Raw genomic sequence first — 275,245 nt, forward strand, 5'->3', positions numbered from 1 at the left:
CAAACATAAAAATGAAAAATCACCATCAGTCCACCAGGCAAATGCCCGGTATGCCCAATGGCCAGTCCAGCTATGCGGTCAACTGGTGGGTAACAGGCATCTCCGAAAACGTTAGAGCAATTATGGAAATATGTGATGTCTTGATGAATCGAGCAGGTATTAGAAGTTTACACAGCACCATTCTCGCATGAAAATATCTTAAAAGTTTATTTTGTGACCCAGAAAAAGTAATATTTCAAACTCCGCCACTCTGTGTTCCTCCACCACTGCCTCGTTTGAGTTTTGGACAAAATGGATTCTGCGATATTGCATTTCGAGCTGATTGGAGACCAAAACAGCCAATCAGATATTTTTGCATCCAAGTCTGTAATTGGCTGGTTTTGTGGCACAAATATAATGGTGTACAGAAAGTATTGAGCGCGCACGGGCAGAAATGTTGAGAGCGTGAGCAACACATTGCGAGTGAGAGCAAATGCAAAAACTGAGCGAGAGGGGCTGCTGTTGTGTGTGTGTGGATAATAGCAAACACTGAAATACATTTTTTGCACACAGGAAATTCACTCAAATTCAGCTTTTCTTCACTCAAAATAAATTTCTCCTCAAAATGCAACACTTGCACCTGCAAACCTTTTTTACGTGCGCTCAGAATAGTGGCACAAAAATAACGCCATACTAATGGCGACTAAACCGTTTATGATAATACAGTGTTTAACTTTGATAAATCAAAGTTGCAAATACAAAGTTGCTGCAGAACTGCAATTTAACTGAAAATACCACTCACTATGTGCTCAGCTGTCTTCTTTTATATAGGAATATAACCAGAATACAACCAGAATATAAACAGCTGAGTCCCGTCCCCTACTACAACGAGACACGCCACAGACAAAAAGCCTTGATTACTGCAGACTGATTCAGATTGATTGCAACATGTTCGGCAATTAACACACCTTGTTCATCCGAACTAATTGATCACAAAGCAGAAAAATATTTTTTCTCAAAGAGACTGACATCCAGGTTTTACTCTGTTGTGACTGAGCCATAAACAAGTACATTTGGTTCCTGAAGCTAATCAACCAGTGAAAAATGAAAATGAAAACAGTTAATTTTGTAATTTTGAAGGTTGACAGAATTAACAACATCCAAAAAGTAACAACAAAATTAAGATCGGCAAATTAAGACAACTATTAAACGGATAAAAAGCATGAGAAAATAATAAAACCAGTTCATCAAACAGTTCAGGCTTTTCCACTATAGTACAGTTACTATACATCTTCAGGCTTTTTTCAACACTAATTGTGAAAGAAAATGTGCAGAAGAATGATTTACAACAGCATTAACCTTTAGGTTTCTTTATGATTGAAGAGCAAATGTCTATGTGCTAAGATTGTAGCATGAAGCACTGCGATGTGTTGAGAGTGTGTGGTGAAGTTTGATTGATGAGGGTTAATGTTACCCTGCAGTTTGGGGAGCTGTAGTGTGTTTACACAAGGATTTAAAAGCCTGTCAGGAACCACCGGCTGCAGGTTGACCTCCTACAAATTCCTCTCTATAACTGTCAAACATACATTTACCCTGCCCACATGTCTAAGCCCAGCCACTGACTGGCCACAGAGCCAGACACTCTGAAAACGAGGATGTGTTAAATTCTTTATTAATAATCCACCAACATCTTTCCAATTATAGAGATTTAATTAGTGAATTACCACCAGTCGCTTTAAAACTCCTTTTTAAAACATTTTCCTGAATAATTAATTCGCTAAGTGACCTCGTTAATCTTCATAGCTGCTGTTATCACACATTAAATAACTTCTATGATACAGTTAGAATGAAGCAGATAATGCTGTATAAACATGATTATCCCAGTGGTGGGAAATCTTCCTCAGTTTATGACAAGTTTTTAGACTCTAAAAGGTTTTTCTGAGGATGTAACTGCAGTAAATTCCACTTTTTAAAGGAAAGATATGCTTTTACTCCCTCACTGAAAGCATTCCTGTCAGAAACACTGACGGTAGGAGATATCATAATTTACATGCTACTGTACGTTAACAATGAGACTGCTTCATAAAATATCACATTATTATCTCTTTAAAGCTAAACAGAAAACACCCCAGGGCAGTTTTATTTTACATTTTGAATTTTCTGTACCACATAACTTTAAAAAAAACAGACCATTGAAATGATACCTGCTCATGGTCAGCGGTGTTCAGTTGGTAACAACAGAATGTTTTTTGAGAATCATGCTGATGTTTGGTTAACTCTGGGCTGAAGTGGACCAAATTTGTAGGTTGGATAATTTTTTCATTGAAGATGAAACAGATTTTCGGTCTCCTGTTGATCTTCATATTGAAATTGCATCTTATCAATCTCTTTAAGCTTGATTTTAACTTTGGCACTTCCTTGAATGTAGACCTCAGTTTTCTCTGCAACTTCAAGGCCAAAACACTAGTTGTCAGTGGAGTTTCTCTCTTCAAGCTAATCAGTTCTCCTCCAATTGATTCAAAAATTGGTTGAAGAAAAAAAAAAAGTCCTTTGGAAATATACAAGATAAAACAAGAGCACTGAACAGGAAAGCCGCGGTCAATGTGGGCTGTGCTGATGCAACATGTAGTTGATTCGAGCGAGGTACACGTCAGCTTACAAGTTACAGTTTGGGATTTTAAAAGTTGCAGTTAAAGCGTATCACAGCGGCAAATGTAAATCTGTTGTTAGTTCTTGGCTATTTTCTGTTATAGACTCACACAGTCAAGTCGTCGTTCCTTTGAAGTTAGCTTGACGTCCTTGTAGTTGGTGTATTATAATGTAAAGTACTTAATTAGTGAGCAGTTATTGTGTGATTGAGTGTATGAGTAAAATGTGTCAACCAGCTAAAACTGAATATTCACATAATCTGTTTGATTTTCTTGATTAAACGGTGCAAACATCAGATATGTCTGGATATGGATTAAATACACTGTGTATCATCATGCTAACTATCATGCTAACCTTCTAATGATGAAATTTAAATCACTGGGACTCAAGCGGACTTGTGGATATGAAAAGCATAATCCCTATTTTAATGATTATATATTTCTCCTACCCTTTATTTACAATAACTTAATTCAATCAATAATAAACTGAATTAACTGACGAAGAACAGTTCCCATAGGCAAATATAATTAGTGATATGTGAGAATGTTCTTCTGCTACATATTCAAAGACGGCTCCTATTTCTCACCTCTTTGCTCTATGACAGAAAATCAAACTGTCATGGCGGCTGTGTGGCTGGCAGAGGTAGGACCTATACGCAGGACTTGGAAGAGAGGGAGTAAACGAATATGTAGTTTTATTAAACTAAAGAACAAAATAACAAAAAAAAAACTAGGAAGAATCAAACCTTTAAGACAAGAAGGAAAAAATATGGGAAGAATATAACAGAAAACAGAGGACAATGCAGACAATTTATACACAAGGAGGATAACGAGGGAACAGGCCAAGGGTGGGATCACAGCTGACACTAATCCAGAGAAATTAGACATGGGAAGCAAAAGCAACAGAATACACAGGAGACCATCGAGTAAAACAAGAAGTAACACACACTTGAAAAAACAAACTAAGACACACAAGCTTGACACTGAGACCAAGGAGAAACAGACATGGAGACATGACCGGGGAGACTGAAGGAATAACAAAACACAGAGAAGAGACTAGGACAGACCAGAAATCCACAACTATAAATACAAACTCAGAGTCACTGGAAAATGACGTGTTCAGAAACTAGAAGATGATTAACTCATACTTTCAAAGAAGCAAACAACAAATGAATTCAAATTCAAATTCAAATTTTATTTGTCACGTACACAGTCATACACAGTACGATATGTAGTGAAATGCTTGGACAACTGCTCGTGACCTAAAGAAAACAAAAAAGGAAAAGGCTATGAATAAGATAGGAAATAAATATGAAAAATTAAAAAGGGTAAATTTAACTAAGAAGGAATAAAATATAAATTAAGGTTAAAAATGAAATAACTGTACAACACAAATTAGAATGAAGGGTAAATTTAACTGGGAAGAATAAGATAAAATATATAAATTAAAGTTGAAAATAAAATAACTGTACAACAAAATACACAATATAGAACTATATAAGAATGTATGAAGAAATCTAAATATAAATAAATATATACACAATAACAGCAACTGTACAAGTATTAACCGGAAATGAAGAATATAGTGACCAGTGTTGTGCAAAACCAAAGTCCAGAAAGTCCAGTGTGTGTGTAAGAACCATATGTGTGGGTCAGTACTGTGTGGTGGTGTGATTGAGAGACCGTATCGCCTGCGGGAAGAAGCTCCTCCTCAGTCTCTCTGTGTTGGTCTTCAGGGAGCGGAATCGCTTTCCTGACCTCAGCAGAGAGAACAGTCTGTTGTTGGGATGGCTGAGGTCCTTCACGATCTTCCTGGCCTTGGTCCAGCACCGCCTGCTGTAGATTGAGTGCAGGTCAGGGAGCTCGGAGCGGATGGTGCGCTCAGCTGACCGCACAACCCTCTGTAGAGCTCGTCTGTCCTGCATGGTGCTGTTCCCGAACCAGGTTAAGATGTTTCCTGCCAGGATGCTCTCTATGGTGCACGAGTAAAAGTTCCTGAGCACCTTGGAGGGCAGTTGGAAGTCTCTCAAGCGTCTGAGGTGGTAGAGACGCTGTCGGGCCTTTTTCACCACAGTGTTGATGTGACAGGACCACGACAGGTCCTGCGTGATGTGAACTCCGAGGTATTTGAAGCTGTCCACTCTCTCCACTGGGCACTCGTTGATGACGGGGGTCTGGTAGTTCCTCTCCTGCTTAGTGCTGAAGTCCACTATCAGCTCCTTTGTCTTACTGACGTTTAGAAGGAGGTTGTTCCTCTGGCACCAGTTCTCCAGATTCCTAATCTCCTTCAGGTAGGCCGTCTCGTTGTTATCAGAGATCAGGCCCACCACGACGGTGTCGTCAGCAAACTTGATGATGGTGGTGGAGCTGGTAGTGGCCACACAGTCATATGTGTACAAAGAGTACAGCAGGGGGCTCAGAACACACCCCTGGGGGGCTCCAGTGCTGAGAGTGGTGGAGGCTGAGAAACAACTGAAACAGGTCAAAGACCCTGGACCATGACAGAAACAGTTCATAATGCTTACATGTAAACAAATATAAGACACAACAATACAGCAGCTTAAAGCATATACATTTTACTGCAGTGTCACACACAGATCGACAGACGGATTGGTGCTGCAGCCGCAGTGATGTGGATGCTGCACCGGTCCGTTGTGATGAAGGAGAGAGCTGAGCATAAAAGCGAAGCTCTCAATTTACCGATTGATCTACGTCCCTACCCTTGCCTATGGTCATGAGCTGTGGGTAGTCACCAAAAGAACGAGATACAAGCGGCGGAAATGAGCTTCCTCCGAAGGGTGGCTGGCCTCTTCCTTAGAGGTAGGGTGAGAAGTTCAGTCGATTGGGAGGGGCTCAGAGTGGAGCCGCTGCTCCTCCACATCGAAAGGAGCCAGTTGGGGAGTTTCGGGCATCTGACAAGGATGCCTCCTGGGCGCCTCCTGGGTGAGGTGTTCCAGGCATGTCCCAGAAGGAGGAGGCCCCGGGACAGACCCAAGACACGCTGGAGAGATTATATCTCTTGGCTGGCCTGGGAACGTCTTGGTGTTCCCCCAGATAAGCAAGAGGAGGTGGCTGGGGAGAGGGAGGTCTGGGCTTCTCTGCTTAGGCTGCTGCCCCTGCGCCGGCCTCGGATAAAGTGGAAGAAGATGGATGGATGGCATAAAAATGAGCTAGGGTCCATAAAACATCATGAGGCGGCTGCTGTGATTTGGCTGTTATGGGTAACGCTGTGTGGCGAGTTACCCAGAAGAGGGGCTCCGGAAGCAAAGAGTGAAAATAATAAATAGGTTTATTGCTGAAACTCATAAATCACCAGAATAGGAAGACTAAACTATATGAATCAGAATCATAGCATGAGGGACGCTAGGGCTGTTCGATATAACAATATGTATCGGATGATGATATAAAAACATCTATCGTTTGTTTCGTGGTGTCACAAAATAAACTGTTTACGGCAATATTTTTTCTTCACGCAAGTCGAGCTGCCCGAGATTCACAGAATTTACAGAAAATGTTAAATTTTTGTGATTTATATCATTATCGGACAATAAATGTCTTATATCGGGATATGAGATTTTGGTCACATCGCACAACCCTAAGGGATGCGCATCCTTCCTCATGCAACAACAAACAGCAGGAGATGGACACAATATGCACACTTAGCAGGTAACAAGCAGAAAAGACACAGTGAGGATAAAACCTGGAACATCACAGATGATGAGACAAGTAGAACTAAACACAAGACAAGAGAGTGACAAAATAAGACAGGAAGGTCTAAACACAGAGATGCAAACCTGACTAAGACACAGAGACCAGACCGACTACATACATGGGACATTAGAGAGGACACAGAGAGATGAGACAAAGACTAACAAACATGGAGACACGACTTCAAAGAGACACAAACGAACAAAACACGGGGAGATGACAAACGGAACAGGAAGGGAGCTAATAAACCTCAAGTCATTTATTATTAAATTAGAGACATAAACTAATACAACAGGAAACTAAAAGCAATCAGGAAAAACTCATAAACGCCAAGGAAACCAAAACATAATAATAATAGACTAGAAACAAAAGCAGTGAAATTTTAAAAACTCAAAATAGTGGGCCCTAAACCCAAGACCGTGCCACTAGTGCGATCTAAATAAAACTGAATTGGATCGAAAGATTTTTTTGTAATGAATTTATCGTAGCAAAGTAGACACAAACTATCCATTCATCCTGTCATCAATCCATTCTTCCATCCAGTTTGCATGTGTAAAACCTTCCCTCTGTTATTTCCTTTAATGAGTCAAAGCTTCTCAGGTTGCAGCCTGTCACTGTTTTTGCAGGTGCTGACTGTTAGAAAGTGTGCAGAGGATCATCACCTCGTCCATCACAGCATCATAGTACCAGCAGGTTCAGACATTATTCCACACCCTGCTGACTGTGCCCGCCAGTCACTGTGTGGACACACGGTATTACACATGCTGCAGTGCACAGTGATAGAGCTCCAGACATACTGTTACTCTTTTTATATGCACCGTTCCCCTGTCCTTACTTTAGGATTAGTCTTGTGTTTCAGTATCAGTTATGTTTTTGGTTATTTCCTGTTTTACTACAAGACTATTTGTGTCCTGCATCTTGTTGTGTATGCAGGTGTATCCTTTTACCTTCAGAATATAAAAAACAGTCATGGGACAAAGCTTTAATAGAAAATCAGTGGGCATTACTCTTTGAACAACTCCTCCTTGTAATCCAAAAGTTGCTTTAATTAAAACTGACCTTAAAGATAAGAATATTGTGATCTTTGTTAGATTGTTACAGATGTTACATTTGTTAGATTTGCTACATTTGTTACATTTGACATCAAGTGTTGGGCTGTAACAAAAACCTTTTGTGGTGCAGCTTTTTAATTGGCATCACTTTAAAATGAAGATGCAAGGAATCATGTGTCATGTTTTGTGTTTTGTCCCCTTTACCTCATCTCCTTTCACATCACATCCTTTCCTCACCTCCTCCGCTCACATCTCCGATGGCATGGACATTTGATATTTATTTGCTTACTTTTAATGTTGTCACTTTACCTCCCTCTTTCTAGCACCTTTTCGGGGGTGAACTGGTTCTACAAGAGAAGAAAAGCCTGAGGATTACATGGATTACTTGTTACATGTTTAATATGATCATCCTCTAACTGTATGGCTATATAACAGAAAATAAGCAAAGATATAATGCATTCTCTTCAAACAATTTCACTTCATCTAAGTAAGGACTTAGTCTTTGATTCAAACAAACACTCTGAAGTGCAGCTTTTTCTTCCATTTAAACTTTTCTTCGTGTTTTTGGTGTAAGCGAACACGTCTCCATCCTCTGGTGCAGTCTGTTGTTATTTGGCATTGAGTGCTGGATGTGGTAAAAGTGCCCTGCTGTTGTTTAGGTTTGTGTTCAGCTTTCCTGGCTCGAACATAAAATCTTTGGCTGTGTGCTGTCTCTGGTACCATTACACTGTGTGCCATGTTTGCCTTAACAACCAACATCATCTGGACTTGTTGTTTTGTGCCTTTGAGACCTTGGCCTCCCTCCAGTTCATCGTGCCATGTAGCACAAAGGACCAAACCCCGTTAAATGTGGTGCTGGCAGAAACGTCTGAATGTCCATCACCTGGTTATTAGACAGCAGCAGGTGGAGCTGCTACAGTAAACTTAAATGCAGTGTTGTCACAGCTGGTAGCGACAGCTTTAATTGAGTTCTGTTTAGCTTCAACCTTTCCAAGCAATGTGAGAAAAGCCATGTGTTTGTTCATCTGCAGTGATTACAAGTGTGTTTTTTTCTCACACAGTAGAAACAGCAAAGATTGGCACTGAATAAATAGACAGGACACAACAAAGGGCTGGATTTTGTGTGCTAATGTTTGTGTCAAAAATAATCAGATATATGTTTTACATTTTGAAATGTACACTTATGAACCTGATGTAGACTTTAAACATTTATATATCCTGTCTATAATGCTTGTCTATTTTTTTTATATTTATACTTGATACTTTACAAAGTTCACCTACAGTGTGAAACATCATGTTGGATTTTTATGGATTTTATCCCTTATTGTCAGCTAAAACGATGAATTCTGTAGAAACACATAGAAGATGAAGGTGTTTAATTTCACATGAATTCAGTGCAAGTTAAAAAATTTCTACTTGTTTTTTTAAATAAAATATCTTAAAATGTATCTGGATAGTTAACTTTAACCAAGGATACAGTACTATAACACATTACTGTAATAAATTTAGCTGTTATATTACGGTACTAATCAATGAATAAACAATTATTCCTTTGACAGTTGGATAGAAAAGGAGGATCTTTAAACATGCCTTCAGTAATAATCATTTGAGCTTAAATCGTGTGATGTGCAGAGAGATCTATGACTTTTGAGAAGTGAAAACAACGTGATGCAAAGAACAAACTGTACTCAATCCTGAAAGAACAATCTACACCTGTAAATATGACATTAAAGCTCGAGAGACACCTACGAATGCAAACAACTCTACAATCTATGATGCTAATAGAAAGCTAGCAGTGAGGTGGAGCGTGTGCCAACTCCAATTGAAGCTTGTCTATAAACAGGTGACAGAGAGGCTCAAATTCACTTTATTTTCTACTCTGACTGAGCAGTCGCAGCATTTTATTTTTGAATAAACATTTAAATCACACACACATACAGATGAATGCATCTGGGGTTCAAATGCTTGTTGGTGTTGTTGTGTATTTGTTGAATAATCCAAAAGTGGATGATCTGATATCCTCGTGTTGGTGTTGTTCCCAGACCATCATGAAAATGTTGTTCCAGGTTCAACATTGCAAGTGACCAATCACATTGTTGTGACGTTATTCCTTTGCGCGCCAAGCCATTCGTGCATTTATGAAATTCCAATGTTGCAAGGACAATATCAATTCTGCTTACTGTTTATTAAAGGGTTACGGTTAGGGTTAGGGTCAGGGTCCGTTGATCGTTGATATATCAGATCAACCTCCAAAAGTAGTCCAAAGAGCAAAGCAAATTAAAGTAAAGTATAGCAATGCACGGCGTGTAAAAAAGCAAAGAATTATATCTCAAACATGTACGAGTATCACTGAGTCACATTGAATGACCACTCTAGTGACCAGTGGTCAACTACAAAAACAATCATCAACAAGTTCAATTCAATTCAATTGTATTTATATAGCACCAAAACACAACAACAGTTCAAGGCACAAGTGAATCAGGTTATAACCAGACGGAGCTCCTGATGTCAGAGACTTGGAGTCTAACTGTATTAATTGGAAGTTAACTTTGTGCCTCATCTTTGAATTCTTTGGCTGTTAAACATGCAGAAATACACAGAATATTTAATCATTCAGTGCAAATGTGAAATGCACGTCATATTTGTCTGTTCTCTTCTCTGTTGGGCAGTGAATGATCCTCCAGATTGTAGTAAAACTTCACAAGCGGCAGGATGCCTATTCTCTCACAGACTCATCGTCTGAAACCTCGAGACAGGAAATCCTCCGCTCTCCTTCTTTTCTGTCTCTGTTTGCCTGAATCTGTGTTTCAATGAATCTTTTTGTCTCCACGGCTCTCCTTATTTTGTCCAGTTTTCATTTGCCCCTCTGTCGCTTTATCTCTAGTAATCTTTTCTGGCTCGATAAATGGATGGGAAATAACATAACTAAATGATGTGAGATATTTAAAAGTACATCAAGTAAAATCAAAACAAAGCATTAAGCGTGTGATGCGACTGAGTTCATGGTGAAGAAGTCAAACTACATTAGACAAAAATAAAGATTATCGCTGTTTCTTCTCAAACATGTAATGGAAACAGCATTATGGTTTTGTCCCAATATAGATTAGATACACAAAGTCTTCATTTTTGGCCCAATCAGTCTCTGACAAACATCATCAGAGAGTCGGAAACACTCAGTCATGAAAGCTGCGACAACATGACTAAACTACCAAACTTCATGCATCCAATAACACGAAAGGTCAGAGAAGAAAGAAGCCAGACCAACAAATAAAGATAAACATGAAGTTTATAAAAGGGACAAAAAGGAGACTGGAAAGATCTCATTCTTCCATCCGTCCCCACAGAGAGAAGGTGAAAGGGCTGGTTCATGACTCATGTGCCCTCTGCTGCCTCTGATATCAGCCTGAAAAAAGTCCAGACGAGTACCAGCACGACCCAGAGTTGGACAGGACAGGAGTATCTTATAGCATGTTGTTCCAATCTTCTCCCCAAGATTTACTGGCTCCACAAAAGTTGCCTGTATGAGATATGATCTGATTTCAGTAACTTGACAAATTTTCCACTGACAGTGAGGAACAACCTTCCAAGCTGACTCATCAAATTTAGTTTACTTATTCACCGAGGGAGGCTTTGTAGTTGCGTCATGACATCCATGTCTACTTCTTTAACGTTGTTAAAATAATGAGAAACAGTTTTTCCAGAACAAAAGATGCATAAAGTAACCTTTGTTTTATCCGAAAATTTTGTATTGGCTGCTGTCCTTTCATTTCCTGTTTTATTTTGTAATCTTTGGTTCTCAAGTTTCCTGTTTAGTTTTAGTTCTTCTCAACTTTTTTCTAATTCCTACAGGGTAAGCTTTGTAGACACTTCCCCTTGGAAGTTTTCCCCTGCTCACAGAATAAGCTGCTGATTTTGGAAGGCTCAGAAAAGCAGCTTGGCTTTCTGAATCAGTAAAAATGCCCAAGCCTATTGTTCAGCGTGAAGTGTGTGTGTGTACTTTATTGAGCCCCGTGGGGAAATTGCTCTCTGCATTTAACCCATTCACTCAGTGAAGCAGTGGGCAGCCATTGGGCGCCCGGGGAGCAGTGTGTAGGGACAGTACCTTGCTCAGGGGTACCTCAGGGTAGCTGTTAAGGGGAATCGAACCCCCGACCTTCCGATCATGGGGCAACCACTCTACCTACTGAGCTATCCCTGCCCTTGAAGCTGAAGAGATCAGGGGAGGAAGTTTAGCAGAGTAGTAGCTCAAACACGCTGGTGAATTTTCAAAATAAAAGACCATGTACAGACTGATTTCTCTGGTTCTAAGGCTCTTCCACCGTGATTTGAAGCAAAGGAGGAAACAAAACCACACTGGAGATCTTATATTTACAATGGCTCCTAAACATAAAGACATAACGACACAGTCAGGGTGGATTGGGACACTGTCATTTTAAAGAAGAAAAGCTGCCATTGCTGCCTTCACCATCTGAATATGGAACTTCTCAAACTGGAGGTTATTAGAACGTTGGGCATATGACTGGATTTACTGTACCTGAGGGAGCTGGGGCATGCCCTGGTCATACCACACACAAAAAGGAGAGCTGGAGAGATTTTACCTTTGCATCTGAATCATAAACATGAAGCCTGGCTGCTCTGCATGTAACATGCCACCATGTCACCGAGTATTGCATGAGGTAAACTGGATGCTATAATTGACTGTTGTGTCTGATTATCTCAGTTGTTTTCAGTCAGTTCTGTTCCGTGTACGGCCACAGTGAGAGCTTAGTTTGCACCGCCGGTAATAAGTCAGTCTGGGCAGACGGGGCTGCCCTCTGTCACCGACTCTAGTCACAATATTTATGGGCAGAGTTTCTAGGCTCAGCCAAGGTTTGGAGGGTTCAGTGGTCTCAGGGTCTTATCTCTGCTTTTTTTGCAAATGATGGCTGTGTTGGCTTCATCAAAAGACGACCTCCAACTTGCAGTGGGGTGGTTTGCAACTGAGTATCAAATGGCTGGGATGAGAAATGGTCCTCAGCTGGAAAAGGATGGAGTGCCCACTTCTGTTCAGGGATGAGTCGTTTCCCCAAGTTTCTGAGTTTAAGTACTTGCTTAAGTGCCTGTTTAAGGTCTTGCACCCAAGTGAAGGGAGAGTGGAGTGAGAGATTGACAGATGGATTGGTGTAGCATCTACAGTAACATGAACACTGTACCGGTGTGCTGGTGAAGACAGAGCTGATCACAAAGATTTTATGATCTCCAGGTAGTGATTGAAAAAATAGTGCCCTCTCTCACTGTCCCTCTCCCCTTCTGTTTTTCTTTTCCTTCATCTTTCTTTCTCCCTTTCCTATCCCTCAGTCATGTCTGTCCCGTCTGTAACAACTGAAAATAAAATAAAATAAATAATAACAACAAAGGTCGATCAAATGGACTAATACGGCATGGCCGTGATGATCCATTTGGCAAAGTAAATCCATTGGGTATCCTTGTTGGTCTTCAGACAACAATTCTGACGGCTAAAGAACCAAATGGGACAGGCAAAAAAAAAAAAAGAAAAGAAAGAGATAAGGTGAGGAGTTTGGTCATTTGGGAGGGACGAAGCCAAAGAAGCCAGCCGAGGGGACGAGAAAGCCTTCAGGGTGAAACGTTTTGGACAGGGGCAGCGGGAGGAGGTAAGGAGGTGGGGAGGCCCCAGGGCAGACCCAGGACATGCGGGAGAGATTAGATCTCTGGGCTGTCTGGTTGTGTGTTTGTTTCAGTTATTTTATACTGTGGTTAAAATGACCCGTGAACAGGTTTCATCAAATAACTCCAACAAATAATGTTTACTTGAAATTTCTGCAAACTAAGAGTCAAAGTTTAAGTAATAAAATGGACTGTAGATGGGATAGAAGCTGCAAATTGTATTATAGAAAAGTTTAGATTATACTTTTATGACATATGCAAATGAATAGTAACTTTGTAATAATAATAATAATAATGAAAGATGGCATTACATAACTTAGAGAAAAAATGAGATGTGCTATCATTTTTATTTTTCTATTATGATTGTGTCTCACAGTCAATTATTCTTGGGGTCCTGAGTAAACCCAGTCTGTGGTCCAGTATGTATGTAAAATATGTCAATAATAATAATAATAATGGATTGGATTTATATAGCGCTTTTCAAGGCACCCAAAGCGCTTTACAATGCCACTATTCATTCACTCTCACATAGGATGAGGGTTAAGTAAAGATCAGTGTCCACAGTGTTTACATTGATTAAAAGATCTAATCAGTATGTGATAAGACGTACTGTTTGGAGCAGATAGTGAGACAGAAAATCAGTTAGCAAGTGTAGCACCAAACTCTGATCAATACAAGTGACACGAAAGAAAAAAACAATCAGGGTTGTGCAGATGTGCTAATTCTCAGATTTGCATGTTCTGAATAAACCGCCACAGTACTTCCTCTCTAATAACTTAGTTTATTATTTAATATTAAACTGAAAGCAAGAGCAATTTAGGGGCAGGACAGTATGTATCTCTATTATTTTTCACTGACTGCGATATATGCGATTATATGAAACATCATGCTTTTCAGGGGTATTCATCAACCATTAGCATTTTTTACAGCTTTGTTTGGGTCAGAGTTCATCACAAATAAACAAAATCTGTCCATGAATAAATGAGAACGTAACAAAAACCTGTACCATACATGAGCAGACAGAAAAGCAGATGAAATAAAAGAATGAGAATAAGTGAGACCGAAACAATCCCACAATAAAAAACATTTTCCTCTTAAAACATAAACAGAAATGATGCAATTAGAGGACTCTTCTATGTTGTGCAGCTCTGTGCACCAGGCTCAGGGTCAGGCCGGGCTGAAAATAGGACTGCTTTATGTCAAAATAAATAACTTGTCGGTGGTAAGATGTTGGGAGCAGCTCTTTATCTTTGCAGAAACACAGTCTTCAAAACAGAATCATTCAATCTTTGATCGCCTAACGCTGAGCTGCCATTCTAAACCTGTTTTGGAGGCTTCATTCTCTCGCAGAAATCTGTTTGTCTCGTGGCTCGTATCAAAGAATTTTATCTGCGTTCTGCAAAACAGTTTGTCACTGTGCAAATAAACTCTGTAACTGACAGCGCACATTGTCCCGCCACATGTAGAGCTTGTGTTTCATCATCCGGGGACAAAGCCATCAGTCTGGAACTAATCTTTGTATGTGGTTCCATGTGGACAGATGAGAGGCGTTGAGGAGGTACATCCTGCGACTGAGAGAGCGTTTCAGCTTTAAGTACGTAGACTGCGTGGGTTTCCTTGGCCTCCTGATGTCCCACGATGCCCCTGAGCATGGTTGTGTTTAGTGGACAAAGTGAAATGTCTCTGGCTGCCAGCTCCGTTTGAATGACCATACAAGGCATCAGGATTTTCTTCAGAACTGAGAGATCAGTCAGGAAAGAAGATTACAGGAGCCTCTTTTAGATCTCTCTTTCTTCTTCTATCACGTTCTTTCTCAGTGTCTTTTCTCTGTCTGTCAGCAGTTAAGTTTCTTTTCAAACTTTGTCTTTCTCAGCATTTGTATTCCTTATCTGACTCTTTTTCACTCCCTTAATCTTCACATTTCTTCTTCTTTTCTGGCTACTTCTCACTCTTTCCTTCCTTCCTCCTTTCATTTCGTCTCAGCCCACTAACAGAGAGAGGGTACTCTAACAGACCTCTCTCAGGTCTCCTGTCCGTCCACTCCTCCCTCTCCTCCTCCGTCCTTTCTCTCTCTCCCCCCTCCTCTCTCCCCTCTTCTCTCTCTCATTCCTCCTCTTCTCAGCCAGCGCAGATAAGAAGGGGGCAGAGGCAATTCCCTTCAGCCACTTCTAAAACTGGAGCCACCAGAGAAGAGTGGGAGTACAAAGATATTTAGCTCTTCAGCTTCACAGACTGTTTGGACACAACTGCTCATCATCTTCACATTACTTCTGCTTTTAAATTTGTAGCTTTGGGTTCTTCCATTTTTTTTGCAGAGTGGATCTGGATCTGCACCTGATACCTTAAGGAAAAAACATGCAACAGCTGATCAGTTGAGCTAATATATGAGCCCTAAAAAGTCTTTATTACCTTGAAGAACCCGGCCTCAGAAAACACGATTACGACCAAACAACGAAGACAGAGGAGGGAGGAATCCTTGGACATCGTCACCACAAATGAAGGAGACCATTCAGTGTGAGGCCAGAGATGCTTTCGGCTTTCTTTTCCAAAAACTGTGATTGAAACAGAGGAGATCAAACTAACGACAGACTGTGCTGACACTCTTGTTCATATCCTGCACACAGACGTTTTCCTAAACTTAATCGGGGTCAGAGTGTGAATGAGCTTCCTTTGACCCTCTTCTGCACTGAGAAATAAACAATTTCATATAATTAAAGAGAGTGTCATGAAAGGCTTAAGTCTCAGCCGGGGGTTGCTGGTCCTTCTGCTCCTTTGGACTTTGTCAGCTGTCATTGATGCAGGCAGCGCAGAACGAGGAGTATCTGGAAGAAGGAGAGGAGGAAGTGGTGGCGGCGCCGGCGAGAAAAGGAGGAAGTTGCACCGCATCCAGCACGGCCAGTGCAGCTACACCTTCATCCTGCCAGAGCTGGACGGATGCCCCGGTGGAGGGTCACCATCACAGACGCAACACTATGGTGGCTTTCAGGGCGGGCCGGGTGTCGTTCAGAGAGACTCGCCGCCTGCTGACAGCGAATGGTCGGCTCAGAAACTGCAACACCTGGAGAGCACGATGGAGAACAACACACAGTGGCTGCAGAAGGTAAGACACAAACTGGCTTCTTATCTTTCCATTAAAGGTCACGTCAACATAAAGTTACAGATTTATAACAGATGTTGAGAAAGGGAAAAGAAAACTGTGTTTACGATCCTGATTAACTCGGGAGAAATGAAAGTATTCACCAGAAAACATCTGTAAAACTATACAGGAACTTTCTTTTCTTGTGTTTTCCCACAAATACCACAACATAATACCAATGGGTACATTCATAACAGTGGAATCAAAATAACACGGTGATTAGAGACTGCAAGTATCAAGAGAATGTGTGTGTGTATTTGTGTTACCACATATGATGATGGGTGTGTTATCATGGAGCACTGAACTCTTTGATAGGAAGAAAAGCATGAAAACCATCCAGTGAGTGGTAATGTCAGAGCAACTCGGGATTCCTCCAACACACACTGCTCGAGCTCCAGCAGCTGTGTGATTTTCAGCAGAAACCGTTTAGGTTTTGGTGTGTGGTGATCTGTGGGCCAGAGATCAAAGTTCCAGGTAATCACTCTGGGACATGTGGTGTCTGCTTCCAATCAGGAGAAAAACAATGAGCGTGTTCCCTTCTGTTGTCCTTACAAACTACAATTCTGTCTAATCTAATCTACTTTCAGCTGAGCTTTGGTTGCGCAGTCAGCGCTGTAATTGAGCTGTAATTGAGCACTTGTAATGCCATTGTTCCTCCATTACCTCACGTTTGTGCTGCAGGATTGATGCAGAAATCCTTGCTGTATGATGAAATTAAGCATTCATCCATTACATTTCTTATCATGTTACCACTTTCCCAGTTTTTCTTTCATCACAGATCATAGCTTTGGTCTTTTTCAAAGTACGGGCTGCTGACTGAATCATCATTCTGAATCATAGGACGCAAAAAGTAACTTTACATCAATACATCATAAAATTACAAAGTCAACAATACAAATCAAGAGAGAGAAAAAAGTGAAATCTTTAAATCCCGTGGTAAAGTGAGGGTAACATAGGAGGATCTACAGGAGGGAATACTGATGTGCACATCAGAGGTAATGAAGAGGCTTCAAAATCAGAAGCAGAATCTTAAAATGAAGCAATATTTTGCAGGCTTCCAATCAAACTGCTGGAGCACAGCAGTTATATGTTCAAGAAATGGCATAAACAGTTTCGAACAATTTGAAGTCTATGGAGACTTTTGTGCAGTAAAGCAGAGAGGACAGAATTACAATAATCAATCTAAGATGTAACCAGCACATGTACAAGAATAGCAGTACTGCTAGCTGTGAGGGACGGACACAACCGACTGATATTACATAAGCAGAAATATCCAGGCTGTGATTATTGATATGTGTTTCAAAATTTAAGGTGGTATCGAAAACTCGACTGACATCTTAACCTGGGATGAAGGAGAGATCAGAGAACTGATGATACAAAGAGAATTACCCAACCAATCGTTTACAAAAAGACTTTTAGTTACAACAAGAAGAGTCTCTGTCTTCTCACTCTTTAATTTAATATGCTTCTTACTTTGGTGTTGGTTCCTAATCTGCAGCCAACAACATTCAGATCAGTGTTTGTGCCAAAACTGTTGGAAGCATCAACACTGGTAGCCACAGGAGGGCGGACCACAAGAAATCCACCTCTGCATGCTGCTGATTCTCAGACCTTAACGTGTGGATTGGTTTTCTACAGTTGCCGTCACAGCACCACTTTGGTGGAAAAGAGGATTAAGACCAACTGTGCTCAGTGGAAGGTCAGTCTGTTCTCACTTGGGCGACCGTGGCTCAGGGGGTTGGGAATCGCATCTGTAACCGGAAGGTTGCCGGTTCGATCCCTGGGCTCTCTGTCCTGGTCGTTGTGTCCCTGGGCAAGACACTTTACCCTACCGCCTACTGGTGTTGGCCAGAGGGGCCGATGGCGCGATATGGCAGCCTCGCTTCTGTCAGTCTGCCCCAGGGCAGCTGTGGCTACAACTGTAGCTGCCTCCACCAGTGTATGAATGTGAGAGTGAATGAATAGTGGTATTGTAAAGCGCTTTGGGTGCCTTGAAAAGCGCTATATAAATCCAATCCATTATTATTATTATTATTATTATTATTACTCGCAGATTTGACGCCCTGCGATACTCACAAGGTGCTTTTTGGCGTTGAAGCTGTGATGTCATAGTGAGAAAAGTCTTGTTTCTAGTATCTTGAACGGGTTCTGCGGTCGTCATACGATTACTTTGCAGGTTGCGTGTTGTAGCCGTGTACTCGCTGCAGTGTGCTTTTTTATCGTGGTGTTGTTGTTCCTTCAGCCTGCTGCAGAGTACAGTGAACTTCACACTGAAGTGAAACTGAGTGTTTAAAAACCGTGAAACGTGTTTACTGCTGACACTTATTTTTAGCTTTGTTTTTTCCCCATACTTCCCCCAATTTGTAAACTCTGCTGTTCCTCTCTTTCCTGTTCTGCCCCTCTTTTCAACCAATCAGCTTTTATCCGACACACCCAGGTCGAGCTGCATGGTGTTGGGTTTTTGGGGCGACTGCATTTAAGCATTTTAGAATCGGTTGCGTCCCCGTTTGTGTAGGTTTTATGCTCTATACTGAAACTATGTTAAATGCATCATCTCTTTCAGATAAAATGTAATAAAGAAATCAAAAGTAAAAGTGAAACAACACAAAGCTCTCAAACTGGAAATGAACTGCAAACTCTTGGTTGCACAACACTGATGAACTGATACGGAGAATGGATGACTGAAGAAGTTTCCTTTGGTTCCCTTATTCAAATATACCAATCAAATCAATTTCATGTACTTACACAGTTTGTATTTAAATCTGAGCTGTAAATTTTTTCATCAATCTTCTACCCAAATATGAACTGGATCCCTTTAAAGACAGACCACACAGCATCTTCCTGGGTTTACCTCTCTCCTCCATCGCCTCCAGTCAGTCGCCTGCTGATGTGCAGATTGAAGTGATTTGGCTGCAGCAGGAGATGTTGATCCATTAAATAAGATTAGCTAAAGAAAACATTTCTAAAGGGATCTGCGTGCAGGGAGTTCCCATTCATCATCATTAGAATCATTTAAAGCTTTCGTAGAATGACAGCAGCTGCATGAATAACGCTGCTGTCTTGGCAGATTTATTTAACTTTCTGAAGACGTTGGCTGCATCCGTCACGGCCACCGCAAAGTTGAAATGTGCTGCTAATTCTGTGGAGAGAAGAAAAATCTGCGACTTCCTTAATGTATCACAATTCACATAATTTTCAAACAGGCTGGTATCCTAATAAATTTAGGAAGTGACTAAAGAGCCTTAAACTTTGGCCTGCTTAAAAAAAGTTGTTTCAGCTGGCTGTTAGTTAGCATGCTGATGTGTCAGACGCAAAACCAAAGTGAGGTGGTGCAAATGGTCTCGAGGAAAGAGCCGCAGAGAAATGGAGGTGAAATTGAGGTAAGTAGTTTAGTGAAAAGAGGATTTTTGTTTGGAAAACTCAAACAAAGGTAGACTGTCTGGTTCCCAGTAGCAGATCTTTGAGTTCCAGTCTTTTACCAGAACCACCATCCTGCTGTACTTCCAGAGTAATCCTTAATATTCTGCACTTTAACATATGTCATAATTTCACCTTTATTACTATTTATTGATGTGAGAAAGTTAAGCAAAAATGTTATTTAGCACCAAATTACTGACGTCAGTTGTTGATTTATAACTAGACTGTCAGATTTCAGTCTTTGATACGTAGCAATGATCAGATGCCTTACCATCACCTTGGCTAAGAATTTAACTTTGGTGGAGTAAGTACTCGTGGCTTTGACAATGGTTGCTCCGTGTACACTGACAGCATTGGTTATTTCCTTATTTGACAGAAGCCGGTGCTTTATCATGTTATTTCTAATCATTTCAGAGTAATTTTATCTATTTTAATTTATGCTTCAAACATTTTTAGGGATGCAAAGAAACTCATTTCAGAGGAAAACCCCTAAATATTACTGGAAAAGGTTTATCAAGCCCACGCACATGTTAGCAGGTTTTTCCCGTTCAAACAGAGCACATGGCTGAACTCTCAATGACTTTATCTCCACTAAATCTGCTTAAATCATGTCAGTGACTCCACTGATCTTTCCTCAGTAGATCATTTCCCAATATCAGAGCCCTGACTGCCAAAACTAGCCGAGCCTCTGAAACAGACTAAAGTCCCGTGCATGTGCTATTAAGACTTAACGGGAGACGCTGCTTTGTAGCTGCCAGCTGATCGCTGCGTACACTTTAGCAGTGGTATTACAAACTGTTTAATGTTTTCAGAACGTTTGCTGCACCTGTTTTTAGTGAACAAATGTAAAATGTACTAGTGCCAGTGTATTTTACAGTTGCATGGTTGGGCTTTTTTTATTGGCGCTTTATTATTAATATTAGTGTTATTCTTTTAAAAACGGTTAAATCCATTTTTCAAAGCCAGCTGAACAAAAAGAAATAATTGGAAGAAAATGAGTAAAAGTGCCTGTGCTGAAGAAAATGCCTCTTTTTAGAAGCAGGGATGTGGAAAGATCATTTCTCTGTCAGTTTTTTCATAAATTGTTTGGGGTTTTTTTGGTGGGGGGGGGGGGGGGGGGGTGTCACCTGTGTTGTGCACTCTTTACGTGTCTTTAATGGTGGTCACGTGATCAAAATTTGCACCTTTGCAACCTGCTGGAATACCAAGGGGTCTTTGAATCAGATTTCCTCATTGTAACAGTTTAAAGCAGATCTGCTGCGATTACAGTGGATACATTAAATTGTGGCTTTAGATACATTCCGGTGTAAATGGAGCGACTAAGAGTTTTATCGTTTCTGCTGCCTACCATAGTTGAGTGTTTCTTTTTTGTTTTCGTGGTAGCTGTTGGAGGGATGGAATTGCTTTCTGGAAGGCTGTTAATCTGACTGTAAATTCAGTGTTTCGTTGGATTAACCCTCTGAGAGTTTTCCAACGTCTTCAACGAGGCTTGTGTGTGAGCATGTGTGTGTTTGCCACCCACAATGTTAAAGCCCGGAGGAGACTCGGGTCAAGTCCACAGCTGAGGTCTGCAGCACCCCGACAGGAGATCAACAGTGACCTTTAACCTTAGGGGTGGAGTTAGGGTCAGCTGTTGGGATCTAATCGGTGTCTCACTTAAGAACATCGGTGCAAGCTGTCACCTTCACCTCATCTGAGCTTTAATTCAGTTCAGTTAAAAGATAATGTCTCCACTTTCTTTCTTCTTTGCTGACTTTGTCTCCGTTTCTTGTCCTCCCTTCAGAAAGATAAACCATCAAAGCATCAACGAGTCAAAGGTTCAGAGTTAAAGTAAATTTCCTAATCATAAATTAATCCTTTGAACAAACAGATTTTTATGTTGTGCATTGAAACCAAGACTTTGAAGTTGGTGTTAATTAGAAACCAATACCCATTCAAAAGTATTTAAAGTCTCCTGCAGAAGAAAACACTAAATCAGGTTTCAAGAGAACAGATAATTAAGTGCACAGCAATAACGTTTAAGTTTTTATCGACAGAAAGTACAGGCAAAAAAACAAAAACAAAACACTGTCATGAGTAGAAAAGGAGGCACATTAGCTAAAACACAACCTAAAGTGTCTTAGCCCTGCACAGGAGCAGCGTCCGTCCTCCTCGGCGTTGATGTTCTGGGCCACATGGACCTTATTGCTGACTTCCAAACTATATAATTTTATTTTTGAATGATGGTGGTGATGGCTGCTCACTGAGTCCAGTGATGGTCACTCTGCTTTGGACTAACAGCTGAATATAAATGATGGCCATTGCTGCTGTGAAGTGCATCCATCCAAATGCTGATATTTTTCTTTTAATTTGTCACCTTCCTGTAATAACATCAGTGTTAAGTTGCATACAGCCGAGGTTTCTACTGAACCACAGCTGTGTTGCTTCTAAATCACAGAGCTCGGTCGAAGCACAGAGAAGTATCTAATTCCCCCAACCCTCTTAACTGACGCACAGTGGACTCACTCTATTTGTTCAACTCCTTCTCAGTATTTGTGTATTCAAAACTCCTCTCTCGGGGCTCAGGAAGTCACAAATCAAAACCTTAAAGCTGTGGTCTGTAACGTTGGTTAGATCCAGACTGCAGAAGAGGCAGCTGCTCATGCAGTGTTGCAAGAAGATGAAATGGCATCAGTGAACAGCTGTGAGCCAACAAACCTGACTTCACCATGCCACAGCAGTGGGTCATTGAATCTGTTAGGTAGTCTACTGTTCTGTTATAACAGCCACACCACAAACAGAAACTGATTTAATTACAATTTCTCGACCAAACGGCAACTAACTGGTAAACGTAGTTGTGACCATTATCATTAGCATTTCCACTGGCTAGCTTTAATGGTATAAATGAAGAATAGAGATAAATAGTCTTGCTGTTTTGGTCCTCTATATCTTTTAGATGTCTCATCCTGTAGCCAGACTGACTCCAACTCTGTAGTCTCGGACTAGACTGGGACAATCGTGGCTCAAGAGTTGGGAGTTCGGCTTGTAATCGGAAGGTTGCTGGTTCGAGCCCCGGCTTGGACAGTCTCGGTCGTTGTGTCCTTGGGCAAGACACTTCACCCGTTGCCTACTGGTGGTGGTCAGAGGGCCCGGTGGCGCCAGTGTCCGGCAGCCTCGCCTCTGTCAGTGCGCCCCAGGGTGGCTGTGGCTACAATGTAGCTGCCATCACCAGTGCAGAGCGTTCTCACTCCCGAGGCGTAACATGTCGACGTTTTGTCACGTCCCGCGGCGTTCCTGAGGAACGCGAAAGGAGACCTTCGGCGTTCTTATGGTACGCGGCGGGTTATGGCTGGAATCCAGTGCAATGACGCTCCCGCGGTAATAGACGTTCCAGCCCTGTATTCCAGCCCTAAACCTAACCTTATCCCTAGCCCTGACCATAACCTTATTCCTGACCTTAACCAGGACTTTAATGATGTTAAATAGCGTGTTTCTAAGCGATTTGAAGAAAAAGAGCGAACATGTGTAGGTTCAGTCCAGACGGTTCTCATATTCCCTCTTTTTCCGAGGTCGTCATTTAGGAACGTGGTGGGTAGCCGAAAACGTAATATGGTGACGATTTGTCACCTAGCGTAAAATGTTACGCTTTGGGAGTGAGAACGGGTTGACCAGTGTGTGAATGTGTGGATGACTGGATGTGTAAAGCGCTTTGGGGTCCGTAGGGACTAGTAAACTCAGGGCACTCACTAGTGATTGTGTTGGAAATGCTGCACAGAGCTCTGGCACCTTCGCTCTGGACCTGGCTCTGTTTTCTGTTTCCGTCCTGGCAGAAATTATGGCTCAATCCTGAAGAAATATTAATGTAGGACCTTCAACTTAAGCTATCAACAGCACTAATTATAATCAGTTTGAATGAGCAAACTGACCCAGACAGAGCAGACTCTGACACAACAGCTCTGGTTTGAAGTTTACTAACGTGGTCTCGAAAAGCAAATTCAGGTTGCTTCTGCAGGTTGCTTATGAAAAGTTAACTTTTATATTTTATTACTGTTTTATATTTCTGTGAAACAATAAAGAACAATAAAATATTTCTTGAATCAGGTATTGTACCTAAAAATTCTTCTTATGGCTTTTATTTATTCTTTAATCTTTTCTATATGAATAAAATAATGCACACTTTTCTTTACCGGCAACAGTAAACTGCAAATGTGTTTATCTCAAGTGTTACCACTCACTCAGACACTGTTTGGCCTCTGCAGCCGTTTGGTGGTTTTCTCAAAATCTGGTCTGTAAACAGAAGTAAGTGAGGTAGTTAACAGGGGGCTTGTTTAGTTTTCTGCCAAATGACTGACTTCAAATGAAGCCGTGCCTGAGAGACGAAGAGAACGAAACAGGAAAGCCACTGTGGTTAGATCACAGCACGGTTATCAACTGCTGCCACTACCATGCCATGCTTTGATGTGGTCAAAGGTTCTGCTGATGATAACCCTCTGCAGAGAGACTAAGCCAGAGCAGCAGCAGCTATGAAAAATGTGGTGGGATAAGACGGAGAAAGTTTGATTTTATAGCAAAGGATAAATATTTTATTAGTCATGCTTCACTATATGAGCCTGAGGATTGTCCTGGAGCATAAAATTATGTTTATTAAGTCAGCATGACATCAAATGTTATTTCAAAATACTCTGCATTTATGGAAAATATGAATTTTTTATTGAGAAATTGGCTCAAATTAAAATACTTCATATGGCCTCCATTATGAGCTGTTTTACAGGCCAGTTTATGATACATGTCTGGAGCACGTAGCTAGTGAATGTTTCCATTAAATTTAAATAAATTATTAGAAACATTTTATCAACAGCAGCACGCATCTTTGCAGAGTGCTCAAATACTTCAAAGTTGGGAAAACAAACTCTTTATATGCGTATAAGTATGTAAATGTGCAAATAAAGACAAAAACAAAAAGTTGTGTCAATTAGTTTCCAGATATTTTATCCCGTCATGAACACCTTTAAAAGAATATCTGCATAGTTGTTTATGTTTGTTGGTAAATATTTAGACTTTATTCATAAAAATAAAATAAAATCACAGCTTTTGAATTACTTTAACAATAAGTCAAGATTTGACTCACAAGTAAAAATCCAAAGAGAAAATCCAACCTGGAACTGTGAGCTGATACATGATCAGATCATTGATCATGTAGCACGTGGCACCCTGAGCTATGGTACCAGTGAGATGGGTTTCCAGCCCAAATCCGACATTCTCAGTGTGAAGTGTGCAGTGTGGGCACTGTTACTCAAAAACAGTAACATATTACACATTCCGCATTACTTTTCTGTACTGCAGTGCGTTACCTAATTACTATCCAAAGAAAGTAGTTTGTTACATGTAACGCGGTTAAAGGACCAGGGCGCCTGACTGCAGCCTCATAGACAATGAGCTATCAGATTAAGATTCGACTATGGAGCCTGAGGGTGTGAATAAAACACAGGAAACAAAAGTAGAGCTCAAATATATATATATATATATTATGTTTGTTAGGAGAAGTGTATAGACGGATGTACAAAAGAAATAAAAACATATGCATATATATCACAAACAAAAATAATGTTGACAATACAAAACAGCTTAGTAGGTTCCAAAAGGAGGTGGGATGAGGTGTAGTCCAGTATGTGATTTAGTTTAGTTCCATGGACCTGTGATAGGTCATTGTCAACAATTTGTGATTCAGTCCATAGGTTCACAATTCCTACCGCAATGTAGCGGTGGTCGGGTGGCTCGCCATCTCGCGCTGATCAGGGCTGATCAGGGCTGATCGCGGGAGAACAAAAAAAACCTGACCTAAACAAGGTCAAAAAACAGAAAGTATCATTCACAGAAGAAAATGAAACAGCATTCTACTGCTGTGACAAAATAAATCCATAAATCCATAAATAACAAAGTCAAGTAATCAATGCCACGTTTCATACAACAATCAATAAACCATCATCTCTTATAATGAATGTCATTCTAAATACTATTATAGAAAGACATTCTCATGGGTCCCATCAAAGTATATCAGCGTTAAAGCTAATAAATATTATCCAAAGTTAATCAAATATATTTACAAAACTCATTTAATCACAGGTGTTGCGCAACAGATTCAATAATGTAAATGGAATTTAACTCAATGCAAAATCTCATAGGCCGTTTCGGCATTTCATCAGAAAAGTAACAAAAAACATCCAAAACGGACAAAACTACAAAAATCAAATCACTCATTCAACTCTAGATACGTTAAGTCAACATTCGGCCATAATGGAATAAACAAAAACAACAATATTCAATAGATGACACTAGTAATTGCACTTACTGTCGCTAGCCTAGCATTAGCTTACCGGCATTGTAGGATGTGCGATCGCGGCTCCGCATGTACATTAATTGTGACAAAACAAAACAAACAAATAACTCACCGTTGAGTCGAGTGTGAGGTAGTGTAAAGATGAATGAATCGGCCGGGTTATTGCACGCTGTCAACTGGCCTGTAGTGCAAAATGTGTCGATATCTGACAAGTACGCCAACCACAGGGACAACAGCAGCCAGAGGAGCAGGGACATGCAGCTGATTGACCCGGAACTTATACAGGATTCATTCCCGCCACAATAAAGGGACTGGCGGAAGTGGGGTCAGAAGTTACCGTGGTTACATACACTACTCTGTAACTTACTTTACTTTTTATGGCATTACTCAATAAAATAGCCTGAAACGCACTGTCAGATAATGACACTATTAAGAACCTAATACAAGTAATAACATTATTGTTATTGTGATGTCATTACTCAAGCCAGTATAGTTACATTACTACTGAAACATGTACAGTAATGTGTTACTTTGGGAGACATTATACCTGACAGTGCTGCTGTGGAAGGCCAGATTAAACCCAACCAGTCTGATAAACCTGACACACCCACCCACTTTTGTCCCAGTATGGACTTTTTGGCCCCGAGCACAGTGACGCTATCTATCAGTGACCAAAGGAGACCTGGTGTGTGACTAGACCCACACAGGCAGAATCTGATGGTTATCTGACGCCACGGGAAGAAACGCGCCACACTCAGTGACTCTTTGTCGTGCTTCATTGAACAACATGTCTGTACAGTTTAAAGTGTTTTCTGAACTCAAAACATGTCCTGGACGCACAGCCAGCGGGGTAATAACAAACTACACTGAGGAGCTTTCACGAGTACTTTTTGATCTTCGCTCAGAGAAACACCTGGTCTTTGAGCTACTGCCCTGTGCTCCATCATCCTTCACAGCCACACATCAAACAGCTCTGAGCAGACCCCACTGACAGCAATAATAACAGCGTAATGACCCCCATTATCTCCCAGTCAGCCTCCTTCAGTCTAAACACAACTGCTGACAATTCGGCTCTTATTGAGCTGCTACTTGTTCCTAAATACATCGTTAACATTGCAGCGATGTTGAAAGACTCTTATCTGATCTTTAAGAGGACGCAATAACAAATATCTCAGAGGAAGTAAACGTTGCTGATAATCGATCGATGATTCTGTGCTTTAACGTCATAGTTTCAGTTTGTGGTTTTAATCTGAGTAATAGATGAGACATCAAAGACTTTGTGAGGAGATTAAGTTAGAATATTCAGCAGCAATGGAGTTTTTTTATGACCTCACTATTATTGGATTTGTATGACCAATATAGCATATTTGTACGAGGGCTGCAAGAGTATCAAATTTTCACTTCATTGTATCGTAGCTGATAGAACTAAGAACATGAATACTTTAAAGATTTCTATACAAAATGTGAATCATATTAACAATTTGACCGTTGCTTGTTTTGTCCATCAGTCCATTTTCTTCGTGTTGTCCAATTCAGGGTTACGCTCAGCTGGAGCCTGTCACAGTTGCCATAGGACAAGGATGCTAACTGATCACAGCAAGACAGACAACCACACACCTACAGCCAGCTTAGAATCAGTAATAAGATAAGATAAGATAAGATAAGATAGAACTTTATTAATCCCTCGGGTGGGTTCCTCTGGGAAATTCGACTTCCAAAAAGCACAGCAACGACCGAAGTTACAATTAATTATATATTAATTAATTAATTATATTATATAATAATTAACCTTACATGTATGACTCTGAGCTCACACATGGGGAGAACATGCCAACTCCAAGCAGAAAGACCACAGCTGACCAGTGGACTCAAACCCACGACCCTCTTGCTGTGAGGTGATGACGCTGACCACTGCACTACCGCAAAGTCTTGTGGTTTGTCTTTTCTGGCAAATGAATAATTCTTGAAATGCGAGTGGAAGGGAGTGAAGGGAAACCCTTTAACTAAAACTGTTCAGATGTTTACAGAAACAACAATGTCTCGATTATTTATGATATTATCATGTGTGCTATGAAAACAAGAGCGCTCAGAGAGAATAACTTCCCCTGAAGGGTGAAGGCTATACTCAAAGTGTTTTATGCTGTCGTCAGCAGAAAAGATGTCAATATTAAAATCCCCGATAATGTGCGTTATTTTCCTAGACCATTACTGCTGATGTCAGCAATGTTACATGGATATCTAATGTGGTATATTCATATTTTTGTGTCATTGTCATTGTCATTTTAAGACATGGACGCGTGTTGTCAGGCTCAGGAGAGACTTGGAGGCAGACCGTCTTAAAGTTTCACAATTTATTTACACACAGACACTAAGTGCAGATATATACAGGTGAGGGGGTACGGGAAGAGGGTCTCCGGGGAACACTGGCACGGGAAGGGGACACACGGGGCTATGTACACAATCCTTCGCTGATGCTCAGGTTAGCTCGGACTCCGGCTTTAGCTCACCAAACGGCGGTCCTCAGGCTGACGAGAAATCTGGCACAGGGAGGAAGAACAGGTAAGCTGCGGCACGAAAGAAACTCGTGGAAAAGCTCAGACTTGCAATGACACTGACGAGTGTTACACAATAATCCAGCGAAGAAGCGTTCTCGGCAGCCGCCTTAAGAAGTGAACGTGGTGATGAGACGATTGCTTGCAGGTGTCTGAGCCAGGGGCTGGAGTCGTCATGACTACGCCCCGGTAGAGCGAGAGACGCAACACAACAGAAACACTTGTAGCCATACAGAGTCAGCCGAGAAGGCACAGGGTCATGACACGTGTTGTGTTTTTGGGGAAACTTTATGGTGTCATTGTGACATCATAGAGTGATGTATTGAAAAAGTAAAACGCAGGTTGTACAGCTCTATCCATGCTCTTCCATATGATATGTTAATCTATATGGTTTCTTGAAATGTATCATTTAAGGTCAACTTTCTCCTTGGGTGGTAACAGTGAAGGTCAAATGTTTATCCAACCTAGGTACTGGTGTCTCCCGTGGCCTAGTATTTGGAGACAAAGTATCTGAATTTCAGGAGCGGGATCACGCCTCCAAACACGCTCCTTTTGGTTTTTATCTATACATCCCGCCAGTTCTACAAGCTGTTTGTTCAGGTTTATGTGCTCCACCCTCCCTCCCCTTTTCAATTCTTTAACTTCTTCACTTCACTTATTTAATACATGTGGATCTACCAGGCCTGGGAACCACCGCCAACCCCCCTCCAGGCTTTCCCCAAACCGCAGCTCAATTCATGTCCAAGCCCTTTATCGACTAAAATGCTCTGTTGTTGGTGTCGACCATCACACAAAACAAATTGACTAAATGACATACACCTTTCCTTCAGGAGGAAAAAGAAATCTCTAAGGATGACATCTGGGACCTTGAGTTTGCAGAATACGATGTTATTTTGTCAGATCACTTCTGTGTCTCATGATTATGCACAGGGTTTCCTCTGGTCTTGTTGTTTCAGTTGCGTTTTGGTGTCTCAGTGATAATAACCGTTTTAGAGAGCAGCACTAACATCAGGAGGATGGAGCGGTGAGTGTGGCCTGAGCCCAATTAGTGACTATTTGAAATCTTGCCGTGGTGTTCTGCCGTCTGTCTTCACATCTGTGCGAAGGCCTCAGATTAACAACTTTGGGTTCTTGTTTCCGACTTTGCTCCCCTGTTGAGAATAATTGGGAAATGATTTTTGTAGAATTGGCTGCAGTGATGGGAATCTTTGGGAATGCTTTTACCACAATGATGTATTTGATTATGCTTTATGGAGATCTGCAGCAGGGAGGCGGGATTGTGTTTGGGTCTTTCTAAACCAGTTAATAAAAAGATCTGACTGCTGTGCGCTGGCTGAAGCGCTCGTGGTTCATGATCTGATAGTGTAAAGGCCAGAGTCTCAGAGCAAAGGGCCTCTGTTATACACTTCTGTGTTTGTGACATCGACACCAGGATCTCAACAGTTTAATAACAGCAATCACCAAACCTAAGAACAAAATATATCGTTACTTTTTTTTTTCTTTCTAAAGTTTCATCTTATTGAGTTTATGGGATGTAAATCAAATGAAAAGAGACAGAGTTGCACAATGTAGTAAAACAAGGGCCAGAATAGCTATTAAAGTAGAAATTAGAAACATAAAAAGTGGTAACAGTGCAGGAAATGCACTCACAGGGGATGAGGCTGTGGTCATGAGTGGGAGAGTGTGTGTTTCTACTTGTGGGTGTGTGGATTGTTTATTGGCATGAGAGTCTGACATCAAGAGAGGCATCATTCAGAGTGACTGCTACACTGAGCTTAAAAACTATGACATAGTGATACATGGTCCCTCCTGAATTTTGCAACATACTGCTTGTTCTTACTACTTGTCATATATAGTGACATGAATCACAAAGGCAGGTAAACAAGGGTATGGGTTTTCACTGGAACACAAAATTGGCAGTTTGGAGTTCGTCAGTTTGTCAAAATTGAATCATTTTTGTTGCATCGCCTGGTACTTTGCACAGTATTTGTTACATGCCTACGGTTAAATGAAAGAGGAAACGTTGAACAGAAGGCAGGGGGCTGTGCTGTTCAACACGAACAACTTCAGAACTAAATTCTGCAGATGTCCAAACTCTTCTGGAGCAACGAATGCCATTCTTTCCACCCTACACATGATCGTCCACAATTTCAAACTTGATGTAATTTCAGACTTTCCACACCTGCACTGTTAACGTTAAAGCCGGTTATTTAATATCGATCATCTGATAACAATAACTTAAAGCAGCAAATTAGAAGGAAGAGAAAAAAAAGCACACAGGATGAAATGTGGACTAAAATACTTTTGTGAAAACACAACAGTCATTGGCCAGTTTACTGCAGAGCCCAGGTAAGGTGCAGACGTTCTTTCCTGTCAGACAGTTTAAAAACAATATGCTGAAATTATGTTGTTTCCGTGCACTGACGCATATCCACGTTGCCCACTGCAGCTTTAAATAAGAGGATGACTCAGTCTGTTAAAACCCCAGTGATGTGTTTCCTATAGAAACTATTCTGCAGCTGAATGCCATCAGCAGTTACTTAGTACGGCAGCAGGAGAGGGAAAAATAAACCTTGAGCATGTTATTAATAACATAATATTGTTTGGTACTTCTTGAAAATGTCTGCAAGTCTGACACCTGTGAATATACCGTCTGAGCCTCTGTCAGAAATTGTTTGATTTCATTACACAAATGTACCTGGAGAGAATTTCTGAATATTTTGGTGCTGATATTATGTTGGAAATTGTGCAATCCTTTTAAATGTTGCTCAGCATTCTGTAGTTAGCCTCCAGGGACTTTCTCTTGAACGCTCTCTGGTACATCTTGCTGTTGTTGTCTGATACCTTTACTGTGTATTACAATTTGTGCATCTATGAGTATATGAGAAGCATAAATTCAAACTTCACATGTTGAATCGCAGGTGACCCACAGTGCAGTTTTCTGGGTTAATGTCTGTAATTCCTGCATAGGCCTCACTAGAATGAATTTGGTTGCAAAGCAGCGCTTCACCTAAATCCCCCATATGACTGATTTGGTCACAGTCACTGCTAATTTGCATGCGAGACATCAACCTGTCTGTCTGAAGTCAGACAGGTAGTGACACTGTGGAATGAGTGACGCAAACAGAAAATAAAACCTTTTCATACCTATTCCTGGTAAATTTCACTGTTAAACGATCTGCATTGATTCTCTGTAGAGAAATACACAAACAAATGGAACCATGCTTATGTAAAGCATGCACTGGCTTCCATCCACTGTTGAAGTTACTGTCTGCAATATGACATTAAATTTAACTAGTAGAGTGCAACAATGGTTGCTCCAGCTATTGTGGCTCAGAAGCAGGCCCTTGTGTTGTGTTTTACCAATTTTTGCATTGACATGATTATAAAATCTAAAGTAAGTCATTACATGCAACATGTGGCTGCTACTGCACATACAGTGGGGCAAAAAAGTATTTAGTCAGCCACCGATTGTGCAAGTTCCCCCACTTAAAATGATGACAGAGGTCAGTAATTTGCACCAGAGGTACACTTCAACTGTGAGAGACAGAATGTGAAAAAAAAATCCATGAATCCACATGGTAGGATTTGTAAAGAATTTATTCGTAAATTAGGGTGGAAAATAAGTATTTGGTCACCTCAAACCAGGAAAATCTCTGGCTCTCACAGACCTGTAACGTCGTCTGTAAGAAGCTTTTCTGTCCCCCACTCGTTACCTGTATGAATGGCACCTGTTTGAACTCATCATCTGTATAAAAGACACCTGTCCACAGCCTCAAACAGTCAGACTCCAAACTCCGCCATGGCCAAGACCAAAGAGCTTTCGAAGGACACCAGGAAAAGTATTGTAGACCTGCACCAGACTGGGAAGAGTGAATCTACAATAGGCAAGCAGCTTGGTGTGAAAAAATCAACTGTGGGAGCAATCAACAGAAAATGGAAGACATACAAGACCACTGATAATCTCCCTCGATCTGGGGCTCCACGCAAGATCTCACCCCGTGGGGTCAAAATGATCATGAGAACGGTGAGCAAAGATCCCAGAACCACACGGGGGGACCTGGTGAATGACCTGCAGAGAGCTGGGACCAAAGTAACAAAGGTCACCATCAGTAACACACTACAACGGCAGGGAATCAAATCCCGCAGTGCCAGACGTGTTCCGCTGCTGAAGCCAGTGCATGTCCAGGCCCGTCTGAAGTTTGCCAGAGAGCACATGGATGATACAGCAGAGGATTGGGAGAATGTCATGTGGTCAGATGAAACCAAAGTAGAACTTTTTGGTATAAACTCAACTCGTCGTGTTTGGAGGACGAAGAATACTGAGTTGCATCCCAAGAACACCATACCTACTGTGAAGCATGGGGGTGGAAACATCATGCTATGGGGCTGTTTTTCTGCCAAGGGGACAGGACGACTGATCCGTGTTAAGGACAGAATGAATGGGGCCATGTATCGTGAGATTTTGAGCCAAAACCTCCTTCCATCAGTGAGAACTTTGAAGATGAAACGAGGCTGGGTCTTCCAACATGACAATGATCCAAAACACACCGCCCGGGCAACAAAGGAGTGGCTCCGTAAGAAGCATTTGAAAGTCCTGGAGTGGCCTAGCCAGTCTCCAGACCTCAACCCCATAGAAAATCTGTGGCGGGAGTTGAAAGTCCGTGTTGCTCGGCGACAGCCCCAAAACATCACTGCTCTCGAGAAGATCTGCATGGAGGAATGGGCCAAAATACCAGCTACTGTGTGTGCAAACCTGGTAAAGACCTATAGTAAACGTTTGACCTCTGTTATTGCCAACAAAGGTTATGTTACAAAGTATTGAGTTGTATTTTTGTTATTGACCAAATACTTATTTTCCACCCTGATTTACAAATAAATTCTTTACAAATCCTACCATGTGAATTCATGGATTTTTTTTTCACATTCTGTCTCTCACAGTTGAAGTGTACGTCTGGTGCAAATTACTGACCTCTGTCATCATTTTAGGTGGGGGAACTTGCACAATCGGTGGCTGACTAAATACTTTTTTGCCCCACTGTATCTGTTGTCATGTTTTCAACGGCAGCAGGTCAAAATAATCGCAGCTGCTTTGTGACCACATGTGGCCCATTTTCAGACCTGGTTACTGACGACTTTAACCGCCCCGTGAAGAAGGAAAGGATGAAACAGACTCACTCGGGGGTTTCTTTTTAGTGGGAGCCAATTCGGACATCTGTATCACTCCCACTGATTGTCGTACTGTTATCGACACAGTGAATCTTACTGGCTGCCGGAGACACACTTCAAACAAGCTGGCAGAGATGCAGAGGGAAGGGAAGAAAAAGAAAATCGTTCATTCAAAGGATTCGAGTAACAGTGGCAAGTTTGTTTGTTCTCTTCAGAAGAAAAAACACATTTTTTTAATCACAGAATGAAAACTCGCAGCTGATTAGTTCCTGAACATTTTACCATCTTTAAGAGTTTACAAGGTTTACAAAGTAATACTTCCCTTTCAAAAACATTAGTAAACCTCATCCTGTTTCAACAAAGAAACCACAAAAGCAAGATGTCATCAAAATGCTGTTAAATTATTTTTACAAGATTTCGCTTTTTTGAGCTTTTAAATAATTTGTGCACAGTTCAAAGACCATATTTTCATGGATAATCGTTACTTTGCTGTTTTGAGCGAAGCATGAATGCGTACCTCAGCTGGAAAACTGTGGGAGGAACTGAAATCATTTGTCACCGGAAACCAAAGATAAAAATAAATAAAATACATCCATCTGTCTTTGTCATGTCTACTTTGAGTTTTTGAGCAGGTGACATTTTGCCCCCCACCCACCTTCCTGCTTCAGACTTTTAGAAATAAAATCGGTTTTAGAGTTATCAGAGTGAGGATGCATTTGTCAGTGGATGTCATCACAAAGATGGCAAAGCAATCATGAGAATATGTTTGCGCCTCTGAAATACTGACCATGAAGGATGTATTTTAATCAAAATATAAGTACTACTCATCCAAATCAACACCCCACTTGCTCGTGCCCCAGCAGCACTGTGGTTCTGTGGTTCTCGAGACAGAACAGATGGACATGATTTCTTGAATTATTAGTAAAATATGCATTCAATATTTCCCTGACCTCCTACATAATGCTGTTCTTATTCGTTCTTCATAACAGCAGCTCTTCTCGTCATGTGTTTCACGTACACATGCTGTCATGAGTAATAACAGTTCATATAGAAACCAGACTGAAAGGCAGAAAGCAGCTACTTCCTAATGAGACTGAGATGATGACATTAATAGATGAGCTAAAGGAGGAAGTCCGTGCTGTTATAATGTCCAACACAGGCCTTTGCTCGCTGTGGAATTCGGGTTTGACTTAATGGCGTCTTGATTCAGCTCGTTGTCATGATAAAACACTACAGTTTAAAAGTTGGAAGAGACAAAGTGGATTAAAAGGAGGGTAAGTGCTTAAAAGAAACAGAGACAGCGAGGAAACAAGGGAGGGGGAACTGAAGAGGAGGACATAGTTCAGCACTTTCAGACATGTCGCCTATTAACTCATGAATCACAACAGTGAAGCCAAGCAAGCACGCTGGGGGGGGGGGGTTGACGAAGATACAGTCAGCAGAGATAAATGTAAGGAGGGGGAGGGAGGTGAGAGGAACTGTGAGACAGAAACAGCGAGAGGGAGGAAAAATGCAAATACATTAATACAGAGTTGCAAAACCAATTTTAGGTCAATATTTTTCTGAGAATGTGGAATAAAAGATGTAGTTGTTCTATATTTAAAGATTAGATGCTTATGATTTCAGGGCCTTAGGTAATGTTTTATTGATAGTTCTCAAGAATACAATAAAGTCTAGAGAGAAAGAGTTCTCAGTCTTCAGTCAGGGTCAATAAATAAAGGTAACCATTTAGTATCAAGTGTCTGTGTCTGTGGATTTCACCCAGACAGTTTACAGCACGGTAACTACTCCACCATTTGCTCTAATTATGGCCACATCTAACTCCAGAAAATATAGGTGGGGGTCCTAAAGTGGAGGATTCTCAGAATCCAGAGATGACTGGGAAACATCGCGGTTGCAGTTCATTCTATCTTTTATATACAGTCTATGGCTTCTCATGCATTGGATTTGTGATAAGTGTTTTTTAAATTAGAATAAAGTGTTTTGAGGCACTCATGACTTCTTTATACTTTTCCCCCAAAGAATTCGACCTTCTTTCTACACAAAACAGGAAACCTATAAGAATTAATTTCTTCTTTGAAACTGTCGGCGCAAAGAAGTGTTGGCTGCTGGAGACACACTTCTAACAAACCTGCAGAGATACAGACTGAAGAAGAGGAAGAGAGGAAAATCATTTATTTAAAGAATTATAGTAATAGTGGCAAAATGTTTTCTTTTTGGGAAAAAAAAACACATTTTTTAAATCGATTCAATTCAATTTTATTTACACAGCACCAAATCACAACAGCAGTCGCCTCAAGGCGCTTTATATTGTACAGTAGATCGTACAATAATAGATGCAGAGAAAAACCCAACAATCATATGACCCCCTATGAGCAAGCACTTTGGCGACAGTGGGAAGGAAAAACTTCCTTTTAACGGGAAGAAACCTCTGACAGAACCAGGCTCAGCGAGGGGCGGGATCATCTGCTGCGACCGGTTGGGGTGAGAGAAGGAAGACAGGATAAAGACATGCTGTGGAAGAGAGACAGAGATTAATACCAGATATGATTCAATGCAGAGAGCAAATTGCAAAATTTAAACTCAAAGCTTCAGTTTCTGGAAACTTTGCTGACACCAAACTCAAATGCAGCTCAGTATCTTTAAGAGATACTGGACTGGATGTCTGGACTAGCATGACTTGTAAACTAGATGGCGTTTTGCATATTCTTTAAAGGCCTGCTTTAGACTTGATTTTAGGGATAAAATTAGAGTTAGGTTAAGGCAAGTTTTAGGAACTTAGTTTTGAAGGTTAAAATTTGGGGGTAAGAGGCTAAGGAATGCAATTATGTCATTATTGTGTCTTTAGGAACTTTGTTACTAGCATCCATCCATCCATCCATCCATCCATCTTCTTCCGCTTTATCCGGGGCCGGGTCGCGGGGGCAGCAGCCCAAGCAGAGAAGCCCAGACCTCCCTCTCCCCAGCCACCTCCTCCAGCTTATCCGGGGGAAGACCAAGGCATTCCCAGGCCACCTGCGAGATATAATCTCTCTAGCATGTTCTGGGTCTGCCCCGGGGCCTCCTCCCAGTGGGACATGCCTGGAACACCTCACCCAGGAGGCATCCTTGTCAGATGCCTGAACCACCTCAGCTGGCTCCTTTCGATGTGGAGCAGCAGCTGCTCTACTCTGAGCCCCTCCCGGATGGCCGAACTTCTCACCCTATCTCTAAGGGAGAGGCCAGCCACCCTTCGGAGGAAACCCATTTTCTGCTGCTTGTATCCGCGATCTCGTTCTTTCGGTCACTACCCACAGCTCATGACCATAGGTGAGGGTAGGGACGTAAAAAAATTGAGAGCTTCACTTTTACGCTCATCTCTCTCTTCACCACAAGGGAAGCATCCGCATTACTGCAGCCGCAGCACCAATCCGTCTGTCGATCTCCTGCTCCCTTCTCCCATCACTCGCAAACAAGACCCCGAGATACTTGAACTCCTCCACTTGGTCTTGTCCCTGACAAGACCAAGTGGGAACTCTACCCTTTTCCGGCTGAGGACCATGGCCTCAGATTTGGAGGTGCTGATTCCCACCGCTTCACACTCAACTGCGAACAGTTCCAAGGCAAGTTGGAGGCCATCACCTGATGAAGCCAACAGGCCCACATCATCTGCGAAAAGCAAATGAGATTCTGAGACCACCAAAGTGAAAGCCTTCCGCAACTTGGCTATGCCTAGAAATTCTGTCCATAAAAATTATGAACAGAATCGTGACAAAGGGCAGCCCTGGCGGAGCCCATCACCCACCGGGAACGAGTCTGACTTATTGTCGGCTATGCTCTTGCAATGGTCGTATAAGGACTGAATGGCCCGTAGCAATAGGTAAGGTAAGGTAACTTTATTTATACCTAAAGGCAAGGTAAATTTGCTTTACAGAAAAATGACAGCATTTGACATCCCTTTAAAAACACACATACCTAATAAATATATAAAACTCACTGTGACACATACTTTAATATTTCGAATCAAAAACAGTTCTTATTTAATTCAGTAACAGCAACGGGGACAAAGCTATTTTTATAACGCTTTGTCCTGCATCTCGGAAATAGAAACCTCCGTCCTGAGGGAAGAAGCTGAAATTCACCCCTTAGAGGATGGGAACCATTTTTAAGGATTGATAAAGCCATCCTCTGTACCTGCTTAGAGTACAGGGAGGCTAAACAAGTCTGTGGCTCACCTATCAGACGACTGGACCATCTCACTATCTGATTTAGAGAGTTTTTCTCTGTGACAGAAGTCTGACCGAACCATGCCACCAAACAAAAGGATAAAACAGACTCAATAAAAGAACGATAAAACAAAGTTAAAATTTTTTGGTCAATGTGGAAATGAACAAGTTTCCTAAGGCAATAAAGGTGCTGGTGACACTTTTTACAAACTGATTTGCAATTTTGATCAAAGTTCAGTTTTTCATTTATTATGGTCCCAAGATATTTATATGATTGTACTTGCTCTATTTTCTGACCTTTAATTAAAGTGACTGCTTGCCCATTTTGTTGTTTCCTAAAATCAACAACCATGTCTTTTGTTTTAGATATGTTCAGCTGGAGATAAGACTCCTCACACCACTGAACAAAGTCATCAATGACTGGACCGTGGTTAATTTCACCCTCTTTCAGTAAGCTGACAATAACAGAGTCATCTGCATATTTAATAATGACCCTGTTTTCATGTCTGCCCTGACACATATTTGTATAGAGAGTGAATAATAAGGGCGATAGGACGCACCCTTGAGGAGAACCTGTGGAGGAGAACACTGGGTCAGTCAGAACCCCATTTATTCTCACTCTTTGTGACCTGTCAGTTAGAAAATCTAAAATCCAGCCCACCAGGTTTTTCCTGATTTCAAACTGTTCTAAAAGTCTTTTAATTAAAATATGGGGCTGTATTGTATTAAAAGCCGAAGAAAAATCAATGAAAAGAAGTCTTGCAAAAGTCCCTTTACTCTCTACATGTTTAAGAATTAGATTTAGTAAAGTTAAAAGTGCGTCCTCCACTCCTCTGTTGGGCCTGTATGCAAACTGCATTGGATCCAGCTGATGTTCAGTCTCTTTCATAATCACATTTCTGATGATTTTTTCAAAGACTTTCATGACAACTGAAGTGAGGCAACAGGCCTGAAGTCGTTTAGAATTTTTGGACGACTAGATTTAGGGACAGGAACCACGACTGCTTCTTTCCAAAGAGAGGGCACATGTTGTGTTTGCAAGGATTTGTTAAAAATAACCTGAAATATAGGACTGAGTTCATCAGCACAAGATTTAATTAGGCGGCCACTAATATTATCAGGACCCTGGCTCTTGTTCACATTGACTGTATGAAAGGCCTTTTTAACATCGCTGAGTTCAATGATAAAGTGCTGAGTATCTCTCAGTTTCTGTTTCAGTTCCAAAATATCCTCGCTAAAATCAGAAGAACTAAAACGAGCATAAAACATGTTTAAAGCATTTGCAAAATCTCTGTCTGAATTAAAACCATCTAAAATGACCTGACTGCTGCTCTGGGGATTTTGAAACCCTGCTATGGTTTTCATACAAGTCCAGGCAGACCCCAAATTTTTTGCAGCAAATTTGCTTTCAAGAAGGTTTTTGTAGCTCTGTTTTGCTTTCAAGATCTCGATTTTCATTTCCTTGGTGGCTGTCTGAAAATCAGTAACAGCCCCTCTTTAAAGGCCTGTCTCTTTTTCCTTAAACAGGATTTGACACTTTTAGTGACCCATGGCTTATTGTTAGCGTAAATTTTAACGCGCTTACGGGGTATAATCATTTCTTTACAAAATACTGCATAAGAGCTAGTAACATCCACCAAAGCGTCGAGATCATCTCCACAAGACTGAATAAAAACTTCCCAATCTGTACACTTAAAACATTCCTGCAAGGTAAGCACAGATTCTTCTGACCATATGTCAACATCCTTAGTCTTTGTCTTCTCTCGTTTTAAGACAGTTTTATAGATGGGCAGAAGATGCACACAGTTATGGTCAGAAGATCCCAGAGGAGGAAGCGGGAGGGATTTATAAGCATTCTTCACCGATCCGTAACAGAGGTCCAACATTTTATCCCGTCTGGTAGGACAGGATACATATTGATACAGATTGCCCAAAGTTGATTTAAGGGAGACATGGTTAAAGTCCCCCATTATAAAGTTTGGTGCATCAGGAGAAAGCGCCTGCAGCTTCTGCACTACGTCTGAAATGATGCTGCAAGTGGAGGCGGGGTGAGCCTTCGGGTGAATGTAAACTACGGTTATAAAAAGTTGTGGAAACTCACGAGGGAGATAAAAAGGGCGCAGTGACACAGATAAAAGTTCAACATCTGGTGTACAAATACATTCTCTAACAGTCACAGCGCTACAGTAACGTTTGTTCACATACAAGCATACTCCCCCTCCTTGAGATTTCCCTGTTACCCGTGCATCTCGATCCCGGCGGAAGGGAGCTCCAAAACCGTCGATTGAAAAATCGGCGTCCTGATCCAGCTCCGTCAGCCATGTCTCGGAAAAAGCCATTACACAGCTGTCCCTGAAGTCTTTCTGGAACCTGACGTTTCCCTGGAGTTCATCCAGTTTGTTCCTAAGAGACTGAACATTTCCAAGGATAACAGACGGCAGGGGAAACCGACTGACCTGTTGTCTCCTCATACGCAATTTAACACCTCCACGTCTCCCTCTTTTCCTCTTCCTCTTCTCACTCGTTCTGTTAGAGTCTTTATGTATAAAATCCGGTATACATGAGGTGAGGTCCTTACCATCATACGGTAAGTTAAGTTGTAACAGTTCGTCGCGGGAGTAAACAATCCTCAGCTGACTCACGGCCTCGCCCACCTCATTGGAAACAAGCCAGCACAATAGAAATCCAACCAAAATGAAGAAGAAAGAATCCATGACGTTCTCACTGTTGTGGAGCGTGTGTCACTTTGTAAGAAACTGTCACTTCTTTCAACCAAAACACACGGCAACAAATAAAACCGAAAAGAAATAATAAAAACTTAAAAACTTAGGATGCCAAGCTCTCACTCACTGCCGGTCGCTGCGTGCGCATGCGCCCAAAGGGCAATGGGCCAGACACTCCGTACTCCTGGAGCATCCCGGTCGAATACCTTCTCCGAGTCCACAAAACACACGTAGACTGGTTGAGCAAACTCCCATGCACCCTCAAGCTTCCTCGAGAGGATAAAGAGCTGGTCCAGTGTTCCACGACCAGGATGGAAACCGCATTGTTCCTCCTGTATCCGAGGTTCAACTAACGGACGAACTCTCCTCTCCAGAGGAGAGGTTACTAGCCTCCAATTGCAAAAACACCCCATTTGTTCCCATTTCCTTAGTTGAATCGATGAAAAATGCCAAAGACAACACAGTTTGACAGCCTAAAATTTTATTTTTTTAGTAGTAACGTGATCCCAAAGAGCTATTAGCTGAAAACTAATCTCAAGATGGTATGCAGTGTGTGCTTAAAAAATTAATACAAGTGGAGACAAATCAAGAAGAAGATGAACAGAAACTGAAGTCATGTCCTTAAAAAATAGGGAAAAGTTCAAGCAAAGGCTGACAGATTCATCTGACAATGGCCTTCCTTGAAAGGCCATTGTCAGTGAAGACTGAGGTACACAAGAAATGGACAGAAAATCAGTGGTTCAAGTCATTGTCAATATGTACAGATGAAGCCAGAAGAGAAGTAGAACAGAGAGCGTATAAAGCCATCTGTAAAACATTGCAGAGGCTCTGGCATATACCATCTGGAAAACCTCTGATTGATTATCAGTCTTAGATTGGAGCCCAGATCGCAGCTTTATTGAAGCAGTGTGGGACCGTCCTGACACAGAACGGACCAAAAGGCAGAAACATTGAAAGAAAAAACAGCTTTGAATGTCCTTCAAGAAGCTTGGAGAACTATTACTGAAGACTGGCTCAGAGAGTTAAGATTAAAGGTGGTCAAACCAAATGACTTTCAAGCTCGTTGTAATATAACAAAGTTTACTGTATTTCTGTTTGTATGTTTCAGTAAATCCCTACACCTGTTTCCAAGAATTGAGGTGAAAGACTTGAAACTTTTCCACAATCCTTCCGATAGAGGTTTGGTCTTGTTGGAGGCAAAGTCAAGATGGCCGATTGGTGTCATGCCTGGGTGTAGATGGACTTTCACTGCATTCTGTGTTTTGTTTAAAGAACCAGAAAACGTTTTCCTCTCCAACTCCAAAATCTCACTTCTCTGTTTAGTTTTGACACCCTTTTTTCACATGTCATGTTTGGATCATTGAGATTTGTGAACAGTTTTGTTTTAAATAGACTGATGAGCTTTAGAAGCTCATCATTCATTTCTGTTAGGGCAGGATAAACATTCCTGCCTGATCTAATACTTCACAAGTTATCTGAAAAGGAGTGATGGCAGAAAATCAAAACGATTTATTCTCATTTAAAACTTCTTGTGTATCATCACTAACATGTGTATAAGAGTGAAGAATACCTTTTGAAGATTAAACATAAATGTGAGTTTTACGTTATAATCTAATTCATGTAAAAGGAAAAATATTTAATATTTAATATGTAATTCTCCCTATCAAATCTTGGAAAGTGTGTTGTGCCATAAGATGTATTAACTATATATCAATAAATAAATCAGAAAATCCAATTAAAAAAATGTCTATGTTGCGATGAGAATATACAGGGTTTCTTCTCTATCAGTTTTTCAGACAGGCAGTGATAGCAGCACTTTACTGCAGAGCATCACTTCAGCCGCAGCCTCTTCGTCTGCTGCACACCAGCTGCTTCACGTCTCAGTTCAGAGCCGAGACAGAGCTTTTATTTCCTTGGAAGTCAATCTCAAACTACAAGTATCCACAACACCTTTTTTTAAAACCATCTTTCTCTGCTTCAGATCAAACTCGATGTCGCTGCTATGCAGACAGACAGCTCGCATTACCTTCTAATTTAATGCTGTCAACGCAAAGCCATAAATTTCCCTAAAAGACAGTTTGATGAGTTCAGTCAATCAGGAAGACTGACTGAGAAAACCCACTGCTGCTCCATATCGAAAGGAGCCAGTTGAGGCATGCACCTCCAGGATAAGGTCTTCTGGGGTATCCCACCAAGAGGATGGCCCAGAGTAGAGATCAAATCTATTGGCTGGACTGGGAACGCCTCAAGGTTTCCCTGGATGAGCTCAAGGAGGTCTGCGCTTCCCTGACTTAAGACCCAACCTGACTTCAGATAAGCAGGAAAAAATAAAATAAAAATGTTTTAAATATTAATTTGTCATAAGGGGACTTTAGTAGTAATGTTTTCATATCATATCTGAGTGTTTCTTGGTTGTAGACTTGTTGGTTTGATGGTAACTTTTTTGGGGGTTTCATTGACTAAGAAATTAGTGGCCAGGAGCATCCCTAATATTAATATTTCAATACAAGATCTCCTTAGAAGTGTTTTTTTATCTAACAGTACTTCTGTCAATAATCTCAAGTGTTACACTTACAATTTACTTGGATCTATTTTATCAGTTATATTTTATTATAATTTTGTTATCATCTCAGAGACAAACGCCATCTAAGAGTGAATCTTCTCTTCTCTTTTGTAGAGTGCTATCCAGTTAAACATGGCTCTTCTTCTCTTGTGTTTTCGCTAAAAAGTAGGAGTAGATCTGCTGGATGGTCACCAGTTTCATTTCTCGAGCAAAAATGGGAGCTGTTCTTGTTCGTGCTTGAAACTATAAACTATGAAGACTTTCCACTGTCGCCATTCTGCCTTTCTCACTTGTGTTTTTCTTTTTCTGTGCATCCCCATTACTTCTGGTTTATGAATGACCATAAATCCTGCATAAAAAATGTTGCCACTGACTTAGCTTATAGTAGCTGCGGGGCACGTGCAGTATGGATGTTTAATCATACAGGCAACACGGAGGACTTTCTTTTGGGGACAAAAAGCATGCTTTGCACAAATCGTTACATTTTAGGGTGGCAGCTAGATTTAGGATCGGGGTTAGTGATTACTTGGTAATTATGGATAGTTTCCAAGAAATTACTCTACTGTAAAGTCAATATAATGTACTCTGAATTGAGGGGAACACAACTTTGTGAGTGTGTGTTGTTGTTGTAACACAGTGAGTTCACAAGCAAATCCATAGCATAATTCTAGATAATTTCTCCGTGTTATGATCCGCAGCTGCTTTTCGTTTCACTGATTTTTACAAAAGCTCTGAGACTTTTTAATAGCACTTAAGTAAACCCAGATACCAAGATAAGTTGCAAAAACACACACACTTTTCTTCTAATCAGCTGATCTGTTGCACAATGAAGTACTCTGATTACGTGCATGTATGAAAACAAAGTGAAAATGCACCAATGTACGGTCTCAGTCTCTCACACAGACATGCAAATGTGTTGACAGATGAAGCAGGTTCATAAGAAACATACACAAACAGTAATATAAAAGAATAAGAACGGAAAAGGTTACACAAAAATGCTGCACGGATCACACGCATGGACACACACAGCTCTCATCAGCTGCTGTGATTCCCTTTGGATGTCCTTTTTTCTGACGTTATTTGTCAGTTGGCTTTTCCCAGAGAAAAGCTGCTGCCAGCACAACAGCTGGAAAACAAACAAACCAACAGTCAGCAACTTTCCCATTACTGCTTCCCATTAGATCTGTGTGCCTGTCCGTGTCCGTGTGTGTGTGTGTGTGTGTGTGTGTGTGTGTGTGTGTGTGTGTGTGTGTGTGTGTGTGTGTGTGTGTGTGTGTGTGTGTTAGATGAACAGGGGTATCATTAAAAAACATTTAATCTGATCCATACAGTGTTTATGTGTGGCATTTGTCCTAAATTATTTATGGGGCGATCGTGGCTCAAGAGTTGGGAGTTCCCTTGTAATTGGAAGGTTGCCAGTTTGAGCCCGGCTCGGACAGTCTCGGTCGTTGTGTCCTTGGGCAAGACACTTCACCCTTTGCCTACTGGTGGTGGTCAGAGGGCCTGGTGGCACCAGTGTCCGGCAGCCTCGCCTCTGTCAGTGCGCCCCAGGGTGGCTGTGGCTACAATGTAGCTGCCATCACCAGTGTGTGAATGTGTGGATGACGGGATATGTAAAGCGCTATACAAATACAGGCCATGTACCATGTCCTGTAAGTTAAACAGTGTTAACATACTGGCTGTGTTTGTAGTGCACCGGTCCATCCTGAACTTTATGCAAGTGTTACATTTGTGTGATTTATTTACTTACTCTACACACTTTTATTTACAGTTGCATTTCTAGTTGGCACCTGTTGTGCTGATAGTGTTGAAAATTGAATGTACATTGTTGGCACTTGCGTGGATCATCTGCGGCCAAACAATCTCTCTATACCAGACATGAATTGAGTACTTGGATCAGGAAGGATGTCTGGATCCCATTAGTCTTTGATATTTTCTTGAGAAGCTCAAGATGATGTCTTTTTAATTTTATTAGAATTTGTTAAGGTATGACTCAAAATGTCCAATTTTGCTCTGCTTCATTATGGTAAAAAAAAAAACAATTTTTCCAAAAATTCCTGGATCCAGATCTGGATTGACCTCAAAAGTTAATCATGTCTGGAGGAGGTTGGGCCAAGCCATACCTCCTGTAGGATTTCCATGCAAATCATCCATAACTTTTTGTGGAATTCTACTAACAAAGAAAGAAAGAAACTCAACCTCTGTGGAGGATGTAAAAAAGAGGTGGTGAGTGACGGCAGCAGGGTGGTTTAATTAAGCGACAATAATTTCATGTAGTAAGACGGTGCTGTAACAGTGAGTGGGCCATGTGTAGGGATGGGTACCGGTATCCGGTGCCATTATGGCAGACCGAAAAGCAGCGCACATTTCGGTGCTTTATTTCGGTGCTTTTTCTTCCTGAGATGTCACACACTTTGGATTCTAGCCAATCATTTTACGTTTCCGAGGATAGTAGGCAGGGCCAGGTACGTACGATCTTTCAGAGCAGAGCTACAGAATGCCCAAGGCGAAGCGGTCAAAGTCTGGCTGTACTTCACAGCAAAAGATGCAAACTCAGCAGCCTGCAACAAGTGCTTTAAGGCGATACTATGATACTGTGCAAAGGAGTTAACACCTCGAATCTGATGAAACACCTGGCGACGTATAGCATTTTGTTAAAAGCCGAGAAATGCGCCGTATTTGATAGCTTGCTGCGAGATCTCACACCGTGCACGTCTACTGCGCGTGGGTTGCCTGTTATCAGACCCGGAGTTAGCACCATCCCCCAATAACGTCTGTGAAGGTTATCAGTCATCCAGGTCATCGTAGTCAAAGGAGCTTGCAAAGAAAAGCGTCTGGACTTCTTTAAGTTGCTTGAAGACGTTTCACCTCTCATCCGAGACAAAAGGACCCCCTGATGATTAGAGGATCATCAGGGGGTCCTTTTGTCCCTTCCTTTTGTCCCTCTGTGGGGGGTCACTCCCACTAGGTTTATATCTGGGACTCTCCACCATTTGACCTTAGAACTGAAGAAGCTTCTCGGATGAGAGGTGAAACGTCTTCAAGCAACTTAAAGAAGTCCAGACACTTTTCTTTGCAAGCTCCTTTGATCCCCCAATAACCCGAAGAGGAGAGTCCTGGCCCCTAGCCCTGCCAGTGTAGCAGAAATGATGAGGATGATGATGCAGCAGCAGCCGTTCTTCTCTGCGTGAGTAGCTTAAGGTTGTTTGTGTGTAATTTACGTTGAGTAGGCTAACCGCGTTATTACATTAATGCATGTAAGGTGAACTAGCAAACATCATCATAGCTACATGCGGCTGTCCTCTTGTTTGATGGCAGATACTCCCTTCACCCTGGCCAAAAAGGCTAAAATGACCAAAGAAAAAGTGGAAAACAGTTAAACATGAGAGGTTTTTGGACAAAGTTTGTGTTTTTTCCATTGTTTAAGCACTGCTTCCAGTCAAGAGTGATGCCATAAATCACCTATAGCTGCAGAAAAGGCGAACATTGTTATCTTTTTACAAAAAAACAGTTAAACATGAGAGGTTTTTGGACCAATTTTGTGTTCTCCATTCTTTAAGCACCAGTTTGAGCACCGTTTAAGCACCATCACCGTTTCAAAAGTAATGGTTTGGTACTGGTATCGGATAAAACCTAAACGATACCCATCCCTAGCCATGTGACAATCCTTCAGTTCGCTCTGTGAGACAAACAGCTGCTGTCTGACTGTTCATCCATGTCAGCATTCATTCACTATGGAGGTAAATACTGAGAGACTCCAGTCACATTTAACATGTTGACCAGGCGCCTCTCATACCTCTCATAGACTTTTGCATGTTGTATCTTGTGACATTGGCTCCTTATGTGCCCACAACAGCAATGATCTGAGTTATTGGTCCTCTTAAAAGACCTCCCAGCCCATTGTTCCTTCAGTGGGCTGGTTTCAGTCATAATGCAAATGTACTGTTTATAAGATTGGGGAAACCTGCAGTCAGCTGAGACTGAAGAAGTCACTTGGTTGAGTAACGAAACGTTTCTCCCACAAAACGCTACGTCCAGATGAACAGAATCCACTTTTTGGAGAGGTCCTCTTAAAAGGACTTAAAAAAGTAGGTTTAGAAGTTGGAGGTTTGGAGGCTGGAAAAGGCTGCAGATCATCTACTGTTCAGTTCACTGAGTGTTGTAATTTCCTTTATATTTACTCACAGAGTTTTTTCTTCGTATTGACTTTTAGGTTTCTCTTTCACTCAGCAGTTAAGTTTAGACCTCAAGAGTACTTGGCTAAATTTAACCAAACATCGTGGTTTGTGTTGAAATTTGTGGCTTCATAACGCTGAATGCTACATAATGACCGTTGACCAGTGCGTGTAAATGTGATGACAGGGGGTCCATGTACGAGTGTCAGAGAGATGCCTGCTTGGTGCACTTGGGCTTAACAAAAAGAGGAAAAGGTAGAGCTACTCTGTGCAATTTTTAAATTTTGAAACATGAAATTGTACCGCTAACTGTAATGGGTCATTCACATGGTCCATTTGTCTTAACGGACATTTAATCTAAATCGATCGGTGCAGTTGCAGTGAGCGGTTCACCACATCTTTATTTCGGAATATTTTCATGATTACAACTTTAGTTGTTTTTGCTACTGAACATAAAAACTGTGGAAATGTTCTGTTACTCTGCTAATTATAATACTGACATGATGGACTGTTTTAAAAGTCACAGAAAAGTTTCGTTTGTGTTATATGAACAATGTGAAGTGAGATTGTTTGATTAGGTGTCAACTGTCTCTCTAATGTAAATTTGTTTGCACTTTCTTAGAGGCCTTTTTCATCTGTGCACAGGACTCGCTGATGTTACAGGATAAAATAATGTTTGTTTTATTTTCTGTTCGTTTATTTGCGGCATTTGAAGCCGAAATGCTGACATTTAAAGTCACAGTTAAATCTTTCAGTTTAATTTCAAATTGGCACAAACTCTCTCTCTGCGGCTCAGACAGGTGGCCAAGTTAAACAAGAAAACGATGCTGTATTTAATCAAGATTTAGAGCAGTGCTGTGGGTGAAAGTGATTTTATTTGAAGCCGCCGGCCAAATATGTGTTTAAATGAGTGAATATCAGTCACTCTGTGTAATAATGCACAAACAAAACGCTATCAAACACACACAGCCTGCCAGCTCTCGAGATGGACACCGATATTTCATCGCTGACGTCTTTTGGAGTGTTTGTGTTGTTGGAGTAATACAGTACGTGCCATTTGTGTTTGTAATGATTATTCAACCTGTCACTGAGCACTTAAGCTACTGCAATTAATTCAGTCCACTTAGAGCTACGTGCTGTGTGACAGTGCCAGCTGCAGCAGCAGCGAGCTCTTTATTCGTCTTTCATTAAGTCCAATTATCTAAATCGTAGATAATGATATCGAAAAGATAAGACTAATTTTACAGGTTCCCAAAGGCGACCTGGGGAGATTGAAGTAGAGGTGGAGGCTGGTGAACAACGAGAAAAACTTACTAAAGGCTTTAAATTAAATGCAAACAGGTGGTTTGGCAATCACTGACAAGTAACGTAATTCTATAAGACATTATTTTCTTAGTAAACTTAGGAGGGAATAGCTGATTAAGTTCTGCTGGGAGCATAAAACTCTTCCATGCAGCTCCAGGGCGTCTGCACAGATTCTGTCTGCAGGACTCCATTTTTTGTCCCACGTACGTATCAGACAAAAGCAAAAACACTCAGTAGTGCGAAGCTCAGCTCGGGCCAAGATGATGGGAAGTCAAAAGGCTGCATAGCTGAACTTTGGAAGGATCAACAGTTTCCCTCTGAGTCTTTAGGCAGCGGGTTACCCAGGTCTAGCTGTCTGCCACCATTCACTCTCCACTGCTTGGATGACTCTTCGTTCCTGCGGCAGGTCAGACCTTGTCAGCCGTCTTTAGGAGACAGACGTTGTTTTTAAAAACACTCTGACTCCTTAGAAGATTACTCCAGCTCCCCCTGAAACCTCCAAGTGCTGCTCAGATGTTTGTTTGATTTTTATTTGAGTTGTATTTAAAGTTTATGGAAATCCGCTGAAAAAAAATAAGCACAGCTTTTGTTAAATTAGTGAAAAATCGTGGGATTAAATTTTGAACTATAATAAATTATTGGCTCAGGGGGTCTCCACCTGTTCTCATAACAGGGCGTCAGATACTGTCAGACATGGTCCTGATGCCTCGACGCACCAACGTGGAGTGAAAAAGGCTCACATCGGGGTGTTGCATAGGAGGCGATTTAGGAGGTCCGATGTTTGTCAGTCATCATGGTCATCAAAAATAATATTTCTTGTGTTATTTATTCTTTAACATTGTTCAAGTTTTAAAAATTTGCCAAACCAATTTTAAAAATGTTTATTGATTAATTTAAAAAAAAAATATTTTTCTGTTTAATTATTTACTTTGATTTGATTTTTGCAGAACAGTTTTACAATATTTGCATCATTTTTCTTACTCTGTGAAGGACTTGAGGCTGATATATGAATATGGTGAATGGACTGATTCTTATATAGCAGTTTTCTACTCTCCTGGAGTACTCAAAGCCACATTCACCCATTCACACAAGCACTGTGTCTATGCTTTAAAGTGCTTTCTAACTACCATTCACACACATTCATGCTCCAATGGATGCATCAGAGAGCAACTTGGGGTTAATATTTTGCCCAAGGATATTTAGCATGCAGACTGGGGGGAGCCAGGGATCAGTAGATGACCTGCTCTAGAGCTCTAGAGGTAGAGCAGGTAGAGCAAATAAACCTCAGTTGAACATTTGTGTTACTGTTGAATCTAATGAACTATATGTTAAATATTCAATCCCCTGATCGAATATTTGATGCATACTGGTAATGAACACTGGATCACATCTCAGCAGCTGTTCCATCGGTTCTTCTGCATGTTCCTCGCACTTTAAAACATCTCATCAGAAAATAATGAGTGAACATGCACATACTTAGAAAGATGTGCATGTTCACGCCAACTGTGCTCTCATAATCACACAGACATCCAAGGACACTGTGGTGGGACTGAAAAACCATTAATTTGCCATTACTCTGGTTTTCTCAGGGGGTCTTTTCATAAACATTCACTGCTTTCAAAATGTCTTCACCTCCCTGATCCAAAGAAAATGTTCTGTTGAGTTGAGAAGAGACAGAGCGCAAAGTGCACCACACATTTAATCACGTGCAAATAAATATTTGTGAGATTTTCAAGACTGCGAGTGTATAATGTATAACATAGTTAGTTCAGTTTATCATGGGGGAGTATATATAATTAGATGATTTAATGTTAAAGTGGATCAAACAGTGTTGACATCATGTGGCGTAACACTTCCAGGAACAGGCGTTATTTCGACTGTACATCTAACCGACTCTAATCAGAGTTTAATCAAACACAGTTAGACGGGGCGTGTGTTTATTCCAGCACAAACACTACACACACACTTTAGGCTGAGATTTACTGTCCTTGACTTTGATGTGACCCCACCCCACCATGTTCACTTAACTCATTCATGTTGTTTTAGGGGAAGGTTCAGTGTTGCATGGTCCAACGACTTTAGTGCTGATTCCCTCCACTGCCCCAGACGTAGGCTAATACTGTACATAATATTTATATGAGGGTAAATCACACAGGTTTCCATTTCAAAGGCTCATTTGGATTCACGACATAATCTGCTGCCACAGATGGGCAGTTTAATTGCACTCAGCAGGTTCCCATCAAGCTAAAGCTTTGGTTGAAACTTCACCATTATGGAAGTGACTAAAAACTGCTGTTCTTCATGTGGCCACTTGAGGCTAGCTAAAAAAAAACCCTCAAATCTCATAGATTCCCATGATAAACACGTTTATATTGTGGTACATAAAATGATTTTGATGATTTACTCCTGCTAATTTGCTGCTCTATGACAGCTGCACAGACTGTTTTTAGTCTATTTGTTTGGATTTTGTCAAGTTAGGTGTGTGGATGCCATTGTTTGCTGTGTGCCAGCACAGGAAGCACAGGAATTGTTTGCTGTAGTAAGTGGACTGAACTGGTAAACTGGAGCTCTAGACTGTGTGTTAACCCTTTTCCACTGAGATGTTTTCACACATTTACATCAATATGTAAAACTCCAAAACTGCTGACCCAAAATTGTGGTTGTGGGAGTTACAGGCAGATGTGGCCTACAGATTTACCAGCATGACTTTCTTCTAATTAATATTGCCCTGACTTGTATTAGATAAAACTAAAGAATATTTGGTTCTTAAATCGGTTGAAATGGTTGTAGTTGGTTCTCAAAAGGCACCAAGGCAAAACTGACTCAGCATAGAGACGCATAGAAGTAAATGTTTACAATGGAGTACACCAGAACTGCATCAGTAGGTAAGAAGTATTTGGGGTCTTGGTGTGTTTTGGAGCATTGTTAATGCTAATATGATGTTTGAGTTTGGAACTAAAATGTTTTTATTTTGGTTTTAGGCAGTGAAATTCTAGTGTGTCCGTCTGGTATTTAGTACTTTTTAGCAGACATCTCCTTCTGTACATAGGCTGTGAATGCAACTTGATAACCAAGGTTGCTATCATTCATTGATAACTTAGCACTCCACCCTGCATAGACCACAATCATAAGATTCTCCCAAAAAGTTGATTCTGCAGTGGGAGACTAAGAAGAGTACTTCTCCCTACAAGACATGGTGGTGTCCAAAACACAAAACCTCAAAGCTTCCAAACTGGGGTCTAAAACCAGTTCAGTTAAGTCCATCCATCCATCCATCCATCCATCCATCCATGCATCCATCCATCCATCCATCCATCCATCCATCCTCTCCTGCTTATCCTTGTCAGGGTTGTGTCTAGGTGGGAGTCTATCCCAGCTACCATACAGCAAGGGGCGGGGAATGGAGAGCACAGGAAGAGAGTACAAAACACAAACTGAGGGAGCAAGAGGACAAAAATGCAATGGCATGGTGCAGGTATAGAAACATGTGTGGAGTGAAAAGAGGTGAGTGGAGAAGAATTTCTCACAGCGTATCACGATAAGACCTGCAGCAATCTGAGCCTATAGCAGCACAACTAAGGAATGGTTCAGGGTCACCTGATCCAGCCCTGAAAACTAATGGATGATATCATGGTGGCTACCTCCATTTTTTATATGCAGCCTGTAAATTACATGGATATGATTGTAAGTGTTTCATAAACCCAGTTAGATGCTGTTCCTGGTAGAAGCCAGATTACTGTAGCAGATCTGTAACCTGGTTCGGTCTCGCAGGGTCAAGCTGGACTCATTGCCCTATGCTTGACCGAGTCCAAAAAGCCCTCTGCTGTATTCCTAAACTCGACCGGGAGTTGATGTAAAGCTTCTTAAATACTTGATTACTCTGGTCAAACAAGCCAAATGGTCCCTTTGGCTCTCAGATGTCCTCCTACGCATCTGTGTTTGGCTGTGTCCTGCCTGACTTGGCTGAATATAACAGGGATCCAACAGGCCTGCAGTGATCACTGGTTTATCAGGTTTTTGGCCTCAAAGGCCAGTTTTTCTGTTATTAATGTTGTAGTGCAAGCTGTGCACACATAGTAGAGCTTTATTGTTGAGATATTAAACGTTTTATACAGATGTCTTCGTTATAATATTCAGAAGGTTAAAAAGAGTCACATTTCCTACTTAATGGCAAACAGAGAAATGAAATCAGCTGTAATTACAAAGACATTTGTTCCAGTGAAACCCAGAGACTGCACATTGTCAGCTAGAGTGTTTATTTTTACAGTTTAACTCACAGAGACCATTATAGCATCACAAACAAGCAATGTGGCACCCAATGACCGAGCAGGACTCGGGATCCACGCTGAGTGAAACATTTGACCACACAGCTGATTCACAATGAAACATGCTGTATGAATGACATTTAGCATGCAGGGCATTTGAATGCTTAAACCATATTTAAATAAGTTATAATCCGTGATTGTGAGGGTGTATAAAGGCTTTTATGTAAACTGTTAGTCGCAGACTGCACGGACTGTGATGTTTCTTTATTAGTGAGACACAAACCAGCTCAAACCGACATCCAACAAATCCGGGGGATGAAGAATATTTCGGTTCATGTGTCATGTACAGCTCAGTTTGATTTCAAATGTGGTCAGAGCAGTGAAATCATTGCATACTAACCTGTAATCAAAACCCAAACACCTCAGATTTCTTTTCTTCTTCCCGTATGAAGATGTACAAATACGTGTCCGCTTTCAAATCAGATTTAGTGAGAAATATGCGCTTCAAACAACACATCTCAGTTTTTCCACACGCAGCCTTTTGTGAATCAATAAAACATGTCATGATAGCTCCTCTGTGCTTTCATCGCCGTGCTCTGGTGTGGTGTGGAAGGCTGTAAGACCGAGATGATTCAGACCTCTGGCTCAGATGAAATTAACAGTGCAGACCGCTCTCTGTCATGGTGCTGGGTTTTGTGTAAAGTTTGAGTCTTTGTTCCTGTTTTCAGTTCATTTAATATTCTTTGTTGTGTTTCTGGGTGTTTACCTTTTTCCCAGCATCCCCTGTGTTTGCGTCTCTCGTGTTTCTCTGTAGTCGTTTCCTGTTTCAGTTGTCCTACCTTTGTCTTCTCATCGCTGCTCTTCTCTAATTGATTGCACCTGTGTCTTCTTCTTCCTTCCCCTGCAGCCCTCAGCACAGATCTAATCCTGTCTCTGCTTCCATAATCTTTCACCCTCCCGTGTCCATTAGTGTCATTGCTCACCTCCTGTGTGTTCTCCTTTCTATTCCCTTTTTTGTCTTTTTTCCACCTGTCACCTTCCTATTTGGCTACATTGTTTAAATAAATTATTAAATAACTTATTTGCCCAGAAGTGCAGTTGCAGCCTCTGAGATTTTAAAAACACTCACAATGATTCATTCTTTGCACTATAAAGCTTCTTGCTGCAGAATTTGGGGAAACAAGCTACTTCCTCCTTTTCTACTTTTTTCACAGTTTCATCAGTGGGCTGGATTTGACCTTTACGTGAAGCAGTTCACTGTCTGACCAATCAATCAAATGTCAGACTAAAACTAGGAACTTTTGTTATTAACATCAAATTCTGAAATCAGCTTCCTCCTCACTCTCTCTCATACACAACTGCACAGTCACGATGATTCTTGTTGGGGCTTTTGGGACTAAACGGCCACATATTTTAAGCTTGCGTTGAGTCATTTTTTTAGTTAAGGTGGTCTGATGCAATTGATGTGAACGTGATTCCCTTTACATAAGCCACACTAACAGAAGGCCTGCCTATCCAGTACAGCAGCCTGTACATTAACATATATGCGTGTATATTACTGAAAAGGCTGGTAACTGACTTTTAATAAGTGTTTTTGATGAGCAACAACATGACTGAGGTGGCATTACTTCTGTATTATCAGTACTTTGGCTCTTTTGCTGTGCTGTTGGCCAGTCACTGTTTGTTTATGTGAGCCTGAGAGAGGAATCTCAGCCTTTGGCCCGCCGCTGCTCTTTCCCTCTGAGCAGCCGGGTCAAAGCACTCAGGCCCAGTTTGGGGGAAGCCAGCACCATCTGAATTGCAAAGAAAACATCAAATCTACTTGAGGCTCAGTTCTGACTTTATGATAACACATAATTAATCGACTGGAATCTTCTGGCGCAATCAGCTGTGGCCTTAACCCTGCACCTCTGTGTAATTACAAGCTAAGGATGGAGAATATGAAGTGTGTTCTGGGGGGGAAATTGTTTTACTCAGAGTTGCTCCACATGAACAAACAACTGGGAGGAAGTGTTTACAGCACGTCTGGGTAGAACGTTTTGTGTGTTGAATCTCTGTGCGTACTGCAGGATACTCGGTTTGTTGATTTGCTTATGGCACTTTCTGGAATGAAAGCGTTTGTCTAGAGGGAAAACAAATACTGCAGAGAGGTTCTGTGTCTGTGTTTCAATTTGTGAGGCTCTCTGGGGAGGTAGCGTCTGGACTTCAAGTGGACATTCAGCCCACAGCAAAGCGTCAGGAAGCCTCACTGCAGGATTAAAGGATTAGTTCGTCCAATCATAGCAAATGCAGGTTTTTATGATGTCAAACCATCACGGATTATGAGACGGATGCTAAAGTCAAAGAGGACAGAGTCTAAAAAGATCAAATTGAATTATAAATATTATCTGTTTTATGTGACAGTAGGTCAGGTTTTACAAAATGGGTTCCTGTGGGTACTATGAGAGTACCATCAGAAGGTTGGTGGTTGATGGTTCGATCCCAGGCTTCAGTATTTAACATTGAGCAGGTAGAAACAGAGACATTGTGAGATGTAGCGCTAACGAGTCCTGAATGAACAAAGCATCACGGTTGCTGCTCGGTTGCATGCTCACAGTCAAGGTTCATAACATTTTCACTTGTTTGTGTTAGGTCTTTCTAATCGATGTCACAGTACAGGTGTAGGTCTCATGACTTCATATTAGCATCATGATGAACAAGTTCCCTTGTGGAAAATTAACAGGTTTATGAAGCCATGAACTACTGAATGAATTTTGTTTTGTTTGTTTTAACACAGACTTGGTTTGTCATTCCAGACAAGCAGTTTTTCTGTCCTGGTGATCACTAAAATGAAACTGTTCTCTTTATTTATTAAAAATGGGCTTCAGTATATGTGCCAATTTCCAAGAGAGCTGCCAAGTGCTTAAACCTCTTGTTATTCTTATCCTGTTGAGACAGATACCCATCTGACTGATGAAATTGTTCTTACTTTTGCAAGTGTATGACTCCATGAAGCGTAAAAATCTTCCATCCATCCATTCCGCCTGTCCAGGTTGCAGGGTGGGTGGAGCCTATGCCAGCTGTCTTAGAGTGAAAGGCGGGGTACACCCTGGACAGGTCGCCAGTCTCTCACACACAGAGCACTCACATCACCAATTAACCTGTGGGAGGAAGCCAGAGTGTCCAGAGAGAAAAAGCACAGGGGACATGCCTGACGGTGGAAAGGACCTTCTTGCTGTGAGGCAGTCTCAGGCACAAGACTCTGGTTATAAAAGTATGAGGCTTGAAAACAGCAGAATGGCTCCTCTCTAACATGATGAAGTTTACTTTCTCTCTTTTTACATAAAATAAGGTTGATGAGAACCAATTGCTTCATTTTTTCTGGCTGCAGTGCTGCTTCGTGGTGTTTGGGATACATAACCAAACATTCAGTTAATTTTTCCTGTGGACACAGCGATGTTTGTAACTGAGATGGTTACGTTTAGTGGACTAAGGCTGCAGCGTCTCAGTTCCTGCAGGTCAGCAGTACAGGTGTATTTCCTCCACCTTAATTTCCTTCCTGCAGTTTTAATGAACTGTGTGTTTGTTGTCTGATGTTATCGAGATCCTGCGAGCAGGTGAGGACTTGAGATTGTCATCCTTTCATAAAGTAAACACAGTTGCTTTTCCATGGACCAAACGACCACCAACATCTTAGGAATAAAAAGAATAAACAAGATATCTAGGCATAAACAAGCATATGAGACGTCAGCACAGTGAACACAGGGATGCACCAGTACTTCCTGCAGTGTTATAATACACTGAGATCCTTTTACAACTCAGCTCTGATAGGCCAGCGGAGGCTAACTGAGGACTTTTTCTTTCTGAACCATTTTTGAAATCACAGCCGTTTAGTATAAGAAAATGAATTTTACTTCTAATAAAATTATACTTTAAGTCATACTGTGTTTATATCAAATTGGTCGCACATTATTCCCAATCTGTAGTCCGTAAGAGTTGCATTAATTTGAACTATTCTCTGAACAGATTTGAAGTCCAATATCAACACAGGAACCTTGCAGAAACAGTCTTTACTTGTAGAGTGGTGAAAGGAAACGGGACGCAGCTCGTGGTGATGAATGATCCTCGTTTTGTATGTCAGCAAAGCTTCTCCATATGAAATGGTATCAAGGGAATTATTGGATACCTGTTATATTATAAAATGCATCTTTGGTGTTTTTCTATGAGCTCTGTGTGAAATTCTTAGTTTTCTTTTTTAGTTGGTTTTTTTTTCAGGCTGCTAAGTTTTGCTATTTCAATAGAAACGAGGGGACGTGCAAGTACTGCCCTTTCTGTGTACAAACATGGTAACAGAAGTAAACAGTCTGAGACTGCAAACCTTCACCTTCAGCCTTAAAATTCACTCCACGCCATGCACAAGGACATAAAACGGATCAAATGACTTTTTCTTGAATTATTCTTCAATTATCGATATGATGTTTTTCATCGTTTCTCGTACCAATTTGTTATAGTTGATATTTGTGAAAACATAGTGCAACGGAACCATTTTTGTTTTAAATTACAAATGTTAAAGAATAATTCTGGTTTGGATTAATTCCAAAAAATAAATCATCTCAAAGCCGAGCCGGGCCCCACTGCTAGTGGAATTTTCAAGCAAATCCAGCCAACAAACGGACAAACCAAACTGGTCACATGACCTCCTCTGTAGCTGTAGATTATTAAGAGAACTGCCCCCTCATAGTCATAAAGGGCTGTGGTCATTTGAGGTTGCATTTTTTCATGTATTGCTACCTAAATAATAATCTGTCCCACTTTTGCCTGTCTTAAAATGCTGTTATGTGCAGTACAATTTATTAGCATTGAGCTTTTTGGGGTTACATTCGTACGTGTACTGACTCTACAGCCTCTTATCTTCTGTAGCATGGGCTGTTATCTCACACTTTAAATTCATGTTCGGTTAATGCAGTGCACAGACATGCGTCCGTGTTTTCTTCGTATATAAATTCCTCGACCTTTTGGCTGTGACAGTAATACACAATACTTCTGAACTTCTGGATATGAGGCAACATTTCCTCCTGTGGATCATTTCCTCTTCCTTTCACAAGATGCTTTCTGCCCCAGAATCTGATTTATCACAGCCTCACCTCATGCGTCCTGCAGAGAAACCTTCCTCATGCTGTGGATTGTAAATACACGAGTCTTGTTTAACATCCAGAGTGGATCAACATATGTCCAGTGTTGCATTTAAGAGCACACTTCAGGCTCCCAAACTGTGCGTAAATCTGCTGCTGTTAGAGAGTTTGAGTGCTTTATAAGCATCAGCCACACTCAGATAGCAGCTTATACAGAAGAAATATTGAACACACATGAGTGGCTGTGTGGGTTGCGGTCTGCCTCTAGAAACTTCCGACCTCACATGATTATACGTGCAGCTGTCAAAAAGATTTGTTCAATTTAGGAAAAAAAAGTTGTAAAAACAGAGTGAAAACTTCTCTCACGTGAAGCTGAAATAGCGTTCGTCTTTTATTGATCCCTGAGAGTTTCATGATTCTGATTTCAGTTGATGGTTTTATTTTTTGTTTTTCCACTTTGTGTGAAGGAAATTTGACCCAGCAGGACGCCGACATATGACAAAACCATCAGTGAGCTCTGTGGGGTCTGAGCAGATGTACTCACATCTTCTAAAGAGAAAATCAACTAAATACAAATTCCAGTGTTAGTCAAGAAGCTTTGTTCAATTATTTAAAAATCAAAGGCATAAAATGACAATGTGTTAAAAAAAAGTATTTCATTTCATTTCACTGAGCTAAAAACAATGTTTTTAGTTTAAACATCACCAGGAGAAATCACTGCAATAACATGTTTGTTGTTCTGAAGTTATGAGACCATGACCTGCATCGCATGACTGAAATCACACAGGTCTGTCTTGCCATAAGTCAGTGAGAGCAAATCATTCAGTCTTGATGTTTTACCTGTAACTTTGCACCATAAAACGTTCCATAAAACTAGACTGCATTTTCAATTATCTTACAAGGGAAGTGTATCTTCTGACAACAAAAAAAAGTCTTTGGCGTAGGTTAAACGTGAGAAGGCTGAAGCTTGAGCCCCATGTGAGACGTGGGATCAGACTGGAGGTGAACAGAGGTGGGAGGGCTGTTTTCCAGCCTGGCTGGACGATCATGGTGATGATCGTGGTTATTATAAACAGAAGTTAAACGACAAAATTACAACAATAACTAAGAGATAAAGCATGTAGCTGGTCTTCCTACCTACAGTATGCAGAGATGAGTTTCTGGATATCCACTGCATTTCGTTTACAATATGCCACATGAGCAAAGTCAGACCAGTATATAAAACCTACAAATGCATTTATAACATTTATTCAGACGAAGGTTTGAGAACAGCTTTTGCGAGTTTCCTACAGTAGAATTTGAAATTGGCAGGTAGAAGGAAATGTCCTCAAATCAAGGAAAAGGTAAAGTGGGACTGTTGCAGGTACGCTGTTCAGTTAGGCCAAGAAACCCAAACTTCTTGGACAAGATCAGGTATATATTTAGGTTGTGTTATAGCACACGACATGATTCTGAAACGCTGAACTTACCTGACGCACCTCACCGAGGAGGTTTGAAAAAGGCATCTTTTCTCAAAAGCTAACGTCGTCTGCATGGAAAGTCGTGTTTTAGGAGACAATGGCATTGTGGGTAAAACAAGACTGTGTAGTCAGCATGAGCAAAGCAATATGCGAACAAAGAGCCCCAGCGATTAGGTTGTGACGGGCATTTGATCTCCACAAAGTGCTGTTCCAGCACATGAAGCGCATCACAGGGCAAAACAAACAGGCTCAGGTGTCTGCCTCAGCTCCAGTTTTGAGCTGCTGACTTTAAACATCCCTGTTCAGCGTCTCTAGGAGACGTTTTTGTGGCGCAGAGCCAGAACATGAGACCCGGTGCTTTATGTGACAAATAGGCAAGAGGAGGAAAGCGAGCGAGAGAAAGACTGTAAGTGAGATTTATGGTCTGTTCAAAAGGCCACCAAATTTGTTAGTGCAGCAGACGGGCTTTTATCAGCTGGACGGGGATAAAGTATTGTGTGTGTGTCCCACTAAGAGATTGGGAGTGAGTGGTGGTTCCTTTTGTTTTCAAATCCCAGTTTAAAAAGTCATTAGTCACCGTACAGCTGCGAGCTGCCATAGTGAGCGTTGCCGTGGAAGTCGGCGAGCCGAGGGCAAAGGGAGGACAGACGAACAGAAGAGATGAAGAAGGAGGGAGAAAAGGATTAAAACAGGCACGATTACTGTGAAGTTTGGGGCAGAATGATGGAGAGAATCAGGGTGGTAGATGTGTGAAAGAGCATAAAGATGGGGAGTGTGACTGAACGGGGCTGAAAGAAGAAGTAGAAAGAGGGGGAGTAAGAGAGGGAGAGATTCCCAGTGACTCGTGGCTGAGCGCCAAGCTGACCACAACCACGCAGGGCTTCTTGGAAAATCTCTTCTTGTTCCCTCTCACTCCGGCTCTCTCTTTCTCTGATTTTCACTGAGCAACCAGAAGCTCACTAACTGCACACACACACACATGCACTCACATGCACTCACATGCACTCACACGCACTCACACGCACACACACGCACGCACACACACACACGTATACACACACACACACACACACATATACACACACACACACACACGCACGCACACACACACTTGTATTTCTGTCTTTGTGAGGACCATTGTTAACATACTGCATCCCCAGCTGCTTATACTAACTTACTGAAAACATGATTTTTAATGGTGGAGATCTCTGTCCCTCTGTATAACGGGGTCATTAACTCTCCCTGATGAATACTGTAAATCAGCTAAAAAGCTGATAAACTGCACCTCAGGATGAACGTATGCTGTGTGTGTCGAACCATCCCAAAGTACACAAAAGGATTCGTCACTGAAATGCAATTCATCGCACAATAAAGAAGACCTCGCGCACATCAAGCACATCAGGTAGACCTTTTTTGGTGTAAATCACTAAAGTACGACAAATACCTCGCACTGAGAGGGGGTCCTGCTGCTGCTTTCCTTGCCTCAGGCTTCCCATGTAAGGCAGGGAGGTCCCAGAACAGAGAGCCATCACCAAATAAGAATCACTGCTGATGGAAATCGCCATCGTCTGCTCACTGCAGTGGTAACTAAATTATAGATGGGCTGTTAAAATCCTGTTTCGAACTTGTTCCTTGTTTGTTTCATTTCATATGTCGCTCTCTCTGTTTGTCTTTGCATAAATCCACAGATTTTCTTTCTCACTAAAATCATTAAAAACTTGGCTCACTCCCACTGTCGCTTTGTGAGGAGGGAAAGGGAGCTTTGTGAAACAAATTATATCACCCATATTCTCTATAATGCATGCAAATGTCAGGCAGTTTGGTTTAGTGTAGCCGTTGTGTTGCTTAGTGTTTTTGTAGGTGTTTCATATGTGACTTGTATTGCACCGAAAAATAGGAGAAAGAATTTGGCTCTTGTGTATTTTGCAGTTCGTATTAAAGGGTTAGAGACGTGTGTCACATTTGTTCTTTTATTTCATTGTTATAAATGCTAATAATAAAGAAAAACAGGATGATTAAACGTTGCTAAAGCTTCGGTGAAATTTGACCAGAACATGATCCGAATCCATCTGAGAGCAGCAGAAATTCACAAACGATGACTGAAAGCTCCTGTTCTCAACAGAGAAAGCAGAAAGTGTCCTAAAGCTTATCCACAAGTGTGACTCTGCACTGCGTTACACTCACAGAGGTCAGTCATGGAGTAGGAGGGTGATGGAACAGAATGGGAGTCTTCTTCTCTTATTCCTTTCCTATTTACTTTGTTTCTGAAACGCATGAGGCAACGCTGCTCCATCAGTTAGAAACATTGGCCGCATCCACTGGATTAGCATGAGTAACCATAAACATTTGTTACACTACACAAACCTGAGCAATAAAACTACGTCTGCATTCTTATATAGTTCTTGGAGGATCAGCCAGAATCCTCTGAAAATGTTCACACTCCCCAGATCTCAAATGGTCCCTCCAAAGACAGATGATCAAGTACACAGCTGGCCTGTTTCCAAGCATCACAACCACTCACAGGCTGAAACATTCCTTTTTTATTGCCCTACAAATGAGTGAACACAAATTTTTATCTGCTCTCCTTCCACGGTTCTTAGGGGACAGCAGGTAGTCAAAACCAAAGCCCCGATCGTAATCAGACGTATGAAAGTTTTTAGGACGTGTGGGAGTACATTTTGCTTTCTTCTTTCATAGTCAGACTGCGAGGACAAACAGGAAGGATAGGAGAGCGTGAGGGAGAGGGCATGAAAGACAAAAGTCTTGGATCAGATTCAAACCCACAACGTCTCAGTTACATGATTAGCACAGCAGACCCCCGAAGGCCAAATTCTGAGCCCTTATTTGCAATTCAGTCCTGTCATTTATAAACTCGTAAGTCAGCAGCTGTTATCGCCAACAACTCAGCCCCACATCCTCAGGTTCTCTGCATTTCCCATTTCTGCAAACCACACTTTGATTTCACACTTGTAAACTTTTATTCAGCATGTGTTCACAGTCCCAGGTAGACTGTAACGTGCTGTTGTGGCCAAACAACAAATGCAAACTTCAGCTGCTCCAGAATTTTGCAGCAATTTCAGAATCCAGTAAAATGTAATTAATTTAAAGCATTCATGGGATTGGTTCCTGATTACATCCCCAAAATCCCCCAGATCCCTTTATGAGCCCTAACGCAACCTTCAGCAGATTTCCTCGGTCATTTCCTAACTGGAGCCAGAGCTATGAAGCCCCTCTAGGGTCAGCTGAGAAAAAGAGAGGCATTTATGACTCTTGGTTTATAAACTGTGCTTTTGGTTTTGTAATTCATGCCCACAGATTTGCAATCAGAGGCCACAAAGACAGATCATATTTCTTCTCTATCTTACTATGTGCATGCATTTATATACAGCTACTGGAGTCCATTAGCTTTTGTTTTCTTTCTCGTGTCGACCATCTTGGCTCTGCTGGAAGTTTCTCCCTGTTAAAGGGAGTTCTTCCTCCCCACTGTCATAAGTGCAGTACACCGCTATCATCGGGTCATTAAACAACTTGTCTAAAGGTTAGTGGCAGTCGGTGCAGTACGAATAAAGCTGTGGTGCAGTGGTTAGCACTGTTGCCTCACAGGACTGAAATCCATGTTTCTGTGTGGAGTCTGCATGTTCTCCCAGTGTCTGTGTGGGTTCACTCTGAGGCACAGTCCAAGCACATGCATGTGGTTAGGTTAACTTAACTTAATTCTTAACTGGTGTACTCTTCTCTCAGCCTGTGGTTGGATAAGGATGTGCTGTAAGGATGTGTTGAAAAGCTCCGTTCAAGAGATCATGCTCAAATGTGTGTGCGCTAATTATTCACATGAAGATGTGATTTATGAACCAAAAGTTTACTTGCTGTCTACAAAATATTTACTGTTTTGGAGCTGATCATATAGATAGAAAAGGGGATAGAAACACCACACTATGTTTTGTGAATTTATTTCTGTTTTATTTGTGATTTTAATTTTAGGTTTATCTGAGATTCTCCTGATTTTGTGTCACTGGTTGAAAAACTAAAGATTTTTGTAGTATTTCTTGTACTGTTCCTTGAGTTAATAAAGATAAAACTACAGCTACATGCAGCACAATCTGATCTCTGAAGAGTCAATTTTGCCCTTCAGCCATGGCCAAGATTTTTTTAGAAAACCCTACAAATCAGGTGAACGTGACGCAGATCGCCCCGTGGGTGGGGCTTCACGGCGTCAATGCATTAGCGCGGTTAGCTCGTTAACGCGTTAGCGCCGTCCAGCCCCACGCACGGGGCGATCCGCGTTAACTTGCTAATGGAGATTTGCCGCATTACTGCGGTTGTGGTGCCAACGTCACTTTAACGAGATTAACGCTGCCAGCACTTTTGAAAACCTGAAAATTATTGGTGTTTTTCTACGTTTCAACTGTAAAAATACTTTAAACTTGCCAGATATTTCCACTGTGGTGTTTTACTGACGAGAACAGAGCGACGTTCAGCTGCTCACTTGTCACAAGGCATATTTGAATTTTCAGAGTTTTAAGACTGGATGCCTAACCCGATGCAAACAGGAAGGGTTTGTGTCTCTGCCTGAAACCGAATGACGAACAATTTGCCTGCCAAGACATTATGTAAATCACCACACTATAGGACAGACATACACAAGAATATCAGCGTACTTCAATAGAAACCCTGCAATAGTTACTGACTTCAGACTTACAGCCATTAAAGAGGCCCAAACTGGACCCTTCAATGGGCCTGCTGGGGCTCCTGGGCCACATGTTTGACACCCTTGTCCTGAGAGGACAAAACCTCTGCGACCACAGATCAGCTCTCTGACTCTTTCCACCATTGTTTGCCGTCTCCACCGAGGATTGCAACATCCACAACCGCAATCACTTTTCTTCTTGCTCTACCAAACTAACATCAGCCACGCCGTCTATCATCCAGCAATAAGTCCGTCATCGAGTGGCGCCCATCCAGCACCATCTGTTCATACACGCTGACGGTGACAACACTGGTCATTAATATTAAACACTGACTTTATTTGTTGTGATAGTAAATAGATTAGGACATGCAGGTAATGTTACAGACGTGCCTTTCAGCGCCTCAGATGTCCATCTTGTCCGTGCAGTTTAGCTAATGTTCAGCACGGTGAGTGCGGAAATAACAGCTGCTGTCGCTCATTTATTTTCCTACACCTTACCTGCAGCCATCACAGCCTGGGCTCAACTATAACTATATTCTATGTTTGCATTCTTCTGCTGCTTTTGAAACCCTCTATTTTACATCAGAGCATTAACCCCTGTGGGCTGTCTTTATATATGAACCAGACAGTCACGCAGCAGGACAGGTTCTGGCCTCAAAGTGGAGCAGCAAAATCCTCTTTCCCAACCCGTTGTTTCTCCCCCTGCTGTGTCTTTGCCCTCTGACGGGCCTGGCAGATTCTTGTGCTTCATGAAGCCTCTACAGAGTCCACAGCCATGCTTGCTGAGGCTCTACTGTCCCCTCGCACTTTAAAAACTAACATCTGCACAACTTCACACTCACACATGCGCACACACATCACTGTGTTGACTTAGCCCATCTGCTCCAGATTGTGTTGAGATGATTGAGATATTTGTCGTAGCTCGTTTGCGGGGGTGTAGCGGTGACCCGGTAGGCTAACTGAGACGCACGGTCATGTGTGTATATGTTGTAGATGGATTTACTTACATGCACCCACTCGCTCGTTCACTTTGCACACGCAAGCATTCAGACATATTTTCAGTGCTGTGGATGTAACACACAGCAGACAGTTAAAAGGTCATTAAACTCTAATATTTAGGTTAGTGACACAGTGGAGGGTTTCATTACACAGACACAGAGAGCTGTGATGCACTGCGTGTCAAACAGGAAGCTTTTCTTTTGTTTTCTTTTTTATTATCTTATCTTTTCTTATCTATTCCTGTCATGTGGGTGTTTGTTTTGCAGCTGGAGTCATCAGTGAGTTATCCTGGCTGCGATTTGATCTCCAATGACAAAAATTCCAAGTAACCGGTGGTCTGTTTCTAAGAAAAGTTACTAATGCTGGAATTTTTTGCTGTATTTAAAGTGTGGCTATTGAGACATCTGCCCGTTCAGACTAAAACACTGCCATGAAATTTAGCACAGACGGGAACGTTGTAGTCGCAGTGAATGGCATCATTTCTGGCTTCTGACAAATATCATTTTTGTATGAATCACATACCTTTATGTGCCATGCAGCCCTGCTGTCCACCAGCCTGCTGACTACAGGATGTTTTTGTAAACGTTGATCTCAGAAGAACCCACAGTTCAGAGTCTCGGCTGAGACGCTACCACATCGTGCAAACGTCTTCAGCTCGGATGGATGTGTATTTGACGGTTTACAGTTTTGCATGGAGTTTTGAAAACTTGGGTTTGAACACACCTTTATTCTTGTTTTGTTGCATGACTGCACGATGGTGCTCATCATCTGCTTGGACATCTGCTAGTTTAAGAACACTCCTGTTCAGAGCACCTTGCTCTTGCTTATCTTTGGTGCATGTAGGATCCTCTAACTCGTGCCAAAATGGTGACCCTTTATCTTGAATTGTATAAGAAGTTGTAGAAGTCAAAGTCATGGGGACGAACTCCTGTAGAGTAGAGCAGTCAGGATTGGATGCAGCAGTAAAAGCCTGTGGTGAGAGTCTCTCACATCCCCGGTTTGTTCCTTCCAGCAAATTACATGAGCTCTAAACCTGTGATGATTCACAACATGAACATGTTGAGTCAGTGTGACACAGAATGTGTTTTTGGGCAACTTTGAGGTCCGTGGTGAAGCACAGCCGAGCTGAAAGCAGGTCAGAGATGCTCAAAGAGCTGAACATGAAGGGGGAAAGTTGTAAACTTGTTTCTGGTGAAACATATATGTGTGTAAGAAATTGGTCCATGAGATGACAGTGGTCTTTTTTTGGGTGTTTGACATTGAAGAAAAACATTTGCATAAATAATCCTCGCATAGAAAATGGTTCCAACTGTAGCCTAAAGCCATTACTGGGCATCACTGCACCAGGATCTGTGCTGTTTGTGTTTGTCCCATGCCTGGTGCAGTCTTTCTGTTGGTGTCCTGTGGGAACAAGATTCAAAATAACTAATCTGGCCCCACATCACCACTTTCCCACTCCTACCTCTTTCATAATTTTAGACTTCCCATAAAAAGGATTAAAAGACACTCAGGCTTGAGTAGAGAAAATGAAAGTTAAAAATGCATCTGTTTTTCATTCAGTTTTCTTCTCTACAAACTGAGCGCTGGAACATGAACTGTGTGTTGAGCACATCCATAAATGTCTGCTCTAACAAAGATGTCAGTGCAACAGAAGAGTCGCTTAAAGACATTGTTGGACAAAGTTTGAGTGATTTAAAAACTGCTGACAATCACATCAAACACATTTAGACACTTGTGGCTTGCATACATTCCCTCCATGAGATTTTTGAAGGCCTGACAAATTTTGCAGACAGTCAACACAAACACATAACAGTTTGTTAAAAAGGGCTCAAGTGAATTGTCATCCCCTGGAGATTTTTCCATTGCACTCTTTGCCTGGTACCAAAGCAACTGTGAGGTCCACGCCAGATTTAAAAGAAACCACAGTGACCCTGATGGATGAGAGGAATGAATATACGCTCTCATTCTTAGTAACTTAGCTGTAAATCCACCTTTTCCCCTCCTGTAGTCACCTGGGCCTGGACTATGAAGTATGATTAGCAGGGTATTCAGGTCCCTTTAGACTTAATCTCTCATTTTTACCTGTGATAAAAGTTCACTTTAGATGCTCGAGGATATCACTCATACAGATGCTATAAAGACATTAACAGAATAGTTTGGTGTTTCCAGGTGTGTCTGCAAACAGAAGTACTGACTTGAAAATGACAGCATCATTTGCATCCCACCTGATTACACAACAAATCTTGACTTTAACTAGAGATAAAGCTGAAGTCTGATATTTTGGGACCTGAAAGCACATGAGGAGTCCCACCTTGGATATGTACGTGGCCAGAAATCTCGGAGTGCTCAGACGTGCTTTAGAGATCATTTCATTTTTTTGCAATAAAGTATCTGAATTTCAGGAGCGGGACCACGCCTCAAAACCTCCGGTTCTTATTTATATGTCGCACACTTGGACGAAACGACACTTCCAGGCGTGCATGAGATTGGAATCGTTTCTCTTTACTTGTTCATTTGCTCTGCAAATACACAAACACAAGCACTTTGGTTCAGCGTGGCTGCACTCTGCAGGCTGTCTCTGCACTAAAACACACAGGACCCCCAAGCTGTCCCATCCAGCGCCTGCATGAGCGTCACTCATGGGAATCATCATTAACTAAATTATTCTAGCTGGAATGCCAGTGAGCACAATACGTGTCAGAAATACAGTAATAAAGACCTGAATGCACCCAGTAACAACGATAAGCACCCCAAACACATAACATTCACATACACCAGTTCCCCCAGTTCTACAAGCTTCTTGTTTTCATGCCCCACCCTTCCTCCCCTTTTTCAATCATTTCACTTCTTCACTTCTCATTAGTACATGGGGCTGTGTCAGGCCCATCCGAGGCTTTTTCCCAAACTGGAGCTCAATTCATGTCTAATTCCTTCACCTTTGTCTACTAAAAACACTGTTGAACCTAAAAATGAGTTCAGCTGGTGAACTACATGATTCCAAACTCAGACTCATTTGTTTTGTTTAAAGACAAGTTCCTCAGATGTGACACATCAGAGGCGTGTTCTTGCTCGTTGTCTTTTTATCCTCAGCTGTTCTTTGGTGGTGGTTTGTTTTGCAGCATACAAAGTTATTGTTGCAAACAGGACTAAGGCAGCCTGGTTGAAAAACCTGTGAACCACCCTCATTCCTCCGTCTTCCTAACACAGACCTTTTCAGTCTCAAAAAGAGGACCGTTATCTCCCAGGGACCAACAACAAATACCAAAAAGGCTCTTAGGGATGAAGAAGATGTCCTAAATGAAGTATGTGGAGGTTTGCAGACATTTTAAAACATTTTTATGTTTTTTTATTTTGCTTTCGTGTCAGTGTAGAATGTGAATGTGGAGACCTGAAGTGAAGTATTGGCGTATAAAGGTCAGGAACTGTTATCAGGAAGTGTAGGTGCAGGGATGAAAGTGGAGCAATGAACTGGTCTGTGAAGTCTGGATGAACTGCAAGATTCAAATCAGGGGTCAGATGTATTTTTAAATTTGTATCAGGGACGTGGTGAAGTTACAACTTCATGTTAAGGGGCTCTTCAAATTATTAAGTCCAATTGTAAAAGTAACACTTTATAACCTACCACTCCTGTAATCGTGAGGGTGTTATTGTATATTCCCTTAGAGGACCATGTGCAAAGCATCTTCTTGCTGCTCTGGTGTTTTTGAAAGCACCTGTCAGGAGATGTGCTAAAGATGGAACATATGAGGCGTGGGGAATGAAAACAGCACACTGTGGTTTTTACAGCTTCGGACAGGTGAAAAAACACGACAGCACTTACAGATGATTAGCAACTGACAGGAAGACGGGAATGCCTTAAAGTGCGTGTGGTTAGTGGGACACACGGGGCATATGAATTCAATGGAAAACACATTAATGAGGCAAGTATGGAGTCTGAAGGTTTCATCGTGTGGTAGCTTTCACAGCTCCGCTTTTACAAGAACACGACTCAAAATGTGCCTTTAGGGGGTGACAGCAATAATCACCACGGGTCCACGTACAGTAAAGTCAAGTCTGTTATTTATATCGCACATTTAAAAGTAATAGGAGCTGACTGAAAGCAGTTTCCAGTCTGGGTGCATGAGCTGACTGACACATGGGTGGTGTAAATGAGAAATACAGCGAGAGAATAATAAAACATGACAACTGCAACCTCAGACTGAGCTACAAGAAAGAAAAGGAAAAGAGGTGCATGTGAAAAAATTAAAAGATGCCAAACTGAATAAATATAAAGTAAATAAAAGAATGCATTATTTTATTATTTCCTGGAATAATTTCCATCTATTCATCAGTTTTCTTATCTACTTCAGGGTTATGAGGGGCTGTTAGAGTGAGAGGTGGGGTCATCATGGTCACCAGTACATCAGAAAGACCAGCACAGACCAATTACACTCAATTTACAATGTAAAATCTCCAGATAACCTAACACACGTGTCTTTGGACTGTGGGAGGCAGAACGGAGAACCCGGACGAATCCCACGCAGACACGGGAATCCATATTTGACATTTTTCTCATTTAAATTCATATCAATATTATTATTTTATATCATATGGATAATGCATATTATTGAATTAACATCAAATTATTTAATCATTATTATATTGTTTCAACATTATGTCATATCTTATTTTAGTCCAGTTCAGGCTGCTGAGTAACAACATCACACATCTGTGGGCAAGAAGAAAGTTACTTTAGAAACTTTTAGCTTTTTTGTGATATATTAGAGAGTTTTACCTTAAACTTAAAATGAAGGTATGTGTGGATTTATTTATGTCATGTTCATTACTGTACAATATTGGTCAAAAGTACACTTCAGTTTGTGTCTTTGACTCCCCGTTGGTCATTCACTCTATGAAAGGACCGTCTTAGCTACTCTCTTCCTTCACACACACACACACACACACACACGCACGCACACACACACACACACACACACACACACACACACACACACACACACACACACACACCCCAACCATCAAAAATGAGTGCCTGAACCCTGAAACCACATTTTGAGTCTCAAAAATGCCTTCAAACTCGTGTGGACCTGATCATGGTCCCAATAAGTGACTGTATATGTATAGTAGCATGCCAATTTTCTGTCCTCACAACGATGTCTAAACACACACACACACACACACACACACACACACACACACACACACACACACACACACACACACACACACACACACACACACACACACACAAACCCTCTTGCAGAGTATGATGAGATGTTTTAAGGTTTTTTTGGTTTAAATGTGGCTGTTTTGGGAAGCAGTGACATGCGTGTGTCCTCTCATGTGCTCCTCGCTGTCCTCTCATACACATTATATATTTATTAATTATTGAACAGCAGCAATTTTCCGTTGAGCTTGTGGGAAGCAGCTGTTGTTAAGGAAGCATCGGGCTCTTTGTTTGGGAAGCTCGTGTTGGAAGTGTTCGTCTTTATGGGTCGGATGTTCTCAGGCACAGTATGGACTGACAGTGACCTCTTAAATTGGAAAGTATGTTATTATTACTGTCACATCATTTTCACATGTGCATTTGTGTAAAAATAAAACTACAATGTCGTAGTGCAAAGTAGAAGTATTTGAATAGTTTATATTGCAGCTACCTCAGAGGTCTGCAGAAGATCCTGACTGGCTGTTCTGTTTTACTTTTAGTGACTAAATAAGAATATTTATCAGATTTTATAGTATTCAGTTGTTTGATGGTGCGAGGTTCTGGAAAGGCAACGAAACACATTGAATAGAGCTATCTTGACCAAATGTCTCTTTGCGTTGATGGCTTTCATGCTGAAGGCTTGGAGGTAAAGCAAATATGGTCCATAAATTGTGTTTTTAATCTCAGGTTGAATATTGCTGTTAAACTGTCAACTTTTGCCGCACGTGCAGGAAAAACTTGGTTTCCTCTTAACAGCAATTACGGTTTTTAACTTTGTCATGTAACTATATTTTTAAATTCTTTGCTTTGCCCCCACTAAGCCTAATCTGATTTTTTTGTGCTTATTTGCGTTGTGTCACGACACTGTGGAGCTTCATAAGGAAATGAAATTCTGTCCAGACTACCTTTAGGGATTCCTGTCTGTATCAGAAAGACCAGCATTAGCAGGTGTCACACCTCAGGCACAACCACTGAAAAAACTTCACTCAGCAGCTCATCACTGCACAGATCTTCACAAATAAAGAGAGTTTATTTAAATTTATAAATGTTATGCAGTTATCTAAACAAAAAGTGATGAAGTATCCTGATTATGATCCTCTGCACATGAGACCCTGGAGTCAAGTTCATGCATGAGGCATGCACAGAGAGCACAGAGGGGAAAGAACAAAAGTTGGCGAGTGCACAAAAAGAGGAGAGAGCAAAGGTCGGGTACCACGCAGGCAGATATATTTGCCTACAGTGCAGCAGTGCTCAGAAATGAAGCCTGAGGCTGTTGGCTCGTTCTGCCGGTTTATAAAGTTCTGATTTTCAGCCAAAACATCTGGCCGCTCTAATACTTACAGGCACGCTGCAATAATATAACACGATCTGCAAGTGTGCCTTTCTTATCTCCTGTTCAGCTGGATCGAACTCAGCATGTTTGTCCAAGTCAAAATATATCATTATGTAGGCTAATAGCTGGGAAGGTCTGAATTAGAAGAGCCATCTGCACTGCAGTCGTGGATGACAAACAAACACTAAAGTTAAATATCTAAATGTCTTCTGTTGCTTTTTGTGTGTGTGTGTCTATGTTTGCACAGGGTTTACAGTCACTTCTATAGAAAACTTTTAATCTTTTCCTGTACTCGTGAATTTCTGTGCTCACATGCTGGTAATATTTCCACATTTACACTTGGTAATATCGTCATTTTGCTACCCACTGGCACCTGCAGTCTTATTTAGCTTTCAGGCTGGTCAGCACAGCTTTCCATCCGTGACCTCAAACAAAAATTCTGCTTTGCAAAGAAAATCTTCCTCCTTATAAACAGAAACCAGCAGGCGATGTCAACTAAACGCCTTGACTGGACATTCAAGCAATCATTCAATGTCAAATATTTGCTTAACAGAAGTTTTTTCGGGGTTATTAGGTGAATCACTCAAGCTTAAAACGATTGGTCATGGGGAAAGGAACTGTTGAGAAACAGGACTTAAACCCTCGTTTTTGATGCCGAGCTGACCTCCAAACTTCACATTTCACTGCACTCAAACGTCACACTGCTTCCTTACTCGGCACTAAAGATAAACACAGAGCTGATTTTAGCTGTTTGAGCAGAGGGGCGGCGGCAGCCATGTTTCAGTCCCTCAGCGCACCTTCGCATCCTCAGCTGCCAACTCAGACCCCGACACACTCCAGCGACGCACGGTGCACTTGTTACCCCAGATCGCTATCGGTGCTACTTGCCTGTGCTTCAGTGTAATCGAGGCTGTTTGGCGACCCCACCCCAGCACCCCCCCCCCCACCCCACCCACTCTTCTCCCCTCTGTCCCCTGTGAAGTCACCCAGAGGGCCAGATCACAGCAAAGCCAACATGTGGTTTGAGTTAGCGTCTCAGAAACCAGCCCTCCATACGTGGGGTTGTGTGCGTAATCCCAGGGCTCGCTGGTCAGGCTCTGCTTGTGTAGTGTGCAATTGTGAGCGCAGAGCTAATTGTGTTTGTGTGTGTGACTCTTTTTATAAATATATGCCAGGTTTTGTGAGTCTTAAAAGGAAGTACTATTTTGCGTGTGGTTGTATCCTCACACAGGAAGTCAGCATGCTCTGTCTCTGGGGACTGAACAAAACCAAGAACTAATTTTAAATCTCAAGAGTATTTAGTCGCGCTCTCACACATAAGCCGCATATTTCTGTCCATACTGTGTCTGTTTCGGCCTCTCTGGCTCTGCTGGTTGGACTGCGCAGCAGCCAGGTGGAGGTTTTGGCTTTCATCAAACTTTTATCTGCACGACATCTCAGGAAGCAGAGCAGGAGGGAGAAATGAACCGGCTCGTTCCAGCTATTTTCTCCTTTGCTGATTATTTGATTAAGTTCTCGCTGAGACAAAGCATCAGATTTTTCCCCTCTCTCTTTAGTCCAGGTTAGCTCGATTTACTCTCTCACACTAAAGTCCCTAAGAAAGGCCATTCGAATTTGTGACCGCTCCGATAGGCATCTCCCCACTTGTAAAATCATTTTCTGATTGAACAGAGCGATGCTTGTTCAATCTGAATCCGAATTGAAGCAGACTAAACATAATAGCACTGGAATCACTTTAATTGGTTAGTGAAAATGAGTAATAGTGGCGTCAGCATGCGTGAAGAATGATGAACATGATAAGGTCAATCAACCAGGATAACATCGGCAGCTGATGGGAATAAAAGCATGAAAACATTGCTGAAAATCAGGCGGTACTTATTAAAAATGAATCACCTGTCAGTGTTTAGCAGTCATAACAAGTGAGTTAAAGCCAGAGTCTGAAGCACTTTTTACACATGAACTCGTTGGCAGCATCAGGAAGGAACAATTTTCCATTATGGAGAGTATTTAAAATGAAAGAAAATTTATTATTGACACATAATCAGGGGCATAGTCCGGGTTATCAAAGGTGGGGAGGGATCCATAGGAAACCATAATATTTGTCATATATGCATACACATGTTTTAATGAAAAGGGGTGATGCAAATATTAAAATGTTGATACGAAAGGTCTGATAATAGGTAACTAAAGCTTTAAGATAAACAGCATGGAGTGCAATAATAATAATAATGGATTGGATTTATATAGCACTTTTCGGGGCCCTCAAAGCGCTTTACATTTCCACTATTCATTCACTCTCACATTCACACACTGGTGGAGGCAGCTACAGTTGTAGCCACAGCTGCCCTGGGGCAGACTGACAGAAGCGAGGCTGCCATATCGCGCCATCAGCCCCTCTGGCCAACACCAGTAGGCGGTAGGTAAAGTGTCTTGCCCAAGGACACAACGACCGAGACTGTCTGAGCCGGGGCTCTTTGAGCCACGATCGCCCCCAATATTTATGAAATACTGTGGAACAGATGAAGAAAATAGCACAAATACTTAAATAAATTACATTAAACTGATTTCAGGAAAGTCTTTAAGGAAATGTAATCACTTACACTACAGTCCTATCCATGCTCTGCCTGGTGATACTGGTCTCTTTTTAAGATTAATAGTACTTTAGCCAATGGAACTGGTGTCTCCAACTTGTCTTTTGTTGGCATTTGTTTATCATTATATCAAAAACTAGTTAATTTAGTTTGATCTAAAGTCTAATTTTGATCAGGGTTCATGTTTTTTTAATCATTTCTTGAAATCCTGGCATTGCTTAAACCCATGTTCATAGATTTTGTCCATGTGCTCGACCCAATCACCTGCACACGATGCTCATGTATGCTGATGTATTGACTTGAGCACATGAGATTATCCCTGCGATTCATTTCTTGATTTTTTAGGGAAATACAGACATTCATGTGCTTTTCAAGATGAAGCATCAAGCTGATTTTCAGTTTAGGCAAAGTAAATCTGTTTTCTCTCCAAACACGTTTTTTAAAAATATCTGTGCAAAAATGTGATAATGAAACACAAAAGAAACAATGATGCCAAACCCCAACTAACTTTAAACACTAGTTAAACCTTTGAAAAATGTCACTATTGGGAATAACAAATTAGGTTTTGCAACGAGACCCCTGCAAGAAAAGTGATCTACACCAGAGCCTGAACTTTGCTCCGCTGGTTACTGGCCGTCCCACTGGGACCAATCTGTTTGTTGGTCCAGCAGTATATTTATCAACTCCTTCTTCTCAGTGGCACTGACATCCTGAGGACGTGGAGACTGAGGCACGAATGGATGGCTGGATGGATAGATTATTTATTTGTCGGGGTTGAAGATTACAGCATGGCAGTGCGAGCTGGCACGGGTTGATATTCCCAGAGATGGAGAGTCCTGCGTCTTTATATACCAGACCCCCTGACATGTTTTATTAACATGTTTGATTTGGTGAACTTGATACACTGAGTGGGTGGCTTTCCAGAATAAAACAACTCACTGCTGAACTGTGGAAAGACTCAGCACAAGTCATTTTATTTTAGCTGTGACGTCAAACTTACTCATTAGCTTTTCATCACATACTCGTCTTTTCTGTTTTATTGGCTCTGTGTCTTTTTACCCATGCATTGCCCTGCACCTGTACGAACACTCGTGGGTTCCAGATGATGAATCCCAGTGATTGTAGCTGAGACAGACACTCAGCAAATACTGAATAGTATACTGGGATAACACCAAAAATGGCAGTTTCTCCATCAGTGTCCCCAAAGAGCAAATCAACAGCAAAAATGAACAAGTCGTCCACGACTAAGTCCAAGTTAGTCCAGTTCAGGCTGTTAAAGTCTTTAATCCAGCAGAAATGTTGTGAAAAGACAAAAGTGAAGCGTTTATGGGAGGACACTCGCCAACATCGTGAATGTTTTCTGGGCATTATAAAGGACTAAAAGTGGATCACGCCAAGTAATAAAAACAAAGGCTCTTAAACTGTTACCCTCACAGATAATAATAATATCGGATCCTTTTCTTAAATAAACAAAAAGTCCAATATTTTAATTTCCTTTCATTAGTTGCTTTTGTCTTTTTCTAGGACGTCTAGGACTAAAATCTGATGGTGCTGCGTTCATATTTATGCAGAAATTTGCAATATTTCAGCTGCTCTGGATCCTGTGGGTTGAACATTGGTTCCTCATTGGGTTGGCTCATCCTACAGGGTTTCAGCCTCAGTCCTGAGTCACTGGCTTGAATACTGTGTGCTGTTTTTCTTAAAGCTGTTAGCATGCTGATTACCACTACAAACTTGAAATACTGGAAGGGTTTGTGGTTGGAGGGTAGGGGTTTATAGAGCGTGCAGGATAGAGGACATGTTGTTCTCTTGCTGTATGATCCACAATATTCTAATTTCACTGTACTATTGTACGAAGTATGACTGTGCAATAAAGAGTTAACTTATGCTCCCGAGTTTGGGCTCACTGATCTCATGTTTCTGGCCAAGAAGCTTGTTTTAATGCATCCAACTAACAGCTCCGTGTTTTATTGGTGGGATGCAGTTTTATGTTGGAATGCTGTGTTTTTCCTCCAAACACTTCTCATTCCAAATCAGAAACTTTTAATCTAATTTAAACACAAAACATTGTTCAGCCTTGTTCACATGACTTCAGCAAACTGCAGAAAGGCACCAGTGATCTTTTTAGAGAGCAGAGGCTTTTCATCTTGATGCTCAGTGTCGTCTTGGTTCTGAGAGACTCATTTTAGATGCTACAAGTTACTCCAGGGCAGGCTTGGCCAACTCCAGGCCTCGAGGGCCGGTGTCCTGCAGGTTTTAGATCTCACCCTACACACCTGAATCAAATGATTAGTTCATTCCCAGGCCTCTGGAGAACTTGACATGTTGAGGAGGTCATTTAGCCATTTAAATGAGCTGTGATGGATCAAGGACACATCTAAAGCCTGCAGGACACCGGCTCTCGAGGCCTGGGTTTGGACACCACTGCTCTAGGGTCAGCTGTACTATAACACACCTCATTCTTGAAGGGATCTCTGTTGTCATTAAAATCGTTTAGTTTGAAGTCAGTCTGTTTGATTCTGGGTGGATGACTCCGCTGTGATGACTGGATGTGCACTGGATGGATTTCTTTGTGTCTCTTGTTTTACTTCTCATCTTCCTCTCATATAACAGACTCTGACACCTTGTGTTTCCCTTTCGTTGAGTGCAGTTGGAGAACTTCCTTCAGAAGAACAACAGGCGTGACGTTGCCAACATGCAGTCGCATGTCGTTCACAACCAAACGGCCACGATGCTGGAAATCGGCACGAACCTGCTCACGCACACAGCAGAGCAGACACGCAAGCTCCATGTGGTCGAAGCAAAGGTAAGGACCTGCCAGTGAACCTGTCATCTGAAAACAGACTTTTGTGAGTTTATTCTCTGTTTTTGTGTCTCATCAGGTCCTAAACCACACATCTCAGATAGAGATAAAGCTTCTGGAGAATTCTCTGTCCACCAACAAGCTGGAAAAGGAACTGTTACTGCAAACTTCAGAGATCAGCCGGCTGCGAGATAAGAACAGGTGGGAAATGGTTTTGTTCTGTCAGCGTCTGCGTAGGTGGAAATGAATCATAAAACCAATTTAAAATCACTCTGAGTAAAGACAACGGCTAAAAGGACTACTTTTTCTACAATCGAATGCTTGTACACGGTTTGTTCTGACTCAGAATTGGCCTTTGGGGGACATTTGATTAACAAAAACATCTGCTGTCAGTTAATCGAGTTAATAAAACCTCGGTTAACAAAACTGGTTAAGAAACAAGAATAATACAGGAAGGGATTGAAGCCTCTTGGAGTGAGGCAGGATTTCTTTTTTCTGTAGAAGAACAACTCGGCAATAGTGAAGTTAGCACATCACAACCTTTAAAAGCAGCCAAGTGATCATGTGAGACTGACATCATACGCTTCTACGACAGAGACATGTCGCAAAGTAGCCGAACCTCATATAACCTCCTTTCTAACACTAATAAAGAGCACAGCTTGCAAAAGGAACATCATATTGTATTCATTAAGACTCCAGCTAGCAGCTGACCCTATAAAGTCACTGAGGTCATAGATCAGGTTAGCCTGAGGGTAGTTTTCCCATGCACTTTTATAAAACTAGACTTCTTTTGGCGTCAGAGAAATGAATCTGGGTTTGAGGCACTTCAGCACTGACTTTACTCTCAGAACTGGAGACTATGTTTATCTTTTATATACTATGACCTCATCAGGATCCCAATGTTATATTTTGTCAAAACATAATGAAACTGATTGGATAATATGTGTATGACTGATGAGCTTTTCTAGTAGCTATTAATACATTTTTCTTTGCCCTCATAAAAATAAAGCAATTTTTTAATGAAAATGTAGCTGAAATATATCGAATCAAATGTTCATTTATGAAAATGATCATTAAGAAAAAATAGGTTTTCTGTAAACTGAATGTATACCAATCAAATAAATTTAATTTTATCAGATTACATTAAATTTTATATTTTACATTCTACTTCTGTTATAAATTACATATAAAAATGTAAATTTTTTAAAAAGCAAAAGTCAGTATTTTGGGTGTAAATCTTTGTTTCAAGTGTTCCTGAAATCAAACAAACAAAAATATTCTGACTGAAGGTTTTACTTGTTTTATGACAAGTTTGGGTAAAAAGGTGGATTTATTTTGCTATTTTCTTAGTATAGTTAGTAGAGGTTTTGACAGACGTCAAACACATTGTGTGTTCTTGTATTTATTACAGGTGGTCTAATACATTTAATAAGCACTGTATATATATTCACCTGTTTGCAGTTTTATGTATTTGGAAGTCAAGTATTTATTTTTTCATGTTCAGATGATGTCGTTGGATCAGGCTTTGTGTGCTCGGTGCTGCAGCCCCCCGTGGGCTCCTGCACTGTGCTTGCTGGGTCTTTCTTTCTTTTTTTCTTTTCCCTCCCCCTGGTCTTGTCCGTTATGGTTGTAATGATCCAAAATAAAAAAAATACCAATAAAATTCTAATAAAATGTGACTGTCAAGTGCACCATTATAACAAATGCCGTAATGCTCCACTTGTGAAAGTAAATCTGTTTGGCATTCAGAAAACAGTTCTGATTGCTACACTGCCGGACACGACAGCGAGAAAAAAAAAGACTGGAGAAGGCTTATATACATTATTTTTTGCAGTGCACACGAGGTAGCTGACAGATTTAGCATTCCTGCTACATACTGGATCTGCTTCTAGACATGATGTCAAAATGTTGCTTCTTCAACAGCGTGCGTCCATGATCAGCCTCTTTAATAGTGGCATATTTCTGAGATTTCCCCCGAGACAGATCAACATCTAAAACATATTCTGTTGCAGTCTGACAGGAAAAAAGACGAGCAGCTTATCAGTGACAACATCTGAAATACAAGCAAATCATCGCAGCGACGTAAATATGTCCTCAGCTGTTACTGCAAGACGCAGAAATATTTGGAGACACAATATTTTTGTCATTTTTCATTGTGAGGTGAACTTGGACCGTGCACTGTGCAGTAAAACATGCAGAGCAATTATCGAGCATGTTTACAGTAACAGACAAACAGAGTGCGGGTGTGTGAGACTGTGGTGCAAGGGGAACATTCGCTGATGATCAGCCACAACATCAAAAGCACAAAGAAGTCGATAACAAATCAGTAACATTGATCATCTCGTTATCGTGAGATGTTCTGCTGGGAGCCCATCGTCCTGGCTTTCATGTGGATTTTACTTTGACACGTATGAAGGAAATAAGGCGATGAGACCTTTCTAAACAAATGTAGGTGTCATGTTTGGTCCAGATACAGAAAATGGGAAACCAAACCAGTCTGACAATGCAATCAAAGAAGAGCTGATAACATGTCAGATGACATGATACAGATCTGAAATCTGTTAAAGTCCCCAGTTGGACTTTATCCAGCTTCATCTTCAAACTGAAGCCAAAGTAGATTGCATCACTGAACACATTATTAGCAACCGTGTCTAAGTTTGTGTCAACAAAACTGACGTCTTTGTGTCTTTTGTGCCCGATTGCTCCTGATTTCTAGGAGTAGAGACTTCTAGAAATCCTGAAACCATAAACACCCACACAATACATTTTTGGCTCGCATACTTTTGAGACCTCAGTAAAACAGCTGTCTGAATCTACAAGAGTACATAAACTTTGCACACACATTTTAACACACACATTCACAAACACCACTTCACTCATGCTGCACAAACCACAGCGATCAGTGGCTCCCCATCAGTCCACACCACATTAGCGTTTCCCCGTTCATGTGCGGGTCAGCATGTTGAAGTGATCAGAAGCAGAAGCTGATAGCGTGTTTCAGCTCCTAATGTGACCAAAGTCTCACCTGCTAATGTAGAATAACATCAGTCATCGCTGTAAACGAGCTGCATGATACAGCATGATGGTGGTTCACGTCTGACTTATGTCAGCTACACCTCTCAGAAAGTGGACGTGTGGTTGTAAGATTCATATTCACGTATTACAGAACTACAGCAGAGTATTGAAGCCTAAATCTTTTGATATCAGTTTACTTATTTATGTAGAAAGTGTGTAAGAAATAAGTGTTTACTGTATACTAAATTAAATTCTATTCTATTTTATTTATACAGTGCCAATCACAGCAGCAGTCGCCTCAAGGCGCTTTATATTGTAAGGTCGACTCTCCAATAATACACAGAGAAAAACCCAACAATCATATGACTCCCTATGAAATACCACTTTGGCGACAGTGGGAAGGAAAAACCCTTTTAACAGGAAGAAACCTCCGGCAGAACCAGGCTCAGGGAGGGGCGGGGCCATCTGCTGTGATTGGTTGGGGTGAGAGAAGGAAGACAGGATAAAGACACGCTGTGGAAGAGAGACAGAGATTATTAACAATGTTAAATGACATTATGTGTCAAATTTTTAATCTTAAAATCTAAAAAACTGCAGAATTAATGGTCCTTTGAATCAGCCTCAAGAGACTGTATGGTTGGCTACTTAGCATGCTAACACGCTAATCTCTGACGGTAAAGACACGAAATCTTATTGTGGAGCATTTAGCTGAGTGTTTTTTTGTTTTTTTTGTTAAAAAACAGATGTTATGAGTGAGGCGTGGATCTGACAAAGACACTACATCAGGGGTGGGCAACTCCAGGCCTCGAGGGCCGGTGTCCTGCAGGTTTTAGATGTATCCTTGATCCAACACAGCTGATTCAAATTACTATATTTAAAAGAAGTGTTCTGATAATGGCTGCCAGCAGTTAGTGTGTATTCAGCATATTTTCACCACATAAGTCACTTAGATGGAGCTTATTTGTAGAAACATTTAAAAGAAGATAACATTTTTCCACTGGACTCCTGCAGACCAACGCACTCTTAGCGAGTTTGAACTAGAAGTTCAGCCACTTCGAGTGTCCCACGTTCCCCTCTGAAACTCCTGCCACTCCTTCATCGGGTTTCATTCATTTGGCTCATACTTTGTTGACCCAACTGTGGGCTGGAGTCTATTTTCAGCAGCTCTACTGCTGGTTCAGCTGCACAGATAACGAGAACTGTGGTCTGATCTGGCACCAGAAATGATGGTCGCAATATTAATCTTTATTTCGCTGCTGCAGCTTCGCTAATGAGACAGAGTAATTCGGGAGGTAAAAACTCCGCTCCATCAAAAACAGAATAGAATATAGTCTTTCAGACCACCTTAATGTTTTTATCAAGATTTTGCTGCTCCTGCTCTTCACTTGGATGTAATTAGGATTTCTCAGGAAAGCCTTGATTTCTTCCTCTGTCCTATGCTGCTTGTTTGCATGCGTGTAAAGCTATTACAAGGGTAGAAATCGTGACTGAATAAAGTGAGCTGTTCCAGAACCCTTCTAGTTTACATTTTGGTTTTGTAAGTGTGGAATCTCCTGGGCCCTTTTCCATTATTTCTTTACAAGTGTTTGTGTAACACCAGGCCTGCAGCACTAGAAAGGCAGCTTTTCTCTTTGCATCTGAAAAAGAAAGAAAAAAACAACCTGCACAAAAACTTGATCTCCCAAAAAATAATATTAGTCCTCAGGTTTTAAAAGACTCATACAGACAGTGGAATTTGTGCGATCTTGCAAATATCACAGAACAATTACTGACTCACATCTGAACTGTGAGGCAAACTGCGAAACCGCGTGCAGCGAAGGACACCAGCATCTCTTATGTTTAAGGAAGCTTCTTATTTCTGTTGTGATGATATTACTGAGTCTCATTTTTCCTTAGTACAACAAAAAATAGTGTGACAGCAGAGTTTATAACAGAAAGCCTTTGTATTCACATTTCCAGATATGAAAAATTTAAATCTAAGTGCAACGTATAAGAAAAAATATAGCAGAGGAGCAGAATGAGAAGCATGAAGTGATGGACTCTGTATGCAAACCCAGTTAGGATTTTCAGCCTGTGCATCACCCAAAACCCTCCATCACCACAGTTCAACATGACTCTTGATAAAACTATTAAAACGTCACCATTACTCTCGTCCTCTGACGGGATGACTGAGACTGTTATTCATTCAAGAATAAAGAAAATAAACTTTTGTCTAAAGTGAAGTCTCGTTTTATTTCCTGAGATTTTCTTCTGTTTTTCTTTTTGTTGCTTTGTTTTGCACTTTAGGGCCACGGCCGTCTAACCTGGTTAAAAGCAAACAGCATGCATAGAGCTGATAACACACATGAGTCAGAAAACTCACAGCAGAGCATTTTATTAACTTTGTTGGTTGTATCATCAAAACACAAAGATCTACTTTGTCTTTGACTTGTGTAAATTATGCAATCAAAGCATTTTTGCAGTTTCTTTCGTTTACTTTATGGGAAAAAGCTCTGAAACAAAAACTGTGCTGCTGTGAGCTGAGTTGTTTTTTTCTTTTGTTTCAGTCATTTGGAGAGCAAAGTTCAGATGTTGGAGTCTAAGCAGAGAGGAGAGCTGGAGGACATGAGGCAGGAGAAGAATAGACTTCAAGTTAGTAAACCTTTGTAATTTTATATATCACCATCAGAAACATTTTTAAGTTTATGAAATCAAATATCAACATGGATTTTTGCCTCACGTGATATTTGCAAGCCCAAGTGGTTTAAAAACCACAAGCTTCTAAACTTGAGTGATAAATGTTAATTATAGAGTTTTAAGCACGTAGATGATGATTTCACTGCTGTAATCTGGGCTGTCTTGGCGAGGGAAAGTCAAACATTACAAGAAATGTTAAAATCTGTAAAACTGTTAAATCATTAAAAGTAAAAAGTCAAAGTAAAGAACAAAAAAGTACATTTTCAAGTCTGTGGGGATGTAGAACCAAAAAGCAGAAAGTGCTTAAACAGCAGTGAAACTTTTTTCTGGCTCAGTCCGTCATCAGGACTCAGATGGCGGCCATCGAGTCTTTAGAGAGGCGGCTGAGAGTCGCCAGCACCAACAACACCGCCCTGCAGAGACAACAGACGCAGCTGATGGAGTCTGTCCACACGCTCCTTAACATGGTGGCTAGTACTACAGGTACACACACACACACAGGTACACATGTAGTATTTTTCACACAGTACATTTATATTTCTCACAATCTTCTGGCGTTTTGATGTAGCAGCTCCTCCCAGGAGCCAGATGTGGAGGGACTGTGCAGATGCTTACAAGGCCGGTCACTATGTGAGCGGCCTGTATCACATCTACATCGGCAACAGGACTGAACCTGTGCAGGTAACGCCTCAACAGCAAACATGTGCAAACATTTTTGTACATTAAAATGTTTATAAAATGGCTTTAACAGGAGTTTTCTTATCAAACTCCTTTTTTGTCATCTGTTTCCTGCTAGCTAACAACTGCCCTTAAAAATCAGCTTCAACGATTATGTTTAAATGACCTCAAAATGTTCAACAGAAAGAGAAACTGTCTTTATATTCAAGTGTCTTTGTATTTAGAATAATGTGATTCTAATAGTTACAGTTAATATAATTTAAATCATCATTGGTAGTTAATGATCAGTCATTTCTGTTTCTCCCCCTGAAGGTTTACTGTGACATGGAGACGAGTGGTGGAGGCTGGACAGTCTTCCAGAGACGGTTTAATGGCAGCGTGGACTTCCAGAGGAGCTGGAGGGAGTACAAAATGGTGCGTTTGTGTCACAGTCACCAGGATTTATCTCAGTCCCAAAGTTTGAGTTATCAGTGTAAAGAGTGCTCCTCTTATGATTCTCCCTGCAGGGTTTTGGGGACGTGTTGGGCGAGTACTGGATGGGTAATGAAGTTTTGCACCTGCTGACCAATCAAGGTGTCTACTCTATGAGGGTGGAGATGATGGACTGGGAGGGAAACTCCGCCCACTCCCACTATGACCGATTTACACTGACCAGTGAGCGACAGCAGTACAGGTACAACCGCAGTCCAAACACACACACACAGACAGTGTTTTACTTTAATGTTTTTAGAGTTTATTTTTACTATAATAATGAAAATAAAAAGCTGCTGATTACATCTGAAGGCGTGTATAACATTCAAACTTGAACAGACTAATATTGATTGTTTTGGAAATACTGCTGTGTTGTAACTCTGCGATTTATTTTCCTGCTATTAATTATAATTAAATTGTTAATGACATGGTGAGACCACAGATTCATAAGCCCCAAAAATGATGTCCTGAAATTGTTGATCTTGTCAGCTGAGGAAATGAGATGCTGCATTATTCAGAGTGTCTGTGGGGAAAAAAACACTTTATAATTTATTAGTTGTGAAAATTGCTGTTAATTTGATGAAAACTGATAACACTGCAGCTCAGCTTGGGGAACTGTTTTTGGCATGCTTCAGTGAGTGGATGCACTCGTCTGTGATTGTGTTGAGCAACAGAAAGATTTTCACACAGCTTTATAAAAACACCTTATGGAATTCCATTAATTCCATAAAGCCGGTCCCATGGGTGGTCAGAATTCAGTGAATTCCATAAAGGACCAACACACTTGGTCCTGCCAAAAACAGAGTCACCAGATGGTGATCCGCTGGATTAACTGCCTCATAGATGTACTGTAAATACGTCCTGTCTACAAGAAAAGATTAAATCAGTGTTTGTTTCATCAGATCTTGTCCTCCTGTGTGTCTCCTCTCCCTCAGGTTGTATCTGAGAGGTTACAGTGGCACAGCAGGGAAGCAGAGCAGCCTGACCACCCACGGGTCCGGCTTCAGCACCCGAGACAAAGACAACGACAACTGTGAACACTGCAAATGTGCCATGATGCTCACTGGAGGTAGAAGCTTTTCTGTTCGTCAGCAGTTTAAAGCAAACAAATGAAATAAACGAGATTATGTATTGGAAATACTCCATAAAGTTGAGAAACTAAGATATTTTTGAGAAAATAGAAACACTGCATGCATTACATGGACAAAAGTTCTGGGTCATCCCACCTACAGGAGCTGCTTGGCCATAAACGTGGGGCCTTTTACGCACTCTGTGACCCCGCTCTGAAACTTTACATGCTCTCACACTTCATGGCTGAGTTCCTGTGATTCGTAAACACTTCCACTTAACAACACAACTTACAGCCGGTCATGGAAGACCTAGGAGGATCGTGGAGCCATGTTTGAAACCATGGAGCATGTTTCAGTGAGCTCTTTAGAACAAGCCCGTCTTTCACAAATGTCTGTAAAGGCATACATAGGTACATGATTTTATACACCTTTAGCACGTGGGCTAAAAACACCTGAATTAAAAAATAATAAGGTTCAGTTCAAATTTATTTATAAAGCACAAAATCACCGCAACAATCACCTCAGCATTCTTGGATGTAGTCTGTGTGTTGCAAAGACACAATTTGACTTAAAACCATGAAAACCATGAAACAACTGGATACATTTATTGAACGTTTACTACTGACATAACAAATAAAACACACATGATGATTCACAAATACATTGTTTGCTGTTTGCAGATCAAAATTAGCAGTGTTTCCCCCCAAAGTTCTGCTCTTTCAAACATCTGTCCCCATCATCTTTCACTGCACCACCCTTCATCTCACGCCAACGCCAAGACAAACAGCTCTTTAGACTCCCCTCGATTGGCTGTGAATTAACTTAATCGTTTCGGCAAAACGTCAAGTCCTTTGAGAAAAAGACGCCAGTGGTCACCATTAGACAGTGAGTCATTTAAAATCACAGCAATTTACTGAGTGAAAGAGAAACGGTGACACAGACGAAATAAGAAACCGAGGGGAGTAACAGTAAGGAGAGAGATGAAGAACAGACAAACATGTACAGCTACAGTTTTCTCTCACGGAGAAATTTCAGTCAGACTTTGAAAATGACCCCCAAATATGGAAATAATATAAACTTTCTAAAAGGAAAAAAAACATCCTGAGATCAGGAATTAAAGTATTATTTTCGGACACGTGTCACTTATTTACAAAACTGAGAAACAGATCCCAGTGGGTCCCCCTGCTGACATTTTATTGCTTTTATAGTCACTGTTAAAAACTTTTTATGTTTGTCAAACATTTCTAATTGTGTGCAGGCTTAGAACAAACATAATTATAAATCTAAATGGAGCTTAAACAGAAATGTGTCCTGTTCTGTGTCCTGTACTGAGGAAACTCTACAGATATGAGTCTTGTGTGATTATTTCAGAATGACATTCTCAGTACTAAACAAATATCAGAGAGGACATGCCACTCACTCAAAAAGCACTAGCTGTATATCAAAGACGGCAGCCACAGTGACATCACACACTGGTTTCTAGACTCTTTAAAACTTTGACCAAAATCAATGCAGGGAACTGTTCTACTTTCTATTCTTCCCTTTCAATAGAAATTAAGTGCAAATTGGCTTTAGGGCAGCAGAGGGCGCCCGTGAGTCAGTGACACTGACTCAAGTGGCACTTCAGTATTGTGGTGAACATTTATGTGTGTGAACATATTTATTGGCAAGCTCAGTTAGCAAGCTGCTTTCAAAAACTTTATGGGTGCATCACAAAAATACAGATATCTGCTAATATCTGCTCAGGGGATTGGGAAGCTCATCTGTAACCGGAAGGTTGCCAGTTCGATCCCCCTGCTGTCTCTGTCCTGGTCGTTGTGTCCTTGAGCAAGACACTTTACCCTACTGCCTACTGGTGTTGGCCAGAGGGGTCGGTGGTGCGATATGGCAGCCTCGCTTCTGTCAGTCTGCCCCAGGGCAGCTGTGGCTACAACTGTAGCTGCCTCCACCAGTGTGTGAATGTGAGAGTGAATGAATAGTGGAAATGTAAAGCGCTTTGGGTGCCTAAAAAAGCGCTGTATAAATGCACTCCATTAATAAGTGCTAAAAAACAAAGAAACAAACAAAGCTCAAACTTCTTTAACCATCTATTAGTGCAGCTAACTGCACAACAAGACACAACCTAACAAGCAGCAAACTAGCAGAGTTGCGACAACCAGCACACCTGTCAATCAAAGAAACTGACATTTGAAAACATGGGTTACATATTTATGGTAACTCGTCACAAACGTGCTCTGTAATGCTATAAAGAATTAATGAGCACCCAATCACAGTGGATGAGACGCCGTTCTTTACCTGTTAGTAGATTTTCACAGATCATTTCTGTTTTTCAAAGCAGAACTTTTCTTGTTTTTATGCTCATGTTGTTTTAATGTTTGCAGCCTTCATCTTTGTCTTTATGGTAGTCAATGCATGTAGTCGATAGATGCTTTGAAACTCACCCCACGTGATGCCACTACGCCAATCAAATGCTTTATTCAGAAAACTCAAAGGAGGAGACGAGACGTGAGACGAGGGATTTAAATGTGACTTGGTTCACACATGAGAGGTAGTTAAGGAAAAATAAGAAAAGGGAAAATCAAACTACACTTTTTCATTATTTTAAGTTGAGCACTTTTTTGAAAACAACTTTTTTTTAAAAAAATTTAATTTATTTTTTTTAATACAAACTTTATTTTACTTGAAACGATTAAAGACCCACAGTTCATTATAAAAATATTAGTAAACATTGTTGAAATAATGTTGAGTTGTTTTCTCTAATTGGACCTAAATAAAAACATCTGGCAGGTTCACATTAGCTGTCACTCCTCCATTCAAAATATGCTTCAAGTGCTCCTAAAGTAAAATTGTACCACTGCAGTCTGCTTGTTTTATTACTGCATTAGTGTTATTAGTTGGCTTTTGTTTCTCACTCCCTCTTGCCTCCATCAGGTTGGTGGTTTGATGCCTGCGGTTTCTCCAACCTAAATGGTGTGTACTACTCCATCGGCCATAACATCAGGAAGCTTAACGGCATCAAGTGGCACCACTTCAAAGGTCCCAGCTACTCTCTGCGCGCCACCTCCATGATGGTACGACCCTACGACTTTTAAAGGCACCTTTCACCCTCCACAATGGTTTGATCCAACGGAGCTTAAATACCACAGCGGTATCGACCTTCAACTCCTCCGAAATACCATCCTAATGATAGCAAAGCTTCAAAACAATGGCTCCCACCTTCACCACCATCATGGTACAACCCTAAAACACCTCTTGGATATGATATGGTACAGCCCTGAACTGAGGAAATAGTGACTTTAAAACAATAATGGTTAAAGTCATGTGACTCGTGAGGACCTTGTTTGTTACATGTCTCCTGGACTTGTTTTCATAACCAAGGATCATATTGAGGAAAATAAGGGATGGATCATGTAAGAACATATCTCGTCTGCTTGAAATGTGATTGTCCTTTAAATATGATGATAACGACACACATTTTCAGCCAGTCTGTGCTGGAAGCTATTAAAATGGTTGTGCTGGTTTGTACACATGAGAAGTGCCAAAAGTGTTCACCCACACAGCCAGCCAGTCGCTTGAGACGTGGGTTGGATTGTTGCTTTTGGGTTAGAAAAGGTACACTCTGTGGTACTCAGTCACTCCACCCCGGCTGGTACAGAAAGGGTGACTGAGGGGTTTCCAGAGCTGGAGCATACTGGCAGCTTCACGGTACTTTCCTATATGACATTTGAGAATGTGTTTAATGGTAAAAGGCATGAATGTGGACCCTCATAGCTCACCTGGTAGAACAGGCATCATTTCTACTGAAGGATGAGTTCGCTACTGTAGCCTGGGCTGCCCCCATTAAACTGTCACTGTCTAATAAAGACTGTAAATAGGAATAAATAATATTATCCACAAATCTGAATTGAAATCTGTGGCTAGCATGAAGGTATTCACCTACTTTTTTAGGAGGGAATACGAGATTCTCTTTGATGTTATCAGTGTGTTTATAGTGCCACTATCTATGACCGGCACCGAAACACAGACAAGATTTAGATAGCTGATGTCCGTGTCTATGGGAGGTGCTACGGCCTCTGGCTGCCATATCACCTTCCCATGGACCCAACGTCTGCTTCTCAGATCTGTTGAGATGAGGACAGTCTGCACCAGCACAACAATGGAAGAGAGGTTTGAGTGATTGGCTGGTTTTTGGTCTTTGGTGAGCAATTGCATTACATGTGCCATGTGGAAGCACTGCAACATGTTAATCAACAAACCAGATATTTCACAGACAGTGATTGTTTGTTAACAGATATCAAAAGACTGGAGAGACTGCAGATTTCTGAAAATGTACTTTCCAGATGGTACACAGGGCAGCAAATTATACAAACCCATCATTTTTGTAGTGTGATTGTGAAACCTCAGCGCTAGTGTTTTGGTCCCTGCCATATTGGGCTCTTGCAGCCAGAAGTGGCCATACTTGGATAAAAGGGTGGCGTTCTGAGTTACCAATTCCTGGAAATCTTGGTGAGGAGCGTCATCTCTCAAACAGATCCCTGCAAATTGCTAACACACTATTCAAATACTAGAATTTCACTCATCAAAACTGGAGCGCAAACTTTTTGGACAGCCTGCACCACACAGCACGCCAGGCTATTAGTCAGATAATTGTCAGATCAAAACTGCTCCAACAGGGAGCAGGATGGCAAACATGATGCAGCGACTCTGAGCAGCAGCTCTATGACAGCTCGCAGCCACAGCAGCCTGCAAGCCTCCAAATACTGAAAAGGTGAGTTAGCAAAAAATATTTACAACCTTGTTTTTGTTGTAAGGACTGAATGACCTCTATGAGTTTGTCCTGTGATTTCTGTTGCTGCGAGTCTTTCTACAGAAAACGTCTATGTTTAAGAAAACGTTAATATAAGGCGAGAAAACAAGCAGTGAGGATATTGGAGTTTATTACACGGACAGCTTAATACTGAGAGATATGTGACTGAGCAAAGAGTGGAGTTGGCTTTCACAACCCACTTTTACTTGGACTGTTTTTAAAGGAAGCCAGCGTTTCCACATGTTTATCAACAATTTTATAAACGTGGACGCTAAAGCTGGTGTGACTGCCAGAACATGAATCAGATCAAACTGATGAAACCTGAGAGTCACGTTGAGGATTGATCTGATTAGCTGGAACAACATCAGGAGCCACAGCGGATGATGTCCAGCAGGAGAAGGTGATTTTCTTCCCACTCACCTCCTTTGGGCGGTGGTGGACGGTCCATCCTGGGTCCTCGTGTGAGCCTGGACGTAATTGTGGGACGTCTTAGATGCCGAATCAGCACATCTCAGATTCTACTTACCGTGCACAGTGTTGATTGAAGCTTGTGCATCATAAATAGAGAATCATGCAGAGGCACGCAGCTGGAGAGACCCTGAACGCTCTGGTTTTCATTATTGGTCAAGAAATAATGGCAAGCAGATTGAGTTTTTTCATGAATAAGTAATCGCATGTTTGCATATGTCAACACTTAAAGAACTTTACAGGAAGAAAGGAGGCAAACAAAACGCAGATCAACCTTTTTCAGCTGTTTTTGTTTTGAACGATGAGCAAAGAAAAGAATTCAGTGAAAGTGAACTACACGCCAGTGATTTACCAGATTCTGAAGCAAAGTATTGTTGCCATAATTATCTTCCTAATACGAACAATATTGTTTTTTTGTCTCTTGTTGGTCTCTGCTCTTCATTACTGCACAAAAAAACAAAATTCCCATCGCTCTCATACAAACAATAAATGATTTACAAGATATGATTTTATGATTTCTGGTTGTGAATTTCTCATTTTCTGTCTCATGAAGGCGCTTTCAATCTGTGGGCCCCTGCAGCCGGGCAACCAGATAACATGCAGTGAAACTGAGGCTCCATTAAAATTGTGCAGTTGATACATTGTAGCTGCGTGAACTGCAGCATCTATGGTCCACTTGGTGGTAACATGCAGTGAAAACATCATATTGATTAACACAAGGATAATGTCTCTGCTGAATGAGATCTAATGGGCTCACAGTGGTAATGTGCTAATTGCAACAGCTATCAGTCTGCCAAAGTAAACGTGTGTGTAATAATCATTTAAACACGAGCGTAAACTCAGTCAGTTCTGAAGTTCTCTACTTTTCACGCCGTTTAAAATTCATCAGAGTCCAACATCAGCAGAGCAACGCAGACACACGAGAGCAGAGATTCAGCACAGGATGATAAATCAAGCTTAAAATGTAATTATATAACTTATGTTCAGAAAATAAACACATGTTTTAATGCTAGCAGGTTGACATTTTTGTAATTAAAAGTCAACTTGGGTCATGTTTTTAATAAATAAAGGAAAAATGTTGTAGGAGTGTGGGGGCGTGAACATTTTTGGCTTCTGATGGGGGAGGCACGCCAGAAAACGTCTGAGAAACACTGATGTCATTCTTCTCATCTGTCAGACCGTGCAAACACACACACACACACACACACACACACACACACACACACACACACACACACACGTAACAAGTTTTACATTAAACCATAAGTAACTGACACTAACTAAAACAGAGCTTGGAAAGAGGCGTCTGTCAAGAATTTCATTACAGCTTTCATATCAGTTTTAGATTTGTTCTAGGTTGTGTGGGTGGGTGAGAAAATTCAATCCCGTGTCTTTGGTATTTGGTATTCAGGAGATGATTCTAACATATATATCTATATATATAGATATATAGATATATATATCTATATATATATATATATATATATATATATATATATATATATATATATATATATATATATATATATATATATATATATATATATATATATATATATATATATATATATAGATATCTATATATATATGAACTAATCAGTTAACTTTTTTATGACACATATATGACACATTTTACTTTTTAAAAACATTTGAACATGTTATCACACAAACTACAAGAATGTTTAATGCTTCATTAAATTCAGTTACTACGAATTTGTGGTGGTTTGAGGCAGGAGTGCACTCTCAGTCAAACACCAAAGATCACAAATGAAATTCTTACCTGATCTCGTCTCCAGCAACCACAGCATTTCAGGTTTATTGTCATTATTATCATTAAAAAGTTAATTATCCCGACTTATTATTCTTGAGGAATTTGTGAAGACCATTAATTTGTTTGCAGTTTTTTGAAGTCTTTTAATGAATCCTTCTGATGTCATGGTCTTTATGGTCTTAAGATGCACTTTACAGGAGTGAAGCTGAGGGCGGGTGGAGTGTGTGGCTGGTGTCTCTGTTTTGTACAGGATGTTGTTCTGCAGTGAGGCTCGTTTAACAAGTTTCACTTTTCCAGGGTTAAACCTGTTTTTTATGTACTGCACACATGTAGTGATGCTTGTCCACTTAACACTGAACAGCCTGCAGCTGTACAATAAAGTATGTTATTAAAAACTGCTTTCACTGTGTGATGTTCCTCTTTGACCTGAAAGCACAATGACAGTAAATAATATTTTCAGTAAATACTTACAAAGATGTGCTTTTACATCTTATCATTTTAGAATGTACAGACTTTTGGTACTATGACCATTGGAATCTGTAGTTTAAGAAACTTTTCTTTGCAATTGAAATAATGTTGTTTTATCTCAATCCTGCATTTACTGAACTTATAGATATTAAATAACAACTATTTTTCTATAGATTTAAAATTAGCCTGAGAAAAATATCATTTGCATCATTCGTGTTTTTCAGGTTAGGGTAATAATCTCTCATCTCACATCAAAAAATATATATTATTATTCAAATTTCAGTGAACAGTTTAAACACCAAGTGAGAACAAACAAAATACAAGTAAAAGAAAATAAGTAGAGAATTTAAAATGCATTCTTATGGTTCATTAGTAATAATAATAATAATAATAATAATAATAATAATAATAATAATAATAATAGTAATAATAATAACTTACATAAACTAATGAATGATAAAATAAATGAATGAAGAACTTGCAGCCTTCTTAAATAAAACGTAAGTATTATGTTATTCTGATCTTATACTATAAATTGCTTTTCTGTTCTTATTTTTATTCATTTATTACATTTAATATTTATATAGTATTATACTACACAAGCTGTTAGGCTCCACAGGTGAACACTTCTTGGTCGCTGTTCTGTTTTCTAACCATTCTGTGTTGTTCTGCCTCCCTCTTGTGGTCAGACTGTGTTACTACAACAGCTAAATTTTGGTCAAAGGATCTGCATATCCTCCTTCATTACATCCCTAAATCTTTTCTGTGGTCCTCCTCTTTTGCTCCTGCCCAGAAGCTCCATTTTCACCATCCTTTATGTAATATATCCACTAACCCCCCTTTGCACATGTCCAAACTATCTCTGCCTCTCTAACTTTAGCGGTGTCTCAATTCAGGGGCTGCATCGTTCGGAGGACCCAGGCTTTGCGGTCTATGTGGGCCGGCTCCTCCGAAGACCGAGAAGGCTGGAAGTGCGAGGCTGTGAAATGGGATGGTCACTGCAAACAAGAAGAGGCTCAGAGCAGATCCCTGGTGTAACCCCCAACCCCCAGCATGAATCCATGACCTGACACTCATAAAGCACACATCATCACTGTGTCACTGTCCTCCTCATACATGTCCTGCACCACCCTCTCACACACTTCTCTGCCACTCCTACCTTCCCCATAAAGTACCACAGCTCCTCTCTTAACATCTGTTTTCTCTGATCCACAAAGACTCAGTGAAGCACATTCTGATCATCTTAAAACTTCTACATCAACACTCTCAAAGCAAACATCACATCTGTAGAGCTTTTTCGCCGCATCTCACCCCCCAAAGTTATTCCCAAAGAGATCTAGTGGGGAAAGTCCATTGCCCTCTCTCATAGAAATTTCTATACATCCACAGGTATAACTGAACCTAATAAATCTCACTTAGTTTTGTATTTTATAATTAGTTTTCTTTTTATTTCATTGTGACTTGTATTTATAATTCGGTTTAGTTTCAGTTTTATTTTTTATTGTTTGAAAAGTGCCGTTTTAGTTTAGTTTTTTTCAGTGCTATTATTAGTCTTTTTAATTATTCTTGTAATTGTAATTGAGAGAATTTCCACAATACTGACAAGAACTGAAAATGCAAAGCAATATACTGAAAGATCCATTTCCTGATGTGATGTCATAATGCGAGACAACAAAACAAGATAAAATAGTTTTACAAATAATATCATACAAAACTTTTTCATACGTCACCTTGTCGTTGTTGCCTTCTGTGACCTCAGTTGCTCTGACTGACTGACTTCGCTTTTACTCCACCTAAGTTTGTCCCTCCGCCGTCCCGTCAGAATCTCTTCCGGTTGCAGCTGCAGTGCGTTAGCGGTTTCTGTGAAGGTCGTGAATCCAACCTGTGAGTATCTGTCAAAACGGAAAACGTTTATATTCTTACACTGAATTTTGTATATAATATGTTGATTTTCAGATGGCTGATATCTTCCGGGTTATTAGTTTCTCCTATTTTCTCTGCTTTCTTCTTTTTGTCGCGGGCCGGTTAGCTGTCATTGTGTACAGCTAAAGCTACCTCGGCGCTAACACAAAGCCTGTTACTCTTATAAACTGTAGTCCAACAATACATGCTAATTTATGCAGGCTGTGTTGGTATGGCTTGTCCCACCAATAGGTAAAGAAATGGTCGTATTAGAAAGCAAATTACTTTTTTTAAGTGTCGCCAGTGAGCTAACGTTATTCTGACCCTGCGCCGAAGCTGGTGGCGTCAAACCGATTTTACTTCGTTAATAATCAAAATCAGCCCGTTCAAGCCCTTCGATAATGCATATAGATATTATTTAAGAGTCTTTAAGTGTAAACGAGGGCACACGTCAGAGGTAGTAATGGGACTAAGGTCACACCGCTTGAGTGCAGACCTGACTCTGCAGCCATGTGTAATGGCGATCCTCCACACACACACACACACACACACACACACACACGGATTCATTTCATTCTGCGTGTTTTCAATATTTTATTGTTGTCTTGGATCTTGTATGTCGTATTGAGTTAGTTCAGGTGAAGCAGGGATCTGAGAACAGCAGGTTCATTTAGGGGTGACTGCTAACGACCTTCAGGCGAATTAGGAGCCTCAGATGGGTCATTTTACCCGCTTTTATTTATTAACTGGTGCCAGAGACGTGAGGTGGAAACATGACCATTAAAGAATCCAGGATTTAAATCTGCACCAACAAAGATGACGGTATAACTTCCAGCCGAATAAAGCTTTTATCACACCTTTTTAAAGCAGATATATCAACTGTTAGTCGGGTTCTTATTTGTATAGTCTTTATATTTTGGTGACTACCGAAATTAACTTTAATCTATGAAATGATTCAGAATAACTGCCTGAGTAAATGTCTACATGCATTTCAAGGTTTCAAGATTAAAACTTTCCTGCGTTATTAAAAAAAAAAAAAATCAGGACTGAGATAAATGTGTTTTTTACACATTATGTTTAAGTAGGGTTAATATACTGTATGAAATGTATTTTTATTTATCAAAAATGAGAAATTAAAGGAAAATGTACCGATTTTGTTTTATTATTACTAAGTTAATTTAGTCAAATAGTGAGTTTAATTGTTGTGTCAGTTTTTAGGGAAAAGGGTGTCTTATGGAAGATATTTTCAGATTTCAGTTTGTCCAGTGAGGAGATTTGCAGCCTTGGTTTGTCACCAACAGGGTTTCTGTTTTTTAATAGTCTAAAAATCCAAAAATGAGTTTCACAAATTAAAATCTTTGTTTTTGTCTTAAAAATTGATCAAGTTTATTTTATAAAGTTGCATTAAATTCAGTTTCTGTTAAATGTGTTTTGGTGGAAAGGTAGAAACGGATCATGCACTCATCGAAAGGTTGGTGGATCAATCCAAGGCAATCAGTCCTCATTCCAGAGATCCTTGGGGCAAGATACTAACCTAAATTCCTCTCTGATGCATCCGTCATAGTATGAATGTGTGTGAATGTTAGAAAGCAATTGCATAGAAAAGTAATTGGAAAAAGTGCTTGTGAATGGGTGAGTAATTGGATTGCTCAGAGTAAGAAAGGACTATGTTAGAAGCCCATTTAGTCCATTTATTATAGCAAAACTACAGAATAAAGCCAACATGGTGAAATTTTGTGGTGAATCAGGGACGAGTCTCATTGTTTTCAAAACTGTCTGCTTAGCAAACTGCATTTAAAAACTACTTTGTATGTACTGCAGTATTCAGTATGTGTACAATTCCAACATATTTTGACTTTGTACTTTCACCTTTGACCCCCTTGCTGAGTGGGTCACAGTAGCCACCAAAGCATGCTGGCAACAGGCATCCTGGTACTTTTAGTGTGCTGCAGTATTTGGATATACATAAAATTTGTGTGCAGGCCATTTAGTCTCATCCACGTTTTCTCCCATATTTCCTTCCACGGTCACTCTCTGTGTCGTCACTGCAGTTTTTATTGTCTCTATTAAAACTTCCATGGTGGCAATGGTAAAACATGGAAGCTATAAAACTACATGCATCTTATTTTTATAAATCCACTTTTATCAAAACACACACCATGATTTGTATTCATTGTATTTACATCGGGTCATTCTTTAAATTGGGTTGTTAAATTCAGCTTTTATTTGACTCTGATCACTAACCAGGAAATGATTGTTTTAAACATTTTAAAGTGAAATGATATAAAGACAGTACTTTTGTTCTTTCTCTCTGATATTTGTACAGAATTTAATAATTGGGGGGAAATTTAAATGATTTTTTTTTGTATTTTTTTTCCCCTCTGCAGGTGATTCATCATGTCTCTGCCAAAGCCAATGATGAGGGGGCTGCTTGCAAAGCGACTGAGGTTTCACCTGCCCATTGCTTTCACTCTGGCTTTAACAGCTGCCATTGCATTCAAGGTGAGAGGATGACGCACACTCAGGCGGCTACAAACACAACTCTGATGGTGATGCTAAGATTAAAAAAATGACACAGCCGTGATGAAAGGAACACATCAAGTGTCCTGTCAGTGTCTAGATCCACTTACAGCTCAGCAGACAGCTGATCATATTTTATTCATCACATTTATTTTCTAGTTAAACTTCTTTTTTTCAGATCAGTTTATAAGATGCAATGAATCGTTCACTTAAAGGATATGACATTTTTGATGTTGACAAATAAATACAGTAATATAATAGTTTTTTTTTTATTGTGACCAGTTTTACTCTTCTGCATAGTGAGTATCCTACTTTCACTTTTAATACTTTGAGTAGTCTCTGTTATCTCTGTAGTTATACTAATTTTACCTGCAGTAAGTTCTGTCATATTTTTGTTGTTATTCCCCACAGTACACGGTGACAGAGCCCAAGAAACAGGCGTACGCAGACTTCTACAAGCAGTACGATGCCATCAAAGACTTCAACGCCATGAGGGAAGCTGGGGTCTTTGAGAGTGTGCAGCCCACTGGGAAGTAAAGCCACGGTGAGGGCCTCATTACTTGGCTTTAAATATTGTCATTTCAAACTTCGGTATCATATGGAGTGTAACATATGATATGATGGTGTTTCCATCAGCATTAACGTTCTGCTTTTTTTTTTTTTTTTTTTCCTGGAGATAATATTCTTAGTCTAAAGCAGGTCATGGAAACACGAACTTTCATCTACGATATGTCGGATTAGCCTTTTAATATTTTCTGAAAATGATACGAGATGTGCAGATATTGAGAATTTATTATTACTGCAGTTTGTAACAACTTCTTTCTTGTTTACGGGCAGTTTCTGTGACTGAGCAGGGCTGCATATTCAAAGGAAAAAGTTCACATCTGTGGTTGGAACAAGAGACACAGCTAGCTTTAAATATAGGGAAAGTGGATCTGATCAGATTTATTGGCATGCAAACAAACATTACAGCAGCCATGTTTTCAAGAAAGTGAACAACATTGTTGGAAAGTATTTCATGTTAGGTGCTGTAGCAATTCTTCAAAAGAATGATGCAGATCTCAGTCTTTTAAAAAAATTGGGGGGGGGAGAGTTAAATAATTTAAAAATGTTTTTAAAAGTCTTTTTTTTTTTTTTGACCACAGGCATGATCTTAATTGAATCCTAAACAAATGATAAATTCCATTATTCTGAAGTATTTCCACTTCACTCTTGAAGCTGAGTGTTAAGTAAAGCAGTTCACCTTTCATCAGGCTTTAGCTTCACAGCTGCACATTATGCATGAGCAACACAGTACATGGAGATGGACCATCTCACAATATTGCAGATGTTTTCTTTTGCAAGCTCAGATTTTGTTTTAGTGAAACTGTTACGTTTAATTATGAACGCAGCTTGGTGCCTGCTGCTGAGGTCCTTTGAATTTGTATGTTTTCTAAAGGCCAACAGGGAGTGCCGACTCTGACTGGAAATAATTCAGATTGAAGAGAAGTGTTTAGAAAAAAGACGGTTGGCTCTGTGGAGTTTGGTCTCTGAGTTGTTTAAAGTCTCATTGAATACAACATGATGGCCGTTCTTATAAATTATGGAGTCAGAAATGGATGATACAGCAAGGTTTGCTTAAGGGTGGGGCTACCATATGAATGTTGCTGCCCTGTGATGAGCTCGCAGCATCACTCAGTTTCTCAGTCAGGTCTGCGTCTCGCAGGCACGTAAAGTTTCAAAACATCTGTGAGACGGTGACTTTACGAGCCAATAGGTGATGTCATGGTGGCTGCATTCATGTTTTGTATACAGCTTTTGTTTAATCTTAGATCTTTTTTTAATTTAAGTTTTGTAAATATTATGTAAACTGGAATAGTACTTTATTTTATACTAGCTCAGTAAGAATAGTATTTTTTTATTTTTTATTTAAACAAAATGTTTGTCGTGCTCGTCAACGTGCTTACTGACGTATCAAACCACGTGCATCTCTAATGTCTGGTTGTTTCCTTCCTCCAGCTCTGCTTCCCTGTTGTTCATTCCTGGTCTAAAAGATGGTTCCTCTCCACCTCCACCTTGACGTTACCTACTGATCAGATGTAAACGTCGCTTTGCTGTTTTTGTTCATTCAAATAAAATAAACTATTCTATTAATGATCAAACATCTGCCTTTGTGATTTATTCAAAATAAGCTTTGAATCTTGTTCTAATCGGTTTGACATTTTTGAGATGGAGTATTTTGAAAATGCTTTGACATTTGAGGTGAAGCATCAAGTGTGCGCATTACAAATGCTGAGGTTGTGTCTACTGAAAATGCTCAAAGCTTCCAAAATCAAGTTCAAACTGACGGTTATCTTATACATGGCATAAAACCTTCGAGGTTTATCTATCACCCGAGAAAGCAGTGTGATTAAAGTAAATCAGTGTAGACATTATTTCTCACAAAGCAGGAGATAGATACACCAAGTTATTACAACATTTCTAAACTTTATTAATAATACATTAATTATAATTAATACATTATGAAGAAATTAAAGAGATGCTCACTACAGAACAAACCTGATAGAGGCAGGGAGTGAACCATTTCAAAGACTGGAAGAAAGAAAGCTAGTAGTAAATGTTTCTAAAGACTAAAGGACTGAGTTGGGAATTGTAGTCTCAAAGAAAACTATCACTAGACTTCACCCTATAAATGAAATTTAACAGAACTGAATTGAAGAAAAAAGGATGTGTGAAGATTCTGAAAGAAAATCTCAAGCAGTCAGCAGTAAGTCTGTGTCTGGGTCTTTGGTCTGTTTTCCTACACAACAACGACCCAAAACATGCCCCGCTCCAAACATGAAGAACAGAAACAGAATACGGTAACTTTATATAATATTAGTAACTTATCATGTTTCGGTGTTATAATTGTTTTTTCAACATACTTGAACAACTGTCGTGTATTGGATGGATGGATTCTATCTGGTGCCCCCTGCTGGCCGCGTCCCGCACTGCAGTCTTTGTTTGCACCGCCTTCTACTACACTTCCTGGTTTTTTCAGGTGGATGTCACAGCGGCTGCCAAACGGTCTGTCAAACAAGTCTAAAGTTGGAGGACGGGAGAGGAGGATGAATTCAGTGATGAGAATACGGCAGCTGGAAGAAACGCGCGGTGTGTGTGGAGCCTGTATTGCAGAATGATGACCGGACGTTGTATTTTTGGTGGATATCAGGCAGCAGCGGCGGCAGCGGGGAGGCTGCTGTGAGGCGGAGGAGCGGGCTAAGTGTCCCTCTAGCTGCTGCTAGCCAGTTAGCGAGCGAGTTAGCATTAAGCGGTCTGCTACTGTTAGCATCGAGTGTCTGCTTTGAAACGTTGGCCAGCTCCCCCCGAGTTTGACTGCAGGCCAGAAGATCCAGAAGAGTCCGGTTCTCCTGAAGAGGACATCATGGACTACAAGGACAAAGTACAGATGAGGCATAACCCTCGCAGGTAAAGCTATGCTAAGAATGAAAACAGGCTTTTTGATGGCTGGCATCTCATTGATTTTATCAGTCTAACGGTAGCAGTCGGTGAAGTTTGTCAGTGGGGTGGCAATCTTCCGGCCAATTGGTATCTATTCAATGAGGCTGTAGCATTACATAACCGACTGTACGATAAAACAGACATTAAGTTAAAACGACTTTAAAGCTTCTCCATGTCCCCTGTAGTCTTCTTATGGGTAACTTTAATGGATCGTGCTGTCCTACATGTAGTTTATGTCTTAAAAGAGTCTGTTCTGATATGTTGTTCTTTCACAATATCCAGAAATTGTAACAAAAAGTCAGTCTTACGATTCCTTAAGATCTTAAACGTTTCTCACCTAAGAAGCTGCAAACAGAACTTTTTTTGTCTTAATTGATTAAATAAATAGTGGCCTGTCAGTACGACGCTATCCCGGCTCTTATTGCATTAACCAAGCCGCCTGTGTACACTTGATCTGCTGTGTCAAATCCTTGGGCTTGTCACCATCAAAGGCCCAGTGATCTAATTTAATGCCGTAAATCTCTTTGAAGATCTCGGATTATCTGCTTTAATCTCCAACAGGTTGTTACTGAATCAGCTCAGAGTCAATAAAACGCGCAGTAATTCTAACAGAAGAGCTGTGTGTGTGAAACTTCGTGTGAGTGTGTGGGGTGTCCACAGCACTGGGTTTGTGGCAGGTGGAAAGAATGATACAGGGGTTAGAAGAACACGTTTTAATGAAATGAGTGTGATTCATGCGGGGCTTTGTTGCTCCTGTGTGTGGCTGCTGTGTCTCTGCACCTGCAGATCTTTTATTTACACTGCAGATAACCTGATTCAGATATGAAGTTGTGAAATGTGTGATAGTGTGACTAGGCTTTTAAAAGGAAACGGGTATAATTGTATATGTGCAAAAATATATAGACAGGAGTGGCTTAATGTCCTGTTCAGTTAAAGTTGTAAATATAGGTAAAAATTGCTTTTCTCTGAGATTCTAAATTTAGATTAGTTTTAGTCATTATGTGTTTGGTGCTATGCCCATAAAACTTGTACCAATTCAATTGTATCCAAATTAAATGTTTTCCATCCACAATCCTTCGGCAGGTACTCGCAATATTAAATAAGCTATAAAATACCAAACACATATAAAATACAAGTCATAGTGGTGTAAACATTCTTCAAAACCACAGTTTAGTTAATGCGTTGGTTTCTCGAGATGAATAACAAAACACAGGAAAGTCTTGGTTGCCTGATCAGTTATTCATGACCAAAGAAAAAACCCTCCATTATGATGATGTATTTGCAGTTCACTCGTTTCCTGAGCTGTCCTTAAACGTCACAGCATTCACTTGTCTAGTTCCACTCGGGTATTAAGGTACAGGAAGTTAGAGCTTCGATGTGATATTCTGGCTGTTTGTATCAAAGTCTTAGTTTCTGTAGAATTACACCAATATAAAGCACATAAAAAAATTAACTGATCAGCCGAAAGTGACTAAAATCTATTGTATGGAAAACATATTTCAGGATGCTTTTGTTTTGGCCTTATACATCTCCTTTCTTTACCTTTGTCCCTCTCTTGTGCCAAACAAGTTCAGATTCGCTCCCTATTAAGCTGTGGCACGTTTTGTTCAGTTTGTTTGAATTATAATTAAAGTTCAGGGAAAGCAGTGCATCTTTTCTTATTTGAAATGTAACAAATCTACAATTTTTCTAAAGCCTGAGTAATCGTGTTAAATAGCATCAGCCAAAATAACTGATTGTTTTCCATTATTGAGCAGCTTTAGAGACATTTTCACCATGAAACACCATAAATGCTAAAAATAAAAAAGAGAAGAAGAATAATGAAAACTAAACAACAAACTCTTCATTAAAAATGCATCCTGTTTTTTTTTCTTTCCTCGCTGTCATCACTCTGTATGTTGATGTTGAGCAGCTCATAACAGACGTGAACTTGTTTGTTGTGGGAACTGGTTTGTGAGCTCAGCGTGTTTGACAGTAGGAACTGAGAGGTTCCTATTATCCCCTCTTATCAGGAGGATGCTGGTAAAACTCGCCGCTCTTATGTTATCATTTTAACTCACTCATCCACTGTTTCCTCATTGCGTTGACGTAACGCAGGACTTTTGTGTTGGTTTCATCCCTTGTTATTGCAAGACTGGGTTAGACTTTGTGTTCAAATATAAAATCATGTTTGTATATCCTGATGTATTTCAGTGTCACCCTCAGGTGTGTGGGGGAGTCACAGTCGTGCTCTTTTAAATGAATTATTAAATAAATACTTTTATGGGGCCTTCCTCTGCAAATACCGTAATAAGCAAGTACTTTGTGCAGATCAGTAACAGGCTAACAAAATCCACCGTTGCTGTACTGAGTTTGTCGTCCTGTGGATGGACTCCACAGTCTTGCCCTGCAGCTGCTGATGATAGTCGTCGTTTGCTCTGCGAGCTCAGTGCGGTGGTACATGAGTCTGTTCTCCACCTGTAACCTGGATAAAGAGACCCTGTAGAAGCAGCTGAATGACACTAAGGTGTGTTACAATAACAACCTGCCGAGAGGAAGTCAAGAGATGGGAAGGACCTAGCGTGTTAGGAGTGATGGGTCTTTCAAAATAAAAGTGCAAGGATGAGTTGTTTGTTCATTTTAGGATATAAAAAATGACTTGGTATATTATTTTTAGGGTTTTATGTTGCTTTTACTTTATTTTCATCGTCTCCTGAAGCAGATCACCTAAACCCATCCAGTCTAATATTTTCTTAGCTGCTTATCCAGTTTGCAGTTGCAGGGAGGCTGGTGGCTGGCAGACTAGGGGTGGGCGATATAAACGATATACGATAGAAACGATAGAAATTTTGACTATATCGCTCTATCGCGATAGCGCATGTTGATGATGTCATCAAGCTGCACCTGTTTTGGTCGAAAGCATCGCAGAACCATTATCATCTGCAAATTATGCCGGGCAACAGTCATAGCAAAGAGATGAAGCACTTTTGAAATATGGGGAAATCCAAAAACTGCGCTTCCTCCACTTCCGTAACATTGATACATTAATGTTGAATTCTCTGGCAGCTGCTCTATTCCCATGTTATTGCAGTATATTAATGACTAACCTCGTATTGTGGATGAATAATCTCAGTTGTTCTCCTGACTGAAGTTTGGCCCGTGTATAGCATCAGCGAAGCTCCTCACTACGGCAGTAGTGGTGGTAAATTTGATTCTTTTTACTGAATTGAGTTTTAATGAGTCACTCACCAAAGTGAATCGGGTTTTTTGAGTCATTTGATTCACTGAGTCAGTCGACCAGAGAGTGCAAAAATGTACATTTTTACTCAAACTTAATTTGTTTCTCTTTTCATGTAAATCCTACTGCTAAGATGAATGATTCTAAAAGAAAACAACTATTTTATAGAGCAAAAAAGAGCAAAAACATTTCTAAAATTAAGCAATTTCCTATCAAAATTGCTTAATAAACATTTATTTTGTTTATTTTTATTTTATTAGTATTTTCCTTAAATGTGTCAAATATATATTTTCTCATCTAAATGTCCACTGAGCTGTGAGCCAGGGGGCGGTAATGCGCCTTAACATGTTGCCAACCAAGAAAAAATGAAGCTGTGAGCCAGGAGGGAGGGGTGAGTAGCTCAAATGTGCTGTTAGCTTGTTAGCAGAGCGATGCTACTGTGAACCGTGGAGCTATTGTCTTGATGTGAGCTTCTACTCAGGGCTTTTTCTTCCAGTTCAGAGCAGAAACGTTTTTGTTGAGATACTGGATGTTGTGTTTTTCTCCACAGTTGTAATTATAAGCTAGATATATTGCTTCTAACAGCAACAGGGATGAGTCAGTTGGGCTTGTGAATCATGATTCTCGAGTATTGAACGATTCGTTCATGATTCGCGCATCACTATACGGCAGTAATGCTCCGACAATCCATCAAGCAGTGTGGCTTACCAAAGTTGTACTAAAACATTTTTTAACTGATTTCTGCACCCCCAAATTGGTTAGAGGTCAGTAAGCACAACCAGAATTCATACATAAGGCACACTCTCGATTTTTGAGAAAATTAAAGGATTTTAAGTGCGCCTTATAGTGTGGAAAATACGTTATACAGAAGAAAAGAATATATCGTGATATATATCGTTACTAGGGCTGCCACAAACAATTATTTTGATAGTCGACTAGTCACCGATTATTTTTGCGATTAGTCGACTAATCAGATCATCATCCATTGGACGTACTGCTTATTGCACCAGCAGCATCTGCTCTGCTCTTATATAACTATCACTAGCTTACAGCTTTAAGTGTTTCAGGTCTGTGCTAACTAAAAGTAAAGACAAGATGATAGTTTATTAAATTTTAATGAAATTTGCAGATTGTTTCGGTGAAGTTTAATAAACTCCTTGCTATCTAAAATATAACAGGACACCGGAGTAAATTCTCGAGCATCTCACACTTCTGATAATCAGCTGTCTGCTTGACGTTTATTCAGCTGTGTAAAAACTATAACTTTAATCTCAGCCAAACCGATTTACTCAGGAACAAATAAAATACAAAAAAAAAGCCAAACAATAACATTTTAAGTTATCTAAGTGACTCATATATATTTAACCTGAGTAGCGAAAGACGGCGGTGGATTTGAAAACGATCTGCCGGGAGTCCGGTGTTCTCACGGCTCTAGTGAGCCTTGCCCCCTGCTAGCTATCGAGCTAGTGGGTAACAGACGTCTCCGAAAACGTCGGAGCGCTTTTGAAAATATGTGGTGTCTTGATAAACTGAGCAGAGGAAATAGATTTTATAAGTAATGATTGGAACAATACTGGTCCATGTAGATGTAAAAAGCTACAGTCCTGTTTCATTCCTATGCTTAAAAAGACCTGGCACCATGTTTTTAATGCTCATCAAATATAGTTGGGGAAGCAGGTCCTACTGTGTGTGTCTAGTTTCGGGTAGACTTTAAAAAGGGTCTTTAAAAGAAACGTAGCACTTTTTAGACACAAATATTAGTGTTATGCTTTTAAATTAACACTGTCCAGTAATGTTACTGATGGGTACGATGATACATTTCATATTTTATACTTAAGTATATGTATATTAATACATATACTTACTGAATATACAGAGTAGACTCCAGGGTTGGGCGAAATGTAAAAATTTTCCAACCGGCAGTCTCAGTAAGAATACCAGCAAATATCTGCCTGAGCCTGACGTGGCCCCAAATGACAGGAGACAGGCTGTATGTGACTTCCACCGAGCAGCGGGTCGGCCACATGTGGTCTAAATGTCAAAACACACATTTGACATCTGGCACACACGAGGCAGACGTGTGACGGAGTTGTGGCTGACAGATTAGAGGGAACATTTGGGCCAAATACATTCACCCCTGTTTAACATTGCTTTGATCAATTTGATACACGTTGAGTTTTAATAAAAAAACGTTTTCATTGTTTTTAACGGTGTCTGTTATTCATGTTATTAATATGTAATGTCTGCTGGTATTTGTTAGCATCCTTTTATTTGTGGGATACTTGGGATAAAACTTTCACTCGTGTGTGAAAGTTTTCATTAATCACCATCACAGCTGCTTGCCAGCCGCTTTAAAAAAATGTAAACACAAGGTTTTCTTTCTCAGTGTTTTAATAAATATGGAAGAATATTATAAGCAGACGTTGGTAGTGAACAAATCAGTCTGATCAGTCGGACTGTGACTGAATTTCTAGAGGATAAAATAGACATACTTGAAGCATATACAAGGAAAGGAGATTTTAGGTTAAAAGATTTTAAATTTAGGAACAGGAGTCCAGGTCTTTTGGCCTCAGCAGATCCACACATGCGTTTTTAGAAGTTCACTTGAAAAGCAGATCATGGGCTGCTGTGGTAGATTAGCATCTCAATGATTTGCTCTCACTCTCTCTTTTGTGGCTTGACGCTGATACACTGGACAGCTTGGCTTACTGAGCTGTGCTGGGCAGTGTGAGGTAGAAAATGTGGTTTGCTGGCTTTAGAGAGGCACAGACTCACAAATCAGGCTGCCTGAGACACCAAGAGAAAGACCGGCTCTCAGCGTTCAGTATGTTCTTAAAGAGATGTTCTCTGTGTTGTAAAGACTTCTCTGCCATCTCTGCTGTTTTGTTTTTGGATTTTATTCTTATAAAAAAAATCTTGTATGATGTTTTTTGAGCTCAGACCATAAAAATCATTTCCACACTTCTGATCTGCTCCAGACTTCTTCTGATCACACGTCACACGTCCTTATCTTTGCATAAAGTTTGTCGGTCAGGTTTTTGTGTAATCCCACTGATGAATGCACACTTATAAAAAGGGCAATAAAACACATCTCTGTTTACTCTGTAGATGCAATAACAGTCACCATTTGTAATATCAGGCCTCACAATTCAAACTAGAGCAGATTAAAATGGAAATAGTCCTCATGTGTTCATATCTGAGTGCTGTGTTGGGCTGAGTGTTTGAAATCGGTCAGTGTTATTTGTGGCTAAAGAAATAAGATAAACCTTTTTGTTTAGAGTCGCTAAGAGGCTCAAACTGCACTAACCCCTACTAGTGTTATTTATTATTAATTATTTATTTATACTTGAATGTTTATTTCTACAGAGATAAGCATGCAGTATGACCCTGGAACAACACACAGCATTTATTGCTTTGGCTTTGCAGTGTCCCTCAGACGTCAATAATAATCATTAAATACTATAAATACTAATCCAAATACTCAGAACACAAAATTTAGACAAACACAAGTCAAATACAACGAGAGAGGAGGCAGCAGATTATTCAGGATATGACTCGGCTGGATCTTTGGTCAGTTGTTTTTAGAATAAATGAGACCTGCTCTCACTGAGTTGGATTTAAATTCTCTCACAGAAGTGTAAATACAGTCCAGGTAAGTTCAGGTATACGCTTGAAGTCTCAGCACAGCAGCCAGCTACAGTTTTTTCCCTGTTATTACTCAGCAGTAAAGTAATCATAGTTTATTTGCCCAAGCAGAAGCTGCCACTCTGTTTTACAGCTGCTGTGATTCAGAGTCTCGGAGTCAAGGCCATCATTATTACTTAAATCATAACATTCCCAACAGCTTCTAGTTAATAGAAAAGATTCTGAGTCGAAAACGATCTACTGCTAACCGATGTTGCTCCACTATTTTGTGCTTTTTTTTCTAATAATATTAATAAAAAGAACCGACCTGTTCAAGAGTCTTTTACACTTCCCTTACTGTACTAAGTACTTGTAGAAAAAGTAACTTGTTACAGAACTTGATCTGTTTAATTGCCTCTTAACAATCTAGAAATAAACTTTTCATGTCTCCACAAATAACTAGAAAATCTATAATCTTAGAGTAACAAAGACTCTTTGTCATAATTATATCAGGTCAAACAAGATAGTCACTCCTCAGGCTCGTTGAACATCAGTAATCTACTTTGTTGTATATAAAGTATAAATTGTGGAGAGAGAGAGAGAGAGAGAGGATTGATTGATTGTGGGTGCAACAATACACAAAATTCACGGTATTTTGTCGATACAAAAAAAATGTTTAATTTGTCATTTATTTAAGTTATAAATATATATTTTAACTCAGAAGTACAGTTTTTAAATTTAATGTTGTTGAAACAACAAAGTAGTAAAAAAAAATCTATCTGATTGAGGAATCACTCATCTTTATTACAGAGAAATGGCTCTTTCCAAAATAAAAGCTATACTATACGCTTCTTCTGGGCTATATTCTCAGCAGCATATTAAACATATTAAAGTTTGTAGCATGCTTGCTTGTTGTTTTTGTCTGCCTCCACTTGTCTTTGCACTAGGATGATGTCGGTGTAAATGTGCAGTCATATTCGTTGTGTTCCCTCTAGTGCTGTCAGCGTTAATCTGAAATGACGTTAACGCCACAACGAATCTCCGTTAACGAGCTACCGCACGATCGCCCCGTGTATGGGGCTGGACGGCATCAACACCTTAACGAGCTAACTGCGCTTATGCACTAGCTCCCACCCATGTAATTGAGCATTGCGTGGCACATCCAACATACTGTTTTACTTTAGTCCATGACACGCTTACCTTCAGGGTCATACTTCACATGAAAACCAAAATAGTTCCAAAGGCCAGATCTGAATGAGGGTGGGGGAGGTTCAATTTGCCATGTTGCAACGAGCTTAGCTTCTGTCTTGCTAGCTTGCGCTGCGCTCAGTGGATCTGCGCTCGACAGTGCAGCCTAGGCGGAGTAGTCGAACGCAGATCCACTGAGCTCTCAACACAGACAGCATCGTCAGAAGAAAAGTTGATAAAATAAATAAATAATTTTGTATTGTTCGATACATATGTGTACCGAAATGAAAGCACTGTATCGAACGGTTCAATATCAAATTGATATTGAACTGTTCGATACAGTGGTATTATCAATACGAGTATCGTTGCACCCCTAATATGTAGGTGTATTCATCTGCTTATCAGCAGGAGTTCAAAGTGACCCTGTTTTTGTAAATTAATGCCAATTTTAAAAAAAAATTAAGTGACCACATTTCATACTAAAGCTTGCATGTCTGGGTGTTCCCTTTATAATATCGTGATCATATTAGCATTACTTAGCCTAACTGTAGAAGTAATGCTATTATAACATAGTATTGCATTTTTATTTTATTCCCATGGACTTGTGAGCAGAGGACCTTCAGTTATCCTAAAAAAATATCTCATCACAAGCTGCATCTGGGACATGTTGCATCTATTTTTGTTTGCGTAGAGATATTTTTGTCTCTTCAGTTCAAAGGTTGTGGAGATATTTTAATGTTTCAGGAGAGAATGAACGTGATCAGCACTCAGAAGAAGGCTGAATTCAGTAATAAAGTCTTCTCTCAGATTACACACATGCTTTTGTTGGAAGGAAAAAAATGTATTTACTGTTTTCATTACTGCATAAAATGTTGGCCTTGAAATGTTAAGCTTTTAACATTTTTTTATCTTGAGGGTGGAAAATGGAACAAAAAATAATAATAATAATAATAATAAAGATCCTGCACCAAATTAATGTGTTTACAATTGTTTTTTTGTTTTTTTTTACTTTCAGGTGTTAATTACTGGCACGCTCTGAAATATTTTTTTAATGTGAAAGTGCCAGAGTGTCAGTTTAGGTCAGCAGGAGTTGTCCTAAAGTGCTTTAGAGGCATGTAGTGTACAAAAGCTGTGATCGTGTGCTGCAAACGATGAGACAAATAACCAAAAACCACGAACAAAAATCCTGAAAATTGTTCTTTCTGTCACTGCAGACAGCTGAAGAAGCTGAGCGAGGACAGTCTCACCAAGCAGCCAGAGGAAGTCTTTGATGTCCTGGAGAAGCTGGGTGAAGGGTGAGTCATGTAGCCGTACAGTCTGAGGCTCACCTCGGTCCTGACAGGAGCAAAGTTTCACTTTGCCTGTATTTATGTGTCATCCTGGACTGTGTTAGTCATCCTGGTCCTCTCCGTATCTCTGTCCTTCTTTCTGCTTCATTTCATCTCTGTTCCTGTCAGACTTCAGGCTCCGCCCTCCTCTGTTGCCTATCAACATTGAGAAACAGGATATGAAGAGGCAATGTGCTTCCTGTTCCGAGCGGTTGATTGACTCCTCGCCTGCACGCGTCATAGCTGATTCCAGACATTTCTTAATGATCCTGCAATTAATCAAAGTCATTCGGTGCTGCTCGACTTTTGCAATAAAGACGTCTTATTAGTAACGCTGGCTTTAATGAAACTATTTTTTTCATACCCGTTTTCTTTCATGCTCATATCACAGCGTTTTCTCACTCTTGCTTCATCTGTCAAAGTGAGAAAAACTGTTGGTGGGAAAGTAATGAAATAAATTGAATAGTACACTGATGTTTACTATTGACATCAGTCACTAATTAATGTGTCTGTGAAGTCTTTCCACTGCAGGAACTCGCAGACAGTTTTTGGGAGGCCACACCTTTAAGTGTGGGAACCCCCCCCGAGGGCTATTTTCAGTGGAGAAAGAGAAGAAGGACCTCTTCTTAGACGGTTACTTGAATTTTGGTTTCCAGCGATTGTGAAAACAAAATAATCAGGATAAAAGGTTCACAGTTTCTATTCAGTTTTGCTACAACCCTCTCATATTTTTCCAGTGTTAGAAATGAAGCCCACCGCTCTCCTATACAGAGGCGTGCTTTTCACTTGCTGTCTAGTTAAGCGCAGTACAAGATGACTGAAAGAAAGAGTTTATCTAGGGAAAGAAAAAGTTACAAGGTTTCTGAAGGAAGACCTGTGGAAAGATCGTTAACAGGTGCGTTTGTCTCTAGATCGCTCAGCGTCTTTCACCTCAGAGCTGAGTGAGTTCCAGTAATACGGTTGGAAAAGCAGGAAAAAGAGGATTTGTTGCTTCTTAGCACGTTACAGCTATTCACAGATCAATATTAATAAAGCACAGATTAGCTTTGACTATTTTCCATCCACTGTTGGATCCTTAACTCAGGATTCGTGGGGCTCCTCTGACTTTCCGAGTTGGAAATCCAACTTGAGGGATCGTTCCATTTTTAAAAACCCGACTGGGAACTCGGACATTATGACTTATATAGGGCCGCTGTTGCCCACCTGCTGGCCGTCATGCAGGTCCTCCGAGGCACCTGAGCTCACAGCTTCTGCTTTTTTACTGCTTTGTGCACCTTCACACATCCTGCTGTAAAGGCCAGCACGGACAGACGAGCATCCCTTAGACTGAAAAAGAAAAAGGCTTCTCTCCTTTTTCAGTAAATGTAATCTGTTAAAATGAAGTTTATAAGTTCAGTAACTGTCTGTGTTTAAGTTAATGAAAATCATTTAAATTCTGTTATAATCGAGCAGCCTCACCAACTCTTGGGTGTGGCTCGATACTGTTTGGTTAAACTTGGAGATAACAACTATCTGCTCATTGATCTCAGGCATTAACAGCCGAAAGAACATGTTAAGCCTCTCTTTGTGTTCCTGCAGGTCTTACGGCTGCGTATTTAAGGCTCATTATAAAGAAACTGGGGAGATCGTAGCCATCAAACAAGTTCCTGTGGAGTCTGATCTGCAAGAGATCATCAAGGAGATCTCCATCATGCAGCAGTGTAACAGGTACATGCGTTACTGAACTCGATCCGTGCCATGAAACATAAGAAAAACCCAAAGGCAGTAAGAGCATCACTGGTGTGACTTGGTGTTTTGTGTGGTCAGCGTTTTGCCGCTCATCTTTTGCACACGTCCTTCCGCCCTGTAATTACACACGACCTCAAACTGGATTAAAAAAAGTCCCCCGTAAGAGAAGTGTGGGCGTAGATGTTTGGTTAAATTGCTGAAAAGCAGTGAAGCAGATACTCGAAACATTTACAGTAAGTGATTTCAGCCTCTGCGGAAACATTTAGAAAGTTTCATTAAGTTTTTCTGGGGGGGCTTTCCCATAAGGTGACAGCCCCACCTCCACACCAACTGACTGTTATATAATTCTCCAGGGGAAACACATTATTATGGTCTGTTTCTCACTGGGAAGTGTACCAGACCTGCAGAGTCTGTCATATAAAAGTGTTTACTGAGGTTTTTCATTCATTGCTGCAGCAGCTATAAATAGACAAAGTACCAGCAGTTCCAGAGTGTTCTTCAAACGTGAGCGACACTTTCACTTTGACTCACAAACCTCATCAGGGCCTGGGGATGCTGTACTACTGCACTCTGTCTGCTGATCTGCAGATAATACAAACTGTGATTTCCACTAGAAAAATAGTGAGATCAGTAAAGTATTACATGTAGTAACAAAATAACTATTACAATATTTCATCAACCTCAGAGGTTCTGTGGTAGTTTTAGTCCATTGTGAGTTAGCACAACACTAAACACTTTGAAACAATAATAACTAAACTTGAACAAACACTCTGAAACTAACCACAGATGTCTGTAAATTCACTTCACCCCTGTGTGATTGCACCACAACTCAGACGTGAGCTGGCCGTTTCATAAGGTCACATAAGGTCTCCTGCTAATGTTGAGCTCAACTTTAGGAAATAAGTTTCATCAGGGAGAGAATCGTAGCCTGACTGAGCATAAAAGCAACACATTGAATCTCAAACATCCTGAAATAAATGGATGAATGTGGTCTGACTCACCGATGTCCCTGTGTTCAGTCCCCACGTGGTGCGCTACTATGGCAGCTACTTCAAAAACACAGACCTGTGGATCGTCATGGAATATTGTGGCGCTGGGTCCGTATCGGATATCATCCGAATACGTAACAAGACGGTAATGTAACACCCAGACACACACACGCACACACTCACTCACATGTAGTTTGCATGGAGCACAGCGTGTGTGTAAGGCTTCTGCACGACTTCAAGGTTTTCGATAAATGAATGTTAGTCTGATGCATCTCTACGGTTTCAGTTTAAGAATATTTAGATGTGCCTCCTCCACATCAGTGCTACGTCTTGTTTGAACATTGCTTTGCATACATGAATCTAATTAATGTTACTTGCGTTTGCCTTGTAGCTCAAAGAAGAGGAGATAGTCACCATCCTTCAGTCCACTCTGAAAGGTCTGGAGTATCTTCACTTCATGAGGAAGATCCACAGAGACATCAAAGCAGGCAACATCCTGCTGAACTCGGAGGGTCAGGCCAAACTGGCCGACTTTGGAGTTGCTGGACAGCTCACAGTAAGAGAAATCAATCTGCTACTGTAAATGCATATGATGTATGTTTGATGTGTTTTAAATGTTTTGTTATATCTGGTTTAATATAGAAAGAAAACACAATTAAACACCAGTAGCTGAATAAAGATGCTATCTGCCCTTTGAATGTTGTAGAAGCTTTAACCTTCTATGCTTTACTTTATGTTATTTTCTCTCCATCCTTCATCAGGACACGATGGCGAAACGAAACACTGTCATCGGCACGCCGTTCTGGATGGCTCCAGAAGTCATACAGGAGATCGGATATAACTGTGTGGCAGATATCTGGTCTCTGGGAATAACAGCTATAGAAATGGCTGAGGGCAAGCCACCCTACGCGGACATACACCCAATGAGGGTACGGATCGTGTTATAGTCCACAAATCACGTGTTTTTTTACGAATACTTATTTTGAACAAATACTTGAAAAAATATTTGTATTCGGGAACAAGAAAAACTTTATATCAAAAAGCTGAGTTTCCTTATGAGACCGCAGTGCACGACCGGATGAGTGAATGGAAGAGGTGACTGACAGAGAGGCTCGGCTGAGTGAAAAAAGGCTGAACTGCGTCACTATTTTTGTTGAATATATTTCTTTGTACCTTAACTGGGTTCCGGAGACAGTTTATAACTTTTGCGAAGATTGAGAGATTATTCCATTACGCTGCATTACTGACGACTGCAGTCAGTGCTCTCAATGGTAACTTTAACTCATGTTCGCTCTGTTTACGTAGCTTTGTTAGCTCGGTCATTTAAAAATAGGCTGTTGACAGAGTAACATTAAAGTTTGGTTTAAAAGATTAAAACGATGCTTGTGTAGTTGTGTCAAATTGTATGCACTTGTGGGAGTTATATGATACGTTTAAGTTACTATACCTAATTAACCTTAGCATAGCTTCCCGTCACCCATGAACTTAGCTGAAACTCCCCACATGGATTTGGGCAACAAAATAGAAAAGAGTGTGGCTGCTGCTGAGCCACCTCTTGGTCCTCCACCAGCCAAAACAACTTGATCAAGTTCTGTGTGGAAGCATTCAGTCAGTGCTGCAGATGAAACCAAAGTGATATGTAATGTGTGCAAAAGTCAGATCAGCAGAGGCACACATATCTGTCAACATCTGTTATGCGTAATCACATGCACTTAAAGCATCCTCTCCTGGCACTGTCTGCCAACCCCCCCACAAGCACCAATTCATCATCACAGCCATGTTCTGCCCCTGCAAGTCAGTTTCGCTGTCTGTTCAGTCTCCTCCAACAGGACGGGTGGTGGTGGGTTCATAATGTTCATAATGGTATTTTATCAGTTGTTGGTTTGACCACTGATGAGGTAATGGCTGTTATGTTATTTTCTTTTCAATGACGTTCCTTGTTACATGTTCATTGCTGGATTTATGGAAAAACATCAACTAATATTGCATATCCATAATGATTATAAAGGATAGTGCAAGTATTCTTTAATTCTATTACGTTAATTAAAAGTATAACGCAAATTTTTTTGAATTTTACTTGAATACAAATACAAGTACAAATACTTCCCCCCCCTCAACAAATACAAATACAGATACCAGCTGCTTTCTACATCTCTAGTAGAAAGCAGTGCAAGTGTGTTTGCACTGTGTGTGTAAGCCCCAAAAATGTTAGTATGTAAATAATAACAGCTGTATGTGTGTGTAAGAGAAGACAAAGAGAGGAAACGAAGGAGTGTGACATAAATTACTGTATTTAGCTGAACAGTGATGGTTAGCTGGTTTTGCCTTCAGTGTGCTGAACTGTTTCCTCTTCCAGGCCATCTTCATGATTCCCACAAACCCTCCCCCAACCTTTCGGAACCCGGATCTGTGGTCTCCGGGCTTCCGGGACTTTGTCAGCCAGTGTTTAGTGAAGAACCCAGAAAACAGAGCTACGGCCACACAGCTGTTACAGGTAACGAAGCAATCCTGTAACTGACAACAGACCGAGTGTCGTGGATGACCGTGTGATCAGAAAACATTCAAACCTTTAGATATCTTTAAATTAGATTTTTAATTATTAAAGCCACACTATGTAAATGAGGTAATAACTATTAAAAAAAAGTGCTCATTTTTTAATCTGTTTATTATTTTTATTTCTGTTTTATTGTGTGACCTGCTCTTTAACTTTTTCAAATCAAATGTATTTTTATTTTAAATTTTTACATTTTTTTGATTTGATTTTTGAATATTTTCTTTTTTACATTAATGAGCTTTATTTTTTTGATATTGTCTTTTAGTGGACAGCTTCACTTAACCATTCATTTTATTTTGTTTTGTTGCTGGCTGGAATTTCAGTTTAATACATCATATTATAGTAGTATTTTTTACATAATCGTAGTATTTGCTGTAATATTTGCTATTGTGGTCATGCTTTAGCTTTCATGGATCATTTCTAATTGTAACTAATGTCAAAACCCATAAACGTTTGGTTTGAGCGTTACGTGTCTTTCTCCTCGACAGCATCCGTTTATTAAATCGGCCAAGCCCATTTCCATCCTCAGAGCTTTGATCACAGACGCCATGGAGATCAAACTGAAGAGACAGGAGGAAGAACAAAGAGAGCAGGATGCAGACGACGATGAGAATTCGGTACAGACTCAGCAACTTAAATATCAATAGGATAGCATTTACAGCTTTTAAGTTACTGCAACAAAAGAAGACGTTAACTTACGAGTGTTTTTGTATTTGACGAGCTTTTGATTTCTAACTTTCCAAAGCTAAACACAGCCTCATATTTATAAACATGTCCTTTCTGGATATTGTAACTGCCGTTGGAGAGCATTAAATCACGCTGCCCTCTGCCTCTGTGTTTCAGGATGAAGATGAGGTTGACCAGGGGACGATGGTTCGGGCAGGTACGGGTGACTCAGGAACCATCCGGGCTGCCGGTTCTTTAGGAAGTTCTCTTGGAAGCTCCGCAGGAACAATGATTGAACACGATGACACGGGAACCTTGCAGTCACAGCTGGGCACCATGGTCATCAACTCTAATGATGACGAGGACGATGATGATGACGAAGATGCTGGCACTATGAAAAGTAAGTCCCTCTAAACACATGACATGCGTGCTGAAGTGATCGATGAGGGCTGCAAAATCAACTAAATTCTGGCCTCTGATCGTAATCAAAGTTAACTTTATACAAAGTGTAGTAGTAGTAGTAGTAGTAGTAGTATAATAGTAGTAGTGTAGTAGTGTTGCTTCTCTGTGATTTTTGGCTTTGAGGAGCTGGTTGTCTCGCTGCAGAATGAATTGGAGATTAGTCGAGTGACTTCTCAGTGCTGAAATCTAAATATTTAAATTGGGTAAGTGTTTGCTCTGCACTCCTCAGTGTGTTTTTAGCTACAGTGAAATGTGCTCGTACATTTGTGGAGCTGTGCCTGATAAATGCAGTGATAAATTAGCTCTCAGTTTACTGGAAAACATGTAAGAGGAACCAGATGATGACGTGCTTTGGCATTATTTTTAAACAGACAGGATCAGCGTCACGTCATCCCTCTCTTTCATGCACTCAGGGTTAGAATAATAAGATCGAGACATTCAGAACCGTGTTCATGGACATGCACTGTGTGATATTCTACCTCTGTGACAGGCCAGCGGGATTATGACAGAGAATTGAGTGAGCTGAACTATGTGTGCAAACAAAACCGAAATAAAAACAGAGATTTTAATGGCCACTTACAAAACTAAAGAAAACAAGCCTGCGCTTTGGTGCATGTTTACTGACACTGGGATATCTATCAGACAAATACCACACATTATAACTGAACCAACAATGAAACTAATAATGCCTTCAGGTATATGCATTGTTCTGCAGAACATGCAAAATGCTTGAAATTGAAACAAAAAGCTCAGAATATTCAAAGGCTGGAATGACTGCAGGTGCAACGCAGTCATTTTTTAGCCATAATATCCAAAGATGCAGCTGTAGTGTTTAATTTGTCCACGAGGGGGCAGACTGTGCCCGAGCTGTGAACCGACAGGTTCACTGTGTTGTGTGTGTCGGTGTTACTGAGGATGTTTCCTCCAGAGGCTTGAACTCCCGTACCACAGTGACTTTCCTCCTAATTCTGGGTGTGTCCGTTAATTCCTAAATTACAAGCACGAACTTGCTGCTGGTGAACTCGGGCGGGATGCGTGTCAGCAGAGGCCTCGAATAGTAACAGCAGAGTTTGTTCCATGTTTGATTTATACACCAGTGATTTTTCTAATGGCTCAGTGTGTGTGATGTTAGCAGCAGTGATGTCCTGAACACTAACACTTTGTATGGTCACGTGTGATTCTGGGTAATGTAGTTCTGCTTTATTTCTTGTCTCTTTATATAACCTGTGAAAATATATGAGAGACACGTGGCACTCAGATAACCACGAGTAGAAGTAGAACAATTATGTAGTGCGATTCTTGGCAGTTGGCCCACCTCTGCATCCAGGGAGCCAATCAACAGCCAGTTGTGTGGCTGCAGGAGAGGTTTTATTACAGCTTCAGCTGTGTGGTGGCAGGTATATCTATTGTTTTATTGGGCCAGTCAATGTAGGTAAATGTATTTATATTTTATTCCCGGCAATCTATTCAGAATATTCATTAGCTTCCTGTTTGTGCAGTCCTCTGGTGGGAGGAGGCATGGGCATTAATCATGTGGATGCTCTGGATTGATCTGTTTAGGCGAAATTATGTGAAGCTGCGTGTTTAATAAATGTGTAACTTTTAGGGGAAAATCACAAATTTTTCTCTTCTTGTCTGATTTGACTGATTCTGTATGTTTTTGTTTCAGTTACCTTTGAAGTAAACCTAAAGCCATTCAAGCATTGCCTGTGCGCTCCCCCAAAAGCTTTGCTATAACCTTTAATTGACATAACCTGAGGGACCAGACTCAGTTCACCTGAGAGAAACAAAACCAGAGGGCAAAGAGTTAGAACAAAAAGATGAATAAGATCAGACCTGCTGGAGTGTCTTTCAGGGATGTGTTGGTGCTGCATCGGTCTGTTGGCGTCTGTCGACTGTGTGGGAGCTGAAGCGTTGGCTGTATTTGGTGCTTTGGAACAGATTCTCAATAAGAGTTGGACTGAGTTGATCAGTGCTGGCGGTCTGTGGGCGTGTTTTATGTTTGTTTTTATACGCAAAGAATTAACCCCAATGAGACACTGAGCACGCTGACGCTTGACGTGTGCGTGAGTGTATATTTGCTTTAGCTCTGCGTGACTCCAGTAATATGCAGCCAGAATACGCTCTGATGAAAATAAAGCTACTGTGGAGGTTCGTGGCCAAATATCACAACTCCTACACTTCATCTAATGAGAGTTACTTTCAAACCAGGGGAGCGCTGGCCACATTTACTACCACTGACACGAACCAGCAGCATTCAGGTGCTCACTGGACCAGTTTGCAATTCTCCAGTGCCCTGATGAGAAAAAAACCAAAGTAATCTGGAACCACCATCTGTGGAGAAATAGACCTTTTAGATTCAGATATACTCACATGAGCGACATACAACCCAAAGGCCAAAGCTAGTCTGTGAGCCATCTCAGTCCAGACTCTGACCTCCCACCACAGGAAAATAAATAAAAGGCAGTGTAATGTTGATGGATCTCAGGTTAAATGACTTTAATAGTTTTTATTTTGTGCATTTCACTGCTCTATAAAAGCCCAAACTCACTTACAGCAACTCATCTCTATCATCTCAGCTCATGTCTAGAGCAAAGACGACTACCAAATTAACATTATCTGTTTGCAAGAGTTAATGTGTGCAGTCGTTTCACAACAAGGAGGTCTTTGGTTTGAATCCCCTGGCCTGCCGTGGGCCTGTATATCTACATGGGAACTCTGACTTCCCCCCCCACTGTCATGCATGTTGGTGTTTCTAAATTGTCCATAGGTGTGAATGAAATTGGCCTCCAGGTGGAAGAAAATGGATGGACGAATAAGAGCGAGGGGCTGTTTGTGCAGAGAATTTAACTGTTCAAAAGGGAAATAGATTTTTACTGCTGGTATTTTTGCACAAGCTCAAGAAACTGGAACTGCTCTGACTGCCAACCACACGTAGTTACAGAAATAAACGGTCTATATTTGACCCGCACAGTAACGGCATGGTTGGCTGTTTCATCATAAACAACGCTGTCCACCACGTGCTGTTTACTATGACACCAGAAGTCGACTTTCAGGTGTAATTTGAATTATTTTGAGGGCTTAACTGTTGAAGACTTGGAGTAACAGGCTTTATTGGACTGACACACTGATGCTCACAGTCACTGTTAATGCAAGACACCACACTCTCATATGAGACCAGATGTACAGACGTACACTGCCACAACGCCACTGTGAATGTATTGAGTCTCCATCACACATGCTCACACACACACACACACACACACACACACACACACACACTTCTCGTACCTATGGTACGACAACTTTTCTCGTGCCTATGGTACGACGACTTTTCTCCGTGCTCCTGGTACACTGCGCAGAAAAACCTTGCCACACACACACACACACACACACACACACACACTGTGTGTCTCCGGTCAGACGTCCTGATATCAGGTTAGTATGGATCTCCACAGGCAGCGGTTTAAACTGCATTAACACTGGAACATTTCGAATTCATAATTGCATTACAACTCCAGTGTCCTTCAGTTGTGTGTTTGTGTGTGCGCGCGCGCGAGTGTGCCTTTTTCTCTTGTCTTTAATGTGCTCCTCAGAGGGTGCCTGTGTGTGTCCCAAGCTAATGACTGTGGTCTGATGCTGAAGGGGCCCTGAAGATCAAGATGAGATATTAGATCAGTTATTGATCCTCCCTAATGCTACTGAAAAATAAAAGGAATTTTAATTTGCAGTGATTAGCCCTTAACTGTGTCTGACTAGAATCCGGATTAGAAACTCATCTCCTGAAAACTGTACGGGACAGAAAACCTCGTAGAGTTTCAGCCAGATCTACATTTAAATGGATAAACGGGTAGAAATATTGCAATTTTTACGATCTAACTTTGTAGTTAGATCGTAAATTTAAAATTTTCAAAATTATTTTGGGATTAAAACTAAACAAAAGAATCAAATATTTGATATGATACGACATAGAACAACAAGAGTCATTACTGCCCTCCAGGTGGACTTAAAGGAACACAATTGGAATGAGGTTTTTGCAAATGAAGATTCAAATAGTGCATATGATGCATTCTTATCAACTGTAATTTCACTATATGAAAAACATTGTCCTTTAATGAAAATCACTAGAAAGCATCACAGATCAAATAAGCCATGGATCACAAAGGGGATAGAAGATGCATGTAAAAAGAAAAATAATCTATATAAGAGATTCATAAAACAGAGGACAAAAGATGCTGAAATAAAGTACAAGTTATATAAAAATAGATTAGTAAATATTATAAGAACAAGTAAGAAAGAATATTACCACAAATTATTGGAGTAGAAGTAACACACAAGAAACATGGAGGATATTAAACAGTATAATCAAAAAGGGCTCAAAAAATAAGAATTATCCAGGTTATTTTAAAAAAGATAAAGATATTGTGCTTGATAAAACTAAAGACATTGCAAATGAATTTAATGATTTTTTTGTAAATGTTGGCTTTAATTTAGCAAAAGAAATTCCAGAGTCAAGAAATAATAACGACTTAATATAGACTTAATAAATATATTGAGAAGCATAATCTCCTAAGTGATAACCAATATGGCTTTAGAGTGAAAAGGTCCACTTCGATGGCAGTGATGGAACTTGTAGAAGGGATATCTAATGCTATAGATAATAAGGAATATACTGTTGGTGTTTTTATAGACTTAAAAAGGGTGTTTGATACAATTGATCTATATTAATGAATAAACTAGAGAGATATGGCATAAGAGGGTTAGCATACAAGTGGATGAAAAGTTACCTGGATGAAAGATATCAATATGTCGAATTCAATAATGTAAAATCTAAGCAGTTGAAGGTAACTTGTGTTCCTCAGGGCTCTGTGCTGGGCCCTAAATTATTTATATTATATATAAATGACATATCTAGTGTTTCCAAACTGTTAATATGTGTATTGTTTGCTGATGATACCACTCTGTATTGCTCAGGTAAAAACCTAGAACAGCTTCTGACTACAGCGGAAAAGGAGTTAAATATATTAAAAAACTGGTTTGATGTAAATAAGTTATCATTAAATATAAAGAAAACAAAATGATTATTTTTGGCACTAGACAAATGAAAAATGTATCTAAAATAAGGGTTAATGGAATTGAAATTGAAAGAGTGTACGAAAATAAATTTCTTGGCGTGATAATTGATGATAAGCTGAGTTGGAAGTCTCATATAAACCATGTGAAAACAAAAATGTCAAAAACCATCGATATTCTCTATAAAACAAAGCATGTCCTGAACAAAAAATCATTATACACACTTTATTGTACTCTGTTGCTTCCATATATGACTTACTGTCTGGAGATATGGGCTAATGCATATAAAACGAACACTCTTCATATTTTCAAGTTACAAAAAAGAGCTATAAGAATTATAAACCAATCAAACTATATAGAACCAACTAACATTTTGTTTATTAATCTGAATACCCTGAAATTTTATGATTTAGTTGAATATAAAATGGCACAGATAATTATAAAGCACAAAATAACTTGCTTTGCCCCAGTACTCAGAAGCTGTTCAAAGTCAGAGAGAGTCAATATGACTTAAGGGGAACAGATTTCTTTAAGAAAAACAAGATGAGGACAAATATAAAGCAGAGATGTGTTTCTGTTAGAGGAGTTAACCTGTGGAATAGTTATGACAGTGATTTAAAAAGGTGTAGTTCATTTTCCTTGTTTAAAAACATGTTTAAAAATAGAGTATTAGAAAAATATATAAATCAAGAATGAAAAGAGCAAAAAAACCAAAACTCTTGGTTCTTTTGCTTTGATGTAGTTACTTGTGTGATGGAAAGTTTTGGTTTTTTTTGTTTGTTTTTTTTCTTGTTTGTTTGTTTGTTTTGTTTTTGCTTTGTTTTAGTCTTTGCTTCGAGCCCTGAGGAGCTGCATGCAAAAAGATCTTTTGTTAAAAGGGTTGGCGTAATAAGCAAACGCTTCAGCCAATACCTTTTTGATTAGCCTTGTCTCATGCTTTCTTGCTTTGTGGTAGATCTTTGTTCTGTCTTCACTGAGATATTTGAATGCTAATCAATAAAAAATCTAATCAATAACTTGACAAAATCTGACCCAGAAGAGGAGTTTGGTGGACAAAGGTCACACAAATTGTATAATATTGAGATAAAATGATAAAGCCAAAGGTGAGATTCACTGAGCCGTTTTATTGTTCTGCAGAGACACTTTTCTGTCCATTATTCACATGGTAACTGAGGAGCAGGAGGAGACATTATTTCAGAGATTGTGTTTCAGATGTGATCAGATACTGAATTAGTGCATTAATCCCTGGCACTCATCTTGTAAGTGGTGATTATGGCCACATCTGTACACATAAAACCTCCCTGTTTTAGGAGCTCTTTGCAGGACCATCGATATTCGAAGTAGATTTAGTTGACAGACATTTCAATAAATTCCTCCCAAGTCTGCACTACAGTACAGGCAGAGATGATGTTGACTTTAAATTAGCTGGTTGGAGGAAGCATGCAAGTGCAACGCATTAATTGCAACTAATATTCTAACCACAGGCTCTGATTTTATGTCAGAAAGTAACCTTAATCTCCTTTGATATTTCTTAATGAGACAAGTATGAAGCTATAAAGATGTAGTCTGTGCTCTTCGACCATAACGCAGAGACACAAAATGGGAACATGTGGCAAGTTCTGACATTGGTCTCTTTCCCTCTGTCTCTCTCATGCAAACATGCAGAGTGGCTGGCAGTGTGATCTGAGACCGATTCAGGCTTTCCATTTGTCATCTGAAGTGGATGTAGTCTGCGCCATTAAATTATTTAAATAGAGTTTTCTAACTCTGAGCTGTGACAGTGTTCTCTAATGTCGCTAACATTTTCTAATATAGCAACTCACAGCCATCACACAGTAAACTCTGTACTCTTAAAATGAGCAGGGCAGTGCATTTTCCTCCACCTTCTCTTTACGGATCCTCGTTAAAAAGACAGAAGAGCTTTTTAAACCTGCTCATCTCTCACAGCTCTTTGTGTTATTAAAGTTTAATTTTGTTGTGGAAAGTCGTAGAACGCACTTCCTTGGCTTTAAATTGAAACTGTATTTTCCTAAACTTGTAGGTTAAAGACTGCAGCCTTAGCTGTTAATTCTAATGATCCAACACCCCAAAACATGGATATATGTGACATATGTCCATACGGATCGCCGGCTACGCCAGCAGGTGTTTGTGGTGCTGGTTTCTTCTCCTAATCAAAAGCTTCTGTTAACTGTTGTGCATGCTCAGACTTGATGGCATGAAACTGCAGAAAAGCATATTGTCTGTAGGCTAATATGAATTTCATATGGATGGAATAGGAAAACAGTATTTGAGTAATGAGCTTTTGGTGATCGCTCTGACCTTTATCAGTCCCCGTAATCATCATCCATTTGCACAACCCTAATGTGATCTGTTTTAGATATGCAAAAAGTTTCAAACTTGAGCATAAACTTGTCTGAGGTTATTAAGTTTACTGGTTCTGAACAACCGGGTCACTTCCCCAAAGAAAAGGGACACAGGCAGACAGAACTTTGGGTTGTCTGTGAAGGTTCTCAGTCATCCAGATCATCGTAGTCTAAGAAAAAAGCGTCTGGACTTCTTTAAGTTTCTTGAAGACGTTTCATCCGAGAAGTTTCTTCAGTACTGAGAGCGTCTGGTGGAGAGTCCCAGATTGGGAGTGTCCCCAATAGGGTCATGGACCCCTATTGATCCTCTACCTAACGAGTCACTCTCAGCCAAGGTTTTGGGTGAACCCATAGTGAGACCTTGCCACACCCTGTTATCTGATTTACTGAGATCAAACGGCCCAGGATGAGCAATAGACAGTTGTTTTGTTTTGTTTTTAAATGCATAGAATCCAGGAAATAAAGTCGCTTAAAATAACCTGTGAATGTCACCAGCCCACCTGCTCGAGGTGTCCTCCCAGGTGTGCAGCTAAAACCGACATCCCAGCAAGCTTCTTGAAATCCAAGTTCTAATAAAACCAATTTTTTTTACTTTAAACCGTTAAACTTATACAAAGTTCTACAAAAATAAAAAGCAGGCCACTATTTATACTTTTTAATTCAAAGTAAACGCCACCATGTCGACTTCCTGCAGTGATGCGACTGCAGTGATGATGTAATTGGTCAGAAAAGACCCAGCAGACAGCAAAGCAGATCAGTGGCAGAGCAGAGAGGACAGAATAATGGGCTTGTCAGTGGGTGACAAACGGTAATGGCAGAATGCTTTTCTTCTACTCTTTTATTTTTGTCTTTTTGGTACAGGCCCCATCAGCTGAGGGCAGTCAGGCTGCGTCTCCAAGCCGCTCAGTGTCTGTGCAGCGGTTAGATTTAATGTCTCAATCAGCTGCTCAATTGGTATGAAATATTCTGGTGGCTGTTGCTTCCAGTAAAGGGGGGAAAAAAGAGATCAGTGTCCCCATTTTTTTCCCCCCGCTGCAGTCTACAGCATCTGCTGTCAGAAAGTAGAAAATAAATGGAAGATCTAAATGTCACAAGAATCTTTTCATTAAAGGTGATGGACGTGTGGAGTCTGGGTGCGGCGGCTCTGGTCAAATTAATTACTCACAAAGCCAGTCATGACTCTTGCTGTGTCGCTCAGCTCTCTTTATAAGTTTCCTGTGTCTCCTGATCAAACAAATATGAGAGAAAATTTACTGCAGGCTGAGAAAGATCAAATAAAAGAATTCATTAACTTTTATCTCTACATTTGACTCTTCATATTACTTTCATTATGCATAAACTTTATATTTTACTGTTGTTTCAACTGTTAACAAAATTATTTTCCAAATATGGGATACTTAAAGTAAATCTTCTTGTTTTGCTCATTTGCTGCCAGTGTCGTCATCAGTTTTATCAATTATTGATGTTTCTCTCACTCATTTAAAAGGCTGTGTTGCACAGAAGCTGGATGTGGATCACAGTGTGGGTCAGGTTAGGTGTGAGTATCTCCTCAAAAAAGTGGTTTAGTTAAAGTGTAAGGGTAATGGGTGTTATAAAACATTCAAACATGGACAGCTGCATAAAAGATGGAGCACAGATCAAGTGTTTGGTTTGATTTTTGTTTTTCTCGTCTCCGGCTGCAGTTTTGAAAGTGAAAAATCATGTTTGAAAACCTCACATTTAAATACTCGCAGTCTAACACTTACCCTCGTCATGTCTTTGTGGTTTTTCGGGAGTTTGCTGTTTTAAGCTTAAGTTGAGTGGAGGAACGTCCACTGAAGAAGTCACTTGGATGAGTGACGAAACGTTCCTCCCACAAAACGCTACGTCCAGATGAACAGAATCAACTTTTTGGAGAGTAACTGGGAATTAGGGCTGTTCGATATAACGATATATATCGGATGACGATATAAAAACATCTATCGTTTCATTTTACGCTATCGTTTGTTTTGTGGTGTCGCAAAATAAACTGTTTACGGCAATATTTTTTCATGGTTCTGATGGTCACTGTAGTGGCTATATTCATTTCTTAAAGTTCTCTCTTTCTCTTATATTTAATACAACCACACTACGGACGGACAAGGGCCTGTTTTTATGCGTTGTCGTTAGCAACAACGACGGTAAAACCACGGCGTGTCAGCTTGTTTATTTTCCACATAAACCTTTCACAATAAAGCTCAAGATCCTGTTGAGACTTTTCAAAATAAACGGAATCACGTGAAAGATGCAGAGTATTTACGGTTGAGAAGCAAAAAAATAAACCTTAGACTCAAACGTTAGAACAGGCTTTTCCCCGCAGCACGCCGTGTAATAAATACTCACAAAGAAAACGGCGGCCATTACAGCTTATGTCTAAAAATGTGTCTCCCCCCGTCACCTTGTAAATGAGACATATTACCATAAACATGCCATAAGAGTGGCCAGCCAGTGAGCCAGGTGGTATGGAAACACCTGACAGGAAGGTCCAGGTGTAGCTTTACAGCAGCGACTGAACTTTCAGAGTAAGAGCTGAGATTGCCCACTAGTTGGACCAACGTTGTCCTAAACAGTAAAGGTCTAAAACATAAAGAATGCTTTGTAACATACTTCCTCCCACATGGCATTGCAAGCAGCATGTCCATTTACAGGAATGTGGTGCACAGCTGGAAAAAGTCTTTGTCCAGTCAGATAATTCCTCAAGTTACCAGACAGGAGATGCCAAGCACTAGATAACAAACTAGGATCAAAGTAACATTAGCTCATTGATTTTTATGGGTCTGACCTTTTGTCATCTGATTAAAGTGTTTCCTCTAATAGAAAACCAAGAGTGAAGTAAAAGTCTTTAAATAAAGGCTGCCCCCCTCACTACATCCAGCTGCATGCCTGCAAATGTCTCACAATAAAAGCCTTCTGTCCACTCACACATGGAGCATTGGATTTATGTTGAACACCTGGGTTTGGAGGAAGCTAATCGATGTTAGCCAACATTAGTAGTTAATTTTGTGTTTGTTCCTCTTTGTTTAGAATTGGCTCACTGATGCTTTGTTTGCTTTCATGTTACTTTAGTGAAACTGTGACACCACGAGTGCAGTGCTGGCTGGTTTTGAACAGACTGAAGCTTCACTCGTGGAAATTAGAACAACTGTGTGAAGATTCAATGTTACTATAATTTCTCGTTTTAAATACAGACCTGTTGCATTCTGCAGCTCAGGTGAGTAAAGGTCTCCGAGGAACTGCATTATGCTGAAAAATTCCTTATCAGGAGAGGTTTTTTTCCCAACATGCCCGCGGGTAGCTGTCGGTAGCTGTGGTTAGCTTTCTTAAACAATGACTTTGTGTGTGCCCTTGGCAACTTCATCTGGGAGAGAAGGCACCCGGCAGCACAAATGAAGAAGAACATTCATTAATTCTTTTTAGGGGGGGCACTAGACTTTAAATTGATTTTGTGCTTGAATGAAAACAAACTGTGGAGCCCCAAGTGAGATTATTGATGCGATGTTAGCCATTAGTCACCATTACAAAGAAAGCAAAACACTTTGAGTGGAGGTGGAGGTAATCGCCGGATGCCTTTCTGTTTCTGACAAAAACAAGTTTTTCCCCTCTTCATTGTTGCATTTGAGTGATAAGGAGACAGACGTGCCTGGAAATAAATACAATAAGAGCTTACATATCTCACCCAGATCAGAATCTGACACCTTTATCTAAGATAGTGATATTTTCTTGAGAACATTAAGAGAATGAGTTTTTATTAATTCAGTTTTAAACTATTTTCTGCTCCCACTAGTAGAGTTCTTTCAAAAAATTCTGAAAATGGATGAAAAACAACAAGTTTATCACGTCTACACTGGAAAACAGCATTTGGTAACAGTTTTCATAGAAATCTATACAATCTTCCAACATGTTGTGACTGTATTGATTTAGAAGTACTAATACATGCCCGTGCTGCAGTACTGCTTTCTGTGTTGGTGGAATAATTGGCATATACTTATTCACATTGAAAAAACAAAAGTTAGAAATGAGATATGTTTATTTGCTAAAAACAATCATTTTAGCCCATTGCTGGGTGGGGTGTAAGGCAATGTGATGATATATCATATGTCATGTAGATCAGCGGTCCCCAACCCCCGGGCCTCGGACCGGTACCGGTCCGTGAGTCGTTTGGTACCGGGCCGCGAGAGTTGAGGCTCAGGTGTGAAGTGTATGGTTTTCAGGTTTTTTATCAGTTTTCAGCGTTATTTTGTTAACGTTTTTATCGTTAACTCTGTTTTCCTGGGTCTTTTCACATGTGTTATGAATAAATCTTCTTTTTTTTCGGTACCGGTACTAGTTTTATTTTGTTGTATTTATCCGCGACACCTTAAAGGCCGATCCTTGAAAATATTGTCGGGCATAAACCAGTCCGTGGCGCAAAAAAGGTTGGAGACCGCTGATGTAGATGAGAACCTTCTGAGTTCTGCAGTGTAGCTGCGCACCAGCTGTAGTTTGTAGGAGTCATGCAGACACATTTCATGTATTATAGTAATTATTTGGTCTGCACCTAGAAAAGTGTGTGTGTGTGTGTGTGTGTGTGTGTGTGTGTGTGTGTGTGTGTGTGTGTGTGTCTCTGACCGTAAACAGTAAAGGGAGTAAACAACAGATTTGAATCACTTTAGATGATTAATATGAGGAAATAAAGTCTCAGCATGACATCACACCTTTAGCCTGTGTGACATAAAGCTGCACAACCACCTGGTTAAAAATCAACATATTTCTTCAGCCATTACAGCATTAAACAAGCCTGAGTCACAGTCAGCGTATCCCAGTTATTACTTGCCCATTTAAAAATAAATAACCCGGGGTAGCGGTCATGTCCGGTTAGGGGCTCTGTTGGCTCTCAGGTGACTGTTTCATCGCGGCTGCGTGCAGCGGGGCTAGGGGAGGGTCTGTGCTGACGGACGTGGGTTACTGACCTGGTAGCCTGGCTGCCCCTGGGTGGGTCCGGGATGGGCGTGAGGTTCTGGGGGCGCTCCGTCTCTGGGCTGGGACCCGGACCGGGCCTCGGGGGCTTGGGTCCTGGTTGGTGTGTTGCCGGGGTTGTGGGCGGGTGGGTGCATGGGGGCCCAGCCCTGGAGCAGGGTGCCGCCGGTGCGTCGAGCCACCTGGGGGGCTCTTCAACTGGTGGGGGAGATTGTCACATCTTGCAGGAGCTTTCCTCTCCTCAGGAGCTCCCTCTGCAGGAGGGGGAGAGACAGGAGAGGTGGAGGAAGATCTCAGCCTGGGTGTTTATTGTCTTATGTAGTCTGGAAGATGAGTGGATGGTGGGGTGGGTGCAGTTTTCTCTGTGGTGGGGTTGGGTGGACTGTCCCGGGCTCTGTGGGGCCGGGCGGCGCTGCTGCACTGGGCCCGGTCTGGATGGGCCTGGGCCCCCTTTCCCTGGCGGGTCGCGGAGTATGGGGGTGCCTACTGGGGTCAGCGGGGGAGCTGGCCCCAGGGAGGGGTCACTTGCCCCTCCCTTCCTTCCCTCCCCATCTCCAGCTGCCTCCCTCTTCCCGCTCCACCACAACCACCCACACATGCAGGGCCTTGGAGTAGGGGTATGTCACCAGGGTGCAGAGGAGGCTACCCCCCCCCCCCCCCCCTCTGTCCCCTTCTGGCTGCCTCTGCCTCAATTTTATCCCACAACTTAGACATTCACATTACTCACACTCTCATTACACATACATATAGGATCTTGGGGGTGGGCACGATACACGGAGTCCAAAGTACCATCAGGGTGTACACCCCACCCCTGGCATCGTTGCCCACCTCTCAATTTTAAATACACGTAGACATTGAGGGCCAGCAGGAGGGACCATGCACTTACCTGCTGCTCTCTGGCAGGTAGCTCCAAGCCCTCCTGGGTTTTAAATGCACCTTAGAACACACATGCATCAACACTACAATGAGCGGGTGGAGGGAGGTTTGGAGTCTTCTCTCAACCCCATTCTCTGCGACCTGCTGGAGCAGGGGGGCTAGGACTAGGAGGAGGAGTTGGCCGTCCGACTGCGGTCTGGAGTGTGGAGCCTTCCTGCTGCTGCGGAGTCGGGGCGGTCTGCCTCCCCCCACCACAGGGAAAAGGGAAACACCACCTGGGTCTGGGTGCAGTTCCCCCCTCCAGGGGCGGGGGCACCTAGACCCGGTTTGTAGAGTACGCTTGGGGAGTGTGATCGTGTGTACAACGTCTCTTTATGTCTGTCTCCACGTTGGTTGAGTGTGGAGTAAGTGCATATGAGAGCATGAGGGTGGGAATGGATGTTTGTATCTGTGTGTGCCTGTATGTCTGTGTCTATATGTCAGGTTGGGTGTCAGGCGCCACCTCTCTGGGGACATCTCAGGCCCTCCAAGGTTTGGAGGCCTATCTCCCCCTACCACCACTTCCCCTGCCAGTGGCGGACCCCCTCAGACAACGGTGCGTTGGTGGTTCTTTGTGTCCGGGGATGGGCGTCCAGGTACACACCGGCTCACTCCTTGGCGGCCGCTTATCGGGGCCTGGAGCCTGGGGCTCGCTCGGGCCACTTCGGAGGTGGGGTGCCCCCGGCCTCTCGGCCTGGGGCTCGGTCACTCAGGCGCAGCTGGCTGCCGGCGGAGCTCACGGGCGCGTCACTGCAACTCCCCCTGGCTTCTGCTCCGCGGCTGCTGAGTGAGCCCTCATCTGGGACTCTCCTCAGCTCTTTCCGGGACAGTGGCGCAGCTGCCCCTCTGTTGGTCTTCCTTGGTCTCTTGTGTTCTGGGGGCCTCTGGATGTCTGGAGTTTTGATCTCCTCCACACCTGCTTCACGCCCTGGAGGACGGGGCTGTGGCCCCCCCACACCCTCTAGCAGATTATTACATGAAGGAACCTTTTAAAAAACAAAAAACAAGCGCGTCCATGCTCACAGGTGTACACACAGGTGATCACACCCACAAACTACACCCTCTTTGGCTCCTACCTCAAAGCACACTGTGTTCTGTTGATCTTATGTGCTGCACAATAATGTTTAACATTTAGTATTTACTGTCATATTCCCATATATCATTGTGATGTTGTTTATTCTATTACTCTTGTTCTCTTCTGCTTGCTTTCTTTTTTCTTTCTCAGCAGGTGATCCAGGTGATTGATATATGCATTTTTTTTCTCTGCCCGTTCTGTTGGTTTTTGTCTTTTGCCCTTCTCCCCCGTCCCTCTTCTCAGCTGTTTCTCTTTCCCTCTTTCTTTCTCCCCTTCTTTCCCCCAGTCAAGTCTGTCCCGTATTCAAGAATACTTCATGGGGAAACAACTGAGGAAGTTCAGCAGTGCGGGATCCAATGACAAAATCATGTCTTTATTCTGTCTTCTTCCACTCACCCCAACCAGTCACAGCAGATGGCTCCGCCCCTCCCTGAGCCTGGTTCTGTGCAGGCACACTGGCACAGCACATGCGAGTGAAATTCTTGTGTGCGAGCCCCACAAGCAACAGAGATGTGCAAACACAACAACACAAACGAGCAAAATACAAGAATGGCCAACCTGAAACTAATAAATATATGTACAATATATAATAGTGTATGCATTTCTGGATGTGTATACTAAATATTTTCCTACGTGTGTGTGTGTGTGTGTGTGTGTGTGTGTGTGTGTGTGTGTGTGTGTGTGTGTGTATACACATTTTTACAAATTAAATAGTAAAAAAGAAAATAATAATAATAATAAAATATATAAAATATACAGAGTTGAATATGTGCAAAACAAGTGGCATTTATATACAGTGTGGAGTGCATAATGTTGAAGTTCCAGTAGTGAAGCTGAGGTGTCTATGACGTGTTCAGCAGTCTGATGGCCTGATGGAAAAAGCCTGCTGTTGTTCTGTTTACTGTTCGTCTGGGTTTTATACTTATTTATATATATTGTCAACAATAGACAGCTGCTATTGTTTTTTGTTTGTTTTTGGGGTTTTTGTCGTTGTTGTTGTTGTTGTTGTTGTTGACATGTCAGTGAGACAGTTCATGCTTCGAAAGAAACAAGATGCTAATCAACACTTGAGGCAAATCTAAAATCTAAAATACCCCTAAACTTCGCTCCAAAACAAAGACACACAACCTTGGGTGTTGTTTGTTTGCCTTTTCCTAACATCCAGTTTCCAAACCCTAATATTTGCTTTCCCGACCATTTATTATTAATTTAGCACTCGTTAGCAAGTCTTAAAATATTTCATCTAAGTGATTGGCTTTTTTTAATGGGCTCCATCACATGCCGTGCACTTCCTGTAACATGCATTAAAATCTGGAGGTGCTCTCCTCTCTCTATCTGGTTCAATAGTGTTACATTAAAGCCTCTGCCATCTTTTTTCCACTGACAGAGTTTTAAAAGCCGTAAAGCCATCAGTACCTGAGCAAGTCACTTACTGGTATCACTTTAATGCATATATATTATGATAATCTTGTTCCCTGCTTATTGCTGCCTTAATAATGGAACACTTCATTGATCCCTGAAGGAAAATCCTCTTTATGCCTCCACGTTCATGCTGAGGCTAGAGTGCAGTAACCTGTGACTGTGGGTGATGGATCCACTCAGGGATCTTTGAGCAGGGCAGATGCTTGCTGACATTTGTGTTTGCACCGTTTTAATCCTTTTTTGCCGGGAACAGATCCTGATTTGCATTTATAAATGTTTTACTTAAATCACCAGAAAAACTGAGTTACAAGGAAAACGAGTTTGTGGTAAAGTGAATGATTGTTTTAAACTAAGTGCAAAAAGAAAGCAGTTTAGTGCATCTAAATGCTCTGCCTTAGTTTGAATTATTATGCACTTTGTCAGCACGCAGTAATGCTCGCACGTCTCCATTTCTGATGTGACTGACTGTAGGAGGATCTTCTCCTTCTACAAAGCTTCTAAATAAGGAGGAAAAATGAATGGATGCAGTCTGTAAAGGGGAGTACATGTAAATTACAGTCACAGAAATATCTTAACAGCTGCCAGTGTTGCTGCAGTTCACTAAAACAATGCTGTAAAACCACAGCATCCCCCATGTTTGAACTCCCAGAGCCCCACTTTACCTTTTCCAAGAAATATTTAATTCAACAACACTCGATTCCAGCAAACCCGTCATCCGCTGCAAGAACAGCAGCAAAGGTCTCAGCAGTCCTGCTGCTGTGTTTCAGTGCGGTGTCTCTGAAGCTACCTCGAGATTTCAGTCCATTATGGAGTCTGTGCGTGTCGCTCTCACAGTCTAAGACTCATCTGCAGTAAAGTAAATGTTGGACTTGCTGTTTGTTTTACAGGGCGAGATGAGACCATGCAGCCTGCCAAGCCAGCCAAGCCGTCCTTCCTGGAGTACTTTGAGCAGAAGGAGAAGGAGGCGAACATTCATAATGACGGAGGAGGAAAAGGACAAAACAACGCTGATAACCGCAAACTGCCCGGAGAAGGAGATCTTGAAGTGGTGAGCTGGAAACGTGGCGCACACTGTTACACTTTACCGTGAAGCCGTTACCTGGTCCACTGAACACCTGTAGATGTTACTGAATTCACATCAGTACAAGCACTGAGGTGACAGGAACTATATTTAAAATGGCACCATGAACACGGCACAGGGGTATGATCCCCACCAGCTGCTTCGTTTTCAATAAAAAGTAGAGGTCTTCATTTTGGAAATGTTCCTGGTATCTAAGTGAAATACTGATTAAATACGAGGAAAAGTCACACAGGTTTGAAAGTAAGAAAACACTCAAACCATAAATCTGATGGGCGAGGGTAAATATTACCTGTACAAATACTGTGTGTGTATTTAAGTGCGCTGCTGCCGTCTGCAGTCAGGTTGCTCTAAAAAGCAACACGAGTAATGGAGATGAAGACGGTGAACCAGCTGCACAATGAGCCGTGTGATTCAGGCTTCTCTCCTAAAATAAAGTTACTAAACTAAACTAGTGAGGATTGAAAACTGCCAGTAGCTCATAAACTTATTATAAATAAGAAACTACCAAAGTGGATGGAGGAGATGGAGCTAACCCAACTGCACCTTCTCCTTTGGCTTTATATGCATGCAGGTGAGCCTCTGCAGCTAATCAGAACTCAGATTAAACCATAGAGAAAGGGCAGGAGGGCGGAGGTTAATCACAACATGGATCGGGCTGAATGCTCCTTAGAACCTCTCAGAATATGTCTGATGTCTTCAGATCAACCTGTGGAGATGTCTAATAAACAATGAGTGATGTCTAGACCAAAATACTCAATTTTGCTCTCCAAGGGCCTGATATCCACTTACGAGGACGTTATACTGCCACTGTTCTATCGAAATTTAAAATGAATATCCTCATATGTGGATCTCATTTTTCTCAGAAACAAAAATCAGGTAATTCTTTGTTTTTACATTCATCAAGTGCCAATGAGCCCAAATAGCAAAGAGAAATTAAAAATGCCATGGAAGAGTTCGGGTCTTAGGTTAAAGAATTTAAATTCAAAGCTCTAAAAATGGTTAAAATTTAGTTTATTGTAGCTTCTGAGTTGCTTCACTTTTCAGAGCCTGATGCCTCAGATGAAATCATGTTAACGAAAAAGCAGAGGTTGTTTGTCTCGCTCAGAGACATTTATGCTGGACGCGTGGCTGCTCCTGCTGCTGGAATTAAATATTGAATATGTGACCTTTAACTGCGAGGTGGTTTCTCTTACCTGATCACCCAGCTGCCGTTTCACCTTTAGCTGTTCAGACGACGCATCAGCAGAAAGCAAAACGATAAATAAAACTACAGGTAGGCACCGAATCCTAAAAGCTGAAATTATTAAAAAGAAACAAACAAAACAATAAAGCAAAATTGTATTTTGCAGAATTTATTATCAGTGGTGAAGCTTTGCTTGAATTATGTACAACACTGAATTTCACAGCGGCTGTTTGAGCCATAAAAGAACAAAGACGTGTGTTCTGCTGAATGTGCGCATGTATGACTTCATAATTTTCAAGTGTGTGTGTGTGTGTGTGTGTGTGTGTGTGTGTGTGTGTGTGTGTGTGTGTGTGTGTGTGTGTGTGTGTGTGTGTGTGTGTGTTGAATGCACTTATATGTGTGCAACTGTGCGTTTGAAGTCGGTACACTAACAGACAGTGACGGCTCCCCGCTGGTTGACCCTGATTTTCCCTCTTGTTCTCCTGGATCTTTAATATTGTAACTGTTCGATGTAGGAAGGAGGGAAGAAACACACAGTCACTCACACTCTCACACACACACACACACACACACACACACACACACACACACACACACACAGAGGATCATCACAGAGGTGTATCGCTCGTGGCTGTGACGCCTACATGCTGTCAGGTTTGATGCTTGTCAGGCACACGTTCAGTTAGAAGATCATCTCTCAGTGACTTGAAAAAGTTTTGGATTGTGTGTTCGAGGGAGACGAGTTGACTTAAACATTTACATCTGCACTCGAACATGCAGGAATATAAGCAGCATGCATTTATAGACAAGAGGAAGTACATGACAGATGCTTCCTGTCTACACTGTTTGAATAGAGACTGCGTTGAGCTGAAATGCTCCCCAAAACACTGAGGAACAGGACCTGCACATTTACAGGAAGTGTAGAGCAGCTGGCTCATAACTGGACATATGGAAGTTCCAGTTAGGTTTGCTCTTTGTGGTTTGCATTGTTTTAAATGTGTTTGTTATCATCAGCCAGTTTAAAGGTGGAGAGCTCACTCGGGGTTGGTAATGAGGTGCTGCCCTCATTATGACCACGAGCAGCAGGTGGCGACCAAATGAATCAGAGTGTGGATGCAAGCAGTGGCAACGCAGGACTTTAATAGAGGAGCAGATTGATTTGTTTGTTTTCTTTCAGTTAGTTTTGTTATTACACAATACTGTTTATTCAAAGTGTAATCTTTGTATTTTAGTCAGCTAAATTATCTTTTCAAGACTTTTCAGTTTAGTTTCAGTATAACTACAACAGCACCGAGGATAAACGCAGGTTTTACTAATACTGACATTTTCACAGGTTGAACTTGCCTTGTGTTTTGTAGCACAGAGGATCTGAGTATTTCTGTGTCTGCGGTGCATGAACATACTGCCAATTAGCACTGAGCCTCTGTGTGTACAGAGACGACCTGATGGCAGCAGAAGTAAAGCTGTTTCTGCAGCGTTTAGGGGAAAATCAAGTCGGCTTTACTCGAAGACTCCAATCCCACTCGGGGGGATTTATTGTTCCATTAGACTTTCAAATGTGAGGATAAAAAGCTAATTTCTTTTTGGATCTCTAATACACTGAGACAGCTTGTTGACAGCCGCATGCTGACTGTGTTTAATTTTAGATATGTCGGCTCTTCTATTTTTGTATTTTGCTATCAGATGTTTTTTTAATGCTCTTACCCGGGACAGTCATGTAGGCTCGTTGAAAACTCCAGCAGTTTGTGATTTATACATGTGCTTTTTAAAATCTTTTCGAGGTTTATTTCTTCCCGCGCAGGGTTGCTCTTTCACTCTCGTCTCTGTAGACCCTTGCTAATAGTGTCCCCATTGTACATGGCAGAGGTGTTTGCATAAATCGCCTTTCACCTTTATTTTAAGGTGTGTCATCATCTTGTATAGGATTTTAAGGTCTATATATAGCTGTCCTGCATTAATATTTACCATTTTAGCTGTGGTTTTAGCTCCAGCCTCCTTAGTAGTGTGACAATGCAGCATAAGAACATATGGAGGAAAGCACTAACCTGCATTATTCATGAGAAGACGTAGAGCAACCTTCCCCGCGCACCACCCAGCGCTTTCTCTTTTTCTCTGTTTTCATTCCCGTCTATTTTTGTTCTTCACTTATTGGTTTCTTTTTTTCATCCCTCCTGCTGCTTTTTTCCATTCTCTCTATCTCTCTCTCTATCTCTATCTCTCTCTCTATCTCTATCTCTCTCTCTCTCTATCTCTATCTCTCTCTCGCTCTATCTCTCTCTCTCTCCTCTTCAGATGTAAAGGAGTCCATGTTCTTGGCTGGCAGACGGTCAGCGGATGCAGGCTGAAACCAGTCACTGTCTAGTGAGCCCTCATCTGTCACATGATCTGTCAAAACGTAACTGTTAAACAACTTAAAGAGACATGCCAACACACACACACACACACACACACACACACACACACACACACACACACACACACACACACACACACACACACACACACACAGACCACTGGAGTTTGTTTGCTTTCCTGATGGCGGCTTCAGTGCAGTGGTGGGGGAACTCCAGGCCTCAGGGGCCGGTGTCCTGCAGGTTTTTGAGGTGTCTGCTGGTTTAAATGGCTAAAGGACCTCGTCAACATGTCCTGAAGTTCTCCGGAGGCCTGGTAATGAACTACTCATGTGATTCGTGTGTGCTGACCCAGGGTGATACCTAAAACCTTCAGGACTCTGGCCCTTGAGGCCTGGAGTTCCCCCACCCTGCTTTAGTGACTCATCTTATAATCTCAGCAGACATTATCTTTCAACTTTTCTTTATTACCTTTCCCTAGCATCCTCATCCTCTGTCACACCAGGCTTCTGTATCTCCTTCAGTAGGTTGTCCCTCCTTTGTGCCTTCCCCCGCCTCCTCCACCTTCAGCCAGTAGCAGTTTCCTCAAACACCCTGCTGGTGATCAGCACTGGGAACAGTTATTGTTAACCCATTTAATTTAGTCATTCTTGACACCACCCTCCCATTTATCCGTGTCTTACACCAGCACTAGGAGTACCCTAGCTTTTGCTTGTGGATGAATGGAAACTTTGCATAAAGGGTTCAAAACCTCTTCCAGGGAGCCGTCATGCGTCATGTGTTCGAGAGGGAGTCAGACTTGGTGGGAACACGTCTGAATGTCTGAGTACAGCCAGAGCCAGCAGGCGCTCATTGTTAAAGATTTGTGTACTTTAACTGAAAATCAGACGTTCTCCACTGCTTTAATGAACATGGATTTGTTTCCAGAGGTTCCTGTTTGAGTCTTTATGTCTGGAATGAAAGCAGCTATTGAACAGAAGGCTCTCTTCAGCTACTCTGAGTCTATGGCTCAACCTTTGACCTCTGTGTGATCGAGGCTCAGAGAACCCTAGAGCAGCGGTCCCCACGGACCGGTTTAATGTCAGACAATATTTTCATGGACCGGCCTTTAAGGTGTCGTGGATAAATAGAACAAAATAAAATGATACGACCAAGACAAAAACTGGTATTTGGCATTTTGTAAATATAAAAATAAACATAAATTCAGAAACGTGTAATTGTGTAACTTTATTAGCAGCGTCCTCCTGAAATTGCGCCAACAACACTGAGCGTAACATCCCCCTCTCTGCCCCTTAATGCTCTCTGGTCGCTATGGTAACACATCAATATTTCTTTCAAAATAAGACACAACTGCAACACGGAAAAAGACCCAGGGAAACAGAGTTAACGATAAAAACCCTGAAAACCATAAATTTCACACCCGAGCCTCAACTCTCGCGGCCCGGTACCAAACGACTCACAGACTGGTATCGGTCCGTGGCCCGGGGGTTGGGGACCGCTGTGCCAGAGCAGTTGGAGCCTGGTGCTTCTGCAGGGCCTGATGAACTAGCAGAACAACTTTTGCTTTGAATTTTACTCTGACCAACAGTGAGATCCCATATCAGGTTCCCACGGAGATATATCGAAGTTCTGTTTTGTTTTGGGTTGTTTTGCAATCTTTAATTAATGATTGTGATAATTAGCCCCATTTAGAGAATCTAGCAGATGAAATGCTGCTGTTAAAGTGTAAATACAGCTTTAAAGAAAGGGAGTGAAAAGCATCCTGATGTGCTGCTCGTCTTCTGGATTTGCCGCAGGTTTTTGACACAGCTGATCATTTCTATAGTTTCAGTCATTACTCAAGAGAAGTAATGTAACGCATATTAATCCTTACTTAAAAAATCATGCAAATAATGCTTTACTGAGAATAAGTAATCTGGTAACACTGTTACATTAGTTCTGTGGTGAACTGCAACACTGAGTTACATTATTACCAGTAATCAGCTGTTCTGCTTTTTCATATTGTTTATTTCATATTTAGATGTGAATCGAACAAAATCTGTCCCGGAGTGAAGAAGTGAGGAAACACTTGATGGGGCAGTGTGCTCTTTCTGGTTGCTCCTGAGCAGACTGACTCTATAACGCTGTCCTGCTTAGAACAGTTTGAAACAGATGAGAGAATAGTGCTGTTGGTGAGCCTGATTGCTCTTAAAGCTGCACTGAAGTTTGTTTGAAATGGAATCTTTAGTTCTTGTGACGGTACATCCATTTCTACAAGCAAAGCCCCGTTTGTAGTCTGCGCACACTTAAGAAGTTGTGTACTCATAGAAAGCTCTGAGCTGGCAGGACGAGCTGCAACAATGTCAGAACAGATGAGCAGCTTTGTATCTGCAGCCAACAATACAGTGAAATCCTTTAGCTCTTCAGCTGCTGAATGCTCCACTGTTTTTGCAAACTCGTGTTTGGCTGCTGAGATCTCACAGAACTGTTTCTGCATGAAAGGGAATTAAAATGGCAGAAAAGTGCTGAGATGAGCTGAAAAGGGAGAATTCAGCTGTGGGTTTACCACTACAGCAAAATATGAAAACTACAGATACACACAGCAGCCTTAAATACCCTTCGGTTTGATAAGGATAGGTGGAGAGGGAAAGCCCACCCCCATTCTTCTTGTACAGCCACCGAGTGCTTTGATGTCGTTCCCTTTAGAGGGCGGCTCTGTGTTTTTGGTCAAATTATGCAGCGTGCTGTGGAAAAGCTGAGAGAGCAGACGGTTTGTAAGCAGTTAGCTCAGGTGCTAAATATTTCATAACCAAAGTGTGTGTTTTTGTAGTTGTTTGCTCAACAAAATAATGCATCACAGCTGCAGCTGAAAAGAATGCGCTCATAACAACATTATGGATAATTCATATTTTCATTTTAATGACCGCATCCTTAAAGAGGGACTCCTCCCTAAACCCGGCATCGAAAGTTACAACAAAGTCAAGAGTGTGCTGTGTCAAATGTGTCAAAGTGCATCAGGTGATTTTATTGGTTTAACTGAAGAAGTCGTCAAAGTTTTAGTTTGTGTTGAAGTTTGAATGAATTCAGTCGGCTGTGAAGTCGAGCGCACCGACCGCTGGAGTCGAAGCAGGTTTCAGTGTTGAGGATTGTGATGGGAGGAGCCGAGCGATCCTTCTGTTAATAACAGCAGCAGGTGCACAGGTGTGATGTGCGTCTGTGTTTAGGTGAAGCACACTTTCACTTTGGGTTTGAACCTGCTGATCAGCAAAAGTACTGATAAAGCTCCGAAGGTCACATCTTTTTTTTTTTTTCTTTTTTTTTCTTGCCTGTCCCGTTTGGCTCTTTTGCATCAGAATTGTTGTCTAAAGGCAAAGAAAGATGCCCAACGGATTTACTTTACCAAACTGACCATCCCAGCCTTGCCATAATGGTCCATTTGATTCACCTTTTATTGTTTATTTTATTTTCACTTACTGAACATGGGACAGACTTGACTGGGGGAAAGAAGGGGAGAAAGAAAGAGGGAAAGAGAAACAGCTGAGAAGAGGGACGGGGGAGAAGGGCAAAAACCAAAAACCAACAGAATGAGCAGAAAAAGAAAAAAAAGAATAAAAAAAAATTTAAAAAAATGCATATATCAATCACCTGGGTCACCTGCTGAGAAAGAAAAAAGAAAGCAAGCAGAAGAGAACAAGAGTAATAGAATAAACAGCATCACAATGATATATGGGAATATGACAGTAAATACTAAATATTAAACATTATTGTGCAGCACATAAGATCAACAGAACACAGTGTGCTTTGAGGTAGGAGCCAAAAAGGGTGTAGTTTGTGGGTGTGATCACCCGTGTGTACACCTGTGAGCATGGACCATCAGGGTGTACACCCCACCCCTGGCATCGTTGCCCACCTCTCAATGTTAAATACACGTAGACATTGAGGGCTAGCAGGAGGGACCATGCGCTTACCTGCTGCTCTCTGGCAGGTAGCTCCATGCCCTCCTGGGTTTTAAATGCACCTTAGAACACACATGCATCAACATTACAATGAGCGGGTGGAGGGAGGTTTGGAGTCTTCTCTCACCCCCGTTCTCTGCGACCTGCTGGAGCGGGGGGGCTAGGAGGAGTTGGCCGTCCGACTGCGGTCTGGAGTGTGGGGCCTCCCTGCTGCTGCGGAGTCGGGGCGGTCTGCCTCCCCCCACCGCAGGGAAAAGGGTAACACCACCTGGGTCTGGGTGCAGTTCCCCCCCCTCCAGGGGCAAGGGTACCTAGACCCGGTTTGTAGAGTACGCTTGGGGAGTGTGATCGTGTGTACAGCGTCTCTTTATGTCTGTCTCCACGTTGGTTGAGTGTGGAGTAAGTGCATATGAGAGCATGAGGGTGGGAATGGATGTTTGTGTCTGTGTGTGCCTGTATTTCTGTGTCTATATGTCAGGTTGGGTATCAGGCGCCACCTCTCTGGGGACATCTCAGGCCCTCCAAGGTTTGGAGGCCTATCTCCCCCTACCACCACTTCCCCTGCCAGTGGCGGACTCCCTCAGACGTCGGTGCGTTGGTGGTTCTTTGTGTCCGGGGATGGGCGTCCAGGTACACACCGGCTCACTCCTTGGCGGCCGCTTATCGGGGCCTGGAGCCTGGGGCTCGCTCGGGCCACTTCGGAGGTGGGGTGCCCCCGGCCTCTCGGCCTGGGGCTCGGTCACTCAGGCACAGCTGGCTGCCGGCGGAGCTCACGGGCGCGTCACTGCAACTCCCCCTGGCTTCTGCTCCGCGGCTGCTGAGTGAGCCCTCATCTGGGACTCTCCTTAGCTCTTACTGGGACAGTGTGGGTCTTCCTTGGTCTCTTGTGTTCTGGGGGCCTCTGGATGTCTGGAGTTTTGATCTCCTCCATACCTGCTTCATGCCCTGGAGGACGGGGCTGTGGCCCCCCCACACCCTCTAGCAGATCATTACATGAAGGAACCTTTTAAAAAACAAAAAACAAGCGCGTCCATGCCCGAAGGTCACATCTTAATATTCCAGTTAAAACCTCCCGTTGCTGTTTTGATGCACTTCATCATTTATTTAATAAGTGAGTATTTTTTTTTATTGGCTAGTTTAATAACCGATTAAGAATTTATTGGCTAGTTTAATAATTAAGCTGTCTTCTCCAAAAGTTAAAATGCTTCTGACATAAAAAATATATTTGTTGGTCTGTTAGGTTAATTTTACTTCTTCATTGATGAGTCCATAAATCAAAGAAGGTCTTGTCCCATTTTTAAATGCTTTAGTTGGATGATTCCTGTAAAGCAATACTCATGATTGATTACTGTAAATATATTGAATGAACTGGACATATCAGCAGCAAATGTTGATGTGAGCTTTTGGCCCTTTTGGCCGCTTTTTTGGAGTCCAGTTGTAGGACCTTCCCTTGTTCACGGTTATCTGTCTAGTGGACTCAAACGGCGGCGTTATTTTAGCTCTATTGATTCTGGGTAATAAATAGCCTGAGAGCGTTGTGCTGCTGGTAAAAGCTGAGAGGGGGAATCCCCTGGGGAAAAGCTAAAGCAAGCACCAGGTCCCTGTCTGAGGCCGGCAACCGAGAGAGGAGGGATTGAATACAAGTCAATAGATTCATCCTTTGAAAGCTGCTAAAATAGATACTTTCATCAGACACTTTGGTTATTGCTGTCATGTGTGACGTACTTTGAGGGCGCGGTAAAGGTTTTTGTCAGCGTCCACTAATGGACTGCGTCCGCGTTGATCTTTGACCCTAAAGTCATCAAATCCTGCTTCGAATGTCGTTGTGACGCGTTGTGTGTATCAAAAGCTGACCGTGAGAGTTCACTCATGACAAACGTTCAGTGTTCAGAAAACTTTGTGTTTCTCGTAACTATAATTTAAAGCAGAGAGGTGAGAGCAGGGAGGGAGTCTGAAGCCAAACTGTGAGCTGGTTCCACATGAGAGGAGCCTGAAAGTCAACGCTCGTCAAACTCAGGGAAAATAAATGTTTGCTCTTAATGAGGTGCCCTGACTTTCCGTCTCACACACCCGAGGTCCTCGATGCTGATGAATAAGCACAGCAGCCTTAACATAGTTCAATGTGTTCTCCTCTAGGTAAGCACGTGGTCGGTGGAGGATCTGCGGCTGAAGCTTGCCTCTCTGGACCCTCAGATGGAGCAGGAGATCGAGGAGATCCGCCAGCGCTACCAGTCCAAGAGGCAGCCCATCCTCGACGCCATCGAGGCCAAAAAACGAAGGCAGCCGAACTTCTGAGAAGTTCTGAAGGATTTCTCTCACGTTTCCCGCAGCAGTTTGGAGGAACGTCACCGAGGCTGCTGGAGTTTCTGCGTGATGTGACGTTTGGGGAGTGAGGATTATCGGTTTGACGTCTGCCTGCTGAGCTTTTGGACCTTTGTCTAAGAAAAACTGTAGAAAAGCTGTTCAGCTGAATATCATTGACATTTATTTTGTCTGCTTGAGATCCATGATCCTTCTGTTTGTGGCATTTCTTTTCATTTCAGTATCATCAGCAGCAGTTTTGGACTCGAGTTTCTTTCTGCTTATTTCAAGCTTGCACACAGTTGCTTTAAGGAGGTGAACAGGTGAACATACCTGGAGACCGTCAGGTCCTGTCTGTAATCATGTGGTACATCATCATTTGAACTGCTGACTGTTAAACTTCGGTACTCGTCTATTACTTAACTTCTTGCCATCATTGTTGGTGAAGCTGCGGAGCTTTTCTAGGTTTCTGCGTCAGACAGCGAGGTGTTTTATAGAACAGGATGAATCTTCATTCTTGAAAAATGCACAAAAATGTAACATGGACAGTGGATAAAACTGGGTTCTGTCGGCACGTCTGCTTTTCCAAAGATCTCTAAAAGACAACAAATCACTGAATTTGAATTCACAGCTAAAAGCAGAGGAGATAACCAGTTTTTCTCCTCTTCCACTCGACTGGTCATCTGAGAGATGCTGCACATATTCTGTGTTTCCACACAGTTTGCTCTGAACTCCAAAGCTAAGGTTTCTTTCAAAGCTGCTTGAGGAAACTCTCTAATCTGGTACATGTCCCTGCGTTTCTGTTTTCTACATTTCATAACTTGGTGTTACATTGAAGTCCTACTCATTATATCGGACTTTGTGTTTGTGCCTCGCGACCAAACTGTTACTAGATCTTTTCTTTTGTCTTTGATCTTCTGTGGGCTGAAGCACATTTCTCTCACTCCTGCAGCTGCAGCATGAAGCCAGCCTGCAGAATTACTTCAGTAAAGAAGACAGAAAAATGGGATCAGTTAGTGCAGAGTGTGGTTCGTGAAGCAGACGTATTCTTTGCTTTGTAGAGCACATCATTTCACTTTTTCCAGTTTTATATATTTATAAGATTATGCGATCGTCATCTCAGCTCTTGGGCCAGTTAATGAGGAGTGTTTACAGTTCACAGGTGATGATTCTGCTCTCTGATTGGTTTGTTCGGTTGGGTTTCGGTTGTCTGTCGGCTTGTGGGTCAGAAGATGAATCTGACAGGTTGAGATGATCAAAAAGAAAAGAAAAAAGAAATCTGGCTACATGAAATTACAAATCTGTAGAACTATGTCAATATTTAGTAAATGTTTCTAACACACTGTAAATTAGGAGTTAAAAGACATTTTCAAGTGTTTCCAGTTTGTGTCGACATTCATAACTCCAGTATTACAGTACGTCATCAGTATCCTGTCATTACAGCACAGGAGGAGTTATTGTTGTCGACATGCAGACTAAATGAAGTGCCCTTTTTATTTTTTTATACGTTTCCTTTGTTTGAGTGGGTCTCTGAGTGTAGCACGGGGCACAGTGGCTGCCTGGCCGCTGGTTTGACTCGTCCTCAGATGAACTTCGCTCACTGTTCTCGCTAAACTGAAGCAAAACTTGTTGTAGAGAAACTCCCTAAAGTCCAGCAGGGGGCAGTAGACAGATTTTCCTGAGTGAAGTGGAGTGTGTGGAGCTCGGGGGCTAAAATGATTGTGCTCTACACAGAAAATCCCTCATTTTACTTTTTTTGTGTTTGTTTTTTGATAAAAATAAAATTACACTCAGGCCATTTAATTTTTCTTCCAGTGAAGCAGATTTTTTTTTTCTTTCGAGTTAAAATGTTCGCATTGTGCTAAAACATGCTGATTGGTCAGGACGGCCCCCTCGACTATGCCCGTTCCCAGAGCAGTGTGGTTGAACCACAGCACAAACAGAAGCAGCCGGCTGTGATTGAAGGCGACTGTATCTAAAAATCTCTCCTGCTCGCTTCATGACTGAAATCAAAGCTGCTGTACTCGTGATGCACGCTCCTGTCACGTCTCTAATACTTACAAAAACGTATTTTACTTCAGCTGAGCTTGTTTAAAAAGTATTTAGAGAGAGAAAGTAGAATTATATACACTCTCCTGCCCTTCTATCAAAAATGTTGACCCTGCAAATTTTACATTTTTGGCTGCAGCTCAATGAAGTCTCCTTCATTTTGGATCGTCTTAGCACGACTCCCTACAAAGACGTTCTCTGACAGTGCCTTATTCTCGATTAGCCAAGTGACCAATCACAGCAGAGACAGGTGACCAATCACAGCAGGGCCAGAGGTTCTGTATCAGTGAAGCCTGTGAGGAAAATCCTGCATTCTTTAACATTAAACATGTAGACGTAGTCTGCTGCAAAATGAAACGATGAAACTGTAAATGAGCATATCGTGGGCACTTGTAACGTTACAGTGTGTTAGGAACCATTTATTAATGTCTCCTTATAAATGTTTGACAGTGGACAATAGACGAGAAGATCTCATCTTTCTTATATCCGTTTACTTGCTAACTGTTCCATCTCTCCACAAAGTCATTTTTTGAAAGCACAGATGATGGTTTGTAAGTAAAACATGAAGTTTGGGATCCTAAAACTTCTGAATTTTGATGTTCTGATTGTTGATTGCACCAAAATGTGAAATATGAGCACATTTGCCTTTTTGTTTAACCACCAGTGCCCTTCTTATTGTTTGGATTTTCATTTCAGATCCAGTTTTTTTCTTTATCTCTCCTAAAATAAGCTCTAAAAAAACAGACCTGGTTTGACAGATTTATGGAGCAGATTCAACAAAGCTTTTATCCCCCCGGGTTTGATCTGGCACAGCGGACTCGACGAGGCCGCTCCTGAAAAAGTGCCAAGAAGACTTAACTTCTGACATTCCTTTAGGAGGTCCAGCACAAGAGAAAATAAGGGACGGTTTATATTTTTCTACGTAGGTTTAGCGGTGACGCAGTCAGTCGGCGAGGTGACGGTTTGTGTGTGTGTCCGGATGAAAATGAGCTTCTCAGGTCATAAAAACTCCTCAGGGCTGTGAAATAATGGCAGAACCAATTAGAAAACGCTGTAGATGGTTCAGAGTTCCTTCATACACGGTCACGTCTGTATATATGAGCAACACTCGGCTGCATGTGTATATTTTGATTCATTCAGCTGAAAAGTTCAGTGTCAAAAACAGGACTTTAGAAAAAATGTGAGAATGGCTGCTTTCAGAGGGAAACCCTTCAGCTGGATTTCATCACACAATGCTGTATTTAACGGGTGGTTCAAATCCACAATGTGCACATTTTCCTGTGGCCTGCGGTGCTCTTTATCCACCAGCCATGTTTTAGTCACATCGCCAGTTTCCTTTCGGTCCACAGCATTATAGTAGAAATAAACATGTTAACAGCCTGCTGCAGAAATGTTTCTGCCCTCTGTGGCTGTTTTCATCCTTCATAAGAACTGTACAGTGGGTTCACTTTTCCTTTATGTCTGTTTAGATTTGATTGTGGCTTGAAATTCGAATTGTCCACCTTGGGAAGCTGTAGCTGACCGTTGTCTGTCTACAGCTCAGCTAATTTGGATCATTTCTCTGTGTTCACACTGTTTTTTGAGCCTTTTTGTGATGCAGATCATCCATCAGGTCTGTGGTTACAGTCATTGACATGCTCGTGTTTTATCAGCCTGTTACTTTGCAGTAATAAGCAGCTGTAGGCATGTCTGAGACCAAACTGATAAAGGTGGATGGATATCAGTGCAGGCCGGAGGAAGAACCTGTGAGTTTGTTTGAACTGCCCCTTTAAGCTGGTTGGTGTCTCCTGTGTTTCTCTGTAAGATGATGACTCATGAGCACAATTCATTTCCTGCTGTGTTACAGGCAAAGCTTTTTCTGCCTTGTCCTACCAACTGTGGATGCACTGTGGGGCTGTCAGAATATAAAAACTGGTTTTGATCCCTCGACGTTCAGAAAAAGGGGACACATATTTAAAATAATGGCGCCTGATTGTTGTTGAATTATTTGCATGAGCTGCTTGTTGCTGCCTGAAATTAAGTCAAAGTCACTGGAGACCAGACAACCTCTTTTTTTTTTTTTTCTTTTCTTTAATGTAACAGAGACACTTTTAAATGCTTCTTTGATTTTCCAACCTTTGACTGATTCTTCATAAACTGCTGAATATGGAAACCACAACAAACATCAGAAAGCATTTGCAGGTTTATTTTTGGTACAGCCAAACTTCTTCAACCTTGAGACTGTTGAATTTTTACTTTGATTTAATATAATTTACATGCTTGAGTTTAAAAAAAAAAAACTGAGCAGCATGTCAGTTTACTCAACGAGTGATTCATGGATAAATCCATACACTCAAAATGAGGCTCTCTTTAATCTCTACGTTTGTTTTGTGAACATTTCTTTCTTTAACTTTTTGTTTCGTGCTGGTTTTATATAACTAGCTGTTTAATTTCACCTCAATATTCAAGCACAAACATTTTTTGGATCAAATAAAGACCAGAATTGGATTCTTGGAAAAAAGTGAACAAACGAACAAAACAAAGAAAACCAGAGAAAAACATGAAATGTTGCTTTAGTTCAGCAACTCCAGATTAGACTTTTTATTTTACAAGTTAATCTAAGTGAAAATCTTTCTGCCGTCTTGTGTCTCTGCCTTTTGTATAAATCTGTTTGAGCATGTCAGGATCTGAGTTTGCTTCCTGTTGGCGTCGGCCTTAAAGTCAGCTTGTGTTTGAGATCACTGGTGTTTGGTTGGTTTGTGTCCTTTGTGGGTTTTTTGTTGTTTGCTTGTCTAACAAAGAAAATAAAAAACTAAAGCAATAAAAGATGCTGCTTTTACTTTTGTACATATAGATTCTTATTAAAGTTCCAATTAAATCAAATGTAACTGTAAACACGCAGCAGACGCTTCATTAGGTACACCTTGGCAGTAACAGGCTGGACCCCATTTTTCCTTCAGAACTGCTTCAATTCTTCATGGCAGAGATTAAATATAAAGAACACTTCTCAAAGATTTTGGTCCATGTTGAAATGACAGTGTCACAAAGTAACTGCAGATTTGTCAGCTGCATCCTTCATGTAACTCTCCTGTTGCAGCACATCCCAAACTGAGACTCAACACACCAGGCAAATTATATTTCATCATTTGTTCACCAGTTTTAATAAGTCTGTTGCAATTATTGCCACAATTTCCTGTTGTTATTTGACAGGTGTGGTCTTCTGCTGTCTACAGTTCAAGATGCTCTTCTGCATATCTTGGTTGTAACGAGCGGTTATTTGAGTTACTGAGTTACTCTGACCTCTGACATCAAACATTAACACAGTTTCTGCTCACTGGATATTTGCTCTTTTTTTTTAACCGTTCCCTGTAATCAGCAGTTTCTGAACTACTCAGACCTGCTGCTCAGTTGGAGCTTCAGCAGGTCGTCTTGACTCTACGTGGCTAAATGTACACTGTTTCTGCCATGTGACTGTCTGTCAGTATTTCCATACTGGATTTTATATCTGATGAAATAACTGATGTTCCAGTTTGCACAGTCATGCTCTGCCTTCATCATCAGCGTTGGCTGCAGGACTCTCACTGCCTTCTGCACTTTCTGAAAGTTTTCTCGTGTCCTATCAGATCCATCACAAACACCCAAACGTTTTAGGCACGCCTCGTCCCCCTTTTTCTTGTTTCCTCTCCTTGTTCAGACTTTTGACTGTCAGCCAAAATAGCAGAAATGAATTTTTAATCAGCCAGTCACGAATCTGATCTCTCTCTCCTTCAGTCTGTCTGCAGATGTGCTGTTTGTCCCGACAAAAATAAAACAGAAAGTGTGTGTGTGTGTGTGTGTGTGTGTGTGTGTGTGTGTGTGTGTGTGTGTGTGTGTGAGAGAGAGAGAGAGAGTTTTCCTAGAAAGAGGACATCCAGCACTGGGGCAGATCTACTGGGGAGCAAGAGGGGGCAACTGCCCCCCCACTGTGGAGCCTTGCCCCCAACCTGCTGCATGTTGCTGAGTGTTCTTGAGCTTTTTGCTCTTCCTAAAGCTCTAAGATGCTGCCCACCTGCATATTTAGGGTTCAAACTATAGAAATAGGCATTCATGGCCTTTTCATTCACCACATCCAGGAACGTAGGGGCTCTAGGAACGCAACCCCCACAAATTCCGGGGGTTGACTGGATGACTGGATAAGCCACCTTTGTCTGACTGTTGCTGTGATTGGGAGCCACATGATTAAAATTGAATTGAACTAAATGAATTGGATGTCTCTCTCTGAGACTGACAAACCCTGACGGCACCTGAATGGTCGTGCCGTCCTAGAGGAGCTGGACTACCTGTGCTGCTTTAAAGGAGTCCAGCCTCTCCAGGGCTCCTGATGTCACTTTGATCCAAAGCAGCTGAAGTGGAGTCGGAGTAGTTTTTGCTTCCTAACTGGACAGAGAGATGTCCTTGATGCTTAACTGCTCTGACTGATTGTTCCCTTAATCCCTTAATTGTTTCCTTTTGAGCACTGTTGAAACTTTACAGTTCATCCGTTACTTTTTCTTCCAAAGTCCTGAACACACTCTCATCATGCTGAAAAGGCAGACGTTGCACTGTGTTTAGGCTGAGAAACATTGTGCCAAGGCTTTTTCAAATGATGACAAAAACCTTTCTCAGTTTCTCTCCACGTTTTCAAACAGACAACAGCGTTCAGCCCCAACTCGACGTGGCACAGCTTCAAACTGTGGATCATCAGCTCTCTGTCAGACTGGAAGGAATCCTGCCCGGAGACTCGTCCGACACAAGCATCCATTATGTGAAACTCAAGCTAAGCTGCAGAACAATCTTAATGTCGTTCATCCTGCAGAAATTTCACCCTGCTTGTCTTTCAGAACGAAGTTTTGACAGAGAGGTGACATTTAAAGGGCCAGTTCACCCAAATCCGATTCTCATTAAGACGTCTTAACGGTTTCAGTCCTCTCAGAAAGAAAGTTGTTATAGTAAGTAAACCAGAGGTGAGTGAACTGGAACTAGAATAGAACTAAATATTAAACCAGTTCTTCTGTTAACAGCTTCTTAAGTTAGAAGTTCAAAAGTTAGTCCAGAGCCAGAACAGTGTTGTCGTCCACCGTCTGCTACATAAAACTATAAAAGAAATATGCACCGAGGCTCATGCTGTCGTGTTTAAGAGTTTTGGTTATCCTTCATTTCCTGTTTTTTTTTATTGTGAAAGTATCTTTTCACCTCATTAAATGTCTTGTCTTTAACTTTGTTATTTGATGAGTTTAATGTTTCTGTTTTCCTTTGCTCTCTTTCAGATTTTCCCTTTTTTATTAACTTGTTGTCTCCATTTTAAGAAACATCTTTAGTGCTTTTATAAATGCAGCACTTCAGGTTTCCTTTCTCTCTTCAACACGTGCCTTTTTATCTTCTGTTTGACTTTGACAAGTTTTAAAGGACATTTGATTTGCATTTGATATGATGACAAAGAAAACAAAAGGAAGAGAGGGAGAGAGCAAAGTGCCCAACGGACACTGAATATAAACTGAGTGTAAAAATTAGATGGACATGAAAAGGACTTAGTAGAATTAAAAAGAAAGAGACATTAGCTCAGGTGAATGCTGAGTTTGATGCTCTCAGCAGCGTCAGAACTGACTTTTAGTGACAGTTTGACAGGTTTGGTTCATTTACGAGTACAAAGTGTTTGACGTTTCACAAAGTGATGACTAAACAAACACCAATGACGCATCTCAAACTGAAACAGGCCTGTAGGAATCTATAAATACTGTAAGATGCAGTATATCTTTATTTATCTTTAGAATATGACCCAAATTTAAATGATTTACTCTTGAGTTTCATGTATTTGCTCTTCTGTGCAACAGATTATGATTTTACGGTTTTCAGCTGCTGTCCTGAGTCAGAGCTTAAACGTTGCATCTCATCACCCTCCAGGAGATGAACTGAAGCGTCATCTGTCTGGTTAGTGTTTCCTCACAGAGAGGGTCTCGTGCACCTTCTTGAGCCAGTCTGAAACGTCTGGAAGGATTTTTATAAACATCCACAACCATGTTTATTATAGCACACTCAAAATCTGTGTTCAATTTAGGTTTTTACACCTCAGTGAGATTTTTCAGTCAGTTCTCAGAGATAATTCTGGTTTTTCAGATGCTGCCTGCATCTCACTGTTAATCATAAGGTGACTTTTGGCTTTAGTGTCTTTTTAAACCAAATGTGACAAAATAACGACCCAGTTTCAGAGACAGTTTACAAAGTCTGTTAGAACCTGAGCGGTCCGAGTCATTTGGGACTTGGTTGCGCTTCTTTCAGTCACTGATTAGGTTTATTAAAGATCACGGTTTGGGTTAAAACACAACCCTCAGCAACATAACAGTGACACGGCGCACACCGGCCTCTCACTCAGTAAAGCTGTAGGTCAGTCAGTCACACTGATTTTGACACATGTGGGCTAACTGCATTTGCTAGAGTGACCATATTTTGATTTCCAAAACAGAGGACACTTGGCCCAGTTATGAAGAATTTTAATAATACTGTTTGTTTAAAGAAAATTTTAACATATTTAAAAGATGCCTTCTCTGTGCGGTTAATGAATGGTGAAATAAAAAATGTCATAAAGGCTTTTACAAGTCAACAAGTGCAAATAAATAAATAAATAAATTTACAAAAATTGGCGTTTCTAACCTCAGTTAACTTTGTTTGCACGCCACCATTCGTCCAGTCAAATTGGGAATATTTTCTCTGTTCCATGGTTACTTAAGTCTGAGAAATGTCACCGTACTGGATTTCATAGCTTCAAGAGAGACAATAGCTTCAGTCTTGGTGCGACACTGCTGAACTTTTTTAGCTGTGTTAAAGTCTGGAAATGTTTTTTTGTTGTTTTTTTTTTAGCAACACACTAGTGCAATCCATGGATGTGTAGCTATTGTGATGCTTCATAGTATGAAATGTCAGTGCACCTTCTGCTCCAGATACAAGCACCCTCGTTTTTCCAGGTGTAACAAAGAACTCAGTCAACTTACAAGATGAATTTTTGCCTCATGCAGCCTTTTTAAGTTTTTCTGTGTCCATGTGAGCAACAAGATCTCTGGCACCTTTGTTAGACACACAAATGTCTGTGCCAGCTCTGCACACAGTGCACTCCGCCTCCCATTTATTCCGACTGGGATGGTACAAGAGAACTTTCTTGATGCACTTGCGCTTTGGCATCTTTTCAGCGCGCTGCTCCGCGCTCTGTCCCGTCTGTGCGTGGGGAACGACCCCTTACACCACATTTCGGGGATGATGTTGCACATATGAGTCCTCTGTAGGCCTGTAGGAAAACCCGGACATTTTCATCCATCTCAAAGAAAAGGACGGTTGGTCACTCTAGCGTTTACCTCTTTCCAGTCTTTATGCTAACCTAAACACAGCTTAACTTTTCTTATTCTACCTGCAGAAAACTACAAAAATGCTTCCACTGAGGCTTCAAATTACAAAATTGACCAACTTTTTTTTTTTTATCAAATGTTACCTTTATACATTTTACTTCAAGAACAAAATAACAATTCAGACTTTCATAATCTTTTTATTCGTTTCATTTCATACACGTGCATGCTATTTCTCTTCAGTCCAGCTCAGTTAAGGCTCAATTGATTCGGTTCTTGAGCAGACCTTCGTGTTTAATCTCGCCTTATGTAATTTTATTGTTTTGGGTGTTTTATCTTTAACAGCTACATAAAAACTTCATTATCAGAAAGAACAAATTTCCACCCTGAAAGCTGCCCACATGCACGAATAATAGCAAACTACCGTCCATCATGTAGGTTTGTCATGGAAACCCAAAGCTAATAATTAAAACCAATTTACAACACGATCCCTCCAACTCCTGATTTCTTTAAATTTCCCAAAATCTGATCAAATCCCAGCCCTCCTGGACTTTAGTCCTCCTGTTTATGCTCGATGAGTTCAAAGGTCAAACTTGAAGCGTACAGATCACTCTTGTGTTGCCTTGTTTTAAATAAAAGCCAGATTAAATATGAATGCAGTCATCGTTTCCATATGAACACGTCATGCATGAGGCAGGAAGTGAATCTGAACAGCTTTGATCTCCTGCCTTGATCAGCTCTTCATCAGCTCTTCATCACAGCTGATGCGGCTCCTTCTTCCTCGTTATCGACGTGTAAGATGGATGCTCCACATAACTATAGTTTATTACACCTCCTTCATCCTCATAATCTATATCGTCCTCTTCAATATCATCAATATCATCATCGTCCAGGCAGCAGCTGTCCCCGTCTGACCCCTCGTCCTCTTCATCCTCCTCTGGCACATTCTCGCAGCTCATCCTCATCTTCTTGCTGTTGTTGTTCCTCACCGACGCCTCCAGAGCTTTCTGGCGACGGTAGAAGTGGGAGAACTTGTTGAAGATGATGGTGATGGGCAGCGCCACCACCAGGGTGCCACCCAGGATGCAGCCGCTTGCCGCCAACTTCCCGACCACAGTGACCGGCACTACGTCTCCATAACCCACTGTGGTCATGCTCACTGTCCCCCACCACCAGCAGGCCGGGATGGTGTCCAGGCCCACATCCTGGAATCAGACACACAGGGATGCTTTAGACATCCAAGGTAATGATTTTCAGATGTATTAATATTATTATGTAAAGAACACAATTAAATAATAAAATACTTTGGTATATAAAATCTATCAGAACAAAGTTGAAGCTCTAATTTTCAAGAGGAAGAGATAAAGACAAACCTCTGACCACACGGACTAATGTGCTCTTTGAATTGAATCATTAGTAATTACACCAACAGGTGTGTCTTCCAACATCACAGATATCCCTGAAAAACAGGATAACTGCCACTTCGACTGTTCACTCACTGATATTTTTATTTGTTACAGACCAAAGCAAAGCTAACAGCTTGATTACGCTGTGAAGGATTTATCAGCGTCTAACGACACTAATTAAAGTGAAACACTCTGTGAGCCAAAACCTTTTAATTAGCCAAATGTCATGAAAATCAGCTCAAGGATTTCATTGGCCGGAGGAACACGAGTGAGTATTAACACAAAGACTTTGTTACAAAGTAACTGAGTAGTTGGTTGAAGTGTGTAGCCATGTTTTCCGTCTTCATACCGTAGCATCCGCCGAACATTTCACAATGTAATGTTTGCTACGTTCATCGCCGTGTTAGCATTCCGACATTTATACTGAGAGGAATTCAAACTGCTCAGAAAGTTTTGGAAACATTCAAACTGTAAACTGATGATGGCTGTAAAACCGTACGCCAAACAGACTCTCACTGAAATCACTGAAACTAAGATGTTAAACTTTTAAAAGGCAAATTCAAAGAATTTATTTGAACACAAACTAAAAGTGAAATGATTTCCACCAGTGAGGAACGCGACCTCACGTCAGTCAAACTTTACCTCTTCATACTCAGCAGTGTAGGCGATACCCGAGAAGACGGACACTCCCACGGCCAGGTAGAGCAGCAGGATGCCCACCTCACGGTAGCTGTGCTGCAGGTAAAACATGGAGGGGTTGAGATGTGTTTGTGCACAAAGCCTCATCTGTCACGATCCAATAACTGAGGTTCAATTTGTGACAGCGTCACAGCCAAACGCCCACCGCCACTCCCGCCCAGCGGGAGAAAACACTCATCTGTGTTTTTTCTTGATGTGAACTTTGTGTCTGCAGCTCGCCTGACAAAAAGTTTGTCTCTGTAAATGTGACTCTACTTCTAAAGTTTTGCACTTCCTCATAAAAACTCATAAAAGAAGGTTTTATAAGAAGACTAGAAGAGAACATGTGGAAATACTGATTTCGAAAACTACAAATGTTTGTATTCGACTGCCGCACTCCTCCACCAAGCTGAAAGTCCTCCATATAATGGATGAGTTCAGTTCCTGGTTTCAGGACATCTAGATGTGAAATCACTTTGAAATAAGAAAATCTCAAGAATGTCAACAGATTATTACAGTTTGATATGTATTTATGACATTTTGACGCGATGTGTCCCGTCTCCTGTAACGTTTTTAGGGAACTCTGCCCATAACGTTTTATAATCCTGCCAACAATCACATGAACTTCTTATTGAAAGCAATGAGCAACACAATCTGACAACACAGCAGAATTTAACACAGTTTAAAGTAGGGGTGGGGAACGTCCGGCCTCCGGGCCGCATGCGAGACCGTTTCAATCGGACCGCAAAGCAATAACATGTATATATTTTATATATGTAACTTATAGCATGAATAAAAAAATATGGAAAAAAACCCCACTGACAGTCATTAGTTTTCTGAGATAAAACAGACGGCTATCTACGTCCAAGTCAAAATCCTGCTCCTCACATACAAGGTCTTAAATAATCAGGCCCCATCTTAATCAATCAATCAATCAATCTTTATTTATAAAGCACTTTTCATACAAAGATGTAGCACAAAGTGCTTTACGTGGTTAAAAGCAGCCCACCCCACCCCGCCCTCCAACTCACTCCCCACACTCTCATTAACATAAACGATCGTGAATACATACACCCCCCACCCACCCACACACATGCACACTTAAAGAGTAAAATTGGGCTGGGCACACATGAGCCCAGTGAGGAAACACTATCACAGGGAGCCGTCTGCACCGGGAGCCGGTCACAGACCGCAGCCTCCAGGCTGGGCACACAGCAGGAGGGAGGCAAAGGAGCCCCCCAGCCAGGCTGAGAGGACCCCCAGAGACCCAGCAGCCACAGTCGATCACAGCCCCGGTGCAGAGAGCGCCCTCTGAGGAAACACTGGAGATATGACCTAATAAGAGTATATACAGGATAAAAAGATAAAATAAATAAGATACAATATAAATATAAATAGAGTAAGAAGTTTAAAAAAAAAAAAAAGAATAAAATGAATAAATATTAGGCAAAACCTAAATTAATGATGTAAATAGAATAACAGGATAGAATAAATAAGCATAAAATAAATAAACGCTAAGTAAAAGCTAAATTAAAAAGGTGGGTCTTGAGCCTGTTCTTAAAAACATGTACGTTCTCTGCGGCCCTGAGCTCCTCCGGCAGGCTGTTCCACAGACGAGGACCATACCACTGAAAAGCTGCCTCTCCGTGAGCATGTGTCCTGACTCTAGGGACAATCAAAAGGCCAGTACCAGAGGACCTCAGGGTCCGCGAGGGTTCATATGGTAAAAGCAGATCTGAGAGATAAGACGGCCCGAGACCATTAAGACATTTAAAAACCAATAAAAGAACTTTACAATCGATCCTGAAACACACGGGGAGCCAATGACCTTGTAGTACCATATCACCCTATTAGAGCACTTCACTCTCGCTCTGCAGGCCTACTTGTTGTTCCTAGAGTATTTAAAAGTAGAATGGGAGGCAGAGCCTTCAGTTTTCAGGCCCCTCTTCTGTGGAACCAGCTTCCAGTTTGGATTCGGGAGACAGACACTATCTCTACTTTTAAGATTAGGCTTCAAACTTTCCTTTTTGCTAAAGCATATAGTTAGGGCTGGACCAGGTGACCCTGAATCCTCCCTTAGTTATGCTGCAATAGACGTAGGCTGCCGGGGATTCCCATGATGCACTGAGTTTTTCCTCTCCAGTCACCTTTCTCACTCACTATGTATTAACAGACCTCTCTGCATTGAATCATATCTGTTATTAATCTCTGTCTCTCTTCCACAGCATGTCTTTATCCTGTCTTCCTTCTCTCACCCCAACCAATCACAGCAGATGGCCCCGCCCCTCCCTGAGCCTGGTTCTGCCGGAGGTTTCTTCCTGTTAAAAGGGAGTTTTTCCTTCCCACTGTCACCATAGTGCTGCTCATAGGGGGTCATATGATTGATGGGGTTTTCTCTGTACCTATGAAGCGCCTTCAGGCAACTTTTGTTGTGATTTGGCGCTATATAAATAAAATTGAATTGAATTGAATTGAATACAGCACGTGATGTACGTTATTACATGATTGACAACAAAGGATGAATCCTGGCAGCTGTCATGAAAACGAAGGTGGATTCAGAACGCTGCGTGTTCCAGGAAAGATGGACACCTGATTTTTTTTCTTTGTTTAAGTGAAAGGCAAGCTGTGCCCAGTTTGTGGCGCGGCGCCGGCGCCATTACAGTTCGAAACATGCTAAACATGATGAGCTGAGAGCTCAACGTTAATGCTCTTCCCCAGAGTTTGAGTCCTTAACAAGCAGCTCTCACACGACCACAGACAGACAGAGAATAACGTGTGCAAGTTTTGTGGTGAGTGCATTAATAGCCATGAAACCTCATGAGGCTTAGTAACACGGTACTTTGTAAAAAATGAAATGGCCCCCACCCCTGCTTTAAAGGAAACAAATGTCAGCTATATTAAAATGAAGAAGGATGGTGCTGAAAAAGAAGTGTAAAAAATAAAGAAATGTGGATCCTTTGCACTATGAAAAACAAATCTAAGAGAAAAAAAACTTTGTATGCAAAAAACAGTCAGTGGAGTAAAAAAATGAGAAATGGAGCATTTCCACAAATAAGCAGCAGTAAAAGTCAATTCACAATGAAGCTGGTCTTTTTTCAGAGAACTGCTTTTTCATTAGATTATGCTTTACTTCTGAAATGTTTTGTTTTCCATTTTCAAGATCAAACTAAACATTAAACTAATGTTTTGAGTTAAAGGCTTTTTCATTACTTGATATGCAGGAAAGAGACCAAATAAGCTCTCAGTGCTTCATTTCAAATGCCGGTCACGGATCAGGAACTTTATTAAAGTGGTGCTGCACTTTAATAAAGGCTTTAATAATCCTCTGCTGGAAGGAACAAGCTCATGGTATAGGAGACGAGACGGAAACACAATGTGCAGATGTAATGAAAACCAGGAGGAGCAGCATGGTCCCTGATCCTTCATCAACAACTCCACCTCCAAAAAATGTCAAATAAAACAGAACACATGGATTTCCATAATATCAGATTATGTTCACAATAGAATTGACAAAATATCTAATTTTAAGAAAAATAAATGCTCATTTTGAATTTGATGACAGTAGTCCATCTCAGGATGCTGGGACAGGCCGTGCATTCCCACATGCATGCATTATGAGTCCATAAACATCTGGGAACTCAGGAGACCAGCTGTCATAAGTCAAAGGAGACTCTGAAGTTCTGGACTCTGCATTCACAACCCAGCAACCGACAGAGCTGTTTAACAAGTGTATTTACACAAGGTTTAAAAGGCAGCAGGACCTGAGGCTGATAAATCACAGGACGGTGATTCAGGCGGCTGTTTTGTCAACAAAGGAGAGAAGACTCGGTCAGAGCCAGAGCAGAGGAGTGGTTAGACTATCCTGACATCCTGGGAGGGACGGGAGGAGCGGTGGCGTGTGGACAGGCAGGTAAGTTTCCTCAGTTCCTTTCTCAGTGCACACAGACCAGCTTGGAAATCCCGGGACGTCTGTTGCAGGTCAGTGGCTTAACAGGTATGCTGACTGATCACAGTCTGAGAGGTTTGGCTCGAGCGGGTCTTAAAACTAATCACTAATCCTCAGATGGACGGCATGTGCAGCAGGCGAGAAGCGATTTTCAGTTGGTGTACGGTCCGGACTGCAGGCTGCCACTTCAGCACTTGGACTCTATCCAAGGAGCTGTGCTGCGGGAATAGGAAGGCCTTCCCTGGAAAAGTTGTCGTCTGGATGGAAGCATATGTAATACCATCAGAGATGCAGGTTTCTGAACTGAGTGCTGATAACAAGCCAGATGTTCCCTCTGCTCTTTAGTCCAGAGGCCGTAGCATCCATGATTTCCAAATAGAATTTCACATTTCAGTTCGTCTGACCTCAGAACAGTTTTTCACGTTGCCTCAGTCCAATTTTAATCAGCTACGAGAGACGGCGGCGTTTCTGGATCACGTTACCATACGGCTTCTTGTTTGCACGATAGAGCTTTAACCTGCCGTCCCGCGCAGATGGCACGGTGAGTTGTGTTCATAGGCAGAACCGACCCTGCACACACTGATTTCTCCCAATTCTCTGATTATTTTGATGATATTATGCATCATACACAAAAAGGTTGCTTGGACTGATTTAGAATATTAAACCAAGTTTCCATCAGATGTTAAAGGTTGCATAAAGAGATTCTGAGCAGATTAATGTGTAAACATGACTTAAAGTGTAAATGTTGCCATCATAGATTGTGCTAGCTTCAAGGCTTTTACAGATGACCTCACTAATCCAACTTATACCTTGAAAGCATGATTTGAATTATAAACCATCCACAGCAATGCTAGCTAATTGGAATTGCTAAGTCATGCGTTTCCTAATGTTGTTTTTCTTCCATCTCAAACACACTGACACAATTCCCCTAAACTCAACAAGTGAACATCAGTGAGATCTTGTGTTAAAAACTGCAGCCCACATGCAAACTTTAGTTTCCTTCCGTTGTCTTTTTTTGTGCGTCATCTCCAAAACAGTGTGCATCACATCAGCTGAGATCTGCTCACAATCCATCAACCTGTATCTGAGGCGTCTACAGAAAGGTCAACAGAACAAAATGTCACAAAACTACAAAATAAAAAAATCAGTCACGTTGTTTGTACGGCTGGTTAATGTCGCTGTGTGTATGGGATACACACATTACAAAACTTTGTGTGTCTGTGTGAGCAGACAGAGTCCCCACTCACCCGCAGTGTTGCTCCCAGTGATCGCAGGCCTGTCGAGTGTCGCGCCAACTTTAACACTCTGAAGATCCTCATTAACCTGAACACCTGAGAGGACACAGAGTGGACTATGAGTCTTTAAAAAGAGTCGAACTCTGGCTGCACGGCAGCAGCTGCAGACATTCACTACACTGATCCAACGGTGGAGTCACGAAGCTTCAAATAACGGGGTCCGTGTATGGACGCGTAATCGCCGCGAGCTTCAGATGGGGTTTTTTCTAATGAGCACAGAAGCCACACCCACCATGTGCTCTAAGCTTTTGTTTGCGAGGAACAGCCAATCGGAAGGAAGTTGCATCAACGACATGTTGGTGTTAAAGACCCTAGCATTAGCTCAGCAGCAGGCCCATTTTATTTTTAGTGCTCTTTAAATGACAGAAAGTAACAGAAAGAAGAGAAGACGAGCTTTAGGGAGATAAGCACAAAGCATTCATGGAAAAATCAGCTTCACATTACTATAACTCCTCAACCACACTGGGCTACAGAAAAAATGGTTCCTGAAAGATGAGAATCATCTTATAATTTTACAGCCACAATGATAAAATAAGCCCAGGCCCAGTATGATACTGGTGTGATAAAGGGTTGAACAGTGGGTGAACGGAGGCGCCTCATTAAATATAACTGTTTTGAACTGGGAATCATAAAAAGTTACTCAAATGTGAAACGAAACCCTAAAAAAAAAATCCCTGACCCCGATGTTTTAAATTTAAAATGAACTGTACGTCGTTGTTATAAAGAGCAGGTTTTGTGTTGTGGCATTTGAATCTGTTTGTCATTTTAGAAATATTGATTGAGAAATAGCTCCAGTTACACATGTATCATAGTTGTGCACTAATTAGCCGCACAGATCCATGAAATGCTAGACTGTCATTCAGGACCTGGAAATATATCAGACTAATGGAGCTACAATCCATAAGCCTTAGTTTCCTCCTGCTACAGGAGAATCTTAAGTGTGACATTAAGACCTGTGAGTAAGCATACACTCTTACATTGACTTCCTTTATGATTTCTCTTCATCGTGTGTAATATAAAATGAGCGTGGTCCAAGAACTGGTTGTTGTTGCTTGTGTGATCTCACTCTACATGGTCTGCAGTTATTAATACTGTCTCAGCGTTACAGTTTGAGGCTAGCAGAACCTCCACAGATGGTGCATGTAATATTAACAGTGTGCTCTTTGATGGGACTGATGAGATTAATACTGCATATCAGACACTGTCACCATAAATACAAACTATCACAGCCTTTACTGAGCGATTATGACAAATGTGACGAATCCTTCGTTACATTTTTACCAGAGCAGCATCCGATCCACATCCACAGCACAGACCTGTATGAGTCGTCCCAGGTTGCCCAGCTCGGACTCGGATCCCAGAGTCATGTCAAAGAGCAGAGTGACGTAGATGGGAACCACAGACACCATGTCAATAATGTTCAGAGGGTGATGGAAGAACTTCTTCCTGTTTGGTGCGAGCAGCAGCCGCGTGACGACCTCAAAGAGATCACAAACACTCAGCGTTTGTCACTGTCCTCTGTGTTCAGCGTCTCTATCAGCACTGACATATTTGGGCCTAATATTTAAGTTTAGGTATTTTAACTGTGCCTGGAATTTGTGTTTGGTCTAAACAAAGTAATAAAATTAAACTGATGCAAGTCAAACCAATTGAATGAAGTATGTAACAGCTCATCATGGTCTGACTTTGCATTCTTTGAGGGTTTTTTTCTTTGTCTCGTGAGTTCCCCGCGTCTTTGTGTGATGTTCTTTGTCTTCTTTTCATTTTACTTCCTTCTTTATTTTAAAGATTTATTTGACGGGACAGCAGTAAAGAGGGGAGAGAGAGCGGGGAAAGATACACAGTAAAGGAATGTGGGCTCAAACCTCAAACTGACGTTCTTCCTGTTTTATTTTGAAGGGTATTTCCTCACTTGGCTTCCATAAGTTTAATTCCCTCCTTGTGTACCTTTCTCTCTCTGCTGTATTTACTCTGTTAGTCTTTGTGAAGTTGTCCCCGTGTCTTCCTTCGCGACCTGTTTCTCTGTTTTTTTTCACTTCCTGCTCCGTATATTTTCGGAGTGATCCTCTCTGTTCTGTGTTTCCTGCCTTCACCGTGTAGCACGTTGCTATCTTTCAGGAGTATTTAAAGTGCCTTTTCCTTCATCCCTGCAAAGACATTAAACTCTGTACTGTGTTTCATCTTCCCTTTGATAAATCTCCAGCGTGAGATACATATTTATGATCATTTTAAAGCATATTATCTTTATTGTTTGCTTAACTGATACACAGTTAAGTTTATTACTTTTTTTCTTCTCATTGACATGCATGGGAAATGCCCTTATACACAACCTCAAATATTAGACCCAGTGAGTTTTTAGTGCACAGTAAAACAGTTCACAGCAGGCTTAGTTTTAATCACCTCACCTCGAAGGTGAACCAGCAGGAGCAGAACACCTCCAGCGCCTGCATGGTCGGCTCTTCAATCAACTTTCCATCAGAATCAAAAGTCTGGGAGACAAAAAGGACAGAGGACAGTTTTTAAAAGTGTTTTCAATTAAACATTTAGTGATTTCAAATGTATTAAAATTTGAGAGCCCATTAGATATTTTTATTTTGAAATAATTACAAACACAAATTTTTATTCATGTATCTTTTCAACGACAGGATTTTCTTTAACAGACATCAAAGGTAGAATGCTCAGTTCAGCATGAACGCTGATCTTAGAGCCAAAGAAAAGACAAACAGACACATGGTGGCTAAACAGAAATGATCTGTTGTAATAAATGCAAATACAAACAGTAAAAGTGATGATATAAGGTGGACTAAGGATAAAAACGTGTTAAAAAAATAGACTCAATAAGGCATCAAGAGTTTAAATAAAACACAAGTAAAACAGGGTCAATCTATCTGACTGATTAAATCATTTTATTGGTACTTTATTCTTCTTTAATTATCTTTATGTAAATAGTTGTTCGTGTGTTTTGGGACTTAATCAGGAAAAATCTAAAGCACAGAGAGCTGCGTGTCCAAGCTGTTGATTTACTGGTTCATTTAGTTTCCCACCATCACCTTTGGCCACTTACTGAAAGAGTGAGGTCACAAACGAAGGAAATGAACTTCCTCTGCAGACTGTCTGAGCAGTTAAAGGACACACTGGAGAGATTATATCTCAGTTTACTTCCTTAAAAAGCTGGGAGAGCTGGCCAGGACATCGCTGTCCCTGTGACCTGGACCCGGGCACTTTGGTTTTTAGCATCACTCTGTTTGGATGCAAACAATTATCAGTATTTTACTTTGTTTTCAGTTCATAAGGTTGCTTCAAGCATGTTTTTCTGTCTTTCTCAGAGCGGATTTAAGGCTCTTTGTGAAAGACATCTTTGGTAATATTAGACGAGTGTAAGTCACACAAAATTAGTTTGTCTATTTGATTTCACTGAGTTTGACTCTGAGAGCAAACAAACAGTTTTAATGAAACTGTGGATGAAAAGGGTTAAATACTCGAATTGTCTTCATGTGAGCCTAAATCAGCCCGATGAAGCCAACAGATGCTTCCTGCTGAAAGCTGACTGAACCGTGTTGTTTGGTCTCCACGTTTCCAGCTCGCCGTACCCACCTGATACTCTGGCATGCTGTTGATACACATGGTGGAGATGGATGTGAGCACCACTCCGATGGAGAGCAGACTGAAGAGCTTGCTGGGGATGGAGTATCCCGGGTTCTCCAGCGTCAACCACAAACACTTCCTGATGTTCCCATAACGCACTTCCTGGAAGTGCTGCATGTCTCTGCGAAGGTGGAAAAAGGCAGTGAGTTAATAATTTATTTAAAAAAAGGAGAAAGAAAGTGCAGCTGTGTGTCTTTTACTTGTTTAAGTCGGATATCTCGTCCACAGATGTGTCTACACTGCTGGCGTCGCTCTCATCGTCCCAGCTACGATGTCGGCTGCTCTCCAGTTTGCGGTCGTGGTAACGGTAACTACAGCAACTGTCCAGGAAGAACTCATTGATGCCCCAGTACTCGATCTCCTGGCTGTCGGGGAATAGAAGCCAAATCAAGGTTATCTATGCAGTATTAAAAGAAAAGTACAAACTACATCAAAATAAAATGATTTCCATCTGTTTTTTTCTTCATCTGCTTCCAATGTTATTAGTGCACTAAATGGATCCATGACTCCTATAATTATGCTGCATAAACAAAGGACATATGCAAGCAGGCCAAAGGCCTAATTCACGTTAAATCTCTGCTTGTTCTTTCCAGCACAAATATAACACTGACACACCTGAAGATCCACTACAGGATTTGCAGATTTGCTTTGGTGTGAAAACCAGGATGTGTTCCTGAAGGTAACCAAACAGGCTTTTTGAGCAAACCTCAGTTTAACAAACGTTAAAGAAAAGTAAAACAAAAACAATCCAACCGTGGAGCTCAGTCTTTGCGTTCATGTCCAGGACACGGGACCAATCAAAGCCTCCACCACCAGCGCTGCACCCTCAGTGACTGTAGATGATGTCACATTTGTGCACAACAGCAGTGCTTCAGTGTGTGAGATCATGAATAAGAGGTGAGATGTTACAACTTAGTCTCAGTAGTTTGGGTTTGTGACTTTTTCAAAGGATCAGCTGCTTAAATTTTACACGATTGTGTAGAGTTGATGAATTCATTTTACTGTTTATGTTTTTAGGCTTTAAAGTTTTTCATGCAAAGCAACAATGAACAGTGAAGTCTGTTAGCAGCTGCTGTGTCTGATTACAGGTCAGATAAACCAAGAAAAACTGAACAGACTAAAACCTTTGTTTGAGTCACAAACGTCCACAATCAGTTCCAGCTGGATTGGTATGACAGGTGTAAAGGTTCTCTGGGATGCAGAAGGATGAGGATGTCAAAATGAATGTTGCTCAGACAGACCTGAAGGAGAAGACGCACAGCTCCTCCATGATGTGAAGTTTGCCAGTTTGGTAGAAGTGGATGACGTAAGGGAACAGGCCGGGATTCCTATCAAAGTAAAACTCCTTCTCCTGCACATCATAGTCATCACACACCTATAGCAGGAAAGGTGGGAATACGACAGAGGAAGAGTGAAGAAGAAGAGAAGCAGGTGGGCTTTCAACAAGTCAAGCAAAAATCCATCAGGTCTCGTGTCAGTCGTATCCCGCTCACACCCAAACACCTGCAGTATGGCCTCCTCTGAGTCACATGCCAGCAGCTTTCCCAGTCTGGTGTCTGGGAATTTCTTCAGCGTGCTGGAACAGAGGCTCCTCTTCAGACCTCCGACGTTCACGTGGACGAGACCCTCGTCAGAGTCCTGGTGAGCCCAGCTGGGCAGACTCTCCTTCCCCATGGTTAGATCAGCTGAGACACAAAGACAATGAAATGAACACAAACTGAAAAACACCGCTCTGACACTTTTTAGAGACATTTAATTTTGTGGTTACATTATTAAAAGACACGATGTAGATAAAAAAGGAACTGTGAGTCTGATCTATCAGTGTGTTAGCCTGAGTCCTGTAAACATACCCTTGTCAACATATTTACCACATCATGCCAGTATACTCAACCATCTGTCACCATTCATTTCCTTTCACCGCATCCCCGCATGTCTCTGCTGCAACAGTTTCCCTTTGTGTAAGTCATTTGTGATAAAATTGCTGGTTAATTTCAAAAACTGTGAACGTATATGGATAAAACCCAAACAGCCAAGCTGTGCTCAGACATAAAAATCAATTCAGCTTTGAATTAAATCTCCACAGGACACAAACACAGATCTGCAGCAGTTTCTGTGAAGACTTCTCATAACCCCCCCTCTTGATTCTTGTCTCACATGTGAATCTGTCAGTAAGACACATGAGTGAGACAGCGAGAGAAAAGAAGCATTAAAATGTAATCATCTTAAAAGGAAAAGACATCAGAGGTGGAAAAGCCAATTCAAAGTGACGTTTCCTAACTTAAATCGGCGTTTTCTGCCGTGGTTCTGCTGGGCCGAAGCTCAGAGGCATTTCTCAATGTTTTTTTTCAAAGGGAATTTATCGACGCATGGTTTTCTGAGTACACGCGATCTTTACGGTCCAGATTCAGTTACATGAGAGCTGCTTTATATTCGGCAACCGCAGCCTTCTAGTGAGGAGTAAGTACTGCGATTCAGTATCACTAACAATGATAAATAATGCCCCTCTGTTCTACTATCACTCACTCAGACGATCAAGTTTTATTCTTATTCTTGCATCTATACGTCATGTACAGGTAGAGGAAACCTGTACAGTTTATCCTTCTCCTCCTTCCTTCTATGAGTCACATGTTCCAGGCTTCAGACTGTGCTAAACACTCAGATTCACATAGTTTTTTCTGCTCTTGGGTCTTTGTGATGTCATAAAGAGTGGACATCTCCACCCATGTCCATCCTGGACATTATGGATGGGGATAGAAAATAATATATTCCCTAAAACCTTCAGTTTGGGATGAGCGACCAATCAGAAACAAGCTGGGAGGAGCTAAATCGTCTGGTTTTAGACAGAGGATGAACTGGAAGTTTCACCATGACATAAACAAGGATTATTTTGAAGTGCGATCACTCAGAGCTATTCTTGGGGCTGGAAATTAGCTGAATACGACCCCTTTGATGACAGACACAACATTTTAATGGAAGCTGTGATCGTTTGACAGTTAATGTGCATCTGACTGAATCATGACTCATCTCTCGCCCTTAATCTTTGTCTTCTTTATCTCAAGCTGAGTCAGCACTCATTAAACCCCCCATGAAGAGCGTGTAACAAAGAAGAGTCTCAGCTTTATTTTCTGCTCCAAACGTTTGAGCTTCTTTTTAAAATTCTAGCTCCTCTAACTCCACCTGCTGCTCTAAATGCACTTTTAAGACCAGGGGGGCAGAAACTAATATGTAAGTACATAGAGACATTTTCATGTTGACCACAAAACACAACAAGCACTGGTTGAGAGCCAGACTTAATCTAAGCGTAACCACAGTTTGCACATTTTCAAAGTGTTTCTGTGCAAGAAGCAGAAGATTTAAAACGGTTCTTCTGACCTCATGGTTTCTTGCAACTTTCTCCATCAAGTTTTAAAAAACAAAAAAAACATATATCGATGCAGCCAGAACTCCCACACGTGCTCATTTACTGTACTCCCAGTGCAAACACCCACACAGCGCGCATACTTTCACAACAAAAAGAAGCTACACAATGAAATCAGACAACAGATGAGTAAATTACAAAGTTCACATCAAACCCCCAAAATTGTGGAAAGTGCTGTGATGCTATCAGCGTCTCCCAAATCTTCCTGCTGTGATTTAAGATGTTTTTTAACAATACCAAGGTAACATGACCGCCAGGAAAACATAATTCAGTCCTGTTTAGTTGCCAAGAATTGTATTAATATCGCTTAGCAACAAGTAAAGGTTGTGAGGATGAAGGTGTCTGCAGCTCTGTTTTCATTTTCACTCCATCACTGCCAGTTTGAGCTGAGTGTAACGCGTGTTTTTGGAGCTACAATTTACAGCCGTCCCCCAAACACACCACACAACAGTTTATCGTGACACTCTTTCAAAGACCTGTCTGAGGGCTGAGACTTGGCGTCATGTGACGACTAGAGCTGGATATTATACGGCATGTCTGGTGAGGATTCCCCCACAAAAAACGTTTGAACCTGACACTTCATAACTTGTGTTTCTGCACCAATTTGTACTTTTTTTTCACTGATGTCTTTAAAGGGAACACAAAAATCCATCAGTATATATACTGCAGTCTAATAATGTGAGGCTTTAAGGCCATACTGTGTTGCTTTTAAAAAATTATGCTCAGTTATTCCTTGTAATAGTATCCCTGCTGGGTTAACTCGCAGACACATTTCCTCTTCATCTTCTGTGTTTTGACTTTTGCAGTCATCAGAGTCTGAGCTGACGACGTGTCAGGCTGCTTTTATGTGGGGAAATCTGGTTAAACATGTGTCACATGGTCACATCAGTACTAAACTGTTGTGTATATTTTAAGCCACTTTTAATAGGTCAGATGCACTTCAGACAGAAAATGCTGCTTCCAGTTTGGATTGTGATTGATATTCCCTCAGTGTACACCCTCCTTATATTTCTGAGCCTTTGTGTGGCCGTCCTCTACACACAGAGTGGAGCAGGCAGCAGATGCTGCAGGGGAAACAAAGGCAGCACAGGTGACAGTTTGTATTTGTCATCAGAGTGTAAATATCCAAACAGTTGCTTCTCATGTGGTGCTCACTCTAGCAGGACCGAGGACATCCATCCATCCATCCATCCATCCATTGTGAGGCTGCAGTAAGTGCCTCGCTGCAGGTAAAGTGTAGCTATAATGTAATGTAACAAGGTTACAGAGTCTCTAATTACAGAGTGTAGGAAATCGCCCGAGGAATCGCAGACAGGTGTTAACCTAATGTGGACATAATGGCGTTTTAACCAGGACGCTCTGACTTCATCTGCTCCTGAATCTTTCACTGTCTTCCTGCTGGTATTTAATCAGGTTTCTCTGCGCTCAGCTCACTGATTTATGGTCACACGTCCTGGCTATTGTTCGCTTTACCGCAGCTGGAATCTGTCTTCATCCGTCAGCGGCATGTTTGGGTCAAACTCAGAGACGGGTGTAAGAACTCACAGAGCGCTGGACAAGAATAATAATAATAATAATAATTCCATGTACGTTACTATATAACGCTCTTTTACACTTGACCACATTTTTAACTCATTCACTGCCAGCCATTGGCAGTGAATGAGTTAAACCCATTGACTCATTCACTGCCATTGACGGCTATAGACGTCAATGGCAGTGAATGAGTTAACAGAAAAACAGATTTTTTTACATCCCTTTGAATTCGTGTGTAGCTACATGTTTATTTAAAAGTTGACCATGAATAATTTATGAAATATGATTTCAGTCTGAAAACACCAACATTACATTCAGCTGCTGAAACATTAGAATCCAGCCACACAGTAATGCACAGCTGATATATTTCGGATATACTTCACTGTAATCTCTGGTCTCCTCTTTGCTGTGTTTGGTTTCTTTGGTGATTTTTAGTTAATCGTATTTATGTGAATGTTTTGTCTCTGCATGGTCATTGTCTGTTTTTTTATGGTCGGTCTTTGTGGTTCTCTTGTGTTTTCTTGTTTCATGTGGTTGGTTTTATGGTTATTTTTCATCCTTCATAATTGTTTATGCTCTCTTTGTGGCACATCCTTGTAAATGCATACATTGTTGTGAAACCACGAGAGTTAACGGTCCCTCTCTGAAGTTGATGCATGTTCAGAAATCCATTTCTAAAGATTCAACGACCGAATGCCTCCATGCATTAAACTGATGAGGCAAGAGTATTTAACCACTGAAAACGGCCTCTAGTGATAAAAGCTGAATGTAAACAAAACTTACAAAATAATCTGAACTCAGGAGTGTCTTACTGAACCTCTTAAACTCATCACACAGCCTTGTCTAAGGAGCTTGGAAAAAAAAGCGACTGGACTTTTCACCTCTCATCCGAGAAGCTTCTTCATTCTAGGGTCAAATGGTGGAGAGTCCCAGATTTAAACTAGAGATGGCACGATACCACTTTTTAATATCCGATACCGATTCTGATATCATGAATTTGAATATCTGCCAATACCGATATGAAGCCGATATAGCGTATTTTGTAATCAATAAAACTGTTTTTTATAAATATCTCGCTGCATTTTGTATAAGTTCATACTTAAGTTTTAAAAAACAAGCGACCGAAGCTATTCTGTTATACCTGTATGCAAAAAATACACTACACACAAAACATTTTATAGTTTAGCAACACTGATCAATCTAATAAATTTAAACCTACACCATCCTCCCTATTCTGGTATTTTAAAGAGTAGTTACCTACCTCACTAATAGGGTTGCAAACTCCCAGCAAAAATATTAGGGAACCACCCCCCGCCCTTAATCGATGTAATCAACTTTAATTTAATGCAAGTGTAAAACAAATGCACAGAAATGAATTATTTTTCTACAATAATTAAATAGATTCAACATCTTTCTTCAACAGAATTGCAGACTGCACAGATGGTACCAAAGGAAAAAGTACTATAGCTTACTAGGGTATATGTTAGACTTATTAGTTACTATATACAATAATGGATTTCTATACATTTAATCAGATGACCTCTTTTGTTGTAAGATTCAGATAATTATTTATTCAAAGTTTTTAAATGACATAACAAAGAAAAGTATGTCTTTGTGCCCCTCCCTCTCCCTGTTAATGCCCTACCTGGCCCCCGACAAAACTTTGCTAGACCCGCCCCTGCACAGTTACCAGCCTTCAGCTATGTAAAAAAGGATCCTGGTGTTAGTTGTCTCTCAGAAACAGTTCATAACTTCCCTTCAACTCATTTAACTAAAAGGTAAACCTGTTTCTCCATCACCTGTTCAGCTCTGATGGTTCAGTAAGGACATCTCCTGGTTTCATCTTCATGTTTCCCTCTCACCACATAACCAAACCGACATCATGACCAGCAGCTTTTATAAATACATTCTGCTGTTGTTTATCCGCTGGTCTCCTCTTTCTAGCGCAAAGTGGGCGATAAACAAACAAGAAAGACGGAACTTGCAGCAGAAAACCCGATCAGCTGATCATTGATCAGTTTCATGTTTGAAGTAATAACAGGAGAGGAAGGGGGAGTGAATGAGAGCAGATGCAACTGCGCAGCAAAGACAGAATAACTCCAGCTTTGTGTCTATTTTTTAATTCTAGCTGAAATACCGGACAAATCGCTTCCTTTTCACCTCAGTATGGAACTCCGATGGTCAGTGCAGCTGTGGCTCAATATATCAGTTGTTAAGCTTAACGTGGAAATACTCTGCAAACATTCAGGGATGAACTTACACACTTGCTTTACTTCTCTGGGAAAGTTTTTGCCAAGATGAAATGCTGCGGTTAGGAAGCATGTAGCGAGGCTCCAAATGCTCCAACAGACCGCCGACAGGTGTCGCAGACAACAGTCGCTCTATCACGTGACACATACTGCTCCGATGCGCCGAGCTGGGTTACGCCAAGTAGCGCGTTTTGTGAGGTGATTTTGTGATACTTCGGATCGGATTACATTTTTTATTTCTCTCCGATATCCGATCCAGTAATTTAGGTCAGTATCGGACTGATACCGATACGTAATATCGGATCAGTCCATCTCTAATTTAAACCCCGTGGGAGTTTCCCCCCAAAGAGGGACAAAGGACCCCCTGATGATCCTCTACCTAATCACATGAGCCAAGGTGTGAAAGCGGGTGTGGGTCACAATCAGCCAGGGTTTCAGGTGTGTTCATTGTGAAACCTGGCCCCACCCTATCATGTGATTTCCTGAGGTCAGATGGCCCAGGATGTGAGTGGGCGTTAAGGCGTCTGGGAAGGGATCTCAAAACTGGATTATAGATGGCAGAGAGTTGGTGTCGTAAACCCCGCCTCTGTTCAAAGATGGTCGCTCACAGTGGACATAGATGCTTCTTTCACTCCTCTTTCAAACCATCTGTCCTCTCTGTCCAAAATGTGAACATTGGCATCCTCGAAAGAGTGTCCTTTATCCTTAAGATGCAGATGGACAGCTGAGTCTTGTCCTGTGGAGGTGGCTCTTCTGTGTTGTGCCATGCCCTTGTGAAGTTGCCGTTTAGTCTCTTCGATGTAGAGGTCTGAGCATTCCTCGCTGGACTGTACAGCAAACACCACATTGTTAAGTTTGTGTTTTGGAGTTTTGTCTTTCGGGTGAACCAGTTTCGGTCTGAGTGTGTTGCTGGGTCTGAAGTACACCGGGATGTCATGCTTGGAGAAAACTCTCCTGAGTTTCTCTGATACATAGGGGATGTAGCCGGTGTATCAGAGAGTGTCTGGGAGATCCCTTCCCAGACGCCCACTCACATCCTGGACTAGGTTTCACATTGAGCTCACCCGAAACCCTGGCTGATTGTGACCCACACCTGTTTTCACACCTTGGCTCATGTGATTAGGTAGAGGATCATCAGGGGGTCCTTTTGTCCCTCTTTGGGGGGAAACTCCCACTGGGTTTAAATCTGGGACTCTCCACCATTTGACCCTAGAACTGAAGAAGCTTCTCGGATGAGAGGTGAAACGTCTTCAAGCAACCTAAAGAAGTCCAGAAGTTTTCTTTCCAAGCTCCTTAGACTACGATGACCTGGATGACTGAGAACCTTCACAGACATACCACACAGCCTTCACTGAGCCTGGATTATGTTGTTGTTAGAGTAAACTGCTCCCGACGCTCAGTAACTGACTTTAGCTCGAAGGAGTTTGTTCAGGATAAGAAACTCCCAACGATGACTTTAAAGTATGTTTGTTTTTGTTATCTGGAAACACTGTTCAGCCACTGCAGCTCTAAAATGATAGATTGCCCCAAAGCCTCTGTTTCTGACACCAACACTGACCTAGAGCTGACCCATTTTTTAGATTTAGTTTCACTAAATGAAACAAACATAGCTCTTTATTACCCGCTGCACTGCATCTGTCGTATTAAAATGGGCTTATTATGCTCATTTCCAGCTTCAGATGTTTATTCTCAGACTTTACCACAGTGGCTTTGCATGATTCAGATTTTGAAATAATCCTTATTTGTCATGTACAGGATGGCTTTCTTCAGATTGGCTGCCCCTTGCAAACAGAAGGTTTGTCCCTGAGACAGTTCTTGGGGATGTAAGTGCTGAGTGAACCTCAGACTGTCTGAAACCTCAGTGTTTCAGACAGCTTGTGGTTGACAGGGATGAATATTATTTAAGTTTTTACATATTTAGTATGAACATCCACTGAAATAGTATACACCACAGGAAATTTACAAAGAGCAGAATAGGCCCACTAAGGGCTCCACAGCTTGTTAATGAAGTATTTAAATATTTTCTTGCCCCCCACATTAAATACGAGTGAGACACTGGGAGCCTCCGTGTGTCTGTAATTACATGCTGAGCTCTCAGGGGAGCTGCTTTGGTGCACATACAGAAATAAAGTTGATCTATAATTCAGCACCTGCAGCCTGGAATCACAGCGGTGGGGAAAAAGCATCTTCAACAGCAAACTCCCTCCGTGAGCGAGAAGCAGTGCTGCAAACAAAAGGGCGAAACTTCCCAGAGTAATCTGGGATAACTGGAGCTGCCACTTTAAATCTATTTCACTAAGACCACGCGACGAAAAAAGATGCTGGTGTGTTTTAATGTGACTTACCTGTGATGTCATCTTCACCCCATGATGAAGTTTTTCACTCCTCCACCTCTGAAAAAGATGTGATCGCTGGAAAACAAACAAGAAACCTTGTAAAACCCGCGCGACCTCCTCGTGCTGGAAACTTCAGCCTCCTGCTGCAGGGCTGTCACAGTCCGCCGTGCGCGCGCAGCTTTCCTCCATCTGAAGCGCTCATCGGTCCGTCTTCTCTCTCGGAGGCGGTCTTCGGCTTTTTCCGTCACATTCCGTAACAAGAGCCGATCTCCGAGTGAGACACGTCTCCTGTATGAAAGACTTTTTATGATGCGTTTGCGGCGCTCAGCGGTTATTCAGAGTTCAGCGAGGCTGTTTTTAAAGTTTTAATCTGTCCGCGGAGAATCAGCGCAGCTGCGTTAAACCGGCTCTAACACCGTCATCGTAATATCTCTTATATCTTACATCTGGGATGTAAGCTCTGTGTGTGTGTGTGTGTGTGTGTGTGTGTGTGTGTGTGTGTGTGTGTGTGTGTGATAAAAACGTGTAAAGTCCCAAATGCCACTTCTTCTTTTTCTTCTTCTTCTTTTTTTTTTAAATTAATTTACTTTTATTTCCTATATTAAGGCTTTAATATCCCAGCAGGGACACACTGCAGCTGTGAACAGCTGACTTACCTTTTTTCTTATTAAGGTATAAACTTTAAAACACTTCCTCACTGTATTGCCAACAGTGTCTGTGTCACGTGTTCAATTCTGCTTAAATCAGTGGTGTCAAACATGAGGGTTGGGGGCCATAACTGCCTCAAGAAAGACTCCAATCCGGTCCACTGGAAAATGTGAAGGAAAGCATAAACTGTATTTAAAATAGTGTTTACCTGAATTTGAACTATAATTTAATAAATGTTTACAACTCGTTGCACTGATAAAGACCTTCTCAATGGCTATTCATACAGCACCAAAGTAATTATGTAATAAATAAACATAAAAAAAATCTCTGATTTAATAAAAACTTTCTGGGTGATGAGCTACTTTCTATAATTTTACATATTTATTTCTTGCAGTTTAAGCCCAAAGTGATGTGCTGACAGATGTCTCTTATCTGCTGTAGCAACATTTCTTTGTTGTGCAGAAAAACTGAGAGTAAGTTTCCTAGTTGGACTTTTTTCTTACATTAAGATATCTCAGGGATTAAATGTGTAGCTTCTTTATACTGACAGAAAACTGATTTGTTTTAGGTCTGAACCAAAGTGCGCTGTGTGTGGCCCACAGTGTAACAGGCTTATATGTCCACTTACATCTTTTCCACAGCTTTTTTCCCCACATGTGATCTTGAGCTTCTTCTCCTCCTTCCTGCATCATCTCGCTATCCTGATTTGTGAATTTGACTAATTTTAGCTCATTTTGTATCAGTTTCTTTACCTACATTTGACAACCTCATAATCTCAGCATGTGAGCATGAGTCTCTATTGATTTCATAATATATTTATAAATAGATGTATTTGTTCATTTGTTTATTCGAGTGCCGTAAACCATTACAAAGGTTTATTCTGCACAAGCTGTGACACACAGAAATTTGGAATATGAGTCATGATGACATTCAGTAAGATTCCAAATTGATTCAAATATTCAGCAAAACTGTCCAGTTCACAAAGTGTTCTCATCATTTGCACATCTACAATCTTTTTATGTCACTGATCTGCTGCACGCTGGAGTTATAATACAGAAATGAGCATTTCATTGAGATAATGGGTCATACTTCTTTCCTTTTATATTTTTTCTCATATATTTTTAAATGTTCTGTTTACCTTTTTATTACATAAATTTTTTTTATGAGGAAACATGGGAAAAACACATTCCTGAGAAATAATAAGCGCAGTGTGTGCAGACCTGGGTTTTTAACATACCAGACTGGAAAAATTGTGTTTTGTAACAACAGATATTTCACTCAGTTTCATAATTTAAACATTTGTGAAAAGGTAACCTTCCTGTCCATACCTTAAGTACACATCATTATTACTATTACACTTTATTATGAACGTTATTGACCTGTTCATTGAGTGTTCTTTATTTTTGCTTTGTAAGGGTATATGAGTAGTACATTATTTCAATATTTAGGCAATCAAAGGGAAATTTTCAAATCAAAAATTACATTTAGCTAGTAAATAAAACAGAAGTCTTATCTCTCACAGCGAGTCTGTACAGTAAGTATTCCATGTTGGAAAGCTCCTGCATGTCTGTGATGAGGGCTCCATCTAGTGTGCATGATGAAGTTTTACAGCTCAGTCTGGGTCGATGGACGTCTTTGCTTCTCTTTTTTATTTTGTTCATAAACATTTTTCAGAATTTTACGTGCGGTGCAATAAGAAATTCTGTCATCTTCTCTGATAACTGGAACACCTAACCTGCTGTAATGCTTCTATCACCACACTGTTAATCACAGACTCCACTTGAGCAACTTCACATGAGTCAAAGTTCAAAACAAATCCTACCCTACACTCAGTTCATCATTTGTCTCATCCCGCTTTCTTTCTTCTGATTGGCTGCCCCTCTTAATCAGAATGTTTCATTAGCAAGTGGGGCTTCTGCATTTGCAGCCAGAGCTGACAGAGCTGTGTGCCTGACAGGGTACATGTACAAATCTATACTGTAGGCAAGTTTTAGCCACAAACTCTTCTGACTGCACCTACATAAAAATGTGCATAAGGTCAATTAATTTGCTTCATTTAGACCAGAGGTGTCCGACTCCAGGCCTCGAGGGCCGGTGTCCTGCAGGTTTTAGATGTGTCCTTGATCCATCACAGCTGACTGAAATTGCTAAATCACCTCCTCAACATGTCTTGAAGTTCTCCAGAGGCCTGGTAATGAGCTAATCATTTGAATCAGGTGCGTTGACCCAGGGTGAGATCTAAAACCTGCAGGACCCGGCCCTCGAGGCCTGGAGTTGGACAAACCTGATTCAGACCAAAATCAACGTCTGTGCTCACTGGATAAATCAGGTCAAACCACACTTTTTTAGGTATAGCGTGTGTTTAGAGTCAGTGCTTCTCTGGCACCCTGCACTTCCTGCTCTTCCCTCTAGATTTAAAACCTTTACAGCCAAAGTGAACCCTGAAGTGGCTGCTGAGCTTCTGGTCTCTGGCACCATAGATGAGTGGACTGAGCAGACGTGGAAGCAGGTTGGTGAACAGAAAGGTGGTGAATAGGATTATGGTCCTCTTATGGGGCCAGGCTGTGACTAAAATGAGGTTGATGAAGGGAGAAATGTATGACAGCATGCAGATGAGGAGCTGGACTCCATGCAGCAGGATAGTGTTGTGAGCATTTTTAGCAGAGGCCTGGTTAGAAGAAGAAACTGCCCGAGCAGCACAGAGGACCTTCATGTAGGTGACGATCAAAGTGAGGAAGACAAAAGAAAACAGGAGGACCTGAGGGAGAGAATTCAAGTTGATTTGATCCACCAATCATTTAAACTGAGCCATAAACGTAGAAAACGAACATGTCACCTGGATGACCAGACTTCGTGTCTCATGGTACGGTGTGTTGTACACAAAGGAGGGGTAACAGATGACGTTCTTCGTGAAGACAGAGAGGGGCTGGACGAGGAGGAGGATGATGACATCTGAGATGGAGGGGATGAAGGAGACAGCCCAGATCAGTGCGATCAGAGCGTACGCTCGCTGCACCGTGCAGAGCTGAGAGTGATGGAGAGGCCGGCAAACAGCAATGTAGCGTTCAACCGCCATGCCGGCCAGATTCAGAGGACTGTTCCTGCATGAAGACAGTTAGAACACACAGGTTTATATTTGCTCATGACGTCTGTGATTCTCTCTTTCTCCCTACAGTCTGAGTACAGCTCAGACTGTCTTAAAGTGCACATTGACTGTCCACTTTAATTGAACAAATAATAGCAGAATACTGCATTTCATTTAAAAGCGTAGTGAATATTTTGTCACCCACGCTTCATGTATGTTAACAGTTTTCAGGTGTACCTAATAATATGGTCAGTGGCTATGTACAAACTGTTATACTGTCTCTCGCACAGATACTTACTGGTTGGCTGTCACTGAGATGAGCAGCATGACACAGCAGGGAGCAAAGCTCAGGGGGGTGGTGTAGGTGAGGATCTGCAGCATCACAGTAACTGTCAGCATAATCATGTCATTGATGACCAGGTGGATGTAAAGCACGTACCTGCAGGAGACGGGACAGGAGAGGACCAAAGAGCAAAACGAGGCAACAGATGCAAAAAACAGTCCCAATGTTAGGTAGCAGAAATATCAAATTATAATAACAAACTTCATCCTGCTCTCAGTTTTCTTTGATTTATTATTGAAATTGATGTGATAGAAATCTTGTAGAAGGAAATGATACACCTGGGGTCTTGCTGGAAGACAACACTCTTAAAATAGGTATAGACAAACATCCCATTAATGTAGTTGATGATGAAGCCGAGAGCAAAGGAGACAAAGTTCTTTGTGAAGGCGTCATTGAAGCTGTCCTGGCGTTTGGTTGTGTTCATGTCACACCTCGTCCTGCTCGGACACGACAAACCGAACTCACCTAAAACAGAACGAAAGATGAAACTCAGAGAAACAACTCCACATATAGCACAAGGTTCAAGTGGTGTTTTTCATTCATTGCAACCACTGAGACAAATAAAATGTGTTTTTAACAGAAACTTGATTCTGTTGTTCATGATTCTTTTTCAAATCATGAACAAGAATCATGATTTGAATGAAACTAAAAGAAATGACAAAAGGAAGAATTTCATTTTAAGAAAAACAGACAAAAGAAAAATCAAAACAAACATTGTGTTACATGTTAATAAGATGTAGTTTGGTGAATTTTGCTGAAATATCACTGCCAGCCACCAAAAACAAAACATGTAAAATACAATGAGACAATGGAAGTACATTATGACTGTATAAGTCAATATTTATCACGACCGCCTTTATTGTCCTCCACACTGATGGTGATAGATCCTGATGACAAACTGGACTAAAAATGTGACATTTGGATTCATGTTTCTATTTTCATTCAAGTCCTAGTGTCTAAAGTCTGTTGTGCACAGACACAACACTGGTTCATCACTTGAGTTAGGATTTTTTATATAATGCGTGAACAATTGTCATGATGCTTAAGAAAAGAACAAAAGCTTTCTCTGAAATCGTTAGGTTCAAGGACTGGACTGAAAATAAGTGAAACAAGAAGAGTAATAAGCACTTTTTAGTCACTCTGCAGTTTCAGATGCCCTGAAAAATTTTAAATATCCTGCCATAAACACCACTTCATCTCTAAAGTCCAAAAACTTGTTGGTATTTGTTCATTATTCTTAAAATGATCACCATTCATATGTTTTCACAAAAAAATTCAAAACTTCAGCATTAAAAGACAGCAAACAGCAGATGTAAGTTACTTCTTCCTACTCTTAAGTCTTTAAGCAAAAATGACTTACTTCAACACGACACCGTTCTGGCCTGTGCTGATGTAACAGGCTGTGCAGCTGCGTGTGAGAAGTGAGAGGAACAGGAAGACGTGTGGTTATATAGATTTCGCTGCCGTAGTGATGTGAGATGATCCTGGAGAGGTGGGGAGCTGCAGGCCAGAGGGTGGATTATCATTTACGTTTTGAAAACTGTGTGTAGTTGTGAACTGTGAGTTTGTTTATCAGAAATCTTGTGCAAGAATATTATGAGAGATCTAAATGAGGTTTTATTCAAACAGCATGATCAGGTATTTACAATTCAGAAAACCCACACCCTGTGAGCAAACGCTTTGGCGACAGTGGGAAGGAAAAACTCTCTTTTAACAGGAAAAAAGCTCCAAAAGAACAAGACTCAGGGAGGGGCGGGGCCATCTGCTGCGACCAGATGAGGTGAGAGAAGGAAAACAGACATGCTGTGGAAGAGAGATTACTAACTGCAGCTGGTGAGGGTTAGGGCAGGTATAAGCACCTCCTGCAGTTTATGTGTTATTCTCACTCCCAAAGCGTAACATTTTACGCTAGGTGACAAATCGTCAACATATTAAGTTTCCGGCTACCCACCACGTTCCGAAATGACGACCTCGGAAAAATGAGAACTGTCTGGACTGAATCTACATGTTTGCTCTTTTTCTTCAAATCGCTTAGAAACACGCTATTTAACGTCATTAAAGCCCTGGTTAAGATCAGGAATAAGGTTAGGTTTAGGGCTGGAATACAGGGCTATTACCGAGGGAGCGTCATTGCACTGGATTTCAGCCATAACCCGCCGCGTACCATAAGAACGCCGAAGGTCTCCTTTGGTGTTCCTCAGGAACGCCGCGGGACGTGACAAAACGTCGGCATGTTACGCCTCGTGCTCTACCAGCTTCTGCTATATTAGGAAATGACCTGTTTCGTCCAGTTCCTCTGCACGAGAACAGCTGATACCTGGTGTTTTAGGAATGATGCTGATCTGCTCAGTACTGCTGACATCACTGTGGTTAATTTTAGGGTCACTCACTTTAAAACAAAACAAGTATTCTTGCTTTGACCTCTGACAGTTGATTTGTGTTCCGACACAATTATATAAACTTTATTCATATAAAAATGGTTTTGCAGTTAATTACATATATATTTTTAAATTATTGCCCTTTTAGATACTTAAAGCATTATTTTATTCAGGATTAGTTGTACAAGAATAAAACATCACAACTACCTTTATGATTTGTTTAAAAGTTTTTATAGACAAATTTCACAGTGTTTCGGTCGCGCTTTGATTCAGAAACACACATGGATGACAAAAAAATACAGATTTCACTGGAAATGTATTAATCTGCACATCAGCCCATGCACTTTGAGCTTTAATTATTATAGATGTTATTTAAATCTATCCATCCATGAATGCATGACAAACAGGTGAAACAATGATCACACAGTGGGCTGTTTGTGTGCAGCAGACTGTGGTCAGGTTGAGCTGAGATTCCCTGATTGTTTCACCTGAGGGTTCATTTTCTGTGACGCCAGCCTGAGCAGAGTCACGCTGTGTTTGTGACAGGAAAGGTATCGGGTCCAGTACTTCCTGAACTGCTCATCACGAAAGCCATAGATCATGGGGCTCAGGAAGCGAGGGATGATGTAGACAAGCAGGAAGAAGATGTATCGAATCTCCAGGCTCAGCTGAGGGAAGAGAGAGATCAGAGCCGCCTGAAGGGAGGGAACCACAAAGGCGAGCATGCACAGCAGCAGCTGAAACAAAAACAGAGTGTAGATAAAGCTGATTTATGCCTCTGGACTCAGATATTTTCAGATATATGTTCCTTTAACTGTTCAGGGGATGTGGTAAAAGTAACAATAGGGACAAAAAAGGACAAAGAGGCAAAACTGGCTTCTTTGTAGGTTGCTGGTTGCACCGGCAGCGGGCAAAGCCGGGTCTTCCAGATTTTTCTCCACAGCCACAGTTCCAGCTCCAGCTGGAAGGTGTTTCCAGGACAGCCAAGACATGGTGTTCCAGTTCAGATTCCCAGGAGGCCAACTGCCTGAACCACATCAACTGACCTTACTGTAAAGAGGATGCAACATGGAGGAGCAGCAGCTCTACTCCAACATCCTTCCAGATCTTTAAGCTCCTCACTCCATCTCTAAGGCTAAGCCCATGCACCCATATGAAGCAAACTCATTTCAGCTGCTTGTATTCATGACCTTACTCAGATTTCATTGCCATAGCTGAAGGTTATAATGTAGATGGACTAATAAATCAAAATCTGTTCCAATGCCCACATTGCTGCTGATGCTGTTCCAGTCCACCTGTCCAACTCACTCTCCACCTTCCCATCACTCATGAATAAAATCAGGTTCTCAGACCGATGAATTTTCGCAGTACACCAGACTGGTGGCTCTGGGGAACTCGGCTGTAACCCTTCTCCAAATCTACAAAACAATGTAGACTGGACGGTCAAACTCCCACGATGCCTCCAAAAGTCCCACAAAGGTGAAGATCAGCTCTACTGTTCCATGGCCTGTTTGAAATCTGCATTGCTCGTCATGGATTTAAGGGCAGAGCCTCCTTCCCATCAGCCAAAAACAAACTGTCCCCAGTAAACTGAGTAGTACCCTGATAATTGGAGCAATTATACAACAGTCTCAGTTTTTTAAAAATGGCACCTTCCACACTCTGTCTCCACCTCCTACTTGTTTGTTGTTTTGGGAATTTTCTTTTAAATTCAAGATAGAATTAAGTAAACGGTTTAAAAATCTCGTTGCTCTTCATCACACCATCTTTGAACATTTAAGGGGGAACTAGTGATAAAGGCAGATGATAATGTTTGGTGAATGGTGTCAATTCATAAATGCTTTTTCATGGTGTGACACCCACCTGCACCCCGTGAAGCAGCACAGTGTTCCTGGCTCTCTTCACAGAGACGAGGCTTGTTGAGACAGCCTGCGCTGTCAGCATGATCTTACAGTAGGTGTAGAGCAGCGCAAGGGCCACAAAGGAGAGGTAAGTCCCGTCAAACACACAGTTCTTGTAGTAAATGAACTGGTCACGAAAAAGAAGTGAGTGGTCACAAAAAATCTTGGTGTGGAAGAAACTCGGAGGCTCCTTGACGATCGTGATGAGGAGGTCGGTGATGGGCGGGGTGATGGTGAGGATGATGATGACGCAGATGAGGAGGAGAGTGCGAGGGATGTTACACATCTGGCTGTAGTGCAGAGGGAAACAGATGGAGATGTAGCGCTCCACGGCCATGCCGGCCAGGATGAGAGGGGTGGAGCGAGTGGTGAGAACCGCTGTCATGATCTAAGGATGGGAGAGGAGGGTGGAGGGAGAGCACAAAGGTTAACAATGGTGTATAGTAGTTAATTTGTAGATCACAGAGTTATATTCTTCTTTACTACCTGTTGTGGATTATAAATCAATAATAACAGTATTCATACTGATCCTGTGAAGATGCAGCACTGTTTTCCTTTCCTCTGTTTACATTAGATGGTCTGTAGTCAGGATCCCATAGAAGGATGACATGACATGCAAAACATATGTGATGGGCTTGACTGATGCTGCTGTGATTTACCAGAAGGCAGCAAACAGAGGCATGGATCTTCCTGAAGATGTAGCTGATCACATAGAGAGCTGTCACCAGGGTTAGCTGCAGAGCATCATTGATCACCATGGAGATGAACATGATGTATCGCGGGTTCTCGTAGAAGAGACTAGGGTCAGAACAAAGAGCTGAGAGCTGAGAGACAGATGCTGTGGTTTATGTTTGTGTGTATACCATATCATCACATGCAAGTTTTCCTACTTTGGATTCATCTGCTTATTTTTGAACATTTTCCAGGAAATGTTTCTTCCTTTTCTCTTTTCAAACCAGTTTAGGCTTTTTATTGCTAAACTGGAGATTAAACTGGACTAATGCAGCGAAGCTGTTTTCACATAAGAGCTCTGGACTGAATTTGCCCTTACTCGTGTGTTCAAAGGGTCACCTCTGGATGTATTCTCAGTGCTGAAAATGCCTCATTTGAGGTGAGGGTGCTTCCTCGCTAGAGCATTACTTTTATACCAGAGTAAATAATATCAAACAGACTTTTCATGCAGCATTATACTCGAGACTCAAATCTTAAATGTGTCCAACATCTGACTTCTCATGTGCATCTTTTCTTAATAAAAACATTTTAATATGGAAGAAGGCAGAAGAATGTAACCTTTGGGAGTTTTGCTGTCCTCTAATACGTTTTTGTGTATCCCTGAGGCTCTGAGTACCTGTGTCGTTGGAAGGTGTGCACCATGCTGCCATTGATGATACTGAGGACCAGCCACACCAGCATGGCCACTATGTTCTTGGTCAGAATGCTTGAGAAGCTCTCCTTAACACCTTGTGTCTGGACAGAGGTGGTGTTTGACACCAGTGGGTAAAGAGGCCCAGTGGAGGTGGAGTTCATGACCACCATCTCCTCCTTCTCACTGTCTGAAGGAGCAAAGAAATAAAACCTACAATTATACAACAGTTATACTAATGAACTTCTTCAGTTATTAATTACACACTGCATCTTTAATTAATGATAAATCTTTGATCAATAGTAAAAAAAAAAAAAAGACACATTTCTGGAATATGTTAAAGTACATGGTATGGATATGTTTTATTATTATTATTATTATTATTATTATTATTATTATTATTATTAGCACAAGTATTATAGTGAAAAAGGTAACGCTATAATAACATTTTAGAATAATGAGGATAGAAACATGTTAGCCTTCACACACCTGTGCACAGATCTGCTCTTTACAGTAAGGTCAGAGGTCATTTCTAATTCTGTTCTCTCTTCTAAAAAACAAACAAAACATTTAGGAGTGCAGGAACATTGTTTTTGTGAGTAACTCAAACACAACATAAACTATGTTCATATGCACACACTAAGAAAAGAGAGATTGTTAGATTTAAAAATCATTCTGTTTCACTGCTGATACATCAACATTATACATCAACATTCACATTTTATATGTTAATATCATCAGAGAAAATATACAAATGAACAGAAGAAAAACCTTTTTACAACTTTCAGCCTTTACAAACCAACAAAATAGGAAATATTCATATTTAAAATATTGCATTAATGTATCCTAAAGCTTTGATAGAAAGAGATGGCAATCACAGAGTGATGTGCAAAGACATTAAACAGACAGACGTCAGAGCCTCTCACCTGCTGACTCCCTGACTGGGCCTGCTGGCTCTGATAAGCCCCCTAAATATGATCCGTCCTCTACAGGATGATGTCAGATGACTAATTTCAAAACTGGAGCTTTGAGTGGTGCAAACGTCAGGACATCACTGTTGTCATGCAGCCAGGCAATTACAACATGTTGCTGTGTTTAATGTAAAGACATTATATCCATGTCCAAAGCTGCTGAAGACCATAAAGTCAGAAAAAACCACACCAAGATGGAAATGCTGGAAATTATTTTGTCACAAAAAGAAATCATGTCTGGGTCAAAATGCAGATTAAATCGAGACCTTTCATTTCGATCATTTAACCTACATCATGATACAACCCTTAAAAGTTTCACTGAAAATTAACATTTTGAGCTTTACTCCAGAGATTAATGATAAAAACCCAAATAAAACATCCAGAGTACCAAAGCTTGTTTTTGTATTCCTCATCATAGTCATGAAGTGGGTTTATCTGGATATATTCTATGACATTAATGCTCAAATTGGGATACATATAAATTGTTGCTCAACAAAAATAAGATTTTGGTTTTAGAATAATTGACTCAGTATTATATTTTCATTCAGTTTGATATCTCCTGTGATGAGGAGTCAAAAATGATGTGACTTCAAAAGCACGTAGCTCTAATTTTAATTTTTGTAATATGAGGGTAAAATTATTTTTTGTATTAAAAAAGCAGATTTTGAGGTCAGCTGAAACTTTTTTTAAAGGTTTTATCAGATGGTTTTGATCTTGCTTTTCCTTCAGGCTGCATTTGATTTCATTCAGTGTCCCATTCTGCAGTTTCAGTCCGTGAGACGGTGGTGAGCTGGATTTGTGTTAGAAATATAATCAGCAACATTATTTTGCTTGACTGACTTCCTGCTCACTGCGAGTCTTAGCGAAGGATTAGAAAAAGGCCAACATTGGTTATCAAGTAAACCTGGGCAGGTGTTAGTACACCAGGATGACCCCAGGAAACCTGCTGCGAGAAACACAGATTTCAACATGTTACGCAGCCTTTCTCTGTAAAATAAATATAAACCGAGACATCAATAAACTCAGAATGTTTTCATTCAGTAGGTTTTACAGCAGAGAATAGATTTTGCCACAAGGTGGAGCTTTTTTCCATTGAGACTGTACATGTGGGAGAGGTGCTGCTCGGTGTAGCAGTGTCAACAGTATCCTGAAGGATAAATTAGTCTATGTGCTTCCTCTGCATGCTGGGTTTGGAGTTTATCTCTGTCACTGAAGATCGGTGCCACATTTAAAATGGTTTGGCTTAATGAAAGTGAACACAACTCTTACGAAAAGTGTAGCGGAAAAAGAAATGTGCTGACCTCTTTGAGGCGTCTGTACTGGAGTCCAAACTGCAGCTGAAAAAACAGAAAAGAGTCTGAACTGTTGCTAACACAGAAAAAGTCAGTGCTTCATATCAAACCATAAAAACATTTTTTATGGTCTTGGGTAATCTGTCCTTTATTCTCCCACACAAATGAGTTTTTTTTTATCCCTAATTTAATTTGTTGGGACGTGGCCTCCCCAATAAGCATTCGCTCCTTTGAACAGTTTGTTTTCTCCTTAATCTCTGAGACATTCACACATTCAGACCACATGAAATTAGATATTTGCACTTGCCAGGATTGTCAACATAAAATACATTTTTATGTATTTATTTTTCACATTAAAACATTGCAAATTAAAGGTTTTCTTCAAGCACTATACAAGTCTTTATAAGTGGTCTTTGTCCTCGGGCGTTACTTTCTTCACTTTGTTTCTGCATCTGTTGCTCAGAAAGTACATCCTGAGGTACTCCCTGAACTTCTTGTCTCTGACACCGTAGATGACTGGACTCAGAAAACGGGGCAGGATGTAGACGATCAGGTAGTTTGCAAATCTGATTTCGAGGATCCGACCTGGGAAGATGATGTGCAGGACCACCTCCACGCTAGGAGAGACGTAGGAGAGCATGCACATAGCCAGCTGGGCCCCGTGGAGGAGGATGGTGTTCCTAGCTTTCTGGGCTGATGTCTTATCTGTGGAGAGGGCTCTGGCTGCAAACAGGATCCTCAAGTAGGTGACGACCAGAATCAGAAACACACAGGAGAAGTAGATGATATCAACGGCTTGCCTTTTGTACACCAGGATCGGGTCTTTGAACACATTCTGGCGCAAGCAGAACACCGACTCATGAAAGAAGCTCAGAGACTCGGTTGCAAGTGTTACAAACAGATCTGTAATATCAGGAGCCACACAGATAAACCAAATCATCCCGATGACGATGTAGGTCCTCCTCACGGTGCAGATTTGGGTATACCGCAGAGGTTCGCATATAGCTATGTAGCGCTCGATGGCCATGGCAGCTAAGTTGACAGGGGTGTTTCTGGTGGTGAAGACTGCCACCAGGATGAAGAAGCAGCAGAAGGCGACGTTAATCTTGTAGAAGATGTAGCTGAGGATGAAAAGCATGATGGTGACAGTCAGCTGGATGGCATCGTTGATCACCATGTGGATGAAGAGGATGTAACGAGGGTCGTCATGAAAGGTCTGAAGGAGGAAACAGAAGGAGTGAAATGTCCTGTGCTGTGATACTTCTGTGTGACACTCCTCGGTGAGTTTGGTGTAGAGGCACATGAACCACTTCTCCATCTGATGCATTCAAACTTCACTGCAAATTTCCAGACATGCACATTAATCGTGAACTCCAGCTTTAAATCACAGCTGTGGACAAAAGTTTACCCAACGAACAGAGTCACAGCGACCTCTATAGAGAGGCAGCTGAGAGGAAGCAGAATGACTCTGTGCTTAACAGCAATAGAGATTTTGTTCAGACTATTGTAGAGTTTTGTTTCTCCATGGACTGAAAAGAAAAGAGTGACGGGCGTAAGTAGAGTTTGGGGGGAAAACTGCCTCAAAAACAGTTTTATTAGCTGCGGTTTCATGTACTCCTTTTTTCTAAATTCCATAAAAATAAAACGTCCTCTGTTTTTAGACACATTAAGGACGAATAACAATAAGAAACTTTTACAACCCTCCAAATTTTTGTATCACTCACTCAGCAGCAGAAATAATACCGGCCTTATCATCAAATATGGAGTGAATGGAAAAAAAAAACCTTTACAGGTGCCTGATGTCACTCACGGTCAGCTTTGTCTTTGCTGCTGTTGTTAGTACAAAATGCCTTCAGTGTCTTACTGGAGTGCAGTGAAGCACACACTCTTGAAACAGCAAGATCAAATATCAAAATCTCTGCTATATCTATATTTCAAACATGCTTTGTACGTGTGTTTTGGTACTTTCTTCTTATTTTTTTGTCACTGTTTTTCTCTATGTGTTGACCTTATAATGACATCTTTAAATTGTTTTGTGTAATTTCCTGTAAGTATGCACTAAACAAACATTTATCAGTTCATACATGTGTGTGACGTGTATGTTCTGTGGGCGCTGCAGGGCCAGTCAACTAAAATATCATATTAATAACATGTTTTGGATTAATAATTATAAATGACAGGATAAATAATAATATGTGACAAATAAGCTGCTGTGTGTGTGTGTGTGTGTGTGTGTGTGTGTGTGTGTGTGTGTGTGTGTGTGTGTTTACCTGGTGTCTAAAAAACGTGACCACCAAGGTGCCGTTGATGTAACTGAGTGTGAGCCAGACCAGAACCACGATCAGGTTCTTGACAAACGCTGTGGTGAAAGTATCTCTGATGAGCAGCAGCTGATCCAGCAACGAGAGACAAGAAATTCAGTTTATCTGCTTCTGGTGTCTGTTAGCACACACGTGAAACAGGAAACGGAGAATAACAGCAAACAACATCTTCATTGTTTATTTGGGTGATAGTGGCTGGACTGAATTTTCCTCTTGTAGCCTTGATAAAAGTACATTTTACTGAGCAGACTTTCAAGTTTTAGTAATTTGTTTACACCATAAAGTAAATCAACATGAGGATTTTATTTAAATATAAATAGATTTATATTTTAACTGATATAATTATTTACTGGCGCTGCTTTACTGAACCTGATAAGGGACGGTCATGTTGCCTCTGAGACCCAGCAGTGAGCTCATTCTTCACATGTGAGACCTGAGGGAGGATGGACGCAGACAACACAATACCTGTTTAAATAACTCATCCTAGTACAACTACATTAATAGTAGTATCATAATTTTAATAATCAGTTTAAAAAAAAAATCTTGCATACCACGATTTAAAAAGTGGACACTTTCCCCTAAAATAAAGGAGCTGTGAGTTTTCCAATTTTACTGCCACATTATTATGAATTTCATACTTTGTTCTGAGTCTGTATTTTAGTCTTAGCTGCTGATGCTTTAACAGATCAGATTTTTTTTGATCTCCCCCATTACCTGTCTGACATGAGCGTCGGCCAAAACTCAAACCATTCTCAGTTATTCTATAACTATAATATCATACATGTTAACAGCAGATTCATTTAGGTCTGGGTCTGTGTTTAAATAAACATTTGATTAAACAAAAACTGCCATGCCCTTTCCTTTTCATCACAAAGTTATAAAATTGTGGTTTTATTTCAGTTAGTGCAGTTTTATTCCATATAATGTTAATAAATGTCTACCTGAGCACTCAAAGGGCTTTATGCAAATTGCTTCATTTACCCATAAACACACTTTCTATCTAACATTCACACACATTCAAATTGGATGGATGAATCAGAGCAACTTGGGGTTGCTGCCTCTAGAATGGCAATATTAGTAATAGTAGTAATACTCCATTACATGTGAATGACCTCAAATTTTACATTTAGGTAAATAATATTTAAAACATTAAATTAGAATATCATTTAAAATATAGAATATAGTTAAATCATATAAATAAAGGAACAGAGTAACTGCTGCCATGCAAACAAATTCACACTGCAGAGATTTTAATGAGGACCTACCTGAGTGCAGGTGAAACACAGAAGGCAGGCAGTGTGAGAGCGGAGCTTTTATAAGCGTTTCAGTGTTTATCACAGGAGGGAAAGCTTCCTGATGATGACAGTGATGGTGCTGCTGTGATTGCTATGGTCTCAAATATGAGATTTGAAAAAAAAAATCAAATGGTTAAAAAAATAACAGAAAAATAAATGTTAATCTCTGTCAGCTGTACCAACTCATTGCTTTTACTGTAAAACAGGGGTGGGGAACTCCAGGCCTCAAGGCCCGTGTCCTGCAGGCTTTAGATGTGTCCTTGATCCAACACAGCTGATTTAAATGGTTAAATTACCTCTTCAACATTTCTTGAAGTTCTCCAGAGGCCTGGTAATGAACTAATCATTTGATTCAGGTGTGTTGACCCAGCGTGAGATCTGAAACCTGCAGGACACGGCCCTCGAGGCCTGGAGTTGCCCACCCCTGCTGTAAAGGGACCAGTCATGTATAATCCCCCAACAAAGGCCAAGTCTGAAGCATGAATGCTCTTTGTCACAGTTTCTTAAAAATATATGAATCAGTCACAGCAATTTTCATTATCCTTAATTTATAAGATAAAAAGGCCAAAAAGAAGAGAAGAAAATGAAGCATATTCTGACCTAAGAGGACTTTATTTATTATTTATTACCAAAGCATGATGCACAGTAAACCCCAAACTAACCTCTGATCATTGAAGGCTGGTGGTGAGTATTTTCTGCTTTACTTTTAGTGTTTTCATTGCACATTAACATGGAATTTATAAAAATGTTTCATAATTTCTTGACTAATCCCAGTGGATATTTTCTTTTCATTGAATAATTATAAGCCCCCCCCCCCCGGAAAAAAGAAATATGCTTTATAAAATCAAGCAATAGATTTTATTTATTTATTTGCAGCATAAAAAACACAAATTAAGTTAATAATAAAGTTTTATACTGTTGCAGATGTAACATTAAGTGAGGCCTTTTTAGTAGTGGTGTTTTCTGGGTGGGCGATTCCTCTCTCTTCTCACACACGCATGCACGCACGCACGCACGCACGCACGCACGCACGCACGCACGCACGCACGCACACACACACACACACACACACACACACACACACAGATGGTGTTGGAGGTTACTGTGTGGCATTGAAAAGGCTCAAACATTCATGAGTAAAAGAGCTGTTACAGTACAGCGCATTGATCTGTGAAAGACATTCGATGTTTCAAACACAGCTTGAAACTTCATCAAATCACAACTGCTCATATGTTCTTTACTTTCTTTGTTAAAATCAAACCTCCACCAAACAAGTTACTACAGGAAACTGCATTCATTACACTTCAGTTCTAGCTGCAATAAAACTGCTAAGACAACACTTGTAATCTAAAAATCTAAAATTAAAACCCCAGAAAAAGTTAAAATTATATAACAAATATGGAAAACAGCAAAAAAGGATATCAAACAACAACACAGTAATTTATAGTCTGCAAAGTATTTCCAGTCCAGTAATGCAGTAACAGTACACACTAAATAAAGATTGTACTTACCCTCACAAACAACATGCTCTATTAGATTGTAGGGAGTGCAAGGAATTTATATAGATGCCAGTGTTTGCACGCCGGCTTCCTCCATCTCGCCAAGAGGTTTGGAGTTAGATTGGATAATCCCAAATGATGTTATATGCAGTGATTGGTTGTTTAGTCTGTTTGGTTGCATCATTATTTTGCATATTTGCCCACTTCTGGTGCACAAAAAGTTCCAGGATGAAGAAAAAAATTCAACACAGAAGAAAAAACAAAAAACTGGAGCCACATCAAAAATGAGTTGATCCCCACAGACTCTCACTTCAACTTCCTGAAAGGACAGTTTTACAGTCTGCTTTAAAAAAAGGTTTCATTCCTGGTGTGGAGTTTCTCCCTTTATAAACACGGTATGTTGGGTGACAATATTTTCTTTTTCTCCTGTTTAAAAAAAAAAATCTTAACAGGCATGTCTGCTAATCAGAGTCATTAAACTGGACTTTGCATGTTTATGCCACTGGTGCAGTGTCACTGTGCAAATTGTTACTGATTTAACGTTATTAGATATATTTGTGGTTTTGTACTCTTTTACCTGAATCCTCATGCCATGAGACAAATGTTTTCAAAAACATCATCGTCATCATTTATTTATATAGCACTTTAAAAACACACCTGGTAGACCAAAGTGCTGTACAATACTAATATGCACATGGTAATAAAACCAGAAATAGCAATAAAAAAAATAAAAAAAAAGTCAGTTACCCACAGAGTTAAAAGCCAGGGAATAAAAATAGGTTTTTAATAAAGACTTAAAACTGGCACTGATGTAGCCTGTCTAACATGGAGAGGAAGGTTATTCCAAAGCTTCGGCGCTGCAACAGAGAACGTTCGGTCTCCTCCAAGTTTCAGCCGTGACTTTGGGGCCGAAAGCAGCAACTGCTCAGCTGACCGAAGGGAACGAGTGGGGACGTGGGGCTTCAACAAGTCAGACAAATAAACAGGTGCCAGACCATTTAGAGGTTTAAAAACCAATAAAAGGACTTTAAAACGGGTCCTAAATTCATAATTCGTCACCTATGAGGTGTTTTCAGTTTTGCTCATCATTGAGTGTTTTTTAGGTCTTAATGTCTTAAACTTATACTTTCTTTTAAATTTTTATTCGTTTTGTTTCTTCCCCACATGCAGTGGGTTTTCAGGTGAAAGTAAAAAACTTGCAGTTCTTATGGGATTTGGGGAAAAAATAGACAAGAGAAAATAATTTTGTACCTTGGTCTGGATGTCAGCTGATTTAGCTTTATCTAAACTTTTACAGGTTCCACTGATTACAGTAGGTGCGAGTTACGAGCTGAGCTGCTGGTTCCTTTGTTGCCTCTCTTTTTGTTTGGTTTTCATGTTGCTGAGTAACTTTTGTTTCAAGTCTCCTGAAGCTCTCAGATTGAGATTTTTGATAACTGTGAAGGTGTTTTTCTTTATCATGATGTCTTGTGTGGACATAAAAACCTTTTTATATTTCAGATCATTATTATTATTATTATTATTATTATTATTATTATTATTATTATTATTATTATTTCTATTATTATCATCAATAAATATGTTTTGGTGGCATAAAAAACCAAAACGTGTTAAAAATGTGTTACTATCAAAACATTTCCCGACCTCAGGATAAGTGTGCATTTGACATACCTGTAGGAGAAATTTGATTTGCCTTCACTCTTCAGAACAAAGCACATAAAGAGCCTGCAAGGCTTTATTTGGTTAGGACATAAATGAGCGTCATTTGAACATGAATGATGATCAGAAATGGTTGGTTGGTTTTAGTTTACTGTAATTGGCAGTTTAGAAACATACAAACATATTTCTGGCAAAAAACACAAATTTCAAAAGAAGATGTGCTACACCTAAAGCTGTTTCTGTTTGGGTGGATCCAGAAGAAAACAATAATTAGATGAAGAAAGACTGATGAACCTCAGTCTTTAAAACAGAATAAAGCTAGTGATGTTGTTTTGGTGTTAATTATCAGAGTCAGGCTTTGGTGTATAACGCTGGTATCTTTTCAAGTACTTTCTGAATGTCTTGTCCTGTATGCCATAAACTGACGAGTCGAGCCAGAATGTGAACGAGCACTGAGATTGTGTAGCGAACAGTCAGCACTCATTTTGGGAACAACCTTGTCAAACCACTTAGTATCAAATCACAAATCAGCACCGTTGTTTACAGTGCACTCAGTTTCTCATCCACTCATCTTCTTTAGTTTTTTTTAATTCACTGTGTTTATGCACTATTTACCTTCCCACTGTTGCCAGATTGCTTGCTCATAGGGGGTCATCTGATTGTTGGGGTTTTCCCTGTTTTTGCTGTATTGTAGGGTCTATACCAGGGGTTAAATTACCTCTTCAACATTTCTTGAAGTTCTCCAGAGGCCTGGTAATGAACTAATCATTTGATTCAGGTGTGTTGACCCAGCGTGAGATCTGAAACCTGCAGGACACGGCCCTCGAGGCCTGGAGTTGCCCACCCCTGCTGTAAAGGGACCAGTCATGTATAATCCCCCAACAAAGGCCAAGTCTGAAGCATGAATGCTCTTTGTCACAGTTTCTTAAAAATATATGAATCAGTCACAGCAATTTTCATTATCCTTAATTTATAAGATAAAAAGGCCAAGAAGAAGAGAAGAAAATGAAGCATATTCTGACCTAAGAGGACTTTATTTATTATTTATTACCAAAGCATGATGCACAGTAAACCCCAAACTAACCTCTGATCATTGAAGGCTGGTGGTGAGTATTTTCTGCTTTACTTTTAGTGTTTTCATTGCACATTAACATGGAATTTATAAAAATGTTTCATAATTTCTTGACTAATCCCAGTGGATATTTTCTTTTCATTGAATAATTATAAGCCCCCCCCCCCCCGGAAAAAAGAAATATGCTTTATAAAATCAAGCAATAGTATTTATTTATTTATTTGCAGCATAAAAAACACAAATTAAGTTAATAATAAAGTTTTATACTGTTGCAGATGTAACATTAAGTGAGGCCTTTTTAGTAGTGGTGTTTTCTGGGTGGGCGATTCCTCTCTCACGGCAAACGAGGTACCTTCTCACATATTTCCTGAACGTCTGGTCTCGCAGTCCATAAACGATGGGACTTATAAACCGTGGTATGATCTGGACAATGACAAAGGAAGCAAATCGTATGGGACTTTCCCGGTTTGGGAATAAAAAAAACAAGCTCTGTTCAAAAATGGGCCTCACATAATTCAGCATAAGTAGCAGCACCTGAAAACCATGAAGAAGAATAGTGTTTCTGGCTTTTTTGATGTCACCGGTTAGTCCCTTGGCTGCAAATATAATCCTAGCGTAGGTGTATATGAGTGTGAGCCAGACCACGACAAGACAAACAATGTGTGAAGCGTCCCTCTTGTTCTGGCTGTATGTGCTTCTGAACACGAAATCTCTAACGCATCTCACTTTAGAGTGAAAGAACTGCAGAGGCTCTGTAGCCAGGAGGATGAACAGGTCAGGGAGGATAGAGAGTGCACTGGCAGCCCAGATCAAACCAATCAGAATGTAGGTTTTCTTGACTGTACAGATCTGCCCGTGACGGAGAGGCATGCAGACGGCGATGTAACACTCGATTGCCATGCCAGCCAGATTTAATGGGGAGTTGTGGGTGACGATGATGGAAATGATCAGCAGGATGATGCAGTAAGGCACGAAGAAGATGTGCAGGGCGTAACTGATGATGAGGAGAAGAGTTGACAGGAAAAGCCACATCATGTCATTAATCACCAGGTGGATGAAGAGAATGTAACGAGGGTTTGAATGTAAGATCTGTAGAGTAAAAACAGTGAATCCACACATGTGAGGGAAACAGGGTCCTTTTAAAGCAATTTGATGTTTCTGCAAATGGGCAAGAAAAGATTTTCACTACATGGTACTGAAAGCAGACTCTACGGTTAGCAATAACTGACACAAAGTATTACAATAAGGATTTTTAACTATTCGAACTACTTAATATTGATTTAATCACATTTTCCTGAAATTTTACACCTTTAAAAAAAGCTTCCATGTTTTCCAGAAGCAGATGATTTTTATTTTATTTCAATAATTCGGAGTAAAAGACTAGATTTAAAGGCATGCCTTGATGCATAAAAATACACTATTTGCAGAGAAGCACACTGTATCAATATTTCCTAATGTCGTTTTTTACATAGAAAAATCTGAAAATGAATCACAGTGAGAGTGATAAACTACTCTTTTTTCATGTATCGCTTAAGATTCAGAGCAAAACCAGCACACCAAAAACATGAACGCATAAATATATAATACAAAATACTACTGTACATATGCAGTCAGGCAGCAAATACTGATCTTTATCCTTTTAAACAAAAAGAAGAACGAGCTTTGCCATTAGATTAAACTCAAAACAGGTAAAACTCTGCATCCGTTTCTTTAAGCAGAACAAAACAAAGTCAGAAAGGGTTTGCATTTAAGATCTGCCCTGTGCTGCAGTAATAATAATCACAATTTTTCATGATTTGTACAACAATGTACGAGTTTATACCTGATATTTTCTGAAGGTGTGGATCAGGGTGCCATTGATGTAATTAATGGTGATGCAGAGGGCTGCAGCTACTATGTAGTTGGTCAGGAGGGGATTCTCCTCATACGAGGTTAGAGTGGAAGAGAAATTGACTGAAGACAAATTCATGTCTGACACGACAAATCCTCCCAGTCTGAAATGACACACACACACACACACACACGCACGCACGCACGCACGCACGCACGCACACACACACACACACACAGAGATGGTGTTGGAGGTTACTGTGTGGCATTGAAAAGGCTCAAACATTCATGAGTAAAAGAGCTGTTACAGTACAGCGCATTGATCTGTGAAAGACATTCGATGTTTCAAACACAGCTTGAAACTTTATCAAATCACAACTGCTCACATGTTCTTTACTTTCTTTGTTAAAATCAAACCTCCACCAAACAAGTTACTACAGGAAACTACATTCATTACACTTCTTCACTTCAGTTCTAGCTGCAATAAAACTGCTAAGACAACACTTGTAATCTAAAAATCTAAAATTAAAACCCCAGAAAAAGTTAAAATTATATAACAAATATGGAAAACAGCAAAAAAGGATATCAAACAACAACACAGTAATTTATAGTCTGCAAAGTATTTCCAGTCCAGTAATGCAGTAACAGTACACACTAAATAAAGATTGTACTTACCCTCACAAACAACATGCTCTATTAGATTGTAGGGAGTGCAAGGAATTTATATAGATGCCAGTGTTTGCACGCCGGCTTCCTCCATCTCGCCAAGAGGTTTGGAGTTAGATTGGATAATCCCAAATGATGTTATATGCAGTGATTGGTTGTTTAGTCTGTTTGGTTGCATCATTATTTTGCATATTTGCCCACTTCTGGTGCACAAAAAGTTCCAGGATGAAGAAAAAAATTCAACACAGAAGAAAAAACAAAAAACTGGAGCCACATCAAAAATGAGTTGATCCCCACAGACTCTCACTTCAACTTCCTGAAAGGACAGTTTTACAGTCTGCTTTAAAAAAAGGTTTCATTCCTGGTGTGGAGTTTCTCCCTTTATAAACACGGTATGTTGGGTGACAATATTTTCTTTTTCTCCTGTTTAAAAAAAAAAATCTTAACAGGCATGTCTGCTAATCAGAGTCATTAAACTGGACTTTGCATGTTTATGCCACTGGTGCAGTGTCACTGTGCAAATTGTTACTGATTTAACGTTATTAGATATATTTGTGGTTTTGTACTCTTTTACCTGAATCCTCATGCCATGAGACAAATGTTTTCAAAAACATCATCGTCATCATTTATTTATATAGCACTTTAAAAACACACCTGGTAGACCAAAGTGCTGTACAATACTAATATGCACATGGTAATAAAACCAGAAATAGCAATAAAAAAAATAAAAAAAAGTCAGTTACCCACAGAGTTAAAAGCCAGGGAATAAAAATAGGTTTTTAATAAAGACTTAAAACTGGCACTGATGTAGCCTGTCTAACATGGAGAGGAAGGTTATTCCAAAGCTTCGGCGCTGCAACAGAGAACGTTCGGTCTCCTCCAAGTTTCAGCCGTGACTTTGGGGCCGAAAGCAGCAACTGCTCAGCTGACCGAAGGGAACGAGTGGGGACGTGGGGCTTCAACAAGTCAGACAAATAAACAGGTGCCAGACCATTTAGAGGTTTAAAAACCAATAAAAGGACTTTAAAACGGGTCCTAAATTCATAATTCGTCACCTATGAGGTGTTTTCAGTTTTGCTCATCATTGAGTGTTTTTTAGGTCTTAATGTCTTAAACTTATACTTTCTTTTAAATTTTTATTCGTTTTGTTTCTTCCCCACATGCAGTGGGTTTTCAGGTGAAAGTAAAAAACTTGCAGTTCTTATGGGATTTGGGGAAAAAATAGACAAGAGAAAATAATTTTGTACCTTGGTCTGGATGTCAGCTGATTTAGCTTTATCTAAACTTTTACAGGTTCCACTGATTACAGTAGGTGCGAGTTACGAGCTGAGCTGCTGGTTCCTTTGTTGCCTCTCTTTTTGTTTGGTTTTCATGTTGCTGAGTAACTTTTGTTTCAAGTCTCCTGAAGCTCTCAGATTGAGATTTTTGATAACTGTGAAGGTGTTTTTCTTTATCATGATGTCTTGTGTGGACATAAAAACCTTTTTATATTTCAGATCATTATTATTATTATTATTATTATTATTATTATTATTATTATTATTTCTATTATTATCATCAATAAATATGTTTTGGTGGCATAAAAAACCAAAACGTGTTAAAAATGTGTTACTATCAAAACATTTCCCGACCTCAGGATAAGTGTGCATTTGACATACCTGTAGGAGAAATTTGATTTGCCTTCACTCTTCAGAACAAAGCACATAAAGAGCCTGCAAGGCTTTATTTGGTTAGGACATAAATGAGCGTCATTTGAACATGAATGATGATCAGAAATGGTTGGTTGGTTTTAGTTTACTGTAATTGGCAGTTTAGAAACATACAAACATATTTCTGGCAAAAAACACAAATTTCAAAAGAAGATGTGCTACACCTAAAGCTGTTTCTGTTTGGGTGGATCCAGAAGAAAACAATAATTAGATGAAGAAAGACTGATGAACCTCAGTCTTTAAAACAGAATAAAGCTAGTGATGTTGTTTTGGTGTTAATTATCAGAGTCAGGCTTTGGTGTATAACGCTGGTATCTTTTCAAGTACTTTCTGAATGTCTTGTCCTGTATGCCATAAACTGACGAGTCGAGCCAGAATGTGAACGAGCACTGAGATTGTGTAGCGAACAGTCAGCACTCATTTTGGGAACAACCTTGTCAAACCACTTAGTATCAAATCACAAATCAGCACCGTTGTTTACAGTGCACTCAGTTTCTCATCCACTCATCTTCTTTAGTTTTTTTTTAATTCACTGTGTTTATGCACTATTTACCTTCCCACTGTTGCCAGATTGCTTGCTCATAGGGGGTCATCTGATTGTTGGGGTTTTCCCTGTTTTTGCTGTATTGTAGGGTCTATACCAGGGGTTAAATTACCTCTTCAACATTTCTTGAAGTTCTCCAGAGGCCTGGTAATGAACTAATCATTTGATTCAGGTGTGTTGACCCAGCGTGAGATCTGAAACCTGCAGGACACGGCCCTCGAGGCCTGGAGTTGCCCACCCCTGCTGTAAAGGGACCAGTCATGTATAATCCCCCAACAAAGGCCAAGTCTGAAGCATGAATGCTCTTTGTCACAGTTTCTTAAAAATATATGAATCAGTCACAGCAATTTTCATTATCCTTAATTTATAAGATAAAAAGGCCAAGAAGAAGAGAAGAAAATGAAGCATATTCTGACCTAAGAGGACTTTATTTATTATTTATTACCAAAGCATGATGCACAGTAAACCCCAAACTAACCTCTGATCATTTAAGGCTGGTGGTGAGTATTTTCTGCTTTACTTTTAGTGTTTTCATTGCACATTAACATGGAATTTATACAAAATGTCTCATCATTTCTTGACTAATCCCAGTGGATATTTTCTTTTCATTGAATAATTATAAGCCCCCCCCCCCCCCCCGGAAAAAAGAAATACGCTTTATAAAATCAAGCAATAGATTTTATTTATTTATTTGCAGCATAAAAAACACAAATTAAGTTAATAATAAAGTTTTATACTGTTGCAGATGTAACATTAAGTGAGGCCTTTTTAGTAGTGGTGTTTTCTGGGTGGGTGATTCCTCTCTCACGGCAAACGAGGTACCTTCTCACATATTTCCTGAACGTCTGGTCTCGCAGTCCATAAACGATGGGACTTATAAACCGTGGTATGATCTGGACAATGACAAAGGCAGCAAATCGTATTTGACTTTCCCGGTTTGGGAATAAAAAAAACAAGCTCCGTTCAAAAATGTTCCTCAGATAATTCAGCATAAGTAGCAGCACCTGAAAACCATGAAGAAGAATAGTGTTTCTGGCTTTTTTGATGTCACCGGTTAGTCCCTTGGCTGCAAATATAATCCTAGCGTAGGTGTATATGAGTGTGAGCCAGACCACGACAAGACAAACAATGTGTGAAGCGTCCCTCTTGTTCTGGCTGTATGTGCTTCTGAACACGAAATCTCTAATGCATCTCACTTTAGAGTGAAAGAACTGCAGAGGCTCTGTAGCCAGGAGGATGAACAGGTCAGGGAGGATAGAGAGTGCACTGGCAGCCCAGATCAAACCAATCAGAATGTAGGTTTTCTTGACTGTACAGATCTGCCCGTGACGGAGAGGCATGCAGACGGCGATGTAACACTCGATAGCCATGCCAGCCAGATTTAATGGGGAGTTGTGGGTGACGATGATGGAAATGATCAGCAGGATGATGCAGTAAGGCACGAAGAAGATGCGCAGGGCGTAACTGATGATGAGGAGAAGAGTTGACAGGAAAAGCCACATCATGTCATTAATCACCAGGTGGATGAAGAGAATGTAACGAGGGTTTGAATGTAAGATCTGTAGAGTAAAAACAGTGAATCCACACATGTGAGGGAAACAGGGTCCTTTTAAAGCAATTTGATGTTTCTGCAAATGGGCAAGAAAAGATTTTCACTACATGGTACTGAAAGCAGACTCTACGGTTAGCAATAACTGACACAAAGTATTACAATAAGGATTTTTAACTATTCGAACTACTTAATATTGATTTAATCACATTTTCCTGAAATTTTACACCTTTAAAGAAAGCTTCCATGTTTTCCAGAAGCAGATGATTTTTATTTTATTTCAATAATTCGGAGTACAAGACTAGATTTAAAGGCATGCCTTGATGCATAAAAATACACTATTTGCAGAGATGCACACTGCATCAATATTTCCTAATGTCGTTTTTTACATAGAAAAATCTGAAAATGAATCACAGTGAGAGTGATAAACTACTCTTTTTTCATGTATCGCTTAAGATTCAGAGCAAAACCAGCACACCAAAAACATGAACGCATAAATATATAATACAAAATACTACTGTACATATGCAGTCAGGCAGCAAATACTGATCTTTATCCTTTTAAACAAAAAGAAGAACGAGCTTTGCCATTAGATTAAACTCAAAACAGGTAAAACTCTGCATCCGTTTCTTTAAGCAGAACAAAACAAAGTCAGAAAGGGTTTGCATTTAAGATCTGCCCTGTGCTGCAGTAATAATAATCACAATTTTTCATGATTTGTACAACAATGTACGAGTTTATACCTGATATTTTCTGAAGGTGTGGATCAGGGTGCCATTGATGTAATTAATGGTGATGCAGAGGGCTGCAGCTACTATGTAGTTGGTCAGGAGGGGATTCTCCTCATACGAGGTTAGAGTGGAAGAGAAATTGACTGAAGACAAATTCATGTCTGACACGACAAATCCTCCCAGTCTGAAATGACACACACACACACGCACGCACGCACGCACGCACGCACGCACGCACGCACACACACACACACACACACACAGAGATGGTGTTGGAGGTTACTGTGTGGCATTGAAAAGGCTCAAACATTCATGAGTAAAAGAGCTGTTACAGTACAGCGCATTGATCTGTGAAAGACATTCGATGTTTCAAACACAGCTTGAAACTTTATCAAATCACAACTGCTCACATGTTCTTTACTTTCTTTGTTAAAATCAAACCTCCACCAAACAAGTTACTACAGGAAACTACATTCATTACACTTCTTCACTTCAGTTCTAGCTGCAATAAAACTGCTAAGACAACACTTGTAATCTAAAAATCTAAAATTAAAACCCCAGAAAAAGTTAAAATTATATAACAAATATGGAAAATAGCAAAAAAGGATATCAAACAACAACACAGTAATTTATAGTCTGCAAAGTATTTCCAGTCCAGTAATGCAGTAACAGTACACACTAAATAAAGATTGTACTTACCCTCACAAACAACATGCTCTATTAGATTGTAGGGAGGAATTTATATAGATGCCAGTGTTTGCACGCCGGCCGCTCGCTTCCTCCACCTCGCCAAGAGGTTTGGAGTTAGATTGGATAATCCCAAATGATGTTATATGCAGTGATTGGTTGTTTAGTCTGTTTGGTTGCATCATTATTTTGCATATTTGCCCACTTCTGGTGCACAAAAAGTTCCAGGATGAAGAAAAAAATTCAACACAGAAGAAAAAACAAAAAACTGGAGCCACATCAAAAATGAGTTGATCCCCACAGACTCTCACTTCAACTTCCTGAAAGGACAGTTTTACAGTCTGCTTTAAAAAAAGGTTTCATTCCTGGTGTGGAGTTTCTCCCTTTATAAACACGGTATGTTGGGTGACAATATTTTCTTTTTCTCTTCATCATCTTCATCTTCATCCGCTTTATCTGAGGCCGGGTCGCGGGGGCAGCAGCCTAAGCAAAGAGGCCCAGACCTCCCTCTCCCCAGCCACCTCCTCCAGCTTATCCGGGGGAACACCAAGGCGTTCCCAGGCCAGCCGAGAGATATAATCTCTCCAGCGTGTCCTGGGTCTGCCACGGGGCCTCCTCCCGGTGGGACATGCCTGGAACACCTCACCCAGGAGGCGCCCAGGGGGCATCCTTGTCAGATGCCCGAACCACCTCAGCTGGCTCCTTTCGATGTGGAGCAGCAGCTGCTCTACTCTGAGCCCCTCCCGGATGGCCGAACTTCTCACCCTATCTCTAAGGGAGAGGCCAGCCACCCTTCGGAGGAAGCTCATTTCTGCCGCTTGTATCCGCGATCTCGTTCTTTCGGTCACTACCCACAGCTCGTGGCCATAAGTGAGGGTAGGGACGTAGATCGACCGGTAAATTGAGCTTTTACACTCAGCTCCCTCTTCACCACGACTGACCGGTGCAGCGTCTGCATCACTGCAGCTGCTGCCCCAATCCGTCTGTCGATCTCCGGCTCCCTTCTCCCATCACTCGCGAACAAGACCCCGAGATACTTGAACTCCTCCACTTGGGGCAGGAACTCATCCCCGACCCGGAGTGGGCACTCCACCCTTTTCCGGCTGAGAACCATGGCCTCAGATTTGGAGGTGCTGATCCTCATTCCCGCTGCTTCACACTCGGCTGCGAACCGTTCCAGTGCGAGCTGGAGGCCCTCACCCGATGAAGCCAACAGAACCACATCATCCCAAAAATCAGAGATGAGATTCTGAGGCCACCAAAGCGAAAGCCCTCCACCACTTGGCTGCGCCTAGAAATCCTGTCCATAAAAACACACCTGGTAGACCAAAGTGCTGTACAATACTAATATGCACATGGTAATAAAACCAGAAATAGCAATAAAAAAAAAGTCAGTTACCCACAGAGTTAAAAGCCAGGGAATAAAAATAGGTTTTTAATAAAGACTTAAAACTGGCACTGATGTAGCCTGTCTAATATGGAGAGGAAGGTTATTCCAAAGCATCGGCGCTGCAACAGAGAACGTTCGGTCTCCTCCAAGTTTCAGCCGAGACTTTGGGGCCGAAAGCAGCAACTGCTCAGCTGACCGAAAGGAACGAGTGGGGACGTGGGGCTTCAACAAGTCAGACAAATAAACAGGTGCCAGACCATTTAGAGGTTTAAAAACCAATAAAAGGACTTTAAAACGGGTCCTAAATTCACAACTCGTCACCTATGAGGTGTTGTCAGTTTTGCTCATCATTGAGTGTTTTTTAGGTCTTAATATCTTAAACTTATACTTTCTTTTAAATTCTTATTTGTTTTGTTTCTTCCCCACATGCAGTGGGTTTTTGTCAGGGCTCTGTGTGCGGGCAGGTGGAGATGAGGATCCAAATGCAGGACTCGGAAGACGGAATGCAACTCAAAAACCTCAGCTTTATTGCTGGCAAGAAAACAAAACATGAAGTGAGGCCTGAACACTGAGACCAAAAAACACACAGGCATAATCTGATGGTACGACGCGACACCGAGCATGGGAAAACACAGGGCTTTTATACACACAGGGTAGCAACGGGGGAATCGGCAACAGGAGGGAGACACAGCTGGGAGAGATCAGGGCTAACGAGACAGAGGGAACAAAGTTGCACACATTAACATAAGACAAAGACTTTCACAATAAAACAGGAAACATGAATCACAACTCAGAGACACGGACTCAACACAGAGAGACAGAAAATGACACATGGAACTGAACTATACATGAAACCACAATTCCTAAAACATGGATAACAGAAACATGAAACTCTAATAATACTAATCACAACCACAACAAGAGAACAAGAATCCATGATGCAAAATTAAACCAAAACATAATAAACTCAAAATATTGGGTCCAACGGACCCAGAACCGTGACAGTACCCCCCCTCTAAGGGCTGGCTCCCTACAGCCCTAAACAAAAAAGCACAAAGCACCAGGCCAGGGTGGGCGGAGGGGGCCAAGGACGGAAGCAGGACCAGACGAAGACGGAGCTGAAGCAGGACCAGGTGTGTATGAAAACACGGAGGCTGGACCAGGCGTGGATGAAGACACGGAACCTGACAGCAGCGGGACGGCTGCAGGCGGTGATGTGAATACTGCAGGCGATGATGGAGAAGTCACGGGGGATGAGTCAGCAGGTGACGGCTGAACAGACTTCCCCGGACCGTCAGCAAATGTGAGGATGTGCTGGCTGGGTCCTCCAGGACCCTCAGCTAACGAGGCGTCATGCTGGGTGGGCTCCTCGGACCCTCCAGCAGACGTGGCATGAGGCTGGACGGGCTTCTCAGGCCCTCCAGCTGACGAGGCAGGACGCTGGCTGGGTTCACCCAAACCCCCAGCTAACGAAACTCGAGGCTGGCTGGGTTCTCCCGAACCCCCAGCTGATGAAACTTGAGGCTGGACGGGCTCCTCGGGCCCTCCAGCTGGAGCAGATGCAGGACCAGAGGCAATTGGGACCACGGCTCCAAACACGCTCCTTCTGGCTTTCATCTATATAGGTTCTCCCAGTTCTGCAAGCTGTCATTCTCGTTTACATGCACCTCCCTCCCTTCCTCCCCTTTTCAATTCTGTAACTACTTCACTTCTATTTAGTACATGGGGATCTGCCAGGGCTGGGAGCTGCCGCCAGTCTCCTTCGAGACCTGCTGCCGCGGCTCAATTCAGGTCCAAGCCATTCACCTTTACCTACTAAAATGCTGTCAAATCTAAAATGAGGATGTGGACGTGACTTTATATAAATAACACTGAACTGAATTGAACTGAATCTGATAACATCTCTGGAGTGGGTAACACTCTTAGAGATCATTTCCTGTGAACTAAAAGTAATACGAACTGAGAAACTCCCATTTTTAGGTTGGTTAGATGCTGAAAGACCACGTCTTTCATGTGAACATGGAGGGGAAACTCTTGGTATGTTGAAATCTCTTTATATGTTTGTGAAGGTTCTCAGTCATCCAGGTCATCATAGTTTAAGGAGCTTGAAAAGAAAAGTGTCTGGATCTTTAAGTCGTTCACACACATGGCCCAGTACCTACTCTTTGACTTCCACTACCCTCTGGAACACAAACTTGGAGTAATCAGGACTTTTCCCTCTGGGACTGTGGCAGAAGGGAAAAAGGAGGAACACACACATGCAGGGAAAGCCCATCTATGTCCACTGTGAATGACTATCTTTGAAAAGAGGTGTGCCTTCCGACACCAACTCTCTGCCATCTACAATCCAATTTTGAGAATGGCCCAAATGCCTTAATGCCCACTCACATCCTGGGCCATTTGACCTCAGTAAGTCACTCGATAGAGTGGGGCTATGTTTCACAATAGGTTCACCTGAAACCTTGGCTGATTGTGACCCACACATGTTTTCAATCCTAGGCTCTTGGGATTTGGCAGAGGATCAATAGGGGGTTCAGGACCCTCTTAAGGAAACTCCCAATAGCCCTTAAAAATCTGGGCCTCTGGGATTGCTCTTAGAACTGAATACACTTCTTGGATGAAACGTCTTCAAGAAACTTACAGAAGTCTGGATGCTTTTCTTTCCAAGCTCCTTAAACTGTCCTTGTAGTCCAGGCCCAGGATGGACTATGGCAAAGACATAAATAATGAGGATCATTTGTACATGAATAATGAAAAATGGTTTTAAAAAGCCTCATCTACAGAAGACTGAAGATGGTTTTAGAAGAAGATGGCTTTAGTTGATCTCTAATAAGAAACAACACATTTACATAAGTACTATGACTCTGACAAGAAATAAAGCAGACTACAGATCATGCACTTCTCAAGAAAAGAATGTAATGGCACATTAAGGTAGGTGTCATTAGCATCAATCAACATGCTGCTATTTTTATGAGCACCACACTAATGCTGAAGAACTTTCCATTCTGTAAACCTTAGTGTTTTTACCTTAATGCATTAAGTCATTTAAAAATATAACTTGGAATGTATTAGTTAATTAAAGAGAAACTCTTAAACTCAGAAGAATGTATTTTGGATCTTATTTTATCAAGGAAAAAATCACTGCATTCAACTCGTTTAAATATAGATAATATGATAAATAACTGCACATAAGAAATGTCAGGAAAGACTCTGAAATAACGTTTTACCATTTTTAAGTCACCAAATATTGGCTTGAAAAATCCTGGCTGGGCTCTACTGACATCTGGTGGGTGCTTCAAATCAAATCACTTTTATTGTCACATCACATGTGCAGGTACATTGGTACAGCACATGTGAGTGAAATTCTTGTGTGCGAGCTTCACAAGCAACAGAGGTGTGCAGAATACAATAACATAAACAAGCAAAATACAAGAATGGCTACATCTGAAACTAATAAATATATTTACAATATATAATAGTATATGCATTTCTGGATGTATACTAAATGTTTTTCTACGTGTGTGTGTGTGTGTGTATACACATCTTTACAATTAAATAGAGTAAACAATAAAATAAAATATATAAAAATATACAGAGTTGAATATGTGCAAAACAAGTGGCATTTATATACAGTGTGTAGTGCATAATGTTGAAGTTCCAGTAGTGAAGCTGAGGTGTCTATGACGTGTTCAGCAGTCTGATGGCCTGATGGAAGAAGCTGTCTCTCAGTCTGCTGGTACGGGACCGGATGCTGCAGAACCTCCTTCCTGATGGAAGCAGTCTGAACAGTTTATGGCTGGGGTGACTGGAGTCCTTGATGATCCTCCCCGCTTTCCTCAGGCAGCGCTTCCTGTAGATGTCTTGGAGGGAGGGAAGCTCACCTCCAATTATCCGTTCAGAGCACCGCACTACTCGCTGGAGAGCTTTGCAGTTGTAGGCGGTGCTGTTGCCATACCAGGTGGTGATGCATCCAGTGAGGATGCTCTCAATGGCACAGTGATAGAAGGTCCTGAGGATGCGGGGGCTCATGCCAAATCTTTTCAGTCTCCTGAGAAAGAAGAAAAGATTTGGCATGAGCCCCCGCATCCTCAGGACCTTCTATCACTGTGCCATTGAGAGCATCCTCACTGGATGCATCACCACCTGGTATGGCAACAGCACCGCTGACTGTTTTAGAGCTCTTGGGTTCCTTCACATTGCTCCTAAAAATGTATATATTTAAAACAGTTTTCTGTATTATTTAGTCATACTTACTCTTTTTGCATTGGTTCTTTTGGTAATATCTACTTCTTATGTTGATGGCTTTTGTTTTGCCTTTTTGTGCAACATTTTCTTCCATCTTTATTAACTTTGCTTTCATTTTGTCCAGTTTTATTTCCGTCCATATTTTCAGCTCTCTGGTTGAATTCTTCAGTTTTTGTCTTTCCGAACACTAAAGTGTCTTATAAAATTGCCATATAGTGAAAGTTACTGTTCGACACATTCACTGTGACATTAGATTAGAAAGATATGCAAACAAAAACGGACAATAGAATAAGATAAACAAAGACTACTCAATCTCAGTATTTTAAATTAAAAGCGCTGTTGGCATTGTTTTTTAACTTTTGTTAACATTAGCCTTTGGTGAGTAGAACAGATATTTTCTCAGATATCTTCTGAATGCCTTGTCTCGTATCCCATAAACAAGTGGACTAACAAGTCGAGGCAGAACGTGAACGAATACTGAGACTGTGTAGCGAATAGTCAGTACTCCTTTTGGGAACAACTTTGTCAAACCATTCAGCAGCAAATCATACACGTAGGTGAGCATGCACAGCAGCAGCTGGAAGCCGTGCAGCAGTACAGTGTTTCTTGCTTTCCTGGCGTTTGCAGCAGCTGCCTGTGCAGCGAAAAGGATTCTGAAATATGTGTAGACAAGGGTGAGCCAAACAATAACCAGAAATACAATGTTGGATATAGTTCGCTTCTTTTCTAATTCAGGAAGTCTGAAAACAGTTTCTCTAAGGCAGAAAACTCTTGAATGAAAGAAATCTCTGGATTCTGTGGCCAGGATGGTGAATAAATCTGGCAGAATTGTAAGTGAACTTAGCATCCATATCACTGTGATCACAACGGTTACATTTTTGACTGTACAGATCTGTGAGTGCTGGAGAGGGAAGCATATGGCAACATGACACTCTACTGCCATCACAGCAAGGGTCATTGGAGTGTTAAGGCTGGAAATTATCGAAATCAACAATAAAATGATGCAAAATGGGACAGGAAGAGTGAAAATGATGTAACTGAGGACTTGAAGGAGGGTGAACATTATGAGCAGCAGGATATCAATGATTACCAGATGAATGTACAGGATGTAACGAGGATTTGTGTTGAAAACCTGAAGAGAAGGACAGGATAGTTACGACTTATAGGTACATTACAGATGATCACCTAAGAATATGCATGAAATAAATCACATTATACGATGTCCCACATACATCCCAAACGTATTGAATTCTACAAAATTAATATCAGGAATGAATAAAATACAGACCTCATGTTTTTTGAATGTGTGCACCAAGCTGCTGTTGATGTAGATGATGGAGACAGAGAGACCCACGGTAATCAGATTCTTGATGATGGCTGTGCTTAAGGAGTCCCGATACACCGCTGTTGTCGAATTCATACCAGCATTTGAACGGTTCTTGAGACGTCTGAAAAGTTTTCTAAAAACTGGACACTTTATTCATCAGCATTTCAGGTTCATATAACATAAAACATTAATATAGGAAAGCTTCAATACTGAAGGCTGATTATCTTGGAAACATTATTCTCAATAAGAAAAATAGCAAATAGAAGCCAGAAGAGTAAATAAATATACATATATGTATTCATTATATGCTTTTTTTTTTCTTGTAAGCCCAATCATAATGGTAATGATGATGATCCTTCTGTTATATGTTTAATTTTTATGCACAATGTCATTTTTTAACCTACCAATCTGTTGCCAAGGAAAGAAAAACAGCAAACAGTAAAACAACGGTTCGTAAGGCACACATATTATTTATACTGTAACACTTCATAACATTTAAAAAAACATCAAGTGAACACAATGATGAAAAAGATCGTTATTATGTGATATCGTTTTATCTCTTTACACACAAACAATTTAAGAACAGGCACTCACCTGGTTATGATCTCATACCACACAGGTCTGGTAAGTCAGGTAGATTGTCACTTCTAATATAGAGTACTGGTACTAGTCAGGTAATAGTGAAGGGGTCTGGTTGTGTGTGTGCATGTGCACGTGGTTTCATGAGAGCCTTCAGAGTGCGTGTGCCTTAGAGGACACCCAAAGCTCATTACGTTTCATAAGTCCTGATGCTTACACGCAGTACTGAACAAACCAATTTAGATAAATGAAATCTTAAATAAAATTCTACTACAGCTCTTTACAATCCACTTCTTTTGCCAGATACTTTTTTTCAGTTGTGACTGATGACCTAAGGAGGGTATAATGAAAGCAAACCTGAACTTTCAATCGTTTTCATGGCATGAGAGAGAAAATTTCAACAACACCATGGTGGTTGCTGGTTTACTTGTGATTCCTGGAGTATTTTAACCTCCACGGCATGCATTTTTAATTTCTCTTTGATATTTGGGCTGATTGGGGCCGGAGAAATGTAAAAACAAAGAATTACCAGCTTTATTTTTTTTTTACCTTATTTTTGTTTTTAAGAAAAAATCTGAGCCACATCTGAGGATATTCGTTTAAAATTTTGATAGAACAGTAGCAGTATAATGTCCTGGATATCAGGCCCTTGCAGAGCAAAATTGATTATTTTGGTCTAAATAACCCAAAATGTGATGTCCACATATGTGGACGGAGGTAGAAAGTAGAATGGGAGGCAGAGCCTTCAGCTTTCAGGCCCCTCTTCTGTGGAACCAGCTTCCAGTTGGGATTCAGGAGACAGAGACCCACTCCTGACGTTATTCATCAGCATGTCACTTCTCAGGGAATATATAACAGAGAAAACTTTAATACTGACATTGTTTGTCCTCTCATAAATATTATTATCACAAAACAATCTATGGCTTTTAAATCAATTTACAAATATAATTTTGATAATATGTTTATTACATAGTTTTGTCTTACATTGTAAAGCCTACCATAAACTAGTTTTCTCATTTTCTGGTGATTGATGATGACCATTATTTTAAATGCATCACACTTCTTATGGACCATGTCCATCCATCCTCTCATCCTATTCAGGGTCATGGGGCGTTGGAGCCTATCCCAGCTGTCTTCAGGGCAGGGTACACCCTGAACAGGCCACCAGTCTGTTACAGGGCTAACACGCAGAGACAGACAACACTCACATTAGTGCAAAAGGTTGCCCTATTTCCAATTTCGAATCAATTAACACTAAAACAGGGACACACAGGGAAAAATTTTTAAGTTCACACATATAACTCTCATTTCATAAGAGTAAATAGAAGAAGATCTAGACAATGTTCATTTGTAAACATGAAGTTATAACTGAAGTACCGTAATTGTCGGGCTATAAGCCGCTACTTTTTGCACAAGCTTTGAACCCTGCGGCTTTTAGTCAGGTGCGGCTTTTCTATAGATTGTCCATGATTTTTGTCATATCGTAAGACGATTTGTTTTGTTTGTTCCGCTGTTGTACGGCACTGCGTTGCCTGGCGGAAGGATCGGGGTTCAAGAGTGGTATGTTGGTCACATGTCCATCCGCCAGGCAACATAGTGCCGTACAAGTAGCGCGAAAAACAAACTTCAAAGTAGCGCTATGCGTTCAGCGGGAGTCGTGGATGATGAGCGGCGATAAACTTGCGAAAAGCCAGTTGTGCTCAACTCCACCGGTGGATTCTGACAGCGTGGAAAAGTGTGAAAACATCCACGATCACCAACGGATTTCGAAAGGGCTGGACTGCTGCATGATGAAGAGGAGGACACCGCCACAGCCCTTCAGAGGGTGTTCGACTCTGACACTGACACCGAGGATTTCTTTGGTTTTGAAAGTGACAACGAAGGAAAGAAGCTGAGAGTGGATGACGAAGCCATCCTGAGCCTGTTCGTTTCCGACACTGGAGAAGAGGACTTTGGTGGTTTTAGTGTGCAGGAAGATGGTGGTGAATGACTGACTTTTCTTCTTGTTAAAGCCGTATCACTGCACCTGAGCCTAAAAGGTAGTCTGAATCTATTTTTCTGGTGTGCTGTAGGTTACTGTTATGTACTACATTTGTTACTCATTTATGAAGCACAGCACATGTGCAAATATGTACCCATAACTTGTTTTTCAAAATATTAATAAAAGGGGTGTGTCTCCAAACAGCCATCTCTTTCCTGACAATTCCCTTTGTGCATATTCTCTTACATATGATAAGTCAACATTGAAACACCTGCGGCTTTTGGTCAGGTGCGGCTAATGTATGTACAAAACAGGATTTTCCCCTGATTTTAGCTTGTGCGGCTAATATTCAGGTGCGCTTTGTAGTCCGGGAAATACGGTAATATTTGATATACAGGCAAAATATTATATTATGAATTTATATGCAAGAAAACGCAGAAGAGGCACTCACGTGGTTACCGTCTCACATGTCAAACATCTGTCTAGCAGGTCAGCTACTAATACAGGGTAGTCAAGTAATAGCAAAGGCCTTTGTGTGTGTGAGAAAGTTTGGTGAGAGTGTGGTTTAGTGAAGGCCTCAAACTGTTGCCCCATTATGTGAGGTGTGACTCATGAACGCGTTTAGATAAAACTTAGCAACTTAACAAATTCACAAATGTGAATGAAAACATTTTAAATACTGCTTCAGCTCTTTACAATCCACTTTTTAGCGTTAGGGTTAAGGTTAGCATATTTTACTTGTGTTTACTAGTAAGATTTTTTTCTAATATTTAAATTTGTGATCGTGCTGGAGGTATTAAAGAGATTCTGTTGCAGTGGTTTGAATCCTATCTATCTCATAGAGTCCAATTTGTTCATGTATTTGCAGACTCCACTTCATACACTTAGGTTGATTATGGAGTTCCACAGGGTTCTCTGCTAGGACTAGTTCTGTTTACTTTATACATGTTTATTTTAGGCAATGTCATTACAGGGCGTAGCATCTATTTTCACTGCTATGCAGTTTATCTATGCATGAAGCCAGATAACGCACACCAATTGGTTAAACCTAAGGAATGGCTTAAAGACAAAATGACATGGATGGCCTCTCATTTTTTACTTCTAAATTCAGATGAAACTGGAGTTATTGTACTCAGGCCTAAAAATCTTGGAAATATGGTATCTAACCAGTAGGGGTGCAACGATACACAAAATTCACGGTTCGGTTCGGTTCGATACTTTGGTGTCACGATTCGATATTTTTTCGATACAAAAAAATGTTCATGCATTTTTAATTTGTCATTTATTAAAATTATAAATATATATTTTAACTCAAAAGTACAGTTTTTAAATTTAACCCTAACCCTTGTGCGTGTTTTTTATTTTGACAGCGAATGCGCACCTGCGGACCACTTATGTGCACCCCTGGTTATTTAGCTCGTCATATTGCAGCCACAGAAATTCTTTTGTCCATGAAACCATAAAGCTGCACTTTCTTTTTGCCTCATAGTCTGATTTGTCATAACTTCTCCGTTTTGTGGTAAGCTTTTCTTTGGCTGTCACTTCTTCACCCTGACCTGTCTTATTTGGCTCAGCAGAACTGAAATGCTTTTACACACTCACTCACATAAGCTCAGCGATTCTCTGCACGATCAACCTCTCACATGTTTAAGCTTGCTGCGGGAGATTTCACTTGTCATGTTTGCACAGTAAGCTAACGATTAATAAGACGATGTCAGAGGAATTGGTGCACAAATTATCATCACTCACAGATCAGTGCTGTCGCTCTCTATACACAGTTCGCACGATTGCAAAGTGAAAGCAAAAAAACAAGCGCAAATTCAAAGGCAACTTCAATATGTCACATATTGACAGTGGCTCACCGATGCCAATGACATAATTACCCAGCTACATTTCTGAAAGAATGCAAAAGCATTGACATATATTTTTCCTTCCTACAATAGCCCGACGGGCAGGGAAGAGATAGATTTTGGTAGCCCGACTGAAAAAATCGCTAGCTCCAGGACGTCGGGCTAGCGATATTGCAAGCCCTGTATCTGATTGAGGAATCACTCATCTTTGGAAAAGAGAGTTTATTACAGAGAAATGTCTCTTTCCAAAATAAAAGCTATACTATCCGCTTCTTCTGGGCTATATTCTCAGCAGCATAAGGAGAATCATGTGCTAACAGCTGTCTAAATGACTCGGCTAAAGTTAGTAGCATGCTTGCTTTTTTTTGTCTGCTTCCACTTGTCTTTGCACTAGGATGATGTCGGCGTAAATGTGCAGTCATATTCGTTGTGTTCCCGCTAGTGCTTTCAGGTTAATCTCGTTGAAATGACCTTAACGCCACAACACGGCAAATCTCCGTTAACGAGCTACCGCCGATCACTCCGTGCATGGGGCTAGACGGCCAACACGTTAACGAGCTAACTGTGCTAACACACTAGTTCACACCAATGTAATTGAGCATTGCATGGCACATTCAACATACTGTTTTACTTTAGTCCATGACTCGCTTACCTTCAGGGTCATACGTCACATAAAAACCAAAATAATTCCAAACGCCAGATCTGAATGACGTTCAATTTGCCTGTTGCAAGGAGAGCTTAACTTCTGTCTCGCTAACTTGCCCTGCGCTCTTCCTTCTGACGATGCTGTCTGTGTTGAGCGCTCAGTGGATCTGCGCTCGACAGTGCAGCCTAGGCGGAGTAGTCGAACACAGATTCACTGAGCGCTCAACACAGACAGCATCGTCAGAAGGAAAATTGATAAAATAAATTACAAATGTTGTATTGTTCGATACATATGCGTACCGAACCGAAAGCATTGTATTGAACGGTTCAATATCGATACGAATATCGTTGCACCCCTACTAACCAGATATCTACTCTGGATGGCATTACCTTGGTCTCCAGAGACACTGTGAGGAACTTTGGAGTCATTTTTGACCACGAAATGTCCTTCAATGCACATATTAAACAATGTGTACCGTCCCTTCCTGAGCCTGGTTCTGCTGGAGGTTTCTTCCTGTTGCTAGCTCATAGGGGGTCATATGATTTGTGGGGTTTGCTCTGTTGTCTTTTTATTATTGTAGAGCAGGGGTGTCAAACTCAAATACACAGTGGGCCAAAATTCAAAACTGGAACAAAGTCGCGGGCTAACTTTAATATTTATTGAAAAAAAAATCTTCCTCCAGATATAAGAATGAATCTTTTCTTATGGACTCAAATAAGTTTCGCTGGAAAACTGAATATGGAACAAGCAAAGCTTAATACTAAAAAATATAAATATTAGCTGTATAATACCAGTAGGCCAGCTCTAATAGTAATTCGGTATGGCTTCACGGGCCAAATGTAATTAGGCTGCGGGCCAAATTTGGCCCACGGGCCAGAGTTTGACACCTATGTTGTAGAGTGTTTACATTAGAATTCAAAGCACCTTGAGGCAAAATTGAATTGAATTAAATGCACGCAAAAGGGGGCAAACTATTTTTCACACCACTGCAATTATCAGTTAACATAAGGGTCATTCCATTTCAAATCATCAAATTTTCAGAACAATTTCTGCACAATCATTTCTGATGGGTTTAAAAAAATTACATTCAAAATTTTGGACATATGCAATATCCATCCATCCATCCATCCATCCATCCATCTTCATCCGCTTTATCCGGGACCGGGTTGCGGGGGCAGCAGCCTAAGCAAAGAGGCCCAGACCTCCCTCTCCCCAGCCACCTCCTCCAGCTTATCCGGGGGAATACCAAGGCGTTCCCAGGCCAGCCGAGAGATATAATCTCTCCGGCGTGTCCTGGGTCTGCCCCGGGGCCTCCTCCCGGTGGGACATGCCTGGAACACCTCACCCAGGAGGCGCCCAGGGGGCATCCTTGTCAGATGCCCGAACCACCTCAGCTGGCTCCTTTCGATGTGGAGCAGCAACTGCTCTACTCTGAGCCCCTCCCGGATGGCCGAACTTCTCAGCCTATCTCTAAGGGAGAGGCCAGCCACCCATCGGAGGAAGCTCATTTCTGCCGCTTGTATCCGCGATCTCGTTCTTTCGGTCACTACCCACAGCTCGTGGCCATAGGTGAGGGTAGGGACGTAGATCGACCGGTAAATTGAGAGCTTCGCTTTTACACTCAGCTCCCTCTTCACCACGACGGACCGGTGCAGCGTCCGCATTACTGCAGCTGCAGCCCCAATCCGTCTGTCGATCTCCGGCTCCCTTCTCCCATCACTCACGAACAAGACCCCAAGATACTTGAACTCCTCCACTTGGGGCAGGAACTCATCCCCGACCCGGAGTGGGCACTCCACCCTTTTCCGGCTGAGAACCATGGCCTCAGATTTGGAGGTGCTGATCCTCATTCCAGCTGCTTCACACTCGGCTGAGAACCGTTCCAGTGCGAGCTGGAGGCCCTCACCCGATGAAGCCAACAGAACCACATCATCTGCAAAAATCAGAGATGAGATTCTGAGGCCACCAAAGCGAAAGCCCTCCGCCACTTGGCTGCGCCTAGAAATTCTGTCCATAAAAATTATGAACAGAACCGGAGACAAAGGGCAGCCCTGGCGGAGCCCATCACCCACTGGGAACGAGTCTGACTTATTGGCGGCAATGCGAACCAAGCTCTTGCAACGGTTGTATAGGGATCGAATGGCCCGTAGCAATGGGCCAGACACCCCATATTCCCGCAACACCTCCCACAGGACACCCCGAGGGACACGGTCGAATGCCTTCTCCAAGTCCACAAAACACATGTAGACTGGTTGGGCAAACTCCCATGCACCCTCAAGTATCCTGGAGAGGATAAAGAGCTGGTCCAGTATTCCGCGACCAGGACGAAAACCGCATTGTTCCTCCTGTATCCGAGGTTCAACTAACGGACGAACTCTCCTTTCCAGCACCCTGGCATAGACATATGCAATATTTGCTATGAAACTATAGCTTCATACTTAAAATATTTTTAAAGATATATGTTCTTGAATATAATCTTTAGTCAACACACTTGCAGCATGTTATGTTTTTCACTTGGGAATCTGAGATCATGTTTGAACAGTATTATATCAAAATCTATTAAAGACTAGTGATGGGATTTCCGGCTCTTTTTAGAGAACCGGCTCTTTCAGCTCGGCTCACTAAAAAGAGCCAGCTCATATATATAAACACCCAGCACGCCCCTGCGGGCGGTTTATCCTTCAAGCTCGGGTCCTCTACCAGAGGCCTGGGAGCTTGAGGGTCACACAGTATCTTAGCTTTTCCCAGGACTGCGCTCTTCTGGACAGAGATCTCCGATGTTATTCCCGGGATCTGCTGGAGCCACTCGCCTAGCTTGGGAGTCACCGCACCTAGTGCTCCGATTACCACGGGGACCACCGTTACCTTCACCCTCCACATCCTCTCGAGCTCTTCTCTGAGCCCTTGGTATTTCTCCAGCTTCTCGTTCTCCTTCTTCCTGATATTGCTGTCATTCGGAACCGCTACATCGATCACTACGTCCGTCTTCTTCTGTTTGTCTACCACCACTATGTCCGGTTGGTTAGCCACCACCATTTTGTCCGTCTGTATCTGGAAGTCCCACAGGATCTTAGCTCGGTCATTCTCCACCACCCTTGGGGGCATCTCCCATTTTGACCTCGGGACTTCCAGGTTATACTCGGCACAGATGTTCCTGTACACTATGCCGGCCACTTGGTTATGGTGTTCCATGTATGCCTTGCCTGCTAGCATCTTGCACCCTGCTGTTATGTGCTGGATTGTCTCTGGGGCATCTTTACACAACCTGCACCTGGGGTCTTGCCTGGTGTGATAGACCCCAGCCTCTATGGATCTTGTACTCAGAGCTTGTTCTTGTGCTGCCATGATTAGTGCCTCTGTGTTGTCTTTCAGTCCAGTCTGGTAGTTCAATCCCCTCAGTTCTGACTACCTTCCCTCTCTTTGTTACCATCCGACTACACTTCTCCAATCCGAACGACATTCCAATGTCATTGCTGTATAGCCTGGTAGTGTGGATCAGTGAATCGATGTCTCGTTCACTCTTGGCATACAGCTTGATGTCAGCCACCTCCTGTACATGGATGACAACTGCTCCGTTCCGTAGTCGGTATCCGTAGCCAGTCTTGTTAATGATCTCACTGAGGGGGTTCAGGCCTATACAGAACAGCAGTGGGGACAGAGCATCTCCTTGGTAGATCCCGCACTTGATGGTGACTTGTGCTATGGGCTTGGAGTTGGCCTCTAGTGTTGTACGCCACATCCCCATTGAGTTCCTGATGAAGGCTCTTAGGGTCCCATTGATCTTGTACAATTCTAAGCATTCCAGTATCCAGCTGTGGGGCATTGAGTCATAGGCCTTCTTGTAATCAATCCAGGCAGTGCACAGGTTGGTCAGTCTGGTCTTGCAGTCTCGGCTGACTGTTCTGTCTACCAGTAGCTGGTGCTTTGCGCCTCTGGTATTCTTGCCAATTCCTTTCTGTGTCCCGCTCATGTATTGACCCATGTGCCTGTTCATCTTAGCCGATATGATGCCTGACAGGAGCTTCCATGTAGTACTGAGGCAGGTTATTGGTCGGTAGTCGGAGGGGACCGGTCCCTTCTTGGGGTCCTTGGGGATCAGGACCGTCTAGACGCTGCCAGACGCTCATGGGGTGCAGTCAGCTTCTTTAGCCAGTAGGCGTGAACCATGTCTGGCCCTGGTGCTGTCCAACTCTTCATACTGGAGACCCTTTCTTGGATATCTGCCACTGTGATGGTTACTGGACCCTGTTCAGGGAGGTCGCTGTGGTCTGCCCTCAGATCCACTAGCCACTGAGCATTGCCGTTATGGGTTGCGTCCTTCTCCCATATGCTCTTCCAGTATTGCTCCGTCTCCAGCCTTGGTGGTGCTGTTCTCTTATTATTATTATTGTTCCCTTGCCACTGAGAGTACACCTTTGCTGGTTCTGTGGAGAACAGCTGGTTTATTCTACTGCCTTCTATCTCTCCTGTACCTCCTCAAGTGGCTGGCCAAGGCTGTGAGTCTTTGCTTGGCAGTTTCCAAGGCCTCAGGTATGGACAGCTTGCTGTATTTCTTAGGCACCTTATTCGTCACACCTTTCTGCAACTCCGTTAGTTGGCTAACCTCCCTCTGTGCTACTTTGATCTTGCCCTCTAGCCTCCTTCTCCATGGAGGGTACTGCTCCTTGTGGCTGTTCAACTTGTAGCCAAGCATCTCACTGATCACTGCTGCCGTATTGTAGATCAGCTTGTTAGTGTCGGTAATCGTGGTTGTAGGTATTGTCCGTAGCGCTGCATTAGCATCATCTAGCAGACCTTCTGAGGGTACTTCTCCTAATCTTGGTAACCGGCTACGGGGGATCCAGGTTTCAAGCTTGGCCATGATCCTATTTTTCAGGTCAGTTCCTCTCACACTCAACGATCCTTCTCCTATCGCACTTGGGGCTATGTACCCAATCTCGGGTGGGGGTGATGATATCTCCCCCCTGACCTGGCGTCCTGACTCCTCCTTGCCGTAGCATTTGTGTTGTACCTCGTCAATCTCTAGCTGTGAGAGCAGTCCCTTCTTTCGAATGTTGGAACACTGAGCTACTAGTTGTTTCGCTGTGATTGTGGATGTTGGGTATCGAAGAATCCATAGGTCACTCATCCTATTCATGTAGCCCCTTCCGCCGGGGTTACTTGCGTAGTAGCATTCAAACAACACCCTGTTTTCGTCTCTTGCCCACCGATGCCTTCTTGTTCCAGTAGCCCACTTTTCGTCAGGGTGCCCTGGTTCCTCAACACCTGACGCGGACCTTGTTGATCCGGGCGACGTCCGAGCCGGCATGCCTTCATATTTATCTGTCTTGCTCATGTCTGCGGTAGGCTTGCTTAGCATAGGGGGTCTAGCCTTAGGACCCTTACTGGATACAGACTCCCCAGGCAGGAATCGAACTTGCGATCCTGTGTTCCAAAGGCGTGTAGTCTAACCACTACGCTGGATAGCGATATATATATATATATATATATATATATATATATATATATATATATATATATATATATATATATATATATATATATATATATATTAGAGATGGACCGATCCGATATTACGTATCGGTATCGGTCCAATACTGACCTAAATTACTGGATCGGATATCGGAGAAAAATAAAAAATGTAATCCAATCCATTAAATATCACGAAAGCACCTCACAAAACTTGCAACACGCCGTAACTCACCTCAGAACGTTAGCACGTCGGAGCAGTATGCATCACGTGATAGAGCGGCTGTGGCATGCGGGACCTGTCGGTGGTCTGGATAGCATTTGGAGCTTCGCTAGCAACCCGGCATTTCATCTCCGACAAAGTTATCCCCGAGAGAAGTAAAGCAAGTGTGTAAGTCCATCTCTGAATGTTTGTAAAGCATTCCTGCGTTAAGCTTAACAAGCGATATATGGAGCGACTGCCTCTTCTGGCTGCTACTTCAATCATGAAACTGCTTAATGATCAGATGATCGGCTTTTCTGTCGTGAGTCCGTGTCTCTTGTTTGCTTTTGGCCCACTTTGCACCAGAAAGAGGAAACCAGCGGCTGAACAACAGCAGCACGTTTAAGCTTGATCAGCTGTTATTAGAATGTATTTAATATTTCTTTCTACTCCAGGATCTTTTTCTATGTAGCTGACAGCTGGTAACTGTGCAGGGGCGGATCTAGCAAAGTTTAGCCAGGGGGGCCGATAGGGCATTAACAGGGAAAAGGGGGCACAAAGACATACTTTTCTTTCTTATTCTCATTTAAAATGTCTAGCTTTTAATAAATAATTATCCGAATCTTACACCCAAAGTTTTAATTTGATGTAAAATGAATAGAAGTCAATTACTGTATATAGTAACTATTAAGTCTAATATATATACCCTAGTAAGCTATAGTACTTTTTCCTTTGGGAAGGTACCATCTGTGCAGTCTGCAATTTTGTTGAAGAAAGATGTTGAATCTATTTAATATTTCTTGAAAAATAATTGATTTCTGTGCATTTTTTTTTCACACTGTATCAAATTAAGGTTGATTACGTTGATTAAGCATCATGAGGTGGAGTGTGAGGGGTGGTTCCCTATTTTTTATTTATTTATTTTTGTTGTTGCTGGGAGTTGGAACTAGGGCTGCTCGATTATAGCAAAAATGATAATCACGATTATTTTCACTGAAATTGAGATCTCGATTATTTGACGATATTTATTTAACCCTTTAAGACCTACTATAGAACCAAGTCCGCCAGAGCTTATATTATATTTTTACATGTTGTAGTGCCATTTGTGGGAGCATTTCAAGTTGCTATACAACTGTTATAGCCCATATTTTAATAATATGTATGCATTAAGTCCATAGTAACTACATTAATTGCAAAAAAGTGCAATAAACTACAAGAAAATTGAAAATCGTTTTTTTTTTTTTACATATATTTCTACTTGGAGAAATTTAAGAGGCTTATCCCTCAAAACTTTAAATACAAAAAAGTTGCAAAAAATAGTTTACAACAACAGGAAACTTATTGTGAGTGTCTTCATAGTTTTATTTTGGATATACACCAATTTTTATATACTGCAGGAAAAACGAAAAAACAATCCTATGAGGCAAATTTGCAAAGAAAACAGCAGGTGCATCAAAATAAAATATTTCCAGCAGTGCAATTTGAGTTCTAAGCATCCCAGAAACTATTCAGAAAAGTCAAACATGACCAGTATAGGTTTTTAAGGCCTACAAGTAAAAAACTACATTTCCGCAAAAATGACATCACTTCTGGTTTCGGCCAGGAAATGGCGGACATGTGATAGTTCGCGCTGACGACTTTTTCAATGTGGGAAGTGTTATGAACAGCTGATCGGATCGGCAAAGCCTGTTTCTGGAATATTATGTTTTTGTTCCTGCAAGCGCTTTTTATGCAATTTTTGCAAAGCTTTATGTGGAAGGAAACCGTGACCGAGGACAAGCTGATGGCATAAGATGTAAGTACAACTCCTCTGGTTTCATATGCAAACAAATTATTGCGCTAGCTTACGCGGTTCAGGTTCTACAGGGATTTAAAAATAGTTACACAAAACGGAGCATGCTGCTCTGACCGGATTTAAAGGGTTAACAATGACTTTTAAAAATAATATAAAATAGTGTGCAACACCACTGAAGTTTTTTTTTTTACCTGTCTTTTCAGTCACTCTCCTCTCCAAATAACTTCTGCTTAGCTTTCCGAGCTTCCCTCGGGTCCTCTTAATCAGCGGTCTCCAACCTTTTTTGCGCCACGGACGGTTTATGCCCAACAATATTTTCACGGACCGGCCTTTAACGTGTCGCGGATAAATGAGGGAGGGGCTAATAATCGGCTCAGTCATTTTTAATGATCGTTGAAAGCCCAGATTGTAATCGTGATTAAAATTCGATTAATTGAGCAGCCCTAGTTGGAACCCTATTAGTTAGGTTGCTTAATATTTACGCTAAGTACTCTTTAAAATACCAGATTAGGGAGGATGGTGTAGGTTTAAGTTTATTAGATTGATCAGTATTGCTGAACTATGAAATATTTTTCTTTTGCATATAGGTATAACAGAATAGCTTTAGTGTAGTTGTTGTTTTAAACTTGAGTATGAACTTATACAAAATGCAGCAAGATATTTAAAAAAAAACAGTTTTGTTGATTAAAAAACACTATATCGGATTCATATCGGTATCGGCAGATATCCAAATTTATGATATCGGTATCGGACATAAAAAAGTGGTATCGTGCCATCTCTAATATATATACCACTCATACCACTCATATATATTCACTCATATATATTCAAATGATTTTAAAAAAAAAGTTCATTTACCTGTTACCACCACACACCAAATCCGGTCGTTGGTACTTGCTGGCTTGTGTAACCACTAGGTAACAAAAGCTCAACACTTCGCCTGCATCCTGGAGCACTTCTGTTGTGTTTTGTACGTGTTTTGGAGTTTTTACATGTTTTGGAGTTTTTACATGTTTTGGAGTTTTTACATGTTTTGGAGTTTGTACGTGCTTTGTCTCTAGGGGCCACCGTAAATCTACTTTTATTTATTCTCTCCACATAAAATGTAATAAATAAATCATATATTACAAAAACCAACTAGTTGTTTCGCCGTCATTGTGGATGTTGGATATCGAAGAATCCATAGGTCCCGCATCCTATTCATGTAGCCCCTTCCGCCGGGGTTACTTGCGTAGTAGCATTCCAACAACGCCCTGTTTTCATCTCTTGCCCACCGATGCCTTCTTGTTCCAGTAGCCCACTTTTCGTCAGGGTGCCCTGGTTCCTCAACACCTGGCGCGGTACCTTGTTGATCCGGGCGACGTCCGAGCCGGCATGCCTTCATATTTATCTGTCTTGCTCATGTCTGCGGTAGGCTTGCTTAGCATAGGGGGTCTAGCCTTAGGACCCTTACTGGATACAGACGCCCCAGGCAGGAATCGAACTTGCGATCCGGTCGTTGGTACTTGCTGGCTTGTGTAGCCACTAGGTAACAAAAGCTCAACACTTCGCCTGCATCCTGGAGCACTTCTGTTGTGTTTTGTACATGTTTTGGAGTTTGTACGTGCTTTGTCTCTAGGGTCCACCTTAAATCTACTTTTATTTATTCTCTCCACATAAAATGTAATAAATAAATCATATATTACAAAAACCAACTATTCGCAGTTCAACTTTTAGCTATTTAAATTTTCAGCTTTTTCCTTTTAAACAAATTTTAAGTAAAACAACACAAAACACTGCAAACCACAACACAATTACATATAAATGAAAATATGAAAACAAAAAGAAGATGCACATTCTCTGTCATATGGGCCTGCATGAATAAACTGCTATACCATTTTTCAATTTAGCACAGTAATTCTTTATGGAAAAACGGACTGTCAATGAAGTAGCATGTTACTTTGGAACATATTACACTAAACACTGAGCACCTAAAATGAATCCAATAACACCAAATTCTGAAAACTCATGAAAATATGTTTTTATTTGCTGTAGGTTAGGTTACTGCAGTTTTCTCCTTTGTGATACAAACAGGAAGTTACAGTATTTCTGCCTACAGCTTCAAAATGCAGAGACTAACAGAACACTGTTTCACTGTGAATGAGAGTTTAGAAAGATCAAAAAAATTGTAAGTCAGGATGATATGAGAAACATAAAGTGAATTTCACTACTCCCATTACTTCTACTTAGTCTGTATCTAAAAGTAAATGGTAATAAAATTAAGAGAAATTGATAAATGTGTAACGTCAACAATGTCTTGTCTGGGTTACCTGTGTACAAAAGCATTAGCATTTTTTTGTATGAAACAAGTATTTTTTCAGGTACTTTCTGAACATCTTATCTCGTATCCCATAAACAACTGGACTGATGATTCGAGGCAGAACATGTATTAGTATTGAGACTGTGTAGCGGATAGTCAGGACTCCTTTTGGAAACAAGGATGTCAAACCATTCAGCAGCAAATCATACACGTAGTTGAGCATGCACAGCAGCAGCTGGAAGCCGTGCAGCAGTACAGTGTTTCTTGCTTTCCTGGCGTTTGCAGCAGCTGCCTGTGCAGCGAAAAGGATTCTGAAATATGTGTAGACAAGGATGAGCCAAACAATAACCAGAAATACAGTGTTGGATATATCTCTCTTCTTTTCTAGCTCAGGAGGTCTGAAGGTTGTTTTCAAAAGGCAGAAGACTCTTGAATGAAAGAAATCTCTGGATTCTGTGGCCAAGATGGTGAATAAATCTGGGAGAATTGAAAGTGAACTTAGCATCCATATCACTGTGATCACAACGGTTACATTTTTGACTGTACAGATCTGTGAGTGCTGGAGAGGGAAGCATATGGCAACATAACACTCTACTGCCATCACAGCGAGGGTCATTGGAGTGTTAAGGCTGGAAATGACGGCAATCACTAGCAAAATAATACAGAAGGGCACGTGAAGAGTGAAAATGGCGTAACTGAGAACTTGAAGGAGGGTGAACATTATGAGCAGGAGGATATCATTGATTACCAGATGAATGTACAGGATGTAACGAGGATTTGTGTTGAAAACCTGAAGAGAAGGACAGGATTTAGAACATGAAAGGTGAATTATCCCACTAAACATTGAACGGTGGATAAAAAACAACTGCTTCAGTGACCAAACTAGGACGTCCAAAAATATCATTTAAAACACGTCACTCCAACGTCTCTTTGCGCGATGGAATGTTCACCGTGCAGAATATATCACATTCTGTCGTCTAGTATCTAGTTCTAAATGGATGTAATAAATAGATGCAAAATTTATGAGCAGGATACAGACCTCATGTTTTTTGAATGTGTGCAGCAAGGTGCCGTTGACATAGATGATGGCGATACAGAGGACCACAGTTATCACATTCTTGACAATAGCTATGTTTAACGGGTCCCGATACGTAACTGTTGTCAAATTCATGGCAGCATTTGAAAGGTTCATGAGTTGGCCAAAAAACCTGTAGACATCATTGATTGTTATGGCAGGTTGTAACACAGACGGTGTTAACTTTAAAAACACGGCAAAGTTTTGATATCTATGAGCATTCCTTATCTGATCAATAATAATCTTAGAAATCTTAAATATTCTGCAACACTATTACACCAACCATAAAACACCATATCCAAGCATCAAAAGTAATTCATTTTGCTTAAGCCAATAATTTACATTTCAGAAAATGCATTTTCTGCAATGTAATCCACCATAAATTATTTATTCTCATCAATTTTATAAAGTTCAAAAACCTTTCTGCTCCAGTTTACAACAAACTATGCTTTTCTGCACTAAACTCTGCTTTAGTTAAGTGTGAACTGCAATAAGACATTTTCATTAAAGAAAAAACTCCAAGTTTGACCTATAACATTAACTTAGTCACAACGAGCTGGATAATAGTAGCATTCTCATTCAAAGTAGTAACTTAAATCATAGTTGATAATTGCGCCTGGTTGTGTTACAATCAGAGTTATTATATAGCTGATCACATAAAATAAAATATACTACACTAAATGATTCAATACAATACAAATCTCAAAGAATATATAAATAGTTTTTTATAAACAACCCCACCCACCAAAGAATAGGTGCTCACCTGGTTATGGTTGACTTCTGTCTTGTAGCACTTGCCAGTGATTGATAATTTATAATAGTGGTTATATGCAAATGGCGTCAGGTGTGTCTATGTGTGTGAGAGAGGGAGACAGTGCCTGAATGTTTGTGAGTAGTAGGAGTGCTCGTACCCATTAGTGCATGCACGTGTGTATTAGGCACTTTTGCTAGCTCACGAAGAAGAGACAAGAATCACTGTAAATGTGTCAATATCATGCTTTGTCTTATGGTCCATCTCCTTAGGTTGACATGACACCAACACATGGTCTAGTGTCTATCTTTAAAGTTTGAAAAGTCAGAGGATATTGTCAGCATTTAGGCTACAACATCCACTAACCCCAGCTCTCCTGCTAACCTGAAACATCTCTCTGTATTATATGTGTATCAGGGCCCTAGGCCAGGGGTCAGCAACCTTTAACACCCAAAGAGCCATTTGGACCCAGTTTCCAAGAAAACGCTGGAAGCCACAAATACTTTGTGACATCTAAAATGAAGATAACACTATATATTATTTTTTCTACCTTTATGCTTTGTGTGAACAACTAAAGTGTGTTGCTTATGAAATCCATGAAGTGCTACATAGAAAATTCCATTTTATTTATGTAATGAAAACATTTCGAACTGTTAAAGAAATATAACAAAAGCAAAGACACCCAGCTGAACTAAAATGATCCATGTAGCAAAGAAAAACTGTTGTGAGCCGCCACCCTCATATCGCCTTTGGGCTTTTGGAGCATAGCAGAGCCTTGACCTGAATTTTAAAAAATAATTGGAAAAAAGCACTATGCTACTAAGAAAATGAAAAATAAATATTTGCAAAATTCTGCATAAATATTTGTTTATTTACTTATATTTATTTTACATGGTAAATGTGTGTGGCGGGGCTTGGTCTGCAGTACCGCTGCATGGGAGGCGTACGCACCTGAGCTGCACCCGCAATCACGCCTCGCCGCCTTAAAGTCTGTGCTCTCTCTGCTGTTGTGTTGGTGTGTGTCGGCTGTGAGCTGAAAAGCTACAGCCGGCTGTATACGTACAGCAACCGTGTGTGAAAAGTGGTCAATAAAGAGATGCCGAAAAGCATGTTGATGGAAACATCGTCAAGTCTGCCGTAATATGTTTACAATGGGACTTCTGCTCCTGAACCTCTGCGCACAGCGTCTGCAAATCGGGGCTGTACGAAGTCACTTTCATCTTTACGCAGGACTGTAAGCTGTCATCTGTGAGGCGTGAGCGGTGTTTGTTTTTAACATAGTTCGCGGTGGAGCTGCTGACATAATGTGGATCCGAAGATCCATAATTGACCTACCTGGGGTTGAAAGTCTCGACAAATGCACGGCGTTTCGGCGAGTATACCGGCTTCCTCGAGTGTGACGCTTATTTTGAGCGACGAAAAATAATAAAATATAATTATATTTTTATATTTCAATATCACAATAAACTTTCAATTTAGAACTACAAGTTTAAAAGAACTAATACAAAAAAAATACACTTCAGCTAAATACTTGTAATTTATTTTCCCAAACCACGCGGAGCCGCAGTATAAGGACTAAAGAGCCGCATGTGGCTCCAGACCCGCATGTTGCCGACCCCTGCCCTAGGCCATGTGCGTGCATTAAAGGACTCCATTCAAAAGGCCTGCTCATTAAGGGTTTTAATACCCATTGTTTTTTGTCTTTTACATCACTATGACAAAACATAGATAGATTTTCTTTAGAACATGCAAATATAATTGAAATAACAAGGGAAAAAAGAAAAAACAAAATTTATAAAAAATGAAGTTTCATGTATATATCTATGTCTATACAATGTGTGTGCTCGAAAAGGAGTAGGATTACATTTTTCCTGTTCCTACCCCCTTATTTCAAATTTCATTACTTACAGATCGATATTCAGAATTCGACATTAAATGATCCATACATGATTAACTATATACAAGTTAATCATATAGTTAATCTAAAACTATATACAAGTCTACACGCTGGTTGGCATGCGCCAACCAGCGTGCAGCCTGTTACAGTCGCTCCTGCTTTTCTCTTAGTTTAGCTCTTTTTTCTTACGTATTCTTTTTTTTTTCTGACTTGTATTTTCCTCCGTTTTCTATCTCTTACTCAATCATGTGGATTGAGAGAGTTTTTGTTCTTCTGGTGGCCGTGGAACTGTTACTTTTATCAAGGAACGGGACTGCGGCACATCTCCTACACGCACGGACTGTTTACTCCAGAGATCAGCTGATCGCCCTGATGCCGGCCGGCTCGCTGGCCAGGCCCACAGAAGTACCAGCTGAAATTTGGAGGAAAACACATCGGGGATGCAGAGGTCAAGGACAGAAGAGAAGAAAAAAGGTGACGGTGAGACAGCGGAGGCTCGAAGCGAGGAGGAGGTTTAAACCGTGTCTGCCGTCTATCGTGATGGGAAATGTGCGATCGTTGGCAATTAAAATCGACGAGCTCTCAGCACTGGTACGGAGTCAGAGGGAATACCGAGAGTGTAGCCTGATGTGTTTCACCGAATCATGGCTGCACCAGGACATTCCCGATGAGAATGCTTCCGTGGAAGGCTTCCACACTGTTCGGGCGGACAGGGACAGCATCGCTAGCGGTAAGCGTAAAGGAGGTGGGCTTGCTGTTTTAGTTAACAACCGGTGGTGTAACCCTGCCAACATAACAATCAAAGAAAGGATTTGTTGCCCGGACACTGAACTGTGTGCTGTTGGACTCAGGCCGTATTATTTACCCAGGGAATTCTCTCACGTCATCTTGGTGGCTATCTATGTTCCCCCCTCTGCTAACCCCACAGCTGCATGTGACACTATCCACTCTGCCATAGCTCGGCTACAGACTCAGCACCCGAGTGCCTTTATTGTGATCTCGGGTGACTTCAACCATGTATCACTGGACAATACACTACCAACATTCAAACAATATGTGGACTGTCCCACCAGGGGAGAGAAAACTTTAGACTTACTGTATGCTAACGTCAAGGATGCATACAGCTCCTCCTCCCTCCCCCCACTTGGTAGGTCAGATCATAACCTGATTCACCTCACCCCCCGCTATGTGCCAATTGTGAGGAGGGAACCTGTGACCACCAGGACTGTTAGGAGGTGGTCAGAGGAGGCAATAGCGGAACTACAGGGCTGTTTCGAGGTGACCGACTGGGAAACACTCTGTGAGCCTCACGCCGAGGACATCAATGGGCTTACTGAGTGTATCACAGGCTACATAACTTTCTGCACCGACTCCATGGTTCCAGCTCAGACTGTTCATTGTTACCCAAATAACAAGCCGTGGGTGACTAAGGACATCAAAGCCCTCCTCAACAACAAGAAGAGGGCTTTCAGAGGGGGCAACAAAGAGGAGGTGAGGAAGATCCAGGTGTTACTAAAGGACAAGATCAGAGAGGCTAAGGACAATTACAGGAGGAAGCTGGAGTGGAAACTCCAGCAGAACAGCATGAGAGAGGTGTGGAGGGGCATGAAGACCATCACTGGATTCAGGCCAACCAACAGCAGGGGAGCTGAGGGAGGTGAGAATAGAGCCGACGAGTTGAATCTGTTTTTCAATAGATTCGACACCACAGTGTCTGCTCCCACCCCCACAACCTCACCTGCAGTCAGCCTGGAATCCAGAGCCACACCACTGTGCCAGCCTCTCTCTTCACATGTTGCCTCCTGTGAGATTCCTGACACCCCTCCCCCACCCATCACCTTCACTCAATACCAGGTTGAGATGCAAATGAGGAGACTTCACTCAGGCAAGTCTGCTGGACCAGACGGAGTGAGTCCCCTTGTCCTCAAGACCTGTGCCCCCCAGCTGTGTGGAGTCTTTCATAAACTGTTTATGCTGAGTCTGAGTCTGCAGAGGGTCCCGGTGATGTGGAAGACATCATGCCTCGTCCCTGTACCAAAGACGCCTCGTCCCAGTGGCCCCCAGGATTACAGGCCCGTGGCACTGACCTCCCACATCATGAAGACCCTGGAAAGGCTCATCCTGGACCAGCTGCGACCCATAGTAAGACCACATCTGGATCCCCTTCAGTTCGCTTATCAGCCTCGTCTCGGAACAGAGGACACCATCATCTACCTGCTCAATCGTGTCTACACCCATCTGGACCAGCCGGCGAGCACTGTGAGGGTCATGTTTTTTGACTTTTCCAGTGCTTTCAACACCATCAGGCCGACCCTCCTGGGTGATAAGTTAGCAGCGATGCAGGTGGATGCTTCTCTGGTGTCCTGGATTGTTGATTACCTGACAGGAAGACCACAATATGTACGTCTCCCACAGTGTGTTTCTGACAAGGTGATTAGCAACACAGGGGCACCACAGGGGACTGTCCTCTCCCCCTTCCTCTTCACCCTCTACACCACAGACTTCAGCCACTGCACAGAGACCTGCCATCTTCAGAAGTTTTCTGATGACTCTGCGGTGGTTGGATGCATCAGCAGGGATGATGAGACAGAGTACCGGGCTGTGGTCGACTCCTTTGTCACGTGGTGTGAGCAGAATCATCTGCAGCTCAACGTGGCAAAGACTAAGGAACTGATCGTGGACTTCAGGAAGACCAGGAAACACTTGACCCCTGTTTCAATCCAGGGGGTCAGTGTTGACATTGTGGAGGACTATAAATACCTTGGAGTACACATTGACAATAAACTGGACTGGGCTAAAAACACCACAGCACTTTACAGGAAGGGCCAGAGTCGTCTCTATTTTTTGAGGCGACTGAGGTCCTTCAACATCTGCCAGAAAATGCTGAGGATTTTCTATGAGTCTGTTGTGGCCAGTGCGATCCTCTATGCTGTTGCATGCTGGGGGAGCAGGCTGAGGGTCGCAGATGCCAACAGACTTAATAAACTGATCCGTAAGGCCAGCAATGTTGTGGGGATGGAGCTGGACTCCCTCAAGGTGGTGTCGGAGAGGCGGATGCTGTCCAAGATAAAGACAATGTTGGATAACACCTCCCACCCACTCCATGACATGTTGGTCAGTCACAGGAGCTCGTTCAGTGAGAGACTGAGATTACCGAAAAGCACCACTGAACGACACAGGAAATCATTCCTGCCTGTGGCCATCTCCCTGTACAACGCATCCACTTAACACACTGTTTGCTGCTACAGCTACACATGTTTCTTTTCCAACTATTTATTTATAAGTGACTTATGTATGTATGTATGTATATATATGTATATATTGTACTATTCTTAGTTAGCGTATTGTCTGTCTTGTCTTAATGTTGGTTTAAAATGGAGCACTGTAACAAAAAATAATTTCCCCCAGGGATCAATAAAGTATTCTGATTCTGATTCTGATATACAAGTCTACACTCATATACAACACATGAACACACACATATAAAACATTTTCACTTAAACCAAAACAACAACAAACTACATTGTTACATAACCTAGGCACCCTGCGGTTAACACTAGGGTTGGACAATATGTAAAAATTTTCCAACCGACAATTATCAGTCCAATAATGAACGTTGGGCGATATATATTCGCGCATGCACAGACTTTTTGATGGACGGAGCCATGCAATCATTCATGGACTGATTTGCGTGTTCACAACTCAGAAGTCCAAGCACATCTTTGCAGGAGGTCTCCTCTCTACAGGAGCTCACTCCAATATCTTTAGGGGAGAGATATTGGAGAAGTGGAGAATGACTCAAACTGGGTGTCTATTGTCTTGTGCAGTCTGGGAGAAGATTGGATGATGGGGTGGGTGCAGTTTTCTCTGCGGTGGGGTCGGGTGGGCTGCCCCGGACTCTGTGGGGCGGGGTGGTGCTGTTGCTGTGGGCCCCGGTCTGGATGGGCCTAGGCCACATTGCCCTAGTGGGTTCCAGAGTGTTGGGGTACCTACTGGGGTCAGCGGGGGAGCTGGCCCCAGGGAGGGGCCACTTGCCCCTCCCTTTCTTCCCTCCCCATCCTCAGCTGCCTCCTTCTTCCCGCTCCACCACACCCACACACACAACTGCACCTCAAGCAGGTGAGACACCTGCTTGGGGTGCAGGTGTGTGACCAGGGTGCAGGGGAGGCACTCCCCCTCTGTCCCCTTCTGGCTGCCTGTGCCTAAATTTTCTTCTGCAACCTAGACATCCACATTACTCATACTCTCATAACACATACATATAGCGACTTGGGGGTGGGCACGTTATACAGCGTCCAGAGGATGGTCTGTGTATTCAAACCAACCTCTGGCGCTGGTGCCCTATCCTCAATTTTAAATGCATATAGACACTGAGGCTTTTCGGGAGGAGCCGTGCTGCTCTCTGGCAGGAAGCACCATGCCCTCCTGTGTTTTAAATGCACTTTAGAACAGCACACAGCAAACTTCATATGACTAACTAAAAACGTAGTCAAGCCGAGCTAAAATAAGCAGGTACAAGTGGAAAAGGCCTATAAAGTGCAGATAAAATTGAGAGGCAGACAATAGCCCCAACCACAAATCTCTGGCTAACACACCTGCTCCTGCAGGCCCTATATATACTGTATATATATATCACCTATAGTGATGTACTGAGAACCGTATTCACTATAGGGTAATTAAAAAGGAGGGGCAGGTCACCACGCAGCACCTGTTTGAGTGATGTGGGGGGAGGGTCAGGATGCAAAGACTAGGAGCCAGCTGCAATTCATGGTTTGTTTTTATACCACTGTGTATTTAATCATTCCTTGTTAATTTTTGTCTCTAAACGAAACACCCAGCATACATCATTAGACATACACACACAATTATGGGCACGCTGAGGTTTGTCACATGGAATGTAAATGGAGCTGGCACCAGAGGAAAGAGGTTAAAGATATTTAACCAGCTTAAAAAACTACAGGCAGATGTTGTTTTATTACAAAAAACTCACAGACCTGTCACAGGTTTAAACGAACTTAAAACACCTGAGTTTCCTAATGTGTTTGCAGCCTGTTATAATTCTAGACAAAGGGGAGTAGCAATTTTAATACATAAAAATGTTAATTTTACAGTACTCGATACAGAGGGTAGATTTCTAATGATTAAACTATCAATATTGAACAAAAAACTATGTATTGTAAGTATATATGGTCCAAATGTTGATGAACCCTCATTCTTCCACGGATTTTTTAGTGCACTCTCTGAACACCTCGATTGCACACTCATTCTTTGAGGCGACCTCAACCTTGGACTAAATAAAGAAATGGATAGGCTCAACACAACAGGAACTCAGCACAATTGGCAGTCTGGATTATTTTTTGGTCAGCAGCTCACTGCTGGGCGACATTTCAGACACTGAGATTCACCCTATAGCTGTCAGCGATCATGCTCCTGTATCTTTAACACTAATACAGATGACTAATACTACGCCAAGTAAAAACTGGAGATTTAATACATCACTGCTTAAAGATGAAGACTTTATTAAATATTTTAAAAAGGAATGGACTTCATATTTAGACTTTAATGACACTCCCGGAATATCTGCTTCTGTTCTATAGGAAGCAGGGAAAGCTGTGATGAGAGGTAAAATAATTTCTTTCTCATCACACAAAAAGAAAGAAGAAAACAAAAATATTCAGGAATTAGAAAAAACCCACCAAATCACTAGAAGAAGCCTACGCGTCCCACCAAGATCAGGAAACACTGAACAAAATACGCAAAACAAAACTAGAATTAAATGAAATTATTAATAAAAAAACACAATTCCTTGTACAAAGACTTCGCTTGCAGAATTTTGAACACAGTAACAAATCAGGTCGATTTCTAGCAAACCAGTTAAAAATAAATAAAGAAAAAACAACTATATGTGCTGCTAAAGATTTATCGGGGAACACAACCTAAACTGGGAGAAACTAAAGAGCAAACCTGAAATCTTAACAAAACGGAGAGCAGAGCAGAGAGACGCAGACTAAGGAACAGGATACCAAGAAACACAGACGAGCCGACAACGAACACAGACCGCCACCCACTAAATATACACACACAAGGTAATCGGGTAATCACACACAGGAGGGAAGAACAGCTGAACCCAATACACATGAGGACCGGAGGAGACAAGCTGAACACAATGACAACAGACACAGACCTTCAGAACAAAACAGGAAATCTAGAACCCGAACCGGACACAAGGGGGGAGGACGCAGAATAACTAGAACAGAGGAAAATAATCATAAAACACAAAACGCTGGGTCAACGACCCAGCACCATGACATCTACAAAGAATTCTGGACAATTTTGGCACCAGTATTCCACGGAATGTTGCAGGAAATCGAGGAAAATGGCAGACTACCACCAAATATGAATTCTGCCAACATTAGTCTCGTGCTAAAACCAGGCAAAGACCCTTTATTTCCCTCAATGTATCGTCCAATTTCTCTTTTAAATGTAGACCTTAAAATAATCTGAAAAGCTCTCTCAATGAGATTAGAGAAAATAACCCCCCTCTTAATTCAAACCGGTTTCATAAAAGGTCGGCACTCCTCAACAAACACTCGTAGATTACTTAATTTAATAGACTACTCATACAATAAAAAACATTGAAACTATAATATTATCACTAGATGCAGAAAAAGCATTTGACAGAGTTAACTGGAAAATTTTATTTGCAACTTTACACAAATTTGGTTTTGGAAACTCTTTCATAAACTGGATGAGAATATTATACAATTCCCCAACAGCTTGTGTCAGAACAAATGACCAGACATCCTCCAGCTTATGTCTCCTGAGGGGCACCAGACAGGGATGCCCACTCTCCCCTTCACTTTTTGCAATTTTTATCGAACCTCTAGCAGCAGCATTTAGACAGGCTACAACAATTAAGGGCATAAAATGTAAGAACGTAGAACATAAAATCAGTCTCTATGCGGATGATGTGTTGCTTTTTCTGAAAAACTCACAAACCAACCTTTCTGAGGTAATTACTCTAATAAACTGGTGTGGCGGAGGTGTGATCCCGGGCACGGCTGCAGGGGAGGAGTGATGCAGTGAGCTCAACAGGGCGGTGCTGGAGACGCAGGTGAGAACAGCTGATGGCGTTTTGGACTGATGATGGTTTCCTTCCCTTTTATAGTGAGACGGGAGAGGAGCGGCAGAGAGCGGGAAATCAGCTGAGACCGACAGCTGTCAGACTGTGGTCAGTCATAACACAGGAAACTAAATAAATGTGGCATCTGGAGACAAAGACCTGCGCGTGTGTGTACCTGTGTGTAGTGCATTTCACAACTGGTTTTCAAGAGTTTCAGATTATTCAATTAACTGGCCAAAATCTACAGTTCTTCCCATTAACTGCTCCTTCCATAATTCTTCTTCTGCCCCACTACAATCTGGAAATATTAAATATTTAGGTATTAATGTTTCTCCTAAGCTTTCAGATTTAACTAAATTAAACCACATCCCACTTCTAAAGAAAGTAGAAGGCGATCTGACTAGATGGAAATCTTTACCCATATGACTCATGGGAAGGGTCGCCACTATAAAAATGATGATCTTGCCAAAAATTAATTACTTATTTTTAATGATCCCTAACAAACCATCACAAGATTGGTTCAGATCTCTGGATTCATATATTTCTAAATTCCTTTGGAAAGATAAACCCCGCGTATCAGCTTAAAAATGCTACAATGAACCAAGGATAGAGGAGGATTAGATCTGCCTAATTTTCACCAATACTTCTTAGCCAACAGGCTTCAGTTCATCTCAGAATGGTTAAAACATACCTTCTTAGATGAGCCCTGGCTAGATGTTGAACAGGCACTATGCAATAATCTAGAGATTTCAGACCTACCCTTTATCAGCTCAAACATCAAAAGACATGAATGCTTTAAAAGCATCAACGTCAGCTTTTCTCTGACAGCATGGTGGGAGTTTCTAAAAATAACGGAGTCTTCATTAATCCCATGCAAACGTACACCTATCTGGAATAACCCTGACATATTACAAAACAATAATATGATTAAACATATATTAGAGGGAACAGAATTTATTCCATTTGACAGACTAGTTACACAATATGGGATCAACAAGAAAAGATTTTTAGAATATCAACAAATTAAATCCATAGTAAAAAAGAAACTTAACCTCAGTCAAGTTGAATTACAAACACCACCAATTGCGGTACATTTTCTTACTCTTAAATCCCCCAAATTATTATCTAAAATATACAGAACACTTTCTAAAATAGATGAATCAATATGGAGGACCCCTAGAGATGTTATCCCTGGAGGGCTTAACCCGGGGGTTGTGTTCATAACCTGGTTAGTGGCTCTGGTCGCTCTTAGAGGTTGTTCTCCTCGTGGCTGTGTGCAGCGGGGCTGGAGGATGGTCTGTGCTGGCGGACGTAGGTTATTGGCCTGGTAGCCTGGCTGCCCCTGGGTGGATCCGGGGCAGGCGTGGGGGTTTGGGGTTCGGGGATGCTTCGCCTCCGTGCTGGGGCTCTGGCTGGGCCTTGGGGGCTTCGGTCCTCGTCGGTGTGTCACCGAGGTTGTGGGCGGGTGGTTGCACGGGGGCTCAGTCCTGGCGCAGGGGGCCTCTTGTGCATCGGCCTAACTGGGGGGGCTCTTCAACTGGCAGGGAGGTTGTTCCATCCTTGCAGGAGTCCACTCTGCAGGTGGGGGAGAGACATAGGAGAGGTGGAGAATAAACTTAACCTGGGTGTCTGTTGTCTTGTGTAGTCTGGGAGATGATTGAATGTTGGGGTGGGTACAGTTTCCTCTGCGGTGGGGTAGGGTGGGCTGCCCCAGGTCCTGTGGGGCTTGGCAGTGCTGCTGCCGTAGGCCCCGGTCTGGATGGGCCTGGGCTCCCTTGCCTTGGTGGCTACCAGAGGTCGGGGGGGCCTACTGGGGTCAGCGGGGGAGCTGGCCCTAGGGAGAGGCATCCTCCCCTCCCTTCTTTTCCTCCCCGGCTACCTCCCTCTTCCCGCTCCACCACACCCACCCACACAGGTAGGACCTTGGGGTGCGGGTGTGTCACCAGGGTCCCCTTCTGGCCACCTGTGCCTCAATTTTATCTCACAACTTAGACATCCACATTACTTACACTCTCATAACACACACATATATATATAGGGCCTTGAGGGTGGGCACGTTAATGGCATCCAGTGGGCGGTCTGTGTATTCAACCCCACCTCTGCCCACCTCTCAATTTTAAATCCATGTAGACATTGAGGGTTCTCGGGAGGGGCCGTGCTAACACCTGCTGCTCTCTGGTAGCAGCACCATGCTCTCCCTTGTTTTAAATGCACTTTAGAGCAACACGCAGCAACACTACACATGAGCAGGAGGAGGGAGGTATGGGGTCTTCACACACCCCCGTTCTCTACTAGCCATCGGGGCGGGGGGGCTGGGAGGAGATGTTGGCTGTCCGATTGGCCTCCCTGCTGCTGCGGAGCCTGGGACGGTCTGCTTGTCTCCACCCCGGTGGGAAGGGTAACATCTCTTGGGTCTGGGTGCTGTTTCCCCCTCTGGGGGCGAGGGTACCTGGACCCGGGGTATAGACTATGTTTGGGGAGTGTGATTGTGTGTACATGTGTGGTGTGTATATATATATATATATATATATATATATATATATATATATATATTGTCATGAACCGAAGTTCCGTGCGCAAGCTGGACCCAGAAGCAGAACTCACACACCAGGGTAGGAGAGAATAAAGAAACCAAATTTTATTATAACTAAAGGTGTCCCGTGAGGGTAGCCGGAAAAAACAACGTGTGGAACCAGAAAACACCGAAGGACCGGGGAGGTGAGTCGCGCAGGGAACGCCGAGAGCAGGGCTGTGGGAGGCTGCAGAAAAAAAGGAGAAATAGATTACTGGGGTGCGGAAAAATGGCAGCATACGAGGGAAGGGGGAGTATGCGTCTTACGGTGATAGCCGGGCAGAGTGAACCAGAGGGGGGGCTCCAAAAGGGGTCGAGGCGGCGGGGCTGATCGTGATCCAAATCTCAGGCGGGCAGGTGGACAGGCAGATGGCTCACAAAAAACGCCGAGTTGTGATCTGAGTACACAGGGCAAAACAGTGTTAGTTCAGATGGATAATTTTTCATAAGGGCTTTCCCGCAGATGTACGTTACCGCTGAGAGACGACTACGGACTGGCGTGGAGCAGCAGGTAGGGCAGGATTAAATAGTCCACCTGGTGATCGCCTGGGATGGGATGCAGGCGTGGGGTTAGCAGCCACGCCCGTGGGCGTGGGCATCCCATCTGAACCCCTGGACGCCGGGCCGCGGACCATGATATATATATATATATATATATATATATATATATATATATATATATATATATATATATATATATATATATAAAAACTCCCAGCACGTCCCTGCGGGCAGTTTATCCTTCAAGCTCGGGTCCTCTACCAGAGGCCTGGGAGCTTGAGGGTCCTGCGCAGTATCTTAGCTGTTCCCAGGACTGCGCTCTTCTGGACAGAGATCTCCGATGTTATTCCCGGGATCTGCTGGAGCCACTCGCCTAGCTTGGGAGTCACCGCACCTAGTGCTCCGATTACCACGGGGACCACCGTTACCTTCACCCCCCACATCCTCTCGAGCTCTTCTCTGAGCCCTTGGTATTTCTCCAGCTTCTCGTGTTCCTTCTTCCTGATATTGCTGTCATTCGGAATCGCTACATCGATCACTACAGCCGTTTTCTTCTGTTTGTCTACCACCACTATGTCCGGTTGGTTAGCCACCACCATTTTGTCCGTCTGTATCTGGAAGTCCCACAGGATCTTAGCTCGGTCATTCTCCACCACCCTTGGGGGCATCTCCCATTTTGACCTCGGGACTTCCAGATTATACTCGGCACAGATGTTCCTGTACACTATGCCGGCCACTTGGTTATGGCGTTCCATGTATGCCTTGCCTGCTAGCATCTTGCACCCTGCTGTTATGTGCTGGATTGTCTCTGGGGCATCTTTACACAGACTGCACCTGGGGTCTTGCCTGGTGTGATAGACCCCAGCCTCTATGGATCTTGTGCTCAGAGCTTGTTCTTGTGCTGCCATGATTAGTGCCTCTGTGCTGTCTTTCAGTCCAGCTTTGTCCAGCCACTAGTAGGATTTCTGGATATCACCCACCTCCTCTATCTGCCGGTGGTACATACCGTGCAGGGGCCTGTCCTTCCATGACCCTCCATGCATGGTAAGGAGCTTTCTTGTCTTTATGTCAGTGGCTTCTATCTCCTCCTTTGGCCAGCCTATTACCCCAGCAGGGTACCTGATCACGGGCAGGGCGTACGTGTTGATGGCCCGGATCTTGTTCTTACCATTCAGCTGACTCCTCAGGACATGCCTGACCCTCTGCAGGTACTTGGTGGTTGCAGCTTTTCTAGCGGCCTCTTCATGGTTCCCATTCGCCTGCGGGATCCCCAGGTACTTGTAACTGTCCTCTATGTCTGCAATGTTGCCTTCTGGTAGTTCAATCCCCTCAGTTCTGACTACCTTCCCTCTCTTTGTTACCATCCGACTACACTTCTCCAGTCCGAACGACATTCCAATGTCATTGCTGTATAGCCTGGTAGTGTGGATCAGTGAATCGATGTCTCGTTCACTCTTGGCATACAGCTTGATGTCATCCATGTACAGGAGGTGGCTGACAACTGCTCCGTTCCGTAGTCGGTATCCGTAGCCAGTCTTGTTAATGATCTCACTGAGGGGGTTCAGGCTTATGCAGAACAGCAGTGGGGACAGAGCATCTCCTTGGTAGATCCCGCACTTGATGGTGACTTGTGCTATGGGCTTGGAGTTGGCCTCTAGTGTTGTACGCCACATCCCCATTGAGTTCCTGATGAAGGCTCTTAGGGTCCCATTGATCTTGTACAATTCTAAGCATTCCAGTATCCAGCTGTGGGGCATTGAGTCATAGGCCTTCTTGTAATCAATCCAGGCAGTGCACAGGTTGGTCAGTCTGGTCTTGCAGTCTCGGCTGACTGTTCTGTCTACCAGTAGCTGGTGTTTTGCACCTCTGGTATTCTTGCCAATCCCTTTCTGTGTCCCGCTCATGTATTGACCCATGTGCCTGTTCATCTTAGCCGATATGATGCCTGACAGGAGCTTCCATGTAGTACTGAGGCAGGTTATTGGTCGGTAGTTGGAGGGGACCGGTCCCTTCTTGGGGTCCTTGGGGATCAGGACCGTCCGGCCTTCAGTTAGCCATTCCGGGTGTCTCTCGTTAACTAGCAGCTGGTTCATTTGTGCTGCCAGACGCTCGTGGAGTGCAGTCAGCTTCTTCAGCCAGTAGGCGTGAACCATGTCGGGCCCTGGTGCTGTCCAACTCTTCATACTGGAGACCCTTTCTTGGATATCTGCCACTGTGATGGTTACTGGACCCTGTTCAGGGAGGTCGCTGTGGTCTGCCCTCAGATCCACTAGCCACTGAGCATTGCCGTTATGGGTTGCGTCCTTCTCCCATATGCTCTTCCAGTATTGCTCCGTCTCCAGCCTTGGTGGTGCTGTTCTCTTATTATTATTGTTCCCTTGCCACTGAGAGTACACCTTTGCTGGTTCTGTGGAGAACAGCTGGTTTATTCTCCTGCCTTCTATCTCTCTGGTGTACCTCCTCAAGCGGCTGGCCAAGGCTGTGAGTCTTTGCTTGGCAGTTTCCAAGGCCTCAGGTATGGACAGCTTGCTGTATTTCTTATGCACCTTCTTTGTCGCACCTTTCTGCAACTCCGTTAGTTGGCTAACTTCCCTCCGTGCTACTTTGATCTTGTCCTCTAGCCTCCTTCTCCATGGAGGGTACTGCCCCTTGTGGCTGTTCAACTTGTATCCAAGCATCTCACTGATCACTGCTGCCGTATTGTAGATCAGCTTGTTAGTGTCGGTAATCGTGGTTGTAGGTATCGTCCGTAGTGCTGCATTTACATCATCTAGCAGACCTTCTGAGGGTACTTCACGTAATAACACAACATATATATATATATATGTATATATATATATATATATATATATATATATATATATATATATATATATGCTGTGAGAGCAGTCCCTTCTTTCGAATGTTGGAACACTGAGCTACTAGTTGTTTCGCCGTCATTGTGGATGTTGGATATCGAAGAATCCATAGGTCCCGCATCCTATTCATGTAGCCCCTTCCGCCGGGGTTACTTGCGTAGTAGCATTCCAACAACGCCCTGTTTTCATCTCTTGCCCACCGATGCCTTCTTGTTCCAGTAGCCCACTTTTCGTCAGGGTGCCCTGGTTCCTCAACACCTGGCGCGGTACCTTGTTGATCCGGGCGACGTCCGAGCCGGCATGCCTTCATATTTATCTGTCTTGCTCATGTCTGCGGTAGGCTTGCTTAGCATAGGGGGTCTAGCCTTAGGACCCTTACTGGATACAGACGCCCCAGGCAGGAATCGAACTTGCGATCCGGTCGTTGGTACTTGCTGGCTTGTGTAGCCACTAGGTAACAAAAGCTCAACACTTCGCCTGCATCCTGGAGCACTTCTGTTGTGTTTTGTACATGTTTTGGAGTTTGTACGTGCTTTGTCTCTAGGGTCCACCTTAAATCTACTTTTATTTATTCTCTCCACATAAAATGTAATAAATAAATCATATATTACAAAAACCAACTATTCGCAGTTCAACTTTTAGCTATTCAAATTTTCAGCTTTTTCCTTTTAAACAAATTTTAAGTAAAACAACACAAAACACTGCAAACCACAACACAATTACATATAAATGAAAATATGAAAACAAAAAGAAGATGCACATTCTCTGTCATATGGGCCTGCATGAATAAACTGCTATACCATTTTTCAATTTAGCACAGTAATTCTTTATGGAAAAACGGACTGTCAATGAAGTAGCATGTTACTTTGGAACATATTACACTAAACACTGAGCACCTAAAATGAATCCAATAACACCAAATTCTGAAAACTCATGAAAATATGTTTTTATTTGCTGTAGGTTAGGTTACTGCAGTTTTCTCCTTTGTGATACAAACAGGAAGTTACAGTATTTCTGCCTACAGCTTCAAAATGCAGAGACTAACAGAACACTGTTTCACTGTGAATGAGAGTTTAGAAAGATCAAAAAAATTGTAAGTCAGGATGATATGAGAAACATAAAGTGAATTTCACTACTCCCATTACTTCTACTTAGTCTGTATCTAAAAGAAAATGGTAATAAAATTAAGAGAAATTGATAAATGTGTAACGCCAACAATGTCTGTCTTGTCTGGGTTACCTGTGTACAAAAGCATTAGCATTTTTTGTATGAAACAAGTATTTTTTCAGGTACTTTCTGAACATCTTATCTCGTATCCCATAAACAACTGGACTGATGATTCGAGGCAGAACATGTATTAGTATTGAGACTGTGTAGCGAATAGTCAGTGCTCCACTTGGAAACAAGGCTATCAAACCATTCAGCAGCAAATCATGCATGTAGGTGAGCATGCACAGCAGCAGCTGGAAGCCGTGCAGCAGTACAGTGTTTCTTGCTTTCCTGGCGTTTGCAGCAGCTGCCTGTGCAGCGAAAAGGATTCTGAAATATGTGTAGACAAGGATGAGCCAAACAATAACCAGAAATACAGTGTTGGATATATCTCTCTTCTTTTCTAGCTCAGGAGGTCTGAAGGTTGTTTTCAAAAGGCAGAAGACTCTTGAATGAAAGAAATCTCTGGATTCTGTGGCCAAGATGGTGAATAAATCTGGGAGAATTGAAAGTGAACTTAGCATCCATATCACTGTGATCACAACGGTTACATTTTTGACTGTACAGATCTGTGAGTGCTGGAGAGGGAAGCATATGGCAACATAACACTCTACTGCCATCACAGCGAGGGTCATTGGAGTGTTAAGGCTGGAAATGACAGCAATCACTAGCAAAATAATACAGAAGAACACTTGAAGAGTGAAAATGGCATAACTGAGAACTTGAAGGAGGGTGAACATGATGAGCAGGAGGATATCATTGATTACCAGATGAATGTACAGGATGTAACGAGGATTTGTGTTGAAAACCTGAAGAGAAGGACAGGATTTAGAACATGAAAGATGAATTATCCCACTAAACATTGAACGGTGGATAAAAAACAACTGCTTCAGTGACCAAACTAGGACGTCCAAAAAATCACTTAAAAGACGTCACTCCAACGTCTCTTTGCGCGATGGAATGTTCACCGTGCAGAATATATCACATTCTGTCGTCTAGTATCTAGTTCTAAATGGATGTAATAAATAGATGCAAAATTTATGAGCAGGATACAGACCTCATGTTTTTTGAATGTGTGCAGCAAGGTGCCGTTGACATAGATGATGGCGATACAGAGGACCACAGTTATCACATTCTTGACAATAGCTATGTTTAACGGGTCCCGATACGTAACTGTTGTCAAATTCATGGCAGCATTTGAAAGGTTCATGAGTTGGCCAAAAAACCTGTAGACATCATTGATTGTTATGGCAGGTTGTAACACAGACGGTGTTAACTTTAAAAACACGGCAAAGTTTTGATATCTATGAGCATTCCTTATCTGATCAATAATAATCTTAGAAATCTTAAATATTCTGCAACACTATTACACCAACCATAAAACACCATATCCAAGCATCAAAAGTAATTCATTTTGCTTAAGCCAATAATTTACATTTCAGAAAATGCATTTTCTGCAATGTAATCCACCATAAATTATTTATTCTCATCAATTTTATAAAGTTCAAAAACCTTTCTGCTCCAGTTTACAACAAACTATGCTTTTCTGCACTAAACTCTGCTTTAGTTAAGTGTGAACTGCAATAAGACATTTTCATTAAAGAAAAAACTCCAAGTTTGACCTATAACATTAACTTAGTCACAACAAGCTGGATAATAGTAGCATTCTCATTCAAAGTAGTAACTTAAATCATAGTTGATAATTGCGCCTGGTTGTGTTACAATCAGAGTTATTATATAGCTGATCACATAAAATAAAATATACTACACTAAATGATTCAATACAATACAAATCTCAAAGAATATATAAATAGTTTTTATAAACAACCCCACCCACCAAAGAATAGGTGCTCACCTGGTTATGGTTGACTTCTGTCTTGTAGCACTTGCCAGTGATTGATAATTTATAATAGTGGTTATATGCAAATGGCGTCAGGTGTGTCTCTGTGTGAGAGAGAGGGAGATATCCCCTCCCCCAGGAGTGCTCGTACCCGTTAGTGCATGCACGTGTGTATTAGGCACTTTTGCTAGCTCACGAAGAAGAGACAAGAATCACTGCAAATGTGTCAATATCATGCTTTGTCTTATGGTCCATCTCCTTAGGTTGACATGACACCAACACATGGTCTAGCGTCTTTGTTTAAAGTTTGAAAAGTCAGAGGATATTGTCAGCATTTAGGCTACAACATCCACTAACCCCAGCTCTCCTGCTAACCTGAAACAGCTCTTTGTATTATATGTGTATCAGGGCCCTAGGCCATGTGCGTGCATTAAAGGACTCCATTCAAAAGGCCTGCTCATTAAGGGTGTTAATACCCATTATTTTTTGTCTTTTACATCAGTATGACAAAACATAGATAGATTTTCTTTAGAACATGCAAATATAACTGAAATAACAAGGGAAAAAAGAAAAAACAAAATATATAAAAAATGAAGTTTCATGTATATATCTATGTCTATACAATGTGTGTGCTCGAAAAGGAGTAGGATTACATTTTTCCTGTTCCTACCCCCTTATCTCAAATTTCATTACTTACAGATCAATATTCAGAATTTGACATTAAATGATCCATACATGATTAACTATATACAAGTCTACGCTCATATACAACACATGAACACACACATATAAAACATTTTCACTTAAACCAAAACAACAACAAACTACATTGTTACATAACCTAGGCACCCTGTGGTTAACACTAGGGTTGGACGATATATAAAAATTTTCCAACCGACAATTGTCAGTCCAATAATGAACGTTGGGCAAAATATATATTCGCGCATGCACAGACTTTTTGATGGGCGGAGCCATGCAATCATGCATGGACTGATTTGCGTGTTCACAACTCAGAAGTCCAAGCACATCTTTGCAGGAGGTCTCCTCTCTACAGGAGCTCACTCCAATATCTTTAGGGGAGAGATATTGGAGAAGTGGAGAATGACTCAAACTGGGTGTCTATTGTCTTGTGCAGTCTGGGAGAAGATTGGATGATGAGGTGGGTGCAGTTTTCTCTGCGGTGGGGTCGGGTGGGCTGCCCCGGACTCTGTGGGGCGGGGTGGTGCTGCTGCTGTGGGCCCCGGTCTGGATGGGCCTAGGCCACATTGCCCTGGTGGGTTCCAGAGTGTTGGGGTACCTCCTGGGGTCAGCGGGGGAGCTGGCCCCAGGGAGGGGCCACTTGCCCCTCCCTTTCTTCCCTCCCCATCCTCAGCTGCCTCCTTCTTCCCGCTCCACCACACCCACACACACAACTGCACCTCAAGCAGGTGAGACACCTGCTTGGGGTGCAGGTGTGTGACCAGGGTGCAGGGGAGCCACTCCCCCTCTGTCCCCTTCTGGCTGCCTGTGCCTAAATTTTATTCCGCAACCTAGACATCCACATTACTCACACTCTCATAACACATACATATAGAGACTTGGGGGTGGGCACGTTATACAGCGTCCAGAGGATGGTCTGTGTATTCAAACCAACCTCTGGCGCTGGTGCCCTATCCTCAATTTTAAATGCATATAGACACTGAGGCTTTTCAGGAGGAGCCGTGCTGCTCTCTGGCAGGAAGCACCATGCCCTCCTGTGTTTTAAATGCACTTTAGAACAGCATGCAGCAAAACTATGTATGAGCGGGCGGAGGGAGGTTTGGGCCTCCACTCACCCCCGTTCTGTTAACCGTCGGGGCTGGGAGGAGGTGCTGGCCGTCCGATTGGGGTCTGGGATGCGGGGTCTCCCTGCTACTGCAGATAAGGAGGCGGTCTGCTTTCCTCCACTCCAGAGAGAAAGGTTACATCTCCCGGGTCTGGGTATGATTTGCCCCTCTGGGGGCTGGGGTACCAGGGCCTGGGACATAGAGTATGTTTGGGGAGTGTGAATGTGTGTACAGTGTCTATTTGTGTCTGTCTCCACATCGGGTGAGTGTCGAGTATTTGTTTGTGTATATGGGAGTGGGAATGCATGTTTGTGTCTGTGTGCACCTGTTCATCTGTGTTTATATGACAGCTTGGGTCTTAGACTCCACCGCTATTGTCAGCGTTTGACATGATATGTTGGCGCATGTGTTGTGTCTGTGTATATTAGTTTTAAAGCATGAGTGTGTGTGTGTAAACTACAGTGCTATTTATTTAGAGACAGATAACATGAGCATGTGACTGCTGATCATCCAAACCTCCCCCCTCCAAACTGTGTCTTTAGCTCTCTTCCACTAGTACGTATTTGGCTTCACTCAAAGTGACTCAACTCATCTATTACAATCGTGTACCACTTAATACGTGTGGTGTTGTTATAGCAATGTGGCTGAAAGTCTGTGACATCATTTGTACGCAATACAAATGCCACAACAAAGGAGGATGTCGAGGTGATGGTATACCTGCTGCTCGGTGTATGGCATGTTGTTTTCTGTGCAGACATTTCCCTTAATGGCTGCACCAATGGTTTTAAAAATAGCGGTTTGGATTTTTGTGAAGGAGACACCGTTATGACTCATTGAGTGCCACCACTAGCCGATTGGTGGCATACAGTCGGTTGACATCACATTTTGCTTGGAACCCTGACGGAGTAATTACCTGGTACCAGGAACTATCACCTAATGGAAAGCACTAAAAACGTAGTCAAGCCAAGCTAAAATAAGCAGGTACAAGTGGAAAAGGCCTATAAAGTGCAGATAAAATTGAGAGGCAGACAATAGCCCCAACCACAAATCTCTGGCTAACACACCTGCTCCTGCAGGTCCTATTTCTATAGTGATGTACTGAGAACCGTAATCACTATAGGGTAATTAAAAAGGAGGGGCAGGTCACCGCGCAGCACCTGTTTGAGTGATGTGGGGGGAGGGTCAGGATGCAAAGGCTAGGAGCCAGCTGCAATTCATGGTTTGTTTTTATACCACTGTATATTTAATCATTCTTTGTTAATTTTTGTCTCTTTTCCAGTGTGTTTTTAGTCCTGTCTCCTGCTCCTCCTGCCACCTCTCTTCATTTCCTTTCATATGATGTAGCACTTGATTACATACTCCCTCCCTTTTGGGGAAAGAGTAATCTGGCCTTTAGCAGGTCTTTAAAATAAGCAAATGCAATCTGACATCAGCCATCTACTGGTCGTAGTAGATGGCTGCCCCTCCCTGAATCTGCTGGAGGTTTTGTTTAAAGGGAGTTCTTCCTTCCCAGTGTCACCAGGTGGTTGCTAACAGGCTGCCATCTATTTGTTGGTGATTTTTCTCTGTTTTATTGTAGGGTTGCAATCTTGTAATAAAAAGCAGCTTGAGGTGTCGTTGCTTTGTCTGTTTTTATATAAACAAATATATTTAGCAGCATTTTGTCAATTCAATAAAATGTTATTTATATAGTTGCAAAAGACAACCAAAATTGCATCAAGGCATTTTATGCTGTAAAGTAAAGAACCTACAATAATACATCAGTAAGCATGTATTTATTTATTTTTTACACACTGCTTCTGCATATTGGCATAATAAAAAACAACAACTAACAACAATATGTCATGCTGTTTTCATGTCAGATTGCATTTGCTTATTTTAAAGACCTGCTAAAGGCCAGATTACTCTTTCCCCAAAAGGGAGGGAGTATGTAATCAAGTGCTACATCATATGAAAGGAAATGAAGAGAGGTGTTCATCACACATTTTATTTTTCCAATACAACGCCCTACAACTTCTCAATGACTGCATAATGTTTCGCAAAATCACACACTGCATGTGTGTATCTTAAGTATTTAAAGCTTATAGAAACCAAAGATTTAAGCCAGTTATGCTCCAATCAAATGGGTAAAGATATAAAATACACCTTTTAGTATCTGCTTCAAGGTCAGAGATCAAACATCACACAGTCACACAATTAGGAAAACACTAGTTTCCACTGGATCATCTCCAAACTTTAAAGCAGTATATTAGGCATTGTGAGACAAAGGAACTTTCTTTGAGCTTTTCAAAACATTTTTTAATACACCATTATATGATTCATAATGACACTAAACTATACTACATTATGAACTACAATATAGATAATGCTGACATCAACACAAGAAGAACAAAAACAATGCAGATGAGATTTTGGGGGATTTCCATATTACCACTGCTGACATCAGCATTAGTTTTAGTATCGCCTGTTACTTACATATCATGTTTTGATACATAAAACCTTAGAACTGAAGGAGGATGCTCTTTTTTTAAAGTGGACAAATATTTGCCAAAGAGTTAAAACAGTACATTATCACTAGTAACAGTAACGTTTTTTTCTTTCTTTTTTTTGTTGCTTTTTTAAAAAAATTTTTTTTTACTTAATTCAGATTCTATACAACTCGACTAATAAGAGGAAGGGTAATGTGTGATTTTCAAGACTGATGGTGATACCTATGTCTGAGCATTTAAAAATCCAACATATCAACTAATATTTGGGTTTTTTTCTGGAACACAATGTGCACCCAATGCATGTCCAGAGGATGAAATCTAGTTAACCTGATGATTAATTAATGTTTTTTACCAATACACCTTTCTAGCTGCCCTCTGCTAGATCAAGAATATTACAATCTAAAATCGGTCTCGTTACCCATTTTCATGGTACACAACAGATACTTTTTTAAATACTGTTTAAATGTCTTGTCTCGTAACCCATACACAATAGGGCTAACAAACCTGGGAACAATGTAGATTATGATATAGGAAATAAAAACAACTATTAGAGGCTGTTTAGGGAACCAGCGCACCAGAGCCTGCATTAATGCAGTTGCTATATAGGTTAGCATAGACAACAGAAGCTGAAAGCCGTGGAGCAGGATTGTGTTTCTCGCCTTCTTCGACTCTCGCTTGGCTGATTTAGCTTTGTTAGCAGCAAAAAATATCCTGAAGTATGTGTACATGAAGGTGAGCAAAACTACAATTAGGAAAATTAAATATGAAACCTCTTTCTTTTTTACAATGATTGGATGCCGGAATAAGTTATCTCTCTCACATTGTATTGTGGAATAAAATAACTCCACTGGCTCTGTTGCCAGAATAATAACGATGTCGGACATAGCTGAGACTGCACTCATGGCCCAGATCCAACCTATAGCCACGTATGTTCTTTTGGTGGTGCAGTACTCAGCGTGTTGCAGTGGTAAACAAATAGCAATGTAGCACTCTAGTGCCATGAGAGCTAAATTTATTGGAGTATTGAAGGTGGTGAAGATAGCCAAAGTGATAAGGAAGCAACAGAATGCAACATTAATTTGATAAAAGATATAAGTGAAAACAAATAGACTAATTGAAGAAGTGAGCTGGATCATGTCATTCACCACCAGGTGGATGAACAGGATGTAACGAGGATTCAAATAAAATATCTGAAAGACATGAAACACCTCATCTCACTTTTATTACTTTAATACATATATTTTTTTTGTGTTAGCAATATTTAGGTATATTTTTTCAATAATGATAATTAAATAAAAACAACAATAACAATAAATACTGACCTGGTGTTTTCTGAAGGTGTGTATCAGTGTACCGTTAATATAGTTGATGGTAAAGCCGAGAGCCAGAACGATGACATTTTTGGCCACGGCTACACTTGGCGAATCGCGATATTTCAGACTGCTCGACGCATTGAGGGCATAAGATGAGGAATTCATAGAGATGCTTTTTCGGGATCCTTACAAAAGAGTAAAAGTAAGTCACACACATTCATCCATCCAAATAATTGAATTCAGATGTTCCATGGCCACAGGTGTATAAAATCAAGCATCTAGGCATGCCGTCTGCTTCTACCAACATTTGTAAATCAATGGGTTGCTTTCAGGAGCTCAGTAAATTCCAGCTTGGTACCATGATAAGATGCCACCTGTGCAACAAACCCATTGGTGAAATTTCCTCAGTACTAAATATTCCACAATCAACTGTTAGTGGTGTTATAACAAAGTGGAAGTGACTGGGAATAACAGCAACTCAGCCAAAAAGTCATGTAAAATTACAGAGAGGCATCCGGGGGTGCTGAGGTGCTTAGTGAGCGATGCTGAGTGAGCAAAGGTCACTAACCTTCTGCACAGTCGGCTGCTACAGACCTCATGTGGCATTCAGATTAGCTCAAAAACAGTGTGTAGAGAGCTTCATGCAGTGGATTTCTATGACTGAGCAACTGCATCCAAACCTTACACCTTCAAGTGCAATGCGAAGGGTTGGATGCAGTGATGTAAAGCACAACATTCATTTTACTTGAAGCAAAACAATGATCCTAAATACACAGCTAGGAAACGCTCAACTGTTTCAGAGAAAGAAAATAAAAGTTGTAGAGTGGCCCAGCCAGTCTCCAACTGAAACTCTGGAAAGAACTCAAGCTCAGAGTACATAGAAGGGGTCACACAACCTTCAGGATTTGAAGACTGTGTGGAAAAAACTGGGCCAAAATCAGACGTGAGCAATGCATGCGACTAGTTTCTCCATTACAGGAGGCGTCTTGAAGCCGTCGTCACCAACAAAGGCTTTTGTATGAAGGATGAAATACATTTCAGTAAGCGTTTTCAATTATTTTTCCCTGTGTCATTTTTAATTATTACACATAATTTATGGACATCTATGGTTTGATTCCTTTGCTTGTGTGGATTGGGTGGGTTGTGACTGACATCTGGTGGGAAATTCATGTCAATAGCACCTTTAGAAATATATTTACTTAAATTAGTGACATGTTCAGTCCTTACCCACTGTATGCTTAATTAATAAGCTAAAAAATACTAGTTACAAATGAGCTGCTTTGCTCAAGCTTTATGCATTAAAGAATCCTAAATACTGCACTATAATGAACTGATAGCAGCGACAAAGACAAAAAACTTTCCTACCTTAGACAGACCACTTCAGTCTCCACTTTGACCAGTTAGGAAACTGATGTGGAAATAATTTGTCTTTATATTAAGGAGTTTGATGCATGACTCCTGTTAAAGGTTAGAAATGATGTCACTGATACTGTTTCTCCTCATTGGTTAAACTTTGGCATCTTTTTTTAAAAAACATTTCTGTTCTGTAAACTAATACCAACCCCTGTTATATCACTAAAAAAATATATCTAACATGAAAAAAAAAAACAAGAAGACAAAAAGACATTTTCATTTATTGACAGTTAAAAATATTTCCTCTTTATACTTTTTATCCTGGTGGGAGAAATGTGTGATATGGGAAGGTGTCAATTTGGCTTCAGTTTCAGAGCCCTTATAGCCCTCATTAGCACTCACTCAGTCACTGAACTCTTTAAAATACATTACAAAAGATCTGAATTATTTATATAGAACAAATACTTAAATAGAATGTATTATAAAGCATCAATGGAAAATTCTCAAAATGGGGCAAAAGAAAAAGAAACAAAAGAAAAATCACGAGCAAATTAGCCTAACCTTAACACCAACAGACATAACCACACAGCAAAGTACCAAATGCCTCCTTTGACTTACACTATGTTGCCAAATGTATTCCCTTGTCTGCACTTGTCACATGCATATGAGCTTGAGTGACATCCCATTCCTAATCCACAGAGTTTAACATGATGTCAGCCCACCCTTTGCAGCAAAACATCCTCAACACTACTGGGAAGGCTTTCCACAGGTTTAGGAGTGTTTATGGGAATTTTAGATCTTTCTTCCAGAAGTGCATTTGTGAGGTCAGACACAGATGTTGGATGAGAAGAATTGGAGCGGTGACTGCTCTAATTCATCCCAAAGGTGTTCTTTAGGTTGAGGTCAAGACTCGGTCAGGTCAGGGCCAAACTCCCTCTTATATGTCCTCATGGAGCTTGCTTTGTACACTGGTCTGCAGTCATGTTGGAACAAAAAGATGTATTCAAACTGTTGTCTGTGAAGGTTCTCAGTCATCCAGGTAATGGTAGTCTAAAGAACTTAGAAAGAAAAGTGTCTGGACTGGGAAACCTGGCCCCACCCTATCATGTGATTTCCTGAGGTCAAAAGGCCCAGGATGTGAGTGGGCATTACAGCGTCTGGGAAGGGATCTCAAAACTAGATTATAGATGGCAGACAGTTTGTGTCGTAAGCCATCGCCTCTGTTCAAAGATGGTTGTTCACAGAGGACTTACAAGCCATCTATGTCTATGAAGAAGCTTCTCGGATGAGAGTTGAACCGTCTTCAAGCAACTTAAAGATGTCCAGCTTTTGTTTTCAAGCTCTTTAGAGTCTTCAAACTGTTCCACCTTCAAACTTTTAAATCTTCAAACTGTTCCCACAAAGCTGGGAGCAGGAAATTGTCCAAACGTCTTGGTATGCTGAACCATGAAAGGTTCCTTTCACTGGAACTAAGGGGCCCTTTCAAGAATGTGTTAACACGCCATTATGATTAGTGTGATTAAAATCTTTAACGCATTTAACCCAGTCATTCATTTAATCCAGTCATGAAATTTTCTCGCTATGAAATACTTCATAATCGACTATTAGTAGTGTTAAAACTGGAAGTCATGTGAAACAACAGCAAATAAGTCATGAGGTGGTAGGCCGTAGTACAGAGGTCACCAACTTTCTGCAGTCAATCGCTACAGACTTCCAAACTTTGTGTAGTCTTCAGATTAGCTCAAGAACAAGTTTCCTAGCAGCTACATTAGTGCCTTACATCGCTAAGCTCAGTGATGTAAGGAAGTGTCAGATGTAGTGGTGTAAAATATCACAGCGCAGAGTGGACAAGCTTTGAACATACTGCCCGAAATGTAAGAAGTTATGACCTGCAGTCTATCTGGGTCAGATATAAACCAAGTTTAGGTGGAGTTTATTTTCGCTGTGCTGACTTTTTACAGTCAGTTACAATAACTCGTACTGCGTACTAGCTAGCATGACGGAGTTTCTATACAGCTGGGTGGGTGCTATGATGTTACTGATAGTGAACTTTATTTTATTCATAAGGTTAGTTAGTAGAGATGCCAAACGTCCGGTAAAAAATGGAATTGTTCCGTATTCAGAGAAAATATTATGCGTTTCATATTGAGCCGCAAAGGAACGCGATTTGTCCCGTATTTCAGCTAGAATGGAAAAAAAGACACAAAGCTGGAGTTATTCTGTCTTTATGCTGTCAGCTTCCTCTTCTTCTCTCATTCTCTCCCCTCTCTCTCCTGTTGCTACTCTAGTCATGAAACTGATCAATGATCAGCTTTTCTCTCTTGTTTGTTTATCTCCCACAAAGAGGAAACCAGCGGATGTCGCGGTAAACAACAGCAGCACGTTTAAGCTTGATCAGCTGTTGTTAGAATTTATTTAATATTAATTTCTAGTATCAGCTGATGTTTGCTGGAGCCACAGCTGTAAAGCTGCTGGTCATGATGTCGGTTTGGATATCCTGGTGAGAGGGAAACATGAAGATGAAACCAGAAGATGTCCTTACTGAATCATCAGAGCTGAACCAGCCCGTTCTCACTCCCGAGGCATAATGTCCCGACGTTTTGTCACGTCCTGAGAAACGCAAAAGGTGACCGTTCGCGTTCTTATGGTATGTGCCGGTGTTGTGTGAAAAAATGATTGTCTGCCAAAAACTGATTGCTCGTATTTAAACTGCTATAAGTAACTTGTTGGGCTACAAGGTAGAAGCTGCAATCAGTTTTTGGCAGTGACTTTTATATAACCTTTATTTATGCAGTTAAAAAAAAATCTCATTAACATTAAAAATGTCTTTTGTAAGAGTAAGTTGGCCAAGAGGACAGCAGAAATGGCAGCAAATATTACAATAGTAGGGATAAAGGACCGGATTGGTTATAATGTATTACAGTAACACAGAGTTGTAAAGATACTTGAAAAATGGATATTTTTTAAATTCTCTTTATAACCCCTTTTTAAACCCTGTTCACCGAAGTCTATTTACGAACATACATAAAGATATTACACATAAAAAATACACAGAAACATTGGAAATTAGTTTTGGGCAGACAATCGCTTTTTGGCACAACACCGGGTTATGGATGAAATCCAGTGTAATGACGGTCCCGCGGTAATAGACGATCCAGCCCTAAACCTAACCTTATCCGTAACCCTAAACTTATTCCTAACATTAACCAGCACTTTAATGACGTTAAATAGTGTTTTCCCAAGTGATTTTAAGAAAAAGAGCAAACATGTGTAGATTGAGTCCAAACGGTTCTCATATTTCCTCATTTTTCCGATGTCGTGATTTAGGAACGTGTTGGGTGGCCGAAAACGTAACATGTTGATGATTTCTCACCTACCGTAAAATGTTACGTTTGCAGGTGATGGAGAAACAGGTTTACCTTTTAGGTGACATGAATGTTGAAGGGAAGTTTGTAAGACAAATAACACCTGGATCCTTTTCTAAGGAGCTGACAGCTGGTAACTGTGCAGGGCGGGTCTAGCAGGTAGGGCATTAACAGGAAAGGGGTCACAAAGAAATACTTTTCTTTCTTATTCTCATTTAAAATGTCTAGCTGTAATAAATAAAGCTAGACATTTTTATCTAGACATAATTATCTGAATCTTATAATATCTGTATCTATAATATCTGATGGAAAATGTATAGAAATCATACATATATACCAACAAGACAGTGTACATCCCTGTTACAACAGTGTTTGCTTTCATTCAAGGCTTTATGGCTTTTCCTATAATACCTGGTGGGCCGATTTTTTGTCCCAGCCCAGCCCTGGTTGGAGCCGGTTCCTGCCCAGGAGCTGAAGCTGCTTTTCTTTCTTTTTTTCACCTCCTTTTTTTCTTGCTCCATGTTTGTTGTCATATATCGTAAGACATATAAATAATCATAATTTTGATTACATTAGTATTTCTTTTTACACAAAACTTTTTTGGTAATAAATTTATTTAAGAATAAAAAAATCTGAAGAGCCAAAAGAAGTACCATCAATAAGCCTCAGTTCAGGTGTGGAGGTAAAAAGAGGGAAAACCACATTTTAAATAAAATTCTCTAAAAAATGTCAATTCAGAAATGAGTGCCATGTCTCTAGTGCTACCCAAGGCCTGACCCAGCAGTGACCAAGGACACCCAAATATATGTCACACATCATGCACAGACCTGTTATCTGATTAAAAACTTTTAAATGAATTATAATATTGCATATAAGCTTTTGTGCAGAGTTTATAATCTTTCAACTTCCTCCTTGATTGTGTTAAACAACATTATATTTACACTAAATATTTTAATGTAGTTCAGCTATGAAAACAGCAGAGGTTATACAAAATGACATGCTGAAAATATGTTCCCATCTAAAATCAGTATATGAGTTGGATATGTATTGCTGTTTTATGACGACCGTATTATCTTTGGAAGGTTGTTCACTGCACACAAATGCCTTTTCAAGAACTTTCTGAAAGTCTTGTCACGTAATCCATAGATTATAGGACTTCCTAAGCGAGGGAGAACTTGGTTAATAACAAAAGTGGCAAAGTTTATGTCACTTAGCCCTTCAGGAAAAAAGTATACCAGGAGTTTGATTAACGGAGGTTGCACATAAACCGTTGTGCACAACAGCACCTGAAACCCATGAATCAGGATGGTGTTTCTTGCTTTTTTAGTATCTGAATCAGCACATCTAGCCACAAACAAAATTTGGCAGTAAGTGTACAACAGTGTGACCGAAACTAGCACCAGAAACAGTGTGTGGGATGCATCCCTCTTCTTTACACTATAGCTGCTCCGAAACACAGAATCTCTGTTGCAGACCACTCTCGACTGTAAGAACTGTGAAGACTCAACGGCCAAGAGAATGAACAGATCTGGCAAAATGGAAAGTGAACTTATTGCCCAGATTATTCCAATTACAATATATGTTCTTTTGACTGTACATATGTAGCTGTATCGAAGAGGGATGCAGACAGAAACACAACACTCTGCTGCCATAAAAGCTATATTAAGAGGAGTGTTTTGTGTGGTAAAGATCGCCGGCAAGATGAGTAACAAACAGAGGGAGACGTGGATGGTGTGGAATGCGTACGAGAAGATGAAGAGGGAAATGCTGGTTGACAGTTGGATGATATCGTTTAACACCAAGTGGATGAACAGGATGTAGCGAGGGTTCAACCTGAAGATCTGATTTAAATGACATAATTAATTATTAGTTTTGAATATATCTTTAGAGTAAGGTTAAAGAAAGGCAGATGTTAAAACAACAGTTGATTTAAAAAGACATTTTTTCAGACAGCGTTACTGTAAAAACATGTACATATTAAAATTAGATTTAAGTATTGCTTCACAGAAACAATAAATCACATAGAGGTGAATTATTGAGTTAGTAGAGAGACACCCAAATAATATCCAAAAATAAGCTAACATTGAAAGTAATAAGGTCTACATCAAAAGCAAGCATTTCTAAATGATATTCTTGTACAGCAGACAAGCTCAGCCTTCGAACCAAAGGAACATGAGCTGGAAACAAAAAAAAAAATCAACTTAAAATAAAAAAATAATAAAGATAACAAAATATGACAACTCTTTGACAGGTAAAGTAGAGTAGCAGGCCTACTTTACACACATGATACTTGTTGAATGTGTGGATCATGGTGGCATTAATGTAGTTTATGGTGATGCCCAACACAACAACGGTCACATTCTTGCCAACAGCTTTGACAAATGTGTTCCAGTAATTCAAAGTTATTGTTGCATTGCTGTCAACTTGTGTCAAATTCATATCAGCATCCAAAGAACCTGTTTCAGGGGCAAAAAACAGTCAACGGTGCAAAGTACAGCAAATATGATCAGTGTTACATTGTGAACAGTTCTGTGGTGGTTCTTTTTTCATTTCCAATAAAAGAAGTGTGAAGTGAAGCATGACAGTACTGACCTTGAATGGATTTTGATCCTAATGTGATTGTGGTATTGCAGCAGCCTTTTTATACAGAGTGAGTACACATGGACGGTGGCGGGTGGGGGTTGATCTATGATACATGTGTGCACAGTTTATCCAAAGCCCAATGAGATCTGAGAATTTTTAAAAATAATTCTAAATTATACATTAGATAAATTCTTACTCTCTTCAAAGCCAACATGAAGAGAACAAGCAGGAGGAGAATACAACAGGCCGGGATTTTTGTGATTGTGTAGCTGATGACAAACATCCACACGGTCACACGAAACATGTCATTGACCATCATGTAAAGTAAAAACCTGGGATTACTGCAGAAAAGCTGAAGGGTGAAATAAAAGACCGGACAAATGGCGAAAAGGTTTAACAAGCAGGGGAGTCATTTACATCATTCACACAAAGGACTATAAAATATTGTGAGATATGTTATGAACACCAGAATTTTATCACTTTTATTGTAGAAATGTAAATTCTGTTACACAAAATGAACTTTTCTAATTTAACGGCAAGACATATTTTAACCTGTAACATTTTTAAAAGCAGGGTTAAACTGTATACATTTATGTTCATTGTGTTTGAAATTGTAATCTTACATGCACTACAACTTTGTGTATTTGATTTAAATGAGGGAAATCAGTTCTTGCATCAGTAACTATTTATTTAAAGGAAGGACTTCTCTACAGCCAAAACTAATTCTTTCTCCTCATGCATGTAACCAAAGGCAGCTTTTGGAAAGGTTGTCAGCATAGAGTTCACTTACATTTCTAGTCTGGACTATTTAAGCCAGATTTCCTTTGCTTATAATTAACTTGACACCAGATAGCTAATCAGTGCATAAATTCTGATAATTACACAAACTTTTTTCTTGACATTACACATGTTTAGTGGCTTCAGCTTTAAACATACATATATGTCCTAAATGATCCACAGCAGTTGTTGCTCATCACAAAATGTTCCAAGTGTTGCAAATACATTTTTCACTGTTTGCACCCTAAAGGAGTACTTAACTGTACCTCATGCAAAAATTTAAATTTTGACAGACTTTACAAAAGCTCTCTGATAAAGGATTTTAATTATTGCTAAATATAAATAAAATTATGCTGCTTATCAAAAGAACATGGAAATTTGAAGCATGGATTCAAATTAAGTGAAAAAAGAAAAAGGTATTTACAAAAACAAACATAAAATTGTTTACAATTACACAAGCTTTTAAATCCAGTTAAAAGTTCCTTAAACAAGATAACTGAATGATTATAATTATCATCTGCACATACAGTACTATGCACTGTAAATGTCCACGACGACATGAACATGCTTTCCAGCATCTTTATTCTTTTATTTATCGGTTGCTGTCATGTTACATACACAGCTGCAGCTTTCCAGCTGTGCAGCTGAACACTTCTACAACTGGTGGTGGTCAGAGGGCCTGGTGGCGCCAGTGTCCGGCAGCCTCGCCTCTGTCAGTGCGCCCCAGGGTGGCTGTGGCTACAATGTAGCTTGCCATCACCAGTGTGTGAATGTGTGTGTGAATGGGTGGATGACTGGATATGTAAAGCGCTTTGGGGTCCTTAGGGACTAGAAAAGCGCTATATAAATACAGGCCATTTACCATTTACCATTTACAACAACAGCAGGCAGAGCACAGATTTTAACCTGGTGAGGTGTGATTGCGATGTTGCGCAGGTGCGTCCACCTTCCCTGCTGCGGCCGACCACGCCCCGCAACATACACAAATTAACAATATAAAAACCATAAATATATAACAATACCAATTAATATATAAGACTAATCAAGCTATCAAGATTTTTATTAGATGTTCATGGCATTTCAACTTACATGACTGAATGAACTGAACAGAGGTATAGGGGCCAGGACATTCACTTTTACCTATTTTGATTGTCTGATTTATGTACAGTGATTTTACACAACAGATTCCCTTTCAAGAACTTCCTAAAAGTTTTGTCACGAATGCCGTAGATAATGGGGCTGATGGATCGTGGCAGTATTTGAACTGTAACATAGATCACGAAGAGGGAATCAGTGTAATTCGTAGGAAACCATTTCTGCAGAGCATTTGTTAAGTGGGGAGCTGCATATGTTGCCATGCACAGCAGCAGCTGAAACCCGTGAAGGAGGATTGTGTTTTTGGCTTTCTTGGCATCTTTGCTTGCTGTTTTGGCAGTGAATAGGATCTTTAGGTACGTGTAAATGATAGTAACCCAAACTATAACTAGAAACACTCCATATGTAATATCCCTCTTCTGGATGATGAGGGGATGTGGAAAGACAGTGTTTCTGAGACAAAACACACGAGAATGAAAAAAATCCAGGGGTTCTGTGGCCAAGGTGATGAATAGATCAGGAAGGACAGACAATGTTGTGATCATCCAAATTAAACTAATCAAGATTAAAGTTCTTTGGACAGTGCAAATCTGAACATGACGCAAGGGGAAACAGATGGCTATGTAGCATTCCACTGCCATGCAAGCCAGGTTCAGAGGGGAATTTTCAGTGGTGAAGAGAGCGAGCAACATAAAGATGCAGCAGACGGAGACATTGAGTTTGTAGATGGTGTAGCTGATGATGAACAGGATGGCAGTCAGCATCACTTGGACCATGTCATTGATCACCAGGTGAATAAAGAGGACATATCTGGGATTCTTGTAGAAAATCTGGAGAGGTATAGGAAAACAATGTTTGAAAACAATTCTGTTTAGGCAACACATTTAAAATTTTCAATTTTGAAAGGCAAGGCATCTTTGCTTTGAATAGTGCCCCTTCAACCACAAGCAGTAGAAAAGGATGGATATCGTCAAATGGTGCAATTTCTTAAGAGACATGTAGACACCGTTTCCACAGATACTGGTTGCATCTCATCATTATGCGTGAGATGTCATTTAGCACTGATGCTTTGACATACTGGTTGTGTCTCCAGATTAGTTTTGATTTTGTATGATTTCAACTTTGTACAGGTCATCCTGTTAAAGAGATCGGATTTCACTGGGACTTTCCTGTTTCCTGTTTAAAGCTTCATGCCTGATTACTAGGGGTGCAACGATATTCGTATCGATATTGAACCGTTCGATACAGTGCTTTCGGTTCGGTACGCATATGTATCGAACAATACAACATTTGTAATTTATTTTATCAACTTTCCTTCTGACGATGCTGTCTGTGTTGAGCGCTCAGTGAATCTGTGTTCGACTACTCCGCCTAGGCTGCACTGTCGAGCGCAGATCCACTGAGCGCTCAACACAGACAGCATAGTCAGAAGGAAGAGCGCAGGGCAAACTAGCAAGACAGAAGTTAAGCTCTCCTTGCAACATGGACCTCCCGCACCCTCATTCAGATCTGGCGTTTGGAATTATTTTGGTTTTCATGTGACGTATGACCCTGAAGGTAAGCGAGTCATGGACTAAAGTAAAACAGTATGTTGGATGTGCCATGCAATGCTCAATTACATGGGTGGAAACTAGTGTGTTAGCGCAGTTAGCTCGTTAACGTGTTGGCCGTCTAGCCCCATGCACGGGGTTGTGGCGTTAAGGTCATTTCAACGAGATTAACCTGAAAGCACTAGTGGGAACACAACGAATATGACTGCACATTTACGCAGACATCATCGTAGTGCAAAGACAAAAACAACAAGCATGCTACCAACTTTAGCCGAGTCATTTAGACAGCTGTTAGCACATGATTCTCCTTATGCTGCTGAGAATATAGCCCAGAAGAAGCGGATAGTATAGCTTTTATTTTGGAAAGAGACATTTCTCTGTAATAAACTCTCTTTTCCAAAGATGAGTGATTCCTCAATCAGATACAGGGCTCGCAATATCGCTAGCCCGACGTCCCGGGGCTAGCGATTTTTCCAGTCGGGCTATTGTAGGAAGGAAAAATATATGTCAATGCTTTTGCATTCTTTCAGAAATGTAGCTGGGTAATTATGTCATTGGCATCGGTGAGCCACTGTCAATATGTGACATATTGAAATCGCGTTTGAATTTGCGCTTGTTTTTTTGCTTTCACTTTGCAATCGTGCGAACTGTGTATAGAGAGCGACAGCACTGATCTGTGAGTGATGATAATTTGTGCACCAATTCCTCTGACATTGTCTTATTAATCGTTAGCTTACTATGCAAACATGACAAGTGAAATCTCCCGCAGCAAGCTTAAACATGTGAGAGGTTGATCGCGCAGAGAATCGCTGAGCTTATGTGAGTGAGTGTGTAAAAGTAGCAGGATATATATTTTAGTTCTGCTGAGCCAAATAAGACAGGTCAGGGTGAAGAAGTGACAGCCAAAGAAAAGCTTACCACAAAACGGAGAAGTTATGACAAATCAGACTATAAGGCAAAAAGAAAGTGCAGCTTTATGGTTTCATGGACAAAATAATTTCTGTGGCTGCAATATGACGAGCTAAATAACCAGGGCTGCACATAAGTGGTCCGCAGGTGCGCATTCGCTGTCAAAATAAAAAACATGCACAAGGGTTAGGGTTAAATTTAAAAACTGTACTTTTGAGTTAAAATATATATTTATAATTTTAATAAATGACAAATTAAAAAGGCATGAACATTTTTTTTGTATCGAAAAAATATCGAACCGTGATACCAAAGTATCGAACCGAACCGAACCATGAATTTTGTGTATCGTTGCACCCCTACTGATTACATAAGTGGTCATGAAAGAAAGACTACAAGACCTGGTGTTTGCAGAACGTGTGAATGAGGTTGGCATTGATGTAGCCGATGGAGATGCCAAGGAACACGACAATCAAATTCTTGGTCACAGCTTTAGCAAATGAGTCTCGATACTGTAAGACTACAGTCACATTGCCAGATGATGCATTCATCTCTTGACAGCTGAAAAGAAACAATAAATATTATATTTTTAAGTAATAAGTAATATTTCCATCACATTTCCACTGAGTAATTCACAAGTGCATGAAAATAAAGATTTTAAAGATTTTAAATTTGTGATTCGAGTGGTAAAAGTGGCACTTTGTCCTTTTGGCAAACGCATTAACTGACAAGTACATCTCAGTACAAGTTCACTGAGATGGTGAAAAAGTCTGCAACCATCAGTATAGAAAAGCTTTACATAAGGAGCTTGGGACAACTGTTGTTGTGATTTGCTTCTATATTAAGAAAATGTCATTAACCAGTTACACATTTACTTACAATGCTATCATAATTTCATCATTTTATCATTATGTCACTTTTAAATATCAAGGCTATCATGACATCCCTACAAGTTATGAATTCATCACTGTAAAAGATGACATTCAAAAAACAACATTGTGAGAAAAATGTTAGAGAAATTCAAAAAGGAAAAAAAAAAAAACCCACACAATTTATTAAAGAAAATTAAAGAGCCCTTGTTGAGTTGCAGGTATTGGCCCCTTATGGTAAAGTTACTTTGAAAAGGTAATCATCAATTATAATACTGGTAATATTAATAATACTAAAACAACCAGAGACAATTTTATAATATAAAATAAAAAATAAACATACATGAACATTTAGGGCTGATCAAACTTCACAAAACAGGCACACATGAGGCATTGCTCTTTCCCTCATGTTGTTTTACATCGCAGAGCTTGTGTTGTATATGACTTTTTTACTTATAACCTTTGAAAGACCGTGCAGTAAGAAAAAGGAAGCCTGACTTGCATAACCTCTGAAGCAAAGAGTAAATATATCTATATAATAAGTATAATTTTAACATTCAACTGAAGCATGATGATGGAAAGGACTATATAATTTAATTTTGATTATTTTTTCATCTACATTTTTTCTAAACTTTTCTAAACTGAAGTGTAAATTAATGTATATCTCTTTTAACATGTTAGTGTGTTATCAGCTGAAAACCCTGTTTTACACATTTAAAAACAATATCATTTGTAAATAGCTGCAGTTTTCAAGAAGAGCTCAAGCAGGCCTATATAATGTACATTTGCATATACATCATGACAATGGTGTCAGAATATAGTTAAAAGCAAAATGTAGTTGGAGGTGGTACTTACCTGCTTGCATCTAAACACCAACATAATGCAGCAGATAATCTTATACAGGTTTATGGTGTCCTGGGATTCCTTGTGTGTGTGCACAGGACAAGATCAATATGGTTAGCATTGCATGTTTGATTCTTATAGATTTATTAGAACACCTGTCATAAAAACAAGAAAACACAAATATTTTAGAATTTTGTTTAAAAATGTTTTCTTGGCAATTAGCAAACTGTTTTTGTGCACAAATTTGAATTGGCACACTGGACTTTATCTGCCATTTTTGTGGACCAACTCCTGTGGTTAGGAACAGCAGGTCAATAATCATAATTTGGCAAACCAAAACTAATAATGTGCTTTACAATTTATTTTGCTTTTTCTAAAACAGCATGGTTATGTTATTAACATTTTATTAAATGAAAGATTACTTCATCCAGCACACTCAAACTGTTTGCTGGAATTATGGATAAAAGCCTTACAAAAAGTATAATGTGTCCTGCAACAGAAAGAAAAACATCATATTAAGGTTTTATCAAGAAAATACACCAATAAAAGGTGTAGCATTTCATAGTTACGTGGAGCTCAAGACATTCAACATTGGCTAACATGTCAGCTATGTCTGAACAAAGTCCAAGAGCACAGTTACAAGCTTTTAAAACATATTTGCACTGAAGTACTTCAGTAATTAATTTGTATACTAAAACATTCCAAGCCATGTTGTGCCTACCTGCATTTAGATCACTACAGCAGCATGACATCAGATTTTATATGAAGTTTGGTGTGAGGTCCTTCAAGGATTCAGAATTATTAGTTCAGATGCAGATGTAATGCAGGTGTGAGACTGTAAACTCATCAGGGCTACTAGGGTGATGAGTCGTGTGAGCAGTATGCTGATTTTTCCATAAACATCTTTACAAGCATCATCTTTTTCAATTTATTTCCATTCTCTTTCTACTATGAAAGAGGTTAAATGCAGAATGGTGTGTAAACACAGTAAGTGAAAAAAGCTGAGAGAAGAGGAAATGATCAGTGCATCACGGGAAGCCTCATAAAGAAGAGGGCCCTGAAAGCTGAAGACTCTGCCTCCCATTCTACTTTTAAATATCGTAGGAACCAGAAGTAAGCCTGCAGTCTGAGAGAGATGTGCTATATTGGGGTGATATGGTTGTATCAGGTCTTTAAGATAAGATTGGCCCTAGTTATTCAAGAAGGAAAATAATTTTAAATTCAATTCTGGATATAACAGGAAGTCAGTGAAGAGAAGCCAATATAGTGCCTGTCAGTTCTCTTGCATTTTAGATCAACTGAAGATTTCTTGAAGATAAGTATTAATGGAGGCCAAGGTAATGCCATCCGCAGTAGCTAGCTGGTAGCTGTTTCTAGGATTTTTAGGACAGAGTACAATAACTTTAGTTCTATCTGATGTTTTTAGGAAGGAAATTGGATAAAGCTCTGTATCATCCATAGTATAGTAATAAAAATGTCTGCTATTGTCACGGTTCTAGGTCAGTTTTGACCCAGTATTTTAAGTTCTCATGTTTTGGTGTGATTTTGCATTTTAGATTCTTTTCTTATTCTCGTGTGGTGCTTTTGTTGATTATTATTATTATTATTATTATTATTATTATTATTATTATTATTATTATTAATCTATGTTTCAGTTATTCTTGTTCAGGGATTAGTTCTTAGGTTTTGTGTTCTCATGTTTATTGCAGGTTTAGTTCAGTGTCTAGTCTGTCTCTCTCTGTCTAGTCCGTGTCTTTGTTTAGTGTGTCTTGTTTGCTGTTTTACTTTGAAGGCTCATGTTCATGTTTGATGTCAGTGTTTCCAGCTTCGCTTCCCCTGTCGCGTTAACCCTAATCTCCCCCAGCTGTGTCTCCCTCCTGTTTTCCATTCCCTGATTACTCCCCTGTGTATATTAGCCCTGTGTTCGCTTTTGTTCAGTGTCGCGTCGTGCCGTCAGACTTGCCTGTGTGTTTCAGTTTCCAGTGATTCAGTGTCAGTTCATGTTTAGTTACCAGCAATAAAGCTGAGGTTTTTGAGTTTCAATTCAGTGTCCGAGTCCTACATTTGGATCCTCCTCTCCGTCTGCCCGCACACAGAACCCTGACAGCTATGCCTTCTAATAATACTACCTATGGCAGGCATGTTATATGGACCCTCGCTTTTACCTTAAAATGCATTATTTGTTGTCTGCCTCCACAAAAAGAATTAATAAAATGTAATTCTCTTTCCACCTAGAGTGGCAGCACCATCTAATCTCGATTATATAATATATAATCATTTATTGGTTGAAAACCAACTGTGGCTAATTTCTGTCATGGCAGCTGTAAAAAAGAAAAGCTGATACTGAAGGCTGCTATCAGGGAGGGACTCTGCTGAAAAAGTAAAGCAACTTAAACCTGGCTTGGATTCCCAACACCAGTTCTTCAAATAAATGTAAATAAATTTGACCAGAGCTGCCCCCCCTAGCTCAGAAAGTAGAGCAGGTTGTTTACTGGTCAGTGGTTCGATCATGGCTCCCCCTAATCTGCATTTCAGATATCCTTGTGCAAGATATTAACGGAAGTGCTTTTGTGATTGAGTGAATGTGGTATGTTGTACAGAGCGCTTTGAGTACTCCAGGAGAGTAGAAAAGCGCTCTATAAGAATCAGTCCATTTACCATCTAACATTATGTTTCTCAAAACAGATTTTCCAATAACCAGAGTTTGTTCCTTAGCCGGTGTGTCACAGAGTGGGGAAAATGTATTTCAGGTTTGAATGGGTTGGTGGCGTACTGGAAGCTGCTTGGGACAATTTACTGGGGGAGAGTTAACAGTGGCTAAGCTGCCTTGTAATTCACTGACAGCAGGGGCCTGGCTAGCAATGCTTTTTCAGGGTGTGGAGCCAGTACTCAAGTTCAGCAGAGAGTCGACTTTGGGTAATGTCAATATTACACCATGGAAAAAATAATCCAACGTTTTTTAATTAAGCAGGCTACACAAAATACTACTGTGCGCTGTAGCAGGAAGGGGAAGTAGTATAATACCACAGTGATAGCCAACAGCATGTAAGATGGCCACCAATAAGATCACCCCAGTAGAATGACCTGTTTGTGGATCAAGGTTCAAGGTTCTTTATTTGTCACATGCATAGTTATACAAGTATAACACACAGTGAAATGTAGCCTGACACGCTCCTCGACATGTGCAAAAATTGGGGGGGGGGGGGGGTGTATATATATATATATATATATATATATATATATATATATATATATATATATATACATATACATATACACATATATATATATACATATATACATATACATATATACATATATATACATACATATACATATATATATACATATATACATACATATATATATATATATATATATATATATATATATATATATATATATATATATATAAAAACACCCAGCACGCCCCTGCGGGCGGTTTATCCTTCAAGCTCGGGTCCTCTACCAGAGGCCTGGGAGCTTGAGGGTCCTGCGCAGTATCTTAGCTGTTCCCAGGACTGCGCTCTTCTGGACAGAGATCTCCGATGTTGTTCCTGGGATCTGCTGGAGCCACTCGCCTAGCTTGGGAGTCACCGCACCTAGTGCTCCGATTACCACGGGGACCACCGTTACCTTCACCCTCCACATCCTCTCGAGCTCTTCTCTGAGCCCTTGGTATTTCTCCAGCTTCTCGTGTTCCTTCTTCCTGATATTGCTGTCATTCGGAACCGCTACATCGATCACTACGGCCATCTTCTTCTGTTTGTCTACCACCACTATGTCCGGTTGGTTAGCCACCACCATTTTGTCCGTCTGTATCTGGAAGTCCCACAGGATCTTAGCTCGGTCATTCTCCACCACCCTTGGGGGCATCTCCCATTTTGACCTCGGGACTTCCAGGTTATACTCGGCACAGATGTTCCTGTACACTATGCCGGCCACTTGGTTATGGCGTTCCATGTATGCCTTGCCTGCTAGCATCTTGCACCCTGCTGTTATGTGCTGGATTGTCTCTGGGGCATCTTTACACAGCCTGCACCTGGGGTCTTGCCTGGTGTGATAGACCCCAGCCTCTATGGATCTTGTGCTCAGAGCTTGTTCTTGTGCTGCCATGATTAGTGCCTCTGTGCTGTCTTTCAGTCCAGCTTTGTCCAGCCACTGGTAGGATTTCTGGATATCAGCCACCTCCTCTATCTGCCGGTGGTACATACCGTGCAGGGGCCTGTCCTTCCATGATGGTTCCTCGTCTCCCCTCCTCTTTCTTGGGTTTCTGCTGCCTGAGGTATTCACTGAGCATCTTCCTAATGTATTCTTGGATGTTCGTTGTCTCATCCTGGACTGTGGTGCTGACACTCACCAGTCCCCGGCCCCCTTCCTTCCGCTTAGCGTACAGCCTCAGGGTGCTGGATTTGGGGTGAAACCCTCCATGCATGGTAAGGAGCTTTCTTGTCTTTATGTCAGTGGCTTCTATCTCCTCCTTTGGCCAGCCTATTACCCCAGCAGGGTACCTGATCACGGGCAGGGCGTACGTGTTGATGGCCCGGATCTTGTTCTTACCATTCAGCTGACTCCTCAGGACTTGCCTGACCCTCTGCAGGTACTTGGTGGTTGCAGCTTTTCTAGCGGCCTCTTCATGGTTCCCATTCGCCTGTGGGATCCCCAAGTACTTGTAACTGTCCTCTATGTCTGCAATGTTGCCTTCTGGTAGTTCAATCCCCTCAGTTCTGACTACCTTCCCTCTCTTTGTTACCATCCGACTACACTTCTCCAGTCCGAACGACATTCCAATGTCATTGCTGTATAGCCTGGTAGTGTGGATCAGTGAATCGATGTCTCGTTCACTCTTGGCATACAGCTTGATGTCATCCATGTACAGGAGGTGGCTGACAACTGCTCCGTTCTGTAGTCGGTATCCGTAGCCAGTCTTGTTAATGATCTCACTGAGGGGGTTCAGACCTATGCAGAACAGCAGTGGGGACAGAGCATCTCCTTGGTAGATCCCGCACTTGATGGTGACTTGTGCTATGGGCTTGGAGTTGGCCTCTAGTGTTGTACGCCACATCCCCATTGAGTTCCTGATGAAGGCTCTTAGGGTCCCATTGATCTTGTACAATTCTAGGCATTCCAGTATCCAGCTGTGGGGCATTGAGTCATAGGCCTTCTTGTAATCAATCCAGGCAGTGCACAGGTTGGTCAGTCTGGTCTTGCAGTCTCGGCTGATTGTTCTGTCTACCAGTAGCTGGTGTTTTGCGCCTCTGGTATTCTTGCCAATTCCTTTCTGTGTCCCGCTCATGTATTGACCCATGTGCCTGTTCATCTTAGCCGATATGATGCCTGACAGGAGCTTCCATGTAGTACTGAGGCAGGTTATTGGTCGGTAGTTGGAGGGGACCGGTCCCTTCTTGGGGTCCTTGGGGATCAGGACCGTCCGGCCTTCAGTTAGCCATTCCGGGTGTCTCTCGTTAACTAGCAGCTGGTTCATTTGTGCTGCCAGACGCTCGTGGAGTGCAGTCAGCTTCTTCAGCCAGTAGGCGTGAACCATGTCGGGCCCTGGTGCTGTCCAACTCTTCATACTGGAGACCCTTTCTTGGATATCTGCCACTGTGATGGTTACTGGACCCTGTTCAGGGAGGTCGCTGTGGTCAGCCCTCAGATCCTCTAGCCACTGAGCATTGCCGTTATGGGTTGCATCCTTCTCCCATATGCTCTTCCAGTATTGCTCCGTCTCCAGCCTTGGTGGTGCTGTTCTCTTATTGTTCCCTTGCCACTGAGAGTACACCTTTGCTGGTTCTGTGGAGAACAGCTGGTTTATTCTCCTGCCTTCTATCTCTCTGGTGTACCTCCTCAAGCGGCTGGCCAAGGCTGTGAGTCTTTGCTTGGCAGTTTCCAAGGCCTCAGGTATGGACAGCTTGCTGTATTTCTTAGGCACCTTATTTGTCGCACCTTTCTGCAACTCCGTTAGTTGGCTAACCTCCCTCCGTGCTACTTTGATCTTGCCCTCTAGCCTCCTTCTCCATGGAGGGTACTGCCCCTTGTCGCTGTTCAACTTGTAGCCACGCATCTCACTGATCACTGTTGCCGTATTGTAGATCAGCTTGTTAGTGTCGGTAATCGTGGTTGTAGGTATTGCCCGTAGTGCTGCATTAACATCATCTAGCAGACCTTCTGAGGGAACTTCACGTAATCTTGGTAACCGGCTACGCGGGATCCAGGTTTCAAGCTTGGCCATGATCCTATTTTTCAGGTCAGTTCCTCTCGCACTCAACGATCCTTCTCCTATCGCACTTGGGGCTATGTACCCAATCTCGGGTGGGGGTGATGATATCTCCCCCCTGACCTGGCGTCCTGACTCCTCCTTGCCGTAGCATTTGTGTTGTACCTCGTCAATCTCTAGCTGTGAGAGCAGTCCCTTCTTTCGAATGTTGGAACACTGAGCTACTAGTTGTTTCGCCGTCATTGTGGATGTTGGGTATCGAAGAATCCATAGGTCCCTCATCCTATTCATGTAGCCCCTTCCGCCGGGGTTACTTGCATAGTAGCATTCCAACAACGCCCTGTTTTCGTCTCTTGCCCACCGATGCCTTCTTGTTCCAGTAGCCCACTTTTCGTCAGGGTGCCCTGGTTCCTCAACACCTGACGCGGACCTTGTTGATCCGGGCGACGTCCGAGCCGGCATGCCTTCATATTTATCTGTCTCGCTCATGTCTGCGGTAGGCTTGCTTAGCATAGGGGGTCTAGCCTTAGGACCCTTACTGGATACAGACGCCCCAGGCAGGAATCGAACTTCTACCAGAACTTCTACCAGATTGCAGAAGTTGGAACAGTTTGTTGCCAGGATGGGACGGGTCCTTCAGTATCTGCGCTGCTCTAGTCCGGCATCTCCTGGTGTAGGTGTCCTGAAGCGGGGGGAGAGCAATCCTGCAGCAGCGTTCTGCTGTACGGATCACTCTCTGGAGAGCTTTTTGGTCCTTCACACAGCTGTTCCCGAACCACGATGTCATGTTCTGTGTGAGGATGCTCTCCACAGCGCCTGTATAGAAAATCCTGAGGATCTTTGGAGAGACCCTGAACTTCCTCAGTTGTCGTAGGTGATACAGGCGCTGCCTAGCCTTTTTGGTCTGGACCTGAATGTGGGCAGCCCATGTCAGGTCTGAGGAGATGTGGACACCAAGATACTTGAAGGACTGCACCCTCTCCACTGGAGCTCCATTGATGATAATGGACTTGTAGTCTCTGTGCTGACTCCTTCTGAAGTCCACCACCAGCTCCTTGGTCTTGCTGACGTTCAGCTGGAGGTGGTTGTCCTGGCACCACGATGCCAGATTCTTCACGTCATCCATGTAGGCCGCCTCATCGTTGTTGGAGATGGCACCCAACACCACTGTGTCGTCAGCAAACTTCACAATGGTGTTGGAGCCATGGGTGGCCACACAGTCTGAAGTGTAAGTGACTGTAACACCCAGCATCATGTTTACTTATTGAAGTATTGCATTTGCTTGAGTAAACTTTTTGTATGTTTGACTTGGTTTAACTTTGTACAGCAATGACTGTTGGGACATACTGACATTTTCAGCAGTCCTTGGTGCATTGATAGCAAGTCACACGATGAGAAACAATCTCATTGGCCTTCATTAGGCACTGATGGTAAAGGTCACACTGGGTTTAGTTTGTATGTGTGACCTTTACCATGACTCCAACAGTGAAAGAGCCTAATAGCTAGATCTTTGGTGCAACAACCTTTCTAGTTTACATTTAACTGCTCTATCCGGTCGTTAAGTGATGACATGACGAATCCTACTTCCGGGCCTAAAGTAGTCTGCGTTTAATATGGCTTTTGTGTTGTTAACATGTTTTGTATTTTCTTCTATTTAATCTCAAAAAGCTCCTAAAACAGTCAGTGATCCCTGTTGACCTCCCTCGGCTTTTATTACCGCTAATCATTTATTTAAGCTCAGTTTTTAAAACCTTAGGATGTAACTACAGCCCAGCCCATGCAGCAGTATATGAATGACTAACCTCGTATTGTGGAAGGATTATCTCAGTTGTTCTCCTGGCTGAAGTTTGGTCCTTTTACAGCATCCTGCCATGCGATTACATTTGTTTCTGACCACCGAGAACACTCACGTTAACTTTTATCGAGTGGAAAAAAAGTTAGCTTGTTTATATTATGCTAACATAGCTGTGTCGCTAGCGGTCACGTAGCACATCATTATATACCAGTTAGCCAAACTTCAGTAACCCTACAAATGTCACTGCTGTTTAGTTTTCTGTCTTCATTTATGTTGGAAGTGATAACAGAGCTGTACGTTTTAATTTGTTTCCAAAACCCTGCAGTCAGGACATGCTATTGTTATGGCCCTGTCCATAATCTGTTTTGGTGGCTGTTGTTGTCTGTGCCTTTAAGTCTTTGCAGGTCCCGGAGTGGACTAGCTGACGGCTGCTGATTGGTCCCCTGGCCATGTGATCTTCTTCAAATCCCTCACCAGCAGTTGTCCCGGGGCAGCCACTGACAGCAGCAGCAGACCTGACCCTGGCCTCCAAAACCTGAGACTTTTGTGCCTGTGATTTTTGCGGCCTTTCTGAGTTTTGTAGTGTGTATATTAGTTTTCATTGTAAATAGCACATTGTAAATAGCACTGCAACAGAAGGGGTGAGCTGCCGTATTGTTTTTTCTTGCACTGTTTTCTCCTGTTTATTTCAGTTAGGGAGTTAGGTGTAGCGCTTGTCTTTTGATTGATGTTTGATTTCACATAGGGTTTTAGATAGCACCTCCTCCTGACTTAGCTTGTTTTGTTTGTTATTTTGGCCTTTGTTCACCCTGGAGCTTCATTTTTGCAGTGTAGATAATAAAACACGATTCACTAAGGAATTGGTTTCCCTCTGTGTATGGTTTTGGGGAGCAAGGCGGGGCAGTCTTTTCAAACTTATGTTGCGTTCCTGTACCCCTAGACTGCGGCGTAACACTATATTGTATTTAGATAGAAGCTAGCGAGCTAACTTCCTGCTAACTTCTAACTCTGTTGGATGCCTGGATGTTAAACTCAATTGTTACACTTGGTAGAGCAGAACGCTGATCATTCTATTAGAGATGAAAGACTTTATACAACTCTCAGTAATGCCATAGTGATCGTTTGATATATGGACCTGCAGCGGAGTTTAGGCCCAGACACGGCTAGTGACGTCAGACTTACCGACCGGATTGGACAACCATTTGTGTAGGATTTAGCTGCATGGAGATAAACAGGAATTAAAAATCAGTCTAAAACATCTGATATCAAGTGGTCTGATAGAACTTTTTTTTTTTTTTTTAATTTCATCTACATTTTTAAACAATAGCTTGTGGACAGAAATGTAAGTCCTTACCAAAAAAAGAAAATAGAAATACAAAATGCAAATTGCAAATGGTGGGCTTACTATGTAACACACAATATGTTGAAAAATCTAATAGGCTAATGCTGAGACTTCAAAATATGAACTTCAGATTACAGATCTAATAAGGATTAATGTATCATTATTAGATCTGTAATCTGAAGTTCCAAAATAGTATTGATCTTGATCTTCAACACTACATATCATTAGTGAAATAAACTGTGTGTAATAATTTTAAAGTTAAAAAAAACCCCAAATCTGCCTCCATCAGTCTGCATTTCCTAGGGGCCCATTTTACACAACAAATACCTTTTCAGATACTTCCTGTAAGTTTTGTCTCTTACTCCATAGACTATTGGACTAATTGCTCGTGGCAGGATCTGGAAGAGAATATAACAAGCAAAAAGGGAATCTGAATAATTTTGAGGAAACCACTGCTGCAGGACTTGCCTCAGCAAAGGTTCAGCATATATTGACATACACAACAACACCTGAAAACCATGGAGAATAATTGTATTTCTGGCCTTTGTAGCATCTTGACTTGCTGCTTTTGCAGTGAACAGGATTTTGAAGTAAGTAAAAAAGATAATAAACCAGACAATAACCAGATAGACTATATAGGTGATATCTCTTTTCTTGATGATGTGGGGATTTCGAAAGACTGTTTCTCTGAGGCAAAACACACGAGAATTATAGAAATCCAGTGGTTCTATGGCCAAGGTGATGAAGAGATCAGGAAGAACAGACAGCATGCTGGTCATCCAAATTAAACCAATCAACATTAACGTCCTTTTGACCGTGCAGATTTGGACGTGACGAAGAGGGATGCAGATGGCAATGTAGCACTCCACTGCCATGCAAGCCAGATTCAGAGGGGTGTTTTCAGTGGCAAAAAGAGCAAGCAGGATGAGCACACAACAGACAGAGACATTTATCTGGAAGAAGATGTAGCTGCTGATAAACAGTATGACGGTCAGTGTTACTTGGATCATATCGTTAAGTACCAGGTGGAAAAACAGGATGTAGCGTGGATTCATGTAAAAGATCTAAAGAATGGGAAGAAAATCACACAAAAGTAAAGAAAAGTAAAAGCAATTAGTACTTACATTAGAAAAATGAGTGAATAATGGAACTAAGACCTGCTGTATAATACATCAGCCATATTGTTTGGAATAACACTGATAAAAAAAATAGGTAAACAAACACACAAAACAATCCAACAACTTCCTCAAAAACAAAAAAAATGTAATTGTTGCACACATTTTTTTTTTATTCCATGTGATTAATGAAATGTCATACCTGTTGTTTGCAGAAAGTTTGAAGAAGTGCTACATTGATGTAGTTAATGGAGATGCAGAGAACCACAACAATCACATTCTTGACCATAGCTTTGGGGAAAGCATCTCGATAGTTTACAACCACAGTCTCATTGGTATACGAAGCGCTCATCTCTTAGAAGCTGAAAAACATGTTTTTAAATATATCATGTTAATGACCCAAAATAAATCCTTTACCTGAGATTTAATGAATCTTTTAAGATTGATTATTTTATCATTTTTAAATCAGTAATTGTTAGATCCTGTTAAAGCTTTGCACTTATTTGGTGTGGCAAAACAACCCAGCAGTGACAGAAACACTTTAGAAGCGATTGACAATTGTCTCTACTATTTATTTTATATAATTTTGTAATAAACTACAGGTCAAGATGTTTACTACTGTTACTGTTGGGATTAAAGGTATTTTAGTTTTCATTATTATTTTTTTACGGAAGATTATTTTTGTTTTGTCTTTCTATGTTGAAAAAAATTAAGGTGCAAAGTATCATTCAAGAGTTTTCAAGTTCAAATGATGTCTTGCTATGTTATATTTTGACTTTTTAAACTTAGCTTTAGTTACCTATAATAACCTTTGTTAGGAGAAGAAACTGTGAACTTTTTCCTTTTCAAAATGAAACAGAAAAAAGTACTCACCCAAGTTTGAGGATCGAATAGAAAGATAAAAATCAGTGCACAGCCATCTAGAATTAAAAACAAATACAACATAATCGCGCAGCTAACCTGCACGGCAAAAAGGATGATCCGTCTGTCTGTTAGAAAAAGCATGATTCATGAATAACATCGTGCAATATTAAACTTACCTTTGCAAAACTAAGACAATTAGATTTTCATACTTTTAAACTTTACATATGTTATTCAAATTATTTAAACAAAAAAGCTATTTGATTATTAACCATTTTTAATGAATGAATGGAACAAACTCAGACACGTTTCCCTGGACTTGAATACGTGCATGTCCTGCAACAGAAAACAACAATCACATTAGACATTTATTTAGAAAATACCAACAATGAGAGTTTGGCAGCAGATCTCACATCTGTTACTATTTCACCCTAATATGTTTTTTTTGTATAATGTAAATATCAGCTATGTCTAAAACAGTCAAAGTCACAGTACAGCTAAAAGATTTTAAAGTATCTTGAATGCATTAAAGTATTTTAGTAATTCATTTATACATTAACAAATTGCAAGTGATGCAGTGCCTACCTGAGTTTATTATGCATTTAGATCCCTACTGTAACACGACATCAGACTTTATATATTGGTTGGTTGGAGGTCCTTTAAGGATTGAAGGTTGTGTGTACAGGTGCAATGTACTGCAGGTTCGCACATGCATGCATGCAGTGTTTTTTCTTTTTTCCTTTTTGTGACAGGCACAGTGTTGGGGAGTAACGGAATACATGTACCGCCGTTACGTATTTAAAATACAAAATATGAGTAACTGTATTCCGTTACAGTTACCGTTTAAAAGGGTGGTATTCAGAATACAGTTACTTTGTTGAAATAAATGGATACTTTCTTGTTTCATTTTGTCGCGGGTCAGGACTGTTTGGGTTTTGTTTGACAGCTACGTTCTGTTGTTCCAGGCGGCAGCGTTACGGTTGCCATGGTTACAGGGCGACGCTCTCTCTCTCTCTCTGCGACTGTGTGTTTCCTGGGTGAGAGAGCGCCTTTTCGTTGTTGTTGTTGTTGCTAAGCTAACAGGCAGAATGCTACAAGCATAGCTCTAAAGAATGTAGCATCATGGGCAGTATAGTCCGTGTTGCAGGGAGAATGGACTGCCATACACGTTATGTGTCTGTGAGCGCGAGGAGGGAGAAAAAGGGGAGTGGAAAGGTACGAGTTTTTAAACGGGAGCTGGAAGCATGTAAATATAATAATAACCACTTCAGCCAAGAAGAGTGCCTGACGAGCCCAGTTGTAAGTAAGCTATTAAGACTCGACTGTACACCGTGTTCGTGTTTTCCTCCGAAAACAATAAGTTCCGTTGGAGCAGCCTTTCAACGCCTCTCTCTGTCTCTCGCAAGAAAAGTTGACCCACACAACAAAGTAAAGCTATTTTTCGACTACGAGCCGACAGGGACCCCGCCGTATTAGTCAGAGGTCCCTTTACTACAGTTCGGAGTCGCGGACCTTCAGTAACAGTAATAAATCACACAGCAATAGTACATTCACGTTGTTGTAAAAAGCATGATAATATATTAAGTAATCCAAAGTATTCAGAATACGTTACTGTCATTGAGTAACGTAACGGAATACGTTACAGAATACATTTTGGGGCATGTATTCTGTATTCTGTAATGGAATACATTTTAAAAGTAACCTTCCCAACACTGGACAGGCATGCCTGGAGTAGCTTCGCATAGATGTCCAGTCTTTTACTATCTAACCAAAAGCCTATTTTGACAGCCAAAAATTCTTCTGCTCAGGAAAAAACAAAGTGGCTGTAAAAAATTGTTTATTATGTTCATTATAAGTAATAAATCCAGTGAGCAGTATGCTACTTGTTCTACAGAATTCTTTACAACAGAGGTTTCTCCACATGCGCCCTGCTAACTGTTAAAAGAGAAACCATAAGAACACACTGAGTTTAAACTCTATAAAATGCACTTTATTGTTACACCAATGAAATAATATTAGCCAGTAAATCTTATCTCACTGTTAATTAATCAGCGTAATTCTGTTTTTTATTCTAAGTACTTCATAAATGATTCAATCCAACACATACAGATAAGAAACAATTTCTTTTTACAACGACAAGCAATTTGAGACTTTCTTCCAGTTTCTAATATTAGAGAAAATATCTTAGCCAGCACCTCCTCACATTCTTATCAAACTAGCAAAAACTGAAACTGAGTTTCAGTCCTTTTTTAGTCTTTTCTGATTTCATTGCTGCTATTGATCTTGACATTTTCATCTAAAGGCTTCAAGCTTTAGTTGGTGTAACAGTTTAGTTTCTTTTTCTTGCCACCAACACCGAACAAAAACAAGCTCCAGCGAACCAAGTGAATTGTCCAAAACAAACACACATGCTGGAGTTCAAGAACAAAAACACAGTTCAGGAGGCCAGCCCGGAGGCTGACAACTAAGAAGTCCAGGACAATTCATCTTCTGAGAACGGCCACGTTGGCGACACAGATCCAAAAGCCGACCGCGCGGAAGGCAGCGGTGGCGAAGGGGAAACAGTTCAGGGGGCCGACCGTGCGGACAGCAGCGGCGGCGACGGGGAAACAGTTCAGGCGGCCGACCGTGCGGACAGCAACGGCGGTGGCGACACAAGTCCGGAGGCCGGCCGCGCGGAAGGTAGCGGCGGCGCTTGGGAGGTCATCCATATCGACGATGACGCACAACAAGCGGCCTGGCAGATGACCGCCGATGTCGAGGCGGCAGTTCGGGACCTGAAGGTGGCATGGCCTTCGCAGCACCAGACGAGACGGAAGCAGAGGCTGGACCAGGCGCGGCTGAAGCGGAGGCTGATGGTGATGGAACCGGGCCAGGCGAGGCTGAAGGTGATGGAGCCGGGCCAGGCGAAGATGTTGGAGCTGCAGCAGGCGGCTGGACGGGCTCCTCGGGCCCTCCAGCTGACGAGGCAGGAAGCTGGACGGGCTCCTCGGGCCCTCCAGCTGACGAGGCAGGAAGCTGGCTAGGTTCCCCTGAACCTCCAACTGACGAGGCAGGAAGCTGGACGGGCTCCTCGGGCCCTCCAGCTAACGAGGCAGGAAGCTGTCTAG

At 41.3% G+C, this 275,245-nt stretch overlaps 16 protein-coding genes across 19 annotated transcripts; 3 read left to right on the forward strand and 13 right to left on the reverse strand.

The window, feature by feature from the left end:
* Nucleotides 1-13,929: 13,929 nt before the first annotated feature.
* angpt4 (angiopoietin 4) lies at nt 13,930-91,512 on the forward strand. Of its 2 annotated transcripts, none has more exons than XM_085407616.1 (10): nt 13,930-16,151; nt 76,915-77,070; nt 77,147-77,268; nt 82,629-82,713; nt 83,094-83,241; nt 83,327-83,439; nt 83,749-83,850; nt 83,943-84,109; nt 84,843-84,976; nt 87,909-91,512. In XM_085407616.1, the coding sequence occupies exons 1-10, from the start codon at nt 15,777-15,779 to the stop codon at nt 88,067-88,069; spliced, it is 1,563 nt and encodes a 520-aa protein (XP_085263742.1). In that variant the 5' UTR covers nt 13,930-15,776; the 3' UTR covers nt 88,070-91,512. The 2 variants fall into 2 exon arrangements, with proteins under 2 accessions (XP_085263742.1, XP_085263743.1); XM_085407617.1 differs by having other exon boundaries at nt 83,330-83,439.
* Nucleotides 91,513-94,283: 2,771 nt separating this feature from the next.
* Nucleotides 94,284-99,054, forward strand: cox6c (cytochrome c oxidase subunit 6C). Its single transcript, XM_085407618.1, has 4 exons — nt 94,284-94,375; nt 96,781-96,895; nt 97,325-97,457; nt 98,912-99,054. Exons 2-3 carry the CDS (start codon nt 96,791-96,793, stop codon nt 97,448-97,450), a joined length of 231 nt encoding a protein of 76 aa, XP_085263744.1. The 5' UTR covers nt 94,284-94,375; nt 96,781-96,790; the 3' UTR covers nt 97,451-97,457; nt 98,912-99,054.
* Nucleotides 99,055-99,927: 873 nt separating this feature from the next.
* Nucleotides 99,928-147,666, forward strand: LOC146670611 (serine/threonine-protein kinase 4-like). 2 transcript variants are annotated; one of them, XM_085407619.1, is made up of 11 exons: nt 99,928-100,360; nt 109,637-109,717; nt 111,329-111,457; nt 112,498-112,612; nt 112,859-113,023; nt 113,229-113,396; nt 114,824-114,961; nt 115,510-115,638; nt 115,865-116,087; nt 132,859-133,019; nt 142,658-147,666. In XM_085407619.1, exons 1-11 carry the CDS (start codon nt 100,317-100,319, stop codon nt 142,814-142,816), a joined length of 1,512 nt encoding a protein of 503 aa, XP_085263745.1. In that variant the 5' UTR covers nt 99,928-100,316; the 3' UTR covers nt 142,817-147,666. The 2 variants fall into 2 exon arrangements, with proteins under 2 accessions (XP_085263745.1, XP_085263746.1); XM_085407620.1 differs by lacking the exon at nt 142,658-147,666 and adding an exon at nt 136,528-136,689.
* Nucleotides 147,667-152,349: 4,683 nt separating this feature from the next.
* On the reverse strand, nt 152,350-172,855 carry LOC146670612 (delayed-rectifier potassium channel regulatory subunit KCNS2). Of its 2 annotated transcripts, XM_085407621.1 has the most exons (10): nt 172,715-172,855; nt 164,673-164,854; nt 164,411-164,544; nt 163,370-163,534; nt 163,119-163,290; nt 161,930-162,013; nt 160,841-161,002; nt 159,477-159,560; nt 154,248-154,340; nt 152,351-153,404 (listed from the first exon to the last, which is right to left on the reverse strand). In XM_085407621.1, the coding sequence occupies exons 2-10, from the start codon at nt 164,841-164,843 to the stop codon at nt 152,955-152,957; spliced, it is 1,515 nt and encodes a 504-aa protein (XP_085263747.1). In that variant the 5' UTR covers nt 164,844-164,854; nt 172,715-172,855; the 3' UTR covers nt 152,351-152,954. The 2 variants fall into 2 exon arrangements, with proteins under 2 accessions (XP_085263748.1, XP_085263747.1); XM_085407622.1 differs by lacking the exon at nt 160,841-161,002 and having other exon boundaries at nt 152,350-153,404.
* Nucleotides 172,856-175,721: 2,866 nt separating this feature from the next.
* On the reverse strand, nt 175,722-177,205 carry LOC146670613 (odorant receptor 131-2-like). Its single transcript, XM_085408078.1, has 4 exons — nt 177,060-177,205; nt 176,737-176,877; nt 176,190-176,454; nt 175,722-176,111 (listed from the first exon to the last, which is right to left on the reverse strand). Exons 1-4 carry the CDS (start codon nt 177,203-177,205, stop codon nt 175,722-175,724), a joined length of 942 nt encoding a protein of 313 aa, XP_085264204.1.
* Nucleotides 177,206-179,614: 2,409 nt separating this feature from the next.
* On the reverse strand, nt 179,615-182,596 carry LOC146670614 (odorant receptor 131-2-like). Its single transcript, XM_085408053.1, has 4 exons — nt 182,409-182,596; nt 181,720-181,858; nt 181,023-181,448; nt 179,615-179,896 (listed from the first exon to the last, which is right to left on the reverse strand). The coding sequence occupies exons 1-4, from the start codon at nt 182,594-182,596 to the stop codon at nt 179,615-179,617; spliced, it is 1,035 nt and encodes a 344-aa protein (XP_085264179.1).
* A 2,490-nt stretch (nt 182,597-185,086) lies between these two features.
* Nucleotides 185,087-187,424, reverse strand: LOC146670615 (odorant receptor 131-2-like). The gene is made up of 3 exons (XM_085408054.1): nt 187,377-187,424; nt 186,957-187,076; nt 185,087-185,902 (listed from the first exon to the last, which is right to left on the reverse strand). Exons 1-3 carry the CDS (start codon nt 187,422-187,424, stop codon nt 185,087-185,089), a joined length of 984 nt encoding a protein of 327 aa, XP_085264180.1.
* Nucleotides 187,425-192,793: 5,369 nt separating this feature from the next.
* LOC146670616 (odorant receptor 131-2-like) lies at nt 192,794-194,501 on the reverse strand. Its single transcript, XM_085408079.1, has 2 exons — nt 194,355-194,501; nt 192,794-193,621 (listed from the first exon to the last, which is right to left on the reverse strand). The coding sequence occupies exons 1-2, from the start codon at nt 194,499-194,501 to the stop codon at nt 192,794-192,796; spliced, it is 975 nt and encodes a 324-aa protein (XP_085264205.1).
* Nucleotides 194,502-198,012: 3,511 nt separating this feature from the next.
* On the reverse strand, nt 198,013-199,720 carry LOC146670617 (odorant receptor 131-2-like). Its single transcript, XM_085408081.1, has 2 exons — nt 199,574-199,720; nt 198,013-198,840 (listed from the first exon to the last, which is right to left on the reverse strand). The coding sequence occupies exons 1-2, from the start codon at nt 199,718-199,720 to the stop codon at nt 198,013-198,015; spliced, it is 975 nt and encodes a 324-aa protein (XP_085264207.1).
* Nucleotides 199,721-206,235: 6,515 nt separating this feature from the next.
* LOC146670618 (odorant receptor 131-2-like) lies at nt 206,236-207,303 on the reverse strand. Its single transcript, XM_085408082.1, has 2 exons — nt 207,172-207,303; nt 206,236-207,015 (listed from the first exon to the last, which is right to left on the reverse strand). Exons 1-2 carry the CDS (start codon nt 207,301-207,303, stop codon nt 206,236-206,238), a joined length of 912 nt encoding a protein of 303 aa, XP_085264208.1.
* A 1,730-nt stretch (nt 207,304-209,033) lies between these two features.
* On the reverse strand, nt 209,034-223,223 carry LOC146670619 (odorant receptor 131-2-like). The gene is made up of 4 exons (XM_085408083.1): nt 223,071-223,223; nt 222,079-222,821; nt 214,995-215,531; nt 209,034-209,043 (listed from the first exon to the last, which is right to left on the reverse strand). The coding sequence occupies exons 1-4, from the start codon at nt 223,221-223,223 to the stop codon at nt 209,034-209,036; spliced, it is 1,443 nt and encodes a 480-aa protein (XP_085264209.1).
* Nucleotides 223,224-240,043: 16,820 nt separating this feature from the next.
* LOC146670620 (odorant receptor 131-2-like) lies at nt 240,044-241,227 on the reverse strand. Its single transcript, XM_085408084.1, has 2 exons — nt 241,075-241,227; nt 240,044-240,826 (listed from the first exon to the last, which is right to left on the reverse strand). Exons 1-2 carry the CDS (start codon nt 241,225-241,227, stop codon nt 240,044-240,046), a joined length of 936 nt encoding a protein of 311 aa, XP_085264210.1.
* Nucleotides 241,228-246,543: 5,316 nt separating this feature from the next.
* Nucleotides 246,544-247,629, reverse strand: LOC146670621 (odorant receptor 131-2-like). Its single transcript, XM_085408085.1, has 2 exons — nt 247,474-247,629; nt 246,544-247,341 (listed from the first exon to the last, which is right to left on the reverse strand). The coding sequence occupies exons 1-2, from the start codon at nt 247,627-247,629 to the stop codon at nt 246,544-246,546; spliced, it is 954 nt and encodes a 317-aa protein (XP_085264211.1).
* A 5,608-nt stretch (nt 247,630-253,237) lies between these two features.
* LOC146670622 (odorant receptor 131-2-like) lies at nt 253,238-254,621 on the reverse strand. The gene is made up of 2 exons (XM_085408086.1): nt 254,466-254,621; nt 253,238-254,023 (listed from the first exon to the last, which is right to left on the reverse strand). Exons 1-2 carry the CDS (start codon nt 254,619-254,621, stop codon nt 253,238-253,240), a joined length of 942 nt encoding a protein of 313 aa, XP_085264212.1.
* A 2,057-nt stretch (nt 254,622-256,678) lies between these two features.
* On the reverse strand, nt 256,679-259,644 carry LOC146670623 (odorant receptor 131-2-like). The gene is made up of 2 exons (XM_085408088.1): nt 259,495-259,644; nt 256,679-257,467 (listed from the first exon to the last, which is right to left on the reverse strand). Exons 1-2 carry the CDS (start codon nt 259,642-259,644, stop codon nt 256,679-256,681), a joined length of 939 nt encoding a protein of 312 aa, XP_085264214.1.
* Nucleotides 259,645-270,458: 10,814 nt separating this feature from the next.
* Nucleotides 270,459-271,626, reverse strand: LOC146670624 (odorant receptor 131-2-like). Its single transcript, XM_085408089.1, has 2 exons — nt 271,477-271,626; nt 270,459-271,223 (listed from the first exon to the last, which is right to left on the reverse strand). Exons 1-2 carry the CDS (start codon nt 271,624-271,626, stop codon nt 270,459-270,461), a joined length of 915 nt encoding a protein of 304 aa, XP_085264215.1.
* Between the last annotated feature and the right edge of the window lie 3,619 nt (nt 271,627-275,245).

The sequence above is a fragment of the Rhamphochromis longiceps genome, linkage group LG5 (assembly GCF_057381845.1).
Source record: "Rhamphochromis longiceps isolate RC_006_pf linkage group LG5, R_longiceps_female_GT1.1, whole genome shotgun sequence".
NCBI lineage: Eukaryota > Metazoa > Chordata > Actinopteri > Cichliformes > Cichlidae > Rhamphochromis > Rhamphochromis longiceps.

What these genes read in the sequence shown, in the direction of transcription:
- LOC146670612 (XM_085407621.1), bottom strand. Translation starts at nt 164,843, where the DNA reads ATGGGGAAGGAGAGTCTGCCCAGCTGGGCTCACCAGGACTCTGACGAG. An exon ending in GAGATATCCGACTTAAACAA is followed by an intron (nt 163,291 to 163,369) that starts GTAAAAGACACA and finishes CCACCTTCGCAG; the next exon opens with AGACATGCAGCACTTCCAGG. An exon ending in ACACTGCTGAGTATGAAGAG is followed by an intron (nt 153,405 to 154,247) that starts GTAAAGTTTGAC and finishes GTCTGATTCCAG; the next exon opens with GATGTGGGCCTGGACACCAT.
- LOC146670613 (XM_085408078.1), bottom strand. Translation starts at nt 177,205, where the DNA reads ATGAACACAACCAAACGCCAGGACAGCTTCAATGACGCCTTCACAAAG. An exon ending in GTCTTCCAGCAAGACCCCAG is followed by an intron (nt 176,878 to 177,059) that starts GTGTATCATTTC and finishes CGTCTCCTGCAG; the next exon opens with GTACGTGCTTTACATCCACC. An exon ending in CACGAAGTCTGGTCATCCAG is followed by an intron (nt 176,112 to 176,189) that starts GTGACATGTTCG and finishes TCTCTCCCTCAG; the next exon opens with GTCCTCCTGTTTTCTTTTGT.
- LOC146670620 (XM_085408084.1), bottom strand. Translation starts at nt 241,227, where the DNA reads ATGAACCTTTCAAATGCTGCCATGAATTTGACAACAGTTACGTATCGG. An exon ending in ACACATTCAAAAAACATGAG is followed by an intron (nt 240,827 to 241,074) that starts GTCTGTATCCTG and finishes CCTTCTCTTCAG; the next exon opens with GTTTTCAACACAAATCCTCG.
- LOC146670621 (XM_085408085.1), bottom strand. Translation starts at nt 247,629, where the DNA reads ATGAATTCCTCATCTTATGCCCTCAATGCGTCGAGCAGTCTGAAATAT. An exon ending in ACACCTTCAGAAAACACCAG is followed by an intron (nt 247,342 to 247,473) that starts GTCAGTATTTAT and finishes CATGTCTTTCAG; the next exon opens with ATATTTTATTTGAATCCTCG.
- LOC146670611 (XM_085407619.1), top strand. Translation starts at nt 100,317, where the DNA reads ATGGACTACAAGGACAAAGTACAGATGAGGCATAACCCTCGCAG. An exon ending in ATGAGGCATAACCCTCGCAG is followed by an intron (nt 100,361 to 109,636) that starts GTAAAGCTATGC and finishes CTGTCACTGCAG; the next exon opens with ACAGCTGAAGAAGCTGAGCG. An exon ending in CAGACGACGATGAGAATTCG is followed by an intron (nt 115,639 to 115,864) that starts GTACAGACTCAG and finishes TCTGTGTTTCAG; the next exon opens with GATGAAGATGAGGTTGACCA.
- angpt4 (XM_085407616.1), top strand. Translation starts at nt 15,777, where the DNA reads ATGAAAGGCTTAAGTCTCAGCCGGGGGTTGCTGGTCCTTCTGCTCCTT. An exon ending in CGGCTGCGAGATAAGAACAG is followed by an intron (nt 77,269 to 82,628) that starts GTGGGAAATGGT and finishes CTTTTGTTTCAG; the next exon opens with TCATTTGGAGAGCAAAGTTC. An exon ending in GCTGGAGGGAGTACAAAATG is followed by an intron (nt 83,851 to 83,942) that starts GTGCGTTTGTGT and finishes TTCTCCCTGCAG; the next exon opens with GGTTTTGGGGACGTGTTGGG.
- LOC146670614 (XM_085408053.1), bottom strand. Translation starts at nt 182,596, where the DNA reads ATGGTGGTCATGAACTCCACCTCCACTGGGCCTCTTTACCCACTGGTG. An exon ending in CCTCTGTTTGCTGCCTTCTG is followed by an intron (nt 181,449 to 181,719) that starts GTAAATCACAGC and finishes TCCCATCCTTAG; the next exon opens with ATCATGACAGCGGTTCTCAC. An exon ending in TGCTGCTTCACGGGGTGCAG is followed by an intron (nt 179,897 to 181,022) that starts GTGGGTGTCACA and finishes TTTTTGTTTCAG; the next exon opens with CTGCTGCTGTGCATGCTCGC.
- LOC146670624 (XM_085408089.1), bottom strand. Translation starts at nt 271,626, where the DNA reads ATGAGCGCTTCGTATACCAATGAGACTGTGGTTGTAAACTATCGAGAT. An exon ending in AAACTTTCTGCAAACAACAG is followed by an intron (nt 271,224 to 271,476) that starts GTATGACATTTC and finishes CCCATTCTTTAG; the next exon opens with ATCTTTTACATGAATCCACG.
- LOC146670622 (XM_085408086.1), bottom strand. Translation starts at nt 254,621, where the DNA reads ATGAATTTGACACAAGTTGACAGCAATGCAACAATAACTTTGAATTAC. An exon ending in ACACATTCAACAAGTATCAT is followed by an intron (nt 254,024 to 254,465) that starts GTGTGTAAAGTA and finishes CATTTAAATCAG; the next exon opens with ATCTTCAGGTTGAACCCTCG.
- LOC146670618 (XM_085408082.1), bottom strand. Translation starts at nt 207,303, where the DNA reads ATGAATTCGACAACAGCGGTGTATCGGGACTCCTTAAGCACAGCCATC. An exon ending in ACACATTCAAAAAACATGAG is followed by an intron (nt 207,016 to 207,171) that starts GTCTGTATTTTA and finishes CCTTCTCTTCAG; the next exon opens with GTTTTCAACACAAATCCTCG.
- cox6c (XM_085407618.1), top strand. Translation starts at nt 96,791, where the DNA reads ATGTCTCTGCCAAAGCCAATGATGAGGGGGCTGCTTGCAAAGCGACTG. An exon ending in CAGCTGCCATTGCATTCAAG is followed by an intron (nt 96,896 to 97,324) that starts GTGAGAGGATGA and finishes TATTCCCCACAG; the next exon opens with TACACGGTGACAGAGCCCAA.
- LOC146670616 (XM_085408079.1), bottom strand. Translation starts at nt 194,501, where the DNA reads ATGAATTTGTCTTCAGTCAATTTCTCTTCCACTCTAACCTCGTATGAG. An exon ending in ACACCTTCAGAAAATATCAG is followed by an intron (nt 193,622 to 194,354) that starts GTATAAACTCGT and finishes TTTACTCTACAG; the next exon opens with ATCTTACATTCAAACCCTCG.
- LOC146670617 (XM_085408081.1), bottom strand. Translation starts at nt 199,720, where the DNA reads ATGAATTTGTCTTCAGTCAATTTCTCTTCCACTCTAACCTCGTATGAG. An exon ending in ACACCTTCAGAAAATATCAG is followed by an intron (nt 198,841 to 199,573) that starts GTATAAACTCGT and finishes TTTACTCTACAG; the next exon opens with ATCTTACATTCAAACCCTCG.
- LOC146670615 (XM_085408054.1), bottom strand. Translation starts at nt 187,424, where the DNA reads ATGAGCTCACTGCTGGGTCTCAGAGGCAACATGACCGTCCCTTATCAG. An exon ending in ACATGACCGTCCCTTATCAG is followed by an intron (nt 187,077 to 187,376) that starts GTTCAGTAAAGC and finishes TTGCTGGATCAG; the next exon opens with CTGCTGCTCATCAGAGATAC. An exon ending in TCACGTTTTTTAGACACCAG is followed by an intron (nt 185,903 to 186,956) that starts GTAAACACACAC and finishes TTCCTCCTTCAG; the next exon opens with ACCTTTCATGACGACCCTCG.
- LOC146670623 (XM_085408088.1), bottom strand. Translation starts at nt 259,644, where the DNA reads ATGAATGCATCATCTGGCAATGTGACTGTAGTCTTACAGTATCGAGAC. An exon ending in ACACGTTCTGCAAACACCAG is followed by an intron (nt 257,468 to 259,494) that starts GTCTTGTAGTCT and finishes ATACCTCTCCAG; the next exon opens with ATTTTCTACAAGAATCCCAG.
- LOC146670619 (XM_085408083.1), bottom strand. Translation starts at nt 223,223, where the DNA reads ATGAACCTTTCAAATGCTGCCATGAATTTGACAACAGTTACGTATCGG. An exon ending in ACACATTCAAAAAACATGAG is followed by an intron (nt 222,822 to 223,070) that starts GTCTGTATCCTG and finishes CCTTCTCTTCAG; the next exon opens with GTTTTCAACACAAATCCTCG. An exon ending in AAGTACCTGAAAAAATACTT is followed by an intron (nt 215,532 to 222,078) that starts GTTTCATACAAA and finishes CCCCAGGTGCAG; the next exon opens with GTTGTGTAAAGATGCCCCAG.